Source organism: Moschus berezovskii, chromosome 15 (genome assembly GCF_049115385.1).
Source record: "Moschus berezovskii isolate FMDL1 chromosome 15, NW_MosBer_1.0, whole genome shotgun sequence".
NCBI classification, from domain to species: Eukaryota; Metazoa; Chordata; class Mammalia; order Artiodactyla; family Moschidae; genus Moschus; species Moschus berezovskii.
In genome coordinates, this window is record NC_142474.1 from 24,343,964 (window position 1) to 24,632,321 (window position 288,358).

Here is a 288,358-nt window from a genome sequence, read left to right on the forward strand (position 1 = left end):
TGGACATGAGTTTGAGTGAACTCCGGGAGTTGGTGATGGACAGGGAGGCCTGGCGTGCTGTGATTCATGGGGTCGCAAAGAGTCGGACACAACTGAGTGACTGAACTGAACTACCATATGACCCAGCAATCCCACTCTAGCAATGTACCCAAGACTAATGAAAACATATGTCCACACCAAGACCTGTGTTGTTGTTGCTGTTCAGTCACTAAGTTGTGTCTCTTTCTGATGCCGTGGACTGCAGGGCACCAGGCCTCCCTGTCCCTTACTATCTCCCAGAGTTTCCCTAAGTACATGAACGTTAATAGCAGCATTATTTACAATTACCCCGAACTGGAAATAACCCAAATGTCCATCAGTAAGATAAACTGTGGTACAGCCATAGAGCAGAATATTATTCAGAAATAAAAAGGAAGGAACTGACACAGACAACAACACAGATGAGCCTCAGACACTACAATGACAGATAAAAAAACAGGCAAAAAAGAGTATGTTTTATGCATCAGCCATGGAAGGGTGCCAGTCTCTCTTAAAGAAAGAAATTGCCAATCTCCTGTGAAGAGTGAAGTTCTCCAACAGCCCATAGCTGTAGCACCTTTGGGATAATGCTGAGGCCATGCTCTTCATGGCAGCTCTCCCAGTGACAGCTCGCTGAGGGAGTGCAAAGGGGTGCTTGACTGTTTCTGCCCAATGTGGGACTCTATGGGAATCTTTGTTCTGAGCCGGCAGAGATTTACTCAGAACTGCACCAAAGCCTGAGGCTCCTCCTGCACAATTTTCATTTCTTCCCCCTCTTCTTTCACAGGTGTCAGACCTGCATCATGGAATGAAAATCCTTCTCAGCTACTCCTGCTTTTGCTCCCCTTTCTCTTTCATAAGTCTGTTCTGCAATAAAACTCCAGTACTGCTAACTCCATCCTGAGATCTGCTTCCAAGGACCCCTAACTGACATTCTTCTTGATGAAATTTTAAGAGGTGCCAAATTAATCTGTAGAGATAGAAAACAGATCAGTAGTCAAATGAGCAAGAGGTTGGAGAGATCAATTGCAGAGGGGCATAAGCAAACATTTTGGAGTAACATGAATGCATTATATCTTGACTATCATGGTGGTTACACTGGTTTATACATTTTTCAAAACCTATTGAAGTGTACAATTGAATCGGTAATTTTATTGTATGCAAATTATATTTCCATAAAGATGTTTTTTTTAAAAAAATCTCTGCTTTCTAGAAATATCTAGACCATGTGGTGGTTACAGGATTGTATACATTTGTCAAAACATAGAACTATACACTAAAAAGAAGCATTTGTACTATGGTAAGTTTTGCTGTTGTTGTTGCTTAGTTGCTAAGTTGTGTCCCACTCTTTTGCGACCCCATTGACTGTAGCCACCAGGTTCCTCTGTCCATGCCATTTTCCAGGCAAGAATACTGGAGTGGGAGCCCATTTCCTTCTCCAGGGGATCTTCCCAACCCAGGGATCAAACCCACATCTCTTGCATTGCAGGTAGATTCTTTACCACTGAGCTACCAGAGAAGACCTGTTAGATACAAGTTATACTTTCATGAAAAAAAGAATGAATCAGGAAAGTAATTTTTACTGGTTATCTCAAGTGATTATTACCTTAATGCTTCACTGGAGAACTCAACTTCTGATTTCAAAAATTAGTACAAAACTACTACAGTAATCAAAAGAGTGTAGTACTGGTATAAAGGACAGACACACAGACCAATGGAACAGAAATAAAAGTCCAGAAATTAACCCTTGCATATACAGTTAAATGATTTTTGACAAGGGTGCCAAGACCATTCACAAGGAAAGGACACTCTTTACAATAAATGACAGTGCTGGGAAAGCTGGATATCCATATGCAGAAGAATGAAGATGAATCCCTATCTCACACCAAACACCAAACTTAACTCAAAATGGACCAAAACCCTAAATGTGAGATCTAAAAACTATAAAATAAAACAGGGTAAAAGCTACATGATATTAAATTTGGCAGTGATTTCCTGGATCTGATACCAAAAGCACAGGCAACGACAAAAAATAAATAAACAAATTGGGCTTCATGAAAATTTAAAACTTTTGTACATCCTAAAACTCAATCAACAGAGTAGAAAGCAACCCACAGAATGAGAGAAAAATATTTTCAAATTATATATCTGATAAGGGATTAATACCCAGAATGCATAAAGAACTTTTAAAACTCTACCAGACACACACACACACACAGCATACACACAAAATCTCAATTCAAGATCTATGTGAGGGAAACTACAAACAACTCTGATGAAAGAAATCAAAGAACTAAATAGCGAGATATTCCATATTCACAGATTAGGAAGACTCAATAGTATTAAGATGTCAGGTCTTTCAAACTTGGCCTATGGATTCAATGCAGTCTCAATCAAAACCACAAGCTATTTTGTGGATATCAACTTATTCCAAAGTTTACGTAGAGAGGCAAAAAACCCAGAATAGTGAACACTATATTGAAGGAGATCAATTACCTGACTTCAAGACTTACTGTAAAGCTATGGTAATCAGGACAATGTGGTACTGGTGAAAGAACTGACAAAGAGATCAATGGAACATAGCAGAGAGCCTAGAAATGAACCCAGATATATATAGTCAGCTGATCTTTCACAAAGGAGTAAAGGCGCTATAATGGAAGAATGACAGTCTTTTTAACAAACAGTTCTGGGACAGTTAGATACACACATGCAAACAGACACAGGCCTTCCATCCTTCACAAAAATGAACTCAAAAGGAATCACAGACCTAAACATAAAAAGCAAAACTAAGAAACTTCTAGAAGACAATGTAGGAGATTTTATGCAGCTAACTTAGGGTCTGGTGATGACTTTTTAGATACAACACCAAAGGCACAATTCATGAAAGAAAGAACCAATAAGCTGGACTTCATTAAAATTTTAGAAGTCTGCTCTGCTAAACACACAGTCAAGAGAATAAAATGACAAGCCATAAACTGGGAAAAAATTTGCAGAAGTCATATCTGATAAAGGACTTTAATCCAAAATAAACAGAATTTTTAACAACAATGAGTTGTTCAACAATAAGAAAACAACCAACATAATTAAAAATTGGGCCAAAGACCTGAACAGACTCCTCATGATAGAAGATATACAAATGGCAAATAAGCATATGGAAAGACACTACACATCATACGTGATCAGGGAAATGCAAATGAAAACAATGAGCTATCACTGCACACCTAGTAGAAGGGCCAAAATTCCAAACACTGACAACGTAAATGCTGGTGAGACTATGAAGCAACACGAACTCATTGCCGGTGGGGATGCAAAATGGTACAGCTATTTTGGAAGACAGTTTGGCAGCTTCTTACAAAACTGAACATACTCTTATCATGCAATCCAGGAATTATGGTCCATGGTATTTACCCAAAGAAGTTGAAAACTTACAGTCACACAAATGCCTGCACATGTATGTTTATAGCAGCTTTACTTACATTTGCTTAGACTCAGAAACAACTAAGATGTCCTTCAGTAAGTGAATGGGTAAACAGGCGCATCCAGATAGTGGAATGTTCTATGTTTGTGCTCAGTTGCTCAATCACGTCTGACTCTTTGCAACCCTACAGACTTTGCCCACCAGGCTCCTCTGTCCATAGGATTTTCCCAGCAAGAATATTGAAGACGGTTGCCATTTACCCCTCTAGGAGTGGGATGTAATGCAATGCTAAGAACAAAAACAGAAAAACAAAAAAATGAACCAAAAAAAAAAAAAAAAACCAAGCTATCAAGCCATGAAAATACATGGAAGAATTGTAAATGTGTATTACTAAAGGAGATCAATCCTGGGTGTTCTTTGGAAGGACTGATGCTAAAGCTGAAACTGCAATACTTTGGCCACCTCATGCGACGAGTTGACTCACTGGAAAAGACTCTGATGCTGGGAGGGATTGGGGGTGGGAGGAGACGGGGACGACAGAGAATGAGATGGCTGGATGGCATCACCAACTCGATGGACATGAGTTTGAGTGAGCTCCGGGAGTTGGTGATGGACAGGGAGGCCTGGCGTGCTGTGATTCATGGGGTCACAAAGAGTCGGACACGACTGAGCGACTGAACTGAACTGAAGTGAAAGAAGCCAGTCTGAAAAGAATACACACTGTATGTGTAACATTTTGGAAAAGGCAAACTATGAAGAAGTAAAAAGAATGGTGGTTACCAAGGATTAAGAGGAAGGAAGGGATAAATAGGTGGAGGGAAAAGGATTTTTAAGGCAGTGAAATTACTCTGTACGAATCCATGATGGCAGAAACATGTCATTATACGTTTGTTCAAACCTACAGAATGTACAACACCAAGAATGACCCTGATGTAAACTGAGAACTGTGGTGATAATGATGTATCAATGTAAGTTCACCAACTGTAAAACATGTACCATTCTTCGGGGGATATTGATAAAGGCAGGGGCTGTGCATGTGTTAAGGGAGAGAGTATATAGGAAATTTCTATAACTTCCTTTCAATTTCTGATGTGAATCTGAAACTGCTCTAAACAACAAAATGTAACCCAAAACAACCTAATTCAAAAATGGGCAAAGGACTTGCACAGACAGTTCTTCAAAGAAGATATACAAATGGCCTATAAGCACATGAATTGATGCTCAACATCACTAATCATTCAGTTCAGTTTAGTTCAGTTCAGTCGCTCAGTTGTGTCCAACTCTTTTCGAACCCATGAATCACAGCATGCCAGGCCTCCCTGTCCATCACCAACTCCCGGAGTTCACTCAAACTCATGTCCATTGAGTCGGTGATGCCATCCAGCCATCTCATCCTCTGTCATCCCCTTCTCCTCCTGCCCCCAATCCCTCCCAGCATCAGGGTCTTTTCAAATGAGTCAATTCTTCGCGTGAGGTGGCCAAAGTATTGTAGTTTCAGCTTCAACATCAGTCCTTCCAATGAACACCCAGGACTGATCTCCTTTAGGATGGACTGGTTGGATCTCCTTGCAGTCTAAGGGACTCTCAAGGGTCTTCTCCAACATCACAGTTCAAAAGCATCAATTCTTCGGTGCTTAGCTTTCTTCACAGTCCAACTCTCACATCCATGCATGACCACTGGAAAAACCACAGCCTTGACTAGACGGACCTTTGTTGGCAAAGTAATGTCTCTGCTTTTTAATATGCTATCTAAGTTGGTCATAACTTTCCTTCCAAGGAGTAAGCATTAGGGAAATGCAAATCAAAACCATAAAGAGATATCAGTTCATACCCATTAGCATGGCCACTATCAAAAACAAAACAGAAAATAACAAATGTTGGCGAAAATGTGGAGAAATGCGAACCGTTGTGTACTGTTGGTGGGAATTTAAAATGTTACAGTCCCAGTGGAAAACAGTATGGTGATTCCGCATAAAATTAGAAATAAAATTACCATTGGTTCAAGAATTCTACTTCTGGGTATATATTCAAAACAATTGAAATCAAGGTCTTGAAGAAATATTTGTACACACATGTTCATAGAAGCATGCATAATAGCCAAGAGGTGGAAGCAACCCAAGTGTCCACCAACAGAGGAGTGGATAAGCAAAATGTTTAATAGATATAGACATTCCATTGTATATATAGATAGATATGTGAACAGATATATAGATATATATCTGTCATTTGTTGTTGTTTAGTTGCTAAGTTGTGTCCGACTCTTTGCAACCCCACAGACTGTAGGCTGCCAGGCTCCTCTGTCCATGGGATTTTCCAGGCAAGAATACTAGAGCAGGGTGCCATTTATTTCTCCAGGGGATTTTCCCAACCCAGGGATTGAATTCGCATCTCCTACTTGGCAGGCAGATTCTTTAGCACTAAGTAACCTGGGAAGCCCATATATGTGATATATTAATAGATATATACATATATATATATATATGGAATTTTATTCAGCCTTTAAAAGGAAGGAAATTCTGACACATGCTACAATATGGGTCAATCTTGAAGACATTTAGCTGTGAAATAAGCCAGTTACAAAAAGACAATACTATATGATTCCACTTAAATGAGGTATCTAGAGTAGTCAAATCCTTAGAGACAGAAAGTAGAATGGTGTTTGCCAGGGACCGCGAAGAGGGGAAGATGGGAAGTTATTTTTAATGGGTACAAAGTTTTAGTTTTGCATAATGAAATGAGTTCTGAAGATGAATGTTGGTGATTGCACAACTGTATGTATGTATTTAATACTACTGAACCATATACTTTTAAATCATTAAGATAACTAAATTTTGTTATATATATTTTACCACAATAAAAAACGTTCAAAAACCTAACAGAGTTATATTAAAATTATATAATATATATATATTCTTAAAAAATTATCCCTTCTGGGTGTCAAATATGCTGGGCATCCCATTGACAAGGCAAATGGAAAGTTCAGATACTACTGAATAGTGTCAATCATGGAGGGCTTCCTGGAGGAGGTGGAGTGGTTGAACTGATGTTAGGCCAAAGGGGCAGGATTCCAGTGGTGAATGATTCTACCTCACTGTTCATCTGGATCCTGGTTCTCAGCTCACTTTTTCACAGTTTCCAGGGAGATAGTTTCCAAGGAACTTGGAATATGCATATTGCTGTCACTTGGCAACCAAGAACTGGCAGCTGCAACAACTTGCCATGTTCTTCCATCAGCCTGGGCCCTGATCTCTGGCATGGACTCTGAACAGTCCAGGCAGCGGGGGCCCAGCCAGGGAGGCACCTTCTACCAGCCTTCCTTCTCAGCCACTCACAAGCCTCACAGAGACAACTGAGACTCTTGTTGATGGCGGTAAGTCCACAGAATGCTAGATGGACTGGGGGCAGGGCACAGACAACCTTCAGGCCCAGAGGATTCCCCCATTTGCTCCCATTCATGGAGAACCCTGGAGGACCCCAGGATCCAGTATAAATGGAAGACAGTCCTGGTCTCAAGGGATTCCCAGCCTAGTGCAAGAGACAGAGCTCACTTCATTCTTTCAATACCCAGATGCTAGTGCCTACTCCATGCTGGCTGCTGGCCCACAGACCCTGAACGGTGGCAGACCGAAGTGAGTGAACAAAACACCCCGGTTGCCTCGCCTTCAACTGAAACAACTCTGAGACATGTCTTACACTGCTTCCCAGAGTTGCCTGGCAGGACTGAGCTTCAGGTGCCCACAGGTAGCATCCTGGCATGAGCACAAAACATACATTGGCTCCCTTCCATTCGCTGTGTCACTTCTCTACTCCCTTACTGCTATTTTCTGGAATCAGCTCCCCAATAAACCACTCAAATCATCATCTCAGGCTGGCTTCTGCGGGAACCCAAGCTTATAGGGATGATGTATCACAAGGAAGCAAAGTTCTGTGAGCTGTAACCAATTGTATGCAAAGCAATGGCCAACCCAAGGGGAGCCATCTGCCCAGGTTCAGGCAATGGTGGAGGTGGTGGGGACTTTGCCTTTAAAACACTTAAAAGCAGTCCACTTTTCTTATCACCATGAACCAGTCATTCCAACCAACTTCAGTGATAAAATTCTCTCCCCTACTGAACATGATAGATCTCACTGTCCATGCCCACCCTTTGGCATCCCACCGAGGCTGCCTGCACTAACAGAGAGTAACTGACTGTGAGCAGAGGAGACGCAGGAAGGTCTTACTCATGCAACAGTGACCCGCCAATCACACAGTACCAGCTGCCTGGTACAGTCCTCCAAGTGCCCCTCTGCCGTGGCAGTTTTCACACTGGGTTATCTCTGTCATTTTTTTAACCACTAGACAGTGAGCTCCATAAAAGCAGGAACTAAGGCTTGGTTATCTGGGCCTGACTCATAGTAGACACTTAGGAATGGGGCTGCTCCTTTTGTGCAGTGCACAGCTTGCATCACTATTCATGGCGATCCAGCCTATGGAGGTTTTGTGAATTAGTGAATGAATGAAGAGGTGAGAATTTTCAATAATGGGGAAGGACACTGCAGAAGGGATACAGTAAGCAAAAGTAGGAAGCTTGCAAGTGCAAAATTTCTCAGTGCAAAGGGCAAGTAGCTTTATGTCACTGGCAGCACCACCAATACATGTCAGGAGTTCCGTGGTCACCAGTTTTAGCACTACCCAACGTGTGTCTGATCTACCTGCACTCTGCCTCCAACATGCTCAACCAGAATCTCCGCAAATGGGATTCAAGAACCTGGGCATCCCAGGGGAACCCCAAGAACATAAAATTAGGAGAAGTACTGGGCCAGCTAACAAAGTGAGTAGTGGGTTTCAAAAGGGTGAAATTGGCCCCACTGGGCTGAGCCCAGGCCAATATTTCATTCATTCACCATTCATTCATTCAATAAGTATATATTGAACCAGGGAAGCATTAAAGTACACCTATGCACTAGACAGACATGGTCCCTCCTCCTTTGTCACAGTTTAGTGGTAAGCCAGTCATCAAATTATTAAGCAAATAAATATTTAGCATAGTGTCAGGTTATGATTAATGCTTTGCAGGAAAGAAAGTGAGGTAAGGGATTAAGATAAAGATATAACAAAGCTAGACAGCATATTGAAAAGCAGAGACATTACTTTGCTGACAAAAGTCTGTATAGTCAAAGCTATGGTTTTTCCAGTAGTCATGAATGGACGTGAGAGATGGACCATAAAGATGGCTGAGTGCCGAATAATCAATGCTTTCCAACTGTGGTACTGAAGAAGACTTAAGTGTCCCTTGGACTGAAAGGAGATCAAACCAGTCAATTCTAAAGGAAATCAACCCTGAATATTCATTGGAAGAACTGATGCTGAAGCTCCAGTATTTTGGTCACCTGATTCATTGGAAAAGACTTTGATGCTGGAAAAGATAGAAGGCAGGAGGAGAAGGGGACAACAGAGGATGAGATGGTTGGATGGCATCACCAACTTAATGGACATGAGTTTTGGCAAGCTCCAAGAGATGGTGATGGACAGGGAAGCCTGGCGTGCTGCAGTCCATGGGGTCACAAAGAGTCAGATATGACTGAGTGACTGAACAATAAAGGGGTTAAGATAGGATGTTATTTAGCTGGGATGTCAGGGAAGTCCTCTGCTGAGGCTGAGAGGAGGTGAGGGAAGGAGTCACCTAAAATGAAGGTGTAAACCAAGCAGCTCTTTGTGGAAACAGCAGTCCAGGGGGAGGCAGTGGAGGTGGGAGGAAGTGATTAGATTCAGAATACATTCTGAGGGTAAAGTTGGATCAGATGTGGGTGTGAAGAGCGAGGGAAGTCAAGGTTACTACAGTCAAGAGTGCAGAGGATGAGACGGGAGTTGAAGGAGTTAATGTCTGAGAGAGAGGTGAGGGTGGGGAACACAGATCAGATGATGGTTCCTGCAGACCAAAGGGAAGGACTTACTTTTCTTTTGAGTGTGATGGGAATCCCGGGAGATTTCAAGCAGAGGAGAAATGTGATCTGGTGTGTATTCTAACAGGATCCCTAGTTGCAGAGTGTAGAACAGACTTTCAGGAGTCAGAGATGGAGTAAGGCAATTTAGTGGTTGGTGCAGACATTCAAGTGGGGGATGATAGTGGCTTGCAGGAGGGTGCTGACTGGGATCGGAAAACTAAATTTATTTGAGTAAAAACAGTAAGTGGTAAAAATCAGGAAGAAGACAGTCAAATAAATGACTGACATTTGGAAGTAGATCAGCTCTGCAGTCAGCAGTTGTGTCTTCTTGGGGGAAGCAGCTTCCATTCTCCAGGTGAAAAATGAAAGTGTTAGTCTCTCAGTTGTGTCCAACTCTTTGAGACCCCCATGGACTGAAGCTCGCCAGGCTCCTCTGTCCATGGGATTTTTCAGGCAGGAATACTGTAGAGGGTTGCCATTCGCTTCTCCAGGGGACCTTCCCAACCCAGGGATGGAACCCAGGCCTTCTGCATTGCAGGCAGATTCTTTTCCATCTGAGCTAAATCTGCAAAATGGGAATGATAATGGAACATATTTCATAAAACATTTGATAGAGTGATATGAAGTTTTCCACCCAGGATCCAGCACACAATAAACATTTAATAAATGTTATCCAACGAGCCCTGGTGGCTCAGAGGTTAAAAAGCGACTGCCTCCAATGCGGGAGACCCGGGTTCGATCCCTGGGTCGGGAAGATCCCCTGGAGAAGGAAATGGTAACCACTCCAGTATTCTTGCCTGGAGAATCCCATGGACAGAGAAGCCTGGTAGGCTACAGTCCACGGGTCGCAAAGAGTCGGACACGACTGAGCGACTGAACGGAACGGAACGGATCCAACGAGCCAGACTGCTAGATTGCAGTACCATCTCCACTGTTCACTCATCTTGGTCAAATACACTCCTCTGTGTGTGTTTGTTGCTGTTGTGTAGTCACTAAATCGTGTTCTACTCTTTTGCAAACCCATGGACTGTAGCCTACCAGACACCTGTGTCCATGGGATTTCCCAGGCAAGAATACTGGAGTGGATTACCATTTCCTTCTCCAGGGACTATTCCGGACCGAGGGATAGAACCCGCCTCTCCTGCTTGGTAGGCAGATTCTTTACCACTGAGCCACCTGGGAAGCCCAGTGTGTCTGTTTACCCATCTGCAAAATGGAGCTATCAAATACCAACTTTATAGTGTTGAGTCTTGAGGATTAAATAAATTAATACAAATAAAACATTTACAATAACGTTCCATGGAGCAAGCACTGCATTAAGTGCCAACTATTACTACGGATATGTTTTAATCTTATTTCGTAATCTCTTCTCCTACCAGCATACGCCCACCCTATTTTGCAGAAGTCTGTGACTCAAAACAAAGGTAGCCTCTCTTCAACGATGCCACAACCTACGTGTAGCACTCCTACCACCTACAGAGAAGATGGAAATTCCAGCTTTGAAGGACCTCGCTCCCAGGGATCCTGCCCTGCCCACGTTCTGCCTGGCGGAACCTTTAAGAGTCTTCCTTCTGTTTCCAGCCGGGCGCTCTCGCGCGGCAGCACGGGAGTTGGAAGTTACTTCCGGTGGCCACACCCCCGTCCCTGGGCGTCTCCATTTTGGTCGCGCAGGTTGACACTAGACCACAACCTGCGGAGTAGCGGAGGGGAGTCAGCAGTATTGTGAGGGCCCTGTCGGCTCACTGCACTTTCTTCCTCCCTTCCTCCGCCCGCAGAAGCCAGGGTCGCCCATGGCTGGCTTGGAGGTACTGTTCGCGTCGGCGGCGCCGGCCATCACCTGCGCACAGGACGCGCTCGTCTGCTTCCTGCACTGGGAGGTGGTCACGCACGGCTACTACGGCTTGGGTGCCGGCGACCAGGTACGCCACGGAGCCAGGGTGGCGTGGGACCATTGTGGAGGCGGGAGGCGTCTTCCGCCCGAATCCAGAGACCAGAGGCCTGGTCCAGAGTGCCCGACCTTCCCCCTTCCCAGGTCCCGGCCCTGAGGCTCATGACACCTTTGGTACCTGTAGTCCGCGGCTCAGAGAGGTGCTCTACTGTTGCATTCTAGCTGGCACAACGTGATTTGAAAACCCCGGGTCAGAAATTCGCTCCAGCACCGGCTGGCGTTCTCCCAGACTGGGATTGTACCCTCTGGCACCGAGACGGGGGTAATAAGCTCCCTTGAGCACTCCTCACCCACCCGAACCCCACCGAACTCCTTCACAAGCAGCTGGGTGGGGTGAGGGCTGTATTCAGTACCACCCTCCTACTGTACTGGAGCGTTCACCTGGATCCAGGCACCTGTATAGAGGGACACCAGTATAGGGGAGCGCTTGGACTCAGCTCCAGTCAAGAGCAGAGAGGGCTCGACACCCTTCACTGTATGCTGCAGGGCCCTGTGCTGCCCCCTCACCGTTGTCGTCTTGAACTCAGGCTCCGGGCCAACAACCACCTCCCCAACATGTACACACATGCATCCTGGGTGTAAAGGCCAAGTAAACTTTCCTTGACCATAGCTGTCCCTACAGTAGCAGCCCCTCCTGCCCTCCCGTCCTCAGACTCCGCCTCTTACAGCTGGGGGCCTTGTTGCCAGTTCCCACAGAGCCCCAGGACTGCCGGGCCCAGCCTGCCTCACTTGATTCTTTGCTGTAGCATTCTGCCATCTTCCCTGCCCCTTCCCTGTGACTCTCCCCAGCACCGTCATTGTACACGTCAGCTTCCTGTGAGCACTGACCTGGACCCCTTCCTGCACAAACCCCGTCAGCAACTCTTGTCGGAGACACTGACACCTTAGAGACAGCAGTTCGTGTAGATCATTGCCTCCTCCTAACTGCCACCATTCCCCTGTCATGTACTCCAGGCTTCCAGGTTTTAAGAAAGAACATGATTTTGTCTAAAAAAAGATCCCTGACTGAATCTCAGAGGTGCACTGTGTTTACCGTACCACATGTTGAGTTCATGCAAAACAGAAAAAGTTGCTGGCTCCACACCTCTTGGGGGAGGCCCCAGGAGAGTGCAGATGGGGGTTTGGAAAGCATTGCCCGCTGTCCATCTGTCCACCCCAGTTCAAGGTCAAGCATGTGCCCCTGGGGGATGGGTGTTTGTGTTGCGCACTAGAGCGTGGTGTATTTTTGCTTCTCTCTGCCCTTAAGTGCTTCTGGGGCTGAGGTTGTGCTTGTCCTCCTCTCACTTCTGCGTTTACTTTCATTCAGAGTAGAAGCCTTTTGGAGCAGTATCTTTACTGTTAGTTTATTCAAGAGAGGTTTTAGTTTTCCAGCATGGGGCCAGCAGACTCAGCTGAGACCAGCAGTGTTTGCAAAGTTCAGAGAGTGTTTGTCTGAAGCAGCCGCCTCCTGCTTCCCACCCTTCTAGGGGTGATAAGAGAGAGAGGAAGCTCCTGAAATCGTGTACTTGATCATTTACTATGTTGACAGTTAAATAGAACGCTAAATTGTCTCCTTTTCTCTTTGGTTCTATATTCTCTGGTTCAGGAAAATTTTGTACATAAAACTTGATTAGAAGAACAATGCATTTTCAATCAAAAATTCAGTATTGAATTTAGATTTCTCTCTTGAAGTCAGCACCACACCTTGTAAGAACTTTACAGCTCTGTCAGGTGGTTTAGGTAGAATAGAGATGGCCATAGACTTGAATTTGAGGATTTTGTTTTCTGTTGTAGGAATCTTAAGGATTATGATAAAAGAGAAAAATGCCGGAAATGATCTTTTTGAGACACATTTTAGCCCAGGGATACTGGGATGCGCTCTTGGCCATTAAAGAATACTTCCAACCCCAGGATTTTGCCTAAGGGGACAACTGTCTTTACTTTGTGGGGTAGGGATCTTTAGCCATAACACAGGCAGCCAGGAGCTCTGAATGCCAAACCCAACTCTGCACCTGACTTACCATGACCTTGGGCAATTCTCAGCTCCCTCTTGTTGTTGTTTAGTTGTTAAGTCGTGTCCAACTCTGCTACCCCATGGACTGTAGCCTGCTGGGCCCCTCTGTCCATGGGATACCCCAGGCGAGAATACTGGAGTGGGTTGCCACAGCCCCCTCTTAGCTCTTAGATTTTTTTCATCCAAGCCACTTAAACTACACAACCATGTACTTTGGCTGCTTTCCAGTTGTAGCTCTTTGGGAGGTCTGATATTGATGTCCTGGTCTAGAAGGCAGTTGAATGCCATGTTTGACTTGATATCACCAAGGCCAGTCTCTTTCAGTCCTACCTGTTTTCCTGTATCAGGGCAGGCACTGAGCTGGGGAACACTGGTTCTGCTGCAGTGAGAGGTATCAGCCCCGCCAGACCCCAGTAGTGTCTCTTGCTCTGGAAGCCAGATGTTACGGGACAGTGAGCAGGCCCAGTTATTTATATTCCAAGAAGAAATTCTGGTGGGTTGAATGCTGTACATGGAGAGTATAAATATAAATTCAGAGGCCCTTGATACAACAAAGAAAAGTCATATTATCAAATTCTTGGCTTCCAAAATAAACCGTAAATCCAGGACACTACACATGTTACAGGAAATTTACCCAGCTGGGGTTGAGGGGATGGTTTCTCTTTTTAAGCAGAGTTGGCTGGTAAGTTTCACTTTTGTTTTCTATCACTTTCATTTCCCTGCTTCAGGCCTGTGAGTTCCCTTGTCCTTCAGCCAGGTTTGAAACCAGGCCAGTTGCAACATCTTGAATTTTATTTGGCACCACTTTCCTAGTTTGATTCCTGAGGCCCAGAGGTGACCAAAGAGGAGAGGCCCACAGTCTGTATTCTTGGCTTCCCATTGTCCTTGGTATCTGTGAGGTTTGTGTTCCTGGACCTTTGTGTTTTGTTGTTGTTTTTCATCTTTGGTCCCTCTCCTTCCCACTATAGTCTCATGAATATAGATCTTCGCAGTCCGCTTGCTCTGTGTTTAGCTATAGACATATGCATCCATGAAAATAATATAGAGGGTTTTTTTTATGTTTTAATTATTCTTTTTACATAAATGGTACCCAGCTGTAAATCTCATTTTTAAAAAAAGTTTCTTTGTCATGTTGTTTATTTTTACTTATAATACTGCAGTTAGATCTAGTTGTTTCTTCTCACTGCTGTACTGTGGGCATATTGTGCAATTTGCCTCCCCTTTGGTGCCCCCAGCAAGCCTTTGTCATATTCCTTGTGCCTTTGTGTACAGAATTTCTTTTAGGAGTAGAGGTTTTGGGTCATGGGGTATTGACTTATCTGATGGCACTAAATATTACCAAATTGCTCTCCAAAGGGGGTTGTATGAATGTGAACAGCCTCCAGCACTACTTAGAGGTTGCCATTCTCCTTACACCCACACAAACACCTGGCGAAAAATAGAAAAACGGATCATATCAGTCGGATGAGTGGATCCTGGTATCTCTGAATGCTAGTAAAGTTGAACAGCCCTTTATGCAGAGTTAACTGCTCTGCTCTTTTGCCAGTTTTTCAAGTGGATTATCAATTTTTATTGTTCATTTTTCAGGCATTCCCTTTTTGTACTAGTTATTAATTCTTTTTCATTTGCAGCCATGGCACATAGCTCATCCTAGCCTGTGACTGCCTGTTCACTTTGTTAGTAGTAGCGGTTGTTGATCGGAAGCTTTAAATTATGAGCAATGTCAAAGATAGCGCTTTTTTTCTTTTATGGACCTTGTTTAAGAAAACTTTCCCCACCTGGAAATCAGGTTTTGGGTTTTTCTATAGAAATAGGTTGAGAACTATGTCACAAACATTAGTGTGTAAAAGGAAATTCCTCGGGTTTGTTTGTTTTTCTTTTAAGAAAGGAAGACATCACAACTCCCAGTGATGCATTTTTAAATCCATTTGGTTGACAAAAATATTTTAAGTTGGACAGTAGTGATGTTGCTGACCACTTGAAACAAGAACTTTGATACATTGCTCATGAGAGTGTAAATCCATACTTTGGGAAACAATTTGACTTTATCTTATAAATTAAAAGTTCTTCCCTAGACATATTTTATAGAAGTTCATTTCTGTATTCCTAGGAGATGTGTGAGCTACCCTGTGTACAAGAATGTTCATAGCAGCGTTATTTTTAATAGCATAACAGATAAGTTGGAAACACTCCACATATCCATCGAGTGAGTGTAACTTGCAGCATATTCATACAATGATGCATTATATGACCGTGAACTATGTAGCAATGGAACGCACTGTGCATCAACTATAGTTTTGGCTGACTCTCAAAACAATATTGAATGAAAATGACAAAAGTGATGCCATTTATATAAAATTCAAAAACATTTGAAACAGCTTATTTTTAGGATTTGTGCATAGTCACATAACTATAAGGAAAAGTAAGGAAATTTTTAAAAATACAGACTAGTGACTGCCCACAAGGGAAGAGGAGGGAGATTCATTAGGGGTACACTACTCAAGCCATGTTCTTTGTCTTAAGCTGGTTGTAGATACCTAGTTGTCCATTTTATAATTCTTTTTTTATCTTGTACATATGCTGTATTTTGTGTTTGTATGAAAGTTGTTCATAATTTTTGTTAAACCACTGCACTAGTCTGGAGAGGTGTCAGTAGAATCTGTTTTTAGTCACTACTTTCATGATGCCTTTGCAGTTGGCCAAAATTCCAAACTTTGAGAAACACTGTCTTTAGAATTTCACAGTATTCCTTGAGATGGCTGGCCTTATTCTTGGCAGTGAGATGGAGAGGAGATTATTCAACCAAGACTGTAGCTTCTTAACAGGTTCCAGTGCTGTGTCGCAAGGGCAGTCAGGAGTAGGGGAGAAACACTGGAGCTGGAGTTCAGAGACCACAGATCTCTCACTTGCTGTAGGACCTTGGACGTAACTTCTGCCGACCTCCATGTCCTCATCTGTACAGTGAGGGAACAGGATTAGATTGTCTGTAATTTCCTTTTTTCAGATCTGAAGTCATGATCTTTCTCCTCTCTGGTGTCTTCTCAGCCAGGTCCCAATGATAAGAAATCAGAACTGCTGCCAGTGGAATGGAACAGTAACAAAGACCTTTATGTCCTCCGGTATGAGTCCAAGGATGGGTCCAGAAAGCTCCTCGTGAAGGCTGTCACCGTGGAGAACAGCATGATCATCAATGTACTGGTGAGTCTGTAGTCACAAAGAGTCTGATGTTGGGAATGGACCTTGGGATCGCCTTTTTGAAACCCATTTAAGAGCCCTCGGTGTACGTGAAGCCTTTACCTAGTGATCCTACTTCTGGAACTGTATTCTGAGGCCAGGACCCTAAATGTAGAAATGCTTGTGTTCAAAGATGTCTGCTCCTCATTATTGTAAAAGGAAGTGCTTGCCATCACAAAGGAATAGTGAAGTAAATTAAGGTAGATTGATTCAGGGACAACTTGGGAGAAAACAAAAGAAGCATATTGTAGCCCTAGGGGACGTGCTCGGCTCACAGCTTTCTGCTGCCGTGAAGCCTCTATCCTCATTTTCCCTCCTGGAAAGCCCTTCCTCTCCACCTTTGCTGCTTCACACAGGTACAGTCCTTTAGCCTGACTGACTCCCTTGTCTTCTTTTCACTTACTCAGAAAGTTCAGTCAGTCCTGAGTGCTTCCTCTAGTCTGTCAGAAAGGTCTAAATTATGCCTCTGCTTCATCATTTTATTTTCCTGCCTGGTACTTGACACAGTTTGCAATTAGTTAATTACATTTATGCTTTGGTGTAATATTTTGTATTCTGCCAGTATAGCAGAATGTTCTGTAGTCTATATAACATAGACTCTAAGCACCCTGAGGGCTGTGACTAAGTTTGGCCTGGTTGTCTGGATTCATATAAAGATATCATGCAGTCTGTAGTGTTCTGTACTTTGCATTTTTACCTTGATATGTTTTGGAGGTCTTTACATGGCAATGCAAATGACTATCCCTTATTCATTTTAACCACTATGTAATATTCCATAATACAATAATTTATTTACCCCTCTTCCTTTTGATGATCACTTATATCAGTCAAGGTTCTTAGTTTGAAACAACAAAATCCCCTTAGGTTCATTTGAATAGTCTGGTTTATTAAAAGAACTGGGGTAACTGAGTTGTTAGAAGGGCTGGAGAAGCAGTTTGAAGGCTGAGCTTCCAGGGCATTGTTCCAAACCATGCTGTGGAAACCAGTGCTGCTGCCGTCAGCCCAGGGCATTAGGTACTGGCTGGCTGCCCAGCCAGGGGCCCCCTTCTCATGAGCCACTGATGTTGTAGCCACTATGCCTCTGCTGCTGCCCGTAATGGCAAGATGTCTGCTCCTTACTCAGCCTGTTTATCCATGTTGCTCACCGCATCTATTTGGCACCCCATTCACATGTTTGATTTCAAGCTGCAAAAGAGCTTGGGAAGTAGGTTTTTCTGGGCTCTGCCTCAGAAAGGCTTTATTCCTAAATCAAGAGTTGTCCCCAAATGCTCAACGTGTATTTCATCTGTTACAAACAGTCCTTGTGTATGTCTCTTGGTGCCCATGTGTATTTCTTTAGGCTGGATGTAAAATTGTTCTTCTCCCCTCTAGTCACCCACTTACTCACTCATTAGACCAGAAATACCCCAGTCTCTCATTTTCTGTTTTCATTTTTCTAGGAACATGGCTCACAGCAAGTGTCAGATTTGACCCTGAACTTGAATGATTATATCGATTCAGAACATCTGGTTGACTTCCACAGGTATTTCTAAGCGATGGCTTTTGCCTGGGAAAAAAGAAAGAACCAATGGCCAGACACAAGGAATGGACTTGAGGTGTTAGAAAATGGAGGAAGGTTAACAGAAGAATCCTTCTCTCCGGGGCACTCTGTTCTTTCTTTTTTTAATTTATTTTAAGAGAAGATTCATGTAGGAAATGCCCCGTGAAATAAAATGATGCAACCAAGAGATCACAAGTCTGCAGGGTAGAGATGGGGCCAGGCCAGTGACCTCTTAGGATAAAGTGTACCTACTCTGGTACACTCCATTCCCCAGTTTTTTTTCTAATAAACTTTATTTTTTACAGCAGTTTTAGGTTCACAGCAAAATTGAGCAGTAAGTGTAGCAAATTCCCTGGGACCTCCTTCTTGCCCCACACTCTCACCGTCCTGCAACAGAGTGGTGCGTTTGTTATAGTTGATGAACCTGCGCTGACACATGTTATCACCCAGATTCCATTCTTGGTGGTGTTGGGGTATGTTTCCTTTTGTAAGAAACTGCTGCACTGCCTTCCTCAGTAGCTATACTATTCTCCTTTCCCACCAGCAGTAAACGAGAGTTCCTGTTGGTCTGCATCCTTGTCAGTGTTTGAGATTTTGGCTGTTCTAACAGCTATGTGGTGGTATCTCATTTTTGTTTTCATTTGCAGTTCCCTGATGACATATGATGTTGAATATCTTTTCATAAGCTTTTCTGTTGTCTTTGCATTTTCTTTGGTGAGGTATCTGTTCAGGTCTTTGATCCATTTTTTAATCGAGTTGCTTTCTTAAGGTTGAGTTTTAGGAGTTCTTTGTATATTTTGGATAACAGTTATTAATCATATATGTGTTTTGCAAATATTTTCTTGGAGTCTAACTTGTCTTCTCATTATCTTGACTTTTTATTTTGAAATTTGCAACCCCTCAGAAAAGAGGGTTTGCAAAAATAAATACAGTGAACACCCACATACCCACCACCTAGGTTCACCAGTTTTTAACGTTTTGCTGCATTTACTTGCTTTTTCTGTATGCTTTTCTGTTCTTGAGCCATCTGAGAATTATTTCCAGACTTTATGAACTTTAAGCCCTAAATATTTCAGCATGTATCTCTTTGTTCTTATGTAGACGTCCTCCTGTGTAACCTTAAAGCAGTTATCACACTCAGGAAACTTAAGTTTTGATATATTAATGTCATTTAGTACACAGTCAACGTTCAGGTTTCTGCAGTGGGTTTTTATTTTTTTTAACCCAGCCAAATAGCACACATTGTGATTTCTAGTTTTTTCTATTTTTTATATTTTCATGTCTTTTCAATCACCTTTAATCTAGAAGTTTCCTAGACTTTTTTCTTAGCATTGCTGTTTTTGAAGACTTGAGGTCAGTTGTTGTATAGAACATTCAGATTGTTTCCTTATCATTTGACTCAGGTTGGACATTTTCAACAAGAACTCTGTGTAGGTGAGGCTATGTTCTTCTAAGTGTTTCATGTCAGGCACATGACATCTGTCTTGTTGATTTTGTTCAATTTGATCGCTTAATTATGACAGTACTTGCCACCTTTCTCTCCAGTAAAGACATCTGTTTTCCTTCAGGTTTTGATTTACATTTATGATGTTTGCTTTTTTTTTTTTAATTTATTTTTTATTGAAGTATAGTTGATTTACAGTATTGTGTTGATTACTGCTGTATAGCAGAGTGACTCAGTTATACAATGTAGGTATTCTATATCATATTCTTTTCCGTTATGGTTTATCACAAGGTATTGAATGTAGTTCCCTGTGCTACACAGTAGGACATTCTTGTTTATTCATTTTGTATACACCAGTTTGCATCTGCTAATCCCAAACTCCCAGTTCAGTCCTCTTCCACTTCCTCCCATTGGCAACCACCAGTCTGTTTTCTGTGTCCCTGGTTTATAAGATTTGTGTTTTGACTCAGGATATGACTCATTTTAAAATGACAGATTTTTTAAGAACTCCATAGAGTCCAGCTCACTCCCTGCTACCTCAGTCTGCCTTAACACTTCAGTGATAGCTCACATTGCTTTTCCTTCACAGACAGAGAAAAAGAGGCCTAGAGCAGCCTTCCAAGGGCTCCTGAGTTAGTTACAGAATTGGACATTAAACCCCAGAGCCCTGCCTACTTGGACCATGAATCTGGTTATCCTTCCCTTGGAGCCTTTGCCTTCCATGACTATCCCCATGACATGTGATGAACACACAATGAGGCTGAGGTCAGGGTGGGGTCGGGTGGGCCCAGAGGAGTCAAGGCCCTGTGCCCCTACATCCTCACCTCTTTCTAATGGGGTGGTAAACGAGAAGGGGCAACTCAGATGCCTAAGAAGCTTAGGCCCAAATCTCGGAGACAACACCGGGCTATTGCCCCCCTTACCCAGGTCCGCCGGGCGGCCTGTTCCCACCCTTGCCAACAGTCCAAACGCTATCAGGGCCATCGCCGCCATTGTCGCCGCCGCCACCACCACCACCAAAATACTGTGCGCAGGGTTACCAACCAGCTGAAAGCAGCTGACACCTCGTCTCCTTTCTTCAGGGTCTACAAGAACAGCGAGGAACTTCGGTCTCGTATTGTGTCTGGGATTATTACACCTATTCATGAGCAGTGGGAAAAAGCCAATCTAAGTCCCCACCGGGAGTTTCCCCCTGCCACTGCCAGAGAGGTGGACCCACTCCGGATTCACCCACAACACCCACATACCAGCCGACAGCCTACCTGGTGAGTACCCAGCCCACAGAGGGCAGCCCCAGCTTCTCTAGAAGGGTTCTATCCATGACCATCCTGCTGCTTGACCCCTCTCTGGACCCCCCACATCTCTTCAACAGAATTGTCAAGTCTTGGTATTTGGAGATAGGAAGTGGAGATCTGAGTGGAGCAGTGAGTTCTTGTACTGCTGCTAGTTAATCCAGCATCTTAAGGCTGCCTGCATCTTTTTAGAGGCTACACAGAGCCTCTGATTTGCCCAGGGGTCAGTGCCTCTGAGGCGTGTGTGTAGTACTCCAGAGTTGCTGCCCAGCTGGTTCAGTTATTCATTCCAGAGCTGTTTCTGCAGGACTCTGAATCAGGCTTTCGGGGAAAATGCAAAGATGCAGAAATACTGGAGGTTCCTGGAGGGGATGTCGTCTCAGTGTTCCCTTTCTTTGCATTTCACTTCATTGTAGCCCCTGATCTCTTTGACAGCGTGAAAACTTTTCCAAAACAGCATGTCTGAGCAAGTCACATCTAAGATCTTTGCAGATTGGGATGGCAGTATTTAGGACTGGAGACTTCTGCCCTGAGAAAGAAGACAAGGAGCAGGGACACCTTAGTCTCTAGCTGAGATGGCACTTCCCAGTTTGGAGTCCATGGTGCGGTAGTAATGGTGGGCTTGGCAGGGTTGAGAGGGAGGGCTCACTGTGCAGCCACAGTAAGCACTCAATAAGTGCTAACTGCCATTGTTAATACTCTGTGTTGCAGTTGTATACCTTTGATTAATTACATAAATGGGAAATTTATTACTGTAATAAGTAATAATTGGCAAGTCTCTTTGACAAGTTTTGGAGATACTGGTTTCTGTGGGGAAAGTGGAAATTGATAAAAAGTCTTGAAAGGTTTGGAACAGCTTGTCTGATCTAAACCCCTTATTTAAGATGACTTGCCTAAGGTCACCAGCCAGTAATAAAAAGACAGAGCTGGAGCTGGGAGTTCAGGTGTCCTCACTGTAGCCCAGTGCTCTGCTGTGATGTAACCAGAATATGTTGACAAGGTTTAAAAATAAGCCCTAGACAGCAGTCAAATTGTGGAAGACTTTTAGATCTTATTAAGTGTATAGTAATTCTCAGCTCTCTCAGATTTACTTCCCATATCAAAATAAATATTCTCTGATATCTCCTTTACTCTCTGAAAATGGAGTTCATAAATAATCTAACTTACCAAATGCACACTTTCAAAAGGCGTGGTATAAAGTATAATATAAATGAGAAATAAATAGTAAATAATGATAAGGTAATATTTGTTTCATTGTGTAGATGCCTGAGCATAATTACACTAGAAAAGATAGATATAGGCACTTGTATGTGGGGTTATCTTGAATTTGACAGCATTTACAAATCATATATCTGACAAGAGACTTGTATCTGGAGATACATAGATACATAGAGAACTTTTACATCTCAGTAATAAAAAGACAACCTAATTTCAAAAATGTTAAAGAATAGACATTTCCTAATTTCAGAAATGTTAAATGAATAGACATTTCCCCAAGGAAGGTGTACAGGTGGCCCCTAAACAGGTGAAAAAAACAGAAATCAAAACTACAATGATAAACTACTGGTTTGTGCACATCTTCATGTACAACTTTTGTACAAGAGTGTTCATAGCAGCATTACTCATAATAGCCTAAAAGTGGAAACAACCTAAATGTCCATCAACTGATGAGTGGATAAATGTGATATATGCATACAGTGAAATATTTCAGCAATAAAAAATGAAGTACTGATACTGATACACATCACAACATGTATGAACCTTGAAAGCATTGTGCTGAGTGCAAAAAGCCATTTATGTGAAATGCCAAGAATAGGCAGATCCACAGAAACAGAAAGTAGATTATTTGGTTGCCAGGAGGTGAGATGGAAGGATTAAAGAGCATGAATGGGGAATGACTGCTGATGAGTACAGGGTTTTTTAGGGTGCAGAAAATATTCAAAAATTAGAGTAGTTGCACTTTCTGTAAACATCTAAAAACCACTATGTTAACTGGCTGAATTTTGTGGTACATGAAATACCTCAGTACAGCTGCTAAAAAATTTTAAAAGATCCTAGCTTTGTCTTATTTGGAAGCATGAATATATAACAATTGAAATAAGGCTCCTAGGATCAGACTATAAGAGAACTGATAGTAATTGCACATGACTGAGATTTTGTATTTTCCCTTCAACTGGAGATTGGTTTGGTAATAACCTAAACAATATTTTATGAGACCAACATTATACTAGCAAAAGGAATTTATTTAAAATTAGTTACTGAAGTCTTTCCTCCTAAGAAACAAGGCAAGGATATCACTCTCACAAGTCTTACTCAGCATAGTACTGAAAGTTTTGCCACCACATTAAGACAAGGAAAAGAAAAGGCATACAGATAAGAAAGGACGAAATAAAAGTTTACATTCATAGTTGACATAATGGTCTACATGGAAAATCTCAAGGAATCTACCAGAAAAAGAATATTATGAGCCTAGTAAGGTTGTCGGATACCAGCTCAACATCCAAATGTCAACTATGTTTCATTGTATTAGCAATAAATACATGGAAATAGACATTTAAGATACAATATAATAGCTTTTAGCTCAGCTGGTAAAGCATCCACCTACAGTGGGTTTAGAAGATTCCCTGGAGGAGGGCATGGCAACCCACTCCAGTACTCTTGCCTGGAGAATCCCCATGTACAGAGGAGTCTGGCAGGCTGCAGTCTATGGGGTTGCAGAGTCGGGTTCAACTGAACAACTAAGCACAGCACAGGCCACCATTTAGAATTACTGAAAAAAATACTTAGGTGTAAATCTAACAAAACATTGCGGACTTTTATGCTGAAAACTGTAATCAAAGAAGGCCTAAATGAGAAACATCACATGTTCATGAATGGAAGACTCAGCATAGTAAAAATGTCAAATACTCCACAAATTGATACACTCTGTGTGTCCGTGGTTCAGTCGTGTCTGACTCTTTGCCACCCCATGGATTGTAGCCCTCCAGGCTCTTCCGTCTATGGAATTTTCCAGGCAAGAATACTGGAGTGGGTTGCCATTTCCTACTCCAGAGGATCTTCTCGACCCAGGGATTGAACCTGCATCTCTTGTGTCTCCTGCATTGGCAGGCGGATTCTTTCCCACTGCACCAAAGATGTCAAATACTTCACAAATTGATACAGTAGTTTAATACAGTTCCTATCAAAATCCCAACAAAAACTTCTGAAGATAGAGCAAGATTATTCCATAATTTGTATGGAAAGGCAAAGGAGTTTGGCGTAGCTAAAAATAATTTTGAAAATAAAGAAGGAGAACTCACTATACCCAGTATTCAGGCTTATTATATAGCTACGTTAGATGGACAGACTCATAGATCAATAGAACAATGTTGTTCAGTCACTGAGTAGTGTCTGACTCTTTGCGACCCCGTGGACTGCACCATGCCAGGCTTCTCTGTTCTCCACTATCTCCTGGGGTTTGCTCAAATTCATGCCCATTGAGTCAGTGATGCTATCTAACCATCACATCCTCTGCCATCACCTTCTCCTTTTTTTTACCTTCAATCTTTCCCAGTATCAAGGTCTTTTCCAGTGAGTTGGCTCTTCATATCATGTGGTCAAAGTATTGGAGCTTCAGCAACAGTCCTTCCAGTGAATAATCAGGGTTGATTTCCTTTAAGATTGACTGTTTTGATGTCCTTGCAATCAAGGGACCCTCAAGAGTCTTCTCCAGCACTACAGTTTGAAAATATCAGTTCTTTGGTACTCAGCTTTCTTTATGGTCCAGCTCACAGGTCCATACATGACTACTGGAAAAACCATATCTTTGACTGTGAAGACCTTTGTCAGCAGTGATGTCTCTGCGTTTTAAGTCTTTGGACTGTGAAAGGCATTTGGAAATATGTAGGCGTTGTTCTATGCCTAGAAGATGGGGATAGAGGTGGGAATAGTGCCAGCCAAGCACAGGCCTGCTGCAGACAGAGCCAGCCATGCCCCATCCTGCCCTTCATGTTCTTTTTGGTTGTCTAAAACTCCTGGCCCCCTAGCACCGACATTCACCCCATCCTTGAGAATACTACCATGCAGTTCAGTTCAGTCACTCAGTCATGTTCGACTCTTTGCAACCCCATGGACTGAAGCACGGCGGGCCTCCCTGTCCATCACCAACTCCCAGAATTTACCCAAGCTCATCTCCATTGAGTCAGTGATGCCATCCAACCATCTCATGCTGTGTCGTCCCCTTCTCCCACCTTCAGTCTTTCCCAGCATCAGGGTCTTTTCCAGTGGGTTAGCTCTTTGCATCAGGTGACCAAAGTATTGGAGTTTCAGCTTCACCATCAGTCCTTCCAGTGAATGTTCAGGACTGATTTCCTTTAGGATGGACTGGTTGGATCTTCTTGCTGTCCAAGAGACTGTCAAGAGTCTTCTCCAACACCACAGTTTAGAAGCATCAGTTCTTTGGTGCTCAGCTTTCTTTATAGCCCAACTCTCACATCCATCCATGACTACTGGAAAAACCATAGCTTTGACTAGATGGACCTTGGTTGGCAAAGTAATGTCTCTGCTTTTTAATAAACAGTCTAGGTTGGTCATAACTTTTCTTCTAAGGAGCAAGCGTCTTTTAATTTCATGGCTGAGGTTACCATCTGCAGTGATTTTGGAGCCCAAAAAACTGAAGTCTGTCCCTGTTTTCACCGTTTCCCCATCTATTTGCCACAAAGTGATAGGACCAGATGCCGTGATCTTTCTGAATGTTGAGCTTTAAGCCAACTTTTTCACTCTCCTCTTTCACTTTCATCAAGAGGCTCTTTAGTTCTTCTTTGCTTTCTGCCATAAGGGTGGTGTCATCTGCATATCTGAGGTTATTGATATTTCTCCTGGGCATCGTGATTCCAGCTTGTGCTTCAACCAGCCCAGCATTTCTCATGATGTACTCTGCATATAAGTTAAATAAGCAGGGTGACAATATACAGCCTTGACGTACTCCTTTCCCAATATGGAACCAGTCTCTTGTTCCATGTCCAGTTCTAACTGTTGCTTCTTGACCTGCATACAGATTTATCAAGAGGCAGGTCAGGTGGTCTGATACTCCCATCTCTTGAAGAATTTTTCAGTTTGTTGTGATCTGCACAGTCAAAGGCTTTGACATAGTCAATAAAGCAGAAATAGATGTTTTTCTAGAACTCTCTTGCTTTTTCGATGATCCAGTGGATATTGGCAATTTGATCTCTGGTTCCTCTGCCTTTTCTAAAACCAGCTTGAACACGTGGAAGTTCTCAGTTCATGTACTGTTGAAGCCTAGCTTGGAGAATTTTGAGCATTATTTTGTTAGCATGTGCGATGAGTGCAATTGTGCAGTAGTTTGAGCATTCTTTAGCATTGCCTTTCTTTGGGATTGGAATGAAAATTGACCTTTTCCAGTCCTGTGGCCACTGCTGAGTTTTCCAAATTTGCTGGAGTGCAGCACTTTCACAGCATCATCTTTTAGGATTTGAAGTAGGTCCACTGGAATTCCATCACCTCCACTAGCTTTGTTTGTAGTGATGCTTCCTAAGGCCCTCGTGACTTCACATTCCAGGATGTCTGTCTCTAGGTGAGTGATCACACCATCGTGATTATCTGGGTCATGAAGATCTCTGTTGTATAGTTCTTCTGTGTATTCTTGCTACCTCTTCTTAATATCTTCTGCTTCTGTTAGGTCCATACCATGTGGTTATTTCTCTCTAATTCCAAGATTATTGGTGTTCTTCAAGTGCATATTCCCTTTACCCTCCTTTTTCACCCCTTTGTTTCTCTGTCACCTGGACCTGTATCTTGCACACTTTTGATGAGTTCTCTTTCCAGCAAATGTTTCCCTCTGGGTTCAGGGATCCCATACTTTTGAGGTGTGTGCTCTCCCTCTGGTATGGGAGACAGGTGAGTGAATAAGAGTTTAAATAACTGTCAGGTTATCAGGGATTAGCACAGAGATCCTCCATCAGTGGCCTAGGAAAGGCTTCTTGGGGGTTGCTGCCTGAGCTGTGTGTTCATGGGGAAGAGGAGAAGTGTTCCTCAGGCTCCTTTTCTTTTTTCCTTTTCATGTGTCTGGATTTCCTCAGATTCCTTTCTGGGGAGGTTGTTCCAGGCTGTTGAGACCAGCAGTCCAGTGGCATCAAGATCTGAAAGCATGGGGTTGTCTCTGAATTTTGGTTTGAGAAAGAGTTCATGTCAGAATCCTGGGATATAACAGCTCTGAAGGATAAGACTAGATTTTGCAAGGACCCTGATGCCAGGCGTACCTGATGTACCTGAATCTCCCCAGTGGACAGTTGGAAATCATTGAAGAGTACTGATAGAGGGCGATGGTGTCCTTGCTAAGGATCCTGGTGGATTGGAAGGGGTGAGGCAGAGGGCCAAGGCTTATCACTCCTGTGTACCACTTTTAGCAGGTGGGACTTCTTTGCCTTCTTTCTGCCACCTCACCCACCTCCCATGTCAAGGAGAGAGTATCATATGGCAGTTAGGAGTACAGGCTTTGCAGGTTGATCAGCTGGGTTCAAACCCTGGCCTTGTAGCTTTGCCTGTCGCAGTGAGGACAGTTAGCCTTGGTTTTCTCATGGGCAACTTGGGAATTATTGTACCTGTCTCAGGAATAGGATGATAGATGTCATATTGAGCTCATTGCTCAGAATATAGTAGATGTTCAAGAAATACTCCATGGATCTTATTCAGGTAGCAAGCAGAGATGAGAGCAATACTGAAGGTGTAATGACTAGACGGTCCCCTAGAAGAGAGAACCTACTTTTATTTTTTTAAAATAACATAGCCTTTTCCTCTGAGAAAAGGATTTGATGCTGTGGAGCCACTTAGCTGTGAGAGTATTGACCCAGAGGGTGTGCTGGGCAACTGCATTTAAGCCCAGGACCTCTATGGACATGTTTCCATTGTGAGGACACGTTCCTCATGATGGCCACCACTTAACCTAGGGTAGGAAAAACTCGTGTTTCTTGGCTGTCCACCATGTGTTGACTGCCATCCCCAGTATTTTCGTTTATGGTTGCTCACCTTCCAGACAGTCCTACGTAGAGATGAGCGGCATCCCTGCTTTTTCAGAGAGGGAGACAATGGATAAGGGGAGGCGGCATAACTTCCCAGAATTTTCTAACCGAGATGGTGAGGACTGGGCTTTGCCCCTACGTGGGACTCAGAACCTTATGCTTTCCCCATTGCATGCTTCAATTTTAGTTCATGTAATCGGTTTGTGTACAAGCTCAGTGTAGTGAGTGCACACTGATTATGGAGAAAAATGTCTCCCCTACCTCTCCCGCCAGTGAGATCTTTCTCAAGCAAGCTAATCTTCCAGGACTAGCGCACTGAACTGGAAGAGGAGGCAGAATGTTTAGGAGGCTTTTTGTCAGCCACTAGCGAATTGACAGGTCTTGCCTCTGTAGTCCCCGTCTCCCTCCACGCCCACCCATTGTGAGCCACCTTCCCCTGACCACACAGATGGCTATAAAGAGGACTTCTTTGTGAGAGCCCTATCACTGCCGTGTTGTTGGGCAACTAGGCACTCACACTGTCACCTTTTTGTTTTTTCCACCATTGCCAGATTTAAGGGTGTAGGGCCTGAGGGCAGGAAGAAGGGAAAGAATGGGTCAGCAGAGGGCCCATTGGACTGCTGCAGGATGTTAATTAACTCTTATCACTGAACAGCCTTGGGTTATGTTCTGAACAGGAAACAACAGCCTCTGCCCCTTTGTATAGCATACAGTTCTGTCTCACCCCGAACTTCCATACCATGTTGCCTATCCCACACCTGGAAACCTCCAAATGCAAACTGAGGTTGAGATCTCTTGCTTCAGTAAGTGTGTGGTGACACTTGTGTCCAGAGCCTGTCAGAGGATACTGGTTTGCTGGTGTGATGCTGGCATAGAGCGAGAGGACATTCCATTACAGTGGAGAATTGAGGATGCAAAGTAGGTCTGTTCTGCTGAGATCTCTCAGGAAGAATTACTGAAAACAGCCCATCTGTGAGGGAAATTTTTTTTAATCTAAGCCTAACTTTTTTTGTTGTCATTATGATTCTAACCCATTTCCCTTTGCTCCATCTGTCCTCAGTCAGGAAACTGTATGCCCCAAATCTTGTTCTCTGTTTTGAAAAATCAATTTTTCCTGTGTTTAACCAGCTTTGCTAAAACTAAACCCTTGCATATAAAGCTCTTATGTCATTCAAAATTCATTTTTTAATCTCAGTCAGTCTGTATCTTTACATATTTTTAAAATATTCCCAATATTTGTGTTCCACATTTTTTTTAATTTTATGTTTTATTTACTAAAGTAATAAACATTTTTTTTAGTATCTGATATTTTATTCTGCTGATATATGCTATAATTTGCCTAGTCTCCATTGGATATTTCAAGACTGTCCAATTTTTCACTTTAAATAGTATACTATGAACATCTATATAATAAAATTTTTATTTCCTGAAGTTACATTTCCTATGCTGGCAGATCTCAAATTTTTTTGTCTCGGGGACTCCCTTGCTGCTGCTGCTGCTAAGTTGCTTCAGTTGTGTCTGACTCTGTGCGACCCCATACACGGCAGCCCATCAGGCTCCCCCATCCCTGGGATTCTCCAGGCAAAAACACTGGAGTGGGTTGCCATTTTCTTCTCCAATGCATGAAAGTGAAAAGTGAAAGTGAAGTTGCTCAGTCGTATCCGACCCTCAGCAACCCTATGGACTGCAGCCTTCCAGGCCCCTCCGTCCATAGGATTTTCCAGGCAAGAGTACTGGAGTGGGTTGCCATTGCCTTCTCAACCCCCAAATTACTTAGGAACCCAAAAGATCTGTTTGTTTGAGTTACATCTATCAGTATTGACTATATTATAAATTATAGCCAAACTATTTTAATTATAAATTAAAATTTAAATATACATTTATTCATTAAAAATAATAAACCTCTTGTGTGTTAAATAACAAATTTTATGAAAATAAATACTTTACAAATCAAAAACTTAGTAAGAAGAGTGACATTGTTTTCATTGTTGCAGATCTTAATATCTGGCATAGAATTCAGCTAGATTCTCATCTCTGCTTCTGCATTTAGTCTGTAGCTGATAATGTTTATGTTTAAGCCGTAACATAGATAAGTTGTTGGAAAAGAGAAGAGCAATTTAGTAATTTTCAAATAATTGTGCATTTTCTATTTTGTATTATACCAAAACTTGATAAGTGATAGTTTCTTTAAGGTGTTAATCTAAAACAATAAGTGAAAGTGTTAATTGCTCAGTTGTGTGTGACTTTTTGTGACCCCATGAACTGTAGTCTGCCAGGCTTTGCTGTCGGTGGAATTCTTCAGGCAAGAATACTGGAGTGGGTAGCCATTACCTTCTTCGGGGGATCTTCCTGACCCAGGGTTTGAACCCAGGTCTCCTGCTTTGAAGGCAAATTCTTTACTGCTGAGCCACCTGGCAGACCCATTTATAGAGAATAAGGGGAAGTTGGTAATTCAGTTCAGTTCAATCGCTCAGTTGTGTCTGACTCTTTAAGACCCTGTGGCCTGCAGCATGCCAAGCCTCCCTATCCATCACCAACTCCTGGAGATTACTCAAACTCATGTCCATTGAGTCATGATGCCATCTAACCATCTCATGTTCTGTTGTCCCCTTCTCCTTCCACCTTCAATCTTTCCCAGCATCAGGGTCTTTTCAAATGAGTCAGCTCTTCCCATCAGGTGGCCAAAGTATTGGAGTTTCAGCTTCAACATCAGTCCTTCCAATGAACACTCAGGACTGATTTCCTTTAGGATGGACTGGTTGGCTCTCCTTGCAGTCCAAGGGACTCTCAAGAGTCTTTTCCAACACCACAGTTCAAAAGAATGAATTCTTCGGTGCTCAGCCCACTCCAGTGCTCTTGCCTGGAGAATCCCAGGGACGGGGGAGCCTGGTGGTCTGCCGTCTATGGGGTCACGACTGAAGCGACTTAGCAGCAGCAGCAGCTTTCTTTGTAGTCCAATCTCACATCTATACATGAATACTGGAAAAACCATAGCCTTGACTAGACGGACCTTTGTTGGCAAGGTAATGTCTCTGCTTTTTAATATGGTCTCTGGGTTGGTTATAGCTTTTCTTCCAAAGAGCAAGGATCTTTTAATTTCATGGCTGCAATCACCATCTACAGTGATTTTGGAGCCCCCCAAAATAAAGTCTGCCACTGTTTACACTGTTTCCCCATCTGCTTGCCATAAAGTGATGGACCAGATGCCATGATCTTAGTTTTCTGAATGTTGAGTTTTAAGCCAGCTTTTTCAGTCTCCTCTTTCACTTTCATCAAGAGGCTCTTTAGTTCTTCTTTGCTTTCTGCCATAAGGGTGATATCATCTGCATATCTGAGGTTACTGATATTTCTCCTGGCAATCTTGATTCCAGCTTGTGCATCATCCCGCCCAGCATTTCATATGATGTACTCTGCATATAAGTTAAATAAGCAGAGTGACAATATACAGTCCTGATGTACTCCCTTTCCTATTTGGAACCAGTCTGTTGTTACATGTCCAGTTCTAACTGTTGCTTCTTGACCTGCATACAGATTTCTCAGGAGGCAGGCCAGGTGGTCTGGTATTTCCCATCTCTTGAAGAATTTTCCACAGTTTGTTGTGATCTGCAGAGTCAAAGGCTTTGGCATAGTCAATAAAGCAGAAATAGATGTTTTTCTAGAACTCTCTTGCTTTTTAGATGATCCAACAGATATTGGCAATTTTATCTCTGGTTCCTCTGCCTTTTCTAAAACCAGCTTGAACATCTGGCAGTTCATGGTTCACATATTGTTGAAGCCTGGCTTGGAGAAAATTTTGAGCGTTACTTTACTAGCATGTGCGATGAGTGCAATTGTAGTTGAGCATTATTTGGCATTGCCTTTCTTTGGGATTGGAATGAAAACTGACCTTTTCCAGTCCTGTGGCCACTGCTGAGTTTTCCAAATTTGCTGGCATATTGAATGCAACACTTTCACAGCATCATCTTTTAGGATTTGAAGTAGGTCCACTGGAATTCCATCACCTCCACTAGCTTTGTTCGTGTGTTGCTTCCTAAGGCCCACTTGACTTCACATTCCAGGATGTCTGGCTCTAGGTGAGTCATCACACCATCATGATTATCTGGGTCATGAAGATCTTTTATCTACAGTTCTTGTGTGTATTCTTGCCATCTCTTCTTAATATCTTCTGCTTCTGTTAGATCCATACCATTTCTATCCTCTAGCGTGCCCATCTTTGCATGAAATGTTCCCTTGGTATCTCTAATTTTCTTGAAGGGATCTCTAGTCTTTCCCATTCTTTTCTTTTCCTCCATTTCTTTGCACTTATCACTGAGGAAGGCTTTCTTATCTCTCCTTGCTATTTTTTGGAACCCTGCCTTCAAATGGGTATATCTTTCCTTTTCTCCTTTGCTTTTGGCTTCTCTTCACAGCTATTTGTAAGGCCTCCTCAGACAGCCATTTTGCTTTTTTGCATTTCTTTTTCTTAAGGATGATCTTGATCGCTGTCTTCTGTACAGTGTCACGAACCTCCGTCCATAGTTCATCAGGCATTCTGTCTATCAGATCTAGTCCCTTAAATCTATTTCTCACTTTCACGGGGCTGTTATAAATCAGAAGTCTGTTGGAAGAACCTGGGAGTTTACAGTATAATGGCTTTTAATTGGCTGAGTTATGCCTCCCTCTCATTAGCTGAGCTATTACCAGCAGTGAGGAAATCTTTCTTCCTCCACTGGAAGTAGTAGGATAGTGTTACTTCTGCAGGAAATAGAAGATACTCTCTTCTGGCTGGAGTCTGTGTTGATGTCCGGTGATACCTACTTGAAAGCTCTCCCTTCTGGCCTCCTCATTCTATTTTAGTTAGGTTTCTCTTCATTAATTTTCACAAAGGGTTAGTTTCAGTGTAAAATTTGAATTCATATCAGTGAACTTTTTGTATGTTATTACATTAAAATCCACTGATCTATCATACCCTTTTAATGGATCTTTTACCAGTACATGCTGTTGAAAGATCATGTATTGGTTGTTTGGAAAATGCTGGTTCACTGGTATGTGCCGATCCACTAAACATTGACACATTTTATTAAACAATATCTAAAAAATCATATTCATGAATATTATTAATCTCATCAGCATCTGTATGGGGAACCCATCAAATTAGTGATGAATGGTGGTGGTGGTTAGTCGCTAAGTTGTGTCCGACTCTTGCGACCCCATGGACTGTATTCTGCCAGACTCCTCTGTGCATGGGATTCTCCAGGCAAGAACACTAGAGTGGGTTGCCATTTCCTTCTCCTAGTGGTGAATACAAATTTCCAAATTGCTAATTTTCTTGAAAGCTTGAATTTTACCATTAGCAACATATACTGTCGGTTATTTTCCTTGAAGTAACAGGTTCCATGGTTTTCAGGAAAGTGTCTACTGTGTATATAGCTCAATCTGAATAACCTTGGTTTGTCATTTTATGTAAAAATAGTTTTCCATGAAAAAATGGCTACTTTAGCTAGCAGCTTAGCTGCACAAGTTTCTCTTTGAGACAGCCATTGTATTTCTACATGCAACAAAAGTGCTTTATCAATATTTCCTGTTTGATCACACAGAATATTAAAAAGAAGTATACTCAAAGATTGAGACTTTAGAACACTTGGTAATTTTTACCATTTCTTTAAGGACATTTTTATGGGAAAATGGATGGCGGGGTGGGTAGTTGGAATGGCTGGTGAGTCAGATTACCATGACTGCTAGTTACTCACTGATGCTTTTGTTTTTGTTTTTTTTTGTAATTTGTTTATTTTTGGCTGCACTGGGTTTTAGTTGCTGCAAGTGTACTTTCTCTAGTTGTGGCGAGGTCTGCGCTTCCTTGCTATGCACAGTCTTCTCATTGCAGTGGCATCTCTTGTTGCAGAGTACAGGCTCTAGAGTGTGCAGGCTTCAGTAGTTGTGGCATACAGGCTCAGGAGTTGCAACATACGGGTTTAGTTGCCCTGAGGCATGTGGAATCTCCCTAGATCAGGGATCAAACCCGTGTCCCCTGCACAGGCGTGTGGATTTTCAACCACTGGACCACCAGGGAAGTCCTCATCATTGCTTTTATACCATTAGTAAAAATATCAACACAGTGAAGAAAGCAAATAGTTTTTAAGATGAAATAGTTTTGACCTCATGGACCCTCTGAAGTGTCTCAGGAACCCACCAGGGGTCCATGGACCACATTTTTAATATCTTTTTTTTTTTTTTAATGTTTACAAGCCCATTTGAATTTACTCTTTTGTGAAGAGTCTATTCAAATCTTTTGCTTGTTTTCCTGTTGGGTTGTCTTGTCTTCTTATGATTTGTAGACATTGCTTATATAGTCTGGATTTAGTCTTTTGTCAGACATATGTACTACAAGTGTCTTCCCTCCGTAGCTTGCCTTTTCACTCTGTTAAGGTTTTTGTTTTTTTTTAATTTTTTATGTAATTCTTAATATTTTATGTAATTCAATTTATCAATATCTTCCCTTTATATGTGGTGCTTTTTTGACCTGTTTGAGAAAATTTTGCCCTATCCTATGGTCATGTAGAATTTCTTATATACTCTAGAAGCTTTGTTGTTTTACCTTTTATATTAAGATAATCCATTTGAAATTAATTTTATGTGTATTGTGAGATAGATACATGTTTTACCATATTGATATCCAGTTGATCTAGCACCATATTTGGAAAAGAATTATCCCCTACCTGTGTCACCTTAATAATTTTCATTTTTCATTACTTGTGATACAATAATAGTTGCCCTCATTCTTTTCATTGTAATGAAAGTAACCGTGATCCTTTTGATTTTTTTTTTCCCCCGTGGATGGCAAAGCTGGTTCAGTAATAGAGTGCCAACTATTGCAGAAATTGCTAGGCATTTCATCCATATTCTCTTACTCTCTCAAGCCCATGAGATTGGTAAGGGCTACCCCCAGTTTACGGTTTACATGAAACTGATGTTCATGTATAAGTAACTTTCTGCTTCATTGACTATGCCAAAGCCTTTGACTGTGTGGATCTCAATAAACTGTGGAACATTCTGAAAGAGATGGGAATACCAGACCACCAGACCTGCCTCTTGAGGAACCAGTATGCCCGTCAGGAAGCAACAGTCAGAACTGTACATGGAACAACAGACTGGTTCCAAATAGGAAAAGGAGTACGTCAAGGTTGTATAGTGTCACCCTGCTTATTTAACTTATATGCAGAGTACATCATGAGGAACGCTGGGCTGGAAGAAGCACAAGCTGGAATCAAGATTGCCGGGAGAAATATCAATAACCTCAGATATGCAGATGACACCACCCTTATGGCAGAAAGTGAAGAGGAACTCAAAAGCCTCTTGATGAAAGTGAAAGAGGAGAGTGAAAAGGTTGGCTTGAAGTTCAGCATTCAGAAAACAAAGATCATGGCATCTGATCCCATCACGTCATGGGAAATAGATGGAAAAACTGTGGAAACAGTGTCAGACTTTATTTTTTGGGGCTCCAAAATCACTGCAGATGCTGATTGCAGCCATGAAATTAAAAGACGCTTGCTCCTTGGAAGGAAAGTTATGACCAACCTTGATAGTATATTAAAAAGCAGAGACATTACTTTGCCAACAGAGGTCCATCTAGTCAAGGCTCTGGTTTTTCCAGTGGTCATGTATGGATGTGACAGTTGGACTGTGAAGAAAGCTGATCGCCAAAGAATTGATGCTTTTGAACTGCGGTACTGGAGAAGACTCTTGAGAGTCCCTTGGACTGCAAGGAGATCCAACCAGTCCTTTCTAAAGGAGAATCAATCCTGGATGTTCATTGGAAGGACTGATGCTAAAGCTGAAACTCCAATACTTTGGCCACCTCAGGCGACAAGTTGACTCACTGGAAAAGACTCTCATGCTGGGAAGGATTGGGGGCCGGAGAAGAAGGGGACGACAGAGAATGAGATGGCTGGATGGCATCACCAACTCGATGGACATGAGTTTGAATGAACTCCGGGAGTTGCTGATGGATAGGGAGGCCTGGCGTGCTGTGAGGTCACAAAGAGTCGGACACAACTGAGCGACTGAACTGAACTGAACTTGACCACAGTCATTCATGAGCAGAAGTTGTATTATAATAATAGAATATTGGATAGGGACTCAGCCTTCAAGGAGTTCACAGTTGGTTAGAGCTGATTGCCCTTTTTATTCCAGACTGTAAGTTTTTCTAAAAAAATTAAAGAAGTTTGTCTCAGGTCTGTTGAAACTCACAGAAGGGTGATTATTCTGAAGGGTTGAGTTGGGACAAGACATAGAAGAAAGGGCTTCAGTGAGATAACGCATGATGAACTAAATTTTAAGGGACTAATAAAAGTTCTGTAGTATTAGGAGTAGTTGGTATTTGTGGCCATGAGAAAAATGGATATAAATGTGGCTGTGAAATCATCTTGTCATCTCGTGTGTGTGTTTGTGTGTGTATAAGCAGGGGAGGGACCAAGGGGTTATATTACTTGTGCTGGCGTGTGAACGGAGAATAGGTAATGTGGGAACCACATCACAAGGGATCTTATGTGATAAGGACCTGGCTTTGATCCTGGGGTAATGGTAGCCGTCAAAATGTTTTGGATAGAAAGTGATTCATTTGGGACCTTTTTAACCATTTCCCCCCTCAAAGGCATCCCATTTAGAATGTCAGCTTACATAGTTAATATTTATTGAGCCTTTACTGTGTGCCAAGCTATTATTACACTGGTATAGAATATAGTCTCTCTTAATCTTCACTAGCAAGAGAATGAGAGGTACCTGCTCTTGTTATCCCACTTTTTGGAAAAGAAAACTGAGACACAGGTTAATCAACTTGCCCAAAGAAACAGCTCATAAATGTTGGTGTGGGATTCAGCCCTTAGTATTTTCTCCTTTTGACACTTATATCAGCCATTACTTCAGAAGAAACTATCTTGGCTTGCGTTATTCCAAGAACAAAGAGAAAGCTGGTATGGTTGGAACATGGTGAGATATGGTGATAGGAGATGACTCTGTAGGGCTAAGCACAGAACAGTTTGTGTAGAGCCTTGGGGTCAAAGTCAGGAGCAGTGGGAAATCACTAGGTGTGTTTAGCAAGAGAGAGAGTTGATATCATTTCCTTTTTTTTTAAATTCCTATGGCTCCTTTGTAGAGAATGGATTAGAGAGGGACAAGAGTAGAAACAATAAGATCAGGTAAGGAGCTGACACAGGCACTCTGGCAAGAAATAATGGTGGTAGATGGTGGCAGATACAAGGATAATCTGGGATATATTTGGAAGTACACTTTACAGGACTTGCTTATGGGTTGGCTTAATGATGGGAAGAAAAAACCAGGATGATGCAAGGAGGTTTTTTTTAGCCTAAGTCATTTCTAATTTGAGGCTACCATAGCTTCAGGGAACATGCTTTTCATGCAACTTAGAGCACAGCTCTGAATTTTCTTAGCGTGCATTCCCAACGGTAGAATTAACTACATTAAGGACGAACCTGTAAAGAGCAATATTGCATAGGAACCTGGAATGTTAGGTCCATGAATTGGAAGTAATCAAACAGGAGATGGCAAGAATGAACATTGACATTTTAGGAATCAGTGAATTAAAATGGACTGGAATGGGAGAACTTAATTCAGATGACTGTTATATCTACTACTGTGGTCAAGAATCCCTTAGAAGACATGGAGTAACTCTCATTATCAACAAGAGTCCAAAATGCAGTACTTGGGTGCAGTCTCAGAAATGACAGAATGATCTCTTGTTCACTTCCAAGGCAAACCATTCAATATCACAGTAATCCAAGTCTTTGCCCCAACCAGTAATGCTGAAGAAGCTGAAGTTGAATGGTTCTATGAAGACCTACAAGACCTTCTGGAACTAATACCCAAAAAAGATGTCCTGTTCATCATAGGGGACTGGAATGCAAAAGTAGGAAGTCAAGAGATGCCTGGAATAACAGGCAAATTTGGCCTTGGAGTACAGAATGAAGCAGGGCAAAGGCTAACAGAGTTTTGCCAAGAGAACACACTGATCATAGCAAACACCCTCTTCCAACAACACAAGAGAGGACTCTACACATGGACATCACAAGATGATTGATACCAAAATCAGATTGATTATATTCTTTGCAACCAAAGATGGAGAAGCTCTATACAGTCAGCAAAAACAAGACCAAGAGCTGACTATTGCTCAGATCATGAACGCTTTATTGCCAAATTCAGACTGAAATTGAAGAAAGTAGGGAAGACCACTAGACCATTCAGTCATGGCGTAAATCACATCCCTTATGATTATACAGTGGAAGTGACAAATAGATTTAAGGGATTAGATCTGATAGACAGACTGCCTGAAGAACTATGGATGGAGGTTCATGACATTGTACAGAAGACAAGGATCAAGACCATCCCCAAGAAAAAGAAATGCAGAAAGGCAAAATGGTTATTTGAGGGCGCCTTACAAATAGATGAGAAAAGAAGAGAAGCTAAAGGCAAAAGAGAAAAGGAAAGATATATCCATCTGAATGCAGAGTTCCAAAGAATAGAAAGGAGAGATAAGAAAGCCTTCCTCAGTGATCAATGCAAAGAAATAGAGGAAAACAATAGAATGGGAAAGACTAGAGATACCTTCAATAAATTTAGAGATACCAAGGGAACATTTCATGCAGAGATGGGCACGCTAAAGGACAGAAACGGTATGGCTCTAACAGAAGGAGAAGATATTAAGAAAAGGTGGCAAGAATACACAGAAAGTGATAGTGAAGTCGCTCAGTCGTGTCCAACTCTGCAACCCCGTGGACTGTGGCCTCCCAGCTCCTCTGTCCATGGGATTTTCCAGGCAAGTGTACTGGAGTGGGCTGCCTTTCCCTTCTCCAAGGGATCTTCCCGACCCAGGGATTGAACCTGGGTCTCCCACATTGTAGGCAGACGCTTTACCATCTGAGCCACCAGGGAAGTCCCAGAATACACAGAAGAACTATACAAAAAAGATCTTCATGACCAAGATAACCACAATGGTGTGATCACTCACCTAGAGCCATAGATCCTGGAATGTGAAGTTAAGTGGGCCTTAGGAAACATCTCTATGAACAAAGCTAGTGGAGGTGACAGAATTCCAGTTGAGCCATTTCAAATCCTAAAAGATGGTGCTGTGAAAGTGCTACACTCAATATGCCAGCAAATTTGGAAAACTCAGCAGTGGCCACAGGACTGGAAAAGGTCAGTTTTCATTCCAGTCCCAAAGAAAGGCAATGCCAAAGAATGTTCAACTTACCGCACAGTTGTACTCATCTCACATGCTAGCCAAGTAATGCTCAAAATTCTCCAAGCCAGGCTTCAACAGTACATGAACGTTGAACTTCCAGATGTTTGAGATGAATTTAGAAAAAGCAGAGGAACTGGAGATCAAATTGCCAACATCCGTTGGATCATCAGAAAAGCAACAGAATTCCAGAAAAACATCTGTTTCTGCTTTATTGACTGTGCCAAAGCCTTTGACTGTGTGGATCACAACAAACTGTGAAAAATTCTTCAAGAGATGGGGATACCAGACCACCTGACCTGCCTCCTGAGAAATCTGTATGCAGGTCAAGAAGCAGCAGTTAAAACTTTACATGGGACAGCAGACTGGTTACAAATTGGAAAAGGAGTACATTAAGGCTGTATATTGTCTGCTTGCTTATTTAACTTATATGCAGAGTACATCATGCTAAATGCTGGGCTGGGTGATGCACAAGCTGGAATCAAGATTGCCAGGAGAAATATCAGTAGCCTCAGATATGCAGATGACACCACCTTTATGGCAGAAAGCAAAGAAGAACTAAAGAGCCTCTTGATGAAAGTGAAAGAGGAGAGTGAAAAAGTTAGCTTAAAGCTCAGTATTCAAAAAATGAAGATCATGGCATGCAGTCCCATCACTTCATGGCAAATAGATGGGGAAACAGTGGCAGACTTTATTTCGGGCTGCTCTAAAATCACTGCAGGTGGTGACTGCAGCCATGAAATTTTAAGACGCTTGCTCCTTGGAAGAAAAGCTGTGACCAACCTAGACAGCATATTAAAAAGCAGAGACATCACTTTGCCAACAAAGATCCATCTAGTCAAAGCTATGGTTTCTGCAATATCATGTATGGATGTGAGAGTTGGACTATAATGAAAGCTTAGTGCCGAAGAATTGATGCTTTTGAACTGTGGTGTTGGAAAGACTCTTGAGAGTCCCTTGGAGTGCACGGGGGTCAAACCAGTCTGTCCTAAAGGAAATCAGTCCTGAATGTTCATTGGAAGGACTGATGCTGAAGCTGAAACTCCAAAACTGGCCACCTGATGCAAAGAACTGACTCATTTGAAAAGACTCTGATGCTGGGAAAGATTGAAGGCAGGAGGAGAAGGGGATGACAGAGGATGAGATGGTTGGATGGCATCACCAGTTAGATGGACATGAGTTTGAGCAAACTCCAGGAGATGGTGATGGCCAGGGAAGCCTGGTGTGCTGCAGTCCATGGGGTTGCAAAGAGTCAGACATGACTGAGTCAGAACTCAACTGAGCTGAAGGACTAAGCCTCTTTATAAAGATTTTGATACACATTGCCCTGTTGCCTTCCTAAACAATGGTATTAATTCGCATTCTCCCTCTATTTTGATGTCATTTGCCTATCCTTTTCATTGCTGGAGTTAGTCTCCTTTTTCTTTTAAATTATTTAGAAAGACATCATCCTTATAACATTTGTAAGCTTAACTGAATCCAAATTTAGTTTCTTATTGTTACCCCATTCCTTGCTGTCTGTTGACTGGAGACCTCTCATCATCTTTTTTTTTTTTTTTTTTTTGCTTTATCAATAGTTTTATTTATTTTTAAAAATTTTTTTTATTGGAGGCAAATTACTTTACATTAATATATTGGTTGGTTTTGCCATACATTGACACGAATCTGCCCCGGGTGTACTTCTTGCATTTCTCCTTACATGGCTGCCTCCATATTTAAAGCCAACAGCAATGTGTCAGGTTCTTCTCATGTTTCAAGTCTTCCCTTTCACCTTTTCTTCTGCCACCAGCCAGAGAAAGTTCTCTGCTTTTAAAGGTCCATATGATTAGATTAGCCCACCCAGATAATCCCCCATTTCTGAGGTCCTCTGTGCCATAAAACATAAATGTAGGAGTGATTTCTTATCACACTCACAGATTCTGGGGATTAAGAAGTATGGAAGATTGAGAAGGGGCCATTTTTACCAAATGCAGAGTACATTTCCCCTTCCCTAGAGTTCTGAGGACTCTTGTGCCATTACTACGTCAGCTCAGTCTGAAAATAATGTCTAAATCTCTTCTGCTTAAAGGACCCAGATCTCACTTTCTAAATCATCTAAATTAGGTATAGTGGAAGCTCCTGAGTACAACTGCTTTCTGTCTCTTGCCCAGAGGAACGGATTGTCTGTTCCCGTCATACACTGGTCAGATGGGCGAAGGATAACAGTTAACTTTTTTCTAACATGGAAAAAAAAACATGAACATGAAAGTTACTAATTACAGCATTATTTATAATTACACACACCAGAAGCAATACCAAGACCTATATTAGAAGAATTTTAAAGATTTTCTTCACTTAGTGAGTATTATTTGGTCATTAAAAATTCTAATAGCAAGCACAATCAGCATGAGAAATATAGGACACAAATGGAGGAAAGCAGATCTAATTGTACCTAAATGTTAGCTGCCCACTCCAGTATGCTGGCCTGCAGAATTCTGTGGACTGTATAGTAATGTTCATATAAACATATAAAAATATGCCCATAAAAAGACGAGAAAGAAATAGCGAAAATAATCATTGTGTTAGAGTCAGATGATGGGTAACATTTTTCTTACAATTCTTTAGTATGAAATATGCATATTTTTCTTTTAAAAATCTTTGTTCACATAGCCTAAATGCAGTATTTTCCAACCATTCTCAATCTCCCATTCACCTCTGAACTCACAGGATATCCTCGGGATCAGGAAAGGGAAAGGTGAGGTGCTCTGCTTGCTCAGAACACGTAGCTGGTGCTCTGCTTGTACACACAGTCTTGTCTGCAGTTACCAGCATCTCCATTTCCCAGTCCTGAGTTTCCACATTTGGCAGGACAAAGTCCATAAACCTAGATCACCGTGATTCCCCAGCTGAACTTGTATCCTCACTGGGAAGCAGCCTAGCCATCCCCAGACCAGCAATGTCAGATTACACGGGCGCTTTTACAGAATGAAGCATCTTAGATCCCATTCCTGATCTTCTGAAGTAAAACCTGCATTTTAGCAAGATTCACCCTCCAATTCGTGTGCACATAACAACTTGAGCAGAACTGGCCTCGGTGATTCAAACAATGCTGTGAAAACCGAATCGGGGTCCGGGTCTAGAAATCCTCAGGTAGCTGCTGCCGGCAGCGCTGTGAAAACACAACCAGCGCTTCCAAAGAAGTGTAGAAGTGTGATATGCAGATGGAGAATCTTGTGTTCACGCCTGGTAGCCACCAGTGAGCGCAGACCAGCACTGTGTTAGTATTGGTATTGTGTACCAGTTAAAAGCCCAGGTTTGGAAACTTCTGGTTCTGGAGTAAGCACACTCCATCCTGACTTTCCCATTGACTGCAGCTATACAGAATGCATGGAGCAGTTATTTGAGGATGCTGAAAAATAGTAGCAGGTACTTGGGAGAGAAGACCAAAGGCCGAAATACCAATAAACTGGCCTCTGGTATGAACTCAAGGAAGCCCAAAACAAAGAATTAGATCTTGGCATGGAAAGAGAGCACTCCAGGAGAGTCCTCCATTCTGGCTAAAGTACTGAGAATGGGGTCTGGTGCTTAGAGAGAGTGGGAAGAAAATGTATTTTCTTCCTTTTCTCCAAAAATTCCCAACATGTGACAGTCCAAAAACACTTAAAACTGAGAGAAAAGACCGTTCCTTTCCAATAAGACTTGTTTCAAGAGTATGAAGTGAACCACTGCTGCTTTTTATCCTCTCTTTGTTCTCCCTCCACTTGATACAGGCATGTGGACATAGACACTGTCAGGGGAAGTACATGGCAGAGCAAGGTAAGCAGTGCCCCAGTTTTCTGGCCAGAGGACCAAAAGAAAAGCCCCAAGGACCTAGAAGGTACCAGGAGATGTGTTAGTCGCTCAGTCGTGTCCGACTCTTTGTGATCCCATGGACTCCTCTGTCCATGGAATTCTCCAAGCAAGAATACTGGGGTTGGTTGCCATTTCCTTCTATGATAGATCATAGAAAGGGAAGAGTTCAGAAAGCAACTCTGTAAAGTTTGTGGACTCCAGGCCTTATCTGCACAATGTACATAAGTGGATGTGATTCTAAATAGCACACCAAAAACTTTGGGAACAGAACTGTAGTATCGCCCACTGCCGGGTCTCAGACTGACCACTGGAGAGCACATATGTGGTACAGAACTAGATAGCACTACAAAGGCTTTGCAAACAGAACTGACATTGAAACCTGAGCTTGAATCCCAGACCCAGCTGTGTTGATTGCCTGCTAAGACAACAATATCAGGGTTTTCCTGAAACCTCATAAAATATTAAAAATTGGGGGGACTACAAAGAATCAAGAAAATTTCAGCTCACAAAAAGACGAAACAGACGCCAGTATTCCAAGGTGGCACAAATGTTGAAATAATTAGCTGACAGACAGATAAAGCAGCTGTTACAAAAATGCTCAGGGAAGTAAGGGCAAATAGTCTTGAAACAAATGGAATGACAGATCTCAGCTTAGAAACAAGATACAAAGAATAACCGAATGGGAATTTCAGAAATGAAAAACACAATAATCAGAATAACTTCACTGAATGAATCAGTAGCAGAATAGCGGAAACAGAGGAAATATTCAGTACTTGAAATAAAGCAATAGAAATTATCCTGTCTGAACAACAGAGAGAAAATATTTTAAAATAAACAGAACCTGGGAACCTTCTTATAGAAGATCTAACACTGGGACCATAAGACTCTTAGAAGGAGAAGAGAAAGAGTGTAGTACAGAAAAATTATTTGAAGAAAATAATGGCTAAAAACTTTTCAGATTTGGCAGAAGACATAAACGTACAGATTTTAAAAGCTCAGCAAATCTTAAACAGGATAAACCCAAAGAAGTTCATGCTCATACATAATCACATTGCTAAAAATGAGAAAAAAAAAAAAGTCATGAAAGCAACTAGAGAGAAACATGTTTTGCATTTAGTGGAATAAGAATTTGAATAATTGTGGATTTCTCATCAGAAAACAAGAAATAAGTTGATCATTATTCTTAAAATATGGAGAAAAAAAGAATTGTCAGAACCAGAATTCTGTATCCAACAAATACATCATCTTATTTCTGAAGGATTTTAAGACATTCTTAGTATAAATGATACTAAGAGAATTCATAGTCAACAGATTTTCTCAGAAGAAATTGCTAATGAAAGTTCTTCAGACAGAAGGGAAGGGAAATCAAATAGAAACTTGGAACATCAGGAATAAAGGAAGAGCAATAAAAATGGTAAATAGTTCAGTCGCTCAGTCATGTCCGACCTCTGCGACCCCATGAATCACAGCACACCAGGCCTCCCTGTCCATCACCAACTCCCGGAGTTCACTCAAACTCATGTCCATCGAGTCGGTGATGCCATCCAGCCATCTCATTCTCTGTCGTCTCCTTCTCCTCCTGCCCCCAGTCCCTCCCAACATCAGAGTTTTCCAGTGAGTCAGCTCTTCGCCTGAGGTGGCCGAAGTATTGGAGCTTCAGCTTTAGCATCAGTCCTTCCAATGAACACTCAGGACTGATCTCCTTTAGAATGGACTGGTTGGATCTCCTTGCAGTCCAAGGGACTCTCAGGAGTCTTCTCCAGCACCACAGTTCAAAAGCATCAATTCTTTGGCGATCAGCTTTCTTCACAGTCCAGCTGTCACATCCATACATGACCACTGGAAAAACCATAGCCTTGACTAGACGGACCTTGATTGGCAAAATAATGTCTAAAGTAAATATTTAGATAACTATAATAGGCTGTTCTCTAATTCAAGAGAATTAGAATATGTTTAATTTGTTGTTGTTCAGTTGCTAAGTTGTGTCCAACTCTTTGCAACCCCATGGACTGCACCACACCAGGCTCCTGTGTCCTCGACTATCTCCTGGGGTTTCCTCAAACTCTTGTGTGTTGTCAGTGATGCCATCCAACCATTTCATCCTCTGTCATCCCCATCTTCAATCTTGCCCAGCATCAGAGTTTTTTCCAAAGAGTCGGCTCTTCCCATCAGATAGCCAAAGTATTGGAGCTTCAGTATCTGTCCTTCCAGTGAATATTCAGGGTTGATTTCCTTTAGGGTTGACTGTTTTGATCTCCTTGCAGTCCAAGGGATTCTCAAGAGTCTTCTCTGACACCACAATTAACAAGCATAAATTCTTTGGTGCTTACCCTTTATGGTCCAACTCTCACATCTGTTCATGACTAATGGAAAAAGCATAATTTAACTCTATGGATCTTTGTAAGTAAAATATTGTCTCTGCTTTTTAATGCACTGTCTAGGTTTTCATAGCTTTCCTTCCAAGGAGCAAGTGTCTTGATTTCATGACTGCAGTCACCATCCGCAGTGATTTTGGAGCCCAAGAAAATAAAATCGGTCACTGTTTCCACTCTTCACCCCTTCTGTTGAACTATGAAGAGAGAAAACAGAAGAAAGAAAAAAGGGAACAAATGGAAAAGCAATAGTAAAATGGCAGACCTAAATCTAAACATATCACATTAAATGTAAATGGTCTCAACACACCAATTAAAGGAACATGGCTTTTGAAATTGGGCAAACCTGGTGTAAATTCATTCTTGGCTGCTTATACCTATCTGGCTTGTGTATGAACACTTGCTTCTTTGAGCCTCAGTTTCCTCATTTGTAAAATAAGTATAAAAGTCATGGCCTCAGAGGGCTGTTACCAAGATGAAATAAGGTAATGTATATAAAGAACTCTGCACATCCATCTGTTTAAAAAGTAGAGGAGATGCATATTTGCTCATATATGCAAGTATCTTTGGAAGGACGTAGAAGAAGCTGATGTTAGTAGTTGTCTATGGGAAGACCTGGTAGGCTGGATGACAGGGCTAAGAAGGAGATTTTTTTTTTCCTTGTACAGGTCCAGAATCTTTTATCTACAGCTCTGAAATCAAAAGAGCACTGAAAAAAAGTGTTGTTTTATTTTTTTTTTCATAAGATTGGCGCCAAACCTTTTTTGGTAGCAAAACGTGACCTGAAGTGGCATGAAGTTCTTTATATATTCATTTTATGTGAATTCTCATTCATTTTGCAGAAATATTAGGGTTTTGTTTACAGGGTGCTACACAGTAATATGTTTGGTATACTCATATTTCTAAAATATGAAAAATTCTGAATTCCAAAACACATTCAGCACAAGATTATGGATCTATGTAACCTTTAAATTTTGAATTCTATCTGTGTATTGTCTTAAATTTTAAAACTGGTGAAGGCATTACCTATTCACAAAATTAAATCTTAAAAACTAAATTTAGCATGGTGCCTGACACAAAGCAAGCTGTCAGTAAATATCGGCAGCTGCTGTTATTCCATTCTTCCAAGCTTTTCCTGTCAACAAATCTGTTCATGTCCAATACGACGTTTCACCGTCACAGCAGACCCTGTGACTGTTACTGCTTAGATTTTTACATTTTTAAAGACTGAGGTGCAAAGATTTTGTGACAGATGCCTGCCAACCATCCAGGCAGCCCCCCACCTAGAGTCCCGAGGTTTTTTCTGTTCATCAGACCACCTCAGCCAGAAGAATGGCATCAGCAGGATTTGTGTGCCCAAGAGAGCCAAGTTGTTTTTATCTAAGAGCAAAGGAGAGAATGAGGAAATTATATGTGGTCAGGATCACCCCCAAATCCCATTAGACAGTCCAGTGGGCCCAGCCAGGCAGATGTGCCTATAGCATTTAGTGTACCAGCATTCTCCTTCGGGGGCTTCCCAGGTGGCTCAGCTTTAAGAACCTGCCTGCCAATGCAATTGGGTTCAATCCCTGGGTCGGGAAGATCCCCTCGAAGAGGGCATGCAACCCACTCCAGTATTCATGCCTGTAAAATCCCATGGACAGAGGAGCCTGGCAGGCTATAGCCCATAGGTGGCAAAGAGTCAAATGTGACTGAGATGACAGCATGCTCACACTCTTCTTCAGTTGATTACCAGATGAAGTTTTAGGGACTTGATTCTAGAGACTGTACAAAAATTAACTTTTTATTTTTTTTTAATCCTGAGAGCCTCATTCAGCACATTCAGGACTGAGACTATTTTGTAATAGGTTCTGGGTGTGTATATGAGGAGCTCACAGAAGGGTGCGTGGGTTGCAGTTAGACTGTGTTGAGTATGAGCCTAAGGGATATGCCATGACCATTTGAAGTACCCAAATTGTTGGGGTGGGCCTGGCAACTGCCTTTCTTACCTCTGTTGTTCTTTATTTCTTCTCTCCTCACACACTGTGGCCTCAGAGAGAAAAATAGAGATGGCTCCATGTTTCAGGAACCATCAAGGCTCATTTCTCCAAGTCATTGTTATCGTTGGTTCTGTTTGCTGCTCTGTAAGGGGGCAGTTTGTGGAGATAGATAAAATGCTTCCTGCCCTCTGCACCACCTGGTCTGTCCAGTGAGGCAAGTTATTGGGAGGCCACCAGAAAGTTTGACTGCCAGCTCCATGAACCATGGCTTGGAAACAATAACCTCAATCAGGAAAAATTGCTTCCCTTGGAAACCATGTCCACCTAATCACAATGTCTTTTCCAGCTCATTGGTAGAACTGACTGGAGAAGCACCTCCTTTTGGATTCTTTCCCAGTTCTTTAATTAATGGCTTCTTACTGTAAGCTTCGATTAACTGCTATTTACAAAGCTTTTCTGAGGTCTGCCATGCCCCAGAACTGTCAGGTTTGTATTCCTTGCCAGAGCTCCAAGTAGATTCCAAAGCACACTTTTTCGAATACCAGATCTTTTTTGTTTCATTATATCCATAGCCAGATCCTTTAATAGGAAAAGTAGGAAAGTATAAAGAAGAAATGTCACCCAGATATAACTGTCACTGTTTTTATTTTCAGTTACACTTCTTTCTAGTTTTTATATGCACACACATTTTTCCTAGGCTGTTGGTAATCCCCTTTTCTCTACAGTTAACAGTAGAACGTAAACATTTTTCCACATCATTTTTAAACATTCTAAGAACATGTTTCCATGGCTGCATGATCTACCTAACTGGTCCCCATTTGTGACCAGTTCCCTTGGTTAAAGTCTTTATGATGATATTTGAATTTCTTTAAGATGAATTTGTTGTTGTTTAGTCACTAAGGCATATGTGACTCTTTTGTGACCCCATTGCCTGTAGCCCACCAGGCTCCTCTGTCCTGGGTTTTCCCAGACAAGAATACTGGACTGGATTGTCATTTCCTTCTCCAGGGGATCTTCCCCATCCTCGTACATTGGCAGCAGATTGTTGACCATTGAGCCACATGGAAGCCCTTATGATGGATACCTAGGCATAAAATTATCAGACCATGAAATGTAAAGATATAAAAGACTTTTGAGAGGCAGTTACATTTTGTGTGTGTGTGTGTGTATTAGTATAAACTTGGTTTCCACAAAGCGTACACTAATTTATGCTTCTGGCTCCTGCAGTCTCAGTGTGGGCAAAAATTGGTTCTTGGTGGGGGGTAGAAAAAACCTTAGAAATTTTGTGGCTACCCAGTGGTTTCCAGTGCATAAAATGATACACAGTATCTGCTTTTAACATTTCATGCGGAGACAATAATGAGAAAAAGGTTGAGAAACACAGTTCTAGCTGTGTGTGAGCACCCATCTCACTCCACCCTTCAGTTCAGTTCAGTTCAGTTCAGTCGCTCAGTCGTGTCCAACTCTTAGCGACCCCATGGCCCACCAGGCTCCTCCGTCCATGGGATTCTCCAGGCAAGAGTACTGGAGTGGGTTGCCATTGCCTTCTCCGAGTAAAAGGCTCTCAGTTCAGTTCAGTCGCTCAGTCGTGTCCGACTCTTAGCGACCCCATGAATCACAGCACGCCAGGCCTCCCTGTCCATCACCAACTCCCAGAGTCCACTCAAACTCATGTCCATCGAGTCGGTGATGCCATCCAGCCATCTCATTCTCTGTCGTCCCCGTCTCCTCCCATCCCCAATCCTTCCCAGCATCAGAGTCTTTTCCAGCGAGTCAACTCGTCGCATGAGGTGGCCAAAGTATTGGAGTTTCACCCTTGGAAGCTTTTAAATTTGAGCTTTTGGTTTGGGATTTTAGAATAGTATTTTTCTGGTCTAAATGTTCTTAATTCTTTGTACAGACTTTAGGAAGCTGAGAAAGGTTTGAATAAGATGAAATGTGTGTGTTCCCCACTGTTCACATTTCTATCTTTCTACGTTATTAGGAGTCCTCCATGTTTCTAGCTTTGTGTCCAGCTCTCTTCACGTTACTGTGATATGTGATATTTTCAGTGTTAGTCTGTGCCAAGGACCATGTTGAAGTATCCCTCATGTTATGGTCTTAGGCAGGGACTCCCACCACCTCCATGCCTGGGAGTACATGTGTGTCCCCACAGCCATCAGCTTTGGACCTCTGGGAGCCCAGGCGCCAAGCTGCTCTGGGACTTTCAGTAATTGTCCCTTGTTTGTTTCAGGTGTGATCCCCTGGGCCCGTTTGCTGTCGGGGGAGAGGACCTAGACCCCTTTGGGTGAGTACTGCTGGGGAGGTGGCAGCAACACGACTTGGTCTCGTGGCCCTTCAGCCCCAGCTCATCTTCTAATTTTAGAACTTTTCGTCAGTCTTCCTTTGGGGTGAGGGAGGCATTTGTTGCCGAGTGGCTGAGGAAACACTGCCTCTGTTCTGCTCCGCCATGCCTGGAGCAGTGCACGAGGGCTCTGAGTGTTGGGGAGCAGCTGAGCAAGCCCAGTGGGCAGTTCCACTGTTGTTTTCTGGCCCTGCTTGCCCTGGTGGAACGATAACCCCGGGGGGGTCTATCAGGTGAAGACTGAAAAACACACAAGTGGCTTACAGACCTGAGGTCAGCTGAGGGCTCTTCAGAGGTCATGACCTCACTTGATAAGGGAGGGTCACTGATCCCCATTAGACTCTGGGGTAGTTCTTGTGAAGTCCCCAATAGAGTTATAGCCTCAGCTATGCACTGTACTGTCTTTGCTCAGTGCTTCTAGATTTTCAGCTCTGCTGCAAAGGATGTCCCCAACTTGAGTGTTTCATTTTTAGACAGTGGGGAAAGTAAGTCTGAAGTTAAGCTTGAACAATTAAGCTTAACTTAATTTTTTAACTTAATACTTTTGCTTAGGCTGCAGTTAAGCTAAAACTTTGACCTCAGAGTTTGGGGTAATATCACCTTCTTATTCATCCTAGTTTGAGCCATAAAGTCAGATCCATAGAACTTCATGAGGGATGAGTACTGTCAAGAGTCAGACTTGGACAATCAAGTCATAGAATGCCCAGAGACCCTTCAAGGAAACCACACCAAAAAAAACCCAAATAAAAGCTAGTATTATAAATTGTCTCAATTCATTAGCCCTTAGACCTAAAGCTGTGCCTGGAAGAGCCTTGTTTTGGTTCTTCATTCACCTTGACAAGTTCTAGCACATGTTCTTGATCAAATCGCACCACCCTGTAGGACATGCCAGGGATCTCAGTGTTGTTGAGTCCTGGAGCTTGTAGAGCTGAAAGTGCAGGCCATGATGGCCAGAAAAGGTGTGCTTTTTGTGTTCTTGCTCTAGCCCACTTCCTGCTGGCACTCAGGCAACCATCCATGCACGTCTGCTTGAGCCATCCAGAGTTGGTGTCCCAGTCATTTTTACCTACATTCTCATCACCTTCACTTCTTCTCCAACAGCTGCTTGCCACACCTGCTTACCCATCATTCCTTCTTGCCTCAGGTGTCGGAGAGGTGGCATGATTGTGGATCCCCTGAGATCCGGCTTCCCAAGAGCACTTATTGACCCATCATCAGGACTCCCAAACCGGCTTCCTCCAGGCGCTGTGCCCCCGGGAGCACGCTTTGACCCCTTTGGACCCATTGGGACCAGCCCATCTGGGTAGGTATTCACTCAGGGATGCTGAGAGGTGGGACCCGATAGCGGGTCAGCTCAGCATTGCAGGGATAAAGGCATCTGACACCAAGTGCAGAATTGCCAGTAGTGCCGGGCCTTGCCACCAAGAGAGTGGAGCCTCCTCCAGGCCCCTGCCTGGTCCTCCCTGAAGCCTTCCATGAGCTTCCCGTTCGTCACTGGCTCCCTTCCCCAGCTTCCCTCCAGGAAGACTCAGAGGAGGGGTTGCTGCTCACATTCATTGGACTTCTTGTATGTGCCAGGAGCTCAGTGGATTCTTATGTCAGCACTTGTGGATAGATACTTCACAGAGACAGAAATCGAGGCCCTGAGTGATAAAGGAACTTGTCCAACGTGGGAAAATCAGAGTTCAGACCAACTCTAGAGCACATGGTGTTTAACTCCTCAAACCGCCACATCATTCTGGAGGCAGGCTCCCTCCATTCAGGACCCTGTCTACCTGTGTGCCCCTGACTCTTGATCACCCCAGCTCACCAGCCCTTCTTTCCATTCCAGACCTAACCCAGACCATCTGCCCCCGCCGGGCTACGATGACATGTACCTGTGAAGGCCTCAAGAATGTAACGTCCCAGCCTTCCCTCCACTGTCCTGGAGCTGCCACCGTGGGCCCCATCAGCACCCATTTTCTTGTGGGCTGGGGGCAAAGGACTCTGTCCATGTGTTTGCAGGCCGGCTGGGATTGCCTCCCCACCCACTACCAGAGCCAGGGCACCTGCTGCAGTTCTCCACCTGGCTGCGTATAGGTCCCAAAGAGAAATCAGTGTGTGTCTCACCACCAGCTCCTCTCCACTTCCCAGGGGAGACTCCGGCAACATATGCCCTTGACCTGATGCAGTTCCAGCTGCATTGCTATAAGAACAGAACCCATTTTGGATGTTATTATTAAGAACCAAATGTCAATACAAAAATCATGTTGCCGGTCTCCCACTCTTCTTTACTGCACAGCTCCTTCCATGTATGAGACTTGAGAGTTTGGATTTTTGAGGGGCTAAAGGACTCTCTTAGGCATCTTCCTTTCATGAATTGCTCTTGCTCCTGATACCACTAAGATGGTCTGACTGCATGGATGAAAATGAGTGACTGGAACCCCCATAGGGCACAGGGATGACTTCCACAAGGCCAGGCACATTGCAGAACGACTGCATCACTCTGAAAAGGGCAAGACGTCCCAGTTCTGCTTGTCTGAGCCTGTCCTCTGGGTCTGTCTGTGCCTGGGCAATGGCCACCTACGAACAGAGGAATAAACAGAGCAGACCTGAAGGCTAATCTCTTTTTTGCCACTAACTTAACTGAGTGACCCTATGCAAGTCCCTTCCCCTCCCAGGGCCATTGTGCCCACCTGCGAAATCCGAGGTGCCTTTCTTGCTCTAAAACATCCTGGTGTCGGCCTCTGTGCATGATGATCCTTAGTAACTGGGGCAAAAGGTAAAGAATGAAGGTTCAAAGCTTTGTGTGGTGCCTACCTACAGAGTCTGCAACCCTCTGCCTCTCACCCACCGTGAGGCCCCGACATGAGCATAGCAGCACAGTGCTGGACTTCGGGACAAGCAGGGAGCCTGGCCTCTGGAAGCCTGTGCCCTGTGTCCAGGCCCATCTGACATTTGGTGTTCTCTGGATTCTTTTCAGCCCGAGGCCTGCCAGACGTGATCAGTAATGAACCCCTGTGCTGGAGTGGAAAGAGCACCCTAGAGCACCAGACTCTGAGGCAGGAGATGAAGGCACTAGTCACTTTCACTCCACTGCTAGCATTTCAGCCATGGGTGGTGCCTTTCATTTCTCAGCTCCTTGGATTCCTTTCTCTAAATTAAGAGATAGTATTTATCTGTGGGCAGAGGGCTACCGGAGCCTTCCTAAGGCATCTGCTAACGTGCTATATAGCCTGGAAGTGCCTGTCTGCTGTGCCCAAGAATGGGTTACAAGTAAACTAGACAGGCATGTATGCCCAGGCATATATGCCAAGATGCCACCTGGGTGTAGGTGAGGAGGCTAGGGCTTCCTGGGCATTTCTGGCAGGCCGAATTTCAAGCACTGATTTAGTAAAGGACCACCTTGAAGCTTTTAGAACATCTCTGTTCTGGAAAAAGACCCAGAGGTCAGGCAGAGCTGCAAATGCAATCATCAATGGACATCTTCCCCAAGAGCCAGCAAATGGGTGAGATGTTTTTGTTTGGAAGCTGGATCATACCTTCTACCAAAAGAACTTGAGGCAATTTGCTTATAAAAGCATCCTTTATTATAAAAAGCATTTAAAGGAACATCAGACAAGCAGGGGAAGTAGGTAGCTTTTAGGACCCTGATTCAGGGGAAGGACAAGATAGAAACAATAAATTCACCACTTAGATTTTCTAATAGTGAAAGTGGAAAGGATAGTCATAAGCATAATACTGTTTTCTGAAAACAGAAACTTCAGTGATTCATCTGCAGAATCAGTCATTTTTTGAGTGGGACTCCTTGCATCAAGGACACTGAGGAATGCAGGCTGTGTCTTAGTTGTTATGTGTGGGGAGGTGAATGGGACCTTTAGGAACTTCCAAGTCAGCCTGTCAGTACATGTTGTGTATCTAGGCCACTTCCCTCCTTCCAGCCATGAGTAATCACCAAGCAGCCAGAGGGAGTGATTCAGGTTATGTTTTGTGGAACCTAGAAGTGTTAGAGCCTTAACAATAAATGTCAGCACTTAATAACCTGTTCCTCCTTTTTAAAAATAACAGCTTTATTGAGATACAGTTCACATACGCATAAAGTTCATGTTTTTTTAAGTGTACAATTCAGTGTTTTTAGTACATTCACAGTGTTGTGCATCCATCACCATATCTGAGTTCTGCACATTGCATCATCCCAAAAAGAAACATACCCATTAACAGTCACTCTCCATTCCCTTCTCTCAGCCCCAGGTAACCACTCGTCTGTTTTCTGTCTCTAAAGATATGCCTGTTCTGGACAGTTCTTACACGTGGAATCACGCAATATGTGGTCTTTCATGTTTGGCTTCTTTCAGTTAACCTTTGTAGGGTCCGTCCATGCTGTAGCATGTATCAGTAATTCATTTCTTTTAATGGCTGAATAATCCACGTTTTCTTTGTCTATTCATCAGTTTATGGACAGGTTGTTCCAACTTCTTGGCTATTATGAATAAGCTGCTATGAATATTTATGTACAAGTTTTTGTTTGGTCATGTTTTCCGTTCTCTTGGAGTGGAATTGTGGGATCATATGGTAACTCTATGTTTAATTTTTGAGGAACTGCCAGATTGTTTCCCAAAGTGACCGTGCCATTTGACATTCCCATTAGCAGAGTGTGAGGGGCCAGGTTCCTCCCATCTCCTCACCTGTACTTGTTAGTCTTCTTGTGTATAGGTATCCTAGTGGGTACGATGTGGTATCTCACTGTGGTTTTGTCCTCTATTTTAAAAAAACAGAAAGGGAATTCTGACCTAGATCAAACAAGACAGAGGCCGCAGACTGTGGCTTTGGCAATAGCCACCTTGGGGTGACTGACCGGTGAGACGCAGAGGACTGAAAGTTTGACTTTTGGGGAAGTTTCAGGGCTGGATGTGATTTAGGAGAAAGGTTCTGTCTGTAGGGAAGTTACCATGACCTTTCCAGGTCTAGTGAGATTCATGGTACCACTTCTGCTTGTTTTGAAATATTTGTATTGACCCAGTGGCTTACAGGTAAAATAAATATCTAGTCCTAAGTCTTTGTCTTTTGAAGTGACATAGACCACGTGTACCATCTCTGGCAGTCTCCTCATCCCCGACTCCTCTCCCTTGCCTTGTGTCATTCCCGATTCTTAGAGCTGGCTGTGTTTTGCACTGCATTGCATTTATCTGCTCATCGTGAGCTGTCAGTGTCCATCGTGAAATCACTGGTCTCAAAACTGTGACTCCAAGCAGGTATTATGTTCAAAGCAGACTTTATATCCTGTGCTGGATGGCTAGTACCTGTTGACATGCAGTTAGAAGTCAGGTAGCAAGCCCTATAACAACCTCATTCTTTGAAATCCAGATTCCTTCGTAGCTTCCTTTTCTACTCATTAATGACATTCTATTACTGATCCTTGCCTCTTCACAGAAGAAAACTTAGAGTCTGTGGAGCAGTTACAGTGTGTCACCTTGCACTCTTGTCTACTTTGGGCAGTTCCAGTGAGACAGGTCCCACCACCAAGGAGATGAAAGATCCCTCACATGCATATCCTCTGCTTTGTCTGATATAAAACTTACATTTTTAAGGCCCGCTGTTGACTTTTTGCACCAAAAGAGAGATTCAAAGGCAGGCATCCAAGATACCCGGCCCCTGTTTGTCCTTGGGATACCCTGTCTCCAGCTGTGCCGAGCCCAGAGCCTCACCCAGAGGGTAGGTCACAAGTAGGAATGGCAGGCAATGAGGATTGTGGCTGTAGAGGAGTGGCAAGACCCAGGTGACCAAGGATACTAGGGTGCAGAGAGCAGCAGTGACATGGGGTTTGAACATGAGGTTTGCCCCACTAGTGGCAGGGCTAGGTGGCAGGTACGAAGTGGAAGGCCCAGCCTTGGACATTGGATGACCGTGGGAAAGGCCAGGTTCCATACTAGCGACATGAGAGTGTTGTGTGACAGGGTTCTGAAAGGACAGACAGGGAGGGCTGCAGGAAACAGTAATTACTTTAGCTTTTTGAAACAAGAAGGTTTGGATGCAGGCAGCAGCAAGATCACATCATCATTGTCTTGATCTGATGATCAGGAAATTCCAGAGCCACACAGCAACTGCCTGGATCTGTTCCAGAAAGTCAATGCCCCTTGTACCACCACCTTGACCCCCCCTTGCCCATTTCCTGTCACCTCAGTTCCAAGTGCAAGGCTTGGTTGCATGCATCTGATAGTTGGAACCTACATCAACTCTTAAACCATAGCTGCAAAGGAGCCTGGGAAATGGTCTTTTTCCCTTTTCCTGCCTGTCCCAGGAAGGCACGTTTGAGACAGAGGTCCGACAAGCCAGTCTCCTGTGTATTAACATCCCTATAGCATGGGCCTTGATAGAGATGAGCACCACAGCCAGGCTTCTCCAGCTTGCCTAAGCCTCCCAGTCTCTCCTGAAATGCTTGCTTGAAGGACACAGTTCATCTTGGGCCCCAACCCAGACCTGGATCCAAATCACTAGGGAAGGGCCCTTAAGTCCATTTTTTGTAAGTTCCTCAAGTGATTCATCTGACAGACCAGTCTGAGAATTCCTGAGAAGGGAAGGGAAGGCTATACACATCCTTGCTACTCAAATCAGCAGTGTCACCTAGAAACTTGTTAGAAATGTGGAATCCCGGGCCCCACCCAGGCCTCCTAAATGAGAATCTGCACTTACCAAGTTGTCCAAATGGTCTGTGTGCACTCTAAAGTCTGTGTACAAACCTTATATCTTCTCCCTTTACCTGGATAGCAGGTGAAAAGAATCATCAGTCTTGATTGATGACATACTATGACTAATACAAGAACCTCCTCGTTTTAACTGTTTTCTGTGTTACCCCCTGTAACCTCTCCATTCCTTTCTCCCATACCACTCAAAATGTGTTTGTTTCATGTTTTTAAATATGGATGTACCCTTGTAAAATAGCATATATCATATCTAATATAAGGAAATACTATGCCCATTTTTTCCAGGCCAGAAAAAGAGGGTTTGGAAAGTTTCAGAAATTTGCTCAAAAAGGCAGGCAGGGTTCTTGGAATCAAGCAGGAGTAGTTATGACTCCCAACCCTCCCTTTGCTGGCATGTGACTTTATCTGCAAAATGAGCATCACGTCTACCTTCAGGATTGTTGCAGGACCCAACCAAATAATGTGTCTTACAGATAGCAGGAGCTCCGTGGGTACCTGCTATCATTACTGAAGCCATATGGGTAGGTAAGACTGGGGGTTCATGGACAAGAGGGCTTCCCTGGTGGCTCAGATGGTAAAGAATCCACCTGCAATGCAAGAGACTTGGATTCGATTCCTGGGTTGGGAAGATCCCCTGGAGAAGGGAGCGGCTACCCACTCCAGTATTCTGGCCTGGAAAATTCCAAGGACAGAGGAGCCTAGTGGGCTACAGTCCATGGGGTTGCAAAGAGTCAGACATAACTGAATGATTTTCACTTCATGAACAAGAAGAAGGAAACCTTGGACTGCTATTCAATGAAGAGAATAACTATCTGATGCCCTCAGTGTGCCAAACTCCTCCTAGTCTCGTGTAGTACACCTAGCTATTCCCAAGGTAAACATTGGTAGCAGCTTGGATGAAGTGGTGCTGGGTTTGTTCCTTCAGGGGTGGCAGAGCCGTGATGAGGACCTGAGTCAGCCTGGTTCTAAAACTGGTGCTCTTTTTAGTAAAACTGTTATACCTAGACCCCACATCTTGTCCAGAGGAGGAGGATGGGCAAAATCCATTCCTGAAGCCAGCAAACAAGTCAGGACTGATATGAGAAAGGAACGATGCTGCATAATTCCCAAGATGGCCCAAGACTCCGAAGTCAGTCCTATTGCAAAGTGTATCTCATGTCTCTGAGCACTTCCACCTACAGCCACAGCACCCAAGCACCCAGGTTGGGAGCACCTGAAAGCACCCAGCCCAACCCCTATCCCACAGAGGAAAGAACAGGCCCCAAAGCCTGTCAGGGTGACCTCCTGAGAGGCTTCACTGGCCTAGACATGGCCTTGGGCTCCGTGCAGGGCTCTGTCATCTGACCCCAAATGATGCTCACCCCAGCCTTCTGACTTTGGTAGGTTGGGAGCTACTCTATCCATTGGACAGATGAAAAAGCATATCCAGAGCAGTTGAGTGACCCTCCCTCTGCCACAAAGACCACAAAGAAATCCTAGCCCCAAACTTGTGTATCAAACATTACCAACAGTCATGTTGGTCTCTTTGAGTGACAAAAATATGACCCCTCAAAATTGTCCCTCTTCCTTCTCTCCCCTCATCTAGGCTGTAAGAGGAAGGGGCCATGTAGGTTCAGCACCCTGGTCAGCGCCCACCTAGGCACAGCTGCCAGAAGAAGCCTTTGGGCCAGGGTAGGCCAGTGTCGACTGCTCCCCAGTCCAGGATGACCCTCTTCTGGGACAGACAGGCATCCCAGGAAGGATGAACCTAGGTATTCTGCCTACAAGACGGAGCCCTTCCCGCCTGCCCTCCAGATTAGAACCACAGGAGCACAGCTTCATCCTCTTGGCTTCTTGACGTCTATGACATAAATTCACATGAGAACCCTAAGAAGAAGAGAGGGGGCCTGAGCCATGGGGCCCCTGGGCAAGTCCCACCTCTCCCCCTGGTTTTCCCCAGTAGTAAAATGGGGATAAAGGTGGACTTGATCCTCCAAGGATCCTCAAAGATCCCGCTGACCTATGAGATTCCATGATTTAAGCAGGACATGGGCCTGTCCAAGTTTGGTGCTGCCCCAACTGTCCCCTCTTATCCCCCACAGAGCTTCCCACTTGGCATCTAAACCACAAGCCTCTGGCAGCCTACACCCCAGATCTTCAAACATGCCCTGACAGGCCTGGACACTATTATAGTTGAGTCTGCTATTTACCAGTTGTGTGACCTTGGGAAAGTCACTTTGCCTGCGTGTGCCTCAGCTTACTCCTCTGTAAAAGGGAATTAATGATAGCACTCTCCAAGATGGTTGTGAGGTTTAAATGAACTAGCAGATGCAAAGACTTAGAAGAGTGCCTGGCACAGAAAGAACACTGTATTTCATTTAAAATGTGCTCGTCTAATGTGTATAATACATAATGGGTTCACTGAAATGTAGAAACATGAAGTGTTTTGTTTTATCCAACTAACCTCTGTCAGATCCCCCTTTCTCATCTCAGCATCTAGGATCCAACCAAAAAACTGAATGGTCACTTTGATTTTCAAACTCAGTCCAGTCCAATTTAAACTTAATCCATTTCCAAGAGGTCTCTCCTCTGACCTCTTTTGAACACTTGCTGCTCCTCTGTGGTGGGATGGGAGGAGGAAGGGAGAAAAATGAGTCTCTTCACTGGCCATGGTGATGGGGTGGGGGATGGGGGGTACTCTTACTCTAATTCATACTGGGGTTTTGTTTTTTGATGCTGGAGTCTGGTAGACAACATGCAAAATTGGGGGGCGACATTGAGAACTTTACCCAGGACTCTCAGTAGTGAGGGTCTCTCTCAGTCCATAAGAGGTTCTCAGCCCATTGAGGTAATATACTGGGCTGCATAGCCACCTGCACCATCCCACAGCTCCAGCCTCCCCTCACCTGCCTACATCAACTCTTGGAGCCCTGGAACACTAGGGTCCTCCCTCTACCTTCAAGAGCCTCAGAACACTGGGAGGGATTGCAGGACTGCCCTTCTTCCTCCCTGTGTCCCACCACCCTTCGAGCCAGCATGGGCTGTTCCCATGGGCCTCCCACATCAGAAATTCTCCAGGTCAGAAGCAGACCTCATCTCCATGTTCACACTAATTCTGAGCCCCAGAATATACTTGTCAAGCCCACTCAAGTATACTTTCCTTCCTTCTTTCATCTGTCTGGTGCTATACCTCAAAACCTAGCACAGAATGTTTCGTAAGTCCTTTGTGAAAAAAGGAAGGATCTTAGATGAGAAACACTCAAGTGGTCTGCAGGCACTGTATTTCAGTGAGCCTCCAGCTGGGAGACAGTCTAGTCTGCTTCTTGAGGGTGCCCCCATCTCTCTGAGTGACTTGGTAAGCCCTGGGCCTGGGATGGGGTGGATGACTGACCCTAGCAGGTGGCATCTCACTGGACACTCCTTTATCATCAGTTCTGGCCTGTCACAATTTTCAAGCAGTGAGATAATCCTTTTTACCCATGCAAATGTCCAGATGTCCAGCTGCTCTTGAAAAATCAGGAGCGCTGACAACCCTGAGCCCATCCACCAGCGCAACAGCCAATCAGCTGAAACAGACACCCCTTTATCTTGCCACTGCTGTAGATTATCACCTGCTTAATTAGTGAATGTCACCTGCCAAACTCTATGGGCATTTGCATTTGGGCCCCTGCTTTCATCTTTGATAGAGGAGGGAAGACACTCTCAAGAGGAGAGTCAGATGGCTGGTAGGTGAGTTAGCAATAGTAGTAACACACCTGTGGGTTAACCCCCAGGAGTGGCTTTAGTGAAAGGAGGTGTAAACAGAAGAATAAATTTTAAAAAAAGAGGAAGATAGGGAGAGATGGGATGAAATGAAGAATCAGGAAAGGGAGAGAGATGGCCTTTCCTGAGTACCCTTTACCCTAAATCATTATTGGCTCAGATGCCTGCCACCCAGGAAGAGGTTAGCATGGCAGGCACCTTCTTCCCCTGTCCTCCCTGCTCCCCTGGGGCCAGCTTTCCTGTCAGAAGATCCTTCCACTCACTAACCTTCCCCCAGACCCAGGAGATTAAGTTGGCTTGATCTCAACTTAATCAGATCCCTCCTCTGTGCCAACACTCTCCACCCCTGGCCACACATACACAGCTCCCTGTGCACTGTCCTGTTTCTCCAGACAATCTGTGACCAGCTCAAGGGCAGGGCCCACGTTTCCCCATAGGACCTCCCCTAGGGAAGAATACAGATTAGGTGTGAATGAACAAGCAAATGAATAACATTATTGAGTGAATTACAAAGTGCCAGGCACTATGCTCAGTGCTTTATAGGTATCTCATTTACTGCTCACTATGCCTAATGGGCGGAGAGGGCAATGGCAAGCCACTCCAGTACTCTTGCCTGGAAAATCCCATGGATGGAGGAGCCTGGTAGGCTGCAGTCCGTGGGGTCGCTAAGGGTCGGACACGACTGAGCGACTTCACTTTCACTTTTCACTTTCACACATTGGAGAAGGAAATGGCAACCCACTCCAGTGTTCTTGCCTGGAGAATCCCAGGGACGGGGGAGCCTGGTGGGCTTCCATCTATGGGGTCACACAGAGTCGGACACGACTGAAGTGACTTAGCAGCAGCAGCAGCAGCATGCCTAATGGGGAAGGTGCTTTCATTTAACAGATGAGGAAACTGTGGCTCAAGGGGTATTAGGCATAGGCTCAGCATCCAGGTGGGCTTCCCCAGTGGCGCAGCAGTAGAAGAATCCACCTGCAATGCAGGAGACATGGTTCGAGCCCTGGGTCAGGAAGATCTCCGGGACCAGGAAATGGAAACCCACTCCAGTATTCTTGCCTGGCTACAGATCATGGGGTCACCAAGAGTTGGACAAGACTGAGCGACTGAGCACACATGCACACAAGCACCCAGGCAATCAGACTTCAGAGCCAGTGCCCTTATACTTCAAGTGATGGATGGTCCTCAGTGAACTCCCTCCATAAGCGCTTCTGCCCCCAGTCTCTCTCTCTAAGACCAGAGTAGGGAAAAAGCTCAGCAGTACTTGGTCCCCTGGGAGGAGGAAGGCAGTAATCCTGATACCCTCTATACCATACATATCTCTTGGGCCTGCCCATCTGCTCCAGGACAACCCAACCCAGGAAGAGGGTTGATCTTGGGGAGAGGGTGTTGGGACCAAAGAAAAGAGGATACAGAAAGACCAACATTGCTACTGTCTTTAGCCAGGCTCTGGCCACTGGGGCACAGGTTCTCCTCCAAGGAGGGGGGGTTGGAAACCTCAAGACTAAATCCTACCCAAATTCCACTATGTTTCTCCCTGAAGACACCCAACACCTGACCAGTAAATGCTAACATACCTCCGCTGACAAGGAGCTCCCTACCATTCCAACCCAGGCAAGATCTCAACAAGCTTCTCCTTCCCTTAGCTGAAACTCACCTCCTCAGGGGTATCAGGAGCCCAGTCTTCTGGGAGAAACCAAAGGACCAGCCTGAGGGCATCCCCTTAGCTCTGTCAGTGCCCATGATGCTGCCCTTTCCGCCAGGACAGACCCCTGAGACAGACCCGCCTCCTGCGGCTTCATGATGCCTCCTCTCCTTTCCCTCCTCTTGCCCCTCCCAAACTCTCTAGACTCAGCACCACTGCCTTAACTTTGGAAAGCCCTCTTCTTGTGTTTCCTGATCCCCTCAGTCCCCAGAGAAGGTGGAGATTGGTTGGGAATGTTTCCAGTCTCTCTCTGGAGCACCAGAGAGGTGGGATGATTCGCCCAAAGGCCCATAGGGAAGGGTTGCCTTCCAGGCAGAAGGAGCAGCAAGTGCAAAGGCCCTGAGGTGGGCATGTGCCTGCAGGAAGTGAACTGAGCTGCAGTGGAGTGAGCAGAGGCTAGGATGGGACAGAAGGTCAGAGCAGCACAGGGGCCAGACTGTGTAGCACTTCTATAGGCCACCGTGAGGGATAGACCTGAAGCCTGTGAAATATAGGGAGTCATCCTTTTTGGAAAAATCAGAATTCTAAATAAGTGTGATTTTGGCCACCTCATGTGATGAGTTGACTCACTGGAAAAGACTCTGATGCTGGGAAAGGTTGGGGGCAGGAGGAGAAGGGGACGACAGAGAATGAGATGGCTGGATGGCATCACCGACTTTGTGGACATGAGTTTGAGTGAACTCCGGGAGTTGGTGATGGACAGGGAGGCCTGGCGTGCTGTGATTCATGGGGTTGTGGAGAGTCGGACACGACTGAGCGACTGAACTGAACTGAGGGCCTTAGAAGGAGCTTGCACAAGTGAGAGACCTTGTAAATGCATCCTTGACTGATGAGAATGGTAGCTTTTGCCTAGAGTAAGAGAGAGCCATAGGACAGTTTGGAGCAGGAGCAACCTGACCTAACCAACCTTGAATAGGACCCTCAAAGTAGATCAAACCAGTCAATCCTAAAGGAAATCAACCCTGAATATTCACTGGAAGGACTGATGCTGAAGCTGAAGTTCCAATACTCTGGCCACCTGATGCAAAGAGCCAACTCATTGGAAAAAAGACCCTGATGCTAGGAAAGATTGAAGGCAAGAGAAGAAGGGGATGACAGAGGATGAGATGGTTATGGCATCACCGACTCAACGGACATGAGTCTGAGCAAACTCCAGGAGATGGTGAAGGCCAGGGAAGCCTGGAGTGCTGCAGTCCATGGGGTTGCAAAAAGTCAGATACAACTGAGAGACTGAACAACAAGGATCCTCCTGGCTGCAGAATGGAACAAGAGCTGAGGTGGAGGGTGGGCTGGAGAGGAATTAGGACTCAAACGAGCAAACTGGACTGGGCAGTTGTGACTGAGGAGTCAGATTCCAGAGATGGAACCAGAGAGATCTGCTGATCAGTAGGGTGGGAGGTGAGAGAAGAAAGTCAGAAGGGTTGACTCTGAAGTTTTAGGCCTAATCTAATCATCTCCAACTGGGGTGAGGAAGGAGAGTGATCATGGAGACGACCTCATACACTCAGGCCTGCAGCTTATCTCTGATTTTTCCCAACCTCCCTCTCTCTGAAAGGAGGCTGAAGATGAACGTTCATTCCTCCCACTTCACAAAGACAACAATACTCAGGATACTTAGAGAGGTACAATATCTTGCTCGAGGTCACACAGCCAGGAAATGGCAGACCCTGAAGCCCAGGTTTTACTGACTCCAAAATCGGTATCTGTTCTCATATACCAGGAAAAGCAAGGTTTGGGGACCCTAGTAGCTTTTCAAGCATTTCCTACAGGTGGGCACCTTCCAGCCACCACAGGGTCCCCTGAGGCCACTTCACAGCTACACCCAAAAAAACCTGCAAAGAGAGTTCTCAGCATCCTATGCCCTGCTCCCTCCTGACCCTGTTTCTGATCCACTGGCTGGGCCATCTCAGCTGCAATCTTGGGGAAATGTTTTTGGCATCACTTAAGTTTTCTTAACTCATCGACAAAGAAATGACTGCCTCCATCCATTTTACACATTTTCTAAAAGGTACATTAGGATGCAAACCAGGCTTCTCTGGTTTAGAGAAAACCAGAGATTCCTGGAATTTAACCTTCTAACAGATTTACCCCTAAACACAATTCACAGCATTTAAACTGATAGGAATTGATGGTCCTGGATGCATCCACTCAACAGGTGTAGTCTCCAAATGAGTCCCCCACTGTCACAATAATCTATTTGGCTTGGAATGATATTTTTATTATTATAATTATGGATTTGAACGGCCTGAGCCGATCATTTGGGATGTTCGGTTCTTCTAGCTAGAGTGACCCCTGTCACTTTGTGCATCCACTCCTCGCTTGGAGCCTTGCCTTGTGAATCTTTCAGTGTCTCGAGGCTTTGTCCTTTTCAAACCACACTTCTTCAACAGCAGAAACAGAATCTGACAGGCCAAGATGCATAGCCTCTGTCCTCTCTAGCCCTCCCTCAGCCCCCTGCTCCTGGAAAATCCTGCCAGCAGAAGCAGATATTTGATCTGTCATAGAAGCGATAATGTTACACCGTCCAGATGTTCAACTCACCGGACTGAAGGCTCAGGTTACAGATAGTCAGGGCTGCTCTAGCCTCATGCCCACCCCATTCTCCCACCCCCAAGAATCAGGATCAGTGACCCACATGGCCACCTGAGACGGAATACACAGAACCTGCAGGGGTTCAGGGGCTCACTGAAATGACCCCGTTAGAGTCGTCAAACCAGTGACCTAGAAGACATGTATTCTCAAAGCCCTCTAGAGCCTTTCAGAATGGATGATGCCCTCCCCCAGTCCTCAAACACCTTTATCTCCTTGCCCACTAGGACCCACTTGCTTTCCTTGTCAGTAGTTTAAAGAGAGTCTGGATGGAGCCTAGAAAACACTTGACTAAGAGAAACAGAATGAACGGTGATCAATGTGGCTAGAATTTCCAGGCCACCAGAATGTGTGCCTGATTTCTTCCCCAGATAAACTGGGGCTGCACTTTGCTGCTTAGGGGGTTTGGGAAAGGAAGGTTACAAATTCAACATCAAAAAAAAATTTTTCTTTCCTGTTCCCAGAATAAGGTTATGCCTAAGAGACATACTACTGGGGAAGAGGAGGTAATGAAGGCCCACACTGTGTCCACAGAAATATAGCAAAGCACTCACTCTTTCTTATTTGAAAGACCCCCTGCCCCTTGTCCAGGGAGTTGGTGAAAACTGCACACATGACTGTAAAACTTGTGCTGGTCACTGCAGGTATCGATCCCAAGACCAAAACCAGGCTGTCACAAACTGTATTTAGCCCAGCCTAACCTGAGGACTTAAGGGCTCCTTTAGCAGGACTGTGGGAGATGCTGGCTGTGTACATGGTGGCAACCCTGGTCAGAAAATGGCACAGAGAATGGTCAGCACCTGCTGACACTCTCCTCCCCTGGAGGAGTGGCCACATGCAGATACCGGGCTCCTGTTCCATACGGGAATTCCTAGGGCAGAACTGGAGGGGCCACCCCTCTCACATCACAGTCAGGGGGACTGAGGCCTGGAGAGGAGAGGTCTTCCCGGGGATGACTTCTCCCCTCATCATGAAGCCACCTCCCACCTTCGATGGTCAGGGCTGCAAGGGGTCCTTCCAAGGTCACCCAACACCCATAGGTGGCTGATGAGGACAGCAGAGATCCCGGAATTCCCCAAGGCATGGGGAACAAGACGGGCAGCCTTTCAAAGAGCTCTCAATCCACAGAAATGCCAAGAAACCTCATCCTCCAAGGGCAGCGGTTTCCAGACTTTTGTATTTTTAGCAGCAGAAGCCATCCTTCAAATAAAACCTTATGCAAAACCTCAAGCTACAAAACAGACAGAAGGGCCACTCTCCTAAGCAAAGCCTGGACCAGGCCCCAAGCTCCCCCTCCTGCACCCACGACTCCTTCCACAGGGCCCTTGGTGGAGTTTGGTCCAAAACCCCAGCTTTGGGGGCCTGGTCACCCCGAAGCTGAAGCAGTCAGACAGGGTGGGCTCTTACTTAAGACCCCTGGAGGGCGTGGCTGGTCTCTGAGACCTGGACGACTTCGTTCTCCACCAGGGCCTGGCCCCCGTCCCCATGGAGCTGTCTCATGCGCAGGTTGATAGAGCCATAGGTCTTCCTGGAGCCCCTGCCCGGGACGAAGGTGGGCCGGCGGTACAGCTCACCCTTGCACAGGGAGACCATCAGCAGCACGGACAAGAGCATGCCGCCCACTGTGAGCAGCCCCAAGCCTGCGATGATGCACTTGTCCAGGTGCGAGCCCAAGCGTGCATAGTACATCTCCAGCCGTTCCATCTCCCGCGCTGACACCGTGTCCGGGTTGATGCGAGCCTCGCGGGGAATGGCGTACGCAGTCACCACCAGGAGGATCCCGCTCACCAGGAAAACCAGAGCAGAGACGAAGCCGTAATCCACCGGGCGGCTCACAGGCTCCAGGCCTGGCCCCTCTTCTGAATGCAGGGACACATCGTCTCTCTGGGATCGGGGCCGTGAGGGGCCAAGTCCCCCAGGAGGGCTGGGGGAGCGGCCTGGTCTGGCCTCCCCAGGGTTCTGGAAATGGGTCTCATGCTCCTCTGAAGAGAAGCAGGCATTCTCCACACCCTCCCTGGGTGGGGCTGCTGGACCCAGAGATGCTGGTCTCCTTGGGGCCTGGGGACCATTGCTCAGTGTCTTCAGTTCCAGACCAGGGGGAGATGCCATTGGGAAGGCGGACCCCAGCTCATCCCTTGGCCCCTTGGTAGCTAGAAGAGAAAACAGAAAAATGGAACTTAGCAAGCCTCTACTACTGACAGCCTGCTGGCGCCAGACATCACACAAGGCCTGCTACCAGGTATGTGGGTTTTGGGCAATGCCCATATCCTCTGGGCCTCAGCTTCCCTATTTATTGAATGACAGCAATACTACTACTTCCTACTTAAAAGGGCTGATGTGACAATTGAGATAATCCACATAAAGTCCTCAGAATAGTAAATTCTCAGTAAGTACTGGCAATGAGCTATTATTATGACGGAGGGGATTTAAATAGGGTAGATACCAGGTTCTAATCCCAGCGTCACCACTTGAGCTTGGGCAAGTGAGGTGATCTTTCCAGACTCAATTTTATGATCTGTTAAGTGGGAATAAGCAAAATGCTCCCCTCGTAGGGTTGATGTGAGGATTCTATTTCATAAACTAAGGTATGTAAGGCCCCCACCAGTTCAATTAATGGACACTGCTGTGATGAAATGAGGATAGCTGGGGGCAGGGGAAGGGGAGATGAAGGTGGTTGTAAGAACAAAGAGGAGAAAGTTAGGGTAGCTTCTAGGAGTTGGTGGCATTTGAGTCAAATCTCAGAGGATAAGTGGGAAATCCCCCAGCAGCAAGAGGGGACAAGGGCATTTTGGAGAGGAAGAGAGGTTGCCTTGGAGGTCAGCTAGGACTAGCTCTCTAAATTCTCTGAAAACCAAGCCAAGGAGCCAGGGAGGCAAGCTTTGGGGCTGGGAGGGTTAACATCCCCCTGGGTTTTGGAAAGCTCTCTCCGGCTGCTGCATGGAGGACAGTCAGGATGGGAAGGGGCACAATGGAGGCCGGGGGTCCAGAGAGGAACCCAGTATAGTCAGGGGAAGCATAGAGGCTGAGAGGGCAAAGAGGAAGGAAGAGCGTATTTGAGAGCCATGACTAAGGTCGCGGCCAAACGCCTTTATATAAATAGAAGATGGGAGGACCTGGATGAGGGTGACAGAAGGGGGGCTGGGAAAGGACAGGGAAGCGGGGCTCTCTGCTCAAAGAACAGACACCCCACCCAAGTACCTGAGCACCTGCCCACACAGACAGACAGCACATGCACCAAAGGATACCCGCTTACAGCCCATGGGCCATATTTGGCTCATAGGAGTTTTGCTTTGGCATGTTTCTGGTCTGTTCTTTTGTTGTTGTTGTTGTTGAAGCAGTTGCCAATATATAAAAAGCAAAAGATTCTACACTTTAAACCTTAGATGCCTGGCTTCTTTTGCAAAATGGATGAACCTGATGACGCTAGCCCCATTTCCCTCATAGCCACACAGCGGGAGCTGATGATGGAGTCTCCCTCAAGCAGATCTGGTGCGCCCCAAGCAGGCCCCTCCGGAATGTAGAACTCCTGACCACCATGTCCCCATGCACACCCACACCCTATGGGAACAGACATCCCAGACCCAAGTCCACACACAGCACAGAGACCCCCAGATGCAGAGTGCCTTACATGCCCTAGGGTGTCTACACACTCATACACAGGATTCTAGGCCTTTCTCTGCTTTCCTGTGCCTGAGTTTATTCTCCAAAGCTCCCTGCTTCAGTGTGTGTGTATGTGGGAAACAGAGAAGATATGAGCAAATGAACGAAGTGAAAATGAATGAAATGAATGAATGAATGAAATTCAAAGAGCCTCCGCGGGAAGGCACGTTTTTCGATCTTTCTGATCTTCCATCCAACGTGGACTTGCATCAGACACCTCCTCTTAGCACACACAGGGCCTTTCATCTGAGTACAAAGCCTGTTTCCACTTACAACCCATCTTGATCACCACGTCCCTTCTGCCTGAGTTCCAATTTAAAAAATGTTTACTGAGCACCTACACTCTCTAGTGGGCCCTAGTGTGAACACTTCACTCGGGAGTATCTTGCATAACCCTCACGAGCCCCATGAGCAGCTGTTACTATCTCCATTTTACAAAATGTAGCCAAGATCCCATGGCATACATATGGGGGTCAGGAACTGAATACAGGTTCCCCAAGAATTGTTATCGCCTAAAAACCCACTCACTCTCAAGCCAGTGGCCTCATCTGGCCGTCCTTTCTTGGTCTTCCAGGCCACACTTGTAGACTCTCTACTTTATGCCACTGTTGAACAGCAACCATGAGCAGCTTGAGGTCAGGGATACGTCTGGGTCCACAGCCCCCTACACAAGGCTTGGAACACAGCCAGTCCTCAGGAATGGTTTCACAACCTGCTCAGGCAGACAATCCTTCCCACACAACAGGATGGGGAGTCCTATTCCCGGCCAGGCTCTAGCCAAACTGCTCCCACTTTCCAGTAAACCAAGGGGAGAGGTGTGTTCATTGGCTTTTCTTTTTTTACTTTTGGCACCAAATGCATTTTCCTGAGTGCCCAGCCAGTAACAGGGACTGGCAGTGACCACTCCCGCCTAGTTGGTGTCCAGAAGTGGTCCCCCACCCAGGTCTTCAGCATCTTCTCTAGAATTTAGCCCCTGGAGGGGCCCAGAAACCCTCTTCCCAGACCAGCACATTGATGCCTCCATATCCCAGAAGAAACCCAGGACACTCAGATTCTTGGAGCAGGACTCTTTCACCTGGCAGGAAGCCAAAACTTTTTCCTTAGGATGCCAGCAGAGGAAGAGGGTGGAGGAAAAGAAGATTCCTTCTTACACAGAGTTGCTACGTCTCTGACACACAGGTTCAGAAACACCTACAAGTTACAAGGGCATGCCCAGTCAATTACTCAAAACATAAACAGAAACAGACAAGCTGACAATGATGCTGGTTGTCCAATACTCACACCCCACAGCTGTACCAGTTACACTCCAATGTCATCTGCAGTCCAACAGGACCTGAAAGGTACACCTTGGTCCCACACTCAGGCCCCCAGGGGCCTTTTCCATATGCAGCATCCACAGACACTGGAAGCCACACAATACAACCAGAGATCCATACACCACATCGGTATCCACGCCCCAAGAAAGGACAGAGCTGGTCACACATACACAAACACACACACATGCCCCAAGAAATGACAGAGCTGGTCACACACACACATACACAGTTTACTACTCTCAGGACTGCTAAGCTCCACCAAGATCCGCCCAAGTCCAGCACCTCACGCAGTGGCGTGCACTAACACGCGGGGAAAACAGACGCACAGCGGGCGTGGGTAAGCTTCACAAAACCCAGTCGATAGACACACGCACGAGTTGTACACAAAGCCTTGGGCGCTCAGATACGTCCACGCTGTGATACCCAAAGTTCCGAGCAGAAAGCTCCAGCACCCCCGGCTGCCCGCTGCACCTACGCGCCCGCCATCCCGCAGCTCACAACCCCCTGCTCCTGCCCTTGACCACAAACGCCGTGGGGCCGGGCCAGGCCGGACCGGGCCGAGCGGTGCCGGGAGCCAGGCGGCCCGGGGAGGCCGGGATCTGCGAGGACCCGCGTGCGCCCAGGTTCCCTCGCCGCGTGTCCTTCGGCCCGGCCGCGAGGTCAGGCTAGCTCTCCTCGGCCGCCCCTCTCCGCCGCGGGTCCTCGGCCTCCCGCCGACCGCAGCAGTTCCCTCTCGGCGTGCCTACCTGTGCCGAGCCTCCCTCCTCACCGCCCCACCGCCCCGCGCGGGAGGCGAGGGCGCCGAGCCGCCGCCGGGCAACGGGGAGGGCGCGTCCTCCCCGGGCGCCCGCCCGCCTTCTTCCCGCAGCCGGTGTCGGGGCTGCGGCGCAGCCCAGGGGGAGAGCGGGCCCGGCCGCCGCCGCCGCCTCTTCTCCCCCTCGGCTCCCGCCCCCTTCCCAGCCGGGCCCGGCCCGGAGCAGCGACCGAGGCGCTCGTACCTGCTCGCGCCGCGCGGGGCCGTACGGCGGCGGCCGGTACCGCCAGGGAGGCTCCGGGGAGGGAGGCACGGGGAAGGGGCGGGAGCCGGGGATCGCCGAGCGCCGCGGCTCGAGCTCCGCCCGCGGCCGGCGAGGGCGCCGGGAGTCAGCTCCGGAAGGCACTGGGAGGCGGGTAACAGACGGGGGCGAGGCTGGGGGGACGCGGCTCCATCCTCCTCCGCTTCCCCTTGGGGCAGGTCTGGTTCCCCAGCACCTGGGTACCCAGAACCGAAGCCTGCAGCCGGCCCGGGCGCAGGGGCGGGGCGCGGGGTGGGTGCTGGAGAAGACCCCTCCCTCGGCCGCTGGCCTCGCCCCTCGTCTGGGGAGCCCCTGCTGCGCCGGGTCCCCACGCTTACTCCGCTTCCCAGCCCCTCCCACACACGCGGCCCGCTGGAGGCTCTCGGGGTCCTTTCCGAGGTCCTTAGGGCGGGATGCTCTTCTCCGGAGCATGCGGCTCCGTGACTCGAGGGCGCCACCTGAAGGCGGAAACAAGGCCTCTGATGAACCAACCCCTGTAGTGCCCCCTCCCCTGGGAAGCCCACCCGGCAACCCCACAGGCTCCCTCGCCCCAGGGGCCCTTCCAGCTGTGCTCTCTTGGCCTGCATTAGTGTCCTTATCTCTGGGAGTTGTGCTTTTCACTGAGTGCCAGCCTTCTTCCTCGGACTGGCAGGTCCTGAAGGACAGGGCCCTAACCGACTCTCCCAGAGCCCAGCGTGGGAGTGGGTGGACAGGTGGTAATGGGACACATTTCACCGTTTCTTTCCTTCTGGGGCTCAGACTAAGGTGAATTAAATTTCACTTCACTTCAATTAAGTGAAATGCTTAGTGCACTAAAGTTAAGGAGACACTCCCTCTTTGGGAGCCCAGGCCAAGCCCAGAGAGGAGTTGAAGCTGAAGATCACTGGCTTTCTGGAAATCTCTGTGACCAGCTCACTCTGGTGGCCTCAGGTGGAATCCTCCCACCTCTCTGAGCCTCAGTGTTCGCCTCTGCCAATGGGATCATGAAAATACAGACTCCAGGAGCTTTGGAGGAGTCAGCAGAGGTAAACCATACAGAAGTAGAGGCACTGTCCTGAGTCCTCATGGCAGAGCCTGACCTGTCCTGCTCCAAAGGCCTGTGCCATCCTTGACAAGTAGGACAGCAGTGGTGGCCCCAGAAGCCAGTTGTTCAGGCCTTTAAGGCTAGGGTGATGGAGACCTGGGCAGGACTTCCAGTGCTGGGAAGAGTGGGAGGGTTTCAGTCTCTTCCTGCCTTCCAGTTCAGTTCAGTTCATTTCAGTCGCTCACTTGTGTCCAAGTCTGCGACCCCATGAATCGCAGCACTCCAGGCCTCCCTGTCCATCACCAACTCCCAGAGTTCACCCAAACTCACGTTCATCGAGTCAGTGATGCCATCCAGCCATCTGATCCTCTGTCTTCCCCTTCTCCTCTTGCCCCCAATCCTTCCCAGCATCAGGGTCTTTTCCAATGAGTCAACTCTTTGCATGAGGTGGCCAGAGTATTGGAGTTTCAGCCTCAGCATCAGTCCTTCCAATGAACATCCAGGACTGATCTCTTTTAGGATGGACTGGTTGGATCTCCTTGCCTGCCTTCCAGAGGCCTGGCCTATTGTTGTTGTTGTTTAGTTGCTCAGTCAAATCCGACTCTTTGCGACCCCACAGATGGTAGCGTTGGGATTTTCCAGGCAAGAATACCTGAATGGTTGCTATTCCCTTCTCCAGGGGATCTTCCTGACCCGGGGATTGAACTTGGGTCTCCTGCATTGCAGGCAGATTCTTTACCATCTGAGCCACCAGAAAAAGCCAACTGTTGGGAGACTTCAGAAGAGAGATGTCTGTGGCACCAAACTTCCAAGGGAATCCCAGCTCTACCACCCTTGTGGGAAGGGGCCCCTCTTGGAACTATTTCCTCATCTGTGTAATGGACTCAGTAAGGGTAATGGGATTAGATGAAATGTTCCCTATAAAACATCCCACTATGTCCGACTCGATGGACATGAGTTTGAGCAAGCTCTGGAAGTTGGTGATGGACAGGGAAGCCTGTGCTGTAGTCCATGGGGTTGCAAAGAATCAAACATGACTGAGCGACTGAAGTGAATTGAACTGAAGGGTGATGGGACTAGATGAAGTACTCCCTGTAAAGTGCTCACAGTTCCCTGCCTCAGCCTTTGCCTTTGCTGTTCTTTCTGCCTGGGACACTCATCTTCCTGAGACTCCCCAGAGCGTGCCCTCATATCCTTCACATCTTGCTCAAATGTCATCTTCTCAGAGACACCTTCCCATGGCATCTTTTTAAGACTAGCAGTACCCCAGCACCCTTTACTCCTTAATTCTGAATTTTTCTCCACAGCATTTATCAACTTCTGACATTTGCTTATCTCTTTCTTTATTGTCATCACCACTAAAATATAAATGTTAGGAGGCAGAGGCTTTGCCTGATTCCCTCTTGCTGTATCCCCAGATGCTAGAAAAGGAGCCAAAACAAAGGAAGCTTTTGATAAATGTTTAATGAATAAATAATGGAGAAAATGAGCATTTATTGAGCTCCTATTATGTACTGATTAATCAAGACGACTCCATCCCCACTCTACCCTCTAGAAGTTCATATTCTAGTGGGAGGAAAGGATAAGTAAAGGTAACATTGCCACAAAGCAAAGGTACCCTGAAAGCTTTCAGCAAGGTGCTGACCTTGTTTGGGAGACAGGATGGCTCCAGGTTCTCCTGCAGAATTGAGGGCTGAGCTGAGCCTAAAAAGATGAATAGGAGGCAGCCAGGTAAAAGACAGCAAGGAAGCAAGGCCCAGCAGAGGGACTGGCATGGGCAAAGGCTCTGGGGTAGAATGGTGTGTGGTGAGTGTGAGGCTTGATGGAGGACAGAATGGTTGCCCTGAAGGGCTCAATAAGGAGCATGGGAGATGAGGCTGGACTATCAGTAAGCCAGGTCACTGCAAATACTTGTAAGCCAAGCAGTTGGTTATTTGTCCCCAAGGCAGTGGGGAGTCATTGATCAGTGTGAATAAAGGGTTAACAAAAACTTTTCCTCTTCTGTGTGAGAATTTGACCTTTGGTTAACTGTCTAGCTCTGTTTCCTTGGAAACAGATAAACATATGTCACCATGTTACCTGGCAACATTGCAATGATAAAATATGACCCCGAGGAGGAGCCTCCAATGATCCATGTGGTAATGGTTCTGAGTTGGAGATATTAGTATAAATTCATGTTTAGCATAATATTGATACAGATGATTACATACTTATGATATATTTTATATACAACTGTAATTGTGTATACACACAAGTTAGTATACACTGTATTTCCTTTCTCTGTCAGTTGAGAGGACCTGGCTGCATGATATTTCATAGTAACAAGCACATCTACTGCCCAGATCTTGGTTTCTAATACCACTCTCCAATAAAAGGAACCAGGGAAAAATGGTTGATGTTAGGACTGGAGCCAAAAACATACAAGACAAGCCTGGAGCATCTAATAGTGCTATAAAATAAAGAAGGAACCAACAACACACACACAGACACAAAATGATGGGGGTATGTCAAAAGACATAGGCATTGACTGAAAGAGCTCCTAATAGCCAAACTTGGAAAAATCTGACCAAAAATAAATAAATAAAGTAATATTGAATTGTAACCTAAAATATGATAAATGCAAAAGTGGGGGAAAAGATGAAGAATTCCAAATACTTCTCTGATGAAGAGTTCCAAATACTCCATCTTCAAGGAAGAGCAACATAACTCCCAATTCTTTTTTTAAGAATTCTGTGTAGAGATTTTTTAAATAGAACTTGTAAACCTTACTTTCCATTTATAGTTATTAAGAAGTATTGACTGTATTCCCTCAGTTTGTGCAGTACCTCCTTGTAGCCTATCTTACACACAAAAGTTTGTATCTCCCAGTCCCCTACTCCTGCATTGTCCCTCCCCCTCCTGGTAACCACTAGTTTGTTCTTTATTCTTATCTGTGCCTAACTCCCCAATCCTTACATGTGGGCTGAGCAGAGTGACTTTCTGAGAGTACAGTGTGGAAGTGGGGGTGGAGAATAAATTTGAAAGGGAGAAACTGACAAACCTGATTACCTTGGCCAACTGAACAAGGTCAGCCTCAGCAGTCAAATTATGTTGATCGTAGGTATCCTGGATATGATGTGATGAGAGTGGCACTTCGCTTCTGTGATCTCTCTCCCCAAACCCATAACCCTGTCTAACCACGAGATAAACATCAGACAAATCCCAACTGAGGGACATTTTACAAAGTACCTGGCCTCAAAACTGTCAAGGTCGTCAAAAACAAAGAGAGTCTGGAGAAGCTGTCACAGCCTAGAGGAGCCTTAAAGAGGTATGATGACTAAACACAATATGGTGTCCTGGATGAGATCCTGGAAGAGAAAAAAAGAGCATTAGGCAAATACTAAGGAAATCTGAATAAAGTATGGACTTTAGCTAATAATAATACATCAATATCAGTTCATTAATTGTAACAAACTCACCATACTAATATGAGGTGTTAGTAATAGAAATTGCCACAATGTCACTACTGCCATATTCTGTTGCTTTAGGGAAGCTCACAGGCCAGCCCAGAGTCAAGGGTGGGGAGGTCTACAGAACTGTATGAATACTGAGAGGCATGGATCACTGGGGCTATTATTATCTCTATTTTAAGATGAGGAAGTGGAGGCAAGAATGATTAATAACTTGCCCAAGGTCACACAACCAGTTTACAGTGTTTCTGGGGTTCAAATCCAGACCCCAACTCAGTGCTGATAACCACAGTGCTGAGTCCTGTCATAATTTTCAAAGCATGTGCAAAATTCCTGAGCTGTTGTTATTCCCCCTAACCCTTTTTTTTTTTCCTTTCCTGGTTGCACCTCATGGTTTGCAGGATCTTAGTTTCCTTTCCAGGGGTTGAACCCAGGACACCACGGTGAAAGCACCGAGTCCTAATCACTAAAGAGCCAGGGGAATTCTAATCCCCTTTTTTATGTCTAAGAAAATTGAGTGCCAAAGACAGAGAGAGTGTTCTGTGACCACCTTGAGGGATAGTATTAAATGAAGTACAACTAGAGCCAAGGGCCTCTGACTTCCAGTTGGATTTGAAGACCTCAAAGTCCCAAGGCTGACTGGCTGCATGCCTATTCTCCCCACCACTTTCAGTTTTACCTCCTACTCATCCACCAGAGGAGGGAATTGGGGTTCAAATCAATTGGGCAGCTTGCCTCAGAGTCACACTCAAAGCTAGTTGGGGCCAAGAAATTACACTTTTCCCACCATTCCACTCTGCTTTCTCAGTCTCCACCACCTCATCAGGATCAAATGCCTTGCTTCCCTGACATAAGTGGACACAGAGCTGTGACCTGGGTACCTGGGCATGTAGCAGGTGTGTGTAGGATACATGTACCCAGGGGGACTGTGTACAGGGCAGGAGGGCTAGGATATTCACATATTCTATACAGAATGCTCACGCACAGAAGAGGTACACAGGACTCATGTGCAGGGCACACATGGATGGGACTTGTCGTAGGTTGAGTTCCCCCAGAAGCAAACCCAAGACAAGAATTTTAGGGCAAGTGGTCTATCTGGAAGGTGGTCCAGGAAGGACAGTAGAGGAGTAGACATGGAAGGGAAGGCTTCCAATGCGCTGCCGGGACACTGATAAGGACATGGCCGCCGCTGACACTGGGGACTCAGCCCTGCTGGACTGAGTCTTGTTCCACCCGGGAGCCAAGGGAGGCGAGATTTATCTACAACACCTATTTGCCGGCACTGTCCTCTGCCCAGGTCAAGCATGTTCCTTAAGCAGAGAGTCAGATGTGCTTTGCAGTCGGAAGCCCTGGGCACAAATGGAGAAGAGGAATATCAGGGGGATATGGCGGGGCCCTGGCAGCATTTGCTGCAGGACTCAAGAGGTGCAGGGTGTGTGGTCGGGACCCATGAGAACACAGATAAGGGCACAGGCATAAGACAAATGCGTGAATTACCAGCCTTGCTGTCTGGCTTGAAGGGAAGGCCTGCCGGAAGGTGATAAACAACACAGAAGCAGAGGCGGTGTTGGGACTCCCCGAGTCAACTGGTCCTCCATCCCTGTGCTCCTGCTGGCCGCTGTAATGGCACGTGCTTGTGTGGCAGGAAAGGTGGCTTAAGGGCTCTCACAATGTGGAAGCTTCTCTCTGCTAAACTTACACCTCATTCGTATTTCACAAAGTGGGGATGAGGGCTAAGGTGCTCAGGGTAAATGAGGGACCAGCTCAAGGGTTGACAGGGCCTTAGGTTAGGAGTCAGACATAGAAGCAGAGCTCAGTGACATCACTGAGCCCACTTGCCCCATTGAAGGGATAGAAATAACTCTGGCCATGTGTGTCAGCTACTACTCTTGCATCCTGGGTTCCCTGTCTGCCTAGTGAGCATCACGGAAATCCTCTCCCTGCTACGGACTTCACAGAGCTGTTGTGAGGAGCAGATCAGGTCACGCACAAGAAAACACTTGAAAGAGAATAAAATATATAGGAAGGATCTGAGTAGGGAAAATCAAGGAACCTGCCTTCTCTCACTAGCCCCGCTGCTATATTTTTAGGATATTGGTTTGACTCCTATACTAAGGAGACCCAAAATGATAACGCCTGTGAAAAAAAAACAGAGCTCATTTCTCTTTCATTTAAAAGTACTCACAGCGGTTAAGGCTGACACAGTGGCTTCACAGTCACTAGAGACCCTGGTTCTTTTTATGTTGTTGCTCTGCCATCCTCCACCTGATGGTCCAAGATGGCTGCTCCACCTCCAGGCCTCACGACTATATTCCAGTTAGCAGAAGGAGAAACAGGGGGAGGGGCAGGAACCCTCCTCCGTCCTTTACAGGGCACAGCCCAGAAATTGCACACATCATTTCCACTCATATCCCACTGACTGGGAGTTAATCACCTGACCACACTTCCCTGCAAGGGACTCTAGGAATAGTCTTTCGCCATGTGTGAATGGGAGAAAGGATATAGAAGAACAACATACAATTTTGCCATAGCTGCTGACTTGCTTGGGTAACTCACACCTCCATCTGAACCGTGGTTTCTTCATCTGCACATTTTTTTCATTCATTCATTCACATAGCTATGCCAGGCTTGTGGTATGAGGTATGACTTTTGAACCACTTGATTGCTAATGAACTCTCTTGCTAGCTGGATCATGAGCCTTGTGAGTTCAGATGTGAGGTCTTTCTTACTCACCGCTATGCTCCTGGCGTACAGGACAGGGTCTGGCACATGGAAGCCATGTTACCAGCTGCCCGTGGATGATGTATGGATGGCCATTCTGGCTTTGATAACTGGTGAGGACATTTTTCCTCGCTGAGGAGTTGAAGTTTTTCCTTTCTAGGCCTCCTGGCTCCACATCCCTTTCTCCCCAAATGCCAAGCCTTTCCAAGCCTATGAAATAAAATGTCTTCTGATCCAAGATCGTGAGAGGGGGATTAAAAATAAATGAAAATGCATCAAAACGAGTTAACCACAAGACATGGCTTCCCAGGGTAATTCGGTGTTGGCACTAGAAGTCAAGGACAGAGCATTAGTTAGAGGCTCTAACTGCCAAGCACTCCTATCAACACACTCCTGTGTTGGGCAGAGAGTCTGCTGAGCTGCCCAGCACGGCAGCAGATGCCTAACCCCTGCAACACAACAGGCAAGACCCTCCCACACAGATCAAGGAGAATAAGTTCTAATGCCAACCTGTTGCCTACTTGCCAGATTAACCCTAGGAAAATCTACGCCTCTTTGAGCTTTAGTTTCCTCACCTGTAAAACAGGGTTAATAATAGGTTCTTTTTTTTTTAATAATAGGTTCTTAATCAACTATAAAATACAGATAACAAGGGTACCTACCTCGTAGGCAGAGTTTCCCAAACGTTCTCAGCTCATGGCATCATTCACATCTCTGTAATTTTTGCACAGTGCCCCAGACCCAAAGAAGTGTCTAATAGTTGTTTGTTAAATTGGGTTTACACAACTTAGCAATAGTAGTTTGTCCAGTATCCAACAGATATTATTGTGCTTCCCTTAAATTTTTAAAACGTTTTGCAGTGTCTCTGAGCTTCTGCAGTGCCTCTGGGTGCCCTGGCACTCAGTTTGGAAACGGCAGTCACAAGGTTTTGAGATGAAATGGGGCTGTGTTGTCAAGGGTTCATCACGATGTTTGGTCTCGAGTCAGAGATCAATAAATGTTAACTGTCCTCAATTGCCCTTCAAGTCTCTTTGGTCCTCCCTGGTCTCCTGCTGCTGCCACCTCATGGTTTCTGCTTGCCGCCTTTCCTCTGGGCACCTTGGGGCCTGTGGCCCCTCTTCTGAACGAACTTCCTTCTAGAAGAGAATCCCAGCCCCACTTCTTCATTCCTCCCTAAGTCTACCACACGTGTGGCACAATCTCTTCATAGGTGGAATATACTCTTAATTTGGAGCTTGGCCGTGTGACTCACTTTGCTTACATAGCAAAAGTGACAGTGTGATTTTCAGAGCCTAAGTCTTAAGAGGCCTCGCACGATTCCACCTGCTCTCTTATCCTCTGCCATTGCCAAGAGAAGAACTTGCCCCAGTAGCCTGATGATTCCAGGAGGAGGACAAAGGACCCAGGGCACAGGCATATCTGAATCCCAGTGTAGGCCACCCCAGGCACACCACAAACTCAAGAGCAAAAATAAACAAGTGTTGTTTATTTGGAGAGTTTTGTTACATAATATTCTTGTGAGACAACCCAACCCCTCTTACTGTATCAAATTCAAATTCTCTGAGAGAAAGCCTGATTGGATCATGTGGCCACCACCCAGAACATGGCTGCTTTTACACCATCACCCATGAGCCAAGGATCTCCCTCCTGTCCAGTCCATAGGTAAATGCCTTGATTTGGGAAACCCATTTCTAATCCAAGCAGCTGCCCCATAATTACAGGGTCCAGTGCCACAAAGCCTGGTGACCTGCCTGGAAGCAATCATTTCCGGCCTCTGTGTTCAGAAGGGGTGTGAATGTGGCAAACAAGAGTTTCTTGTATCCTCCTGGGTTCTAAAGAGTAACAGCTCAACTAGGAGAAATTTCCCATAAAATTTTCTCTGTGTGTGGCAGTCAGAATGCATCTCAAGCTGTAAACTGCAGGGTATGAGAAATGTGATGTTTCTTACAACTCATTTTTGTAACTATTTTGACCCTCCTTATGCCAACCAAGGTCCGTCTAGTCAAGGCAATGGTTTTTCCCGTGGTCATGTATGGATGTGAGAGTTGGACTGTGAAGAAGGCTGATCGCCGAAGAATTGACGCTTTTGAACTGTGGTGTTGGAGAAGACTCTTGAGAGTCCCTTATACTGCAAGGTGATCCAACCAGTCCATTCTAAAGGAGATCAATCCTGGATGTTCATTGGAGGGACTGATGCTAAAGCTGAAAAAGCAATACTTTGGCCACCTCATGTGACGAGTTGACTCACTGGAAAAGACTCTGATGCTGGGAAAGGTTGGGGGCGGGAGGAGAAGGGGACGACGGAGAATGAGATGGCTGGATGGCATCACCGACTCTGTGGACATGAGTTTGAGTGAACTCCAGGAGTTGGTGATGGACAGGGAGGCCTGGCGTGCTGTGATTCATGGGGTCGCGGAGAGTCGGACACGACTGAGCGACTGAACTGAAATGATGCTTAAAATGGAAACTATGAGGCTCAAGCTCACATAGAAAATTTGATAGAACCGGGCTTAGAACCCAGGTGTCCTGGTTTTCTATACAGTGGCCTGGCCCCTTTCCCTGCCCAGTCAGTGTTACACTTGGAAGGATGCTTCAGGTTTCATCTCAGAGCCAGTGGAGCCCCTTTCCAGCTTCCTTGATTGTCCGGGCTATGCTTTCACATGCCACTGACTGAGTGCCCACTTCTTGGAAGAATTCTTAGCAACCCTTTCCTCCTATTGAGTCTCAGTCTGCCTCCCTATCCTGTACCCCGACCCTAACTATCTTTTGGAACTACACTTAAATAAACACAATTTTTCTTCACTTATAAACAGTTCCTGTAATTTTCACTTTTATTAATTCTGTTTAGGTTTTTTTTTTAAATACCCCTTCTTAAATAGTGTCTTTTGTCTTAGGTTTTTTTAATTATTTTGTATGGTTTTAATTCTTTTCAAAATACTGTTTTGTTATCTCATCTGAAGTTCTTGGGGAAGTGAGGTCTAACCCTGCTATTGAAGGTGTCTGCTGACTATCACTTATGGTGGATGATTCCCTTGTGTGTTTGTAATCTGGGGCTATGCGTTTATCTTCAGTGGAGCTTTATCTATGAATAGTTTGTGTAGCCCAGGTTGAGGGAAAGTCCCTCAAAAATGGGTTGAGTTTGCTTTTCTGGTCACCTCAGCTTCTTATCTGTGATCACCATGTTAATTCTTAGTTTGGAGTTCCTAGTTCAAGTGGATAGAATAAACTTAAAGCCTGTGTGAGAATAGATTCTATTCATTGGCATCATAATATTAACTTGATCTTGGTTGTTTCCATCGATTAGGATGTCGGCTCCAGGAAAAAAACAGCCTTTTTCTCTCTGATTTTGGGCTCTGTTCCTCTATCTGCCTACAGCAGAATTTGGCACACAGTAGGCATTCAATCGGAGAAGGCAATGGCAAGCCGCTCCAGTACTATTGCCTAGAAAATCCCATGGATGGAGGAGCCTGGTAGGCTGCAGTCCGTGGGGTCGCTAAGGGTTGGACACGACTGAAGAGACTTAGCAGCAGCAGCAGCAGCAGGCATTCAATAGGGCTTCCCTGGCGGCTCAGCAGTAAAGAATCTGCCTGCAGTGCAGGAGACCTGGCTTCAATCCCTGAGTGAGGAAGATCCCCTGGAGAAGGGAATGCAACCCGCTCTAGTACTCTTGCCTAGAGAATCCCATGGACAGAGGAGTTTCGCAGGCTGCAGTTCATGGGGTCGCACAGAGTCAGACACGACTGAAGCAACTCAGCTGCAGCAGCAGCAGAAGGCACTCATAAGTATATGTTGAAAGGGAAAATTAAAGAATACCCACTTCACGGGTGTCCATTAGGACTGTGTTTGCCCAATTAAAAATTGGGTTTCTTGTCTCATAAAACAGGCAGATGCTACTGGTGATTCTGTGACTGAGAGATTTCAGTGCTTCTACAGTTTTTTGAGCCTTTATCTAAGGGTTGCAAGATGGTTGCTGGAGCTCCAGGCATCGCATCCACATTCGAGGCAGAAGGAAGTAGAAGAAAGTAAGAGTAAAGGAGGAGCACCATTGACATTTTTCCTTATCAGGTAGATAACATTTTCCTAGACGTTTAACAGCAAATTTCTGTTTTGGTCTCATTTGCTAGAAATGGGGTGTGTGGGCATCCAGAAGAAAAGGGGCTTTCTTTTCTTCTGGAAAATGAGCATTTCCCTTATCTATGGACTCAACAGATGGGTAAGGGAGGGAGGAAGGTGACTGGGGACACAGATGTGTTATCCCCCTCAAATGAGATTTTATTTATCTATATATGTATGTATGTGTGTGCATATATACATATATATGTATAAGTTAGAACAAAACAGGCCCTCAGAAAATAATATGGCCAAAAAGTATGGAAACCTATTTCCACAATAATTATTAATTTTGTCATTCAAAGCTTCTGTGATCCTGTGGGCATCAGATTTGGATTCTGGAGCCCACAGGTACTGAGACAACCGTAGCTCAATAATCTCCCTCCTCCTCCCTCCCTCCTTGCTCTGTTCAAAGTACTGAAGCCCTTTAAAAAAAAAAAACTACATTTTTCAACGTGAGCCATTTCCTGCTCTCACTAACTCCATCCTCAGTAACTTAGCCAGACCCCAATCCTGGCCCGAAGAAGGGAGCCGGACTGTCCAAGTCTAAGGTCCCTCAGGTCCATAAGCAGAGCAGTTCGGCATCAAGGTTTCTCCCGAGAACGCTGAGATGAAAACAACAGAAGAGCCAAACTCGAGTCTCGGGCAGACCCTGGAGTGGCTGAGAAAGGAGCTGGTAAGGCTTTGTGTTTCTTTTTACCTTACACCTTCACCCCATATCTTCCGAGGTCCCCTGGTTCCTACCTCCCAGGTGCCCCCTAGCCTGGGGCAGAGCTGCAGGCTGGGGTGTAGGCCCCACCGGCTCCCACCTGGGATCAGCCACACTGTGCACAGTTGCCACCCCAGGTGCTGAGATAAGTAGGTCGTGGCCTACATAGGAGGCTCTGGGTGCAGTGCTTGCCAGACTGGTTTTAGAATTACACTGAGTCCTGGTATGTGCCCAGCTCTGTGGCTTGTGGCCTCCAGCAAATGGCTTTGAACTTCAGTCTCCTTATTGTAAAAGGGGGCTGACAATAGTACTAACATCACAAGGGTTATTGTGAGAGTTTGGTGAGGAGATGGTATAATTCACTCAGTGCTTGCTTGGCACATCTACACTGGCTCTTACAGTCCTGGCCCAGCTGGAAATGGAGTACACCAGAGCTGTCTTAGCCTGGGCCTTCTAGAAAGCAGACACTTGCACAAACACTGGGGTATTCCTGCTTATTTGGAGGTGCAAGCCCAGAGGGCTGAGAGTGAGGGGAAGAGGTGCGGGACAGAGGCCAGTACTATCCCAGCAGATGCCTTGTGTTACCCAACTGGAGGCCACTTACGAAGAAACCCTAAAGAGGCCAGCAGGCCTCTTGGCAGCTGGTTCTCCTTACTGCGGGACTGTCTGCCTGGAGGAGGATCTGCACCCTGCCCGAGGGAACTTTATCCACCCCACTCACTCCTGTCTCCCATTTCCTGTCTGTAAATGTCCACGCCGTGAGGCACTAACTCTCCTGAACTTATGGATAGTGTTACCTGGTCCCTCAGTAACTGCTCAGGAATCAGGTCTTACACCTCTCCTTGTGATGTTTCTTCCAAGTCCAAAAATAGAAAGATGCTCCCGTAGTATGTGGGGACACTAGCCAAGAGAGAGAAGGAGGTGGTTTGGGGGAACCCCAGAGGGCACCCAAGGTTTGTATCTCAATACGCCAGTTTCAACCCTGGGAGAATTTATCATCCTGAATAGGAAGGAGAGGGCCGATAAAAATAGACTGATCAATTCAACAACTTAAAAAACTTAAAAAACAAAAAAACCCCAAAATGCGAGCTTCTACTTCTGGCTGGGGGGAAGGTGGGATTCAGGGACAGAAAGGATTGTCCAAAAATGACCTGCCTGGTTGCCAGGCAACAGACCAGCTGGGACCCAACCCTGTCCTCACCTTGGTGGGAGGGGCTGACCCAGTAGGGATTCTCATGGGTCCAGGGGACTCCAGTAGCAGGAGCCGCAGCTGAGTGCTGCTCCCTTCTTGTGCTCCCCTAAACACTGGGCCCCCACATTGAGACTGCTGAGTATCTAAAGTCAAAGCACTGATTTTCATTTGATAAAGTACTTCTCTCCTACCCATGAGGAGGAAGAACAGGTGGGGGTAGGAGGAATGACCTGTAGGTAGAGGGGCCTCCCAGGCCCAAATGCACCCCCACCTCCACATGATGCCAAGAGATGAGTTTTGAGTCTCCACTTACTGGTCCCTGACTGGTAAGTTTCCCAGTCAAGCCTGCTTTAACCTCTATCACTGGGAATTTACGTGACTCCACAAGGACTCACCTCTGGAGCCCAGCCGAGGAGCCCCAATTGACTACCAGGGAAGCATGTCCATCACTCTATGCAGCTGAGAGAACAAATCAGTAGCACCAACAATTACCATGGACAAAAGTCTGGTACTCTTCCTCCAGTTCTGGAATCATAAAGCCCCCAAAGTCCTGCTGGGATCTAAAACAAGGGAGAGATCTTGGAGGGCAAGTAATTTGCTTTCCACTTTGCAGATGAAGAAACGGAGGCTTCGGTGAAACATGGCTTCTGTGAGGCTGTGGGCTTGTCTCCGATTAGACAGTGAAGGAGACGTCTTTCTGGGAAATGTCCAGTGCTCTGGGTGCTGCCTCGCATGCTTTTCTCTCCTAGGCTGAGATGCAGGACCAAGACCAGAGACTCCTGCTTACACTCAGGCACCTGCACAGCGTCCTGGAGGAGCTCCGCGCAGAAAGTGTCCACTGGGAGGACGCCAGGTCGAGTGGCGGGACCTCCCCCATCAGAGCTCGAGCAGGCTCTGAAGGCAGGGGCCGCCAACCCTTTCCCTCCAGGCGCCTGGCCCATCTCCTTCAAGGGTTAGACAGCAGACGAAGTTCCCTCCCTTAACAGGCCAGAGATGACCTTGACTTTAACCCTCCCCCAACCAGTGTAAACACTGATTGTGATGCTGTTGAAAGAGAGCACTGGAATGAGAGTCAGGAGATCCAGGCTTTGGATTTACCCCTGCCCTCATTCACTCTATGTCCCTGGAACTGTCACTCAGCTTCTCTGTGTCACTGTCCTCTTCTGTCACTTAGCAGTATTTCACAAATAAGCTAAGAGATGTGAATACATTTGGGAAACAGAAACATGTTATTTGGCTTCCGGCCAGCACCATGGTTGTAATCCTATTCTTGGGAATTTCTCACAAGGTGATTATTAAAACAAAGAAAGAGCTCAGTATGCCAGGGTGTTTATCCAGTGTTGCCATGGTGAAAAACAGAACCCCATGTAGTGACTTGATGGTTGTTTTCAGGCCTTTTATTTCCCTTTATCTGAAAACAACAGGCCCTACAACCACCCTGGCCATAGGGATCAGCATGTGACCAGGCTTGGCCAATTACAGTTCATTGTCATCCTAACAACATGATTGGCCCAACGGGTGGCCCATGTGACTTCACAGAGCCAATCACAAACCTTCTCTGGCATTACCCTCTTGATACTTGTTATTCTGAAGTCGCAAAGCTGGGGCTGCCAGTGGCCAGGATTACTGTGAGGTGACAGAGACCTGCCTGCAGTAGGAAAGAAAGAGGCTGATCAAAGAGAAGCAGAGAGAGGGTCATTCAAGAGACGGGCAGGCCAGAAGGGTGCTGGCTCTCTTTAGTCCCTGGTTTCAGATTCTAGTTCTGTGAGTTACTCCTGCTGTCTATCCAGAGCAAAAAACCAGAAAATTCCACCACTACCACCTATGAACTCAGGCACCAGTTTGTTTTTGCTTAAGCTGATTTGAGTAGGTTTCCCCTCATTTGCAACCAAAATGGTCCAGATGGTCAAAGAAACAAAGAAGAGAAATCAAGAAAAAAATGTTTTTTCCCTCATTCAGGGTTACCAACGCCAACCCTGTTTGTCAGGCAACAAGATGTATGACGTGGCAGAACCCTCAATTGCATGGGATGGAGTCATAACTTTGAAAAATTATATCTGCCTGTAAGAAAGACTTTTAAATGGAACAGGTGAAAATAAAGTCCTGGTGTTAAGATGGTCCAATTATCATCAGGTTTTTTCTGTTTTTGAAAATCTTCTGGCATGTTGTTAGGATATTGTTTTTAATGGCATTGAAAAAGTAAACCCATTGCATACCGAGGCAAAGGGTGTGGGGAGGGTTGTATTATATATACAGTGTCTCTAGTCAGACTAACCTGGGGCGGTTTCTATACAGTATTTGATAGTACAAAAAACTGTACTCTATCAATGGCTGAATGCATAAAAGAAATGTGGCACATACATACAATGGAACATTAATCAGCCTTAAAAAGGAAGGAAATTTCAGCACTGCTATAACATAGGTGAAACTTGAAGTCATAATGCTAAGTGAAATAAGCCAGTCGCAAAAGGACAAATACAGTGTGATCCCACTCACACGGGGTACCTAGAGTAGTCAAATTCATGGAGACAGAAGGGAGTTTTGGTTGTCGGGAGCTGGGGAGCAGGAAGTCATTTAAGGGTTGCCGTGCTTCAGTGTTCCCAAATGACAGAAGTTCTGTGGATGGATGATGGTAATGGTGGTATAACAGTGTGAATGTACTTGATGCCACTATGCACCTTAAAATGGTTAAAATGATATTTATCTTATGTTATATTTCGCCACAGTTAAAAATAAATACTTTAAATTTAAAAATTACCTGCTCTGTGATGCTGGGGCTGGAGCTGGTTAGACTTTGCCAATAAGCAGGGTGAGCTAGAGGGACACCACAGGGCTGGAGGAGGGAGAAGAGACTTGCTTCTTCATCTTTCTTCTCTTTAGCTTCTCCGGTGGCCTTCCTGCTCCCATGAGCATCACCCAGCCATGCTCCTTCACCTCACAGCAGCAATTCCTTCTGTGGCACCAGTCAGCAACCCCTTCTCAGGGCTCTAGGTTCAGCTCCATGGGGCACTTCCCCCAACCACAGAGCCGTCAGCTGCAGCCAGAATCTCCTCCCCTGAAGTCTGAGTTCCTGCCCTCCTGGCCCCACCCTGTTTTCCAAGACTCGAGCCCCAGTTGAGCACACCTCCTTTCTGAGATACCTGAAGTGGAATACTGCAAGTCTTCTGCTTTATGTTTTTCAGTTTTGATCATCTCAGCCTCTTCTCTTTGTTCCCTCAGGCCTGGGTATGGTAGATGCTTCCTGCAAGTGCTACTTTCATTCTATCTTAGAGATCTTTATAACCTTTTGGTCATTCAGTTAACAACTTTATACTTGGTTAGCAATTCTTTACATTAAATTCTTTCTGTTAAAATAACTAGTGTGGTTTCTGTCTCCTGCCTGTCTCTGACCGACACAGTTTTCAACTTTGGGCTATCATTACTGATGCTGTTGTGATCACTTCTGTTCATGTACATAAGCACAGTGCCCCTAGGATATACAGGTTTCCCCTGCAATCCAAAAGTAGAGTGTTCCTATGAAACATCTCACAAGCTGAAACTGTGTAAAGTGAAGAAACAGTTACCTTAGGACAGATCTTGCTAACGGAGGCACAAAATGAGATAAACTGAGATAAAGCACAGACCCAGGCCAAAGCCAGACCAAAGCTATGGTGGCCTGGTACAGAGATGCTGAGTGCAGTTTCTGGGGAAATTCTTGGGGAAGGAGCTTGGTGGCCCCAGTCCCCCCTCCCCCACTGCTGCCCCTCCCCAGAGTGTTTGCTGCCTCTGTAACACCTCGCCCCAGATCAAACACTGAATATCATTTTCACTTTTCACTCATTTTTGTAAAAATGAAAATCAACTTGGGCTTTCTTTCAATTCACAAAAACAGTTACAAATGTAGATCTCTCATAAAAGTGAAATGGCATAAAATGAACTTTAGAAAAGTGACAGATACCTGTATAGCAAAGAGTTGAATTGGAGGTATGTGAATACTCAAGTTTACAAGAAATGTATTTTCCAAAGTAGGGCATTCGCTTACATTCCCACAAGCTGTGTCCAAGAGTTCCTGTTGCTCCATATTCTTGCCAACACTTGGTATTATCAATCTCCTTAATTTTTGCCAATAAACTGAATGCAAAATGGTGTTACATTGTGACCTTAACTTGCATATTGCTACTTCAGTTCAGTTCAGTCGCTCAGTCGTGTCCGACTCTCCGCGACCCCATGAATCACAGCACGCCAGGCCTCCCTGTCCATCACCAATTCCCGGAGTTCACTCAAACTCATGTCCACAGAGTCGGTGATGCCATCCAGCCATCTCATTCTCTGTCGCCCCCTTCTCCTCCTGCCCCCAACCTTTCCCAGCATCAAAGTCTTTTCCAGTGAGTCAACTCGTCTCATGAGGTGGCCAAAGTATTGGAGTTTCAGCTTTAGCATCAGTCCTTCCAGTGAACACCCAGGATTGATCTCCTCTAGAATGGACTGGTTGGATCTCCTTAATTAGTATCTAGCTCATGGGATTAATATACATATTGTATGGTAGAATGTATATAACCCACCTTATACAGCACTTGGCATTGTAAAGGCTAATAAATGATAACATTATCATTACTGTATAATCACAAAAATATTGATTTGTGAAACTATGACTATTACAAATAGACAAGCTTGTTAGCAACCGTCATCAGGAGAAATATCTGCCTGACCAAACAAAGTCACAATGACATTTGCTTCCCATGCCCAATGCCAACCACTAGCCACTTTTGCCTTTCCCAACTTCCCACAGCTGGGCCCTCAAACCAAAACTATCTGCCAATCCCTGCTCTACTAATCTGGGAAGATAAACCCGCCCCTCTGCTGGGGTATTTGTTGTTTTTGAGATCCCACCTCTGGAACCAATGTTCAATTTCTGATCCCAGGTCAGAAAAAGCTCAGATTGAGCCCAGATGCTGGGGGTCAAGGGGATTGGAGTGGAAATGACATCCTCAGTGTGGGTTCCCAGAGGGAAGGGTTACAGATCATGTTTGTCCAAGCCAGTCAGTGCACACCAGAGGGAGCCTGGGGATCGTGATCATGAAGGAAAATCTAGGGTTTTCTCCGCTGAGGCAGCAAAAACAGGACTATACACCCAAACCTCACATCCAAGGGTGAGAAGAGAAGGGGGCACAGACCGGAAATGACTGACAAGGTCAGAAGCTAAAAATTAGGAGCAGAACAACAGTACAAAATATGATACTTATTGTCAGGACAGGCAGTTCAGGGCTCACACTGTGATTTAACCAGAAAGGATCAGAGGCTCATCTTTACTTTCCGCTAGCATCCAGCCCTGGGCCAGGTGTGACAATCTTGCAGAGTGTGTTCTGGCTGTATACTGGTGTATAACAAAATGCTCCCAGACTTAAAACAGCATCATTTTATTATTGCAACAACCATTCATCATTGCAGTAAATCACACTTCCCATGGTTCTGGGGATGGACTGGGTTCAGGTGGGGAGCTCTTGCTTTTGGTCTTTCAAGTGGCTGCAGTCATATGGTGTGCAGCTTGATTCATCCCAAAGGCTTATTCACATGATTGGCAGTGGATGTGGGCTGTTACCTGGGATCTTAGCTGAGACCGTCAGCTGGAACACCTACCCATGAACACTCCATGTGGCCTGGGCTATCTTATAGCATAGTGTCTGGTGCCAAGAACAAGCATCTGAAGAGTCGAGAGGAAGCTGTATAGCCTTGACGACCCAGCCTTGGAGGTCATACAGTGTCACATCCACTGTATCCTTTGCAGGAGAAGCCAGGCACCAAGCCCAGCTCACATGCAAGGGGAAGAGAATTAGACCACCTCTTGATGGGAGGAGCATCAAAAACTTACACACATGTTTTAAAGCCACCACACCGTGTAAGAATGGATCGGTTTCCAGTGTGGCATACCAGCTGCAAGGACTAGGTGGGGCTTATTATAAACTCAGGCAGAATGATAAGCAGAATCTCATCAAAATCCAACAGAAGGAACTCCAGGAGGTGAAGGGTAGGTCTGGGTCTACAAGAGTTAGCTTGTTTCATTCAGAGTGTTCCTAAGAGGTGCGTTCAGCTCTGCTGCTATGACAAACCAACCTCGGGATCTCAAGACCTCAACCCAACCACGGTCCCTCCCTGGCTCACACTACATGTCCTACACTCCAGTGGGGGGTAGGGGGGTGTGTCAGGGAAGGTGCTCCTGCTCGGGGACCCAGCCACCATCTATGATGTCATCAGATGCTACAGCAGGGAAGATACATTTGGAGAGTCACACGCTGTCTCTTCCACATTTTAACCAGGCAGTGACAAGTGTCCCTTTTGCCCATAGTCCATTGGCTAGAATTAGTCACATGGTCTGTCCCAGCCAGGGGAGAGGGTTGGCTGGGAAATGTGAGGTGTGTGTGACAGTCTGGTAAGCACCACTGTGACAAACACACTCTCTATTCTCTCTCAACGACTGGCTTCCTCACTGCATCAGAGTGGGTCCTCATCAGGCTCCACCATCCCCCAGAAGCTCCCAGGGTGCACTCTAGGAACGGAGACACCCAGGCTCACCTAGGCCTGCTGAATGGAGCCTCTGAGTTGGGGTTGGGGAACTGAATTTCCACCAGCCCCACACCCTCAAGGGAAGGCCGAGAACCAAGGGCCGGGGGCTGTTCTGCCATCTGTCCTACTTCCTGGCTTTGGCTTCCTTTAACTATGTTTCGGCTTTACTTTCTGGTCTTCTTTCTGCATTTTTGTTTGTTTGTTTATCCACTTCCATTGCTAAAGATGTCACTGTCCTGCTATTTCTCTACACTGAAGTCTGTGGAAAGCGAATCTGTTGGATCAGCTCACCCTTTGACATCTGAGCACGTAGCAGGTTAGTGTAAGGTAGGTTTGTTCTCTCCTCCGCCTCTTCTTCTCCTTCTCATCATCACTGTCAATGCATGGGAAGTATAATGCAGTAATTGAGTAAGGGCCATGACACCAGCACACTTGGATTTGAATCTCAGGTCTGCTATATGTTAGTTCTATGCCCTTAAGCAAATAACACAACTTTTCTTGCCTTCATTTGCTCCTCTGTAAAGTGTGGACACAACAGTTAATTACCTCACATACCTATTGAGCAAATGCAGTGAATCAGCATGGTCCTGGCACATCAATCTTAGCTATTATAATGAATAATAACAGCTACCATTTTTTTAGCTCAGGACAGTGTAGTGGCTCAGTACAGCCTGGAGCCTCACTGCCAGTGCTCAAATCCCAGCTCTCCATTTACTAATGATGTGCCCTTGGGCAAGTCATTAAATTCTCTGTGCTTCAGTTTCATCATGTATAGAATGGGAATGATAATATACCTACCTTCTGAGGTTGTGGTGAAAGTGAGCTAGCACGTGTAAAACGTTTACGACCACGCCTGTCTTCTCATAAGGGCTGTGGATGTGCCATGTGAGCTCTCCATTTTCATCATCAGTCATCTGCTCTGACTACCAGCACCATGCAAAACAGTGTAAAGATGTTGCACTGAACCCACTCAGCAGCTCTTCAAGGGGCATAGTACATCTCCATTTTAGGAACGTAGGGCTTGGGTTTCAGTGGAACTAAGTGGCCCCCAATAACACATTGAGTAAATCTCAGATCTACCTTCTGCCTAAGGAGAGCTCTGACCCACAGCACAATGGTGCTCTTCCTATCAGACAAAGTGGAGGAAGGGGTTCAGTGGGAAAGAGGATGCAGAGATGTTGGGTTCATGTGTCCCCCTCTCCCCTGCTACTCCTGGCAGAGTCTGGGGCAAGACAGTCTGTGTGTGTCTGTGTGTGTGAAAGGAACTCAAAGACAGCTTTAGACAACACCCCCTGGAATCACCATGGTTGGTGAGCAGACCCAGAGCACGGGTGTCCCCAGGAGTGCAGCCCCTTTCTTGCTCATGAGATGGGAATTGTGCCCTTCCTCTGCCCTCCTGGTCACAGTCCTGCTCCTGTTTCACTGGACCAAAGCCAAGATGTGTGCCAGGCTGCACGCCCTGTGGAAGCTCTGGGGGAGAATCTGTTCCCAACCTTGTCTGGCTTCTGGTGGCTGCAGGCATTCTTGGGCTTGAAGCTACACCTCTGCCTTCTGCTCTGTGTGTGAACCATCTCCCTCTGCCTTCCCCTTACTGAGGATATGTGTGATTACATTTAGCACTCACCTGATAATCCAGGATATCCCCCATCTCAAGATCCTTAAATTAATCACATTTGCGAAGACACCCTCAGAGTTCTGCTGGGGCATAAGGTAGAGCTGAGATTTACTCAATGTGTTATTTGGGGCCACTTAGTTCCACTGAAACCCAAGCCCTACATTCCTAAAATGGAGATATAATACGTAAAGTAACATTCATGGGCTCCAGGGATTAGGATGTAGGGGCCACTTTTCCATCTAGCACAGTAGAGGATCAACAAAAGGGAATTTCCTTCTCATTCCTACTGGAAATCATTCTCTGTCAATGTGCAGGGCTAAAAAGAATTTTGTACACCCGAGGATTACCACGGCCCTGTCGGAAGAACGAGGACACACGCTTATTGAACATGGGCTATGCACGGGCACCATAGCATATCACCTGGCTAGGAGGTACCTGTTGATATTCCCATTTGACAGAAAGGAAACTGAGACCCAAAGAGCGGGTGGTCAATGAAGGAAAAGCAGGGCAGTTGAAAGCAAATGAAACTGGTCGTTCAAACTTTGGTTTCTGATCAACGTTTTTGTGTTCCTTATCAAGGACTAAGGGGCTTACTCGGTAGATGGGCGCCACCTGGTGTCCATGTGGAGTAACTCGGGTTAACCAGCCTGCTCTGCGTTGTGGGACTGCCTTCACTGTCTGCTTTCTTACTGTGGAAGGGGTTACACTGGGAGGGGACACCGAGGCTTTCTGGCCCTGAGATCTAGGTTCAGCTCTGCCACTGACTGAATGACCTGTGGCAAGTTACTTCTCCTCTGAACCTTAACTCTGAAATGAAAATGACACCTGTCAGAGCTGTGGGAGACCTTGTGCAAGCGCTTTGTAAATGGAATAACCAGAGACAGTGAAAAGAAGCATTATCTGCAATAAAATGGGTAAGAGGTCTGGACTAATTTAGAAGAATACTTACTGTATTTGGTAGAAACCAACACAATACTGTAAAGCAATTGTCCTTCAATTAAAAATAAGTAAATTGAAGGGACTTCCCGGGTGGTCCAATGCTAAGACTTAGCACTTCCAATGCAGGGGGCCTGGGTTCAATCCCTGGTCAGGGGTCTAGATCCCACATGCCACAACTGAAGATCCCAAGTGTTGCAGCTGTGACCCAGCACAGCCAAATAAAGAAATATTTTTTAATAAATAATTTTTTTAAAAATAGAAAAATACTTATGGTGCATCTGCTATGTGTCAGACACTGTTCTGGATGTGGGAATGTAGGGGAAAAATTAAATGGATAAAATTCGTGTTTTCCTGTAGTCGACATTCTTGCATTCCAATTTCATTCATTTATCTACAAGTAGTTTTCTGGTGTGCCAGGCACTTTCCCAAGCAATGGGCATAGAAAGGATTTAATATGTGGTTACCACACAGGTGTTCAAGCAGGTTTTAGAAAAGGCAGAGGCACCAGAGATCAAATTGCCAACATCCGCTGGATCATGGAGAAAGCAAGAGAGTTTCAGAAAAACATCTATTTCTGCTTCATTGACTATGCCAAAGCCTTTGACTGTGTGGATCACAATAAACTGTGGAACATTCTGAAAGAGATGGGAATCCCAGACCACCTGACCTGCCTCTTGAGAAACCTGTATGCAGGTCAGGAAGCAACAGTTAGAACTGGACATGGAACAACAGACTGGTTCCAAATAGGAAAAGGAGTGCGTCAAGGTTGTATATTGTCACCTTGCTTATTTAACTTATATGCAGAGTACATCATGAGGAACGCTGGGCTGGAAGAAGCACAAGCTGGAATCAAGATTGCTGGGAGAAATATCAATAACCTCAGATATGCAGATGACACTACCCTTATGGCAGAAAGTGAAGAGGAACTCAAAAGCCTCTTGATGAAAGTGAAAGAGGAGAGTGAAAAGGTTGGCTTGAAGCTCAACATTCAGAAAACAAAGATCATGGCATCTGGTCCCATCACTTCATGGGAAATAGATGGAAAAACAGTGGAAACAGTGTCAGACTTTGTTTTTTTGGGCTCCAAAATCACTGCAGATGCTGATTGCAGCCATGAAATTAAAAGACGCTTGCTCCTTGGAAGGAAAGTTATGACCAACCTTGATAGTATATTAAAAAGCAGAGACATTACTTTGCCGACCAAGGTCCGTCTAGTCAAGGCAATGGTTTTTCCCGTGGTCATGTATGGATGTGAGAGTTGGACTGTGAAGAAAGCTGATCGCCGAAGAATCGATGCTTTTGAACTGTGGTGTTGGAGAAGACTCTTGAGAGTCCCTTATACTGCAAGGAGATCCAACCAGTCCATTCTAAAGGAGATCAATCCTGGATGTTCATTGGAGGGACTGATGCTAAAGCTGAAACTCCAATACTTTGGCCACCTCATGAGACGAGTTGACTCACTGGAAAAGACTCTGATGCTGGGAAAGGTTGGGGGCGGGAGGAGAAGGGGACGACGGAGAATGAGATGGCTGGATGGCATCACCGACTCTGTGGACATGAGTTTGAGTGTACTCCGGGAGTTGGTGATGGACAGGGAGGCCTGGCGTGCTGTGATTCATGGGGTCGCGGAGAGTCGGACACGACTGAGCGACTGAACTGAACTGAACTGAACCACACAGGGATCAAGAACACAGGTCTGGCTAGGGGCAGAGACAGGTTTTATGCGGCCTGAAGCTTATAAAATTTAGGGTATTCTTTGAGTAAAGAAAAAGAATAAAAAGTCATAAGTGCAGCAGTACATTAAAGAAGGAGGTTTTTCTTTTACAACTATGGAAGAAATAACAGCAAATGATGAAATTTTAAAAACTGACACAAATTACAAAATCATAAACTCTGGAAATATAGCATAATATTTTTATTAATTAGCTACCATGATATAGCTCTGTAAATTTTTTCTATACACTCTTTGACCATATAGTCATAAGATAATGATTTATTTCTATAAATAAAGACAATAATTCAAGTCTTTATAAGATTGACTTTTTTGGTGGGTAGTTTAAACAATTTTCTCTAAGTTGTAAAGCTTGATGCCATGTCAGTTTTTAGGATTATTGTCAAATTTGAAAAAACTTCTAAATTTCTTTAACATTAATACATGAGCTGTAACTCTTTAGAAAACTTTTTTATTGGAGGATAATTGCTTTACAATACCGTGCTTGTTTCTGCCATACATCAACATGAATCAGTCACAGGTATACATATGTCGGGGCTTCCCCAGGTGGCACTAGTGGTAAAGAACCTGCCTGCCAATGCAGGAGACAAGTAAGAGATGCAGGTCTATCCCTGGGTCAGGAAGATCCCCTGGAAGAGTGTATGGCAACCCACTCCAGTATTCTTGCCTAGAGAATCCCATGGAGGGAGAAGCCTGGCAGGCTACAGTCCATAAGGGTGGCAAAGAGCTGGACATGACTGAAGCAACTCAGCATGCACATGTGCATACATATGCCCCTCCCTCTTGAACCTCCCTCCCATCTCCCACCCCATTCCACCTCTCGAGGTTGTCACGGAGCATGGGTTAAGCTCCATGTGTCACACGGCAAATTCCCAGTGGCTATCTATTTTACATACGGCAATGTATATGTTTTCACACTATTCTTGCAATTTGTCTCACCCTCTCCTTCCCACACTATGTCTATAAATCTGTTCTCTATGTCTGTGTCTCCACTGCTGCCCTGCAGCTATAAAAATTAATGCATTTGAGTCAGTCCTAATGAGGTATATGAACCTAGAACTTACTGCAGAGAGTGAAGTAAGTCTGAAAGAGAGAGTCAAATACTGCTTATTAATGCATGTGTATGGAATCTAGAAAGATAGTATTGCCATTTGCAGGGCAGCAATGGAAACAGACATAAGTCTTTTTATATAGTGACTAAGCTTAAATACTTTTTGAGTTGACAGTCCATTAACTAGGTTTTTTTAAATTTATTTATTTTTTATTGGAGGCAAATTATTTTACAATATTATATTGGTTGGTTTTGCCACACGTTGACATGAATTCGCCCCAGGTGTACATGAGTTCCCCCTCCTGAACCCCCCTCCCACCTCTCTCCTCCCTTTATCCTCCCTCTGGGTCATCCCCGCACGCCAGCCCCGAGCATCCTATAACATGCATCGATCCTGAACTGGTGATTCTATTAACTAGTTTTATTGTCAGCATCCCCATGTGGTGGCATAACATGAATTCCACATTATCTTCATCCATGTCAGTATTTCATGTCAAATAAGTGAGAAATTTGAATCTTTCCCCAAATGTATTTATAGAGTTCACTGTTTTTTAAAATTGCTTGCACTGGGTCTTCGTTGCTGTGCTCAGGCTTTCTCTAGTTGTGGCAAGCAGGAGCTACTGTTTGTTGCCGTGCACAGGCTTCTCATTGCAGTGGCTTCTCTTATTGTGAAGCACAGGTTTTAGGCACGTGAGCTTCAGTAGTTGCAGTATGTGGGTTCAGTCATTGCGGTGCATGGGCCAGTTGCTTCTTGGCATGTGGAGTCTTCCCAGACAGGGATTGAGCCCATTCCCCCTGCATTGGTAGAGGCAGATTCCTATCCACTGTACCATTGTGAAAGTGAAGTTGCTCAGTTGTGTCCGACTCTTTCCGACCCCATGGACTGTAGCCTACCAGGCTCCTCAGTCCACGGAATTTTCCAGGCAAGAGTACTGGAGGGGGTTGCCATTTCCTTCTCCAGGGGATCTTCCCAAACCAGGGATCGAACCCGGGTCTCCCACATTGCAGGCAGCCGCTTTACCGTCTGAGCCACCAGGGAAGCTGTGGGAACTGTACCACTAGGGAAGTCCTATAATTCACTTCTTTTAATTAATTAGATTATCACAATCAAGTCTATTAATTACTTTGATTTGAAATGTATCTATTCCTCTTAATGAATTACAGTTACTCTTTGGTATCTGCGGGGGAAATAGCAACCCACTGGGAAAGCCCATGGACAGAGGAGCCCAGCAGGTACAGTCCATGGGGTCGCAAAAGAGTTGGACACGACTTAGCGACTAAAGAACAACAATCTGCAGGGAAGTTATTCCCCTGCAGATACCAAAATCCACAGATGCTCAGGTCCTTTATGTAAAAGGACATAATATTGCATATAACCTACTCACACACCCCCATATTTTAAATAATCTCTAGATTACTTATAACATCTAACACAATGTAAATGCTATGTAAATAGTTGTCACTGTATGGCTGATGGCTTTTGGAAATCTCTGGAATTTTTTTTCTAATATTTTGCTGAGGTTGGTTGAATCCATGGATGCAGAACTTATGGATATGGAGGGCCTACTCTACCACTTTTGTTATGATCTACAGGTCACTTCATTTGTAAGACACTGGTAGGACAGAAATGCTAAGTGAGGCATAACCCAATTCAGTGAGGTTATAAAACACTCAAATTTCCTCATCGATATATTATGCTTGCTGTTTACACTTCTCCATATCCCTACAAACATAGGACTTTGATATCTTTTAGTTCATTCAATCTCTATTAGAAAGGAGGAAAAAACATGCAGGACATTTACAATTGTATAAGCTGCACTGCCAGATATACTGCCCGGGCTTTACATGCATATGTGTCTGCTCAGTCATGTCCAACCCTTTGGGAGCCCCACCGGGCTCCTCTGCATATGGAATTTCCCAGGCACAATATATTATGACAGAGGGAAAGTTGAAAGACAACGATCTTAAATGGGCCCAAGGGAGGCAAGTGACTCCTGGAGTGGGTTGCCATTTCCTAACCGGGCTTTGCTAGGAACCAAGTCCTCTCCCGTTCCGTCGCTCAGTCGTGTCCGACTCTTTGCGACCCCGTGGACCGTAGCCTACCAGGCTTCTCCGTCCATGGGATTCTCCAGGCAAGAATACTGGAGTGGGTTACCGTTTCCTTCTCCAGGGGATCTTCCCGACCCAGGGAGTCCCGACCCAAGTCCTCTGCATATAGTTTAATACATCTGATGATCAACAGAATTTTCTGTAGACTAGCTCTGGTACTGTATGTTTCAAATCTCTTCCCCACCCATTTTGTACATACCCCTGATGCTGGGCACCTTCTTATCACAGTGCAGGGCTAGTCAGCACAGTGGACAATAGGAGTATTCCGGGAAGCCACTCCCGCACTGGGATGGACAGCAATGACACAACTGTGGATGCAAGGGACTGCGAGCCATATAAATGGTTCTTGCCTTAGTCTGTTTGGACTACTACAGCAAACTACCACAGACCGGGTGGCTTAACAACAAACATTTGTCTCTCTCAGTTCTGGGGGCTGGGAAGCCCAGGATCGAGTTACCAGCAGACTTAGTGTCTGGTGAGAACCTGTTTCCTATTTCATAGACAGCTGTCTTCTCGTTGTGTCCTCACATGGCAGAAAGGTTGAAAGGTTTCCTTTATAAGGGAACTAATGTGAAGAAAGCTGAGCACCGAAGAATTGATGCTTTTGAACTGTGGTGCTGGAGAAGACTCTTGAGAGTCCCTTGGACTGCAAGGAGATCCAACCAGTCCATTCTAAAGGAGATCAGTCCTGAGTGTTCATTGGAAGGACTGATGCTAAAGCTGAAACTCCAATACTTTGGCCACCTCATATGAAGAGTTGACTCATTGGAAAAGACCCTGCTGCTGGGAGGGATTGGAGGCAGGAGAGAAAGGGACAACAGAGGATGAGATGGCTGGATGGCATCACCGACTCGATGGACATGAGTTTGAGTGAACTCCGGGAGTTGGTGATGGACAGGGAGGCCTGGCGTGCTGCGATTCATGGGGTTGCAAAGAGTCAGACACGACTGAGCAACTGAAATGAACTGAACTGAACTAATTCCACATTATTAACCCATCAACATGGAGCCCTCAGGACCTAATTACCTCCCAAGTGCCCCATCTCTCATTACTATCACATTGGGGATGAGGATTTCAACATATGAATTTCAGGGGACACAACATTCAGTCCATAACACCTCTGACTCTAAACTAATGTACACCTAACTCAACTCTGTCTTAGATGCATCCTTCCAGTACTGCATTGGAGCAATATATTATGACAGAGGGAGAGTTGAAAGACAATGATCTTAAAGGATTATAGTTAAATACCTTACTTCTGCAATGTTTATAAAAACATATACCCTGCTGAATATATTGCTAAGTTCTCCCAGAACCTTGGCGGGGCCGAGGCAAACAAGGACCCTGAAACTGAAGATTCACTGTGGTCAGGATAAATCAACTCATAGAACACGAAGCTAGAATAATAAGTAAGGGGAAAACCATGCAGGATCCTGTCATTGTCAGGAAGGAGTTTGGTTTTATTCTAAGAGCAAAAGGAAGCCTTAAAGAGCTTTAAAAGGGGAGACTGCTCTGGCTGCAGTGTGGGCAATGGGCTCAAGGGAGTCAAGTGACATGAGGAAGATTGCTGAGGAAGCTGTTACAGCTTCTCTAGTAGGGAAGTGGTAGGGAGGGTAGAGACAGTGAGAAATGAATCAAATCTTCTTTGAAGGTAAAGTGATGGGCTTGATTGCTGCTGCTGCTGCTAACTCACTTCAGTCGTGTCTGACTCTGTGCAACCCATAGACGGCAGCCCACCAGGGCTGGGATTCTCCAGGCAAGAACGCTGGAGTGGGTTGCCATTTCCTTCTCCAGTGCATGGAAGTGAAAAGTGAAAGTGAAGCCGCTCAGTCATATCTGACTCTTCGCGACCCCATGGACTGCAGCCCACCAGGCTCCTCCATCCATGGGATTTTCCAGGCAATAGTACTGGAGTGGGTTGCCATTGTCTTCTCCAGATGGGCTTGATTATGGGTTGATATTAAGAAGTTAGCATCAAGGGTATCTCCCAGAGGTCTGCCTGAGTGGTCACTGTGACGTAGATCCCTGAGGTGGGAAAAAGGGAGTGAAACCATTCCCAATTATGTGACCCTGTACTCACGGCTTCTCCTTTCTGGGCCACTTCCTCATCACAAAAGGAGAGGAATAATTAACTACCTTGTGATAGCCCACATTCAAGGACAAAGGAGATACACCAAGTCCAAGGGCAAAGGAGAAGCCCCAGCAAGATGGTTCAGTTCAGTTCAGTCGCTCAGTTGTGTCCGACTCTTTGCGACCCCATGAACCGCAGCACGCCAGGCCTCCCTGTCCATCACCAACTCCCGGAGTTCACCCAAACTCATGTCCATTGAGTCGGTGATGCCATTCAGCCATCTCATTCTCTGTCGTCCCCTTCTCCTCCCGCCCCCAATCCCTCCCAGCATCAGAGTCTTTTCCAGTGAGTCAACTCTTCACATGAGGTGGCCAAAGTATTGGAGCTTCAGCTTTAGCATCAGTCCTTCAATGGTAGGAGGGGCGAAATCGCATTTAGAATCAAACCCCATACCCGCCAGAGACGCTCAGAGGCTCAAACACACCTCGAGTGCACCAGGACCCAGAGACCCCACAGAGCCTGAGCCAGAACCGTGAGTGCCTCCTGTGGAGGTGCGGGTCAGCAGTGGCCTGCTGCAGGGGCAGGGGCTCCGGGTGCAGCAGACCTGGGTATGGCATAAGCCCTGTTGGAGATGGTCATCATTAATCCCACCACAGAGCTGCCAGAACTTACACAGGACTGGGGAAACAGACTCCTGGAGAGTACAAACAAAACCTTGTGCACACCAGGACCCAGGAGAAAGGAGCAGTGACCCCACAAGAGACTGACCCAGACTTGCCCATGAGTGTCCAGTGGGGGCATGGGTCAGCAGTGGCCTGCTTCAGGGTTGGGGGCACTGAGTGTAGCAGTGCTTGCATGGGACCTTTAGAAGGTCACTGATTATCTTCATTACCTCCACCATAGTTTGGGCTCAGGTCAAATAACATGGAGGGAACACAGCCCCAACCTTCAACAGAAAACTGGATTAAAGATTTACTGAGCATGGCCCCACCCATCAGAACAGGACCCAGTTTCCCCCTCAGTCAGTCTCTCCCATCAGGAAGCTTCCATAAGCCTCTTATCCTTCTCCATCAGAGGAAAGACAGACTGAAAACCACAATCACAGAAAACTAACCAATCTGATCACATGGACTACAGCCTTGTCTAACTCAATGAAACTATGAGCCATGCTGTGTAGGGCCACCCAAGACGGACAGGTCATGGTGGAGAGTTCTGACAAAATATGGCCCACTGGAGAAGGGAATGGCAAACCACTTCAGTATTCTTGCCTTGAGAACCCCATGAACAGTATGAAAAGGCAACAAGATAGGACACTGAAAGATGAACTCCCAGGTCGGTAGGTGCCTGATATGCTACTGGAGAACAGTGGAGAAATAACTCAGGAAGAATGAAGAGACGGAGCCAAAGCAAAAACAACACCCAGTTGTGAATGTGACTGGTGATCGAAGTAAAGTCTAATGCTGTAAAGAACAACATTGCATAGGAACCTGGAATGTTACGTCCATGAATCAAGGCAAATTGGAAGTGGTCAAACAGGAGATGGCCAGAGTGAACATCAATATTTTAGGACTCAGCAAACTAAAATGGACTGCTACTGATGCTAAGTCACTTCAGTCATATCTGACTCTGCGCAACCCCATAGACGGCAGCCCACCTGGCTCCCCCATCCCTGGGATTCTCAAGGCAAGAACACTGGAGTGGGTTGCCATTTCCTTCTCCAATGCATGAAAGTGAAAAGTGAAAGTGAAGTCATTCAGTCGTGTCCAACTCTTAGCAACCCCATGGACTGTAACCCACCTGGCTCCTCCATCCATGGGATTTTCCAGGCAAGAGTACTGGAGTGGGGTGCCATTGCTTTCTCCGCTAAAATGGACTAGAATGGGTGAATTTAATTCAGATGACCATTATATCTGCTACTGTGGGTAAGAATCCCTTAGAAGAAATGGAGTAGCCCTCATAGTCAAAAAAAGAGTCCGAAATGCTGTACTTGGATGCAATCTCAAAAACAACAGAATGATCTCTGTTCATTTTCAAGGCAAACAATTCAATATCACAGTAATCCAACTCTATGCTCCAACCAGTAATGCCAAAGAAGCTGAAGTTGAACAGTTCTATGAAGATCTACAAGACCTTCTAGAACTAACACCCCCCAAAAAATGTCCTTTTCATTATAGGGGACTGGAATGCGAAAGTAGGAAGTCAAGAAATATCTGGAGTAACAGGTAAATTTGGCCTTGTAGTAAAGCATAAGGCAGGGCAAAGGCTAATAGAGTTTTGCCAAGAGAATGCACTGGTCATAGCAAACACCCTCTTCCAGCAATGCAACAGAAGACCCTACACATGGACATCACCAGATGGTCAATACCGAAATCAGATTGATCATATTCTTTGCAACCAAAGATGGAGAAGTTCTATACAGTCAGCAAAAACAAGACCAGGAGCTAACTGTGGCTCAGATCATAAACTCCTTATTGTCAAATTCAGACTGAAATTGAAGAAAGTAGGGAAAACCACTAGACTATTCAGGTATGACCTAAATCAAATCCCTTACAATTATACAGTGGAAGTGACAAATAAATTCAAGGGATTAGATCTGATAGAGTGCCTAAATAAATATGGATGGAGGTTTGTGACATTATACATGAGGCAGTGATCAAGACCATCCCCAAGAAAAAGAAATGCAAAAAGGCAAAATGGTTGTCTGAGGAGGCCTTACAAATAGCTATGAAAATAAGAGAAGGGAAAAGCAAAGGAGAAAAGGAAAGATATACCCATTTGAAGGCAGAGTTCCAAAGAATAGCAAGGAGAGATAAGAAAGCCTTCCTCAGTGATCAATGCAAAGAAATAGAAGAAAACAATAGAATTGGAAAGACTAGAAATCTCTACAAGAAAATTAGAGATACCAAGGGAAATTTTCATGCAAAGATGGGCACAATAAAGGACAGAAATGGTATGGACCTAACAGAAACAGAAGATATTAAGAAGAAGTGACAAGAATACACAGAAGAACTATACAAAAAAAGATCTTCATGACCCAGATAATCATGATGCTGTGATCACTCACCTAGAGCCAGACATCCTGGAATGCAACGTCAACTAGGCCTTAGGAAGCATCACTCTGAGCAAAGCTAGTGATGGTGATGGAATTCCAGTTGAGCTATTTCAAATCCTAAAAGATGATGCTAGGAAGTGCTGCACTCAATATGCCAGAAAATTTGGAAAAATCAGCAGTGGCCACAGTACTGGAAAGGGTCAGTTTTCATTCCAATCCCAAAGAAAGGCAATGCCAAATAATGCTCAAACTACCGCACAATTGCACTCATCTCACATGCTAGCTTACCTTGTGGCTCAGCTGGTAGAGAATCTGCCTGCAACGCGGGAGACCTGGGTTCAATCTCTGGGTTGAGAAGATCGCCTAAGAGAAGGGAGAGGCTACCTACTCAAGTTATCTGGCCTGGAGAATCCCATGGACTATATAATCCATGGGGTTGCAAAGAGTAGGACATGACTGAGAGAGTTTTACTTTCACAGGCTAGTGAAGTAATGCTCAAAATTCTCCAAGTGAGGCTTCAACAGTATGTGAACCATGAACTTCCAGATGTTCAAGCTGGATTTAGAAAAGGCAGAGGAACCAGAGATAAAATTGCCAACATTGGCTGGATCATCAAAAAAGCAAGAGAGTTCCAGAAAATATCTACTGCTTTATTGACCACACCAAAACCTTTGACTGTGTGGGTCCCAACAAACTGGAAAATTCTTAAAGAAATGGGAATACCAGACCACCTGACCTGCCACCTGAGAAATCTATATGCAGGTCAAGAAGCAACAGTTAGAACTGGACATGGAACAACAGACTGGTTCCAAATCGGGAAATGAGTATGTCAAGGCTGTATATTGTCACTCTTAAATATACTGTCATATATTTAACTTATATGCAGAGTACCTCATGAGAAATGCTGGGCTGGATGATGCACAGGCTAGAATCAAGATTGCTAGGAGAAATATCAATAATCTCAGACATGCAGATGACACCACCCTTATGGGAGAAAGTGAAGAAGAACTAAAGAATCTCTCGATGAAAGTGAAAGAGAAGAGTGAAAAAGTTGGCTTAAAGCTCAACATTCAGAAAACTAAGATCTTGGCATCCAGTCCCATCACTTCACAGCAAATAGATAGGGAAACAGTGGAAACAGTGGCTGACTTTATTTTCTTGGGCTCCAAAATCACTGCAGATGGTGACTGCAGCCATGAAATTAAAAGATGCTTGCTCCTTGGAAGGAAAGTTATGACCAACCTAGATGGCACATTAAAATGCAGAGACATTACTTTGCTGGCAAAGGTCCGTTTAGTCAAAGCTATGGTTTTTCCAGTAGTCATGTAAGGATGTTAGACTTGGACTATAAAGAAAGCTGAGTGCCAAAGAATTGATGCTTTTGAACTGTGGTGTTAGAGAAGACTCTTGAGAGTCCTTTGGACTGCAAGGAGATCCAATCAGTCCATCCTAAATAGGAAATCAGTCCTGAATATTCGTTGGAAGGACTGATGTTGAAGCTGAAACTCCAATACCTTGGCCACCTGATGTGAAGAACTGACTCATTTGAGAAGACCCTGATGCTGGGGAAGATTGAAGGCGGGAGGAGAAGGGGACGACAGAAGATGAGATGGCATCACTGACTCAATGGCCAGGAGTTTGAGTAAACTCCAGGAGTTGGTGATGGACACAGAGGCCTGGCATGCTGCAGTCCATGGTGTCACAAATAGTCGTTCATGACTGAGCAACTGAATGGAACTGAGATTGTTTGAAGAGTAAATGAGACAACCCATCAGTAAGGAACCTGGGACCTTAAATAACCTATATACTGAATGCTATTGTTATTTCAAGATTTATCAGTATTTCCTATGGAAGTTCAAAGGAGGAAACCAGACTTGGATCCTTATGCTCTTTTATTTTTCTTACGTTGCAGCAGTTTTCTTTAGTTATGGAAAGGTGTAATATTCCAGGTAGGAAAATGTTTGCTGTCCCTAAAGCGCAAGTCGGGGCTTCCCTGGTGGCTCAGAGGTTAAAGCGTCTGCCTCCAATGCGGGAGACCCGGGTTCGATCCCTGGGTCGGGAAGATCCCCTGGAGAAGGAAACGGTAACCCACTCCAGTATTCTTGCCTGGAGAATCCCATGGACGGAGAAGCCTGGTAGGCTACAGTCCACGGGGTCGCAAAGAGTCGGACACGACTGAGCGACGGAACGGAACGGAAAGCGCAAGTCAGTGTGAATGATCTCTTTAGCAATAATAATGATGTCTAATATTCATAAGAAATGCTGGACTGGAAGAAGCATAAGCTGGAATCAAGAATGCCAGGAGAAATATCAATAACCTCAGCTATGCTGATGACACCACTCTTATGGCAGAAATCAAGAAGAACTAAAGAGCCTCTTGATGAAAGTAAAAGAGGAGAGTGAAAAAGTTGGCTTAAAACTCAACATCCAAAAAACTAAGATCATGGCATCTCGTCCCATCACTTTATGGAAAATAGATGGGGAAACAGGGGAAACAGTGGCAGACTTTATTTTGGGGGGCTCCAAAAGCACTGCAGATGGTGACTGCAGCCATGAAATTAAAAGATGCTTACTCCTTGGAAGAAAAGTTATGACCAACCTAGACAGCATATTAAAAATCAGAGCCAATACTTTGCCAACAAAGGTCCGTGTAGTCAAAGCTATGGTTTTTCCAGTAGTCATGTATGGATGTGAGAGTTGGACTATTGCAGGAGACAGGAAGAATAGAAGAAAAGCTGGCCCAGACGAGGGCCACAGAAAGAATTTATAATTATCAATAAATTGGATGCTTTAAGGCAAGTTACTGTTGGAACAAGTCCAGAGGGAACAGTTCATAATCTTGAAAACAAGATATGGTCCTAGGGGCGGAAAACCAACTGGTCTCTCAGAGTCACCTGTTTTTCGTATCTGGAGGAAATTATAGATAAGAATATTAGTCTTAGTTACTGATTTGTTATTGATTACTGTTTCTTGTTTACCCAAAGGTTAATGATCACTTTGTTCTTTGGCCCTGAAGGCCACATGAGTTATTGCTTAACCCCCTGCACAGTCCTTCCTTCACGGCTGAGAGTATAACAAAGCTGGCACGGATTCAGTTTCGGCACCTTCCTCTGATCTTCGCCTTTCACTGAACTCTTGTGTCTTGTTTCAGATTCTCCCGCCGCATCACGCTTTGTCGAGCTGGACTGAACAGGGACCTGAAAGTGAAACCAGCCTCGAGGCTACGCTCCTAGCGGCGGAGAACTTAGGGAAATCCGGCCAGCTCGGCTGACGAGGAACGAACGCAGTTGGTAAGTACACCCCTGCGGATCTGTCAATCAGGGTAACAACAGCGCAAATTCCTTCCAAGCATAGTGCCTATGTGCAAGTGTTAAAAACTGTTTAAAAGTTCGGAGGTTGAGATATCTCAATCCTCTTTTAAAGAATTGTTTTCGGCCACTGAAAAATATTGCTACTGTCTAGATCCAGACAGAGAAACTTTGAGATATGAGGAATGGCAAGAAGTTACGCGTTGCCTGCGCCGTGCTTTCCCACGCGGGAGAAGGATTCCTTTGTCTGTATGGAACCTCATTAGCACAGCTTTCCGTTCCGTTCCGTCGCTCAGTCGTGTCCGACTCTTTGCGACCCCGTGGAGTGTAGCCTAACCAGGCTTCTCCATCCATGGGATTCTCCAGGCAAGAATACTGAAGTGGGTTACCGTTTCCTTCGCCAAGGGATCTTCCCGCCCCAGGGATCGAACCCGGGTTTCCCGCATTGGAGGCAGACGCGTTAACCTCTGAGCCACCAGGGAAGCCCAGCACAGCTTTAGGACCACTGCAATCCGAAGGTTCGGATTCAGGGGATTGATTCTACAGAACAATTACAATAACAGATGGAGGAAATGAATTTATATGATAACATTGGTGATGAGGAAGAGAAGCAATCAATAAAAAAGAGAAATAAGAGCCAAAAGAATGACAGAAGTCAAGAACAGATCTTGCTCGCTCGTCAGACTGCACCTCTGGTTGAGCCTCCTCCTTTCAATCCTGAAACCCCTTGGGATGATGGATTTGCTTTTAAACCACATAACTGTGCCTAATAAAATGACGCCTTTACAAAAGGGGGTTCGAACGGCACAGTTGCAGGGGGATGAAGACGCTTTAGTTCTCCCTGTGGCTGTAACTCAAATCCCACCAGATCCTCAGTTGAAACAAGGAGGAATGCATTACGATTATAACGCCATACCATTTAAAACTATAAAGGACATAAAACAGACATGTACCCGATATGGAACTAATTCTCCTTATACCATGGGACTAATTCAGGGACTTGCACAAACTGACCGGTTAATTCCTTATGATTGGGAAATGATAGCCAGAACTTGCCTATCCACCTCAGAATTTTTACAGTTTAGGACCCGGTGGCAAGATGAGCAAATCAACAAGCTCACAGAAATGCGACAGCCAACTGGCCAGTTAATATAACGCTTGATCAATTAATGGGTTCAGTTCAGTTCAGTTCAGTCGCTCAGTCGTGTCTGACTCTTTGTGACCCCATGAATCACAGCACACCAGGCCTCTCTGTCCATCTCCAACTCCCGGAGTTCACTCAAACTCATGTCCATCGAGTCGGTGATGCCATCCAGCCATCTCACTCTCCGTCATCCCCTTCTCCTCCTGTCCCCAGTCCCTCCCAGCATCAGAGTCTTTTCCAGTGAGTCAACTCTTCACATGAGGTGGCCAAAGTAGTGGAGTTTCAGCTTCAGCCTCAGTCCTTCCAATGAACACCCAGGACTGATCTCCTTTAGAATGGACTGGTTGGATCTCCTTGCAGTCCAAGGGACTCTCAAGAGTCTTCTCCAGCACCACAGTTCAAAAGCATCAGTTCCTTGGTGATCAGCTTTCTTCACAGTCCAACTGTCACATCCATACATGACCACTGGAAAAACCATAGCCTTGACTAGACGGACCTTGGTTGGCAATTAATGGGTGGCGGAGGAAATTTTGGCATCCAAGCTCAGTTATAATTTGATGATCAATTACTTACTCAAGTGAGAATGATATATTTAAAAGCCTGGGAGAGAATAAATCCACCCCAGCAAGCCTCAGTTTCATTTACCCAAATTAAACAATCAAATGGGGAACCTTTTGTAGATTTTATCGCCAGGCTACATCAAAATTTGAACAAAACAGTCTCACAGCCTGGTTTGAGAGATTTGCTGATGCAAGTTCTTGCTTATGACAATGCTAACTCAGAATGTAAAAAGGCGATTCAGCCTCTCAAAGCACAGGGTGCCTCCCTAGAAGAATATCTTAGTTTGCCAGGATATTAGGTCAGAACCATATAAAATGCAACTCCTGGCTCAAGTATTGTCTAAGGCTGATAAAAAGACGGATGTGAGATGTCACCAATGTGGAAAATTAGGACACATTAAAAAAGACTGTAAAGGAGGAAATTCAAAAAAGAAAAAAATGATATCAAGACTCCAAGATTATGCCCAAAATGCCAAGGGAAATCACTGGGCAAATAAATGTAGGTCAAAATTTCATAAAGACGGGACTCTCTTGTCAGGAAACGGGAATCGGGGCCTGGCTCAGGGCCCCAAAAACAATGCGGGCACTTGGAACGCAGTTCCTTTTGCCTACCCAGCTCAACCTCAAGAAAACAATCAGTTCATGACTTACTCCCCGCAACATCAGGGAGCCCAGCATTAGACATACCAGCCTTCCAAAATTAGAAATAAAAATTATGGGAAGTCAATTCCCTAGACTTGTGGACACAGGGGCAGATGTTTCTATCATTGCCTCTAAACACTGGCCTCGATCCTGGCAGTTACAAGTTCTTACAATTATTACTGGAATAGGAACAATGAGCAATATAGCTCAGAGTGCATGCCCTGTGTGCTGCCAGGGGACCAATCAACAAACTGCTATGCTTCAACCATTGGTCGCTGATATTCCTATTAACTTATGGGCCGTGATTTACTTATGCAATGGGGAGCTTATGTTACAATACCTCCCATAATGTCTCAGACAAAACAAATTATGACTAATATGGGACTTCACCCTAGTACTCCTCAAAATCTAGCCTAGAGGCCACTGTTCCGAAGACTGAATTAAAAATAAAATGGCTTTCAGATAAACCTATATGGGTGGAACAGTGGCCTTTATCAAAAGAAAAAATTGAAGTCTTACAAACGCTAGTGCTAAGCTAAGTCACTTCAGTCGTGTCCGACTCTGTGTGACCCCATAGACGGAAGCCCAACAGGCTCCCCCGTCCCTGGGATTCTCCAGGCAAGAACACTGGAGTGGGTTGCCATTTCCTTCTCCAATGTGTGAAAGTGAAAAGTGAAGTCGCTCAGTCGTGTCCGACCCTTAGCGACCCCATGGACTGCAGCCTACCAGGCTTCTCCATCCATGGGATTTTCTAGGCAAGAGTACAAACGCTAGTAGAAGAACAATTAAAATTAGGACATATAGTAGAAACTACTAGCCCTTGGAATTCACTGGTCCCTGATTAAAAAGAAATCAGGTAAATGGAGAATGCTTACAGATTTAAGAAAAATCAATGCTGTTATAGAACCCATGAGAGTATTATAACTTGGACTCCCTTCTCCTGCTATGATTCCAAAGTGATGGAAAATTATTATCACTGATTTAAAAGACTGTTTTTTCACTATCCCATTAAATCCTAATGATGCTCCAAAATTTTGCTTTTACTATTCCCAATATTAATAATAAAGGCCCTAGTCATCCAGTACTCTTGCCTAGAAAATCCCATGGATGGAGGAGCCTGGTAGGCTGCAGTCCATGGGGTCGCTAAGGGTCGGACACGACTGAGCGACTTCACTTTCACTTTTCACTTTCACACATTGGAGAAGGAAATGGCAACCCACTCCAGTGTTCTTGCCTGGAGAATCCCAAGGATGGGGGAGCCTGGTGGGCTTCTGTCTATGGGGTCACACAGAGTCGGACACGACTGAAGTGACTTAGCAGCAGCAGCAGTCAGCCATACCACTGGACAGTTTTGCCACAAGGAATGATGAACAGCGCCACCTTGTGTCAATACTTTGTAAATCAGCCTTTATGTTTAATTAGAGAAAAATAGGACTGAAGCGACTTAGCAGCAGCAGCAGAGAAAAATATCCACGAGCCTATATTATTCATTATATGGATGATATTTTATTAGCATACTTTGATAAGAAAATTCTTCAACAAATATTTTTAGAAACCCAAAAGATTTTAGAATTGTATGGATTAATTATTACAGCAAATAAAGTTCAAATTGAAGCTCCTTATCAATATTTGGGTTATATATTAAATAAAAACACTATATCCACAAAATAACACAGATTCGAATTGATCAATTAAAACCTTTAAATAATTTTCAAAAATTATTAAGTGATATTAACTGGCTTTGTCCAACCTTGCTGCTGCTGCTGCTGCTAAGTCACTTCAGTCCTGTCCGACTCTGTGCGACCCCATAGACGGCAGCCGACCAGGCTCCGCCGTCCCTGGAATTCTCCAGGCAAGAACACTGGAGTGGGTTGCCATTTCCTTCTCCAATGTGTGAAAGTGAAAAGTGAAAGTGAAGTCGCTCACTCGTGTCCGACTAGTAGCGACCCCATGGACTGCAGCCTACCAGGCTCCTCTGTCCATGCGATTTTCTAGGCAAGAGTACTGGAGTGGCTCCATTGCCTTCTCCGTTGTCCAACCTTAGGGATTCCTAATTATGCCTTTAAAAATCTATTTAATATATTACGAGGATATAATGAATTAAAAAGTCCTCGGTCTCTAACCCATGAAGCCAAAATAGAAATACAACAAATTAATCAGGCAATTCAAAATCAGCAATTGACTAGGGTAGAATTAAATCAGCCTGTAACAGCCTTAATTATGCCCACTCCATATTCTCCCAAAGGAATAATCTGGCAAACAGAAGCTATAGTTGAATGGGTCTTTTTGCATCATAAACAAACTAAGTTTATTGACGACTTATGTTGATATGGTTAACAAGTTAATATTTAACATGAGAACTTGTATTCAACAATTGTCGGGTTATGATCCAAAGACTATAATAGTACCATTTTCTAAAATACAAATTGAACATTTATATATTCAAAATAATTAAATGGCAAATTGCTCTTTCTGATTTTATTGGTGACATTTATTGTCACTACCCTTCTTCTAAGTTAATCAATTTTCTTAAAATACATGCTTTGATTCTCCCTAAGAAAAATAGAGCCTATTCACAATGCTGTCACCTATTTTACTGATGCAAATAAGGACCTCCAAACAGGTTATTTTGGTCTTACTGAAGATTTGGTAATCTAAATATCCTTCTGTACAACAGGCTGAGTTAGAAGCTATTTATACTGTATTATTGGATATTAAAGGACCTGTTAACATTGTTTCTGATTCACAATATGCTGTCGTTTACTTCTTTAATCGAGACTGTAACAATACCTAACTCTAATCTGCCTATTATTCAACTGTTTAATCAGTTACAAAATGCTATTTTTTATAGAAACAATCCTTTTTATATTACTCATATTCGATCACATTCACAAAAACAATACTACTGACACTAAACTCATTTCATTTCTTCCTCATCACAATTTCATGAACTAACACACTTAAAAGTTAAAGGACTCTAACATAAATTTCAATTGACTTGTCAACAAGATATTGTATCTCATTGTCCTTCCTGTCTACAAGTTAATTCTACTCCGACATTGCCTGAAGGTGTTAACCCACAGGGATTACTTCCCAACAATATCTGGCAAACTGATATAATACATATTCCAACATTTGGCAATGCTGGACTAGTCCATGGGTCTACTGACACTTATTTTGGAATATTTGCATCACATCATACAGGAGAAACTGCAAATCACTGGGTTTCTCACGTCAAACAAGCTTTGCTTACCTGGGACACCCTAAACATAAAAAAAACTGATAATGGACCAGCTTGTACAAGTCACACATTAAAATTATTTTTTGAAGGCTGGTCTATTAAACACATCACTGGAATTCCATATAACCCACAAGGACGAGCTATAGTTGAACGAGTCCACTAAACATTAAAAAACACTTTACAAAAACAAAAAGGGAGAGAAAGGTATGGGATAGGACCTAATTCCTCAAAAGATAAATTAGCAATAGCTCTTTTTATTTTAAATTTTTTGGATATTAGAGGGGACAATACAGAACCAGCAGCTACAATACATTGGACAAATAATCAAACTGCTAATGATTTGCTTTCTAAAAAAGAAACCTTACAACAAACTCACCAAGTCTTATGGAAAGACAATAAGAGTTGGAAAAGGTAATTTTACTTAAACAAGGACGAGTTAATGCTCTTATTTTAACAGAAGTTGAACATCGGTGGATCCCAAAATGAAAAATCCAGCCCTGGAAAGAAAAGGACCTACTTTGATATAGACCCACTGTTTGAACCCCTTCTTGGAGCCATGTCACTGCTGATCCTTAATCCTGGACTATCTCTATCAAAAATAACCCAAGAAGCACCTTTGCCAACTTGGGGACAGATAGAGAAATTATCTCTAGAGGCAGAGAAGATGGTACATGGAAGAAGACTGCCAAAAACACCAGACAACCTGTTCTTGGCTATGGTCACTTTGCTGACCATGGCGGTAAGTACACAAGCTATAGATAGTAATCACTATTGGACTTATATACCTAATCCTCCCCTGCTGAGACCTGTGACTCGGGAAGATTCGCCAGGCCCATTATTCGTAAATGATTCGGCCTGGCTCCCCAGACCATATGATCAAAATCTCCCTATTAAAAAGGAAGAAGAAGGTCGTCAGTTGGTAAATTATACTATTGGCTCCAATGCCACTCCTATTTGTATTGGTTTTGGAAGTATATGTCTTTAAAACAAGATATCAGTAATGGCTGTCAGTTGTCAAAGAATCAAATGATAAGACTTCCTTCTTTCTCTTAACTGCTCTTACTCTTTTAGAAAAGGAGGAAACTTCCAGCATGATGAATCCACCTGATCTTCCTGATTGTATTGCTGAAATTAGCCATGGTATTGAAAATTGGATACAATGGAAATTATGTAAGGGATCAGAAGGTCATTTATTATTAAATGTTACAGAAGCCTCCATTATCAACTGGGGACCCCCAGGAACCCTTAAACTTAAAGAATCTAAAGTGTCTTCCCCATGGGTATATAAAAATAAGGCCTTTATTACTTATGGTAGTCAATTCCTCATATGGCATGGGGCAGGATTTGCCCCTCCATGCCTCGTTTAGATCATTACCCTATTAATAATGAAATATGGAACATACCCATGGCTTAGAAAAAAACTAATCACTTGGAATGGATGATATACTGAATATATTTTAAATGACCCAAAAGCTACCTTTAACTTTACAAAAAACTCTACCCACACTATTCAAACTTGTGTAAAAATTCCTTTTGTTTTTATGACTGGATCAGCAAAATATGATCCAATTTTGGGATTAATAATGTGTTTTAATCATTCATTTTATACATGTATAAATAACACCATTCCTTTTAATGAAACTTGGCAAAGTATTTATATTCTTAAAACCAGAACTGGCATATGGGTTCCAGTTGATTTACAATGACCTTGGCAAGAAAGCCCTACATTATATGCTATTGAAGGAATATTTTAAAATCTTAAACATATTAAACATTTTCTGGGATTGCTAATTGCTGCCATCTTAGGCACAATAGATAGCTGTTACCACTACCGTAGCCATAGCCGGAGTGGCTCTTCATCAGTCTATACAAACAGTTCATTTTATACAAGAATGGCGTGGAGATGCCAACGTCCTTTGGACCACTCAACAAAAAATTGATGGAGAGTTGGCCTCCCAAGTGGCCAACCTTCAACTATCTGTTATTTTATTAGGAGATCAACCGGTCAGTTTACAAAAACAGATGAGACTAAAATGTGATTGGAACTATACTTCCTTTTGTGTAACAGCTTACAAATATAATAAGACACAATTCAATTGGGATAAAGTTAAACAACATCTATTGAACCAAGGTAATATTTCTGTAGATATTCAAGACTTACAACAAGATATATTAAAAGCTTTTAATAAACATCAATGTAATTACTGGATCAGATTTTCTTGATAAATTGCTGATAATCTTTCTTCTTTTAATCCCTTAAAACAATCAAAACATTTGGATATGTAATTTCTCTTGTTGTGGGAAAGCTATTAATTATGTTTTTGTGTTTCTGCATAGTCTGGAGTGCAATCAAGAGACAACGAAGCCAACAACAGCAACTAGCGTTTCTCACCATTTCTCATCATGTGGAAAATCAAAAAGGGGAAGATGTAGGAGACAGGAAGAATAGAAGAAAAGCAGACCCTGGTGAGGGCCACAGAAGGAATTTATAATTATTGATAAACTGGATGCTTTAAGGCATGGGACTCTTGGAACAAGTCCAGAGGGAACAGTTCATAATCTTGAAAACAAGATATGATACTGGGGGTGGGAAACCAACCCCAGATTGTTTCCCAACTGGCCTCTCAGAGTCATGTGTTTTTCGTATCTGGAGGAAATCTATAGATAAGAATATTAGTCTTAGCTCAGTTCAGTTCAGTTCAGTCGTGTCCGACTCTCTGCGACCCCATGAATCACAGCACGCCAGGCCTCCCTGTCCATCACCGGAGTTCACTCAAATTCATGTCCACAGAGTCGGTGATGCCATTCAGCCATCTCATTCTCTGTTGTCCCCTTCTCCTCCTGCCCCCAACCTTTCCCAGCATCAGAGTAGTTACTGATTTGTTATTGACTACTGTTTCTTGTTTACCCAAAGGTTAATGATCACTTTGTTCTTTGGCCCTGAAGGCCACATGCATTGTTGCGTAACCCCCTGCACAGTCCTTCCTTCACGGCTGAGAGTATAATAAAGCTGGCATGGATTCAGTTTCATCACCTTCACCTTGGAGTGGTGTTGGTCCCCTGATCCTCGCCTTTCACTGAACTGTTGTGTCATGTTTCTCATTCTCCCGCCGGCATCACGCTTTTGGAAACCCTGCTTGTAGAGCCAGACTCGACAGACTATAAAGAAAGCTGAGCGCTGAAGAATTGATTTTTTCGAACTGTGGTGTTGGAGTAGACTCTCGAGAGTCCCTTGGACTGCAAGGAGATCCAACCAGTCCATCCTAAAAGAAATCAGTCCTGAACGTTCATTGGAAGGACGGACGCTGAAACTTAAACTTCAATACTTTGGCCACCTGATGCAAAGAAATGACTCGCTGGAAAAGACCCTGATCCTGGGAAAGATTGAAGGTGGGAGGAGAAGGGGAGGACAGAGTATGAGATGGTTGGATGGCATCACCGACTCAATGGGCAGGAGTTTGAGTAAACTCCGGGAGTTGGTGATGGACAGGGAGGCCTGGCTTGCTGCAGTTCATGGGGTGGCAAAGAATCGGACACGACTGAGCGACTGAACTGAACTGAATATTTATTGAGCATTTATGATTGCTAGGCTCTTTACATGCTTCATCTCACTCATCTCTTACAATATCCCATGGCAAAGGTACTTTCATTATCATTTCCAATTTACAGGTGAGAGAAACTGAAGTTAAAGAGATTAAATAATTTCTCCAGGGAGCCCCTCGCTCATAAGTGGAAAACTCCATTCTAGTGACGTTCAGAGGCCAGGCAGAGGGGTTAGACATTACCACCTAACACAATTATTCTGTAGGGATCAGGTCCCTGAACAGTGAGCTCCACGAGCAAGCTCCAGGTGGAAAACTGCACGCCTTGCCGCTCCATCCCCTCCCCGGTCCCGGGTTCCCTCCCTTAGCCAGCCCTTTGCCGCGTCCACCCGCTGCCGCCCGACCATTAACCCCGCCCACTCTTGCCGCCCCGCCCCCAGGCCTGCTCCTGCCCACTGCCCCGCCCGGTTCCCAGATGCCCCTCCCCTCTCCCCGCCCCAGTTTGAGGCCCTGTCACTCAGTGGCCCCGCCCCGCCCATCGCTCTGCCGCGCCCTCACTGAAGCCTACCAGATCTGGGAGCTGAGCGTCTAGGACCCACCTCGCAGACCGGGCTACTCCTCCTCTAGCCCCTGCTTCGGCTAGTCTCGCCTCAGACCCGGCGCTGGAAGTAGGGTCCTGTGTGGGATCCGGGGACTGGAGGCTGGCTGGGTCACGAGGGCCACGGCCACCTTCATCCCCACAAGTGGCCTTCCCAGGCTCCTCACTGGCGCCAGCCCTGAGGGACCCTCTGAGGAGAGGAAACGGGCGCTTGCGGTCACCCTTCAGCCTCAGTGTCTCCCTCTGAGCCTCGGGCCTTCAACTCTGAGGAATCGTGTGTGGAGGAAGCCCTGGACGTCCGTGTCCTTGATGCTCGTTGTCTTCTCCTCACACCCCTACCCCCCACCCAACCCCAGCGCCTTCCATTCCTCTCCCCTCCCTCCTTCTCGCTCCCCGGGAGGAGTACCCCCCGTGGCTCTTCCCCCACCTCCCCCGGGCGTCCACTTTCTGCCCCTTCATCCTGCCCTAAAGCTCCCCTTCGCCACCTCACTCCTAACCAGGGACTCCTTCCCAAGAATTAAGCCCACTCCCTGGCTTCTACTACCATGTATTAATACTATCCTTAGCTTTACGTTGGGCTTCCCTGGTCGCTGAGACAGTGTAGAATCTGCCTGCAATGAGGGAGACCCGGGTTCGATCCCTGTGTCGGGAAGATCCCCTGGAGAAGGAAATGGCAACCCATGCCAGTGTTCTTTCCTGGAAAATTCCATGGGCAGAGGAGCCTGGCGGGCTATAGTCCATGGAGTCGTAAAGAGTCGGACACGACTGAGTGACTAACACTTTTCTTTCCCTAGCTATAGGTTGCTTGAACTCAATTCAACCTACAAATAACTCTCAGGACATTGGGACTTTTGTGACGGATTTGGCCCGGGGGCGGGCGGGGGCGGGGATTTTGTGGGGTATGGGGGATTGGAGGCTCGAGAAAATCAATGTCTCAGGAATACTAAATCACAGGTTTATTTTTTTTCTTGAAGTTTACTAATAATCATACACGTGGGAGCAATTGAAAAGGACAAACTGGAATTTATTCCAAGATACCAAACACACAGATTAAAAAGGAAGGCAGTGGAGCCAAGGCAGACAAAGGCCATACACATTAAAATCTTTAGCCTACCCATTGAGAAATGTGGTTTGGTAGATTGCATAATCACATTTATTTGGGGTCCAATGATTTTATTCTTGCGGTGGAAATGGCATTGATCAACTAAGTTTTTAATTCTGTGGCTGATTTTGTTTTTGTATTTATTTTGGTTCAGTTTTCCCTTTTATTGGAACTTTAAGTAAGAAGCAAAAGGGTGCTTTTCTAGTGGCAGGTTAAGACTACTTATATGTAAGCAATAACTTGATTCTTTGTAAGTCAATCAAGGTGTCCTGACATTCCTTTGCTAATAATGGAGCCTTATGATGTTACTGAGAATAGTAGTTTGTAGAAATGTGCATAAATTTTTTACCTTTAAGTGAAGGTTTTCTTTTACCATTCTTACTTCAAAACATTTAAATCCGATTCTTTTTTGTTCTTCTGATTCTTTTTCTATAGTGTCTTCCTTTCTTAATTTTTCCACTTTATGGACCTTTGGATTTCCATTATTTTAACTTCATAAATTAATACATCATTGAGTAAACCATAGTATCTTAAAGAAAACAAAGGAATTCAATACCTGGATATAAATCAATGATCTGACACTTCCCAAACTCAAGTTTCAGAAAAGTGGTTACCTGTGTTTGCTTTTCTTAGTTTTTTCCATCTTGTGTTATTCTGTTGCTTTCCCCCTATTTCCATTTCCTGTTTTTTTCCCCTAGTCTTCCTTCTCTATTTATTTGACCATATGTGTGCTAAGTTGCTTGTCTGACTCTTTGTGACCCTATGGACTATAGCCTGCCAGGCTCCTCTGTCTGTGGGATTCTCCAGGCAAGAATACTGGACTGGGTTGCCATGCCCTCCTCCAGGGTATCTTCCCAACCCAGGGATTGAACCTGCATTGCAGGCAGGTTCTTTATCACTTGTGCTGCCTGGGAAGCCTGTTATTTGACTATGCTGCTGCTGCTGCTGCTAAGCTGCTTCAGTCCTCTTTGACTCTTTGCGACCCTATGGACTGTAGCCTTCCAAGCTCTTAGAATTCAAATCCTTTATATAGTATATGTAAAATGTAAGAAGTGCTCAGTGATCAGAATACATTTAAACCAGGTGCTGTACACAGTTTTAATAGAGTTCTGTCATTAGTTTATAGTTTTGTATTTTAAAGTAGTTTCTTTTTATAAGTTCTTGCCTGGAGAATCCCAGGGATGGCGGAGCCTGGTGGGCTGCCGTCTATGGGGTCGCACAGAGTCGGACACAACTGAAGCGACTTAGCAGCAGCAACAGCAGCAATCTATTAGAAGTTAATATGTTATAGAATTAATGAGAAATGGTTTTGCTTACTGTAAAATAGCTCTGAAAGTGTTTTATATTCAAATTTAAATATCTTTTCATATTCTCTCTAGTTCATTAAATATTACTAAGGAATACAGGCAACATGTTCTACACACATGTGCTTATGAGTAAGCGAGGGCCATTGGCCAAAATCTGGCTTGCAGCTCACTGGGAGAAGAAACTCACAAAGGCCCATGTATTTGAGTGTAATCTAGAGATAACCATTGAAAAAATTCTTTCTCCTAAGGTATGTTATTGATTAAAATTATAGGATGTATTTACTTTGACTTATGGAGAGGAAAGGAATTAAAAGACATTATACCATGCAATGTATTTCCTAGGAATTTTTGCTACTCAAATGGTCTTCTTTTTCTTAAATTCCTAAGCATTTATCATCTGAAAATAAACATACATTGGTTTCTGGTGGCAATTAACTTTTAATATGTTTATCATAAATAGATTGGATCCTGGAAGATAAAGGCCATGCTTTATAACTATTTTGGGATTGTTTCTTATTCGCTAACAAAATATTATATACGTAGTAGGTACCAAGTGAATATTTCTTAGAAAAATAATGAATGAATGAATAGGGAGAGTAGAAGGAAAGGAGGATTGAGTATAAATAAAAATATATGTGAAAACTTCGTTAAACAAAGCCCTATATTCATTATAAAACAGTTACAAGTTACTAGAATTTGCATTAAAATATTATTTTAATATTTGTATAGGTTAGGCATTTTTCTTAAGAGGATGAATTATGAATTATATGTTCAATATATAATATTTCATATATAGCATATATTCAATTATATATTGAAAACTTACCATGTGCCAGGCACTGGGCTAGACTTTAATTTTTTTTAGTTTGCTTCATCTTCACAATAACCCTATGAGATAGGTTTCTTTTAGCCTCCGTGAATGTGGTATTTAAGAGCATGAACTTCTAAGTTGGTCAAATTTAATTTCTTCTCCATCGCTTAATAGTTTTGTTACTTAGGCATGCTGTTTATCACGTCAGCGTCTCAGTTTTTTCTTCTGTAAATAGAGGTTGTTGTCAAAATTAAATAAATTGATGCATGAAAAGCTCTTAGGATAATTCCTGGCACAAAACAAGTGTATAATAAATTGTAGTCATTATTAGTAAATTGAAGTTCAGGAAGGTTAAATGACTTAGCCTCAGCAATTGAGCCAAGACTTGAACCCAAGTCTGCCTGACTGCAAAGTTTATGGTGTATTCATAAAATCAACAATAGCATATTTCATTTAAATGCCACATTTGATTGTCTTCATTGAATAAAAAAGTTAATCATTTACAAGGTGAGGTAAAACTTAAATGATTTACTTTAAATAAGAATACAGAATATCTGCTTTTTAAAGAGAAGAAATTCTTATGATTTTATAATTTTCAAAGAACAGAGCTTATAAATCTAATTTTTAATATTCTAATACTTCAAAAATTATTGAAAGGTGAAAATTGCACTGCGAACTTCAGGACACCTTCTTTTGGGAGTTGTTCGAATCTATAATAGGAAGGCAAAATATCTTTTGGCAGATTGCAGTGAAGCCTTGCTTAAAATGAAGATGACATTTCGCCCAGGTATAAATGCGATATTGATTTGTCTCACTTGTGTTTTTTTTTCCCCTTTTGCATTTTTAGTTTGGGTGGGCTCTTTTAATTGTCGATACTCTATAATTCCAGGGTGCGTATAATGAATGGAAAACTTTGTTTTGACTGAAACCTAGTTTCCATGGTTAAGAACAAATTATATTATTTTCCTTGCTCTTTTACTGTGTTTGCGGAAAGAGGTTATACTTTCAAAAGCTTGAAATGTTCTTGCATATTTATATAAGAAATATATTGAAAGCTACCACAGTTGTATAAGAAATATATTTAAAGCTACCACAGTTGTATAAGAAACTCTGATATTCAGTTTTAATGGGTTTCTTTGTTTGCCATATCTGTTTTTGCCTTTATGAGATAAATTAGAAATAATGTATTGATAGAACCTAGGTATCAATAATTGTCATTGTTTTCAGAATTCTGAAGACTCTTAAGTAGCACACTATTTATGAAATATTATAGAAAATCACTAGGCATTCCAAAGGGCTCGAGATTTATATGTGTCATACATAGAATGTCTTCAATTTTTAATTTAATTTTAATTTTACAACTTTCATCATTTTCCACCTTGTATTATGTTTATTTAAGTACAGACTTTGTCTCTCACACCAGTCTGCAAGCTCCTTGAAGGCAATATCTTTGTGATATTTATTTTCTGAATCACTTACAGTACTTGTCTCAGTCCCATGTAAATAGTGTTCCCTCAGTACTGGTGAATCAAGATTGACAAGGTTTTTTTTTTTCTTTATTTAAAATATTTGTAGAACCTCTAGATAGAGTTATATCAAATGTGGTTCACTTATATATTCCATAAATATTTATTGAGCTCATACTTTGTGTGAAACACTGTTAGGTTCTGATGTACAAAGACAAGACAACATCCCTTTTGGCCTAGTGAGGAAATCAGATAATGAAAAAGATATTTTTTAATTATTATAATAATTATAGATTGTGCTATGAAGGAATATAAAAAGAGTACTACCACAGAAAATAACAGACATGTATTTTAGTTAGCAAGTTGGGAAAAGCCTTTCTGAGTAGATCGAATTTAAGCTTAGACTTGAAGAATGAGAAGTATCCAGCCATATAAGACATCCCTAAAAGAATAGCATTCTGGGTAGAGGGAACGGCAAGAACAAAGGTCTTGAGGTAGTAAAGTGCTTGACTCATTCAGAGAGCAAAAAGACCAGTGTGTCTGGAGTAGAGTGAGTAACGCAAAGTGTTGTTAGATCATGCCTATAGATTTTGTAGGGGTGCAGGGCCCTGTTTAGAAATTTAAATTTTATTTAAGTGCACTAGGGAAGTCACTGAGTCATTTTAAGTTTGAGGGTGATCTGACCTAGTTACTTATTTAATATATCACTGACCGTTTTGTAGAGAATGAACTGAAGAGGGGTAGAAGCAGATACAGGGAAATGAGTTAGGAGACTAAACAGTCCAGTGAGAGAAAGTAGAGATTTAGTTTATTGAATGTGGGGGGTTTTTGTTTCTTTCTTTTTTTTTTTATCGTTTTCAGGATTGGTTGACCTTCCAAAGGAGAGTTTTGAAGCGGCATACAGTGCTATCACATTGCCCGAAGAATTTCATGATTTTGACACCCAGACTATGAAGTAAATTATTTTATTTCTTTTCCTTCAATTTGATTTTCCTGGTAATTTATTGTTTACATTTTCAGATTTCACGAACACAAATAGAACATAGTTAATAGCTGAATTACTCATGTAGTTGACAAAGACTTAAATTTAGTGTGATATTTCAAAGTAGAATACCAAAAATGTGTCTTTATGTTTGCTGAATATAGTTTGCAATATTAACAGTACAGTCATTCATTCAATATTTGTTGAGTGCCTTCCATATGCCAGGCACTGTTATAGGCACTGAGGAGGTAACAATGAATAAAACACTGTTCCTGGTTACATGAATCCTGTGTTTTAGTTGGGGAGAGACAGAAATAAAACAAACAAGTAAATACACAATATACTAGGAGATGATCAACATTATGGAGAGAAATAGAAAATAAAGTATCAGAAAGGTCAAGAAAGGCTTTACTGATAAGCTCTGAACAGAAACCTGAAAGAAATGAAGGAACAAATTATTCAGTAATATGGGGAAGAAAGTTCCACGTAAATCAAATGAAAAAACTCTAAGGCAGAGCATGTTGGATCTGTTCAAAGAACAGCAAGGAGGCAAGTGAGTCTGGAGTGGAGTAAATGAAAGGCCCAAGTGGTAGGATATGAGGTCTGAGAAGTAGCTGGGGTGCAGATGACAGAGGGTGTTGTAGGCTATAGAAGGACTTTTACTCAGATGGGGAGCACAGGAGGGTTTTTGAACAGATTAAGTGACTGGATCTGACTTGACTTCAACATGCTTCCCTCTGGCTACTTACTATAAGGGGGAAAAGAAGGAAGCAGAGAGCCTGTGAAAAAATTATTGCAGTAAGAAATTAGATGAGAGATGGCAGTCTCTGTGATCAGTTTTTAGTCTTCATTTTACTCAGATGGTGTTTGCTAAGGATTAGATATGGCTTTAGGAGAAAGAGAGAAGTGAGGTTGACTCTATGATTTCTGGTATGAGAATGGAGTTATCCGTTTAATAAAATTGGGATAGCTAGAGAATGGCAAGCTTAAAGGGGCAAGGTAAAGGAAAGTAAATTAGGTTTTGGACATAAGTTGAGATGACTGTTACACATCCAAGAGAGCAGGTAGGTAGTTGAATATGTGGGTCTGAAATTCGGGAAAGATGTTTGATGGGATATATAAATTTGATGGGATATATAAATTTGAGAGTTGTGAGTATTGATAGCTTACAGTGAACAGAGTCAGATTTGTGATCTCCAAAGAAGATTTAACTTCTGGGACCAGGGACCAGGCTTGATCACTCAAGAGCTTTTGTATAGCAGAGTTTTATTAAAGTGAAAAGGGACAGAGAAACCTTCTGACATAGACATCAGAAGGGGGCTGAGAATGCCCCACTCATTAGTCTTCAGCAAGGGAATTATATACTTTTTAATTAGTTATTACAATAAATCAAAAGGATGTCTCAAGTTAGTGAAAATTTTACCAGACCCACTCCCACAATTTACACTTTAAGATAACAGGATTAGAATTTAACAATAGAAAGATCCTACTAGACCCACTTCCATAATTTACATTTTAAGATATCAGGATTAGTCAGAAGGTTTTCAGGAAGGAGAAACTGTCCTCAAGCAAGTTACATTGTTGTTATATAATCCCTAGTACAGAGTTTAAACTGAGTTGTTGTGTAATCATCAATTCCCAGTTTAAAGAAAAAAAATTTTATGTGACTAAGACTAAGGAATGTAGAGGAAAAAAGTTTGTCCTTTTCTCCTCCTAGAGAGTTCCAGACCCCTATCTCCTCCTTGAGAACCTCAGACCCCTTTCTCCTCCTCGGGGAACCTGGACTTCTTATCAACCTGCCTAGGAATTCACTCTTTCAATGTGTAGATGGAACTTTAACCATAAGTCATAAGAGATCCCTAAAGGAATAAGTGTAGATTTTAAAGAGAGGGGAGGAAGGAAAGGAAGTGGGGGGACAAGAGCAATCTGAAAACTGAATATTGAGTCATTCCTATCAGTTAATAGTCTGGGAGATGAGGAAGAACTAATAAAGGAGATGGAAAAGGAGCAACCAATGAGGCAGGAAGAAAATCAAGATACAGTAGTGTGGCAGAGGTCAGTAGTTATTGCAGAGGTCATGAGGAGAACATGTTCCCATGAGGAAGGGAGTGAACATCTATTTCAAATGCTGTTGATTATGGTGAGTAAAATAAGGATTGAGAATTGCTGGTTGGATTTGACAACCTGAAGATGATATGCTAATGTTTATAAGTAATACTATTGAGCAAAGTCTCCTTTATTTTTGTAATAAAACCTGTTTTTTAAAGGATTTTGTTTTTCAGTATACTGCAAAATCACTGTGTTCTGTTCACATGTTTCCCTCATCTTGTATTTCTCCATAGTGCTATTGATGTTTCAGAATGCTCTATTCAGAACCAAAGCAAACCAGAAGAAATCACACTTAGAGAAGAGTTTGGCAATGATCTACTTTTCCACGTTGAAAGCTTTGGTGAGAATATTTGAGAAATTAAAACTGCAAGTCATAATCAGTTATATTTTCATTTTTGTTGTATAAATAAAACAATGCCAAAGCTATTTCTATGCCAGTAGAAATATCTGTATAATGAATTTTTGATATGTAAATTTAACCCCTGCAATGACTTTATCTTTGCCTTTTTCTACTATAGGTGTCAAATACCAAGACTCAGTCTTAGCCTATGTTTCCCTTCTCAGTATACAATCATTTATTGAATATCTACTATATATCAAATACTGTCACAGGCTGGGCAATACAGAGTTTAAAGAAGCATTTCCTGCCTTCAGGGAACTTCAGGCTGGGAAAGAGACATACAAATAAACAGTTGTTATAGTTAACATGTACACAAGGCTTTATATGTGTGCTGCATACAGAGTCTTTAAAATATATTTCTTTTAAATATGATATCAATAACAAGATTTTAAAATAGCTTGGGAATGAGGAGAAAATACACACTAAATATACATTGATTGGGAAATAGAAACTAATGTATTTTCAAATTGAAGTTATATGGTGTAATTTAACTTTATAGTATTTGTTCTTTTTTGTGCCATTTACTACTCTCTGACTTGTTTCATGACATTTATTGTGTTGGTCTGTATTATTCTGAAAAATCTATGAGGGTAAGATCTGTGTCATATTCATCTTCGATTTTCTTAATGCTCAAAACAGTGAGCATAGGAGAAAGATGGCCTAAACCTGTCTTAGATGGAGGAGGGTGGTCAGGGTAGTAATGCTTGAGCTACATCGTAACCTCCACTTTTCATCCTGACTTTTCTTCCATAACTCTTACAATCTATAGCAGTGTTTCTCAAATGAGCTATGGTGAAGGACAAACTTTAAACTTTGTCAATTTCCAATCTATCATGGAGTGATACTTTTGTAAAATATAATAAAAATGAATTACTAGAAAAATTAAAATATTTTAAATCAGCATATAAGCCTCATGTTTTTGTTATTAGATCCAACATGTATAAAATTACTCTATGACGTTATGTTCAGTTCAGTTCAGTTCAGTTGCTCAGTCGTGTCCGACTCTTTGTGACCCCATGAATCACAGCACGCCAGGCCTCCCTGTCCATCACCAACTCCTGGAGTTCATTCAAACTCATGTCCATCGAGTCAGTGATGCCATCCAGCCATCTCATTCTCTGTTGTCCCCGTCTCCTCCCACCCCCAATCCCTCCTAGCATCAGAGTCTTTGTGTATTTCCTCTGTGTGGATCATCACTGTCCACAGACCCTACTTTGAATAGCACACGTCTCTTACTGGCTGTTACCCCAAACCTTGAAATCTAACACATTGGTAGAGTTAATCACAGTTCTTACTGCCCAAGACACTCATGTACATTTCCCTGTAAATGCTCTTCAGCCCTGAAACTTTAGGATCACTTTTAAGTATGCTTTCTATAAGTTTCATTCCAGTGTCAATTTTTTTTTTTTAGAAAGTTGGGCGTGTCTCTCAATCTCTTCCCACATTTTATACATCTATGTAAGAGCAGTTGTCCTTAAATTCCATTTTTTTCCCATGTCACAGTCCTCTTAAGTGTCTTGGGTCCCTATAACTAACTGATAGACACTTCTGCCTATCCTCAAGGCACTCTACCAGTTTATCATCATCTTTATTCTATTAACTTTGTTTTACCTTAATACAGACTTTTTGCTCCAGTCAAGCAAATGTCTTACCAGTCACCCAGTACAATTTAATTGTTCTCATTTCTGTCTTCCTCTACAGTTCAAGAAGGTGGGAAGAATATGTTCAGAGTATACTGACAGACCTGGGTTTGAATCTGAGCTTCCTATGTTGATTTGCTGTGTGATATTGGGCAGACCATCTAGCTCATCTGAGCCTTACTGCCCTATTCGTAAAATTGGGATATTACTAGCATCACAGTTATTTCCCATATTCTCTCCTTCAATACTTTCTACCAATAAGCAACTTTTCTCTCCTTCAAACACTAGCTCAAACCTAATGTCCTCTAAGAAATGTTTAATATTATTTCATCTTATTCTGGATTATAAAATAAGAGTGAAACCAAGACTGTTTCCTTAACTTTTTGGTGTACTCTCAGGTTCTCATGATGCTCAGTGCTCAGAATGTGATACTGTTCATAAATGTTGTATTGACCAAAACCAATTTTTCTTTTGGAGGCTATCAAGGTGTACCTGGAAGATGAGAACAATATTTTTAGTGCTTTGGAAAAGTTAATCTCTTCTATTGAGCAAATCTTTAGTCCAGTGCAGTGAAAGTTGCCTTTTTTAGCTCTTTCTTTCTAGAAGACATGTAGGTCTTCCAGTGATACTTCATGATTTTATCAATTAGCTTTAATGTAGGTTGTTAGATGAAGGGAAGAGAGGACCAACCTCTAACCTCTAGGATTTCAGACTGCTAAACTCTCATCTCTGAGGTTCAGACTTCTGGACCAAGAGACTCAAACCCAAGAAAGGGAAAGTATATGCATGTACTGACAGCCAATCTGGAAGCAGGTCTGTTTGAAGCAGGGAGTTCATTTTATCTGCTACAGTCAGAACTGTACATGGAACAACAGACTGGTTCCAAATAGGAAAAGGTGTACGTCAAGGTTGTACATTGTCACCTTGCTTATTTAACTTATATGCAGAGTACATCATGAGGAACGCTGGGCTGGAAGAAACACAAGCTGGAATGAAGATTGCTGGGAGAAATATCAATAACCTCAGATATGCAGATGACACTACCCTTATGGCAGAAAGTGAAGAGGAACTCAAAAGCCTCTTGATGAAAGGGAAAGAGGAGAGTGAAAAGGTTGGCTTGAAGCTCAACTTTCAGAAAACAAAGATCACGGCATCTGGTCCCATCACTTCATGGGAAATAGATGGAAAAACAGTGGAAACAGTGTCAGACTTTATTTTTTTGGGCTCCAAAATCACTGCAGATGCTGATTGCAGCCATGAAATTAAAAGACACTTGCTCCTTGGAAGGAAAGTTATGACCAACCTTGATAGTATGTTAAAAAGCAGAGATGTCATTTTGCCAACCAAGGTCCGTCTAGTCAAGGCAATGGTTTTTCCCGGGGTCATGTATGGATGTGAGAGTTGGACTGTGAAGAAAGCTGATCGCCGAAGAATCGATGCTTTTGAACTGTGGTGTTGGAGAAGACTCTTGAGAGTCCCTTATACTGCAAGGAGATCCAACCAGTCCATTCTAAAGGAGATCAATCCTGGGTGTTCATTGGAGGGACTGATGCTGAAGCTGAAACTGCAATACTTTGGCCACCTCATGTGACGAGTTGACTCACTGGAAAAGACTCTGACGCTGGGAAGGGTTGGGGGCAGGAGGAGAAGGGGACGACGGAGAATGAGATGGCTGGATGGCATCACCGACTCTGTGGACATGAGTTTGAGTGAACTCCGGGAGTTGGTGATGGACAGGGAGGCCTGGCGTGCTGTGATTCATGGGGTCGCGGAGAGTCGGACACGACTAAGTGACTGAACTGAACTGAACTGAGTCATTTAATAAGTACTAAACAATGTTGTAAGCCCATTCTTTAATAATTCTACCTACTTTTCCATTATATAGAAGGCAAACATACTCCTTATTTTCCAAACCTTCATTTTGGACTAACAACTCAAACAACTAAACCTCCAATGTCCTTGAAATAATATGAAATAATACTTGATCAAGCAGGATGCTGCTGCTGCTGCTAAGTCACTTCAGTCGTCTTCGACTCTGTGCAACCCCGTAGATGTCAGCCCAGCAGGCTCCTCTGTCCATAGGATTCTCCAGGCAAGAACAGTGGAGTGGGTTGCCATTTCCTGCTCCAATGCATGAAGGGAAAAGTGAAAGTGAAGTCACTCAGTCGTGTCCGACTTTTAGCAACCCCATGGACTGCAGCCTACCAGGCTCCTGCATCCATGGGATTTTCCAAGCAAGGATACTGGTGTGGGTTCTCCATTGCCTTCTCCAATCAAGCAGAATATGACCCACTAAGGTAGAATAAATAATTCTACTGCCAATAATAATTTTCTGGGAAGTGATTAAACTGTCAGTTCAGTCTCTCAGTAGTGTCCGACTCTCCATGACCCCATGAATCACAGCACGCCAGGCCTCCCTGTCCATCACCAACTCCCGGAGTACACTCAAACTCATGTCCACAGAGTCGGTGATGCCATCCAGCCATCTCATTCTCCGTCGTCCCCTTTTCCTCCCGCCCCCAACCTTTCCCAGCATCAGAGTCTTTTCCAGTGAGTCAACTCGTCGCATGAGGTGGCCAAAGTATTGGAGTTTCAGCTTTAGCATCAGTCCCACCAATGAACATCCAGGATTGATCTCCTTTAGAATGGACTGGTTGGATCTCCTTGCAGTATAAGGGACTCTCAAGAGTCTTCTCCAACACCACAGTTCAAAAGCATCGATTCTTTGGCGATCAGCCTTCTTCACAGTCCAACTCTCACATCCATACATGACCATGGGAAAAACCATTGCCTTGACTAGACGGACTTTGGTTGGCAAAGTAATGTCTCTGCTTTTTAATATACTATCAAGGTTGGTCATAACTTTCCTTCCAAGGAGCAAGCGTCTTTTAATTTCATGGCTGCAATCAGCATCCACAGTGATTTTGGAGCCCCAAAAAATAAAGTCTGACACTGTTTCCACTGTTTTTCCATCTATTTCCCATGAAGTGATGGGACCAGATGCCATGATCTTTGTTTTCTGAATGTTGAACTTCAAGCCAACCTTTTCACTCTCCTCTTTCCCTTTCATCAAGAGGCTTTTGAGTTCCTCTTCACTTTCTGCCATAAGGGTAGTGTCATCTGCATATCTGAGGTTATTGATATTTCTCCCAGCAATCTTGATTCCAGCTTGTGCTTCTTCCAGCCCAGCGTTCCTCATGATGTACTCTGCATATAAGTTAAATAAGCAGGGTGACAATATACTGTACCACCACTAAAAACTCAATCCTAGTTTTTGGCAGTTTTTCCTCATTGTACTGGGAAAAGCATTAGACTAGAAATCCAGTCTTTACTGACTAGTAGAATGAATTTACTTGAATAATTCAAATAAGTTTTTCTTTTTTATTGAAGTATAGTTGATTTACAGTGTTGTGCCAATCTCTGCTGTATAGCAAAGTAACTCAGTTTTACACATATAGACTTTTGTTGTTTAGTCTCTAAGTCGTATCTGACTCTTTTGCCACCCCACATGGACTGTAGCCTGCCAGGCTCCTCTGTCCATGGGATTTCTCAGGCAAGAATGCTGGAGTGTGTTGCCATTTCCTTCTCCAGGGGATCTTCCTGACCCAGGGATCCAACCTACATCTCCTGCATTGCAGGTGGATTCTTTACCACTGAGCCACTTGGGAAGCCCTTAGTCATATATACCTTCTTTTTTTATTTTAATATTCTTTTCCATTATGGTTTAACCCCAGGAGATTGGATGTAGTTCCCTGTGCTATACAGTAGGACTTTGTTGTTTATCAGTTCTAAATGTAATAGTTTGCATCTACCAACCCCAAATTCCCAGTCTATCCCTCTCCTTCTCTCTTCCCTTGGCAACCACAAGTCTGATCTCTAAGTCTGAGTCTATTTTTGTGTTGTAGGTAGGTTCATTTGAGCCATATTTTAGATTCCACATACAAGTGATATCATATGGTATATGTCTTTCTTTTTCTGACTTACTTCAGTTAGTATGATAATCTCTAGTTGCATTCATGTGGCTGCAAATGGCATTATTTTGTTCTTTTTTAATGGCTGAGTATTAGGTTGGTGTGAAAGTCACTGCAGTTTTGTGTTGTTGAACTTTGCTGTTTGACACTGGAATCAGTCAGTTCAGTTCAGTCGCTCAGTCGTGTCCAACTCTTTGCAACCCCATGAATCACAGCACACCAGGCCTCCCTGTCCATCACCAACTCCCGGAGTTCACTCAAACTCATGGCCATCGAGTTGGTGATGCCATCCAGCCATCTCATTCTCTGTCGTCCCCTTCTCCTCCCGCCCCCAATCCCTCCCAGCTTCAGAGTCTTTTCCAGTGAGTCAACTTGTCGCATGAGGTGGCCAAAATATTGGAGTTTCAGCTTTAGCATCAGTCCTTCCAATGAACACCCAGGATTGATCTCCTTTAGAATGGACTAGTTGGATCTCCTTGCAGTCCAAGGGACTCTCAAGAGTCTTCTCCAGCACCACAGTTCAAAAGCATCAATTCTTCAGCAATCAGCTTTCTTCACAGTCCAACTCTCACATCCATACATGACCACTAGAAAAACCAGAGCCTTGACTAGACGGACCTTTGTTGGCAAAGTAATGTCTCTGCTTTTTAATATACTATCTAGGTTGGTCATAACTTTCCTTCCAAGGAGTAAGCGTCTTTTAATTTCATGGCTGCAATCAGCATCCACAGTGATTTTGGAGCCCAAAAAAATAAAGTCTGACACTGTTTCCACTGTTTCCTCATCTATTTCCCATGAAGTGATGGGACCAGATGCCATGATCTTCGTTTTCTGAATGTTGAGCTTCAAGCCAACCTTTTCACTCTCTTCTTTCACTTTCATCAAGAGGCTTTTTAGTTCCTCTTCACTTTCTGCCATAAGGGTAGTGTCATCTGCATATCTGAGGTTCTTGATATTTCTCCCAGCAATCTTGATTCCAGCTTGTGCTTCTTCCAGCCCAGCGTTCCTCATGATGTACTCAGAATAGAAGTTAAATAAGCAGGGTGACAATATACAGCCTTGACGTACTCCTTTTCCTATTTGGAACCAGTCTGTTCCATGTCCAGTTCTAACTGTTGCTTCCTGACCTGCATACAGGTTTCTCAAGAGGCAGGTCAGGTGGTTTGGTATTCCCATCTGGAATACATTCTTAAATAAATGTGGTTATGTCATACATCATTTTAATGCTCATTTCTTGCTTTGTTTTTTCTTGCTAATGACTTATTACTTGCTGTTTATTTTATATTTATTTTAGACTAGGGAAATGATGTTAGACAGTAAAAGCAAATTAGAGCAATTTTCTTATTTGAGTTCAAAATGGGTTGTAAATTGGTGGAGACAGTTCACAACATCAACAACATATTTGGCCTAGGAACTGCTAATGAATGCTCAGTACAGTGATGGTTCAAGAAGTTTTGCAGAGGAGACAAGATGAGGTGAAGATGGGGACTGTAGAAGCTGGCCATTGGAAGTTGACAATGACCAATTGAGAGGATGCTGAAGCTGAAGATCCAAAACTTTGGCCGCTTAATGCAAAGAGCTGACTCATTGGAAAAGACCCTGATCCTGGGAAAGATTGAGGGGAGGAGAAGGGGCAACAGAGGATGAGATGGTTGTTTGGCTTCATCAACTCAATGGACATGAGTTTGAGCAAACTCTGGGAGATGGTGAAGGGCAGGGAAGCCTGGCCGTGCTGCAGTTCATGGGGTCAACAAAGAGCTGGACACAACTAAGCAACTGAACAACAATTGAGAGAATCATTGAAGCTGATCCTCATACAACTACATAAAAAGCTGCCAAAGAACTCAACGTTGGCCGTCCTATGGTCATTCGGCACTTGGAGCAAATTGGAAAGGTGAAAACCTCAGTTAGTGGGCACCTCATGAACTTGGTACCTCATGAGCTGACTGAAAATCAAAAAAATTATCATTTTGAAGTGTCATCTTCTCTTAGTCTGTGCAACAAGGAACCATTTCTCGATCAGATTGTGACATGTGATAAGTGGATTTTATACGACAACCGGCAATGACTAGCTCAGTGGTTGGACCAAGAAGAAGTCAAACTTGCACCATAAAAAGGTCATAGTGACTGTTTGGTGGCCTGCTGCCACAGCTTTCTGTATCCTGGCGAAACCATTACATCTGAGAAGTATGCTCAGTAAAAAAAACGAGATGCATCGAAAACTTCAACACATACAGCTGGCATTGGTCAACAGGAAGGGCCCAGTTATTCTCCACAGCAATGCCCGACCACATAACGCACAACCAACACTTCAAAAATTGAACAAAGTCTTTATTAAGTTTTGCCTCATCCATCATCACCTGACCTCTCACCAACTGACCACCACTTCTTCAAGCATCTTAACAACTTTTTTGTGGGAAAATGCACCCACAGCCAGCAGGAGGCAGAAAATGCTTCCCAAGAGTTTGTCAAATCTCCAAGCACAAATTTTTATGCACAGTGAGGTTTAAGTGATTTTCCTCAAGGTCATGGTGCTTGTAAGTGGCTGAACCAGGGTTCCAAGGAGCATTTTGTAAACATTTATTTCTTTGGCTGTTCTGGGTCTTAGTTGCAGCATGCAGAATTTAGTTCCCCAATCAGGGATGGCCCAACCAGGCCCCTTGCATTATGCCCACAGAGTCCTAGCCACTGGACCACCAGGGAAGTTCCAGGGAGCCTTTTGGAAAGGTGCTGACAGTGTGTGGGCACTCCCCTGAACTTCCACAATAACTGTCTGCTTTCATCCCCACAGCACCTCTAGGAAGTTGGTATGGTTGTTAAAGAACTTGTCCAAGGTAGGGCCGCTGGAAGTGAAAGTCTGATTATCTGAGCTCAGAGTCTCAGGCCACTAAACATCTGCTTACAGATGAGGACACCAGGGTTGCAAGCGTTGGTGGTGATGTGAAGTGAAGTGAAAGTCACTCAGTCATGTCCGACTCTTTGTGACCCCATGGAGTATCCAGTCCATGGAATTCTCCAGGCCAGAATATTGGATTGGGTAGCCATTCCCTTCTTCAGGGGATCTTTTTGACTCAGAGATTGAACCCGGGTCTCCTGCATTGCAGGCAGAGTCTTTACCATCTGAGCCACCAGGGAAGTCCCCGTACAACAACACAAATCAGGAAAAACAGACATATATCCCCTCCATCTTGAGCCTCCCTCTTCCCCCTCCCCATCCCACTTCTATAGGTCATCACAGAGTGCCAGGCTGGACTCCATGTGTTATACAACACCTTCTCACTAGCTTCCATTTTACGTATGATAGTATTTGTAGACTTTTTAATGACAGCCATTCTGACAATGTGAGGTGGTACTTCATTGTAGTTTTGATTTTCATTTCTCTAATAATTAGTGATGTTGAGAATCTTTTTGTGTGCCTACTGGCCATCTGTTTGTCTTTGAATAATTCAAGTAAATTCTTAGATCTCATTTTTCTCATCTATAAAATGAGAGGAGCTATACAAGATGATATCTAAATTCTAGCTTCTAACCTTAAAATTTTGTGTTTCTATGACTAACTCAGTATTAATGATATGTATTTATTTAGAGGAGGAACCTGATATTCTCAGAAGACATAGCTTATTTGATGACAGCATATTGCTGAGTTCCAGTGGTCTTTTACTTGAACATAGTTCTGGAAGCCCCATTGGAGAAAAATCTCTGTTCTGTGGCAGTGGAGATGGATTTGGAGATGAAGGAGCTGCAGGAGAAATGATTGGTATGCTCTCTGGTCATATAGAAACTGGATATTTGTTTCAGTCAAATTACTATAACAAACTGGAAGATTTATTCCAACAAACAAATTTCAGATATGCTTCTGTGTCATATAGATTAAAGTATTTTTTACATGAGTTTTCAAAGTCTGTATATTTAAACGTTTAGGCTAGATCTAAGTAAATAGTCATCTTTGACACATTTATTGTATAGGTTGTGAAATACATTTATCATGTAGGTTCTTGTTTTTCTTTTTACAAATTTCTAGTTTCTAGAGAGGAAGAAGTGAGGTTATCCTCACAAAATATACTAGATCATATACTAGAAACATTGTTTTCTTTAGAAAAATTTGTGGGACGGCTATTCTAAAGGATCTGTCTACCATTTTATATATTATTTTATTATGATCTTACTGTAAAGTAATCATAGAAATAGGATAGACGAAACTGAGAAGTTTAAATGTACCTAATTATAATAATCTTGACCTTTATATATCAAATCTTTTTTTTAATTATCTAATTTACAATAAAAGACTGGTTATGGCAAGCTTACTGAAATTTGAAAACTATGAAAAATAGTGGCTCTACCTTAGATCTCTACTAAAGGAGTTTGAGAACTTTTATTTCTTGATTTGAAATCTAAACATGGCTTTGTAACAAGGCTATTATCTTAGTAGTTTAGTAAATATTTTATGACATTAAACACTTAAAAATGCATTTTTAATAAAGGAAAGGAAATTAAATATATAACATTTTGTGTCCTACTGCATGAAATGTGGTAGTCTATGTTGTTGTTTAGTCGCTCAGTCATGTCCGACTCTTTTGTGACCCCATGAACTATAGCCCACCAGGCTCCTCTGTCCGTGGGATTTTCCAGGCAAGAATACTGGAGTTGGTTAACATTTCCTTCTCCAAGAGAGCTTCCCAAGCCAGGGATCAAACCCACATCTCCTGTATTGGCAGGTGGGTTCCTTACCATTTGAGCCACCAGGGAACCCCCATGGTAGTCCATATAACCAATCAAATCTAATTAAGTAGAGTTCACTCTTTTTTATATCCCTTGACAACTCGTTGCATACTAAGCTATCAAGTGTTTGGTGAACAAATGACAGATTCAGCTCTGTATCAGAAAAGTGTTTATTTTGTTTTCAAGACAATCTACTGCAAGATGATCAGAATATCCTGTTAGAAGAAATGCATTTAAATACAGAAATTTCCCTGCTTCCTGAGCCTCCTAATACTCTAGTGGGTATGTAGGAATTTTCTTTTGTGTAGAAAGTAAAGAGATATTCAAATTAAGCCTCAAAACTTCTAGGTTTAAGTAGCAGTATAGTATAGTGAAAGATATTAAAGAGAGTTGTCCCTCAAACTCTTAACATGACTTAGATAATAGAGCATAGAAAATTAAGTTTTGAGAAAAGTACAATGATGGGTGTTTAATCAAGATTGGGTTTATTTGGTATGAGAGCATATTTAAATACTCTGGCAAAATATCCTGCTTTTAATGATTAAAATAATATGTTACATAGTAAAAGCATCATTAATATTTGACATTAACATTGTTATTATTAACATTAATACCACATTAATATTAACATGGCTTGATGATCTACATACAGTTTTACAGAAATCACAAATATGGGGATATTTTCTACTTGAAATTGATTGTGAAAATACTTCAGATGATTTGAAGTCTTTGTAGTCTGATTTTTCTTAAGAAGTAAAAAAATGATTAGCCCCATTTTGATTTCTCCCTTTTGCATGTTGCATTTGCTTTCTAACACAGTAGTACAAATTTAAAATACAAAAAGAGATGGGCAATAAAAGTTAGTTATGTACGATTCTTTATGGGTCAACTAGTCATTAAGGAATACAGTTTGTAGCAGACGCATTGTCAAATTGCTGTCAGTCATTTATTGTGGCGCCTACCACTGTTTGTGCTTCTGCCATGACTGTAGCCTGGCCTTGGATGTCACAGGAGCAAAAGTGGGTGATTAATATTTGACCCACCTGGACACTGTGGATCCCAGACTATATCATCTGTGAACCCCTTCAACTCTATTAAATACATGATTCTAAAAATTCATTTATGGCTCCAGTTAGCAATATAAATCTACAGTTAATCTTTCACTTTAATTCTCAAATAGTCTTCTAGTTTACAACATAATCTTTTTTGTTTTAATAAATCCTTTTATGGCAATGTTGATGAGTAGAACCAGATAATCCAGGGTGTGTATGTTCATCTGAAAATGAAAAAATGAATGAAACTACAGTATCAAAAGAAGAGGAAGAATTTACCCTTGACCCAATTGATACTTCAGGTCAGAATCATTCATGTTTTTATTTTTAGCTTTGAGGCACTACTATCTTATTAACCCTGAGATATTTTGATAATTCTTAAAATGTTGTAGGAGGTAGTCAATCTCATAATAACTTTTATAATACAATAAGGGAAGAATGTGAAGAAAGTTTGAGATGATACTTTTATTATATCCAGTCCTGGTCAAACCATCTATCCAGTTTGGGAAACTGGAAAATTTAAAACTGGGTTCAGTTCCAGTAGTTATCGAGCCATTTATTCTGAGCACAGAAATGAAGATGACATAGTTCCTGCTTTTAAGAAGCTTAAAATTTGATTGGGAAGATAAACATGCGAATGAATGTTTGCATATTTAAAATAAGACAGTAAAAGGATCCAAATAGAGGCACTGGATATGAATCAAATATATCCCCAGATCTTTTAAGCATATCCGAGTTTTAAGTATTATCTTTGATATGAATTTCAGTTTATAAATTCAGGCATACAAAGAATAAAGCATTCAACTTTTTCTTTACAGAATTCATTTCTGAGCCTCTATCCCACTTGGTTGGCAAGAAATTCAATCTGCATAGCTGCCCTATCTGCCCTGAACCATGTAGTATTAAGTTTGGGGGAGGGGTACAGTAGGTGGAAGGGAACCTCTGGTCATCAGCCACACCACCTTGTGATAACCAGTGTCCCAGCCTGCATAGTCTCTGTGGTCATCACACAGCCAGCCTCTTTGGAATCTTGTCATATTCCTAGGATTTTACTGAGACACATCAGCAAGCAGCTTCCTTCTGGCTCCATATGATCTCAGAATGCCACCCTTTCCAAGAAATCTAACCATCCCCCAACTGTTGCATCTTTACTAAGGAAAAGCTTGACTTCTACTTTTTACTTGGCAAAATTAGTTAAAGGAGCAAATCCCATGACCCTAACTATCTACTTGGTATTTACATATGAATTTCAGTGGGAGAGGGGAAAATGCACTGGACAGATACAAATTAATGTTTCAGAAGTTATCTTGAAAAATAAATCAATCAATATTTAATCTATTGGTAATTTTTTTTAAAGTTATCCTGTTAGGTATTTTAAGGAACTTCAAAACTGAGTGACTTCCCTCTCAATGTACGCTCTGCTCCACAGTCTTCAGTTGTCCACTTAGATCAACTGTCTCCTAATCAGTTTACAAAATGTGTTAACCCTTGGCTGCTGAGACACACTAGCTGTGCAAAAACTTTAAAAGAATAATTTTCAACAGAAAGAAAGGGATTTTCTTACCAAGGCAACTCTGTAGGGTGTATTGTGTTAGACATTTCTTAGATATGCAGTGCCTAGAATATCATTTTACAGACTTGCACAACCTATCACATTTGTACATATTTCTTATATTTAGATATTGCTGAAAAAAGAAAAGGCAAAAACAGGAAATTGCTCATAGATCCAGTCAAGGAGATCAGTAGCAAAATTATGCATAGACAGCTTACTTCCTTTACGGACACACTCATGGTTTTGGAACTTGCACCTCCTACCCAAAGATTGATGATGTGGAAGCAAAAGGGAGGAGCAGAAACACTTCTGTCAACTGCTGCCCAGGATTTGACTCATGCTGAACTGAAAATGGTAACAGTTTCCATACTTTTACATGGGTGCAATATTTGGCGATAAATAAATGCATATTTATATTCATATATGCAGCAGAATTTAAACCAGTGAAAAAATGCCCCTTTACTTTTGAATTAATTTGCTCGATGTATGTACACGAATTATAGTTTTTACTTTTTAACATATATGCTTGTATTTTGTTGAATTGCTTTACTTGTACAAAAAATGAGAAAAAGTGTATATTTTTACAGTTGTTTGCAAAATGCTTTGTGTCCTCTGGCTTTAAACTTGGAAGAAAATTGATACAGAAGGAGTCAATAAGGGAAGAAATGGGAAGCGAAAACATAGTAGGTGAGACATCCTAATTCTGTTCGTGTTGAAGGGAATGTTGTAGAAACAAAAATTTGATTTTACATTTCAAGATAAAGATGGGATCTAATTCCATATTCCCAAATGTAAATGCTCTTAGAATATTTGAACTTAAAAGAAATTGTTAAATCAGCATTGTATTTTTCTATGTGTAGATTAATTTTTGTCCAGCAAACCACCTTAAAAAGATGAAGTATATATACTATGTGGGCTATTCTTAATGTTACTCTTTCCCACCTCCCCTACCCTCAAAGGCAGTACTCACAAGCCTTTGGTAAAGAAAATTTTTATATCTAGTAGAATAATATATCACTTTAAGACAACTAACCTGAGAAATCACTTGATGAGAATAGCATTTAAACAATACAGTTAACCTGAGACACAGATATTTCTATCCCCCAGAAAAGACATGAAATATTAATAATTATTATTGTGAATATTACAAAGATTATTGTGGTGAGTGAACTCCTGCTTCCTGAAGGCATTAAAATCTACTGAACAATATACCAGGATAGGCTTGAACTATCCATGATGTCTTGAGAGTTGAATGTGTAGGAGCAAGTGTGGAGGAGATAGTTGGTAGAACATGGCAGTAGAGGTGATAAAGAGGCAAATGAGGGGAAAGGGAAAATAAATATGTGAGACTTGGTGTGCTATAAAAAAGATTGTTCATCCTTAAATTTGTGGATTCTAAGTTGTCTGTCAAAACTTTTCTTTTGTAAAAACCATATCCCAGTTTTAAGTTTGAAAGATACTTTGGTGAAATCTTTTTTACTTCCTTAACAATTCAGAGACCTCCATGATGGAAGAGCCAAATTTCCTGCAAGAGTTAAGTCAACCTAAAACTTGGAAGGAAGTGACTGATGGATCAAAATGTAGTTCTCATGAGGATACCAATAAAAACATTAACTCTGATGTAAGTTAATCAAAGAGAATCACAAAGATACTATCTTCCTGATATATATAGTGAAAGAAAATTGAGATTCTGGTATATCTTCTTACATTTATAGTTTATATTTCATCTTATGTTATTCTATATCTTTTTTAGTATGCAGCAGTACTGCAGGGTAACACATAATTTCCATCCAAAACAGTTTTTCTAGAAGTTTAAGATATTATAGTAAATCACAAGATAAGTAATTTCATACTGAAATAGTATTTTGCGTGGTTACTGAATAAATTATTATACCTGAACCTGGTCATATGCTGAGGCCTCACATTCAATATATCAAGGAATCCTTAAAAACTCTAGACAGTACACCTATTAAAAAGAAATATGCCCATGTTTTCCTTCTATTCATAAATTCACCCTTTCTACCTCTATGAATAATATGTGTTAGATCCACCAATTACCTTGGTCTTGAATCTGAAGTGAAAGTGAAAGTCGCTCAGTCGGGTCCGACTCTTTGCAACCCCATGGACTATATAGTCCATGGAATTCTCCAGGTCAGAATACTAGAGTGAGTAGCCATTCCCTTCTCCAGGGGATCTTCCCAACGCAGTGATCGAACACACATCTCTGCACATTGCAGGCAGATTCTTAACCAGCTGAGCTACCAGGGAGGCCCAGTCTTGAATCTGAAAGAATATCTAAAGATCCATTACCAAAAAATTATTTTTAGTTTCTATTTGAAAAACATAGTTATTAACAATATAGTTGGAAACAATGTGCTTTCCAATATTTTCCTAATGTCACTTTCAGTTCAGTTCAGTCACTCTGTCATGTCCTACTCTTTGCGACCCCACAGGCTGCAGCATGCCAGGCTTCCCTGTCCATCACCAACTCCCAGAGTTTGCTCAAACTCATGTCCATTGAGTCAGTGATGCCATCCAACCATCTCATCCTCTATTGGCCCCTTCTCCTCCTGCCTTCAGTCTTTCCCAGCACCAGGTTCTTTTCCAAGGAGTCAGTTCTTCACGTCAGATGGCCAAAGTATTGGAGTTTCAGTTTCAGCATCAGTCCTTCCAATGAATATTCAGGACTGATTTCCTTTAGGATGGATGGGTTGGATCTCCTTGCAGTCCAAGAGACTCTCAAGAGTCTTCTCCAACACCACAGTTCAAAAGTATTGATTCTTCAGTGCTCAGCTTCCTTTATAGTCCAACTCTCATATCTATACATGACTACTGGTAAAACCATAGCTTTAACTAGATGGACCTTTGTTGGCAAAGTAATGTCTCCGCTTGTTAATATGCTGTCATATTAGGTTGGTCATAGCTTTTCTGCAGTCACCATCTGCAGTGATTTTGGATCCCAGAAAAATAAAGTCTGTCACTGTTTCCACTGTTTTCCCATCTATTTGCCATGAAGCAATGGGACCAGATGCCACAATCTTAGTTCTTTGAATGTTGAATTTTAAGCCAACTTATTAACTCTCCTCTTTCACTTTCATCAAGAGGCTCTTTAGTTCTTTGCTTTCTGCCATAAGGGTGGAGTCGTCTGCATATCTGAGGTTATTGATATTTCTCCCAGCAATCTTGATTCCAGCTTGTGCTCCATCCAACTCAGCATTTAGCATTATGTATAGAAATTAAATCAGAGAAGGCAATGGCAAGCCACTCCAGTACTCTTGCCTAGAAAATCCCATGGATGGAGGAGCCTGGTAGGCTGCAGTCCGTGGGGTCGCTAAGAGTCGGACATGACTGAGCAACTTCACTTTCACTTTTCACTTTCACACATTGGAGAAGGAAAGGGCAACCCACTCCAGTGTTCTTGCCTGGAGAATCCCAGGGACGGGGGAGCCTGGTGGGCTTCTGTCTATGGGGTCACACAGAGTCGGACACGACTGAAGTGACTTAGCAGTAGCATAGGAGTTAAATAAGCAGGGTGACAATATACAGCCTTGACATACACCTTTCCCAGTTTAGAACCAGTCTGTTGTTCCATGTCCATTTCTAACTGTTTCTTCTTGACCTGCATACAGATTTTTCAAGAGGCAGATAAGATGGTCTGGTATTCCCATCTCTTGAAGAATTTTCCACAGTTTGTTGTGATCTACACAGTCAAAGGCTTTGCGGTAGCCAATAAAGCAGAAGTAGATGTTTTCTGATATTTTCTTGCTTTTTCTAAGATCCAACAGATGTTGGCAATTTAATCTCTGGTTCCTCTGCCTTTTCTAAATCCAGCTTGAACAACTGGAAGTTCTCAGTTCACATACTGTTGAAGCCTGGCTTGGAAAATTTTGAGCATTACTTTGCTAGCGTGTGAAATGAGTGCAACTGTGCGGTAGTTTGAACATTCTTTGGCATTGCCTTTCTTTGGGATTGGAATGAAAATTGACCTTTTTCCAGTCCTGTGGCCACTGCTGAGTTTTCCAAATTTGCTGGCATATTGAGTGCAGCACTTTCACAGCGTCATCTTTTAGGATTTGAAATAGCTCAACTGGAATTCCATCACCTCCACTAGCTTTGTTCTTAGTGATGCTTCCTAAGACCCACTTGACTTTGCATTCCAGGATGTCTGGCCCTAGGAGAGTGATCACACCATTGTGGTTATCTTGGTCATGAAGATCTTTTTTGTACAGTTCTTCTGTGTATTCTTGCCACCTCTTCTTAGAATCTTCTGCTTCTATTAGGTCCATACCGTTTTTGTCCTTTATCGAGCCCATCTTTGCATGAAATGTTCCCTTGCTGAATCTAATTTTCCTGAAGAGACCTCTAGTCTTTCCCATTCTATTGTTTTCCTCTATTTCTTTGCATTGATCACCGAGGAAGGCTTTCTTATCTCCCCTTGCTATTCTTTGGAACTCTGCATTTAGATGGGTGTATCTTTCCTTTTCTCCTTTGCACTTCACTTCTCTTTTTTTCACAGCTATTTGTAAGGCCTCCTCAGACAACCATTTTGCCTTTTTGCATTTCTTTTTCTTGGGGATGGTCTTAATCCCTGACTCCTGTACAATGTCAGAAACCTCTGTCCATAGTTCTTCAGGCAGTCTGTTTATCAGATCTAATCCCTTGAATCTCTCTGTCACTTCCACTGTATAATCATAAGGGATTTGATTTAGGTCATACCTGAATGGTCTAGTGGTTTTCCCTACTGTCTTCAATTTAAGTCTGAATTTGGCAATAAGGAAATTTTTTCCTTATTACAAAATGTCACTTTATTGACTGTACAAGTGTAAATATTATATCACACTAGGTGAAAATAAACCAGTGCTTTTCTGGTTTGTTCCATCATCACTGTAATTTGATAACCACTCAGGGAATTCAGAGTCAATCCATGTTGAAACTGAATGCCCTTGGAAAGAAGACAATTTCACAGTGTGTTAAAACAGAGTATGTTTTACTAAATATTTGATCATATACTAGGTATTGAGATACGGGGTTTGTGAGTACTGCTCTTTCCTTATTCAGGCTCAGATATTTCTTAGAACGCATGTACTGAAAATTATGATTAAGCAAGTTTGTTTATTAATTTTTTAACAGATTAACAAAATTGTTTTTTCCCAATTTTGGTGCTTGCAGTGAAGGAAAGAGATTGTTGCACTAGATCTTTTGAACCTCTTGCTCCTTTCAGATCAGTTCACTTCAGTCGCTAAGTCATGTCCAACTCTTTGGGACCCCACGGACTGCAGCACACCAGGCTTCCCTGTTCATCACCAACTCCCAGAGCCTGTTCAAACTCATGTCCATCGAGTTGGTGATGCCATCCAACCATCTCATCCTCCGCCTTCCACCTTCTCCCCCTGCCCTCAATATTTCCCAGCATCAGGGTCTTTTCCAAGGAGTCAGTTCTTCGCATCAGGTGGCCAAAGTATTGGAGGTTCAGCTTCAACATTTGTCCTTCCAATGAATATTTAGGACTGATTTCCTTTAATATTGACTGGTTGGATCTCCTTGCAGTCCAAGGAACTCTCAAAAGTTTTCTCCAATACCACAGTTCTAAAGCATCAATTCTTTGGTGCTCAGCTTTCTTTATAGTTCAACTCTCACATCCATACATGACTACTGGAAAAACCATAGCTTTGACCAAACGGACCTTTGTTGTCAAGTTAATGTCTCTGCTTTTTAATATGCTTTCTAGGTTGGTCATAGCTTTTCTTCCAAGGAGCGAGTGTCCTTTAATTTCATGGCTGCAGTCACCATCCACCGTATTGTGGAGTCCAAGAAAATAAAGTCTGTCACTGTTTCCATTGTTTCCCTATCTATTTGCCATGAAGTGATGGGATCGGATGCCATGATCTTCATTTTTTGAATGTTGAGTTTTAAGTGAGCTTTTTCACTCTCCTCTTTCACTTTCATTAAGAGTCTCGTTCGTTCTTTGCTTTCTGCCATAAGGGTGGGGTCACCTGCATATGTGAGGTTATTGATATTTCTCCCAGCAATCTTGATTCCAGCTTGTGCTTCATCCAGCCCAGCATTTCGCATGATATATAGAAGTTAAATAACCAGAAGTTAAATACAGCCTTGACATACTCCTTTCCCAATTTGGAACCAGTCTGTTGTTCCATGTCCAGTTCTAACTGTTGCGTCTTGACCTGCATACAGATTTTTCAAAAGGCAGATAAGATTGTCTGGTATTCCTATCTCATGAAGAATTTTCCACAGTTTGTTGTGATCTACACAGACAAAGGCTCTGGGGTAGTCAATAAAGCATAAGTAGATATTTTTCTGATATTTTCTTGCTTTTTCTGTGATCCAACGGATGTTGACAATTTGATCTCTGGTTCCTCTGTCTTTTCTAAATCCAGTTTGAACATCTGGAAGTTCACGGTTCACATACTATTGAAGCCTGGCTTGGAGAATTTTGAGCATTATTTTGCTAGCTTGTGAGATGAGTGCAGTTGTGCAGTAGTTTGAACATTCTTTCTTCCTTTACCTGTATTTATGCTTTAACCTTCAGTTCCATTGTTATTCTACTTTCAGAAATGGTGAACAGATAAGAAATATAGTCAGGAATGGGATCACAGTTAATTTGAATACACAGAAAAATGTTGATTCTGATTAATCATTTTCAAATCTTTATAAAATTCAAACACTTTTTATGTAAATTAACTGCACAATGGAAACTGTCTAAAATGTGAAATATTCACAGAAATTAAAAGGGAAAACACGATAGGGCTCTGCAAACTGTATATTAAAGAATCAAATGCAACCCGTTATACTCATGCAAATTTTTTAAAGCTAAAGTGAAAAGTCAAGTAAGCTATATTGTAGGAAGCTTCTAATTTAGTCACAATCATAGATGATGGCTGGGGAATGAAGCTTGGAGACAGATTGAAGATGAAAAGGGGGCCAACAGCTTCTATAGCTATGAGAAAGGAGCAATGGGGAATGGAGAATTTCTCTTCTTCTTCCATGTCCCTTCCACTGGACAGTTTTTCTTCCCTCTTGCCATTGGCGGCTCCAGCAGCAGTGACAAGAATCCTGTCATGGCCCTAGGAAGGGTATTAATATTGCTTCTCCCATTCTCGTTCCCTCTGCTTACAGTTCTTCCTCTGCCACCTGGTTCTGGCATGAAAATAAAGGTAGGGGACTAGGGCAAAGACAGACTGCCTCAAAAGAAATGGTCTCAGATGCACAGCAGCAAAGACTTTTGATGTGAGGTCTGTGGTAGTGACAGAAATAGGAGGGAGAAAGATATTGGAGGAATAAGAATATAACATATAATATGGAATATAGGGATAAGATATAGGAGGAAAAAAGCAAGGAGGGCAGAACATGCAAGTTCTTCATGTGTGGGAGGCATAAAGAAATCAGGAATATTTAAGTCTGGGATATTTCAGAAATGATATTTTGAGAATGCACATAGTATTTTAAATTTGTTTTAGAAATGAGCATCCGTGTAATTAAATCATCTAACAAAATGAGAGTGTTCCTGTGATGACTACTACTACTGTGATGACTTACCTATATTTCCCTAATTTGCTTCAGCAGGATATTGTTGAAATGGTGTCTTCAGCTGCTGAGGAATCATCTTTAATGAATGCCATCTTGGCACAGGAAATTGAAAATTGTTCAGAGGAATTGGTAAATAGATGTATAGTCTTGAGAATGTTCTTTAAAACTTGGTTCCTAAATAGTTAACACCTTATTTACCCCAAAATTATTTTTAACTGTCATGTTACTTTCTAAAATTACAGTTTAAATTTGTGATCTTAACAAAGATGTGTATGATTAGCTTGAGAGAGCATATGTCGAATTGCTTTGATCTTTTATTCTTTCTTTGATTTATTTTGAAATTTCAAGTAATGTTTTTAAAGGTATGAGATTTTTATGCTTATCAAATGTAGTCCTGGTTAATGTTGAGGGTCATTTTTTTTTATTATTCTTAAAACATCTCTAAAGTAACAGAGATATATCAGGGGTATGCCTTAAGACATTTGAAATTTCATTTTTCAAATGAAAAATGTTCTGAATTCTAGAGATCAGAAAAAGGGAATGGTCTTTACTGACCATTTCCCATTCCTGGTTGTATTTCTTACCTGTTCACCATTTGTGGAAATAGAATAAGAATGGAATTGAAGGTTAAAGCATAAACTTCGGGTAAAGGAATAAAAGGTTCAAAGGGAATGGTCTGCACAGAGGACCACAAGTCAATAGCAAAGCCTGAGCTAATATCTGACTCACCTGACTCCACAGAGATTACTGTCTCCTTTCTATAAGCCCTGTCCCAAAGTGCTGAAGGCATTTTTAAGATTGTAATAAATTTTGACAAAAGTTTCTTAGTAAATAATATTGAAACACCTACTAATGCCTAATGTTAGTTTGTTTTTAGATAAATTATCTTTATAATGAGTTCCAAGACTATTTAAACAGGCTTCAGCAAAGTGCACAGACTATTTTTTTGAAGCTTTTCCTAGTTAGTTTAGTTGTGCAATATAGGTGAAGCTGCAGTCTCATGGGTCTTTAACAAGGAGTTGGGCCATTACTTTTCACATTTGAAAAATAGCTTTTGTATATTTAACAATAAAATAAAACATTAGTAATTGGGTGAACTAATTTATCCCAGGATCACCAGTAAAGAATAAACATAAATTTTACCTAGAAGAATTTAGAAAACTCTTCAGAATAACATTGACCATATTTTCAGATCAGTCTCTTTGGAATATAAGAAAGAATGCTGTATAGGCACAACCAGGAAGCCAGTGCAGCTGGCAGGAATGGGGACTTGGCAGTCTCTTTAGCCTTAGATGATTTAAAATATCATATAGGATATTCTGAAGCTTTCTGAAGTCATCTTGGAGTCGATGAAATTGAAAGCACTGTTAGGAAGTGTCTGAGCTCCAGAGGTATACATGAAAGCTTGACAAACAGTGGAGCTGTGATAAGGGTAACACAGAAGCTTTTAGGTTGCATGATAACAGAGATAACATAGGAAAAATTATAAAATATTAATAGCTCAGATCTGTGCCACTTGCCTACCTCCAACCCCCAAACCCTTTGTAGACATGCTTTTTGTTCAGACTTATCAGCACCTTTCCTATGCTCAGTTCTGTTCTCAGTTTATAAGTTGTTAGTTGGTAAGGAAACTTAGAGTGAGTTCCTGTGAAGGGATTTCAAGTCTACAATTTTTAAATATTATGGTGTTTCTGCAAGTGACTAAAAACTGAAAAGAAGATTGAAAAGTTGAACCTATTCACATAACATGAAAGGCAGTGTGTTGATCTTTTTTGGACAAGGCACCCTTGAAATTTGAAAGGTTCCTAACCCAATTGGACACAACTCACTAAACCTCAGTTATTGTTAGAACCTTTATATCACCAGATAAATTCAAATAAAGATCTTTGCAATGCATTTCTTCTCTAGCTTTATGTTTACTCCTGTGATCTGAGTTCAGATTGACCAGAGCTGGGACAATCCTAGCCAAAAGTGGTCATCTTTACTTTTAACAGTAAGGGCACAATGCCTCGGATGCATCACCAATACAGATGCAGAATCTCCTACTCTGGAGCCCCTTGTCAGAAGATAGCCTGGGAGCATAGATATCAGCCTATAAAAACTGAGCTGTATCTGTTTGTTAGTCTTATTCTCTCAACTGCAGATGATAACCTCCTTGTTTGGCAGGACCCCGTGTTACAGTTTTGTGTCTTGTGTTTCTTTCTACACTATGGTTGGCAGATAGTAAACATTCAATAAATTTTGATTAAAGGAAATATTTTATCAGTTATTCAAACAGGAGTCATGGGGGAATGAACAAAATATTGAGGCAGAAAGATGGAATCCAAGAATACTTCAGATATTACATCGTTTGCAGGTAAGACTTGGTAGGGTTTATCAACACTGTTTTTATTTTTAAAAATAAATAAAAATTAGAGTGCAATCCTCTAGATATTAATAAAAATGAAACCATATTCACTGTGTTCTTGTTGAGGCCAAATTACTCTATAGTGAAATTTTTTGTAAGCTGTATACCCAGGGCTAAGTATGAATTTGGTTTTGGTGCCCATATGCTCTAATCAATTCTATCCCATATGCATGTCCCTAGACATCTATGCTATGTCTCATTCTTGTGTTTAGCAGGCTGTCAACTAATTCTCAATATGTAGCTAAATTTATAACAGTTTAAGAATGAAACAGATAATTTCAAAATTTAGCATATTTTTATCAAAATAATTCATGCTTAGTTACCTAGTCGTGTCCGACTCTTTGCAACCCCATTGACTATAGCCTGCCAGGCTCCTCTGTCCATGGGATTTTTTTCCAGGTAAGAATATTGGAGTAGGTTGCCATTTCCACCTCCAGGGAATCTTCTTGACCCAGGAATTGAACCACTGCAGGCGAATTCTTTACCACTGAGTCATTAGGGAAGCCCCATCCATGCATATAATTTTGAAAGTTCAGTAGTACTATGCTGTAAGGCTGAAAGGGAAACACAGAAGTCTTTTGTCCTACCTTCTCCTTATCCCTAAGTTCTGCTTACCAGAGGAAACTGAACTACTTCTTTTAGATTTATATCTATACTTCTAATTATAAGTTCTTACTGCTCTTTCCTAATATTTCAGCTTTACATTTTATCTGTTGACTTCTTTCAACAGAAAATGAAAATTTAATGTAGTTGTATCTCCCCAACCCCAGTCTATCTTAAGCATAGTATTCAGCCGTTATAGTGTTATAATTGTAATCATCATGATGTACGTTTGATTGTCACAGAACCAAAATATCAGTGGCTTAAAAAGAAATAAGTTTATTTCTCTCTCAGATAAAGTACTAACTGGTAATGCAACTATGCTCACAAAGTTGTCAGTGGCCAGGTGCCCTGTATCTCGTTTTCTTTGTTCTCAGGATCCCAAATGGTTAACTATCCACCATGTCTGCATTCCAATCAGCAGCAAAGTTTCCTTTAAGGGTACATCCCAGAAATTATATGCATCACATTTCACATTTAATTGACCAGCACTTAATAACTTCACTACATCTAGCTGGGAAATGTAGTCCTTATCTGATAACCATGGACCCAGCTAATAATTCTATTGCTATGGAAGAAGAAAAGAATAGATATTAAGGGACAACCATAATTGCCCTCTGATGCTAGGAGGGATTGGGGGTGGGAGGAGACGGGGACGACAGAGGATGAGATGGCTGGATGGCATCACCAACTTGATGGACATGAGTTTGAGTGAACTCTGGGAGTTGGTGATGGACAGGGAGGCCTGGCGTGCTGTGGTTCATGGGGTCGCAAAGAGTCGGACACGACTGAGTGACTGAACTGAACTGATGTAAAAATTACTTTAAATTGAACCTTCATAGCATAATCACATTTCTTGTCAACTTTATAGGTTTTTTTTAGTTAATCATGACCTCATTTTCCCCATTTGCTTAGTGTTTATATACCCATCCTTAATTCTTTTTCTAAACTCTCTGACAATAAAATAAAACAGCTTTTAGCATGATCAGCTACATCAGTTGATTCATCAATTCCTTTTTTTCTTTTGAAGATATCCTTTCCAGAGTTCATCCTACTCTTGTTCTAATTTGGACTAGTTAGTCCACAGTTTTTGTCTTGGGACGTTCTTTTACCATAACATGGGAATTCCTTTGTCTCTTTCTTATGTTCCTCTGTTTGTTGGTGCTTTGATCTTTATCTTGATTTTTTTTTTTTGATGGTCAGCATGCTCTCATACATAATTTCTTGAAATAAAGAGTGCACAGGTGATAGAGACCCTACATACAAGTCTGAAAATGTCTTTATTTTACCATAAACTTTACTGGATGTATCTGAACATAGTTTGAAAATAATACCTCTCAGATATTGAAGGCTTTGTAACTTTTCTAGGCATCTGTGTTGTTACTGAAGTCAGATGCTGCTTGGTTGGTGGTCCTTTGTAGGTGACCTTTATTTTCTCTCTGAAGCTTTTAGATCTTTTCTTTATCCCTAGAGCCTCGAAATTTCATTATGATGTGCTCTGGTATAGGTCATTTTCTTTTTTTTTTTTTTCTTGTTTTAATTTTATTTATTTTTTTGCATTACAATAGTTTAATATGAACAATCAGAACTAATTAACAGTATAACAATATTTTACAACTGAAATAATTAAAATAAACTATAAAATTACTACATAAAACAGGTCTGATCTAGCTTATTTACTTTCTATAATCTCTTCAGTGCTGCAAAACCATTTATTTCTTTTTTTTTTTCATGTTTTAATAAACACTTCGTCTTTTTGTATTGCTTTTTTTTTTTCATCACAATAATAGAAATATAACATCATATATCACTGTAAAACACATTTCCACATAAATGCTGATAAGCACAAAATATTTTTCATCATTTACATTTTAACTGTAATAATATATGGCAGAATTAAAGCTGCATCCATCATGTGTCTAACTCACCTTGCTGTAATGAATTTTTAAATGTAATGGTTTCTGTCGCAAAGTAAAATCGTACATAATGTCTAGTGACACAGTACGCTGGTGGATGGGTGGATTTGGAAAATGGAAATGCAACTTCATTTTTAATTAGATTTATAAACTTCACCACCTCCACCTCCAGCCAGCTTCCCAACCCTCCCTCCCACCACCATTATTTATTTATTTATTTTTTTTAAATGAGGCTTTTAATTAATGTTTGACAGAGCTGATTCAGGTTGAATAGACTAAATTTCTTTAAACAAACTGACTTATACTCCAGAGTCCTTTAAAAACTTAATAGCATTTATACATTGAAGGTATTTGATTTTCTTGTAACTAGCACTTCAAATGCAACAAGCATTTGAAGCAACAAGCATTTGACCCAACAAGTAAAACTTTCTACAGTTCATAACTTTTATAAATAAAATAAATTAAATGTACAGTGAATAAGTTCTCTGAAATATTTCAATATTTCTGCAGGTTTAGTAACATCGTAAAATACATTTCAACTAAAATTCACAAATCTAAAAATCTGTTAGGCATTTTTAGGCGTTTTAAGTTGGAAATGAAGACCAATGTTACATCGTAATATGCCAATTACAAATAGTACTTCAAATAGCAAATACTACAGTTTGTCCCAAACTTTAAAAACTATTCATGAACTCAACACTGAACTATTGATGGCTATGAGAATTGTTTCCTAGCCTTTTTGAAAATTTCAACCCATTTACGTTTAAGGTAATTATTGATAAGTACGATCCCGTAGCCATTTTCTTTATTGCTTTGGGTTCAAGTTTATACACTCTTTCTGTGTATCCTGTCTAGAGAAGATCCTTTAGTATTTGTTGGAGAGCTGGTTTGGTGATGCTGAATTCCCTCAGCTTTTGTTTGTCTGTAAAGCTTTTGATTTCTCCTTCATATTTGAATGAGATCCTTGCTGGGTATAGTAATCTGGGCTGTAGGGTATTTTCTTTCATCACTTTAAGTATGTCTTGCCACTCCCTTCTGGCCTGAAGAGTTTCTGTTGAAAGATCAGCTGTTATCCTTATGGGAATCCCCTTATGTGTTATTTGCTGCTTTTCCCTTGCTGCTTTTAATATTTGTTCTTTGTGTTTGATCTTTGTTAATTTGATTAATATGTGTCTTGGAGTATTTCGCCTTGGGTTTATCCTGTTGGGGACTCTCTGGGTTTCTTGGACTTGGGTGATTATTTCTTTCCCTATTTTAGGGAAGTTTTCAACTATTATCTCCTCAAGTATTCTCTCATGGTCTTTCTTTTTGTCTTCTTCTTCTGGGACTCCTATGATTCGAATGTTGGAGCGTTTAACATTGTCCCAGAGGTCTCTAATATTGTCCTCATTTCTTTTAATTCGTTTTTCTTTTTTCCTCTCTGTTTCATTTATTTCTACAATTTTATCTTCTAGTTCGCTAATCCTGTCTTCTGCCTCTGTTATTCTATTGTTTGTTCCCTCCAGAGTGTTTCTGATCTCATCTATTGCATTATTCATTGTATATTGACTCTTTTTTATTTCTTCTAAGTCCTTATTAAATCTTTCTTCCATCTTCTCAATCCTTTTCTCCAGGTTATTTATCTGTAACTCCATTTTGCTTTCAAGATTTTGAATCATTTTCACCATCAAAATTTGAAATTCTTTATCAGGTAGATTCCCTATATCTTCTTCTTTTGTTTGTGTTGGTGGGCAATTATCTTGTTCCTTTACTTGCTGGGTATTTCTCTGCCTCTTCATCTTGCTTATATTGCTTTGCTTGGGGTGGCCTTTCCCTCTTCTTGCAGTTTGTGGAGTTCTCTTTATTATGTAGTTTCTTCGCTGTGTGTGGGGTTGGACGGGTGACTTGTCCGGGTTCCCTGGTTAGGGAGGCATGTGTCAGTGTTCTGGTGGGTGGAGCTTGATTTCTTCTCTTTCCTTTAGAAGACAATGGCTGCTTTTCTGGGAGCCTGATGTCCTCTGCCAGTATTCAGAAGTTGTTTTGTGGACTTTAATCCGCATTCAAATGTTCTTTTGATGAATTTGTGGGGAAGAAAGTGGTCTCGCCGTCTTATCCCTCCGCCATCTTGTTCCTTCCTCCCCAGAACACTGGATTCTTATATTCCACTTGATCGTGGAGTACCTCTTCCCAGCTGCTCCAGCAAGGCGCAGCCGCTGTACCTTACCTCGGACGAGGGGTATCTCCTCAAGGCCGCGCCTCCTGCTTTGAATGTGGATCAGCTCCTCTCGGCCCTCCGGTGCCCAAGCAGCCACCGCCTCCTGGACGTGGTACAGCTCCTCTCGGCCACCGCCCTAACCCTGGGTGCGGGGCAGCTCCTCTCAGCCACGATTCTGCACGTGGTCGGTTGCGCCGGGAGCCGGGCGTCTCTCGCGTCTGCGCCGCCGGGAGCCGGGCGTCTCTCGCGTCTGCGCCGCCGGGAGCCGGGCGTCTCTCGCGTCTGCGCCGCCGGGAGCCGGGCGTCTCTCCAGGTCATTTTCATTTATTGTTCTAAGCATGTAGTAGATTCTTTATTCTGAGAGTTCATGTCCTTGAATTGGATTATTTTTTTTTTAATTTCTTGAATTTCCTCCTTGTTGGACTGCCTATGGGTCAGATGTTGGATCTTATGAATTTCATCTTTACTTTTTAAAAAATCTTTTTTCCCCTATCTTGGTTTTGTTTTTTTATTCTTCTTTTCAGTCAGTTCAGTCGCTCCGTTGTGTCCGACTGTTTGCGACCCCATGGACTGCAGCATGCCAGGCTTCCCTCTCCATCATCAACTCCCAGAGTTTACTCAAACTTATGTCCATTGAGTCAGTGATATCTTCCAACCATCTCATCCTCTGTCATCCCCTTCTCCTCCTGCACTCAATCTTTCCCAGCATCAGGGTCTTTTCAAATGAGTCAGTTCTTCACATCAGGTGGCCAAAGTATTGGAGTTTCAGCTTCAAAATCAGTCCTTCCAATCAATATTCAGGACTGATTTCCTTTAGGATGGACTGGTTGGATCTCTTTGCAGTCCAAAGGACTCTCAAGAGTCTTATCCAACAACACAGTTCAAAAGCATCAGTTCCTTGGTGCTCAGCTTTCTTTACAGTCCAACTCTTACATCTATACATGACTACTGGAAAAACCATAGCTTTGACTAGACGGACCTTTGTAGGCAAAGTAATGTCTCTGCTTTTTAATATGATATCTAGGTTGGTCCGGAGAACGCAATGGCACCCCACTCCAGTACTCTTGCCTGGAAAATCCCATGGACGGAGGAGCCTGGAAGGCTGCAGTCCATGGGGTCGCCAAGGGTCGGACACGACTGAGCGACTTCAGTTTCACTTTTCACTTTCTTGCATTGGAGAAGGAAATGGCACCCCACTCCAGTGTTCTTGCCTGGAGAATGCCAGGGATGGGGGAGCCTGGTGGGCTGCCCTCTATTCGGTCGCACAGAGTCGGACACGACTGAAGTGACTTAGGAGTAGCAGCTAGGTTGGTCATAACTTTTCTTCCAAGGAGCAAACGTCTTTTAATTTCATGGCTGCAGTCACCATCGACAGTGATTTTGGAGCCCAAGAAAATAAAGTCTTTCATTGTTTCCATTGTTTCCATCGTTTCCCCATCTATTTGCCATGAAGTGATGGGACCAGATGCCATGATCTTAGTTTTCTGAATGTTGAGCTTTAAGCCAACTTTTTCTGTCTCCTCTTTCACTTTCATCAAGAGGCTCTTTAGTTCTTCTTCACTTTCTGCCATAAGGGTGGTGTCATCTGCATATCTGAGGTTATTGACATTTCTCCCAGAAATCTTGATTCCAGCTTGTGCTTCATCCAGCCCAGCATTTCTCATGATGTAGTCTGCATATAAGTTAAATAAGCAGAGTGACAATATACAGCCTTGATGTACACCTTTCCCAATTTGGAACCAGTCTGTTGTTCCATGTCCAATTCTAACTGTTGCTTCCTGACCTGCATACAGATTTCTCAGGAGGCAGGTCAGGTGGTCTGGTATTCCCATCTCTTGAAGAATTTTCACAGTTTGTTGTGATCCAAACAGTCAAGGGCTTTGGCATAGCCAGTAAAGCAGAAGTAGATGTTTTTCTGGAACTATCTTGCTTTTTCTGTGATCCAGCCAATGTTGGCAATTTGATCTCTGGTTCCTCCACCTTTTTAAATCCAGGTTAAACATCTGGAATTTCACGGTTCACGTACTGTTGAAGCCTGGGTTGGAGAATTTTGAGCATTACTTTGCTAGCGTGTGAAATGAGTGCAATTGTGCGGTAGTTTGAACATTCTTTGGCATTGCCTTTCTTTGGGATTGGAATGAAAACTGACCTTTTTCCAGTCCTGTGGCCACTGCTGAATTTTCCAAATTTGCTGGTGTATTGAGTGCAGCACTTTCACAGCATCATCTTTCGGGATTTGAAATAGCTCAACTGGAATTCCATCACCTCCACTAGCTTTGTTCTTAGTGATGCTTCCTAAGACCCACTTGACTTTGCATTCCAGGATGTCTGGCTCTAGGTGAGTTATCACACCATCGTGATTATCTGGGTCGTGAAGATCTTTTTTGTACAGTTCTTCTGTTAATTCTTGCCACCTCTTCCTAATATCTTCTGCTTCTGTTAGGTCCATACCATTTTTGTCCTTTATTGAGCCCATCTTTGCATGAAATGTTCCCTTGGTGTCTCTAATTTTCTTGAAGAGATCGCTAGTCTTTCCCATTCTCTCTAGTCATTCCATTGTTTTCCTCTATTTCTTTGCATTAATTACTGAAGAAGCTTTCTTATCTCTCCTTGCTGTTCTCTGGAACTCTGCATTCAAATGGGTGTATCCTCCTTTTCTCCTTTGCCTTTCACTTCTCTTCTTTTCACAGCTATTTGTAAGGCCTCCTCAGTTCAGTTCAGTTCAGTCACTCAGTCGTGTCAATTCTTTGCGACCCCATGAATCACAGCACACCAGGTCTCCCTGTCCATCACCAACACCCGGAGTTCACTCAAACTCATGGCCATCGAGTCGGTGATGCCATCTAGCCATCTCATTCTCTGTCGTCCCCTTCTCCTCCTGCCCCCAATCCTTCCCAGCATCAGAGTCTTTTCCAGTGAGTCAACTCGTCGCATGAGGTGGCCAAAGTATTGGAGTTTCAGCTTTAGCATCAGTCCTTCCAATGAACACCCAGGATTGATCTCCTTTAGAATGGACTGGTTGGATCTCCTTGCAGTCCAAGGGACTCTCAAGAGTCTTCTCCAGCACCACAGTTCAAAAGCATCAATTCTTCGGCAATCAGCTTTCTTCACAGTCCAACTCTCACATCCATACATGACCACTAGAAAAACCAGAGCCTTGACTAGACGGACCTTTGTTGGCAAAGTAATGTCTCTGCTTTTTAATATACTATCTAGGTTGGTCATAACTTTCCTTCTAAGGAGTAAGCGTCTTTTAATTTCATGGCTGCAATCAGCATCCACAGTGATTTTGGAGCCCAAAAAAATAAAGTCTGACACTGTTTCCACTGTTTCTCCATCTATTTCCCATGAAGTGATGGGCCCAGATGCCATGATCTTTGTTTTCTGAATGTTGAGCTTCAAGCCAACCTTTTCACTCTCCTCTTTCACTTTCATCAAGAGGCTTTTGAGTTCCTCTTCACTTTCTGCCATAAGGGTGGTGTCATCTGCATATCTGAGGTTATTGATATTTCTCCCGGCAATCTTGATTCCAGCTTGTGCTTCATCCAGCCCAGCGTTCCTCATGATGTACTTTGCATATAAGTTAAATAAGCAGGGTAACAATATACAGCCTTGACGTACTCCTTTTCCTATTTGGAACCAGTCTGTTGTTCCATGTACAGTTCTGACTGTTGCTTCCTGACCTGCATACAGGTTTCTCAAAAGGCAGGTCAGGTGGTCTGGGATTCCCATCTCTTTAAGAATGTTCCACAGTTTATTGTGATCCACACAGTCAAAGGCTTTGGCATAGTCAGTGAAGCAGAAATAGATGGTTTTCTGGAACTCTCTTGCTTTCTCCATGATCCAGTGGATGTTGGCAATTTGATCTCTGGTGCCTCTGCCTTTTCTAAAATCTGCTTGAACATCTGGGAGTTCACGGTTCACATATTGCTGAAGCCTGGCTTGGAGAATTTTGAGCATTACTTTACTAGCGTGTGAGATGAGTGCAATTGTGCGGTAATTTGAGCATTCTTTAGCATTGACTTTCTTTGGGACTGGAATGACGACTGACCTTTTCCAGTCCTGTGGCCACTGCTGAGTTTTCCAAATTTGCTGGCATATTGAGTGCAGCACTTTCACAGCATCATCTTTCAAGATTTGAAATACCTCAACTGGAATTCCGTCACCTCCACTAGCTTTGTTTGTAGTGATGCTTTCTAAGGCCCACTTGACTTCACATTCCAAGATGTCTGGCTCTAGGTCAGTGATCACATTATCATGATTATCTTGGTTGTGAAGATCTTTTCTGTACAGTTCTTCTGTGTATTCTTGCCACCTCTTCTTAATATCTTCTGCTTCTGTTAGGTCCATACCATTTCTGTCCTTTATCGAGCCCATCTTTGCATGAAATGTTCCCTTGGAATCTCTAATTTTCTTGAAGAGATCTCTTGTTTTTCCTATTCTCTTGTTTTCCTCTATTTCTTTGCATTGATCGCTGAGGAAGGCTTTCTTATCTCTCCTTGCTATTCTTTGGAACTCTGCATTCAGAAGGGTATATTTTTCCTTTTCTCCTTTGTTTTTCACTTCTCTTCTTTTCACAGCTATTTGTAAGGCCTCCTCAGACAACCATTTTGCTTTTTTGAATTTCTTTTCCATGGGGATGGTCTTGGTCCCTATCTCCTGTACAATGTCACGAACCTCCATCCAGAGTTCATCAGGCACTCTATCAGATCTAGTCCCTTAAATCTATTTCTCACCTCCACTGTAGTGATTTGATTTAGGTTATATCTGAAGGGTCTAGTGGTTTTCCCTATTTTCTTCAATTTAAGTCTGAATTTCACAATAAGGAGTTCATGATCTGAGCCACAGTCAGCTCCTGGTCTTGTTTTTGCTAACTGTATACAGCTTCTCCATCTTTGGCTGCAAAGAATATAATCAATCTGATTTTGGTGTTGACCATCTGGTGGTGTCCATGTGTAGAATCTTCTCTTGTGTTGTTGGAAGAGGGTGTTTGCTATGACCAGTGCATTTTCTTGGCAAAACTCTATTAGCCTTTGCCATGCTTCATTCCGTGCTCCAAGGCCAAATTTGCTTGTTACTCCAGGTGTTTCTTGACTTCCTACTTTTGCATTCCAGTCCCCTATAATGAAAAGGATATCTTTTTTGGGTGTTAGTTCTAAAAGGTTTTGTAGGTCTTCATAGAACCGTTCAACTTCGACTTCTTCAGCGTTACTGGTTGGGGCATAGGCCTGGATTACTGTAATATTGAATGGTTTGCCTTGGAAACGAACAGAAATCATTCTGTCATTTTTAAGATTGCATCCAAGTACTGCATTTTGGACTCTTTTGTTGACCAGGATGGCTACTCCATTTCTTCTAAGGGATTCCTGCCCACAGTAGTAGATATAATGGTCATCTGAGTTAAATTCATCCATTCCAGACCATCTTAGTTCGCTGATTCCTAGAATGCCGATGTTCACTCTTGCCATCTCCTGTTTGACCACTTCCAATTTGCCTTGATTCATGGACCTAACATTCCAGGTTCCTATGCAATATTGCTCTTTATAGCACCGAACCTTGCTTCTATCACCAGTCACATCCACAACTGGGTATTGGTTTTGCTTTGGCTCCATCCCTTCATTCCTTCTAGAGTTATTTCTCCACTGATCTCCAGTAGCATACTGGGCACCTACCGACCTGGGGAATTCCTCATTCAGTATCCTATCATTTTGCCTTTTGATACTGTTCATGGGGTTCTCAAGGCAAGTATACTGAAGTGGTTTGCCATTCCCTTCTCCAGTGGACCACATTCGGCTGTGGTCCATGTGATCAGTTCGACTAGTTTCCTGTGATTATGATTTCAGTGTGTCTGCTCTCTGATGCCCCCTCACAATACCTAACGTCTTATTTGGGTTTCTCTTACCTTGGTCGTGGGATATCTCTTCACAGCTGCTCCAGCAAAGCGCAGCCACTGCACCTTACCTTGGACGAGGGGTATCTCCTCAAGGCCTCCTCAGACAACTGTTTTGCCTTTTTGCATTTCTTTTTCTTGGGGATGGTCTTGATCCCTGACCCCTGTACAGTGTCATGAACCTCCTTCCATAGTTCTTCTTTATTGCTCTCTAGAAGATTTCTTCATCTTTATTGAATTTTTTGTTTTCCAGGAGTTTTTTCTCAGTTATTAATTACTTTGTTTTATTAATAATTTTATTATTAATTGTTTTATTTTATAGCATCTGAACAGCTATCCACTCCAGTATTCTAGCGTGGAGAATTCCATGAACTGTATAGTCCATGGGGTCACAAAGAGTTGGACACTACTGAGTGACTTTCACAATCTATTTATTTATATTTAACAGTTTTATTGAAGTATGATTAACATAACAATAAACCATACCTATTTAAAAATATACAGTTAGATAAATTTTGATGTATTTATGGAAACTCTCACCACAGTCAAGATAGTGAACATATCTACAATCTCCAGAAGTTTCCCTGTGTCTCTTGATAATCAATCCCTTGTCTCATCTCCCCAGCTGGTCCCCCTCCCCCAGCCCCCAGCAACCACTGATCTGTTTTCTCTCAATAACATCCTAATCATTTTTTGTGGATGGTATCTTCTCTTAATTTTCAGAGGTTATACCTTTTTCCTACTGCCCGCATTGTCTGTTTCCTTAGTGATTCTCTTAGATATTAGAAATTTTATCCAAGTGTTTAATAGATCTTTGGTTTTTATTGAAGAATGAGACACCAAAAAGCTGATTGGAGGTTATATAAGAATGGGTGGGGCTTATAGACTTGTTGTCTTCATAGTGAGATAATATTGGGTGTCCCCACCCCCGCCAATACATACGCACACAGATGTCATTATCTATAGAATTTTCTTCCTTGGAATGGTCTATTTTTGCATGGTCAGACCTACTGTCTAGAAGATATAAGCATGATGTCCATGGTTGAGGAACCAAAAGGGAGTAAGGGAGAAGCTGGCAGTCTCACTGTTTAGACATTAGAATTTCCCTTAATCCCCCAGTTTGTAACACCTCTCTTCCACTATCCCCAGTGCCTCGTATCCCAAGTCTAAAACCTCATGGTTGGTATCTCCAGGAAGACAACTTTCTGCCTCCTGCTAGGGTTCGGGACTAATGGTCTGGTTCTGTGAGGTGGAGTAAACCTGATGGTCTAATTGTTTCCAAGTAGCCTTTTAAGGAATTCTCATGTTTTTAACTTCACACTTCATTTCCAGCTTATGACATACTGCTGCCTATAATCACTGATCTTTTCCTAGGTTTTCTTTCATTTAGGGGTTTTGTTCCTGTTTTATTCAAATGTGTTTGTTGGGATGGTTTCCTACTCATCTTGATTTTGGATTCTTTGGTGCTACTTCTGCTGAAGCAGCATCCTTCAGTAAGCTTTGCTTTTATTCCTGTAGGGTGGCAAGAACAAGGAGCAGCCGACACACAAAACTACAGGTGTTTGTGCACGGCTAGAGCCAGTGGTGATTTTATAGTATCCTGGGCATTTCACATCCATAGAGTAGGAATTGGGGCTCTGGACCATGTGCTTCTTCTTGTGTTTCCTCTTCTCCTCTTTTGGAGAAGGATGAAGGAGATCCTTTGCAAGAGGCATGTTCTCATAGGGAGGTTTTCACTGCTGGAAATGCTCTTTTTTCCCACAGTTTTCATGTTTTATTGTACTTACATTCAAATTTCACCGTTAAATACTGAGCATAAGTATATGCTGGCCTTATGTCCAGATTTTTGAAATGCAAAGATAAATAGATGAATGGCTTTAACAATGTGATATAGTAGACACTGTAAAATATATTAAACAATTAGAGAATCTAGAAGGAAAGTAAAATTCTGTCTATATACATTTACCCATTTATTGGCACAAATAAACTCTATAGGGAGAGGAAGACAGATATGAAGCTTTGGGTTGCAGTTGGAGGAAAAACCCATTCGAGACTGAACTGAGAGGTCCTTGGTTGCTGACAGAATCTCCCCTAACTTCAGACTTTAGACAAACTAGTGAGTTTTTTGATTGGTATACAAAAACCACTGAATTGTGTAAAATCCCTATTAGTCATGAGAAACAGAAGGAACAAGACTGATTAAGGAATTGGCACATGCCAATTTGAGTCGTAGGGTCTGGCCAGTCAAAAGTGAGCAGGGCTGCCTAGAGGCTGAGAATCCATTGGATGTTGCAGTTCACTAATTTCAGTCTAGAGGTTACTACATTCCTCAAAAATTCTTGTTCTCCAAATAAGTTCCTATAATGCTTTCCATAAGCAGGGTCTAGGTTCTGTATCTCAAATTGTCTTGCCTTTTGCTGGCTCTCCTCTCTGCTGGCATTTAGGTTTCAGCTTTCTCTAAGTCTGATAAGTCTTCCACTTTGTATCTCTCATCTTCTTTTATTTCTTTACCTTCATTTTAGAGGAGTTCCTGGAGGAAACAGAATAATCCTCTCAGGGTGTTTTTCAAAAGGATTCTGAAATTTACAAGGCTGTCCCTGCTCTCTCCCTGGGGAAAACCACCCAATCCACATCTTCTCTCCTCAAGAGAGGGAATAAATGAAGGCTTGGCATGCCATCTCAAAGGTTGCTGACACTGTGCTATGCCACTCCTTTGGTTGAGATTAAAGTATGATAAAATATTTAACTTGTCAATTTGTTAAAAGTTAGTGTTGGTTGCTCGGACAAGGCAATGGCAACCCACTCCAGTCCTCTTGCCTGGAAAATCCCATGGATGGAGGAGCCTGGTTGGCTGCGGTCCAGGGGGTCTCGAAGAGTCGGACACGACTGAGAGACTTCACTTTCACTTTTCACTTTCATGCATTGGAGAAGGAAATGGCAACCCACTCCAGTGTTCTTGCCTGGAGAATCCCAGGGACGGGGGAGCCTGGTGGGCTGCCGTCTATGGGGTCGCACAGAGTCGGACACAACTGAAGTGACTTAGCAGCAGCAGCAGCAGTGTTGGTTGCTCAGTTGTGTCCGACTCTTTGTGACCCCATGGACTGTGGCCCACCAGGCTCCTCTATCCATTAAATTCTCCAGGCAAGAATACTGGAGTGGGTAGTCGTTCCCTTCTCCAGAGGATCTTCTAGAGCCAGGGATTGAATCTGTGTCTCATGTATTACAGGCAGATTCTTTACCATCTGAGCCATCAGTTAAATGTTATGGACTGGCAAAAAAAAAAAAAAAACACACTTGTATATGGTCTTTTTAAAAAAAATGCTTCACAGCTACCAAATTAGTATAATATTCACAGGGATACTGGCCAGTATTTACCATAGTATTTCTAACTAAAACACAATACTCCTTCTCTAGAAATCTGATTCCAAGTACAGTCTAATTAAATACTTTATTGTACATCAGTTTTTCAAGTAGATTCACAGGTGTCCTGTAGTGAACCAGTGTCTTTCTAATCTGTGCAAAGAAACTGGGAGATATTTATTTAGTCATATTCCCCTGCCATTACACTTACCACTAGAGTTGTTTAGTTAACCCCACCCTGCAGTACCTATAAAACAAATCTGACAGGCTGATAATCAGTTTTTTGAAGATTCCCAAGGTCCTGTGGACTTTTTTCTGCCTGCATGTCTCTATTAATTGCACTTCTCCCAGGAGCCATTTATGTTAACATCAATAGACCTAACATTTGTATAACACATTGAAATCTGTATAACACTTTAGAGTTCTTTTGCATGTATTTTCTCAATGAACCAAGCTGTGCTCAATGACCTATGTTTTTTTAATGTTACCTAGTGAATCATTTGCATTTCTCCATTTAAGAATTTCAGTCACTTATCAAAAATACCAGTATTTATTGTTCATTATACATCCACAGTCTGCTTTGTTTCTAATGATCTTATTTCCCTTTCCTCTTTTATAATTGTTTTCCCAGGAATCCAACAAGATGGGAATGCAGTACTTTAGTCTGATGAAGCTCTGCAGAAATAGTGACCGAAAACAAACTGCTGCCAAATTTTATAGCTTTCTTGTCCTAAAAAAACATCAGGCTATTGAGCTGAGCCAGAGTGCTCCCTATGCAGATATTATAGCTACAGTGGGACCAATGTTCCATGAAATGTGAAGGAAACCCAGAACATTCAGATTTATGTCATCACTGGAATTTCTGTATAGATTGTTCAGTTTAATGCAGAAGCCGTCTGGAAGCAGCTGAAGGTCTGATCCATTTCATAGATAGGTCAAACTAATATTTCATAGATAGATAGGTTGAGCTCATTATTTCCTCTTTGTAAGTTCAGAATAATCATAGGCAAATTTAGAAACCTATATGCTTTCAGAAATAATTGTAGCTAAGTAATATTTTTAACTTAGTTGACTTGATTGCATATCATTTACCATTTCCTTAACTTGAATGTTGCATTTAGGATATATTTTAAAAACACTTTGTGTCTTCAAGGATTTTTATAAAGTGGATTATTTACTTAAATTTTATAATTTAATAATTATTAATTATTAATAAATATTAGTAATTAATAATTAACACTTTCTTATCTCTCCACAGATAATAATTTATTTGATTATAATGCATATCACTCTTGATTTGATATAATGCCCTGGCTTTTACTCTAATATCTTAATCGAAGAGTTATAAAATTTTTCTTAGTCTCAAATTATCTGAGTCTAATATAATATGGCTTTAGTCTAATTATAGGTCATGCAACCTGTTTATTTACTATTAATGATTATTATGGCTATCATTTATGTATCAGCAAAACTAACATTAGAAAAAATTAATGGAAGCTTATTCAGCATGTTGTTTTCAGCTATAATTCAAGTAAATTTAACTAAAATAAATGTTCTTTATATAATGTATACTGAGCATTTTTGACATTAAAACCAAAGTTTTTCTTTATTCTTAGTTGAAGTTTGAGTTAAGAAACTTTCATGTAATGCTCTGTGAGCTCCATGCTATTGTATCTGGAATTATGCTACAGACTAAATTCTAAATGGCCCCTTTGAATGTATTAACTATAAGTTTTAGATGTCAAAATTGCCTTTTTAAACATTTCCTTTAATTTTTAATTAACACACGAAAGATTGACTTTTTTATTTTAGTGCACAGTTCTATGAGTTTTACAGCTATAGATTGCTATGATCACCATCAGAGCCAGGGTACCAAAAAAATCCCTTTTACTAACCCTTTGTAGTCACACCCTTCCCCATTTCTAACTCCTGGCAACTACTCTTCTACATGACTATAGTTTTGTCTTTTTAAGAATGTCATACAAATGGAATTATATAGTAAGTAACCTTTTTTCAGACTGACTTCTTGCATTTTATCTTTGAGATTAGTACAAATTGTAGCATGTATCAGGGCTTCAATCCTATGTATTGTTAAATAGTATTCTGTTGTCTGGATATACCACAGTTTATGTATCCATTTACTCCCTGAAGGACTTTTAAATTGTTTAACAATTAAAAATAGAGCTGCTGCATACACCTGTGTACAGTTTTTGTGTGATTATAAGTTTGTAATTCTCTAGGGTAAATATCGGAGAAGGCAACGGTAACCCACTCCAGTACTCTTGCCTGGAAAGTCCCATGGACAGAGGAGCCTGGTGGGCTGCAGTCCATGGGGTCGCTAAGAGTCGGACACAACTGAGTGACTTCACTTTCACTTTTCCCTTTCATGCATTGGAGAAGGAAATGGCACCCCACTCCAGTGTTCTTGACTGGAGAATCCCAGGGACGGGGGAGCCTGGTGGGCTGCCGTCTATGGGGTCGCACAGAGTCGGACTGAAGAGACTCAGCAGCAGCAGGGTAAATATCTAGGCCTGGGTCATATGGCCAGTGCATGTTTAACTTTATAAGAAATTAACAAATTATTTTCCAGATATACCTTTCTGCATTCCTATTAGCAATATATGTGAGTTCCAGTTGACTTTTTGTTTACATTTTTATTTTGAGATAACTGTAGGTTCACATGAACTTGTGAAAAAAAATACAGATCCTGTATACCCTTCACCCAGTTTCCCCAATGGTAACATCTTGCATATTTATAGTACAGTATCAGGAAAACTGACATTGGTACAGTCTACTCACCTTATTCAAATCTCACCAGTTTTATGTGCACTCACTTGTTTGTGTGTGTTTCAGTTCAGTTCAGTCGCTCAGTCGTGTCCGACTCTTTGCAACCCCATGAATCACAGCACGCCAGGCCTCCCTGTCCATCACCAACTCCCGGAGTTCACTCAAACTCATGGCCACAGAGTCGGTGATGCCATCCACCCAGCTCATTCTCTGTCGTCCCCTTCTCCCGCCCCCAATCCCTCCCAGCTTCAGAGTCTTTTCCAGTGAGTCAACTCGTCGCATGAGGTGGCCAAAGTATTGGAGTTTCAGCTTTAGCATCAGTCCTTCCAATGAACACCCAGGATTGATCTCCTTTAGAATGGACTGGTTGGATCTCCTTGCAGTCCAAGGGACTCTCAAGAGTCTTCTCCAGCACCGCAGTTCAAAAGCATCAATTCTTCGGTGATCTGCTTTCTTCACAGTCCAACTCTCACATCCATACATGACCACTGGAAAAAACATAGCCTTGACTAGATGGACCTTTGTTGGCAAAGTAATGTCTCTGCTTTTTAATATACTATCTAGGTTAGTCAAAACTTTCCTTCCAAGGAGTAAGCGTCTTTTACTTTCATGGCTGCAATCAGCATCCGCAGTGATTTTGGAGCCCCCCAAAATAAAGTCTGACACTGTTTCCACTGTTTCCTCATCTATTTCCCATGAAATGATGGGCCCAGATGCCATGATCTTTGTTTTCTGAATATTGAGCTTCAAGCCAAACTTTTCTCTCTCCTCTTTCACTTTCATCAAGAGGCTTTTGAGTTCCTCTTCACTTTCTGCCATAAGGGTGGTATCATCTGCATATCTGAGGTTATTGATATTTTTCCCGGCAATCTTGATTCCAGCTTGTGCTTCTTCCAGCCCAGCGTTCCTCATGATGTACTCTGCATATAAGTTAAATAAGCAGGGTGACAATATACAACCTTGACGTACTCCTTTTCCTATTTAGAACCAGTCTGTTGTTCCATGTCCAGTTCTAACTGTTGCTTCCTGACCTGCATACAGGTTTCTCAAGAGGCAGGTCAGGTGGTCTGGTATTCCCATCTCTTTCAGAATTTTCCACAGTTTATTCCCAACCAGTAACGCTGAAGAAGCCGAAGTTGAATGGTTCTATGAAGATCTACAAGACCTTTCAGAACTAACACCCAAAAAAGATGTCTTTTTCATTATAGGGGACTGGAATGCAAAAGTAGGAAGTCAAGAAACACCTGGAGTAACAGGAAAATTCGGTCTTGGAGCACGGAATGAAACAGGGCAAAGGCTAATACAGTTTTGCCAAGAGAACGCACTGGTCATAGCAAACACCCTGTTTCAACAACACAAGAGAAGACTCTACACATGGACATCACCAGATGGTCAACACCGAAATCAGATTGGTTATATTCTTTGCAGCCAAAGATGGAGAAGCTCTATACAGTTAGCAAAAACAAGACAAGGAGCTGACTGTGGCTCAGATCATGAACTCCTTATTGTGTGTATTTAGTTATATGCAATTGTATTACATAGGTGGCTTCATGTGACCGCCACCACATTTAAGAAATAGAACAGTTCTTTCACAGGAATCACCTGTGTTACTTTTTTGTAGCTACTGCCACTTCTTTCTTTACTTTCTTCCCTAGACCCTGAAGACCTTTAACCTGTTCTCCATTTTTATAATTTTGTCATTAATATAGTTGATTTTTGCAGGTTAATTTTATACTCTGTTACAGTTACAGTTCAGTCGCTCAGTCGTGTCTGACTCTTTGTGACCCCATGAACCGCAGCACGCCAGGCCTCCCTGTCCATCACCAACTCCCAGAGTTCACCCAAACTCATGTCCATTGAGTTGCTGATACCATCCGACCATCGGTCAGATGGTCGTCCCCTTCTCCTCCTGCCCTCAATCTTTCCCAACATCAGGGTCTTTTCAAATGAGTCAGCTCTTCGCATCAGGTGGCCAAAGTATTGGAGCTTCAGCTTCAACATCAGTCCTTCCAGTGAACACCCAGGACTGATTTCCTTTAGGATGGACTTGTTGGATCTCCTTGCAGTCCAAGGGACTCTCAAGGGTCTTCTCCAACACCACAGTTCTGAAGCATCAATTCTTCGGCGTTCAGCTTTCTTTACAGTCCAACTCTCACATCCATACATGACTACAGGAAAAACCATAGCCTTGACTAGACGGACCTTTGTTGACAAGGTAATGTCTCTGCTTTTTAATATGCTATCTAGGTTGGTCATAACTTTCTTTCCAAGGAGTAAGCATCTTTGAATTTCATGGTTGCAATCAGCATCTGCAGTGATTTTGGAGCCCAAAAAAATAAAGTCAGCCACTGTTTCCCCATCTATTTGCCATGAAGTGGTGGGACTGGATGCCATGATGTTAATTTTCTGATTGTTGAGCTTTAAGCTAACTTTTTCACTCTCCTCTTTCGCTTTCATCAAGAGGCTCTTTAGTTCTTCTTCACTTTCTGCCATAAGGGTGGTGTCATCTGCATATCTGAGGTTATTGATATTTCTCCTGGCAGTCTTGATTCTAGCTTGTGCTTTATCCAGCCCAGAGTTTCTCATGATGTACTCTGCATATAAGTTAAATAAGCAAGGTGACAATATACAGCCTTGACGTACTCCTTTTCCTATTTGGAACCAGTCTGTTGTTCCATGTCCAGTTCTAACTGATGCTTCCTGACCTGCATACAGGTTTCTCAAGAGGCAGGTCAGGTGGTCTGGTATTCCATCTCTTTCAGAATTTTCCAGTTTGTTGTGATCCACACACTCAAAGGCTTTGGCACAGCCAATAAAGTAGAAATAGATGTTTTTCTGGAACTCTCTTGCTTTTTCGATGATCCAGCAAATGTTTGCAATTTGATCTCTGGTTCCTCTGCCTTTTCTAAAACTAGCTTGAACATCTGGAAGTTCACAGTTTACGTATTACTGAAGCCTGGCTTGAAGAATTTTGAGCATTACTTTACTAGCGTGTGAGATGAGTGCAATTGTGCAATAGTCTGAGCATTGTTTGGCATTGCCTTTCTTTGGGATCAGAATGAAAACTGACCTTTTCCAGTCCCGTGGCCACTGCTGAGTTTTCCAAATTCGCTGACATATTGAGTGCAGCACTTTTAGGATTTGAAATAGCTCAACTGGAATTCCATCATCTCCACTAGCTTTGTTTGTAGTGATACTTCCCAAGGCCCACTTGACTTCACATTCCAGGCTGTCTGGCTCTAGGTGAGTTATCACACCATCGTTATTATCTGGATCGTGAAGATCTTTTTTGTATAGTTCTTCTGTGTATTCTTACCACCCTGTGACCTTGCTAAACTCACAAATTACTTCTAGAAGTTTGGTTTTTGTAGATTCCTTGGGATTTTTTACAGACTCTCATGACTGCAAATAGGGACAATTTCATTTCCTTCTTTCTAATCTGTTCCCACTTTCACCATTAATTATGATGTTAGGTATACTTTGTTTTGTATATTGTGTGGGTAAGGGTGGGGTAGTGATGGGTGTGGTCATGTGTCAGTCATTTTTTTCAGGTTGAGGATATTCCTTTTTATTCCTAATTTGCTGAGAGGTGTTTGTTTGTTTTTCTCATAAGTAGGTATTGAATTTTTGTATATTCACAGTATTATGGAACCAATACCATTATCTAATTTTAGAATAGTTTCATCATCCAAAAAGCAACCCTATACTCAAAAGCAACGACTCCTCATCCCTCCTTCCCCTCAACTCCTGGCAACAACTAATCCACTTTTTGTTACTCATATAATATATGGCCTTTTTCACTTAGCATAATGTTTATCTTTGTTATAGAATGTATCTGTACTTCATTCCTTTTAATGGCTAAATTAATATTCCATTATATGGATATGCATTTTGTTTATCCATTCATCAGTTGGTAGACATGGCTTGTTTCCATTTTGTTGTTGTTTCCATTTTTTACTATTATGAATAATGTTGCTGTGAACAAGAGTTTGTAAGTTATAAGTTTTTGTGTATACATGTTTTTATCTTTCTTGGATATATACATAGGAGTAGAATTTCCGGGTCAAATGATAATTTTATGTTTAACTATTAAAGGAATTTGGAGAAGGAAATGGCAACCCACTCCAGTATTCTTGCCTGGAGAATCTCAGGGACAGAGGAGCCTGGTGGGCTGCCATCTATGGGGTTGCACAGAGCCGGACATGACTGAACCAACTTAGCAGCAGCGTTAAAGGAATTATCAAATTGTTTTACACAGTATCTGTGCCTTTTTACATTTCTATCAACAATGTATGAGTTCCAATTTCTCTGTATTCTCACCAGAACTTGTTATTGCCCCTTTTTTTGATTACAGCTATCCTAGTGAGTTTTAAGTAATATCTCATGGTTTTGATTTCCATTTTCCTAATAACTAATGATGTTAAGCATCTTTCCATATGAATTTGCTGGCACTTTGTTTAGGATTTTTGCATCTGTGTTCATGAGGGGTATTGGTCTGTCTGTATTTGTCTTTTCTTGTACTGTCTTTTTCTGATCTTAGGATCAGGATGGTACTGACCTCATAAAAATTACTTGGAAATTGTTTCTTCCTATTTTGTTGTTCTGTGAGAAGACTATGTAGAATTTGTACTATTTCTTCTTTAAGTGTTTGGTAGAATTAACCCATGAAACCATCTGGATCTGGAGATTTATATTTTGGAAGGTTTTAAACTATGAATTCAATTGTTTAAATAATTGTAAGGCTATGCAGTTGTCTATTTCATTCTGGGTGAGTTTTACTGGTTTGTGGTTTCCAAAGAATTGTTGCATTTCATCTAAATTGTGTAGTTTTTTGGAGTGTTCCCTGATTATCCTTTTAATGTCTACAGGGTCCATAGTAATAACCCCTCTTTCATTCTAGATACTGTTAATTTCTGTCTTCTTTTTTCTTTTCAGTCATATTAGTTCAGTTCAGTTCAGTCGCTCAGACGTGCCCGACTCTTTGCGACCCCATGAATCACAGCACGCCAGGCCTCCCTGTCCATCACCAACTCCTGGAGTTCACTCAAACTCATGTCCATCAAGTCAGTGATGCCATCCAGCCATCTCATTCTCTGTCGTCCCCGTTAGGGGCATATTAATTTTATTGGTCTTTTCAAAGCTTTTGGTTTCATTGACTTTCTCCTTTGCTTTTCTTTTTTCAATTTCATTGATTTCTACTGTGATATTTGTTATTTCCTTCCTGCAGCTTGCTTTGAGTTTTTCTCTTATTTTTTAGTTTTATTAAGGTGGAAGCTTTATTGATTTGGGACCTTCCTTCTTTAAACATTTAATGCTATTTGTTTCCATCCAAGCACTGCTTTTAAGTTGCATTGCACTAATTTCAATAAGTTGTATTTTCAGTTTTGTTCAGTTCAAAATATTTTCTAATTTCTTTTGAAACTTCCCCTTTAACCTGTGGATTATTTAGAAGTATGTTGTTTAATTTTCAAGGGAGAATTTCCTGTTACCTTTATGTAATTATTATATTCATTATGGTCTGAGAACATAAATGATTTTGATTCTTTTAAATTTATTAACGCTTGTTTTATGATCTAGTATAGGGTCTGTCTTGAAAACAATATGTTCTATAGTTGCTAGGTGGAGTGTTCTATAAATGTCAATTGAACCTAGTTGTAATAGTGCTTTTCAGTTCTTCCGTATCCTAGCTTATTTTCTGTCTACTAGTTCTCCTGATTACAGAAAAAGGACTGTTTGTGTCTGCAGCTATAATTTTGAATTTGTTTCCCCATGCAGTTCTGACAGGTTTTGCTTCATGTATTTTGAAGCTCTTCTACACTTATTTACAATTATTATATCTTCCTGGTGAAGTAACCCTTTTATTTTTGTATAATGAGTCTTTTGTCTCTGGTAGTTTTATTTTCTTTGAAGTCTACATTTTCTTATATTAAGCCATTCCAGCTCTCCTTTGATTAGTATTACAGTGTATCGTTCCCCATATTTTACTTTTAGCCTACCTATATCTTTTTTTTAAAGTTAGTTTCTTGTGGAAAGCATCTAATTAAGTCATTTTTTAAGTCCATCCTGATAATCTCTGTTTAGTTGATGTATTTATACATTTAATGTAAATGCTGACATGTTTGGATTTAGATCTACCATCCTATTATTTGTTTACTATTTGTTTCTTCTATTTCTCACTTCTGTTTCCTCCTTTCTTGCCTTCTTTTGGAATATCTGAACTTTGGTTTTAGAATTACACTATAATTTATCTGTTTGTTTTTTTTTTTAACTGTATCTTTTGTTGTAGATATTTTTAAATGGTAACTCTAAGGATTAAAAATCAAATTCTTAAATTTTCACACTACTTAGAATCAATATTTTACCACCTTGAGTGAAGTATAGAAACTTTTTATCATTTAAGTTCCTTTAGACTTCCTACTTCATATTGTAATCATAATTGTTTTATATATTACATCTATCTACACTGAAAACCCACTAGACAGTGTTATAATTTTTGCTTTCAACTGTCAAAGATATTTTAAAGAATTCAAGAGGAGAATAGTCTATTAAATTTACCCAAATATTTATCATTCTTATTGTCCTTTTCTTCCTGATGTTCTAACTTTCCTTCTAATATAATTTCCCTTCTGTTTGAAGAATTTTCTTTCACAGTTCTTTCAGAGCAGGTCTGCTGAAGATAAATTTTCTCATCTTACCTTTATCTTAGAATGTCTTTATTTTACTTTTATTCCTGATGGATATTTTTGCTGTGTGTAGAATCCTGGTTGACTGCTCTTTTCTCTCAGCAATATAAAATCCTTGTTCCATATTCTCCTGCTCTTCATGGTTTCAGTTGAGAAATTCAGAATTATTCAGATCATTATTGCTGTGTAAATAACACATCGTTTTCCTCTGATTGCTTGCAAGGTTTTTCTTTATTCTTAGTTTTCAGTAGTAACCAGATTGTTATTTTTTAATTATTATCCTTATAATTATTTAGTTCATCCTCTTTGGGGTTCGCCAGAAGGCTGGAGATTGTAGCTTTATTTACTCCACTCTGTTTTCCTGCCTTCTTCCCACAATTGCACCTGCATCTGGACCCAAACGGTGGGAGGAACAGAAAGAGACAAAACACAAATACCAGCAGAGGCTCACGCTCTCAGGCCCACAGCTACTCTGACTGGAGAAGTTTTTCCTCCCTCAGAGTTTTAGAGACCTATGGGTCCCAGATGTCACAGCCACCACTGCAGGATTCCCTAGGACTGGGTCATGAGATAATGAAGAAAAGATTATAAAAGAAAAATTATTTCCCTCACTCACCTTGAGCATTAGGGGTCTCTTTTCCTAACCCTCAAGTCAGAACTAGGCATTTTCTCTTGTGTTGATTCCCCAGTTCCAGAACTGGGGCTACCTTGAGACCAGGCTGGGGGATACCAGAGGAAGCAAAATTGGTAAATTCACTAGTCAGTGGTGTGTCGAATTCTATCCTTCTACCCCATTTTGCCTGCTAGTATTTTCAGAGTCCTCGAGTAGCTGCTACACGCATTTGCTTCAGGTTTATTATGGCATTCAGTGGGAGGAATGTGCTTCCCAGAACTAGAACCAGAAATGCTTTTGAAAATAAACAAATTTAAGTATTTCTCAATTTGTACAAAACAAAAGCAAAACTACTAGTTTCTTTTGAATAATTCATTTTGTGTTTAAAATCCTCATTGCTTACAATTTCTGTTGTAACTAAACGTTGGCTATCTTCTTCTCAATCACATGCTTTAAGTTGCTGAGGAGTCTTTGCTGGCTAACACCATCCCAGAGACAGTATCGTGGATAGAGATCCTCTCTCTTTCGGGGGGTGAAGTTCCTTGTGGATATTTCTGGGAAATATTTTTAAATGAGGATTTCAGAAATTATCTCCTGATAAACAAACAATAATTAGATGGCTTCCTTTGGTTTTGCTTTAAGTGTAAGTAAGTCACTTATATAATTTAGGTGGGCTTTAGAGCAGATAAAACATTTCATCAATTAACTTGCTAATTTAGCATTAGGTTTTTGTTTTTATACAGCAGGCCTTAATTCACATGGCCTTTTCAACTACAATTTCCTATTCCTACTACAATTGCTCTGTCATATTTTTCCACAAAGTATAATATAATTTGGCCATCTGACAGAAGAATTCAGTTTAAATGAATGAGGGGAAAATATAACCAATGCCAAAAAATTTATAGGCATTTTTGCAAAATTATATGTATTGTTACAGAATGATGGATTTGCCACAAATCAGAGCTACAAAAAAAGATTTAACTCTGAAAAGAAACAGTTCACTTAAAACAATTAATTATTATATATAGTATATTGTAAATATTATAATTGTATATTGTAAATATTAACTATTTCTTACCAGGCCAGTATTGCAGAGTCATGATATGAGGTCAGAGAATTCACTTCATGAATACTTCTCTGGAAAAGTCAGCTTAGGGTGAAGGGTACCAAGTTCAGCCTTGCCAAGAGTAGACAGAGACTTAAGGACTTAGGCATCTCAGAGACTAGGATAGTATCTGACCTCCTGTTCTGTAGAAACTAGGGCTTGGCACAATGCATGCTTACTCTTTCATTTACCTAGTTAATATTTATTAAGCATGTGATATGTGTCAGGCATCATCTAAGCAATGGGAATATGGCAGGAGATAAAACAAAGTCCCTACCTTCATGGAGTGTACATTCTAGTGGGGGTAATAATGAAAGACTACAAATAGTAAAAATTTAATATGGTGCTGCTGCTGCTGCTAAGTTGCTTCAGTTGTGTCCGACTCTGTGCGACCCCAGAGATGGCAGCCCACCAGGCTCCCCTGTCCCTGGGATTCTCCAAGCAAGAACACTGGAGTGGGTTGCCATTTCCTGCTCCAATGCATGAAAGTGAAAAGTGAAAGTGAAGTCACTCAGTCGTGTCCAACTCTTCCCGACCCCATGGACTGCAGCCTACCAGGCTCCTCCATCTATGGGATTTTCCAGGCAAGAGTACTAGAGTGGGTTGCCATTGCCTTCTCCGAATATGTGGTGAAATACAGCAAAACTAGGGCAGAGGAAGTGAAGTAGGAAGGAGTCACTATTTTATTTAGGGTGGTCAAGAAAGGCCTGGCTTCCCTGGTGGCTCAGTACTAAAGAATCCACCTGCCAATGCAGGAGACAGGTCTGATGGATCAGGAAGATCCCCTGAAGAAGGAAATGGCAACCTGCACCAGTATTCTTGCCTGGAAAATCCCATGGACAGAGGATCCTGGTGGGCTATAGTCCATGGCTCGCAAAAGAGTTGGACACGATTTAGCAACTAAACAACTGGAAGAACTGGGAGATGGTTTGGGTAAAGGAGTTACTGACCAGATAGTTAGGGCTGGTTCCCAAGGAGGGAGCACCTTCCATTGCACCCAGATTCTCACAGAGCAGGTGAGAATCCAGGCCCAGGAAGTGGGTGACTTTATCTAAAGTTACAGGACTAGAAGTGGAAGGACTAGGCAGAGAGTCCAGTTTTCTGGACTTTTCCCACTTGTTTTTCCTCTTCTTCCCTGTGACAGTGGATGGAAGACAGACACAGAGGGGAAAGGTGTATAATGAACACTTATTTTAGGTTGTGATTGTTTTTATCTTTCCATCTTTCTGATGATTCACCATCTTAATACCTCAAAGAAAAACATTTTTTATTTTCAGATATTTAAGATTCTTACTATCATTTTTCTAAGTAGTCTGAGTACTGTTTGCATTAAATACTCAGAGGTACTTGAGTGAAAATATTCTTCAAGGAATTAGGATCAAATGACTATTTAAGACCACCATGTGACAAGAAGTGAGTTTGGTATCAACATCCCATGTCACAGATGAGAAAACTGAGGCCCAGAGAGGTGACAGGACTCGTCCAGGGTCACACCACCTGTCAGTGAGCCAACATGCCCTGGGCAGGTGCCACCACCGGCTCTAAGTACAGGCCGGTGTGGAAGTGGAAGAGGCCACCCCTATTCGGTGCATGCTGGCAACGCCGCTCCCGAAATCTCTTGGAGCAAGATGCTAACTATCTCTTTAAGAAGTAAAGTGAAAACGGGGCGCTTACGCAGCTGCCGGCGAGCCGCCGACTGGCTGGTCTCCTGCATCCACCTCACTCTCCCTGTCCCTCCCTCCCTCCCGGCAGCCCCAGCCCCGGCGAGCACCCAGCTAGCCGCCTCCAGCAGGGGCTCCGGAGAGCAGTCCGGCGGCCTGGGCAGGGCAGCCGAAGCCATGGAAGCCTCCGCAGGTGATGACAGGGACCTCCGGGGACCACCGCCCTAGCGGTGCCGCCGCGGCCCGAAGTGCCAAGTGCGGGTGGGGGAAGGGGAGGCTCGGGGGAGCGGCCGGAGCGCTCAGCGGTCGGCCAGCCCTCCCGGCTTTTCGGGCTGCGGCGGCCCAGCTGTCAGCGGCCGGGGGACTCGACCGCCCCGGGTCCCCGCCCACGCTCACCCGCCCCTGTCTGTCTATTTTCCCCACCGCCGCAGGTTGCTGATCTGGGCCAGGCAGCTGCAGCAGCGACTGCAGAGGCGCTGCGCCAAGCCGGGCCGGAGCGGTGAGAGCCGCCGGCGGGGCTGCGGAGGGCGAGTGGACTCAGGTGAGGAGGCCTCGGCGGAGCCGGGAGGGGGGCCGCGTGTGCTGCACCGCTGCGGGCCGCGGGCGGGGGCCGCTCGCTGCGGTAGAATCCCTCAGAGGGCACCGGCCGCGGAGAGGTTAACAGTGACTCATTCTTACCCTCCCTTCATTCCCCTACACCCTTCTAAGCGCCCCACCACCGCCACCACCTTGAAATTCACCAGTTAGAGGATGCTGGTGGCGGCAGAGAAGATGCCCGAAGTGGGCGATTTTAGGGGATTTTAGGGACCACCCATTTCTATTTGTCTTCCTGTTCCAGCATTTGGCAAACATTTAAGCCTCTTTCCTTTTTGGAGGAGGAAGGAGCAAGGGTACCTGAGGGTGGGGGGAGGATGGAACCTCAAACCCAGCCCAAGGTCAAGTGCCAATGACTGCTTCCTTCCCTTATTTCCCCCCTGAGAAGAATCAAGGCCCTGCGGTAGATCTGGAAAAAAATGCCCCTGACCCCCTAGAGTAGGAGCTCTGAGCCTCAGTCTCCCTGGAGCTTCCTCGAGATGTGATAATTTCTCCTTGGGCTCCTCAGCCGGGAGCTGGGCTGTTGGAACACCAACTAACCTGGGGAGTCCCACATTCCCTCCGTCTCCCCTGCTGTCTGAGAAGAGGCCTGTTTCCTCTGCCTTCTCTGTCCATCTGGAGGTGGGATGGGCTGGAGTTGTTTCCCCAAAGAAGGTGATCTCTGCAGGCAGGGTGGGGAAGGGAAGGTGCCAGAGATTGGGGTTCTCGATGTCCCTTAGCCTGCTCAGAGGCCCCAAGTAGCCATCTTAAAATCCTTTAGGCGTGGGTGTCTGTCTGCTTGTCTGTTAAATGCAGGAGTTGGATTAGATGGTCTGTACGATTTTAATATGCCATTCAAGCAGCTCTTACATGTCAGGGGGACATCTCTATTAAAAGCAACCTGGAATTTAAACTTGGGTCTATGAAATAATTGGGGTTTCCTCAGTTGATCTCTTTAACTCAAGACTTCTCAAGAGAAGCATTGACTGTGTGGGTCTTGTAGAACTGGAGGCTTCAGACAGTCCTGTATTGGCATCTCCGTGCCATCACTGGAATGACCTTTGTCAAGCTACTTCCCTCCCCCAAACTTCAGTTTCCTCATCTGTAAATCTGGGAAGGGTTGATGTGAAGACTGAATGAGACCTATATGAAAGCACTGAAAATACTGCCTGTGCCTGGCACACAGTAGGTTCTCAGGGATGTGGTACTTGGGAGGTAGACTGGAGGAAGAGGGGAGGGGTGGCTCCTCTTAGTCCTGAGCTTTCTCACCTCCCCCACCCCACCCGTCTCTTCCGCATCCTTGTAGATGGTTCCCTGCCAGGGGATAACAAGTGCTGGAGTGGGCTGGGCTGCCAGGCTGAGGGGCCTAGGAAGCAAGCAGGAGGTGCAAACATTTCCGCTGCAAGGGTGCTGGCATCATTCCAGCAAATGATGGTCCCAAGGAGGCACATGTAGCCCAGCACTGGGTTTGGAAAATGTTGGCATCAAAGAGCAGAGTCCCTTAGGGAACAGAAGCATCAAAATCTTATGTGCTAACAGGGAAGCAGGGACCAAGCCTTCCTGTTTTCACCTGGATCCCACTCCTGCTCCCTTGCACTCCAGGAGTCTCTCACTAGAATCTCCATGAGATAAGAAGGTCAAGACTTTGGTGTCTTATTTCCTATTCTTTGTCTTCCCTCCTGCTGTCCTGTTCAGCCTTATAGTCACCCTTTCTTGTTGCAGTTTATTCCACAGATACATTCTGCCTCTTGACAGCATGATAAAGAAGGCTCCCCATAAGGGTTCAGTTCAGTTCAGTTCAGTCGCTCAGTCGTGTCCGACTCTCCACGACCCCATGAATCACAGCACGCCAGGCCTCCCTATCCATCACCAACTCCCGGAGTACACTCAAACTCATGTCCACAGAGTCGGTGATGCCATCCAGCCATCTCATTCTCTGTCGTCCCCTTCTCCTCCCGCCCCCAACCTTTCCCAGCATCAGAGTCTTTTCCAGTGAGTCAACTTGTCGCATGAGGGTAGTGCAGGGCATTTTGCTGCTGCACCATTTGGGCTATAAGAAATTATTTCCCCAACTCCACTACATCCCCATTAGTTTGTGAGTTCCTCCCGGCAGAGGCCTGGACTTTTTTTCTCTCTGTCTTCAACCTCTAGCCCATGGCTAGGCATAAAGCAGGTCCTCAGTAAGTGTTGGATAAAGTAAGTTTGAGGAAATTATGTCCCTAATCCAACTAGGTTAGAGAGAAACTACAGGAGTGTGTTGACAGTGTAGGGAAAAGCATTGTTAAGTATAGTGCTGTGCCATTTGTTGGTTGCCATTATTATTGCTCTTACTTTTGCTATTGCCAGTAGCCAACAGTTGTTTTACCTTCTCCCTGAGTCAGGCTTGAAGGAACTAGATGTGCCTTGGGGAATGATGATGTTGACAAACAGGTGGTTCTGGCTGGTGAAAGATGAGCATAAAGAGAAGAAAATTGGGAAGAGAGTGATTCCAGCCTCTTCTTGTATTTCGGGGAAGGAGCAGATAAGGAGATTCAAACAAGTCAAAATGGACATGTAGAAAAAAATCAGGAGACCAGGTCTTGTTCTACAACCACTGCATTGAGTGACCTTGGGCCAATCATACCTCTTCTCAGGACCTCTGGTTCCCCAGGTATAAAATGAGAAGACATGATCCTGAAGCTTCCTTCTGCTTCTGACATTTTGTCAAGTGGATTTTGTTAAATAAAAATAAGACAACTATTATTATTCTGAGTATCATTTATGGAATAGCAGACCATTACCTATTTCAGGTAATCCTTGTAACAGATTATATTGATGTGAAAGTAGAGGAGTCTCAGGCTTAGAGAGAGTGACTTTCCTAAGGCTACAGAGCTCGAAGTGGCAGAACTGTTATCCGACACCTGGTCTATCTGAGTCAAAAGGGGTGAGCTCTTGCAAAGTTTTCGCTACCTGTGAGGTGTGTGAACACTTGTAACTGTGCCTAGGGCTTTGGAGAAGGGAAAGCTGTGAGGGATTCGTGACAAAAGATCAGGCATTTCCCCAGAGGGACTGTTGCGGGGGACTTGCTGGGTTGAGGAGTGTGTGAGTTAGTGCTGTAAAGTCTTCCCTGCAGCACGAGCTTGGCTTTGCTGATGAGTGGCCGGTGCCCCTTTACCAAGGAGAACAGCTGGGAGTGAATGACAGTCATGACAGGCACACGTTTTGAGCTCCTCCTAGGTCCTGTGCTCTGTTTGACACAGGTTCACTTACTCTTCAGATAATCCTATCATGTAGGCTTAGACTTTAATCTTACCCATTTTACAAGTGAGGAAGCCAGGGCAGTGAGACAAAGGATCTTGCCCAGAGTTACACAGCTAAGGTGTGGTAGAACCAGAGACAGTTTAGCTGAGAGTTGAAAGAACTGCTTTTAGTCAGCCTTCTCACTGACAGCATGACTTTGGGTTAGCCAGTTTCTCTCTGCATGTCCCAAATACACTGGATGTCTCTATGACTCTAAAGGACCTAAATGCTGCCTTGTCCTGGAACAAAAGTGGAGGGATTTCCTTGTCTGGCTAAACATGGATCAGCCTTTGTTTATTATTTATTTATCAGGCCCTAGACCAAGCACATAAGTGAAAGTGAAGTCGCTCAGTCGTGTCCGACTCTTAGCGATCCCACGGACTGCAGCCTACCAGGCTCCTCTGTTCATGGGATTTCCCAGGCAAGAGTCCTGGAGTGGGGTGCCATTGCCTTCTCCTAGACCAAGCACATAGGATACAGAAAAGAGTAAGAGGCGATCCCTAATTTCAAGAAGCTCACAGCTAATAGAGGGAGACAAATATCTAAGCCTGTGGGTATGGTTGGACCATCTAGGAGCTGTGATAACACTGATGTGGATGTAATGGGACAGGGAGAAAGGGATGGCCTCTTCCTCTTCTCAGGAAGACTTTAGAGAAATGATGCCATTTTCTGCATTAAATTTTTGTATAATAGTAATAATAATAAATGTTCTACTCAGATTAGGATGTTTCCAACGAGTTTTTGACTCTTGACTTCAGCAACCCAAAAAGTGGCCACAATCTGAGGGACCATGCCACCTCACTCTATGGCTCAGTTCCAAAGGAACCATCCATTTGTCTCAGGGGGCCTGGAACCTTCCCTGTCATCAGAGGCCTCTAGAAGCAGGACTCAGAGGCGCCTCTTGGAAAGCCTGTCTAGTGGCTATAACCATCCAGTAGGCTTGGGGACTTCTTCCTCGTGTCATTATTCTACCTGTCCAGAGCACCTGACACCTGGAGAGGTGAAGGCATTTACCCAAGATTACTCAGCAAGACTGGGATCAGAACTCTGCCCTTATAGGGATTGCATTTCTGAGCCATAACGGTATCTTTCTACATCTAGGTCACTAGGGACCAAAGGGGCTGTATCTTCATTTGATGGGCAGCTCACACTGAGTAAAGGTTTGATGCAGATGATGTGACGCTAAGGGCCCTTAGAGAGAGAAGGCCTGTGTTCCCAGGCTGCTTTGTACTGCTTGATGAACAGGTATTTATGAAGTGTTTGTCATATGCTAGCACCTCTAAATTGAGGCGCTGAGCCAACCAAAAGGGACCATCTGGGAAGCAGCCTGGTAGAGTGGAAAGAGCGAGCGCCGAGGGGCCAGGAGACTGACCTCAGCTCTGCCAGGACTCCCTGGGTGGCCTGAGGCAAGGCTCTTTGCTTTTCCACACCTGCAAAATGATAGGCAGAGGTGGTGATCTCTTCAAGCCCTGACTGGTTAACAATTCTGCAACACTTTCTTCTGTTCTAGAACCACTTTAAGGGGTACAAGAGTGGATAAGATACAGATAACTGTAACCTGAGGAAGAATGAGATAAATATAACTAGAGGTATGAATACATGCTCTGTGGGTTTGCTGGAGGGAGAGGGTATGGGAAAGGCTCAGTTCAAAAGCTACCTCTTCAAAGATAGGATGAGATGCAGATCAAGGTGGGGGGTTTTTGAACCGCGAGGAGTAGCAGAAACTTGCTTTCATTATGGACAGGAAGGCTGCATAGCAGAGCAATGGTCCTCAGACAGATTTCCAAGATCAGTACATTTGAGAATCTATCCTAGGTTGGCCAACTTTTTACTCTGCTGAATAAGGGCAAATAACACTTGCTCTATTTACTATTACAGTCATATATAGAGAAAAAGAACATTATAATACCTTTATCTCCAAAGTAAGAAGGCTATATAAAATCAGGGAAAAAATGATTCCTTCAAATCAAATGCATTTTGCTTCATTTAAAAACTCACTGCAGGGATTTCCCTGGTGGTCCAGTGACTAAGACTCCAAACTCCCAATGCAGGGGGTCTGGGTTCAATTCCTGGTCAGGGAACAGGATCTCACATGCCACAACTAAAACCCAGTACAGCCAAATAAATAAAAATAAATATTTTTTAAAAGTCTCACTGCATTGCCCATATTTTGCAGTAGCCCAGGGAGCTTCCCAGGTGGTGCTAGTAGTAAAGAACCCACCTGCCAATATAGGAGAGATAAGAGACACAGGTCCAATCCCTGTGTCGGAAAGATCCCCTGGAGGAGGAGGATCCACTCTAGTGTTCTTGCCTGGAGAATCCTATAAACAGAGGAGCATGGCAGGCTACAATCCATAAGGTCACACAGAGTCGGACACAACTGAAGTGACTTTGCACACACTCACTGTCCTTGAGTTTGGCTCTGAAGTCAGGCTGCTTGTCAAATCCTGGCCAATTTTTTCTCTAGAGCCTCTGCTTCCTCATCTGTAAAATGGGGACGTGATGCTATCTATCTGCCTCCTAAGGTCACTAGAGGAGGTCCATATGCTATAATAAAACACGTAAAGGAAGGGACCCCAAACTCTGTTGTCCGCGTTGGGCTTTGGAGGATGATAGCAAGTTGGAGAGTATTTGCTTGAAAGAGACAGCTGCTAGCCTGCCTGCCATAAAGAATGTGGGTCCTACCACGCAAGAATGTGGGTCACATGTTGTCGGATCTTCTCATTTATAAGAAAGAAATCCAGGTATTTCCCTGGCTGTCCAATGGCTAGGACTGCATGCTTCCACAGCCGGGGGCATGGATTCGATCCCTGGTCGGGGATCTAAGATTCCACAAGCTGCATGGCCAAAAAATAAATAATTACAATAATAAAAAATCAGACAGAAATCTGAATGTTTGTGACAGCTTTTGATTTTTTTTAAATGTGACCAACTAGGCAGCCTTTTAAAATACGCCCATTAAAGTGTGTCTGTGTTAGATGTTAGATGCCAGACACGTGGTGCTCAGAGCTGTTGGCTGAGGATGAGGACAGAGAAAGGAAACGAAGCTGAGAGTGCAGACCTAGACCAGGGATGCCCTCCCTCTCTGCAAGACGGGGGAACACATGGCTTTGGCCGCTTGGATCTTCTGCTTCTGTGCTGCCTGCTTCAAAGCCCCAATTTGTGCCCCGTTGCTTCCGGCAGCACTGTCAGGAAGGAGTCTCTAGAGACTGAGGCTGCCAAACCCCTCTGAGCCCCCGGCAGCTGCCAGCCTCCCTTCCATAGAGTCTCTGGAAGCTTGGTGAGCAGCCTCAGAAGAGGGAGTTTGACTGATGGCCAGTGAAACCAGCACAAAGCCACGCCTGAGAAGCAGGTGTGAGGAGAGGTGCTGGTATCTCCTCTGCAGGAGGGGTACTTCTTGTTCTCTGGAAGCCACGCTGGTCCTACCCCCTCTGCCTGGATTACGATGAGGTCTGGACAGTAAGTGGTCTCTTTTTGACAGCTCTGCCACACAGCCACCCCCAAGGAAAAGCTGGGATCTGATTGTGAAGGAAGCCTGGAGCGTTCTCAGAGAGGACCTCCTGATTAGCTGGAGAAACCCCACTGACATGCTTTCAAGGCATTCTGGGATTCAGACTAAAGCCACTGAGGACAGTTTGCATTTTTGTGGCTCCACTTAATCAAATATTCATCAAGCACCTACCATGGGCAGGCTTTACCCAGGCCACCGTGGGGGAATGCAAATAAATATTTCCATTCATTCATTCAGCCAGTGTGTACAGTGTCCGCTCTATAAGCAGGTACTGACGTTCAGTCCCTCCCACTCAGGGAGATTTTGAGGCTGATAAAGATATATGGATGGTACATGGAGCCTGGCTCATAGAAATATTAATAACAGCTGCCACTGGATTGTGTGCCTTGTGAGTGTTAGATGCTAGATTGTAGTGCCTGCTTTAGAGAGTGGGCATGGGGATTGAATGGAGTCTTCATCTGAAACACGGTGCCTGCCACATGCTGGCGCTCAGTAAAAGGGTAGCTGCTTTATAGTAACCTTGCAAAACTGGGCAGATCCAGAAGAAAGGCCAAGACACTTGTCAGAAAAAACAAGGCGCAAAGCAGCTTAGTCCCACTTAGCATATGTTATCCTCATTTTATAGATGAGGACACTGGGGCTCAGAGAGGGGAAGTAGTTTGTTCAGAGCTGCTGTGTAGCAGAGCCTGCACTGAATGCTGGTCCGCTTGGCATCGAAGCTGTGTTCTTTCTTATAAGCCATATTGCTTCAAAATATGTGGTTAATGAATAAAGCAATAAAGCTACCACATTCGCCAGGTGAGGCAGTACCACCTGGTGAGGTGGGGCATTTTTATAATTGAGGAAGCTGAGACCAGTGGAAAGAAGGAACTAGCCATACTCGTGTAACCAGAAAGTGGTGGGTTTGGGACCCCAACCCAGGCATGTTGGACATGGCTTCCCACACTGCTGGGATGGAATAGTGGTCATTGGGTATGAAGATAGTTGTATGCAGAAACTCAAATTTCAGTCACATGAGAGATCTTGGGCTTCCACGTGCCCTGAGGGGCAGTCCCCACATCAGCACTTTACAGGTGCCAGCCAGGGAGGACAATTTAGGCTCAGTTTTAAGGAAAAACATGCTAAATTGAAAAAGCATCTAGCAATGAAGCAGTATGTTTTGAGAGCTAGTTCCTCATCTTTAGGCTGCTCGTATAGGTCTTGATGTTCTAGAAGGAATTCTTGCAGTGTGATGGGGTTTGGAATGGCAGTGCTCAATAGTCTTGTAATCTAGAGAGTCGGGAATTCTAGCATAGGACTGGTCACAAGTGATGCAAGCAATGAGTGCTACTGGCGTCCCCAAGAGAAAGGGTAACCATAGGCTGGGGCTATCTGGGAAGGCTTCCTAGTGGGAGGAACTAGAGCAGGACCTGAAGGGTTGGCAAAGGGAGAGAAGTAGGACTGGGTAAGCTGAGCAAGTCCTAGGGCGGTGAGCCCACCAGTCTAGCTGGGCTGTAGGGTTAGTACCTCTCAGCGAAGGGCACTCCCCTGTTCTCCAGAGCTTTTCTAAATGGTAGAAATGGCACAGGGAATCCTGGGTCTTTCCCAAAGCCTCGTTAGGAGGCTGGTTTGGCACCACATCCCCTCTTCCCTCCCAGCCACTGCTCCTCTCTTCGTTGCACCACCCACCTCCTTCCATCTTCCCTTTCGGAGGTGGCAGACTTCAGACATTGAGCTCTCCTGGGAGACAGGTGTGCCAAATGTGGCCTCTGCAGTGAGGCGAAGCCTAGGGCGCTGACTAAGGTCACCTTCCTCTCATTTGGGGCACAGAGCTGAAGCCGACCTGAGCCTCCTAGGGGCTACTTGCTGCTCAGGGTGAGCTCTGGCTTCAGAGTCAGGCCTGGCTCATCTCCAGTTCTGCTGCTCGTCAGCCTGGGACCGCAGACAAATTGTCTTACCCCCCACCCTCCCCTCCCAGCCCCCACCCGTGGGCCATGTTCTCATCTACCAAAGAGGGATCGATCATTCGTGCCTGAGAGGAGAGGATGATCTGCCAAAAGGGCCTGGCACATGGCAGATGGCCCCACAAATGCGCCTCCTCTCTATGGCCTCAATTGCTTCTCTCCCAGCTGGGTCTCAACCCTTGTCCCGGCGAATGATAAGAGGCACAGGGATGTGTGACATGGGCCATCCTCCTACCACTCTGCGAGGAAAGTATTATTATAAAAGAAGAAGTCGAGTCACAGGGAATTGAAGCGACTTGTCTTTTGTATGTGGCTGAGCCCAGCTTCTCCCCATTCCTTTTTCTCCCTTTGCTTTTTCATTCTCTTTCTCTCCCTGTTTCTGCTCCTCTGGGCCTGTGCATATCCATTCCTCCCCCCTCAGCCCTTAGCTGGGCTCTTGCGAGCAAGATTACCAGCCCTGGGGCTGATTGGGATGAGCCAGCCTAAGAGCTAAAGAAGGGTATTTTGCTGCTTCAGAAATGTCCGTAAGGGGCCCTTGGTCAAATTCTATCCACGGACCCTCCTTTCTACCTCCTTTATCCTGTAATTTTCTTCCCATCACCACTACTATCTCCCCATCTTCCAGTCTGTCTCAAGGCCCAGTTCATGTGCTATCTTTCAGGAGTCCCTATTTGTCAGTTCCTTCCCAGAGCCCAGGCTTGTAGTTACCAGGCCTAGCTCTGTGCGGAGAGCACCTGACCCTCCACACCCTCCCATTTCCTGCACTACAGAGAGCAGCCCCCAGTACCCAGGGCCCGGCCTAGAGCTGCAGGACTACTTGAGCCAACTCGCTGGCTTGTGGCTTCCTTCTAAAAACAGCGGGCAGGTAGGCTCCATGCCTGGGAGAGGATGGGCCTCAGAGGTGTTAGGACTAGCAGGAGATGGCTGTTGTGAGGAATCTCAGAGGTCAGCCTTCCAGTGAAGGAGACCAGGATCCAAGCCTGGACAGCATCAGATCCCTCGACCTGCTCTCTGAGTGGTCAGCTGAGACAGACTTTGGAGCTGGACAAGCTTGGACTGCCACCTTGGTCTTGAACATGGACTTACTTTGTGACTGTGAGTCACTTGATTTCTCTGACCCTTTTATTTCCTCAGTAGTAAAAATGGACTTCGTACTCATAATTCCAGCCTCACAGGAGCAAAGCTGGGTAGAGAATTAAACTAGATTAGAAATTCCATGTGCCTGCAGCACAGCATTTAGCACACAGTAGGTCTTTAATAAATGCTAGTACCCTTCCACCCAGTTAGAAGGAAAGAACTTTATAACTTCTCTAGTTTTCCAAAGATCTGATACATCTTCTGTTGGTAGTGAGCTCCCCTCTCACTGGAGGTATTCAAACTGAGTCTAGGTGACTGTAGAACAGGAATGTTATTCAGAGAAATGGTGCTTCAGTCAGCATCATTGGATGTTGGACTTTGAAATCTTCGCATTCTTTCCTGTCCTTAAATTCTGTGATTCTGAGAAGACTTTGACTCAGATCTCATTAGTCAGTTATGAGAAACAGTTGGGGTTTGGCTTGGATGTCTGCTTAGCACAGATAAAAAACAAAAATCTGCTGGAGTTATGAGCTAATTGAAGGCTTTCTCCCAAGAGATGACAAGGTTAGAAACAAAATCACGTCTAAGAAGAAGAGTTCTCACACATCCTATGAAGGGAACCCGGCTGGGATGTTTAGGGTATGAGGCTAAATGTGTGGGCTGAATTTTGGGAAGGCTATACCATGGTCGATGGCGTAAACTGCCCAGAGAAAGGCCTGTGTTTGATTTGTCTCTGAATCCCCGGTGCCCAGTGCAAGCCAGACATACAGGAAGTACTCTGGACAAGTAATGAAAGAACGGCAGATAGCCTTGATGTTTTTTGCAAATGGAATCTCTTGAGTTAAGAGACTCTTAGAACTTCCCTAGAGGCCATGTGGTGGTTATACTCAGGGCATGTACGTCCCTGCACCTGTGTCCATGCCTGTACATGTGCCAGGCTTCCATGAAAGACCCCTCCTGCTTGCTGCTGCCCTGCCTTCTCTTTCTCTGGCCCCGTCCCCTCCTTCCAGCTCTTAATATATACATCAAGCTGCACCTACTCAGAAGTGTAACTTTTGACGTGGTATGTGACCCATGAAACCATCACCACCGTTAAGATAATTAACACATCCATCAACCCCCAAAGTTCCCTCTTGCACCTTTGCAATAATTCCTTACTCTCATACCTCCCTCTCCGTTCCCCTCCCCAGGCAACCACTGATCTGCTTTCTGTCACTATCAGTTACTTTGCATTTTCTAGAATTTTATATCAATGGAACCATATAGCATATACTTTTTTTGGTTGGGGGAGAGGGTCTGGCTTCTTTGACCTAGCATGATTATTTAGAGATTCAAGTTGTTGTGTTTGTCAATAGTGTATTCCTTTTTACTTCCGAGTAGTACTCCACTGTGTGTAAGGAGAAAGCAAGAGAGTTCCAGAAAAACATCTATTTCTGCTTTATTGACTGTGCCAAAGCCTTTGACTGTGTGGATCACAATAAACTGTGGAAAATTCTGAAAGAGATGGGAATACCAGACCACCTGACCTGCCTTTTGAGAAACCTGTATGCAGGTCAGGAAGCTACAGTTAGAACTGGACATGGAACAACAGACTGGTTCCAAATAGGAAAAGGAGTACGTCAAGGTTGTATATTGTCACCCTGCTTATTTAACTTATATGCAGAGTACATCATGAGGAATGCTGGGTTGGAAGAAGCACAAGCTGGAATCAAGATTGCCAGGAGAAATATCAATAACCTCAGATATGCAGATGACACCACCCTTATGGCAGAAAGTGAAGAGGAACTCAAAAGCCTCTTGATGAAAGTGAAAGAAGAGAGTGAAAAGGTTAGCTTGAAGCTCAACATTCAAAAAACGAAGATCATGGCATCTGGTCCCATCACTTCATGGGAAATAGATGGGGAAACCGTGGAAACAGCGTCAGACTTTATTTTTGGGGGCTCCAAAATCACTGCGGATGCTGATTGCAGCCATGAAATCAAAAGACGCTTACTCCTTGGAAGGAAAGTTTTGACCAACCTAGATAGTATATTAAAAAGCAGAGACATTACTTTGCCAACAAAGGTCCGTCTAGTCAAGGCTATGGTTTTTCCCGTGGTCATGTATGGATGTGAGAGCTGGACTGTGAAGAAGGCTGATCACCGAAGAATTGATGCTTTTGAACTGTGGTGCTGGAGAAGACTCTTGAGAGTCCCTTGGACTGCAAGGAGATCCAACCAGTCCATTCTAAAGGAGATCAATTCTGGGTGTTCATTGGAAGGACTGATGCTAAAGCTGAAACTCCAATACTTTGGCCACCTCATGCGAAGAGTTGACTCACTGGAAAAGACTGTGATGCTGGGAAGGATTGGGGGCAGGAGGAGAAGGGGACGACAGAGAATGAGATGGCTGGATGGCATCACCGACTCTGTGGACATGAGTTTGAGTGAACTCCGGGAGTTGGTGATGGACAGGGAGGCCTGGCGTGCTGTGATTCATGGGATCGCGGAGAGTCGGACACGACTGAGCGACTGAACTGAACTGAATGACTGATGAGGAGAAGGCAGTGTCACCCCACTCCAGTACTCTTGCCTGGAAAATCCCATGGACAGAGGAGCCTGATAGGCTGCAGTCCATGGGGTCGCTAAGAGTCGGACATGACTGAGTGACTTCACTTTCACTTTTCATGCATTGGAGAAGGAAATGGCAACCCACTCCAGTGTTCTTGCCTGGAGAATCCCAGGGACAGAAGAGCCTGGTGGGCTGCCGTCTATGGGGTCGCACAGAGTCAGACACAACTGACGCGACTTAGCAGCAGCGCAATGACTGATGATGTTGATCATCTCTTTGTGTGCTTATTTGCCATCCATATATCTTCTTTGGTGAATTGTTTGTTCAAAAATTTTTCCGACTTTTAAATATTTAACCGTTTGGCTGTCTTACTGTTATTGAGTTGTAAGAGTTCTTTATGCATTCTTGATACAAGTTCCTCGTCAAATATGTATTTTGCAACTATTTTCTCCCAACTTCTGTCTTGCCCCAGAGGGCCCTGTGGGAGTTTCAGACTCAATGAGTGTGTGTACATGTGTGTGTAAGAGAGAGAAACTAGCTTCCTGGGAGACTCTAGCCTCTGAATTAAGTCCTTCTCTACTAGCATGTAGAATCACAGGACAGACCTAGAAGTACTTCAAGTTCACACACCTCAGCAACTTCGTTTTGCAAACAGGGGGCCTGAGTCCCTGAGACCATGGGGTGTGGTGTCAGAGCCCACACAGACCTCTGATCTCTAGAGGAAGAGGGCCCAGGATGGAGGTCTTGATGTCTTTGATTCCTGTGACCCCAGAGAGGCAGGTCACCTCTCTGTGTGCCTCCCTCACCTTGTCTGTTCTGTGGGCACGACTGTGCCTTCCCGTGGGTGAGAGCTCTCTCCCGGACCATCCCAACTCCAAGGACAAGGTGTGTGTCAGCACCACCTGTTGCCACAAAAGGCCTTTGGGAGACAGAGGAGGGAGTGCCAGGAATTCATTAAGGAAGGCCAAGTTTGAGATGCACGGGCTAGAACAGTGTTCCCTGCTTTGCTCTGGGCATGTGGAGCCTGGATCAGGACATCATTATCTCTTCTGCCAGTGCCCTTTCGCAGCTCTCCAGCAGATACATGCTGCGTGTGTGTGTGTGTGTGTGTGTGTGTGTGTGTGTGTAGGCTTAAAAACCCTCAAAAGGTGGAAGATAATGATCCATAGCTGATGTGTGTAAACAGCCCGTGTCTTATTGGTGTAACAAGTGCTCCAAAAGTCAGAGGTACAGTTTGGCCACCATGGCTGACACACAGGCATCTATGCTTGAATTCAACTTGGAAGATAAGCAGGTGGAAGAAGCTTGGAAGGGCGCTCTAGGTGGAGGGCACTGCACATGTCAGAGCATGGTGAATCCACCGGATGAATCAGTGAGAGTGAAGATGGTTGGGAAGGTGTGATGGGAGGCAAGGCTGACAAGGAAGGCAGAGGCCAGGTGGGCACACAGCTCCATGAGGTTGGGGTGTTTCCTCCATTTACAGATGGAGACACTGTGGTACCAGCTCAAGAGAGGGGTGCCCTCAGGTCTGTGAGTCAGTGGCAGAGCTGAGTGTCTAGGTTCCCAGTTCCATGCTCTCTCTCTCCTGTGCTGGGCCGTGTCCCAGAACAGATGGATGGTGACACTCCCTCAGGGCCCACTCCCGGGTGCCTGAATTGACTATGTGGGGTTCTCAGGCCCTGATCACCTGGTTGGCTGCCTGACTTTCTTCAGCTGGTGTCCACTAGGCCTTGATTCTGAACGCAATCTGTTCCTGGCACCTGGGAGACTTTGAGCCACTGAAGGTGTGATACCCACTTCTCTGTTGACCCTCACAGGCTAAACAACAGCTAGCCTGACTCTCGAGCCAGGATGTTACTGCTCACAGTGTACGGCCAGAACTGCCACCACCACTCTGGACACTTGTATGTTTTAAACTGGGTGTATAGCTCCCCCTGAACAAAAATAGGGTTCTGCTATTAAGGGAAGAGGGGAGAGGAACACTGGATGGGCAGTGATGAGTGCCCATCACCCCCACCTATCCAGAGGCCTGGGCATCATCACGGTTCTTCCCTCTCCTTGGTTTGCGCATCTCATCCGAGCCTTGTCTTCCCCATAAATTTCTCTCAAAGCCATCTTTACTTGTCTCACTTCCTCTCCTTTTCGCCCATCTTCCATCTCCTGGCGCCTCTCCTCATCTCTTCCAGCCCACCCTCAGCAGAGCTGGTACAGGGTTGCCTTCTATACTCTAAACCTGAGCTTGTCCTTCCTCTGCTCATAACTTTTTCCTGTAGCCTCCAAAGGTGCTCCCACAGCACCCAGTCTCCCCTCTGCTCCCCTTTGGGCCCTCCACTCTCTGACCTGGTGTGCCCAGCCCCTTGTCTCTGCCCTGCTCCCGCAGGCCTCTGGAATGTTGACTCCGGCCCCCTGTGCTCAATCTGGAATGATCCCCCAGACAGCTCTGCATCAATCCGCAGAAACCTGCTCCTGAGTTCTGCAGAGACTTTCCATCCTCTGCCCAGCCCCTCCCTGACATACACTCTGATTACTGGGACCACTGGGGAAAACCCAGTGTACATAGACACTTGGTAAACATTGACCAAAATGGCCTTGCCAGAGCTGCCACACAGATAAGAAGGGCTGTTAGTAGAAGAGGAGAAAGCTTGAGGGGGCATGGAGGTAGGCCAGTTTTGAGCTCAGGCTCTCCAGGAGGCCTCAGTTTCCCTCTTTGCCATGTAGGGGTGAGGACACTTGTCACTAGTCAAAGAGATGCAGAAAGACCATCTTGGGTAATTCTTGTGTTTGAACTGGAACTCCTTGCCTTTTAGGAGGCAAAACTAAGTGCCTGTGGTTTTATCGAGGGGAAACACAGCTGCTGTGCATATGTTGTAGGGGGAGAATCAACTGGCAGCTCAACCCTTTAGCAAAGCAGTTGGCAGCATATTCATACTCTTTAACCCTCTGAATCTCTCCTGGGGATTCATCCTGAGGAAATAATTCTAAATACAGAAAAACATTTATGCACGAAGATGCCTACTGTGGCATCCTTTTTGAGAGTGAAGAAGTCTAAATGTTCAACAAAAGGGGATGTTAAGGATAACCATGATGGAGCCATGAAATGGACTATTATACAACCCATAAAATACTTTTTATAAAGAAAATGCCATATCATGGGCAATTCATAAACTGTGTTAAATTTTTGAAAGATACAAAATTGCCTCTCTACCATGGCTATAACTATGTAAAAATAACAACCTCCCCCCCCGCCCCTCGCAACCAATATAGTTTTTCTTTTATGCTTAGAAAAAACTAGAAGGAGCAACAATGAAATTAATCAGTGGTTTATCTTTGAGTAGCAAAACTGGAGGTTTGTTTTTTTTTAAGGTGTATGCTACTTTTATAGTTGTAATGTGTTAGTTCCTCAGTCATCTCCAACTCTTTGCAACCTCATGGACTGTAGCCGACCAGGTTCCTCTGTCCATGGAATTCCCCAGGCAAGAATACTGGAGTGGGTTGCCATGCCCTTCTCCGGGGGATCTTCCTGACCCAGGGATCGAACCAGGGTGTCTCTCATTGCAGGCAGATTCTTTACCATCTGAGCCACTAGCAAAGCCCTATAGCTATAGTAACAATATTCATAAATAGAGCTATATTTAACATTTAAAAATTATCCAGTTGTAGCTAATTTGTGACCTTCTTGGGATGAGTTATGTCTCTGGGCCTTGGTTTATAAAATAAGGAAATGGAATTATTGCTCATTGGGTACTGTGTGCCAGGACTCTTCACAAGCATTATCTGATTAAAATTCCCAATGGAAACTCCATGTTGCAGATGAGGAAGCTAAAGCTCATGGGCAGTCCTCTGCTGAGAATTAAGTTTTCCAGATGGATTCTGCCCTAGGAAAAGCCCCTGCTCTGTACGCCGCCTCAAGAGCCCCTGTGATTGTGAAGATGTTTGTGTGCTCCAGATAAAAGTCAGGGAGAGGGACACCTGAGAGCCTTGTGTCAACACAGCCAAGAAGAGTTTAGCTTATATAGTCAGGAGGCGGTGTTTGCCAGCAGGCAGGGAGGAGAGAACTTTGTGCTAACTGCAGCCAGAGCTGTTGATCTCTGCTTTACCTTTCTGCCCCAGCAGACTTCTCCTAAGCAGAATTGGCCCTTTAGCCCAAGTCCCTCATTCTGTGTTCCCAGCTTCCCTGTATGTCCAGTGCCCTGGGTTCAGAACTGCAAGGGCTCAAGTCTCAGCTCCATCAGTTCATCCTGGGGCTTTGGGCAAGGGCCATGCCTTCCCCCACTCTCAGATCCTCTACCTATAAAATGGGATCAGACTAGACTAGAGATTCCAAACTCCAACACCAGACAATTAACCAAAAAAAAACAAAACAAAAAGCCCAGGTAAAGAGCAAGAGTGCAGGTGAGAATTGGCCAAAAGGAGCCACTTCTCAGCCTCAGTCCATCACTGCCCTGCAGGAATGCGGGCACAGAGCCACAGGATCTTTAGGGTTAAGGCAGGCTAGAAATCTCCAGGTTTTTTAAGTATGAAATCTTTCAAGTTATAAATGTTGACTGAAAATAAAATACACACACATGCAGGCCAAAGCAAACTGGTCTATTTGCGTGATACAGTCAGTGGGCTGCCAGTTTGGGACCTCTGGACTTTCCTGCCTCTGAGCACCCTCTGGCTTTGACCCTGTCAGCTTAGAAAGTGTTCACAACCTAAAAGTTGAGAGTTATGTTTCATTTGGTGGGGTTTTTTAGGACTTCAAGCCCAAGAGACAGCATCTCAAGTAACCCTGAGACAACGGTTTTGAGGAGGCAAGGGAAGGAGCCAGATTATACAGAAGTTTTGCAACAAAGGACAGGCAGTCTGAACATCAAAAGACTGTTGTTAATTAAAGAAAGCTGAATATCCCAAGTTAAGGGATCTAGTGCTTTTCTATTTTGGGGAAGATGCAAGCGTCTGGGCTCACTGAAATCATTCGTATATGTATTTTTTTTTCTATATTTTTGGCTGTGCTGAAGCCATCATTATTTTGATATGCACTTCAGCTCTCTGGGGCCAATATTCTGTTTTCACACCATGAGTTCCTCAGGGCTCACGGTAGAGAGTGGCTGCAGTCTGATGGCTGCTAGGTGGCAGGGATCCTCCACCTTCCTGAGTTTCCTCAGGGCTCAGTGGCTTGGAAAGCTACCTACCATCGCTGATGACTGTGACACCTTTGTTCACTGATATGACAGGAAATATTCCATTTATCAAGCCTTTGGTTTCTGAACTCCTAGCCTCAGGTGTTCCTAGAAGTAACACTGGGCAGAGTGAAGCCCAGGTCTGTGAGAGCAAGGAGGCCAGTGTGCTAAGGAGGAGGCCCTAAGTTTGACTCCTGGGCCCCGACACATGCCCTGTATAGATTGTTATTGTTGCCATTCGGTCACTAAGTCATGTCCAACTCTTTGTGACTTCATGGACTGTAGCATTCCAGGCTCCCCTGTCCTTCACTATCTCCTGGAGTTTGCTTAAATTCATGTCCACTGAGTTGGTGATGCTATCTAACCATCTCATCCTCTGCCACCCTTTTGTCCTTTTGCCTTCAACCTTTCCCAGAATCAGGGTGTTTTCCAATGAGTCAGCTCTTCACATTAGGTAGCCAAAGTATCAGAGCTTCAGCATCAGTCCTTCCAATGAATATTCAGGGTTGATTTCCTTTAGGATTGACTGGTTTGATCTCCTTGCTGGCCAAGTGACTCTCAAGAGTCTTCTCCAGCATCACAGTTTGAAAGCATCAGTTCTTCAGCACTCAGCCTTCTTTATGGACCAGCTGTCACATTTGTACATGACTACTGGAATAGATAAGGGCCTTAAAAGGCCCTGTCCTGTTGCTTGCCCCAAACCCTATCCTCTCTGTGGCTTGTGATGTGCTCGGCCTTGTGCTTGGTAACTTAACATGCACAGGGCCACTTAACCATGTGACATGTGCGCATAAGGAAACTGGCCCTGATTATGACTGGCCTGCAGGCACACAGCTCCCCTCTGAGCTGGGATTTGAATCCAGGGGCATCTGGCTCTGCCCTTTGAGTTCCTGCCTTTATTCCTCAGCCCCTCGGAACGCTTGGCTTGTGCTGGTCCTGATGGCAGTGTTGAGTCCACGGACTGCACACACACAGGTGAGCATAGTTATTTGTGTGTACTAGTGTGCACATGAATACAACTTGACCTGTTTTGTGCAAATCTGTGTCCTTGGCACCTATGCTTAGAGCAGTCAATTCCTATTTGCAATAGTCATGTTCTATCACTATAAAGCAACTGGGAACCCTGAATTAGTGTGAAACCATTGCTCCCAAGGGAAATCAGAGTTAGGTTCCTGGAAGTCTCTTGTTATGTTTTCATCAACTGATCAATAAAACCTTGTTTTATTTATTTGTGTTTCTGTTTTAAGACAGTGCCTTTGATATAATTGTTGATACATTCACATTGAATTTGTGCCAGCAACCCTGTAACTCACACCTCAGTGAAGCTTATCTGACACTTATCTTCTCTGTAAGGCACGTAACAACCTTCCTGAGCTTAGGAACACTGGACAGCACTTCAGCTCTGTACTTGCAGGCCATTTTAAATAGCAAAGTCACCCTGCGAAAAAAAAGCACAAAACTATTAAAACATGGCTCTAAATAACAACAAAAAGACATTTGTTTCTAACAAATGAAACAAGCCAAGTGAAGTATGTATATTTTTAATAACTGGGTACTTCTGGTGACTCCAGTTTGAAACACTAATTTTTTATCAGATTTTATTGTGAAAGAAAGAAAGAAAAGAAATAAAAAGATTGCCTTGTTCCACCTGAACTGGGAATGTGGGCATCAGGCAACTGACAGGGCTTGTAAATAAATGCTTAAGCAAGTAAGTGAATTCACAACTACGGACTCCCCAAACAGTGAGGATCCATTGTAATGTATCTTTCACTTTTCTCTGAGGGATGCTATTAGGATTTGGGATTGTTGACACAGCGAATTGGATTTTCTGAGTGGGGAGATGTATCAGGTTGGCCAAAATGGTCGTTCGGGTTTTTATAGCAGATGTTCTAGAAAGACCTGAATGAACTTTTTGGCCAACCCAATACTTTGGAGGGGCAGCTGGAATGGCTTCAGTTCTCTCAGCATTACCACCGACTTGCCACCTGCCCTCTTGCAAGTTCACTGGTTTCAGAAGCCTGAGCTTCCTTGGTGGCAAAACAGAGAAAATACCCTGTAATATAAGGGTGAGTTGACAGGATAAATGTGGACCACGCAGGACAGTGCCTGGCAAGAGACTGGTTAAATGGCAGCTTTCAAACTGTGCTGCATTCATGCTTTCCTTTAAGAGACAGGTTTTAAGAGTTTTGCATTCAAGACCCTGCTAGATACTATGGATATAAAGATAGACAAAACCCTGGTTTACAAAGCAATTACTCTTCAATTAAAAAATAAAGAAATTAAAAAAAAAAAAACCCAGGCTTACAAATCTAGCAGGAGAGACAAGCCCACCTAAATAGGACACCATGTGTGAAAAGGACTAAAGTAACAAATGAAGTGCTGCTAAACTTTTTTTTGCCCCGTTTTGACTTGCTTAGAAGACTGCTTTTACCTGGGTAGTGACATTAATCCAAGTGAATGCAGAACCACTAAGTCATGCAGAAAATATTTGAGGGTGTGCGGGGTGCCAGGCACTAATCTGGTTGCTGGGAACTATATTAAGAACAAAATGGGCAAATATTCTTACCTTCCTGGAGCTTGTGTTCTAGAGACAGTAAACAAAATATGTACATATATGAGCTGTGGCTAAGGCCTATAGAGAAAACAAAGCACGGGAAGAAACAGAGGGCCCCCTGAAATACAAACTGTGATAATATTTCAGAGGAAGATTTTAAGGTGGGATAAAAATGTAACATACATGAATAACATTAGGAATAAGGCTTCTTAAGATTTATTCATTTTCTTTTTGGGCTGTGGTGGATCTTTGTTGCTGCACCTGGGCTTTCTCTAGTTGCCAAGAGTGGGGTCTACTCTTTGTCGTGGCGCGTGGACTTCTCGCTGCAGGGGCTTCTCTTGTTCAGGGCACAGGCTCTAGGCTCACAGGCTCTAGTAAGTGTGGCTCATGGGCTCAGTAGTTGCAACTCGTAGGGTCCAGAGCACCAGCTCAGTAGTTGTGGCGCACAGGCTTAGTTGCTCCCCGGCATGTGGGATCTTCCTGGATCAGGGGTTGAACGTGTGTCCCTTGCATTGCAAAGCGACTGGATCACCAGGGAAGCCCAAGAATAAGACTGTTTAGATGAATAAATAAATGTTGCATATGGAGTGTTTTCCTCGCTAGGCATTTCACATATATAATAGCTAATTCAGTTCAGTTCAGTCACTCAGTTGTGTCCGACTCTTTATGACCGATGAATCACAGCACGCCAGGCTTACACACATATAATTGCTAATCGTTACTGTACTCATGCACAACAACTGTAATTAGCTCCATTTTACAGATAAGGAGACTGAGGCTTAGAGAAATAAGGTGGCATTCTCACTGTCATGAAGATAGTGGATGGTTCAGTTTGGAATTCAGATCCAGACTTATTATCTGAGCCCAAAGTCATGTCTTTCTGTTAAATTAGACTCTTAGCAAAGGAGAAAAGCTCATTCTAAGACAAAGGGATTTTAATATAGATGTAGATGTTTACAGAATCTCCCCTTTAAAACATTTTAAAATGCTCACTTTAGCTAAATTAAGGGGTAGAGCAGCTTCTCTGGGGCTTCCCTGGTGGCTCAGCCAGTAAAGAATCGGCCTGCAATGCCAGAGACCTAGAACTGTGTTCCAATTTGAGTCAAAAGATATGGGATACCTGGAAGCCAATACTTATTGAAGAATCGCAAGGATTCATCAATTTGGAAAAAAGAATTCTAGGTGACTCAGATGGTAAAGAATCCACCTAACAATACAGAAGACATCCATCCCTGGATCGGGAAGATTCCCTGGAGAAGGAAATGGCAACCTACTCCGGTATTCTTGCCTGGAGAATTCCAAGGACAGAAGAGCCTGGTGGGTTACAGTCCCTGGGATCGCCAAAGAGTCGGACACTACTGAGCAACTAACACACAGACATACACACACACATGCACACACACACACGCAGCTTCTCCAGAGTAGGAAGTCTTTGGGAACAGGGGTTTATAATTACCCACCCTCTTCCAGAAATTGTGAGCTATGTTGGGCTCTGTCAAAAGCCTTGGATCTTGGTGAAGGCAAGAGAATTCAGCTTGAGAGTGGACGTGCCATTGAAAATCAGCTGGGTAGGAGTCAGCTGCCGAGAATGGCAGGGAAGCTGACAGCTGTAGAAAGAAGGAAGGCCTGGGAGGAGAGGTGAAGGATGCTGATGTGGGATCGGCATGGCCCCTGGGCAAAGAAACGGTTGGGTGAACCGGGCCTGTGTCTCCAAGCCCCCAGGAGCCTCTGGAAGATAGATGAGACTTGGCTTCCAACAGAAGCAGCATGTCCAGAGTGGTTGGTGCGATTGGAATCAGCTGACCCACCTTCAGTCTCCTGTCCCCTGGCCCTGTAGCGCACATCATGGCCTCTGGCAAGTCGTTGGTTTTATGTTTTTGAAAATGTGGCTGTTGGACTAGATTGTCATGAAATGCCAGGAGAGAGGGTGGGAAAAAAAATGCAAGACACAATGTGAGCTTCTGTGGTTCCCTGGTTTGGATACACAGAAAGACAGAAGCTCTCTGATCTCAGGTTGGGTGGGGCTATCTCCATGGAAAGGGGCTGTGGTCCCGGGCAGATCAGATCATACCTGTACATCCTTTTAGCCTTTGGTCCCTGTGTTCTGTGGGTCTTTCAATCTCATGTCAGCAGAGCATAGCACACACAGGGCAACTTGGGTGAACTCTGAGAGGACCGCCTTTCCTTTCTCTTGGGACCCTCGCTGCAGGTTCACAGCGGGCAGTCCTCTATCCCTACAGCAAACTCCATGCAATAGTGTTTCTTTTAGCAATCATTTTAGGGAGATCTTCATTTATCCTGAAGAACTAGTCTGCTTCCCACTCTCCCTTAACTATAGGAACAAGAAAACTGGGCATAATTTCTCTTTTTGCTTTGGTGGATAGGAAGCTCAGAGTGGACCCTGAACCTCATTATTGCCAACATTTGCATGTGTGGTCAGGCTGGGGTATTCTCTGCTTCCCCAAGCCTCAATTTCAGTGTATATTTTACTCTGTCATTTGTGAGCTGCCTTAAAGTTGGTGAGATTTCTGTCTTACACTCGGCTTTCCTTCCATGACTTCTTTACTCAAAAAGCTAGCTTTTGTTCTTATTTTATCAAACTTCTCAGTTCAGCCACTCAGTCCTGTCTGACTCTTTGCAACCCCATGGACTGCGCATGCCAGGCCTCCCTGTCCATCACCAACTCCTGGAGCTTGTTCAAACTCATGTCCATCAAGTCGGTGATGCCCTCCAACCATCTCCTCTGTTGTCCCCTTCTCCTCCTGCCTTCAATTTTTCCAAGCATCAGGGTCTTTTTCAGTGAGTCACTTCTTTGCATCAAGTGGCCAAAGTATTGGAGTTTCAGCTTCAGCATCAGTCCTTCCAATGAATATTCAGGACTGATTTTCTTTAGGATTAACTAGTTTGATCTCCTTGCAGTCCAAGGGACTCTCAAGAATCTTCTCAAACACCACAGTTCAAAGCATCAGTTCTTCAGTGCTCAGCTTTCTTTATACTCTCACATCCACACATGACTACTGGAAAAACCATACCTTTGACTACACGGACCTTTGTTGGCAAAGTAATATCTCTGCTTTTTAATATGCTATCTAGATCGATCATAGCTTTTCTTCCAAGGTGCAAGCGCCCTTTAATTTCATGGCTGCAGTCACCATCCGCAGTATTGTGGAGCCCAAGAAAATAAAGTCTGTCACTGTTTCCATTGTTTCCCCATCTATTTGCCATGAAGTGATGGGACCAGATGCCATGATCTTAGTTTTCTGAATGTTGAGTTTTAAGCCAACTTTTTCACTCTCCTCTTTCACTTTCATCAAGAGGCTCTGTAGTTCTTCGCTTTCTGCCATAAGGGTGGTGTCATCTGCATATCTGAGGTTATTGATATTTCTCCTGGCAATCTTGATTCCAGCTTGTGTTTCCTCTAGCCCAGCATTTCTCATGATGTACTCTGCATATAAGTTAAATAAGCAGGGTGACAATATACAGCCTTGACATACTCCTTTCCCAATTTGGAACCAGTCTGTTGTTCCATGTCCAGTTCTAACTGTTGCGTCTTGACCTGCATACAGATTTTTCAGGAGGCAAATAAGGTGCTCTGGTATTCCCATCTCTTGAAGAATGTTCCACAGTTTGTTGTGATCCACACAGTCAAACGCTTTGGCATAGTCAATAAAGCAGAAGTAGATGTTTTTATGGAACTCTCTTGCTTTTTCGATGATCCAGCGGATGTTGGCAATTTGATCTCTGGTTCCTCGGCCTTTTCTAAATCCAGCTTGAACATCTGGAAGTTCATGGTTCATGACTGTTGAAGGCTGGCTTGGAGAATTTTGAACACTACTTTGCTAGCGTGTGAGACGAGTTCAATTGTGCAATAGTTTGAGCATTATTTGGCACTGCCTTTCTTTGGGTTTGGAATGAAAACTGACCTTTTCCAGTCCTATGGCCACTGCTGAGTTTTCCAAATTTGCTGGCATATTGAGTGCAGTACTTTAACAGAATCATCTTTTAGGATGCTTCTGCCTGGATTCAAATGAGGGTGTGGGGTAGAGGCCACAGCGTAGAAGCTTTGTCACTGGAGCCAGGAGTTGAACTCCCAGCCCAGACTCTATCCCCTACTTCCTGGGCAACTTTAAACAAATTGCATGCTCCTCCTGGGTTTCAGTGTCTCTCTGTAAAACGATGGGTTGTGACAAAGTCTACCCAGGATTCTAGAATTCTGTGAGGGTGTTAGCCCCTGGAGGTACTTGGGGTAAATTTAGGAGAGGTGTGGCCACTGACTCAAGGATCCTGAGAACCAAGGCAGAGATCTGAAAAAAAAAAAGAGAATCCATAGGGTCAGAGGTCCCATCCTGTGAGGCTTTAGAGCTGGAACCTCAGGCAGAGGAGGCAGCGGGGAAAGGAGCCAGGCGATGGCTTGACAGCTCTATCAGCCAGGAAGCCCAGGGAAGCACATGCTGTGTCCAAGGTCACTGGAGGGCCTCCATCTGCCAGGAGCCACTTGCCAGGCATCTGCCCAGCTGGGGCTTGCACCAGGGCCCCTCTGTCCCCCAGGCCTCCCCATGGCTGTCTGCAGAGGGGCAGCCTTGGCACGCTGGATGGTGGAGGGATAGAAACCAGTGTTGCCCCCTGCTGCCCCTCCCCATATAGGAGACCTGGCAGGCATTGCCCTGGAGAGCCAGTCCAGGGCTGTTGGCCTGGTAGAGGGTGCCAGTAATTTCAAGAGTCACCCCCTGTTGCCTGCTGGGACTTGACATAAAGCAAAAAATAATACCTCTGAAAAAGGAGAGAAGATCCCTTCAAGGTAGTGTTATTCATAGTAACGGCAAGAAATATTCTGTCTTCTGTTTGTCTAAGCACCTCCTCCGTTGCTACATTTGTTGCCTTGGTTGGATCCTAAAGAGACAGGAAAGGTCTGGAGGGTGGCTCCCACTGAACGCGTGTGGCAGCTGAGATTCAGACATGTCAAGGGCCCAAAGTCACGAACAGCAACCTTGTGATATGGCTTGGGGAGCTGAAGGTCTCTCAGTGCTGGGCTCACACAGCACTTGGTCTAGAGAGCAGGGTGCAGCCAACAGCTGTTGGAAGAGTTGAACACAATGGTCCTCGCAATGAGGGCTTCTCCTTTGCCCACACGGCTGATTCTTAGAGGGATGTGGAGAGACTTATGCTGGTTAGGGAGAAGACATATGAAAAATTTCTTTTTGAATAATCATTCTGGCTTTGCTAACCTCCTGTTTCTGTGATGTCCCACTTTTTTGTCTCAGGAAGTATATTATTTTATCATCTTTTTATTGAAATATAGTTGATTTATACTATTGTGTTAGTTTCAGGTGTACAGCTTAATGATTCGGTATTTTTTCAAATTATATTCCATTCTAGGTTATTACAAGATAATGGATATAATTCCCTGTGCTTGACAGCAGGGCTTCCCAAACTCTAGGATCTAATGCCTCAGATCTAATCTGAGGCAGAGCTGATTTAATAATAATAGAAACAAAGTGCACAGTAAATGAAATGAGCTTAAATCATCCCAAAAACCATCTCCCCACACTGGTCCGTGGAAAAATTGCCTTCCATGAAACTGGTCTCTGGTGCCAAAAAGGCTGGGGATCACTGCTTTTCAGTATATCCTTGTTACTTATCTATGTTATAGACAGTAGTTTGTGTCTGTTAACCCCAACCTCTAATCTGTCACTTCCCTTTCCCTCTGCCCTTTGGTAACTCCAAGTCTGTTTTCTATATCTGTGAGTATAGTTCTGTATTGTATATAGATTCATTTGTATTACTATTTAGATTGCAGGTATCAGTGATATCACATATATTTCCTTCTCTGTCTGACATTTCACTAAGCATAATATTCTCTAGGTCCATCCACATTGTTGCATATGGCAATATTTCATTCTTTTTACAGCCGAGTAATATTCGTTTTATGTGTGTGTATATATATACATATATACCTTCTTAATCTAATCTTCTGTTGATGGGCACTTGTGTTGTTTTCATGTCTTGGCTATGGTAAATAGTGCTGCTATTGAACATTAGGGTGCATGTGTTTTTTTCAAGTTACTGGTTTTTCCAGGAGGGGAATTGCTAGATCATATGGTAGTTCTATTTTCGTTTTTTTAAGGAACTTCCACACTGTTTTCCTCAGAGGCTGCCTCATTTTACACTGCCACCACGAGTATATGAGGCTTCCCTTTTCTCCACCTGCGATGTCCTCCTTTTATGGAAGCGTGAGGAGCACAGGATTTGGGATGCAACCCCACATCTCCACCATGGTATTTTAGGATCTCCCAGGAAAGCAGAATTTTGCTTTTTCATGAAGCATAACAATACATGTCCCAGATCTCTTGTGCTATGAGACCTTCATGATGCAGTAGAAATGCAGGTGCTTGAGACCTAGACGTTCAGGTGTGACCTTGAGTGATCCCCAAAGCTCTGCAGCTTCAGATTTCCCATGTGTCCATGGATCAGTCTCCACCTGGCCTCCCTCCACAGGGAATCTGTGAGAATCAGATGGAGCTGGGGATATTCCAAACCTTCAAAAGGGACAGCCTCAGTGGCCTGTCTCCTCCAGGCTCTCAGGGGCACCAGGGCAGCAGCCGCCCTGGGCCCGGCGGCCTGAAGTCAGGTAGAACAGGAGGGCTGCTTCTGGTCCCTGTCTGGTCTCTGCTTGCAGAGCCATCCTGGGCCATTCCCTTCCCCTTCTTGGACCATGCCTGTCATTTTATACCAGTTCATTTGAAATAAATATTATATAGATTATATTTATTTTTTATTGACATATACATACCATAAAACCCACACTTTTAAATGTACGATACAAAGGATTTTAGCATAGTCACAAAGTTGTCTATCTGTCACCGCTTTCTAATTCTAAAACATTTTCATCAATTCCATGCCCACTAGCAGTCATTCCCTACTCCTCCTTCCCCCAGCCCTTGGCAACTGCTAATCTGCTCTCCGTCTCTATGGATTTGCCTGTTCTGGACACTTCATACACATGGAACCACAGTATGTGGCTTTTGGTGTCTGGCTTCTTTCATTTAGCATAATACTGTCAAGGTTCCTCCATGTTGTTGCATATATTAATACTTCGTTCCTTTTTCTGATTAAATGATATTCCACAAAATGTATAAACCATACTTTTTGTCCATTCCTCCTTCGATGGACATTTGATTTGGGTCATTTCCTCCTTCTGGCTGTTGTGAACAGTGCTGCTATGGACATTCCTGTGTAAGTTTTTGTTTGAACATCTATCTTCTATTCTTTGGGGTAAATACCCACCAGTGGAATTGCTAGGTCATTTGGTAATTCAGTGTTTTACTTCTTGAAGAACTGCCAGCCTGTTTTCCACAGTACCATATTGTTTTACATTCCCACCAGCAACACACAAAGGTTTCCATTTCTCTGCATCCTCACCCCTGTTTATTATTGTCTGTGTTTTTGATTATAGCCATCCTAGAGGATATGAAGGAGTATCTCATCACGGAAAATATGCATTGCATAGATGTTTAACCTGCAAAACCCAAAAATGTAGTCTTACTTTGGACCTTCCTTAGGTAGAACAGATACAAGAGGAGCCTGTCCAGGTGAAATGGGGAAGGAGTCCTGAGCCCACAGCCCCTTACAGTCCCAGGGGCAAGATCTCTGGGTGGTTTGAAGACCACTGGGCTCCATGCCCTCCAAGCTCTGGAATCTGAGTGTAACCACCGGAGACTACCCAGCAGAGCAGACGCCTCCGCCCCTACACCCATCCTGGTTGCCTTGAGAGCCTTCGCAGCATGTGGCCAAGTTGTGAGTCTGCCCTGTGCTGTGCTGGTGTCGCCACAGTGAGAAAGAGTCCAGTGGCTGCATCTGTGGCTCCAGCTCTGTGGGCAGCCTGTGTAGGAAACAAGGAGCAAGCTGGAAACGTGCTGCCACTGCCTCCCTTTCCGTGTCCAGGAGGAAAGATCCTGGCTTTTGCTGACATTGTGGAGAAGCATGGTGGGTGATGAGGTTTTGAAGCCGGGGGAAGTTTACCAAAGCCCTCAGCCATGAGCAGCACTCCAAGCACTAACCTGGAGATCCAGAAAGGGTGGCTGGAACACGCCCAGGCCCGTCTTCCACCTGCCGCTTCTCTCTGCATTAGCGTTCTAGAACACCAGGCACTCTGCAGTTTGACAGGTGGAATGTTCTGCCTTCTGGTGTATTCTTGGCAGAGAGAGGATTTTGCCCAAGTTCTGGTCTGTAGGTTGCATTGCTTTGCTTTCCACAGCTGTGAGAGGCTTGAGTCATCAGACACAGATTGTTCTGTTCCCTTGGATTTTTGGATAGCTTTCTTCTTTTATTGATGGCTAATTCTTTGGTGGGGGGGGATAATTTATGGTATGAACAGGGACTTTCACTTAGCTAGCATATTAGATTAACCCAAGTGCCTGGTTTCTCCCCCGTGACTCGCTGATTGAGTAAAATGCCATCATGTCTCACTTTGAAGAATGCAGCTTCCTAATTTTACAGATGGAGAAACTGAAACCCAGGGGTTCTAGTCATTGAAAGGGAAGAAAGCATCAATTAGGACTCTATCATTTCATTCGAAGTCCTAGAATCAGAGAATGTTGGATCCAGAACTGTCTTGGAGACCATCTAATCCAACCACTTGGTCTATCATATGTGCCTGTTTAACCCATTGTGTTACTAACAGTTGTGTGTTGATTGTGTTTATTTTTATGAAGTTCCCCAGAGGGTGGTGTTCCCTGAGTTTCAACCTAAGCCATGGCATGCTAAATGGTCAAGAGAGTAAGTGACCGGTGAAGTCCCAAGAGGAAAGACCTGCAGGGCAGCCCCTAACACAAAGTGCAACGTACGCTTGAGGACAAGGCAGGGCAGGTGCTGTTGGCTGGGCAAACAGCCTGTGCAAAGACATGGGAGCAACAAACAGGGCTTTCCTTGGGGGTCAGAAAGCAGCTGAGCGCTGGCTGAAAGGGTAGAGACGAGAGGGCCTTGAATACCACGGTCAAGAGTTTTGCCCTAGGCTGTTCTCTCCTTCTGAGATGGCCCACACTCTGTCTATGGAGTGTGTTTCTCTCTAAATAAATCCAATTCTTACCTAAAAAGAAAAAAAAATGAGTTATGCCCTAAGTTTTACTTAACTGGGGGCATTTGATGAATTTCCAGGAGATCCCATGCCCTTTTCTCCACTGTTCCTGGGCTGCCCTGCATTCACTCACGCTAAATCGTGTCTGACTCTTTGCAACCCTATGGACTATAACCCGCCAGGCTCCTCTGTCCATTGGATTCTCCAGGCAAGAATACTGGAGTGGGTTGCCATGCCCTCCTCCAGGGGTCTTCCCAACCCAGAAGTTGAACCCACATCTCTTATGTCTCCTGTGTTGACAGGCAGGTTCTTTACCACTAGCGCCACCTGGGAAGCCCATGCCCCAAACCAGGCCCTTCTAAGTTTTTGATAACCTCCTAACTGGTCTCTCTGCCTCTATTCTTCTTCCTTTCCAGCTATGGTCCACAAAGGTCCCCTATGCAGGGCTTTCTAAAATGCAAATCTGATCATGTCCATCCCCATTTTAAAGCCCTTCCACGGCTCCCTGTTGCCCACAGGACAAGATTCTGGCTTTCATGGCGCTGTGTGGTCTGGCCCCACCTCCTTCTGCAGACTCACTCCCACTGTGCCCCTGCCTCCACTAGGCCCCTTAGATTCCCCAAGCAGCCATGCTATTCTATTGAACTACTCACTGCCTTTACCCAGGCTTCTCCACCCTTCCCATGCACTTTCTCTGCCTGGTGAACCCCTGTTAACCCCTTAAGGCCCAGTGTAAATTTCCTTTTGAAGACGCTTTCCCTGACCTTCCTGAAGCCACTATTATGCCTTGAATCTTTCTCTTTCAAAGCTCACATTGCATTGCAGTTACCTACTACCCAAATCCTGGCAGTTCCCATTTTTGTGTGTTCATTGTATGGTGGGCACTGGGCTAAGCCTCCATGCATGAATTATCCCATCTCATCCTCACAGTAACCATACGAGGAGCTTTCTGTTATACCTACAGATGATGAAGCTGAGGCTCAGAGAAGTGGCATGACTTGGCCAGGGCAGGCAGCTAGAGGATGACAGAGCTGGGATTTGAGCCCAGATCTCTTAGACTATTTCTGACTCTTTCCATCTCCCAAGCTCCTGTTGTTGGGTGTATGAGGGACTGATGAAAGGGGTGGCTCCAACAGGGTTGCCAAGGTGTGGGCAGGATGGGGAAATGGGGCTGGGTTTACCCTGGGGTGGAGGTGATGGGTGACTGTCAGCCCAGCTCCCCACGTTTAGGGGTTTCCTTTCCACCTTCCATTCCAATGGCCACCTGGGGACAGGCCTGTGGGACTCCAGGCCAAGCAGTTGGCATGGCAACAAACGCCATGGCAACTTAACCTCCTCTCTGGGGCTCAGAGGGGAGGGAGGACTTGAGAGAGCACAGGGTGCTCACCAACACTTCTGGGCTAGATCCTGGGGAGGTGACTCCCTTTGGGCCTGGGTATCTTCTGCCCTCCCAGAGGGACTCCAGCCTGCAAGGTCTCAACCCAGCAGGGGAAATGCCACTTCCACCTCTGTCCCAGATGAATGGCTGTCTTTGGCCTCCCAGGAGACTGTCGGCTCCATCCAGGTGCAAATGCCATCCCCTTGCCCCGCCCCGCTTCCCTAGGCCAGAGAGGAAGGAAGAGGGAACAAGAGAGGAGGGAGGTGTGGGGTTGGTTGCCAAACAAGGTAGAAATGGAGACAAAGCCCTCATTGTACAAGGCCACACGCAGCTCCAAGGCAAAGCAGGCCTGATGCCTGCCTCCCAGGACTGGAGCCTAGAGCTCCACCCAGGCTTTGCGAGCTCCTTAGCAACACTCATCAGAGCTAGGTTGGAATAGCGAGGCCTGGCCTCAGCTGTGAGTCCTGCCTCTGCTGAAGGTCCTCCTGAAGGCACAGCATCCTCCCAAAAGCCAGAAGTGATGGTGGGAGGATGGCCGGTGAAGCCAGGCTGATTGGGACTAGAGGCCAGGGTCTATTGGACAGGCAGTTGTGTGACCTTGGACCCAAATGTGATAACAGATCCTGCCTCGAAGGATTTTTATTTGGAATAATGGGCCAAGGCACATAATAGCACTCAGCATGGTCACCTGGTAACAGGCAGAAGAGTTCCGTCAATGACAGATGATCAAGGGGGAGGTGAATTGGAGCATAGCATTGACATATATACATTTCCATAAGATAGACAGCTAGTGGGAAGCTGCCGTATAGCACAAGGAGCTCAGCTCCGTGCTCTGTGACAATCTAGAGGGGTAGAATGAGGGGTGGGGGGGTGGGAGGGAGGCTCAAACGGGAGGGGATTATATGTGTGCATATAGCTGATTCACTTTGCTCTATGGCAAAAACCAACCCAATATTGTAAAGCCATTATCCTCCAATTAAAAAAAAAAAGACAGGTGATCCTTGAAGCCCTTGTCCACCCGTAAGGACAATCAGCCCCTCCCCCACGCTCCTGGTTGAGGCCCTCCTGTGCCTAGGCGGTGTTAAGACATTGGTGGCCTTCCTGGCAAGTATGGAGGAGCACCCTTGTCCCCCCAGCCCCTGTCCCACGGTTCCTCCTCTGAGGGCCAGCCCTGCAGTTCCAGGAGGCCCTGCCTGGGTGGTTGGGGCATGGTGGGTGGGATGCATTGCCAAGCCAGGTCGAGCAGCTCAGATAACAGGTGGGGTGCCGGCGGCTCCTGTACCTGGCACCTGACACCTCTGGGCAGACAATGCTGGCTGTGTCCAGGCCCTCCAGGAAACAGACCGTGTCTGTGTCCCAGCCAGGAAACAGGCCACCTGAGCAGCACCTTTGTCTGCTCAGGAGGCAGCCTCGCCACTGGCCAGGGTGGCCGGGATCCTCAGAGGCCCTGACGTGGGAAGGGGTGGTGCCCTGGGCAGGGGATCCGGACTTCATTATCCAGCCCTTCAGCATCTGGTGTTGGCCTGGCTCAGGTGTTGGCCCTGCCACACTGGGGCAGGGACTCAGGCAGTCCCTTCCCGCTTGGATTCCTCATCTGTAAACGGACTAATCACAGCACTTCCTCATAGGGTTGGTGGGAGGAGTCGATGGCGTAATGTACGTAACATGGTTGGCACGGGGTCTTGGCGTGGAGTAGGGCTTGGCAACCGCTTCTCTCCCAGCATGGAGGAAGGTCCAGTGCACGGTGTCCTTGGCCGAGTCCCATAACCCAGGCGACTGTCCTTAGTCCCTGCTCTGAGTGTGGAAGGAGGGGACTAGGGTCTCTGGAGCTGGCACAGAACTAGCATGTTGGCTGCAAAGAGTCCAGGCCCATTCCCTGCCCCGGCCTTCAGGAGCTCTGGGCTGAAGCCCAGCGCAGGCCTCCTCCCACAACAGCCAACACCAGCCCAGCATGGGGCCTCTCCCTCCCTTAAACCTCTGTAGAGCTGCCCTCGGAACCCAAGCCCCTACCCAGGAAAGGGCCCTAGGGATCCCGAGGCAGGAGCCCAGGTCTGAGTCTTTCTACCCCCTTGACAAGAGGGCTGGGGATGGATCTCCACAGGCGTGGTCCCTTCCTACTGGGTCCAGCCTACAATGATGCTCTGAACGGGTGGGGGTGTGTCTTCTTCTCCCATCTGTCTCCTTCCTCATTTGCTTTGAGCCTGTGCCCTGAGTTCCTCGTGCATCCCAAAATGAGCATGTGCATTTGCATGGATGGGCACAGGAATGCCTGCCTGTAGCATGTGGGCAGTGGGGGTGGGCGGGCCGGGGCTGCATGTCCTGCATGTGGACAGGCCCTCGAGCATGTTCTCTGAGCCCTGCGCGGCACACCTCAGAATGGCAGGGACGCGGTACCTTTTCACGTTCATGTGTATCCATATGTCTTTCTCCACGTGTACTGGTGTGTTGGTCTGTCTTGTCTCCCCTATAGACGGGAAGCCCTGAGCCTCGCACCAACAGGCACCCTGGGAAGGTGACGTCGAGACTAGCCCAGCCTAATCTGGGCTTCCTGGTGATGCTCCAGGAGTCCTCCAGCCTGCAGTCCCCTCCAAGGAGGAGCGTGGATTGACCAGCACAGGGGTGGGGGTCTGAGAGTCAGGGGTCCGGGGACCCTGGCTCACAGCCGGACTCAGTGCTGGGCTGAGCCAACCAGGAGGCCCTGCCCCAGTGTCAGTGTGACCTGGGGGGGAGGCCTTCACTCTTCTGGGGCACCATCCACTCATCTGAGGACACGGGGCTGGACTGATGATTTCTGGCTGTCCTGAGGCTCTGACGATCGTGATTTTAAGTCGGGTGGTGGGAACCTGCTAAATTCACTGGTGGAGGCAGTTGTGAGCAGAGCCTGGCCTGCCAGCCCCCCACCTGGTCCCGGGTGTCCTGCTGAAGGGTGAGAGGAGAAGCCATGCCGGGCAGCGGCCCCAGCGAGAGGATGACGTGGCCGGGCCCGGCCCTCCCCACGGCCCCCCCAACCCGCCCTCTCTCCTCAGCCCCGGGGACACCGCCCATCCCGCCCCTCACCCGGACCCGCAGCCTCATGGCCATGTCCCTGCCAGGCAGTAGACGGGCCTCTGGTGGATCCCGCAGGTGAGTCTCCCCCTTGCCTGGAGCCTTGGCCTCTGAAAGTCGGGGGAGGGGGTCTCTGCCTCCACTCCACCACCTGCTTGTATTGGAGCAAGTCATTGCCCCCATTTTTCCCGTCTTTAAAATGGGCTTGCTGACACTTGCCTCAGGAACTATTTAAGGGCTCAGATGACACCATGGATAGAAAAGTTCTCTGAAGACTTAAACCACTGGATCCTTCCCATCATTAATATTGTAGTTCCATCCTCACAAAGACAGCATGTAGTCTTCCACCCGGGCTCACCCGGCCTCCCTGTATGCCCCTCCTCCTGCCCCTACGCCTGCCTGCCCACTTCCTCTCCACCTCCGTCTCAATTCACACAGGGCCCTTTCCCTCTGGGCTTGGGGGACCCTGGACGTTGAGGACCCTCGGTAGGGGTAGCTGGGCCCCACCCTTGGCCCATAGCCCTGCTCAGCCTCCGCCTCTGTCCTGGGGAGCCAGGAGGACCTGCCTCCTCCTGGTTTTCCATCTTGATTTGCACTGTCTGTTCTGTCACCCCTGTGTGTTCTGTCCCCCCACCCTCCCCTCTGCTTCTCTCCCCGGCGGTGACCCCAAAGTGGGGGCCCTCTGGGCCGCAGCGGCCTGGCGGTGTTTGCCCAGTGTCCGCAGCTGCCCACCAGCCAGAATGAGCACCTGCCTCTTCTCCCTGCCTCCAGGCGCACCTCTCCACCCGTGAGTGTGCGGGATGCCTATGGCACCTCTTCTCTCAGCAGCAGCAGCAACTCGGGCTCCTGCAAGGGCAGCGACAGCAGCCCCACGCCCAGGTAACCGGCCCCCACCCCTGCCTCCCAGCCAGTGGGGAACCTGAACGCCTTGGGGCCTGGGGGGTGTGGGTGTTCTAACCATCCCCAACTCGAGCACGCTCCCTGGCTGTGTGACCTTGAGCAGGTCTCTTCTCTCTGAGCCTCAGTTTCCCATCTGTGAGATGGATATGATCATACCCAGCTGCACGTAACCAAAGGCAGTGGCTGCGACAAACTAGGGGTGATGCTTTCAGAACAAGGGGCCATAGGTGGGTGACTTCCTAAAGTGTTGAGGACCTCACCTCCACCATCCTTGGTGTGCAGCTGGCCCTGACCTTCAGGCATCAGGTCCACGTCCAGGGAAGAAGAAGGCAGAAGGCCAACCCTCCCTCTCCTGTACTCCAGGCTCATGTTTTCTGAGACAGGACGTTCCCCAGTAAATTTTGTCTACACCGTGCTGGTGGGTGCCAGGTGTGACTGACCGGCTGCAGGGAGGGTTAGTGGTTCCCAGTGGAGGGCCACCCAAGCAAAATGGGAGTTCTGTCGGGGAGAAGGCAGGAAGCTGTGACTTGAGGAGGCCAGGCCGTGGTCTGCTGGTGGGATTAGGGTGCTCCCCACCCCTGGGTGAAAGCCTAGGCCCTCCCACCTCCTCTGGGTGGGAATTTCTCCTCCTTGGCGCTGGTGGGACCTGGGTGTGCTCACCACACATGCACGTCCACACCACCCCATGCAGGGGAGTGTGGCTGCTGGGAATGCTACATGTCCAGCCTGCCTCCACCTCAGGGTACAGCTCTGAACACGTCGATGCTCATAGCACATCTGGGCTCACATGTGCCTCTAGAGCATGAGTGGGCATGTGCAGATAGGAAGGATCTGCCTGCATTTGTGTGAACGTGTTCATGAGCCGGTGTCCTAGAATAGTTGACCCTGGTCCAACAAGGGGGTTGAGTCACTGACCCCCTGTGCAGTTGAAAATCCACATATACCGTTTGGCTGCCCCAAAACATAACTGCCTACTGTTGAACAGAAGCCTTCATAACTTAATCAGTTGATTGGCACATATTTGGTGTGTTAAATGTACTATCAGCAATATGCTTACAATACAGTAAACTAGAGAAAACAAAAACAAAAATTATAAGCACAAGAAAATATGCTTACAGCACTGTATTTATTGACACGGTATGTTTACATTGTTTCTAAGATGAATCATCTGTCAGTACATCAGTATAGTCTTATATGACACAAAACGCTGTAGGGATCATGTGTATCACTAAGACTAGACATCAAAAATGAAAAGATCATGTGAAAAAGAAATTCATATTTACTTACAGGTGTAATGATGCATGTACTGATAACAATACACATTGATAACAAAGAAGCAGCAGTACGACTGCTTCACGGTAGCCTAGCCTATCTAATGAATGAATCGTTATAAAAATTTTATGGCATACAGTATTACAGTCACATTCATAATATGGTACGAGAAACGTTGTTACATTTTTCTAAAAACCACTAACAGTGAAGACAGACTGATACGCAGTTTCTCCACTTATAAGAGAAAGGCATACTGTAGGGTAATGTGATCCTCTGAAAGCACCGTGTAGAATAGTAAGAAAACTTACACACTATTAATTTTATATTAACTGTCACCCACCTTATGCCAGGGAAAGGACAGGCTACCACTTTGGTACCTGCCTTACACAGAATGGACGTTTAGGGATGGTGATGACGACGACACAGAGCCAGCTCATACAGTTCATGCAGTACAGTTATTAGATTTCCACACCGAGTCACTCACATATACAACAGATAAGTCCTTGCCCACCAGGCAGGCCCCAGGATAATTACATGGAGAGGGAGGCTTCTCCCTGCCTCAGCCTCCTTCTCTGGGATGGGAGACTGAGCCCTGGGCTGCAGCGCTGGGATTGGGTTGACAGAAATGGCACTACCCTGGGTGGTACCAGGCTTGTCCACATGCTCTATGACGTATCTCCCCACCCTGAGCTAGAGGAGCCCTGACCTCCCCACCTTGACGCTATGCTCTTCCCTCAGAAGAACCTTAATAAAACCCATCTTCCAGAAGGGCCGGGTGTTCTCGTGCCCACAGGGGCACAGGGGGAGGCCTGGCCTGCAAGGTGCTGAAGGCAGAGGGTGGGGGAGCCGGGCACCAGGATGGGGAGTGGGGCACCAGGATCGGTGGGCGGGGCTCCAGGGTGAGTGGGCGGGGCACCAGGATGGGTGGGCGGGGCTCCAGGGTGAGTGGGAGGGGCACCAGATTGGGCAGACGGGGCTCCCTCGCTCCTGGAGGCACAGCGTATGCCAGGCCCCTCCCCACTGACGAGCGCCCCCTGGCAGGCGCTCCATGAAGTACACGCTGTGCAGTGACAACCATGGCATCAAGCCCCCGACCCCGGAGCAGTACTTGACGCCCCTGCAGCAGAAGGAGGTGTGCATCCGGCACCTGAAGGCCCGGCTGAAGGACACGCAGGACCGGCTCCAGGACCGGTGAGCGGGAGGCCAGGGCCCGCGGCATCTCTGGGAGGAAGGAGTGGCTGGGGGTTCCTCTCTCCCGCAAAACCCCACCCGTCCCTTCCCTCCCTCAGCTGCTCCTTGAAGCTTCCGGTGGCTGCTTAGGGCCAGGCCGAAGGCAGTTTCCCTGGCCTCCCCGCCTCCCCTCTCACTCCAGGACAGTGCTCTGTCGGTCGGAGCCTGGCAGCCCCTTTTGACCACTTCTCATGCCCTGGCTCCTTTCTACCTGGGAAGTAGGAGCCCAGGGCATTCTTTCTGACTGACCTGCCCTTGAATGGGGAGAAACAACCTGTTAACTCTCCTTGGCCTCCTCCCAGGGGGTCACCAGGGGCTCCTGACCCACCGTTCAGGCCCAGGGGCCTTCTTCCTCATCCATGTGAGAAACCTTTCTCTGAGTGCCCACCCAGCCCAAGGGTCTCCCAGGAGACCCCGCGAGCCTGTCTGAGCTCATTCTCCAGGCTCCCAGTCTTCACCTTTCCAGGCTGGCGGCTTCATCTTTATGATGGAAGCTTCAGGGCTGCCCTCTGACCTCTGCATCATCTGCCCGTCTTCTCCAAACTGTGTGGATTCAGATACACAGCTAACTGTGAGCTGGACAAGGTGCCGTGCAGGGCACCGGGAGTCAGGGCACCATGACTACACTTTCCTTCATCTTTTCTTTTTTTAATATAACAATTTTACTGAGATATAATTACATACTATACAATTCACTTATCTAAAGTAAACAATTCAGTGGTTTTTAGTATATTCAAGAATGGTGCAACCTTCAAGCGTATCTAATTCTAGAATGTTTTCATCGCTCCAGAAAGAAACCCTGTTCCCAGTAGCAATCATGCCCCCGTTTCTCCCCAAGAACCCCATCCTTGGCAGCCACCAATCTTTCTCCCTCTGTGACTGTGTCTATTATATGTAAGTAATCACTGGAAAAGACTCTGATGCTGGGAGGGATTGGGGGCGGGAGGAGACGGGGACGACAGAGAATGAGATGGCTGGATGGCATCACTGACTCGATGGCCATGAGTTTAAGTGAACTCCGGGAGTTGGTGATGGACAGGGAGGCCTGGCGTGCTGTGATTCATGGGGTCGCAAAGAGTCGGACACGACTGAGCGACTGAACTGAACTGAAAGTAAGACCACATCTTTCTTGACCAGAGCTCTGCCAGGTAGCCCATTCAGTCTGCATTTGCTGTGGTTTGGAACTTGAGGAGGTCACAGGTGGCATTCTGTGGGCCTCCTTGTCTGCAGAGCCAGAATTTCTAGTTCCCATTTTCTTCTCAGTGATGCCCTGGGTCTGCTTGGCCATTTGCACTGATGTCCTCAGGGAGCACACAGCCCGTTTCCCTGCTGCCTCTCCAGGACTGCCCTGCGGCTCAGAGCAGGCCACCTGCCCTGTGTGGTTTGGGCAGGATGCCCCGCTGTGGATGTGCCTGCACCTCGGCTCCCTGGCCTCTCCACCCATGACCTGTGCAGCAACTTGGCCATTCTCTACTTGCTGTCTTGTCGCCCTCCACACACGCTGCGAACAGTGATGCTCTCATTCCTGCAGCAGCCTGCCTGCTCCTCAAAGATGGCTTTACACGCTGTGCCTTCATACACTGTATCCCCACTTCCAAGACACCCTTTCCCCCCTACTCACTTCCTTGGCAAACTTATCCTTCAAGACCCAGTGCAAATATAACATCCTGCAGCCCACCTGAGACCGAGACAGGACTGGGAAGCTGCAGCTCTGGGGTCCTGCCAGCTCCAAGGAGAGATGGGCCCAGCCCAGCTGACCACGCCCAGTCCCTTCTTCCAAACTCACCCTTCCTCCCAGGGCTCAGCGTCAGTGAGCAGGATTTCCCTAGAGTGAGCCCTCCACCCCGAGGCAGGAGGAGTGGACAGTCTCCTCCGCACCTGTGGACGCTGAGCCCCTCCAGGTCCCCACTGCCACCCCACCTGCATCTCCAAGCTGTGCCCCACTGGGCAGCCCTTCCCCTCTGTCCCCTTCCAGTTGATGCCATTGCTGATCTTGTGGCCCCTGCAGCCCCCCAGGCCCATGCCTTTCAGTATTTTGTGGAGTGAGATTCCTGGGCCCATTTCCTGAATTTCTAATCTGCCTTTGAAAAGAGCATGATGCTGGATCTGGGTTGGTCACCCTGCTGGCCTTATAAACCCCAAAGTGACGGACATGCATTTGGATTTTATTTATGTGAATGGAGGGTTTGGGCTGAGTGGGTGTATGCAGGCCGAGTTCAGTTCCATGAAAGATTTTCCTCCTTTCTTACTGCTTTTGGCCCATCCTGATGAGTTTCACCCTGGCTTTACCTCTGGACTAGATGGCATCATTTCCTACTTCACCCCCCTCCCCTGCACTGCCCCCCAGATTCATCTAAGCCTCCGGGATTTTAAAAGCCTGAGAGTTTCTGGCCAAGACTCTTCTGACAGTCTATGTTGCCTGCTCTTGCCTCTTCTCTTGGGAGTAGCTCTGTGCCTTTTTCAGCAATCTTCTGGGCCTCTCGTCTCCACAGTACTTACAAGAAGGACACATCTAGCACAGATAAGACAGCCACTCTGTTCTCATCACTCTCTTTGGACTCATCCACCACTTCTCACCCCTCCCCTGGAGGGAAAATGTAACATTATCAACTACATTCACGGCAGTAATTTCTCTCATAAAAACAAAGTGGTTTGTCACCCTCTCCCCGCAGTCTCTGGCCAAATAACCCACCACTGAAAATTTCCACCACCGGCTTTTGTAGGAAGCCACATCCCTCTGGGCAGAGCAGAGATTTTAGGTTTCGTTTTTGTGGTTTTATGTTAAGAGTTTTAAATGGATGCATTAAGTTTTTATAGCAATTGCATTTTTAAACTGAGGTCTTCATTATCGACTCTCTTTTTTGGGTAGTGGTTGTCCAAATGGACAGTCGTCCGCATTTCGGCTCTAGAGGGTGGGAATGCGATGGTGGCTTCTTGTCCCCAAGGAGGAGTCTCCTCTGTCCTGACCCGTCACCCCTCTCCCACCCCCACTGCTTCCCCGGTGGAATAAAGAGGATGAGGAAGGAGGCATCGAGTCGTTCCCTTGTTGTTAGTGCTTTTTGTCCTTGGGGAGAGCCCCCTCCTTGCCTGTCCTTAGTGGAGTGCCCGGCCAGGTGATGAGCACGGGTGTCTTGTCCGCTCACAGAGACACAGAGATTGATGACCTGAAGACGCAGCTGTCGCGCATGCAGGAGGACTGGATTGAGGAGGAGTGCCACCGCGTGGAGGCCCAGCTGGCCCTGAAGGAGGCCCGCAAGGAGATCAAGCAGCTCAAGCAGGTCATCGACACCGTCAAGAACAACCTGATCGACAAGGACAAGGGGCTGCAGAAGTACTTCGTGGACATCAACATCCAGAACAAGAAGCTGGAGACGCTGCTGCACAGCATGGAAGTGGCCCAGAATGGCCTGGCCAAGGAGGACGGGGCAGCTGAGTCGGCCGGCGGCTCTCCGGCCCGCTCTCTCACCCGCAGCTCCACCTACACCAAGCTGAGCGACCCTGCTGTCTGCGGCCCGCCCGGGGACCACCCTGGCACCTCGGCCGAGGATGGGGTCGACAGCGGCTTCGTGGCCAACGATGACACCCTGAGCCGGACGGAGGCGTTGGAGGCCAGCAGCCTGCTGTCGTCAGGGGTGGACTGCGGCCCCGAGGAGCCCTCGTCTCTACACAGCTCCTTCAGCCTGGGGCCCCGCTTCCCAGCCAGCAACACCTACGAGAAGCTGCTGTGCGGCACGGAGGCCGGCGTGCAGGCCAGCTGCATGCAGGAGCGCGCCATCCAGACAGACTTCGTGCCATCCCAGCCTGATCTGGACACCATCCTGGAGAAAGTGACCCAGGCCCAGGTCTGCGGGATGGTCCCCGAGTCAGGGGACAGGCGCCCGGAGCCGGATCCCCACCCCCCGGGGCCCAGAGACCCCAACTCTGCAGTGGTGGTGACAGTGGGGGACGAGCTGGAGGTCCCAGAGCCTATCACCTGGGGGCCCACCCCACACTGCCCTGGTGCCCACCCAAACCCCAGCCCGTCAGTAAGCGTAGCGTGCCCCGTGGAAGAGGAGGAGGAGGCAGCCATGGCCGAGAAGGAGCCCAAGAGCTACTGGAGCCGCCACTATATCGTGGATCTGCTGGCCGTGGTAGTGCCCGCTGTGCCAACGGTGGCCTGGCTCTGCCGCTCCCAGCGGCGCCAGGGCCAGCCCATTTACAACATCAGCTCCCTGCTGCGGGGCTGCTGCACCGTGGCCTTGCACTCCATCCGCAGGATCAGCTGCCGCTCGCTAAGCCATCAGGGCCCAAGCGCCAGTGGCATGACCACCGGGGGCAGCTCCCAGCTCTGAGGAGGGCTGGCCTGGGCAGGGGCTCCCACGGCCCAACTACCGATTGTAGGGGTGTCACCCTCCCTCTCACACCTTCCCCTGGGGCATCATCTTATTTCTTTAGTTTGGGGTTTGGAGGTGGCTTTTTCAGGATGATAACCGTGTCAGAGGCTGGGAGTGAAGGTTGGGGGAAGGTGCCCAAAAACTGCAACAGGAGAGAAGGGAAGAGAGATCGATGGCCGGGAGGCCCACTGATCAGACACACTGCAGAGAGAGAAAGTGGTGAAGCCCCCACCCCAGCCCCCCTGCCCACCAGGCCCCCCACACAGGGCAGCCGCTGCTCAGGAAGTCTCCCATGTGATGATCAGGGGAGGCTGGCCTTGACTTGTCAGCCTGGCCTCCCTATCCCCCTTACCAGGTCCTGTCTGTTTCCCTGTGTACCCCAGGCCTTGTCTCCGAAGCCACCCCTTGCCCTCAGCCCAGGCTTCTGGGCCAGTATTATTTCCTCAGATGGAGGCAGCTGTGACCCAAAGTACAGGCAGGGGACTGGGATTCAGAGCAGGTCTGGAACCACTTGGCCTGCGCTGAGCTCCGGCCTCTTCAGACTGCTCCCCACTTGGGATTTGGGAGCGCAGTCAGGCCACAGGCTGGAGGAAAGATAGTGATGGGGAAGAGGTGGCAGAGGGCAGTGTGGGTCCCCTGTCTGTCTGTTCATCTCAGACCTTCCCCACCTCTCCCTTCCTCTTGGCATTTCTGAGGGTGTCAGGTCGTTCTGTAAGAGCCAGACTGGCCTGAGCCCCAGCTCCCATCTGGAGACTCTGCCAGCAGAAAAGGAGGAGATGGGGCTGGCAGCTCAAGGGGGCTCCTCCAGCCTCTGAGACGAGTTCCTGCAGCCTGGGAGGCGGGGCTGGGCTCAGCAACCCCAGCTGGTTTCACTGCAGCCCGTGGAGCTTGCCCAAGTTTCTCCAGGGACCTTAGGACCAACTTCTGCTTTGCACTATGTTCATTTTGGGGCTTGGTTCTCATGCATCCCAGGATCTCCCGTGAGGCGGCTGCTTGCTTTCTAGGATGAGGGTTCCTAAATCTTACATGTCTGCCTCTGGAGGAATATCCAGCAGGGTGAACGGCAAGATGAGGTGCTGAAGCCGTGATGTCTGTCCAGGCCAAAGCAGGGTGCCCTAGGATGTTTTCTAGCTGGGAGTGGAGTAGGGCTCCCAGTCCAAGCCCAGTCAACCTGGAAAGGTTCACTGGCCCCCCTCCTTCCCTGGGTCCACGTCTGGGTCCCCCAGCAAAGCTGCTGACACTTTATTAACATTCTTATTTTACAGAGTAAACCCATTCCTCTTCCTCTTCAGGGCGTATACCTGTCTGCTCACCCCACCCACTCTTCAGAGTTATGCCCTACACTGGAGCAGGGGTGAGGAGCATTGGTGGGACCCTGCGTCTTACCCCTCTGGCCTAGGGGGGCACTCTGGTTCCGTCACGGTTGCTTGCCCACCCCGCTGTTTCAGCAGCTGTCACCTGACTCATGGACTCTGGCCTTCCTCTCTGTGCCCTCCGCTGGTGCAGGGGACGCCTGCATGCCCTGGGGGTGGGCAGCCAGCCTAGCCACCAGGTGGGGGGGAGAGCCCCTCAGCCACGTGCTCCGTGCCTCCGAAGCCCCCCGTCCTCACTCAAGGCCTCAGACCTGCCATCCTTTGTGGAGCTCCCCCTGACCCTAGCCGAACCAAGCCTGAACTCTAGGGGCAGGGCTGGGCTGCCCCACAGGACCCTGGGGTCATGACACGGAGGGGCAGTGGGCAACCCCCATCCAAAGCCAAGCCAAGACTGGCCGTGTACTCACGGAGCTGCGCAGTGTCTTCTTAGAAATAGTCAAAAGCTTTGCCGAGAAAATAAAGGTATGACTATATTTGACAACATAAAATCTATATATTTTTCACCCCTGGAATCTAGTCGAGCTGCGTAGCCCCTCTGCTCCTGTCTGCGTCTCGCTGTCTGTGGCCTTCCTACTGTGTCTTGTGATTTGGTGGACGTGGTCAGGGCCGGGGCCGTGGTCCACTCTGTCCCTAATTCTGAACTAGCCCCTCGGGAGGAGTGTGGACTCGGGTCTGTGGACAAGGTGGGAGGAACTGGTGCCACCCTCTACTCTTGCTCTGGCCTGAGACCTGCCTGCCTGCTCAGAGGGGCCCCAGCCCACTCCGGGTCCTCTCTTTTGTGGGGTCTGGTGGGACCTTCGACAGGTTTTGTCTCTTGTCAATGGAGGAGGCGACTCTTCGGCCCAAGCCCAGGACAGACGCTGGGACCTTGTCAGCCAGGCTCCAGTTCGTGCCTCTGTGTGTGTGTGTGTGTGTGTGTTCGGGATCCCGCATCTATGCAAAAGTGGCAGAGCTGCCTGGGCGGCTCCGGTAGTGAGAGGCAGCGGCCCGCCGGCTCAGGCTCCAAGCCCAGACTGCAGGGCCCAGAATGTGGGGCTGGAGGCAAGGCCAGGGCCCCGGAGCCTCCCGCTGAGTGCTCATCCTCCAAGGCCCCCCTTTTCCTTCCTGCTTAATACCTCCTCCTGTTGGGCTGTGACCTTCTCTCCTGCTCTCCGCTTCTAGAGCAGAAATCTCTGGGGTCTCCCCTCTCCCCAGCTTCTGGCTGGAGCTGATTAGATCCTGAGCAACACTGTTCTCAGGAATCACCTTCTGGAACTGCTGGTCCCTTGGAGCCCCGCTACCAGAATTTTCTTCCCCTCAGTTGTGGGGTCCAAGCCAGGGTTGGCCCTGCTACTCCTCTGGTCCAGGCTCAAGCAGGAATCAGAGTCAGGGCAGTACTCTGCTCAGAGAACTGGCCTCAAGTGAAGTTTATTCCAAATATCTCCCAAGGGGATAATTTAGGTTTTCAATGAACACCGTTCCCAATCGCCAGTAGCACCGGGGTACCTGGCAGCACCTTGGGGGGGCAGCGGCAGCGCGGGGGCAAGTGACAAAGTTCTGGGGTAGAGGCCTACGGAGCGGCCTCTGCCCCGTGAACTCATGACTCCTCTGTGACCCAGGGTTCAGTACAAACAAGTCATAGTGCACTGTTATATTCAGCCATGCCCTTGACAGAGAATTCAGGGGATACAGGAAGGGGGTGGGAGGTGGGGAGGGGTCTTCACTTTTGTCTCCTTTGTCCTTTTGATCTGACAGAGTTGTACCTACAGCAGAACAGCTCTGGATTAAAGCATGAAAACACAACCAGATCCATTGCCTGTTTTCTTTATATTGTGTCTTTTGGGGCAGTGAGGGGGATGAAGGGGGCTCATGTCTCCGCCCACATGGTAGTCAAAACTCACACCCTAAAAAGAGCTGAGTGGGCAGAGATCTTTCCTGAGGTAGAGGGAACCTGAGAGCTGCAAGCTGGCTCAGCTCTACCATGGGTCTGACCCCTCCTGGGGGTCACTTGGCACTCCCTGGGGGTCAGCCCCATTGGGCCCTGAGAGTGCACCCATTCCATCCTCTCCAGCACCCCTGAAGTGATTCTCACACCTACAGATGCAGAAGCCAGCTGAAGTCACTGAGCAGGGGGTGCTCTAAAGCTAGTGCCTCCTTCCAGAGCCCACACTGTCCCCCTCCACCACCCAGTCATCCCAGCCTCACACCAACAGGTGGCATGTGACGCTGGCCAAGCCAAGCCATGCTGTCAGAGACAACGCATAGAAAAGGCCTTGGTCTCACCACTGGTTAAAAGCCAACCAACACGTGTGTCATGGGACTGAGGATTCTGGAATTTCAATTACTTTTGAGGAAGGGATTTTATTTAAAATCAAATCTTTATTCAAAAGACAGTGAAGAGTTATAACTCTATACAGTTTGTGACAAAGAACAAGTAAAGGAAAAAGAATTATCAAAAAAAAAATTATAATGTATTTGTGTTCTCAAAACATGGAACTGTTTCACTGGTAGAGGCAAAAATTTGAAAGGGACCAAGCTGCAACTTTAGGAAGTGTTTAGCCGGTCTGCCGACGTGCCGAGCATTTAAATCAGCACAGAGAATGGCTGCCTGTGGGCCCTGTCCCTGCCTTAGCCCGGTTGAGTGGCTGAGACTCCAATAAGGCCAGTGTATGTAAATGACAGGCGCACAGGATGCCATGTCGCCCCGCCCGGAACACGCCCCCTTGAGAAGACCCCGCCCCCTTGAGACGGCCCCGCCCCCCAGGCAGCACGCCTCCGCAGGAACGGAAGTTCCCTTTCCGGCAGGAGGGTGACAGGGCTGAGCTGCTGTCCCATGGCCTCAGACGTCAGGGATGGAGTGGTCCATGGTGTGGTGGAGCAGGGTCGGGGACAACCTAGATACAGCAACAAGGACAGTTCGCCAAAACTGGCAGCACCTCTCCCCCTTCCCCCAAAAACCTGTGCCTCCCTTGCCTCACCCCAAGTTACCAGAAGCCCCGGGCTCCTGTGAAGGGAGGCGAGGGGAGGAGAGCAGAGGCTCTGAAGAAGACTCAAGGAAGCCGACAGCCAGGAGGTGGGGAGGGGAGGGGGGCCGGGGGAGGGGGCCGGGGGACGGGGGAGGGGAAGGGCCGGAGGGAAGGGGAGGGGTCAGCCTTACTTTTTGACCATATGCTCGTAGATGACGGTGGGGATGATGGTCAGGGTGATGATGTTCCCAGCAGTGGCCAGAATCTCTGTGACTTCTTTGTCCTGGAGAAGAGATGACTGACGGTCACCTTGGGGGCCAGGGGCAACTCTGAGGCACCTCTGTGAAGTGGTCAGCGTGGCCCTGCTGGAGTCCGCCACTGACAATGATGGTAGGGAATAGGTTGCCCCTTGAGTGAGGGTGGCAGGCCCCCAGCTCGAGCAAGAATGTGGGCGTCCCATCTGAGGCTCTCTCAGTAAAATGGACTCACCTCTCCTACCCTCACCTCAAGGGCCTCTGGACCTGACACCGGAGCGGCCTCACAGACATGACTTCCCCCAAAGAGCCCCGGGAATCCCACCACCCACATGTGTATGCCGTCTCCCGGGCCCCAGTCACACTGGGATTCTGACCCCAAAGCAGAAAGAGAGCCACGCTGCAGTGGGGGACTGGGGGGACAGGAGGCACACCCACCCACCCTCTTCTCTGGGCTCCTGCCAGCCTGAGCCGAGGCCGTGGGGTACCTCTTCCTCTTACATCTTGTTGACCAGTAAAAAGGCCTGCAGAAGCCATTCAGATCGTGGGGAGAACAAGACACGAAACGCACCTACATAGAGTGTGCCAAACAGCCCGAAGACGAACGCTAAGGCCACGAGAGGAGCCTCTGGCCCTTACTTGGAGACCGTGACCGTTACTTCACACGCATCTCCGACTTGGCTGAGTGTTTTCCTAGCTGTGCCAGGATCAATGGGAGAAGATGTGCTAGATGGGACCAGACCGGCAAGCACAGGGGAGATGTGTGACAAGAGTGACCTGGAGGTGGCCCTTATGGGGGAGGAAGAGTGGCTCACAAGACTGTGTCATCTGTGGGGTGAGATGGCAACCACCCCCAGGCCACCTCCACCTGCCTGCGAGCCCCAAAGCCCTGGACGCTGCAGGAGGGGGGACCCTCACTCTAAATCACAACTGGAATTAAGAACCACTCTCAATCCTGGTGTCATCAATCAGGATAGACCACTCTCATTTGTCCAGGCACCAGAAGCCATGTGACTCATCCTCTTCTGGGGTCCATTCCCCAAAGGCACCCACCCTGTCCCCCAGTCTACATCACAGCACTGGCCCTAGACCATTTGCTCCTTCCTGTATTTAAAGATAAAACTCACCACACACACACCCTGTTGGGGAAAGGAAAGAGGTAGGAAATGGGCTTCTGAAGAGCCATTTCCTAAAATCTTCCTATGACTGAACATGATCCAGGATACAAACAGAAATATCACACAGTAGTCCATGCAGCCGGGAGCCCCTCACCTCCGCCCCGGACACCCGTTTCCTTACACACGTCATCACCACCACCACCACCACCTGTTGTCGCACCTCTGGCCTTCATGAGTAACAGCAGCGAGTGTTCACTGAGCACTGAGTGTCTGCACTGGGCTTGGAGCTCTCGTACCTTTGTCTCATTGAATCCCTGCAGCAGCCTTGGGATGAGGAGCTGAAGCTGGGGTGAGGGCAGCAGCCCACCCACAGACACGAACCTTCCCACCACCTCTCCATCTCCCAGTCCCTGAGCTCCTGGGATGGAGCCACGCTCCGCCTTGCTTACCTTCAGCCCGATGACGTTCTGCCCATTCACCTCACACACATAGTGGTTGGTGAGGAGCCCATTTCGGGCCGCAGAACTCCCTTTGACCAAAGAGATGATCTTCCCCTTCTTGATGACGAAGCCGACGTGGCCTGTGCTGTCCTTGTGCATGGTGATGGTCCGCTGGAATGGCCTGGCGGGGAGGGACAGTGAGCTGGGCCTGGGGCATAACCAAGGGCAGACAGACAGGCTCCTGGGACTCGGTGCTCACCTGTCCCGAACGACTATGACAATCTTCTCGGCCGATGCCTTCTTCACCACCTGGTGGGCTTTGTCCGTGGTCCACCCAGCACAGTCGCGTCCATCAATCTGCAGAATCTGGTCCCCAAAGCGCAGCCCCACCAAGGATGCAGGGGTGTTGGCCTGGACCAGCTGCACAAAGAGCCCCTGGAAGAGGCGAGCCCCACGGTCAGTTCCCCCAGCCCACCCTGAGCCCAGGTGCCTCCCCCCGGGCTGCTATTTGCCTCCTGATCTTTTCAGAGCCTAGTGGGCCCTGGGACTGCAGCTCTGTACAGCAACATACAGGGTACCCCATTTTCCTGGTGAGGAAACGGGCCATACAGCTAGGAAGCAAAGGAATCAGGAGTTCAGGAGTTTTCCTGGTAACTCAGATGATAAAGAATCTGCCTGCAATGCAGGAGACTCGGTCAATCCCTGGGTTGGGAAGATCTCCTGGAGAAGGGCATGGATACCCACCCCAGTATTCTTGCCTAGAGAATTCCATAGACAGAGGAGCCTGGCGGGCTACAGTACATGAGGTCGCAAAGAGTTGGTCATGACTGAGCAACTAACACTTTCAGGAATTCCAACTAGTGGCTGCATCCCCAGTCACCAGACTACAGGTCCTCTCAGACTGGCATCTGAGCCAACACCCCCACACCCCTAGCCTTCCACTGTCTGCGGAAAGCCTCCCAGAAGCCAGATCCCTGTGAGTGGGGAGCAAGGAGGCATGAAGTCCCAGGAGGGGCAAGTGGAGGGTCCCTGGCAAAACCCAGAGCAAGCCCTAGTGCCTTATGGGAGGGGATGGAGAGGACGAGCCTGTCTTGGGCTCAGGTGGGCCTTGGCTCCCGCCCCGCAGCACCTTCCTGACTGTGGTCCACCACCTCCCGCTGGTGGGTGATGTGGCCAGAACCCCGGAGGCACGCGGGAGAGCGCCGGCAGCTCGGGCCACGGGCAGGCGCCGTCCAGCACGCGAGCTCTCTCTCTTCGCGTTTCTTGGGGCCCCTCCCCTCCCGCCCGAAGCCAGCCCCACCTTGTCGATGGCCTGCAGCCGCAGCCCAGTCTTGCCACGCTCGTCCTTGCATAGGTGGATCTCGCGCACCCCGGGCTTGATCTCCGCACGCAGCGCGCCCAGGCTGTTCCCGGACACCGGCGCCACCACCTGGCCCGGCGAGGGGCCCGAGACCGCTGCCTGCAGACCACAGGGGAGCAGAGGTCAGCCAGCGCCGTGGGGCCTCGCGCCGCAAGGGGCCAGGCGTGGGAGCAGGGATTGGGAAAAGAGAACCGGGTGGATCCGGAACTCCAGCCCACCGCAGACCACACACTTACCTCCTGCGGGCAAGAGGACACATGGCGCCATGAAGCCACTAGGGGGCGTCAAAGTCCACACCCAAAAAAAACACAGCCAGGAAAATAGAGACGGGAGGACAGTTGTGTATTATAGAAAAAGGATCCTCATTTTCCAAAACAACTTGGTGTCAGAAGAACCTTTTAAAATCCACTTATAAAAAAAAGATTCACAGAAAAATAGTGAACAATGAGGGGGTAAAGGAGCTCAAGTTGATTTCTGCCTTGAAAAAAATTATGTCAAAAGTATCAAGATGAGTGAACACTATTCCCCTCCCCCAAAACATCTGGAACAAGGCAAAGATGTCCACTCCACCACTACTGTTAAATACAGAATAGCAGAACTAATCAGATCAATAAAGCAAGGAAAGGAAATAAAAGACATATAGATTGGAAAAGAAAACATAAAACATTTCCAGATGAGATGTTGCTTTTCTAGAAAATTCCAAAGAATCTGCGGATAAACTCCTAGAACTCATGAGTGAGTTCAACAAGGTCACAGGACACAGGACCAATGCATACCAAAAAATATCAATTGTACTTCAATGAATACGTGGAAACTGAAATTTAACATACAATACCACTTACAATCGCTCAAAAAAAAAAAAAGGAAATACTTAGGTGTGGAGCTAATCAAACATATACAGGAATTGTATGCTGGAAATGACAAAACACTGATAAAAGAGATCAAAGAAGTGAAGTGAAGTGAAATGAAAGTCGCTCAGTCGTGTCCGACTCTTTGCAACCCCATGGACTATACAGTTCATGGAATTCTCATCACATCATCATATGATATTTCTACCTTTAGATAAAAACTGAAATAACCTCAGTAGGATAGATATTAGTAGAAAATAGTGAAGTTATTAAAAAGAGAAATTTTGAGTATTCATTACTGTTGTTTTTAATATAATGTATTGTGAATTTGAAAGTGAAAGTCGCTCAGCCGTGTCCGACTCCTTTCACCCCATGGATGAATTCTCCAGGCCAGAATACTGGGGTGGGTAACCTTTCCCTTCTCCAGGGGATCTTCCCAACCCAGGGATTGAACCCAGGTCTCCCACATTGTAGGGCAGATTCCTTACCAGCTGAGCCACAAGGGAAGCCCAAGAATACTGGAGTGGGTAGCCTTTCCCTTCTCCAGCAGATCTTCCTGACCCAGGAATCAACCCAGGGTCTCCTGCATTGCAGGTAGATTGTTTACCAACTGAGCTATCGGGGAAGCCTCATGAAAGGTCTAAATAAATAAAGAGATATTTTGTATTGATGGATCAGAAAAACTAGGTGAAGCTGTGCTGTCCACAAACTGATATACATATTTAACGCATTTCCTACCACAGTCTCTTATGTTTTGTAGATAGAGGCCAGGTTAATCTAAACTTTACATGAAAACACAGAGGAATTAGAATAGCTAAAACTAGTCTGACAAAAAGAAAAAAAGAGGAGAAATCACTCTACCAGTTTTCCAGACTTTCTGTATAGCTACAGTAATCAAGATAGTGTTGTACTGGGGAGAGACAGACCTTTGGAGCAGAAGAAAGAATATCCAGAAATAGTCTCACACAAGTAGGGGCAAATGCTTCTTAACAGAGGTGTGAGAACGATTTAGTGAAGACAGAAGAGTCTTTTCAACAAATGGCATGGAGCAACTGAACATCCATAGGCAAAATATGAATTGTGACCTCATGCCTTATGCAAAGATTAACTCAACATCAATCATAAATTTAAACAGAAAACTATAAGAATTTTAGAAGTAAAAGGGAAAACTTTTCAGAACCTAGAGCTCAGTGAAGTTTCTTAGGACACCAAGGCCTAATTCTTTGATTCACAAAGAAAAAATCAATAAATTGAACCTCATCAAAATTGAAAACTTTTTGTTCTCCAATAAACTCTTTTAAGACAACGAAAGGAGAAGTTACACAGTGGGAGAAACATATTTACAAATCAAATGACAAAGGACTTTATAATAAGGTCTCAAAAGTTGACTTTAAAAAATCCATTTAGAAAATAAACAAAATATATGAAAAAACATTTTATCAAAAAGAATATCCAGCCGGTAAACAAGAACATGAAAAGATGTTCAACATCACTGGCCATTAGGAAAGTGCAAATGAAAACCACGATAAGGCATCACTACACACCTACCATGAGTAAAATTTACAATAGTGATAATATCAAATGCTGGCAAGGATGTGCCAACAAAACACTCATGCATTGTTGGCAGGAAAATAAAATAATACAGCCGCTCTGAAAATCATTTGGCAGTTTCTTTCTAAAAATATTAGCCATACATGTATTACACTACCTAGGAATTTCACTCCTGGGCATTTATCCCAGAGAAACGAAAACTTATGTCTGTACAAAAATCTGTACACAAACATCTGTAATATCTTAGTTTATAACAGACAAAAACTGGAAACAACCAAAATATCCCTCAAGAGGTTAAACAAACTGAGCTATAGCCACACCATGGAACGCAATCCTGCAATAAAAAGGAATGAACTGTTGAAACAGGCGACAGCCTGGAATGATCTCCAGGGCACAATGCTGAGTGGAAAGAAGCCATCTGAAAAGGTCACACGCCATGTGATTTCACTTACATAACCTTCTGAAATGATAAAATTATAGGGACAAAAACATGCTAGTGACTGCCAAGGGGCTGAGGATGCTGAAGGGGAGGCTGGGCATGATTATAAAGAGGCAGCGTGAGAGAGACTTTGTGGTGATGATGTAGGTCTATATCTTGATTGTGCTGGTGACTGCAGGTGACGAAAGGACACAGAACCTTAGCCACACATTGCACCGATGTAAAATGCCTGCTTTTGACGTTATAGCAGAGTTACATAAAATGGAGCCATTGGGAAAACTGGGTGAAGAGTACAGATGACTTCTCTGTCTTGGCAACTTCCTGACTGAATCTCCGATTACTTAAAATGAAAAACTTAAAATAATTTAAAATTTTAATTATAAAAGTGCACTATCTGTCGTATTTTTTAATCAAATTTAGGTTGTCTGGGGTATTGACCAAAGAGAGATCAATCAATGGATTAAAATTGGACAGTGTGACCTACTTTGCTTCCTGTGTGTGCTTCCCTACATGACTGTCAAGGGCATCATTTTGGAGAACCACTCCAGGGCGTCACCAGCTTTGCTCAGGATCCTACATGTCCTCATCCTTGTTGATTTCTCCTGTGAAATCCTCATTTGTCAGTGTGGCAGCTCTCATCATGACTTCTATCAGTTTCATGAAATCCCACAGCCTTACCAAGATTTGTGTTTGCACTTTGCAATCGATTTGCACTGGACCAGCACAATGGACCAACCAGGAATGTTGAAGCTGATAGGGAAACATTTTCGGGACTGATTCTATAAGTGAATACATTTTCAGGAATGAATATTTCTATGTTATGATTTTTTTTTTTTTTTTTGCTCCCTGAAATCATAGAGAACAAGAGTTAAGCGCTATTATTTCATTTGGGGTCTGGGGGCTGACAAGTTCCTCCTCACAGGCTCTGCCTAACCATGCAGCTGCTCCCAAATCACAGGCAGCCCCTCATTAGAAGCACCCAGGCTCAGGTCAGGTTTAATGTCCTCCCTTCTCATCCAGCAGGCTCAGGCCAGCAGGTCAGAGGTCAAAGGGCAGGCAGTGGCCCTCTAGCCCCAAGGCCTTCAGGAAATCATGAAACCCCACAGCACTTCTCATGAAGGTTCAAAATGAAACGTGTCATCAAGAAACAGAGCCTCTAGGGGATGCTATAGAGAGAGGAGATTCAAATCTGTCTAAATGGCAAGACCAGGGAAGGAGGGCCTGCATCAGGCAAGAGACAGATACCTACACTGGCACCTTCTGGAGTCTGAGGCAGGCTCTGCTGGACTTCTTGGCTGGAGAGGGAAAGACCCATATAGTTTTCCAGTTCTGCCAGGTTAGGGTACAAAACTGATGGGAAGAGAAGAGGGAGAAGAGAAAGATGTTATTCTGGCCATGAGCTTGGCCACACCTGCCTGGCTCCCAAGTGGTCACTCATCTTTGTTAAGAAACAAAAGAGCCCGTGATGCTGTTTACTCCCAAGAATGCAGTATATTCTTGAGATGGCTCTGTAGCCCTGGGAACACTCGCTGGCAGTGTGGGTCCTCCCCTCATGTGGTCTGCTTTCCCCAGGAGCAGCCTAGGACACAGAGCCCCTCACGGATCTCTTTGGTGTTCAGCTCAGCTAACTTTATTTGGCACCAGCTGACCCAAAAGCAGCTCTGGGAAACTACACGGTGAGGAGGAGAGGAGCTGGGCCTGAGCTCAAGTTTGCTACCGCAGGACCAGAGTCAAAATAGCCAGAGCAGCTCCAGGGCCACCGCATACATCCTGGTCTCCTCGCGCAGCCTTCCTTGGTGGTCCTAAGTCAGGGCTGTTGGGGCCCTCACAAGGTCACAGCTTTTCAGTGTCCCCCTCAAAGTAGAGGGGACAACTGTACACAGTGCCCATGGCTTGGTGGCAGCTAAGAGGCAGGCTCTCAGAAATAGCCAGCAGAAGTCACTCTCGGCCGGAAGCACCCCATCCCCATCACTCACCTGGAGGCTGGGAGTCCCCTTTTCCCCGTACTGGTAGGGCAGGCATCCTGGGTATGGCTCTGGCCTGGGCCTGGGGATGGAAGGGGAGTGCCGGTCAGCTGTGGTCAGAACCCCAGAGCCCTTGGAGCCTGGGGCTCCCTGAGGTTGGGGGTCAGGGCAATAGGTATGCACATGACCTGAGCGGGTATCCAACCCTTCAATAAATGTGGCTTCACACACCTCCATGCTTCAGGAGGGAGGTTCTCCCAAGGGCCTGCAACCCACCAAATGTCACAACTCATTTACTACCTGCGGTGGCCAAAGTAATTGTCAGTCAAAAAGCCCCCAGTTCTCAAAACCCACTAAGACCTCATGTAGGATGGAAGGAGGAAAGAGCTTCTGGGGGCTGAGTAGGCCAAACACCACAGCCACAGGGTTTACCCTGGAAGCTTGCCCTAGAGCATGGGGTCTGCACGAACTCCAGTGAAGGAAGCGCTGGGACCAAGCGAGCACCAGACATAGGCCTGTCTGCAGCTGCTCGTCTTCCCCACCTGCTGTGATCCCACGGCCTTGGCCTCTGAATGCCTGCTCCGCCCAGCAACCCCTGCACTGGGGACCCGCATGTCTTGGGGCCAATAAGGAACTCCCAGGGGCCTCCAACCTTGATCCAAGATAAGCTCCCCTTAGCTACCCTGGGGTAATCCCGAAGCCCCATCAGGGGACCCAGGCTAACAGCCTGGCAGTTTACCTGCATGGCCTGGTCCACCTTCAGATCCTCCAGAGATGGGTACAGAGTGGCCATGGCTGCTCCTGGAACACCCTGCAGGGCACAGAGCAGGGTGCTGAGGGGTGAGAGGAGGTACCGACATGTGCCAGCCAGCACTCTCAGGATGAGAAAGATGTCAGGAAGGGTGTTATTATACTACTATTACATTATTATATATAATACATATTATATACCATATATATTATATATTGTTATATATTGTATATTTATATATTATATAATAATATATAATATATATTATACCAGTTATATAATAGGTATTATTATCCCCATTTCAGAAATGGAGGAGCTGGGATTGAGCCAGAGTCTGTTTGGTTCCCAAGTCCAGGTTCTCCACTCCTGCAAAATCCCACCCCACCATGTTCAGCTGACTCTGGGCTTTAGAACCTGGACCCAGGGGTCACCTGAGACATGCTGACCAGGCAAAGCAGGACTGGGGAACCATGTCCTTCCCTGCCATGTTTCAAAGGTCCGACAGCCTTACAAGATCTTATCACTCAAGACCTAAACCTGGTCCAGTTGGTGCACAGTGAGCACCTACTGTATACCCGGCCAGCATTAGGGGTTTGTGCAGCATCCTCCCACAACTACTGAGGGTGCAGTCCAGTGTCAAGTGGTTGGGGACTTCATATCACAACAGAAGGGCAGCAAGCCCTTTAGAATTCCTCCCCTGCCCCGCCACACCCCTCTCCATCTCTGGGCATTTGAGCCCCTACTGCCATTTCTGGCTTCACTGGTCAGTCTTGATCTTGATCATGATGAAGGCCAATGGAAACTTAAAAACATGCACACAAACTGTAACAGAGTCTATATGCTCAGCAGAGTATTGTTCAGAGGGATAAAGAAATGATGGGGGACCATAAACATTTACAAAAAACCTTCCTACCTGTCGGGAGGAGAAGCAGCAGGACCTTGGAGCAAGGTACCCAAAGAAATTCAAAGAAATTACCCACAGAAAAGCTTTATTTCCTCCCTAGATGAAATGTGAGCAAGGAGCAGTTTGTCTTTCTGGATTCTTCTCCATTTACCCACTAACACACTGGGTCCAGCACATCTACAGGCCTTTGCTGGGCCAGTCCTCACTAGCTGGAAGCGCCTACCCCACCCTCCCGCCCTCGCTCCTCAGACAGTGAGGTCGCCACTGCTCCCACCCAGGGCCCTGCCCTCTGCAGAGGCTTCGGACCAGCCTCCAGGCCTGGACTCTTCAGCGGTCCTCAGTCTGTCTTCCCACCTGAACTGCAGTTCCTGGCGATCCAGGGGGTCCTATTCACTGCACTGGGCCCACACTCCTGACCCAGGTCCAGAATCTCGGGGCACCTCCCCTGAGTGATCCCCAGGGATCAAGGTCATCTCCCTCATCACTCTTCCGTGTCCTTCCTCTGCACCTGCTGCCTTGACACTTATCAACTTTAAGCCTCCCCAACGACCCCGTACACACACCGTCCCTTTTAGTCTGCCATCACACCCCATCTCCCCCACATCTCATCCCTAATCCTCACGCTGGCCTCCGCCATCTCCCTGCTCTTCTGCAGGAACCACAACATCTCCAATGAGTCAACTCGACTGCTGTTCTCCAGCCAACAGGTCCTTTCCATGTGAGCCTGGAATGCCATGCCCCTGATTAAAGCACCCCTAGTGGCTCCCCTGGAGAAGGCAATGGCAAGCCACTCCAGTACTCTTGCCTAGAAAATCCCATGGATGGAGGAGCCTGGTAGGCTGCAGTCTGTGGGGTCGCTAAGGGTCGGACATGACTGAGCGACTTCACTTTTACTTTCCACTTTCACACATTTGAGAAGGAAATGGCAACCCGCTCCAGTGTTCTTGCCTGGAGAATCCCAGGGACGGGGGAGCCTGGTGGGCTTCCATCTATGGGGTCACAGAGAGTCAGACACGACTGAAGTGACTCAGCAGCAGCAGCAGTGGCTCCCCCACTCTCAGAATCCTGTCCACATGCCCTTTACGATTCTTCCAGAGATTGGAACCAGTAGTTCACAGGCCAGATGCAAACAGATGTTGTTTGACCTTGCCAAGGACTTTATACATTCAAAATTAGAAGCTCAAATGCAGAACTCGAGACACTGCACTTAATAATCTAGCTTCACACTGCTCCTGAAAAACAAGACACTCTAGCAACCCTGGACCACCGCTGAGTGGCTACATCTGAGTCACCGCCGACTCCCGGGTGCCCCAGACACCCTCAGCCTCTGTTGTCTCTTATATCAGGATGGATTTACTCATTGGCCCTGAGTCCCAATAGACATTTGCTTGCACCCGCTGCCTGTTTCTCCTGCTTTCTTTCTTTCCACAGGTCTTTCTCCCAACTCCCACCCTCAGCTTCAGTCACAATGAGCTACTTTTAGATCCTTGAATTAACTGAACTTTCTCAGGTCCCCAGGCCTTTGCATGTATTATGCCCTCTATCTGGCATACCTTTCTACCCGCTCTGCTCCCCACCTGACTAACTTCCGATTATTTTCAAGTGCCATATCAGAGGGCTCTTCAGGGAACTTGCCTTGATTTGTGCTCCCCCTGCCCCCACACCCCCCTACCCCCCTCTTCTCCCAACTCATGTTCTTACTCTGTTGATCATTCACTGCTCCGAAGTTGCCTCTTGATCTACCTATTGGGAGTTCCAAACGGGCAGGAACTGGACCTTCTAATTTACTGTGGAGCCCCTAGCCCTTAGCATAGACATCAACTCAATTATTTCCAGAAGCAATGCATTCTGCCTGGGCTTCCACGTTTCTCCTTGTAAAGTAAAGCGCTAATGGCCCATGAACGTGCACCTTCCTAGGATGGAAACCAGGATGTGAGGTCCCAAACAGGTTTTGTTTGCTTTTCACAGGCTTGTTTTTTTTTTTTTTTTGGTTTTCATTTGAATTAGTGTCAACATTTTAAAATCTGGAAATACAAAATTCTCCACTTTTATCTTATATGGGGGAAAATCAAAATATTTGGCAATACAAGAGCAGGAATCATACATAAGCAACACTCAGCCAGTGGAGTCACAGCCTGCCCTTAGATGAGGTTGCACACACCTCTTGTTTCCAAAAGTACCCATCCAGCTGGCTCACACTGCCTGCTTGGTTCCTGGGGACAGGCAGTTCCAGATCGTTGACCTCGCCTGGTCTTTGGGGCAGAAATGACCATCTTAAGAAGACAGGGATGTTTCAGTGGGGAGAGGGAGACTGGCTCTGACCTGCTTTAAGCCAGCTGGAGGGAGAAGTCCCTTTGCCGGTGGTCTTCCCTTCTATGCACACACTCCAGGAGAGTTGGTTCTTGGGACAGTCCTCAGAAGGTCCCACCCATCAAAAACACACCCTGGATTACACATGAGCTACAGATGTGAAAATAAGAGGCATCCCTGCCCTGCTTTTTCAAACACTGAAGTAGCAGAGCTTTTCTATCTGTAGCAGCTGCCATCTGGGCAAGCAGAATCTGAGATCCACTTCCTGGAGATCCTTTCCAGGCTGGGATCACAAGACCCGTCCTCCGGGTCTGGGACACTTTCACCACTGCCACCTTCTCTGGGTCTCAACCAAGGTTAGGGATCTGGCTGGAATCAAGAGGCAGGTGTTTCCCGGCCTTTTAGCAGTTCACAATATAGTGGGGAGTGGCTCCCTGCCAGGAAATATTCATATCTCATTCAATTATCCATCTACTCATTCACACTATTTGAGTGTCCGCTGTGTGCCAGCGACCTTGGACCTGTTTGTTATGCAGATCCCTCTGCTTGGCATACCACCCTTCTCTGCATACCTTTCAAGACTCAGCTCAAATGCAATGTCTCTGCTTGGCTTTTTCAGGCCATGGGACCCCTGGCTAGTTGGCTAGGTCTTCTTGTGTTCCCAGACTGCCTGGTACTGTGCCTACTGTCAAGTTATTTATCATATTATACGATTACTATCTGGGTATCCCCTCATTCTGAACTCCAACTCAGAACGCCAGGGACTGTGTCCTGTGCATCACCCTTTGCCTCCCCACCGAAACAGCACCCAGCACACAGATGCCGACAAAAATTGCTATTTGACTGAATGCTGCTGCTAAGTCACTTCAGTCGTGGCCGACTCTGTGCGACCCCATAGACGGCAGCCTACCAGGCTCCCCCATCCCTGGGATTCTCCAGGCAAGAACACTGGAGTGGGTTGCCATTTCCTTCTCCAATGTGTGAAAGTGAAAAGTGAAAGTGAAGTCGCTCAGTCGTGTCTCACTCTTTGCGACCCCACGGACTGCAGCCTACCAGGCTCCTCTGTCCATGGGATTTCTAGGCAAGAGTACTGGAGTGGCTTGCCATTGCCTTCTCTGATTTGACTGAATAGATAAGTGCTTTTCCAAGAAACAGACTGGAAATTTGTGCAGGCATTCTTGGATGTCACAAGACTGAGGGGACACTAGTGTTTAGGAAGCAGGGAGTGGTGACCAGGACCTTTTGTAACGCACAGAACAGCTCATCACAACAAACTGTCCCACACAAGTGTCCAACAGCCCACCAAACCTTCATGGAAGCAACAAAAAAAATCTATTTATAACCTGTTTTATATACAAATACAATGAAACTTTCCCTGGTTTTAATATATAATATATCATCCCAAAATGTATACACCAGTTTATCTGAGGAAGTTATTCTTGGTTTTTTTCACCATTTTGAAAAATCATTGTCAATTCTTCACAACACGGGTAGGTCACCAGAACACAACTCGTGTGTGTCTGCATTTGTAACTGTCACAGTCACTCCACCCCTGTATACAAATACATTTAACCTTTGACTCAAGATGCCAAATAGAAACTTTGACAAAATTCAGCTGAATATTATCTATTAAATCCAAGATGGCCCTAGTGGCAAAGAATCTGCCTGCCAACACAGGCGACTGCCTACAAGCAAACAATCCTGATTGGATCCCTGGGTCGGGAAGATCTCCTGGAGGAGGAAATGTCAACCCACTCCAGTATTCTTGCTGGGGGAATCCCATGGACAGAGGCGCCTGGCGGGCTACAGTCCATGGGGTCCCAGAGAGTAGGACATGACTGAGCATATAAGCCCACAAATCCAAACTTTCTCATTTTAAGTTAGGTACAAGCGTGATCCGGTGTAACCCAGTCTGAGCTTTTACATAGTGAGGAGCATATTCTTTTATTATAAACTACTTTCATTGCCCTCATTTCTCCTTTACATGCAGACAGGGCAACATGTTGGTCTGGGTTTTTTTTCAACTTGTTGCTGTTCAGTTGCTCAGTCACTTCCGACTCTTTGTAATTCCATGGACTGTAGTGTAGGGCTTCCCAGGTGGTAAAGAACCTGCTTGCCAATGCAGGAAGCGTGAGAGACACGGGTTCAATCCCTGGGTCAGGAAGACCCACTGAAGAAGGAAAGGGCAACCCATTCCAGTATTCTTGCCTGAGAAATCCCGTGAACAGAGGAGTCTGGCAGGATACAGCCCATAGGGTCACTAAGAGTTGGACACGATCGAAGTGACAGCACAGACTGCAGCATGCCAGGCTTCCCTGCCCTTCACTATCTCCCAGTTTGTTCAAACACATGTCCATTGAGTCGATGATGCCATTAAACCATCTCATCCTCTGTCAGCCCCTTCTCCTCTTGCCCTCAGTCTCTTCCAGCATCAGGGTCTTTTCCAATGAGTAGCTCTTCGCATCAGGTGGCCAAAGTAATCAGCTTCAGCATCAGTCCTTCAAATGAATATTCAGGGTTGATTTCCTTTAGGATTGACAGGTTTGATCGCTGTTATCCAAAGGACTCTCAAGAGTCTTCTCTAACACCACAGTTCAAAAGTGTCAATTCTTCAGTGCTCAGACTTCTTTATGGTCCAACTCTCACATCTGTACATGACTACTGGAAAAACCATAGCTTTGACTAGACGGACTTTTGTCAGCAAAGTGATGTCCCTACTTTTTAATTCCTCTGCCTTTTCTTAATCCAGCTTGTACATCTGGAAATTCTCAGTTCACATACTGTTGAAGCCTAGCTTGAAGGATTTTGAGCTTACTGTGCTAGCATGTGAAATAAGTGCAACTGTGCAGTGGTTTGAACATTCTTTGGTATTGCCCTTCTTTGGGATTGCAATGAAAACTGACCTTTTCCAGTCCTGTGTCCATTGTTGAGTTTTTCCACATTGGCTGGCATATCTATTGCAGCACTTTAACAGCATCACCTTTTAGGATTTGAAATAGCTCAGCTGGAATTCCATCACCTACACTAGCTCTGTTCACAGCAATGCCTCCTAAGGAGGTGGGGGTGAATAACCGCTCTGGACAAACCTACCCCCTCCCTCAGCTTCAATTTCCTGCTTTTTGGAAGCAGCCAGGCACACAACTCGGTGAACAGGAGGACCGGAGAAAGCACCACAGGTCCCTAGGGCCTGTTCTTCACCCCAGCCCTGTTGCCTAATCCGTCCAACGATAGCTAATTAAAGATCTCCAAAAGACTCCCATTCTGACCCTCCTGTAGCTCCGAACTCTGCTCGGAATAAGAGAGGCGGCCTCCCCTGGTTGCTATGGGTTACGGCAAAGACTCCCGCCAGGCCGCTAGGGCGCGCTGCGGCAGCTAGAGCGCATGCGTCTCACCCACCCGGGGCTGCGCGCGGCTACACGCCGTTCCCAGGGTGCTCCGCGGTTGCGGGTGGAAAATGGCAGCCTCCTCTGTGGGTTGTTGGTCGGGTGGGATCCTAGCGTGCCCCTGGCCTCTTGCTTTTTCCAGGCGCTCGTGGCTGGCACCCACATCCCTCCCCCCCCACACACAATCAGGTAGAGCAGCAGAATAAGGGATGGAAAGGCTCGATCGGGCTCCGCGTCGCCTCATTACCGGTGTGGAAGCTACGCGGATCAAATTGCGCTTTCGATGGGAACGTCTCCCTACACCTCCTCACGCCCCTGAGCCTTAGTCCATTAACGGCTTCCCGAAGGAGAGAGGGTGCGGCTGAACCCTCCCCTAGCTGATAGGATTCCGTTCTGAGGCACCTGTGGGAGGGAGGAGGGCAAAGTTTTCACGCCTGCGCTCCGGGCAGCCTGTTGCTCTTTAGGAAGAGGAAGCTCCGGCGCTTCCTTAGGTTTCGGAAGCACCTTGGATCCCCGAGTATTTCCCACTCATTGAGACGTCACCTTCCCAAGTTTCTTGTCCCGTCCTGGTGCTCCGTCCCAGGAAGATTCACCCTGGGATCCCACCCGAGAATGACTGAGGGTCTGCCGCTCGGGGTGAGGGTCTTGGGCTTGGCCTGGCAGATCACTTCCCACAACAAAACGACCCACTGCTCGTTATTAGAGATTGGGGCAGTCGGGTCTGTGGGGTGCAGGATAAAAGCCTGGGGCAAGGGGGAAGGCCTCCCGGAGGAAGCCAGGGAACACAAACTGAACTGTGAAGAATGGAGGTTCCAGAGGAGGACAGTGGAGTATGTTACTCCAGGGATGGGAGGCCCAGACCCAAGAGTCCAGCCGCCTTCCAGATCTTTACTACCTCCCGCTGGTTGAGACTTTTTTCCCAGCTTTACTGCTGCTCTACAGTGACCCCACCAAATGCACCCCACGGTCGGAGTCAGAAACCTGGGTGTTAGCCTTTTCTGCTGCCCTCCAGCCTACCGATTTCCTGCCCTCATAGTAAAATATCCAACTTCAACTTGATATTCAGATCTCCCTGACCTGACTCCAGGTACCTTCTCCACTGACTCCTGACAACCTCACTCTTGTGCACTTACCCTGCATTTCATTCATTCCAGACTCCTGTTGATCCTGACTCACCCTGCTAGTTCACGCCTCTGTGCTTTTACAGGTGCTGTTCCCGCTGTCTTGAATGCCATTCACATCTCCCCACCACCACCACCACTTTGTTCATCTGGTGAACTCATTTTACCCCCAAATTCCCCAAACCAAATACAGATAAGCAAGTCTCACTTTTCTAAACCACAGAATCTCATACTCATTCCACTACTAATCTCATCGTTCATTCCACTACTATTTTTTAAGCACCTACTGTGCAACCCACTCCAGTGTTCTTGCCTGGAAAATTCCACGGACTGAGGAGCCTGGTAGGCTACAGTCCATGGGGTCGCAAAGAGTCGGACACGACTGAGCGGCTTCACTTCACTTCACTGTGAGCAAGGTCTGCATTTCCTGAGTTGGATTTCCACTACTCTGTATTTGTTTGCCTGTCTCCCTCTCTGGTGAGGAATGTTGCTCATTTCTGAAGCCCCAGTGCTGTGCCCACTCCCTGGCACACAGCAGGGGTCCAATTGCTGTTTCTTGAAACGGAAAGCGGACCCAAGGGGAAGATCAAAAGTTCCAAAAAGACCTTTGAAGAAAAACCCTGGGCCTAGAAAGGAAGATAAAACAGTGCCCTGATGAGGTAGATGGAAAGGCTGCCTCCTGCAATGACAGTGGAAAAGTTTGCTCAATATGATGCTGGTGATTTCCTACAATTAATTGGCTCCTGTGAAAGGAAAGAACCCATCTAACCTAGCTCACCCAGAGAAATGTTCTCCCTCTGCATTTTCCCAATTTCCATCCCTGAGCTTCTGTACTTTGTGGTATTCTGAGTGATAGCAACTCCCACAACTGAGCAGCAATCAGGTTCTCAGAGACCAGCAGGGCTGAAAAGGGGTCGCCAGCCCCCATCTTTGGGCTTTGAAATGAGAACACTTTGTTCCAAAGAGCTGACACTACGGGACGCCCACTTGTTCCTGTGGACAACTCATCCATCCTTTAGAAGACAGTGTGCGGGAGGGAAGCGTGGGTTAGAGTGTCAAGAGGAATAGCTCCTGGAAGGCCAAATTAGCCCAGGGATGTGGTGAGTTGGAAAAGAAGAGGCTGTTGCTAGGCCACCAGCTTATACCCCCCTCCCTCTCTCAGGCTGTACTGCCTGCTGGAGAAAAACTGTGAACTTCTTTCAAGGAGTGCGGATGCTTTTGAACCCAGGCACAGGAGAGGCAGAACGAGAGCAAGGGCTTGGAGGCAGGCAGGATGGGTTCAGACTGACGTGCTCTGGCTGGAGAGCAAGCATGGACAAGTCCCTTCTGCATGTCATTTCTTCCTTTGTAATATGAATAACAATACTTGCATCACAGAGTTGTTGTGGAGGTTAAAAGAGTCTTAAGAGATGTGTACAGAAAGTACTGCCACAATAAAAGGCATGCAGTAATCGTTAGCTGTTGTTCGTCCAGTATATTCACTTAGCACCTCAGTCCCAGTACTGTTCTAAGTACCGGTAATAAGGCAGGGAACAAAAGAAAAACCCGCCTTTGAATGTCACCTAGCTGGATAAAAAAGAAGTGCGTCTGCAGTGTTAGGTAGTTAGGTGGTTAGGGAAGTGATAGGGAGTGGAGGATAGAGCCTGGAAGTCGAGAAGAGGCTCACTGCTGAGGGTGGGGGCCACAAGTGGCCTAAACGGGGAAGGAAAAGCAGTGAGGCTTGGGGCACAGCCACTGCAGTGACCCTAAGGTGAAAGTGCCTATTCTGTTTAGGGAATGTCTGACCAATGAGACTGAAGTCAGTTGTTCAGAGGGGAAGTAGTAGGATGGAAGCTTGGAGAGGTGGTGAGAGAGACTAGCTCCTCTACGGCCTGTGGGTCATGCTGAGGGCTTGGCAAAGACTCTTGTGAGATGGGAGCCAGCCACTGGAGAATTTTGAGCAGCAGAATGACATGGTCGGACTTTCATTTGGACGATAGAAGAGGGAGCACGAGTGAACAGAGAGCCCAGGCTAGAGGTGATGGTGGTACAGTTGTTAGTTTGGGCCACCGTATGTACAACAGCCAGTGCAGTGCCTGCCCAGCACATAGCAGCCCTGTCTTAAGCACCATTTTCTGAGGCTAGCTGTGTGGAGGCAAGTTCCTTATATCCATGACCTCATTCAGTTTCCCCAGCTGTGTGGGAGTCCCCACAGGAGGAAACCGGCTCTTGGATCAGGCCACTGGCCCAGTCCCCCAGCAGGTTCTCCTTCCTTGGTAGGGAGCTTGTTGATGGAAACAGCTTCAGGCAGAGAAGTAAGTTACAGAAACAAGCCTCCTTTCAGTTCCTTGCCGAGATTGCTCTTTGGTTTTCCAGGGGCCCATTGCAAGGAACAAAGTGTGGGTCCCGTCCCTGTGATCACTGTCCCAGGCAGTCAGAAGGAGCCTGGATGGAGCCCTAGTGATGTCTGGATAAAGATCACCTACCCTTGAACCTGGCCCAGGGCTGGGCTCAGAAGAGGAAACCCCAGTTTACATTTCACTGCTAGAGAGAAGCACCTTGAGAGGAAAAGGCCTGGAAGTCCCAGAAGGGTCAGAACAGGAAAAGAAGAAGACAGGTGAGAGCAGGTGTCCCTTATCCGTGTCCTCTTCCCCACTCCAACCCCCTGCCAAGGGGCCCTGCGCCCGGCTCTTACCAGCGTCAGGTGCTGCTGCTCGTCCTTCTCCAGCCACTGCTGGCGGACTCTGGTCCCCTCCCTGGAAGGTGGTGGCACTTGTCCCAGCTGGGTTCCTGCTCCCTGGTCAGCTGACTCACCCGGACCTGGGATGGGCCCAAGTAAGTTCCTGCAGCTGGGTCAACCTGCCCGAGGTCACCAGGTTCAGAGGAGGGCTTTGGCCTTAGTCTGGATGTAGAAATGGGGCTAGGGGCTCACAGCTCCTGTGGGGAGGGGTATGAACCACACTTCTTGACCTTGAGGAAATCAGACTTGGATAGGACACCTACTCCTCTAAACATGAAGGCAGTTTGATGGGTCTTAAAAAATGGCCATACCTTGTGACCTAGCAATTCCTCTTCTAGGGATTTGTCATAAGAAAATAAGTAGGGTGGAGTCTCAGGGCCCATCACTGTGTTTCTTATAATAGGGAAATCTAGAAATCTCCAATTGCCCATCATCAGGGTCAGCTAAATAAGGCGTCTTTGGAAGATCAGAAAGTCATCAACGTCATTTAAAGAAGCCATGAGGCATCCTGTAATACAGTCTGTATTCTTGGTTGCTGTACCACATCACTACACAAAGATAAACGCAAAGTTCTAAAAAGATGGTGATTAAGGATTAAGTGTGTTTTTCTTATCAGTATTTCTTAGTTAGAGGAGTTTGAAATACGTTTTATAACTTTTTTTCTCATCAAAATTACTGCTTCCATTTTTCATTGCCTATTTTAGTCAATGCGATCAGTAGTCACCTAGTAACACAAATGAGAAAACCTAGACACGTCTAAGATCGCTACTTCTTTTATGCTTCCTCCATGTGAATCGGGCCAGATCTTATGGTGCAGGTATATGAATGATGAAAAGAGCCTTATTTTTTCTTTTTTTTGGCTTATTTTGTAAGGTTTTTATTTTTTAGCTTTTTATTTTGTATTGGAATATAGCTGATTGACAGTGTTGTGATGGCTCTAGGTACACAGTGGAGTGACTCAGCTGTACATACACCTATGTCTGTTCTCCTCCCAGCTCCTCTCCTACCCAGGCTGCAGTGTTCTGCAGTCCTCTCCTACCTGGTGAGCAGAGTTCCCTGTGCTGCGCAGTATGTACTTGCTGGTTATCCATTTGAAATGTAGCAGTGGGGCTCCCTGGCTGTCTGCTCCCTGAATTCTTCCCTTCTGGTAACCATGGGTTTGTTCTCTTAGGAGTCAAAACAGCTTTTTTTTACAACCACAAACTGTGCAAGCTCAGAAAAGGCAAAATTATTAAAGAACCAAAAACAAAACCAAAAAATTCGGTAATCCTCTCAACAGTATCCTGCTTTTTAACATAATAAATAGTATATACTTATATAATTTAATTATATAAATATATAACATTTGTAATTTTAATATATATTTATAAATAAAATACAAAATATGGTCTCATTTTTTTTAAAGCCATGAGGAAATGTTCTGGCAACATATTGGAAAAAAATCAATATTATGACAGCCATCTTGCGTTTGGTTTTCATTTTTTAAAAAGTAAATATGCATGGAAAACTTTCTGGGTGTCATATCCTAAAACACTGGAAATTCGGATGGTGGGATTGTGAGGATAGGATTTGATTTGTATTTCTCTGTTTGTTTCAAGGTGATGAGGTTTTCTTTTGAAGTTAGTTTTTGTTTTAATGTTTTTGCTTTTATGTTTATGATTTTTGTAAGGGGGGATCAAATTAAGGTTAATTGTTTTAAAAAGGAATTTAGATGGGTTATCTCCAGGAAGGAGAACTAAGGGGCTCAATGCTGAGGTGGGAGGGGATTTTTTTATTGTAATAGCATACTTTTTGTGTCTTTTAAATTTTGAAGAAATTAATGTATTTGACCATCCCCCAAAATAATCATGTAAAATAAACAGAAAGCAGGGAAGAATTTAGCTGAAGTCCTGGTGGGTTGGGCAGTACAGAGGTGACTGTCACACCTGGTGCCTGGGGAGGGCCAGCCCCCATGTGCTGGGCAGTCCTGGGAGGAATGACGCAGGGCAGCCGCCCAGGGCAGGGTGAATGTCAGGGTGGCTCAGCAGGCCGGGCAGGCCCACGTCACAGTCCCTGTGAGGAGCCCGGACAGAGGGGCACTGGGGCGTCAGATCCTGGCTGGGGCCCAGAAAGTGTTCAACCCATGGAGGAGACACTGCCAGCCTCAGGGGCTTATAGCCAAGAGCCCCACACTGAAGACCAGAGCAGGAAACAGGGACGACAGCAAGGCTGCAGAGCGTAAGACCCCACCATGGGTGCTTCACGGTCATTACTTCAATGAGAGGCGAGTCCCTCTCTTCAGAGACGCAGCTGCAGAGCGGCTCCAAGGTCCTCTTTCCCTTCTATGAGACAAATGCACTCGAAGCGGAGGTGCGGACACACCCCAGGGCTGAGCCATACAGGCCTGAAGCGTGTGGGAGACCGTGGGTGACAGACCCACCTTAGGTCAGGTCTTCAAGTCCAAAGAAAAGTAGCAAATAGAGACCCGAGCTGAACCATGTGACATCCCCTGCCCTCACCCCCACACACACACACATATCTCAGTTCAGTCAGTCAGGGTCTAAAAGAGGCTTTTTTGTGACTTCCCTGGCAGTCTAGTGGTTAAGACTGCATGCTTCCACTGCAGCAGGCAGGGATTCGATCCTTAGTGCAAAACTAAGAACCCACAGCACCGCAAAAAAATAAATAAAAAGGTGGGGGAGGGGCAAGCTTTTCGAGAAGATGGAGGAAGAAACCAGCCCAGAAGGGTGAGGAACTTGCCTGTGGTCACACAGCATGTCTGTCCACACAGATCTGGGACAAGATCTCTGTCCCCTCACCCCCGCCTACATGCAGGGTGCTCCCTCCATGCCCTGCTGCTTTAGCCACCTCCAGCTCTGACTTCTCCCCTATTTCAGTCACCAAGAAGAATTGATACTTTTCTGTAGCATGCCCTTGCTCAAAGTCTTCAGTGGTTCCCTATTGAATATAGTCCCTCCTATATTCATTGGAGGGACTGATGCTGAAACTGAAGCTCCAATACTTTATAGACACCTGATTGGAAGAGCCGACTCAGTGAAAAAGACCCTGATGCTGGGAAAGATTGAAGGCAGCAGGAGAAGGAGATGTCAGAGGGTGAGATGGTTGGATGGCATCACCAACTCAATGGACATGAGTTTGAGCAAACTCCGAAAGTTGGTGAAGGACGGGCAAGTCTGGCGTGCTGCAGTCCACGGGGTCGCAGAGTCGGACACGACTGAGTGACTGATCAACAACTGAAGGGCGAGAATGAGGGTCAGGATCAGGACTAAATCCCCAGGCCTGACACTGAGACCGCACGGCCCATCTCATCATAATTACCATTTCAAACTTGCTGCCCCAGCACTCCTACCTCAGCCAGGCTGCAAGCCTCTCCACTCTCACCTCAAGCTTCCCTACCTCTGCCTTTGCTGCTGTTTCTACTGGAATGCCTTCCCCCGGAATGCCTTCCCCCTGCCCCGACTCCAAGCTCCTCTTCCAGGAAGCCTCCATGGTCACTTCCGTCCGTGTGGCCTGTCTTGCTTCTGAGCTCTGGATCAGACTGTGCTGTTCCGTTCTGTTCTTTGATAGTAATCGTCTTGTATTGTTCATGTGTCCTTTTAAATTTTTTTTATATTTTAAGCATGTGCACGCTTGGTTGCTCAGTCATGTCTGACTCTTTGTGACCCCATGGACTAGAGCCCGCCAGGCTCTTCTGTCCATGGGAATTCTCCAGGCAAGAATACTGGAGTGGGTTGCCATGCCCTCCTCCAGGGGATCTTCCCAACCTAGGGATTGAACCCAGGTCTCCCGCATTGCAGGCGGATTCTTTACCATCTGAGCCACCAGGGTGGCTAGCCACCAATTACAGCCTAAGTTCCTTAAGGGTAGGGCCTAGTTATAAGAGCTGCAGTGGCTAGTTTCAAAATGAAAACTAGAACCTGTGCTCCAACCAGGATATGTTTCTGCTTTGTTATACACTCGCATAACCATCTTCAAAAATCTAAACCATTGGTATCCAATATGCACCATACACTCAGAAACTCTGTAACAGCACCCTTCACAGACCTGAGTAATCAGCCAGTAACACCCCTTCCTGCTAAGCCCAGAGGCAGCTCAGAATTCTCTCAGAATAATGTGGCAGGTAGCTAGTACACCTGGATCTGGCCTGTGAGATGAAAACTCTGGGCCATCTGGAATAGGCACTCCTTGAGAGCAGGGACTCGTCTATGGGATTCTCATCCATAGGGCCAGCACCCTGCCTGGCATATAGTCGGCTCTCAGTAAGTATCTATTGAGTGAATGAATGCCCTCCTAGAAAAGTCAATCACAGATATAAATGTAATGACTAACTCATTGAAAAGATGGGCTGGGCTGGGGCGTCAGATCTCTGTCTCAGATCTATGACGTTGCACAAGTCACTAAACCTCTCTGAGCTTCAGTGGTACCTGCTTTACCAGCTTGTCATGAGAATTAAATGAATCATATGCAGTGCTTAGGACATAGCTGACACTCCATAAACGTGTTTCCAACTTCCTCTTGGAAGGAGTCCAGCTACAAGTTACTGAAACAAAAGTCAACTGGTTCGAGTGAAAACAGGGTTTTTTTTCATGGAAGTAGGGGGAATGGCTGCTGGGCAGAGAGAAGTGCCAACTGCACACTTCTACCCTCTGCCTAGAACCGGGATGGTGTAGAAAACCCGGGTTACATCACCACAGCTGCATCAGTACCGCTAAATGATAACAGGAAGTGCTCCATCTGCACGTGGGATGTTCTGCTGAGTATGGGGTAGAGCCCAGTTTCACGTTGCTCCCAGCAGCCCCCAGAAGGGGAGGGTGGAGTACCTTGCCTAGGGCCACACAGCCCGAGAGTGTGAACAGGCCGTGGCTGTGAACTGAATGAAGCCATCAGGGCTCCGGAAGTCTTCCCCATCCCCACAAAGCTGAGTCATGGATTTCCCAGGTGGGAGCTGAGAGCCAGAGGGCTGATTCCCTCATGCTTCACCCCATTTAGTTCTACTTAGCCCCTTGCTTGGAAGCACAGGCTCCTGCCAGAGACCCCAACATGGGCACAGGCACCTGCCAGAGACCCCTTACAATACCACTCCCTCAAAAAATACCCGAAAGTGATATCCTAAAGGGGGCACAGCATATTGTGTGACTGTGGAATCCCAACCTGCCTGGGCTAAAATCTCTATGCTTAGGCCACGTGAGCTTGGGCAGGTCACTCCACCTCTCTGGGCCTCAATTTCCTCACCTGTGAGAATGATTTCACTTCGTATTTATTGGCACAAAGTATGCAATGACACAGGGCCCATGGGAAGAGCCAGCTAAATTTGAATTATAATATCCACATTATTGAATTTTGCTTTATCCAGGTGAGAAAAAGTGTATCCATTACTGCTTCAAATGTGATCAGAGATCAAATAAACAAATTATTTGCATCCTTTCTGGACCATCCATCCAGGCTGGAGCTTCTCCCAGGATAAGCTTCCAGCAAGTGGGAAGCTGAGGTCCCCAGATAGCCCACTACTGTGGCGGCCCTGCCATCTGGGCCCTTGCTTCCTCTAATCTTCCTCTTGAATTCTGTATTTCTCCAAGGGCACTGACCCCAGCCACCTGCAACAGAGACCTCTAGGTAGAGAACACTTTTTAAAAAGACAAATCCCAGGGCACAACCAGGCTTGCTGCACCCTATTCTGCCTTTGACTCACCTCGCCAGGTGACCGGGACACAACCTATAACATGAGAGCTAATGTCTTGCTCCTTCCCAACCCCGTTTCTTCTCAGATCCAGTGCCTACAGTGTGCTAAGCATGGGACAAGGAGCTTTCCACCCCTTACCTCCTTGAAACCCTAAAGCATGGCCACTGGGGTGTTATGACAAGTAAACTGAGACTCAGACAGGTATGGTGAGGGGCCATGATCACATGTGGTAAGCCGTGGAACTGGGATTTGAACCTAGAATCTCTGCTTTCCCCTTGCAGGTTGTGGCAGCTGGGCCACCCTCATTAGCCTGGCCCTGGGTCTAACTTGGTAATTTGCTGGTGAAAGTTGGTCGCAGCAGCCAAGCTTCTTGACCAGAGACACAGGAGAAGCATCTAAACATACACAGGGAACTTGGGGGTAGGGGAAGTGTCAGCATTTGGGCTTGAGGAGGGGAGTCAGCCAGGGTTTTTGATCGCCCATCAACAGAAACTGGCTGTGAGTTACTTAAGTAAGAAAGAAACTTATTAAAGGTTACTGGGGAGCCCACCACCTCTAAGTCAGTCAGAGAGTCCAGCGTGGAAGTCTTATGGCCCAGATCACCTCTCAGCCCCTAATCACAGGACACTGACACAGCAACCCATCTCATTGACTCCCAGACCTGGCCAGTCCCTGCAGAACCTTTGTCCCTGTTGACTCCAGACACTGGATGTAGGCATGGCCAAAGTGGGTCTGTGTGCCTATCTCCTTGGGTCATGGATCCCCCAAAGGTTTGCACTGGGGGCACATGACTGGGGTGAGTCTTAGTCGTGTGCCCAGCCCTCACTGCAAAGCATCTGGTAAATTAAGGGTGCTCTGTTGGACGTATCATTGTTGCTACATATAGTTGCTCAGTCATGTCGGACTCTTTGTGTCCCCGTGGACTGCATGCAGCATGCCAGGCTTCCCTGTCCTTCACCCTCATCAGTGTCATCAGGTGGGGCATTCACCAGACACAAAGGTGGCTTGAAAACAGGGCATCCAGTAAGAATGCACATGTCCACTAAGACCAGGGGTGGGTGGTTGAAGACCCAACCAGCTCTGAGCGCTGCTGTGAACCAGGTGCTGCGCCAGGTGGTTCATATCTGTCAGCTTCCGTCCTTGTCTACAGAAATAATGCCAGTTTCCTGATGAGAAAGCTCAGGTCCAGGATCACAGGAGGCACAAGCGCTGTTGATCTGGGTCCATCAGACCTGAGCCAGGGCTGGTGATCACCACCAGGACGTAGGTCACTGCTTTTTGCTTCCTGTGAGGGGACCAACCCCACACCTCCAAATTGCACACTTGTAATTCCCCTGCCTTCTGCATGCCTCTGAGTTCCGCAGGATGGTCCCTCAACATCCCCGGGAGGGAGGCAGTCAGGGTGTTATTATCCCATCTTATAGGTGGGAACCCAAGTCAGTGGAGGGATTTGTCTGGCTCAGAGAGCAGCCATGAGAGGTCTGGGGTCTCCCCGCGCTGGTCTTCTCTTACTAATTCTCTGCTCCGTTTCCTGGGGAAGCCCAGCTTCCCTTCTGAAGAGAGCTTGGAAAGCCAGCTGGGAACACCCCTTTTCCCTGCCTTTACCTGGCAGAGAGCCAGCTTCTGGGGAAGGCTGTGGGGTGGAGGTGAATGTGCCCTAGTGCAACTTGGGGAGGAGAAGGAAGGCAAAGAGAGCCCTAGAATGTATGTTCAAAGCTCCATTTCTCCAGTTGCTTGAGTTGCTTTGCTAAAGAATCCCTCTCCTCCAGGGCTGGAAAAATGTCCCCAGTCCTTTCAGCCCACCCAGAGATATCTCTTCCAGCCCCTTACAGTAGGGCTTTGCTGGCTAGGTATAAAACACATGGGAATTGTGGCCCATCTGGGCAGTGGATTTTTATAGGAGGTTTTATGATCTTCATTAGATATTGAAACATCTTCCCAGTCTTCGCAATTTTCACACTCACTGTGTACCATCTGCGCCACTCAGAATGCGGATGGGGCTGCAGCTGCGATAGCAGGGAGAGGGCAGAAGGACCTCCAGCTGAGTGACCGCCTACAGGAAGCCCACCAAGAAGTCCAGGCGGACTTCAACTTACTGAGGTACTTACTCAGGTACTTAGGTACCTAAGCAAGTTAGGTAGCAACTTACTTAGGTACTTAGGTAGGTACTTAGATTTAATCACATGGCCACACAGTTGCACGCAAGGCTGGGCGCATTACAAGATAATATTGGAGTTCTGTTACAAAGGAAAAGGGGAGCATGCGTACTGGGTAGGCAACAAGCAGTCTCTGCCCCTCATGTCAAGATGCACTAAGATCCAGCAAAGGGCCAACTCAGCTTCAGTTGGTCCCCGCTGGGCCTGAGACACCGCAGGTATCCAGGCTGGGCATTTAGCATTATACACCCAGAGCCAGATATCTATCAGCCCGTGCTGATAGGTGAAATCCCCCTGCCTAATCACCCCAGGGCCAGCTATTCGGCAACTGGAAATCCCCCTATAGCCCAGAGCCCACTGAAATTATTGGGACCTGTCCTTCCCAAACTGTTCACCTTGCCCTACCTTGCCTTTTTCTTGGAAATCCCAATAAAGGCTGTGGCTTAAGTCTTCTCTCCTCCCCCTCCTGACCACCCTGTGTTTTTGCCACACATGGCACGTATGTTTCCTGTCTCGAGACTTGTGCATGCATAGAACCTTTGTTTCCCTGAGCCTCTCCTCTGCCTGCTCTGTGGCCACACCTGATGAACCATCTCATAAAAGAACACAAAACAGGTCTCCAGAGACTGAACACCCTCCACCCCATTTCTCAGTTCCACCTTGGTTTTGCTTATTGGAGAAATGTACTAGTCAAGGGAGGAGAGGTCACACGCGCTGCATAGCAAACCACCCAAGTCTTAGTGGCACCGGCACATCCATCAAAAGCCGGTGGGGCTCTCCAGTCTCCTCCTCCAGGGCCCAGGTGACGGAGCAGAGCCACCAGCTCAAAGGCTAGCAGAAGCCACGATAGAGGAAGAGCGTCTTCACCTGGCAATTGCTTCTGCTCGCATCTACCTCATTGGCCAGGGCTAGAAAGATGACCCCACTCGATCACAAGGGGGCAGGAAGTGCCATCTCCCCACGTGCCTGGAGGGCAAAGCCTGAGAAATAACATGGAGAATGACACTAAGGACCACCTCAGGCCTCTGTTTGGGGGGTCACCAGGCAGCTGTGGTCACCTGTGCAGGGGCAGAGGCAGCCTCTGTGTCCTGGATGTGGGGTGGGGCTGCACTGAGTCCAGCAGCAGGGACCTACCTGGCGTGGGGGTCTGAAGAGAAGAAAGACATCTGACAACCCCGAGCCTGGGGCTGTCAGGCCAGACAGGCCTTCCAATCCGCCTGGTTCTTCTTCTGCAAAATCGAACCCATACTTCTCAAACAGCAGTTATGGTGAAGAGTAATTAAAATATACAAGTAACACGGGGAAATGTGCCTTTTATATTCCCAGCAGCCTTTCATAGAAGGAAATACTTTTCAGAGGAAGACCCTTGGCCCTACTGAGCCCTTTGATGAGCTCAGGTGGACAAACTTGAGAGCAGAAGGTTGGCAAAGAGGCTTAGGGGAGGCGAGGGGCTTATTTTAAGACTGTGTTTATAAAGCACAAAATATCCCTAAGATTTCTTTGTGGGTGACCTTGTCTATTTGGGATGATTTGGGGGGAATCAATGGAGATTATTGGGCATCCGAGCTTCTCTAGTAGCTCAGCTGGTAAAGAATCCGCCTGCAGTGCAGGAGACCCTGGTTCTATTCCTGGGTCAGCAAGATCCCCTAGAGAAGGGATAGGCTACCCACTCCAGTATTCATGGGTGTCTCTGGTGACTCAGACAGTAACGAATCTGCCTGTAATGCAAGAGAGGTGGGTTCAACCCCTGGATCGGGAAGATCCCCTGGAGGAGGACATGGCGACCCACTCCAGTTTTTTTGCCTGGAGAATCCCCATGAGCAGAGGAGCTTGGTGGGCTACAGTTCATGGGGTCGCAAAGAGTTGGCCACACAGCACAGCACAGCATGGGGGCATCCAAGCCCCCCTCAACTGCCCCTATCGGAACTGGGAACAAACCAATTGTTTTTATAACAGGAAAAGAAGATTCAGGGGTTTCTGTTGCAGTCCACAGGATGGGGGAGCAAAAGGAGGGAAGCAGGAGAGGGAAGGCAGCAAGATGACAGCTGCTGGCAGGAACGTAACGGCCAGAGAGGTCCCCTGGGGGCGTGAAGGCTGCAGAAGGGTACTCTGAGGATAGGCTGAGGCTTTGAAGCTGTGATGTGATGTAAGCCCTGGTTCATCCCCGCACCTCATGTCTTGAGCAAACTCCCTCTGATGACAGGAGGCTCGCTGCTGCACAGTGGTCACTCAGCATGCTGCCCTGTGTTGTTCATGTTGCGTCAAAGCCAGCTTGTGGATAGGGAGGCCTGTTCTGCCTCCTGGGCTGAGGGTAGAGAGAAAGCATATAAAAAACCAGATCCTGGTCCTGCCCAGCACACAGAAACACGCTGATAAGGCTTGGACGTACTCTTCCGGAAGCCTCCCATGGCCAGCCCAGCATGGTGGGCTTGTCTGAGCAGAGAAATGGGGGACAGGGCAGCAGAAAGACAAGAAAGAAACTTCCTGAGATGAGCAGTCACCTTGTTAATCTAGGTGTGCAGGCCATTTGGCAGATAGGACAAACTGAGTCCTGGGGGGATCAACTTTCCCACAGTTACCCAGACGGCCACAGTACAGCCAGGGAGGAGGGAAAGGGGAGCACAAAGAAGAGGAGGCCTTGCCCAAGGCCACATAGCAATACCAAGGCAGAGCCAGGATGCAAGGACTCAAGAGCCCATCTCTTCCAGCTGCCAGCCTGGGAAAGCTGTTCAGCCCTTTTACCCACTTTTTGCCACATGCCAGGGGAGAGGTTGAGTGGTAGGGTGAGGAGAGGCAGTGTGATCTAAGAAATCCACTCCAGCCCAGACACTACGACTGAACCGGTCCCCCTTGCACCCTGGCGGGAGCAGCCATCCCCCTAAATTGACGGTACCTGCAAGGACAGCCATACTCTGGGTGGGACAGCAGTCCTGGAGCTCAGCCTCCTGCAGGCGTGATCTCACTGAACCCTCAGGCAGCCCTCAGAGGTGCCTCTGCTATTTTCGATTTTTCTAGAGAGGAGACTGGGGCGAGCTGGACTGAGGCCTCGGGGCAGTCCAGGGCTCCCACTCCGAGCGGGAGGGGCCTGACTGAGAAAGACTGGGAGTGGGTCGGTGGGCGTGGAGTGGGGGTGGCGCGAGGGTGCGCTCCCCAGCCCGGATGCGTCCCGGCCGGAGCTGCGGAGCTGCGAAGCTGAGCAGGAAGGAGGGAACAATGGACCGAGGCCTCAGCGGGGCTCCCGGCTTCCGGAGCCAGGGTGGGGCCCGCTGGGGTCTGGAGGGAGTCTGGCCGCGGAAGATCTTAGAACGAGGTTCCTGCACCGGAGACGAACACCAATTAACATCTTCCGAGCACTCACGTGTGCCAGGACCTGTGTTCACTGCTTTAGGTGCAGTTATCTCCTGGAGTCTTCACTTTGTTACTATCCCCATTTTACAGATGAAGAAATCAAGGCACAGAGAGTTTAAATAAAATAACCAAGGCTAAGTAGGGGTGAAAGCAATAGTCGAACCTGAGTGGTCTGGCTCCAAATCCTATGCTGTTGACCACCATGAACTTGATTCACACACACACCCTACCTCCTTACACACACATTTTCTTGTAAATTCCCTTTTTTTCACTTAAAGCTTTCTATGTCATAAATACAGTCCTTAGTTGTCCTTGTTGGAAGACCCAGCAAGCTGGGAAGATGTCCTTGCACCCAGCCCCCCACCCCACGTCTTTCCCACTATTTGAAGGACTTGATTTCCATTTCCACCGCAGGTGCCCTGTCCTTGAGATAGGCCTGGCTCCTCAAATTTAAATTAATGATAACATCAGGGATGGGCCAGTGGCTCCTGTGTCCATAAGGCTCTCCTGGCAAGAATACTGGAGTGGGTAGCCATTTCCTTCTCCAGGGAACCTTCCCGACCCAGGGATCAAACCCAGGTCTCCTGCATTGAAGGCAGATTCTTTAGCGTCTGAGCTACCAGTGAAGCTCAGTGGGTGCTTGAGTGAGTGAAGTCGCTCAGTCGTGTCCAACTCTTTGCGACTCCGTGAACTGTAGCCCACCAGGCTCCTCCGTCCATGGGATTCTCCAGGCAAGAATACTGGAGTGGGTTGACATTTCCTTCTCCAGGGGCAGTGGGTGCTTAAGCCCCTCCTAATCTCTATCAGAAGCCCCTCCATCACCCCCAAAAGACGCACCATCTACATAAAATTATGCGCTTATTATGCAAAGGAAGTCTTACCCGGCCTCCTTCCCACCCCGAATCAGACTAGTGCACCCAAGTCCCCCCACCACAGAGAATTCCAGAGACAGCAGGGCTGGTGGGCTCATGCTTGCTGGGTTCCTGGCTTTGAACACTAGATAAGGAGACACTGCCGGTTTCTTAGGATCTGGTTGGGTGAAGATGTGGCCCTTCCCAGAGTGGAAAAAGACATGGGAAGATCCAGCCTAGCTAGCAGTGGTGGCTCCAGAATCCACAGAAGGCAGGGTAGCTGGAGCAGGTGGAGGTGCTGGCCTGGGGCTTCCATTTTGTACAAGATTAAGGCATCAGGTTGGCACCATCAAGGACTGGGAAGGCCTGTGGGAATCTCGGGCCCCTCACCCAACTCCCTTCCAACTGAGACAGACTGGGAGATCCCAGTACAGCAGGGATGAGGCCAGGGGTTGTTAAAGCCACCCCACATCTGCTGGGATAAAGTCCTTTCCCAAAGAGGCTGATGGAGCTTCTCCTCCAAGAATGATGAACCAGCTGGACGCCCCCGTCCCAAAGTTCCCTTGGGTACTCACAAGATCAGCTGGGAGCCCTGGATGGGGGACCAAGATACCTGAGCTCTGTCTTCTGGTTTTATCCCCGCCAGGGGCTGCTGTATGACCTTGGACCAGTCATTCTCCAGCTCTGGGCCCCCAGCTTCCCTGCCCCACCACACCAGGGACCTTCAAGGACTCTTCCCACTCTTGGCAGGTGGTGTGACAATGGCACTTTCCCCTTCTGAGGCCACCTGAGCAGCCAGGTGGATGATCTGGTACAAGTCACCTCTCTGAACCTTCCTTTCATCACCAATTATTATCTTCCAAAGACAGTTATAATTTGGGGGTCATCCAGCATTCACTTCTTCTTATGGTATCAACCCCCAGGCTTCCCTCCTCCCCCACCTCAGCCTCAGGCAGTGGGTGGAGTTGAAACTACCCCTGACTACAAGGGGACAAGAGTGAGTAAGCCAGGCCCAGACCTGCATTCCATCCCCTGAGCCTCCAGTGAACTGTCCAGAGGGTAGTCATGTAGCCCAGCTCCAGTCACTGGCAGTTGGAGAAGAATGGGAGCATCAAACCTGAGAGAGCTGGCTGCTGGAGTTGCTGCCAGCTGTCCTGCCTCTGCTGGAAATGGAGCCTTTGCAGAGAGGCAGAGCCAGGGGTGTGTGTGTCTGTGTTGTGTGTGTGTGTCTGTGTGTGTGTTGTGTGTCTGTGTGTGTCTGTCTGTGTGTGTGTGGTTGCTCAGTCATCTCTGACTCTTTGCAACCCCATGGACTGTAGCCGCCAGGCTCCTCTGTCCATGGAATTCTCCAGGCAAGAATACTGGAATGGGTTCCCATTCCCTTCGCTAAGGGATCTTCCCAACCCAAGGATCGAACCCAGCTCTCCTGCATTGCAGGTGGATTCTTTACTGTCTGAGCCATCAAAAGGCCTCCAGTTCAGGGTGCTTGAAGCCAATTGCCTATTCTTAGGCTTTCTACATCCAAAAGCCAATAAAGTACCTTTTTCACTTAAGCCACTTAAAAGTGGGGTTTTGGTGCTCACAATGGGAAGAATCATGACCATTTTGGATTTACTTGATACTGTGGCAACCCAGTATTCTTGCCTGGGTAATCCCATGAACAGAGGAGCCTGGCAGGCTACACTCCATGGGGTCACCAAGAGTCAGACACAACTGAGTTACTTCCACTTTTTTTCATAACGTTATCAGTTGTAAGATTTTTAAAGAAAATATATCTATTTAGTAACTTTTTGGTGAAAAAGGCATACCAGGTGTGCCTCTAAAAAACTTCCAGTAGTATATTTTATTTCTAAAACTGCACATCATGGTCACTTTGCTGACTTGATCAAAGATTAAAGTTCTTCACATTCTTTGGAGGAATTTGGCAAGTTTTGTTTTGCCTGAGTGATGATAACCTTCTGAACCCTCAATAACCTTCTACATCCATGTGGCATCATTTTACAAGCCACTGTAAGTAATAATTAGGGATTCAATCTGACAAAATTCCATCAGGCTTGATCTCAGCCATCTGAGGAACTGGTCAGAGACAGTGAGGTCAGCTAACTCCCCCTCCGCCTGCTGGTGGACAAGTTCCCTGGACATCAGTTGTCAGACACATCCGCATTCCAGAGACAGGGAGATGCGTGTGTGGGACCCATGCGTCAGAACTAGTTACAGTTGTCACTGAGACATTTCCTGTGGGACAGACACTAAGCCAAGCAGAACAAGGGTGTGACCTCGGGCGATGATTGGCACCACTCTGCTCCTCCATTGCCACATCTGTAAGTGAGAATATAGCTTCACAGGCTGGTTAGGAAATTTAATGAAAAAAAAATCAGTCATACTCTTGGAACTTTGGGTACCAGAATTTTCCAGTAAGTATCAGGTATTATTTTTTTCTTTCTCACAACTACTCTTTCAGATCAATATAATCCATTATGGTTTAGGACACTGAGAACAGGGACAAGAAGAGTCATGTCCGAGGTGACTCATCTGAGAAGGTGGTGGATCTGGGACTCAAAGCCAGGCCTGTCCAATACCCAGGCTTATGTTTCTAACTAATGCCATCTAGACCTCCAGCCAGCAGCTGGGCTCCTAACCCGAGGTGCAGGGTTTGGGGGGGTGTGGGCCAAGGGGAACTTGAGGGTTCAGTTCTTAGATGGGGCGGGGAAAGATCATATTCGCTCACGAGTCACAATCACTGCCCAGACCACTGTTTTAGCCTGATTTGTGGAATCCTTGACCCAGAGACTTGTCCAAGGCCATACTGGCAGGGAACGGCAGGGCTCAGGCTGGAGCCCATGTTCTGTCTCCTCGAAAGTTGCTCATGTTTCACTGCCCTCCCCCGTAGACCATCCCAGCACTACGTCCTTCAAGAAGCCCCCTGGCCACCATAGTTCATGTCCACGTTTGCTGTGTCTTGCTCTGGCAAAGCCTTAATACCTGCTGGCATTTCAGACATGGACTTTGGGGAGTTGGGCCAACCTTGGATTTGAACCCTTTTCCTGTCACTTATTAATGTAATCATGGGCTTTTTTCCCTTCCCTTCCCGAACCTGTTTCCTTATGTATAAAATGGGCTACAGAAGCCCATCTTCTGGAGTCGATGTGAAGTTTCGGGCAAAGTCAGGGCTGAATTAGCCTTCATGATTGGCAATTTTCTCACTCCCTCCTCTGCAGCATAATTATTATCATTAATAATCATGAAATAAATCATAAGAATAATGACCAGAAAAGAAATTCGGAGTGTGAAAAGTTTCTTTATTGGACTTCACATATATATATAATTGCAGCAGTGAAAAGCAACAAACCAAATCAACAAATATAGTATTACAGTACAAAAGAAGGAAAAGTAATGAACTAATATTTCTGTCACAGTAATGTCTTTTTTCTTTTTGCAAAAATAAAGAATGAATCCAGTAAGGCTGGAGTGTGATCTGCACGTGGAATGAACGCATGAGGTCGCGCGGGCTCTGCTGCTGCCCCTCACAGTCACAACGCTGTCACTGCTTAGTCACCTTTGCTGTTGTGACTCAGGGGAGTGCGGAACACCAGAGGGTACATCAGCTGTGTCTGGAGTTGAGTTTAACTGTTACAAACTGTTACCAAACTAGAAACAAATGCCTGTAGTTCAGTCTGGGTGTGTGCGGGGAGCCAAGTGTATAATGAGGTTCTCTGGATTAACTTCCATGTAGAACACAGTGTTTATTACAGGAAAAGTAGTTTTAAACTGTGCTAATAGCCTGTTATTCAAACTTAACAGTAACCACAGTGACCATTTAGAACCGAGACTCGCAAAAGATTTTTACCAGGAGGAGAAAGTTAATCACTGACTGGGATTAGAACTGCCAGAATAGAGTGATAATAAAATGCAGGCGCCATTCAGGGGTTTCATTACTGCTTCTCAACTCTCTACAGAAAACACCCCTCTCATAGTCCGCACTGGGAAGCCTCCCTCTGCCCATCCTCAACACTCCTCTGTACTCATTTCCAGGTAAGTGTTATTTTGATGATCACTGCTAGATTTAACCACAGGGCATCCCGAGAGAGGGGTGAATGAGGGAGGGAGCCATCGCCTGTGAGTCCCAGGCCTAACTCATTATAACACGCTGTTTGTGTCACACCCCTCTCTGTGCTTCAGGGCCTGTGTTATCCCTTCCCCTGCTTTCCTGGGCCTGGGCCTAGGGGCAGAAGCAAGTGACCACTGCATGCCCGCTGCATCCCTGGGCACCTCTCTAGAAGTCGAACCCATGCTGGCACAGCCTCGCCCACTGTTACCTCTCCAGCTCTAGCCGCCTGGCTATCGGTAGACCTTGAACGTGCTGTGGACAGTGACTGGTTTTAATTTTGTATGATTCCATTTTCTCTCTTCTCAGAATATCAATTACTTCTTTTAAGAAGTTGTTAACAGCTTCCCTAAAACAGAGGTCCCTGACCTCCAGGATCTAAGGTGGAATTGATGTAGTAATAATAGGAATAAAGTGCAGAATAAATGTAATGTGTTCGAATCATCCCAAAACTGTCCCACCAACCCCAGTCCACAGAAAAATTCTTCCACGAAGAATCTTCCAGTCTTCCACGAAACCTGTCCCAGGTGCCAAAGACAGGACTGCTGCACTGGAGTGTGCAGTATGTCTGCAACTAATCCGAGTCCACTTTCCTTTACGTTTTTGTTTATTGAGGTACAATGGACATATCGATATAACATTACATTACCTAATGATTTGATACTTGTTTATAAGTCCACTTTCAAATGACACTGCACCACTTCATGGGTACTCCAAGTCCCTTGGAGTGGTCCCAATTCCTCCCTCTAATCCCTTATAACATCGCTGCCATTCAATTCACTTTTCATATGCTAGAAGCACCCTGCTCGCTGTTGCTATTATTACTTTGGACAAAGAATTATCTCTAAGATTAGGTAGGTATACAAGCAATGAAGATTGCATTTTACCTTCATTTCTTCCTTCTCAGATACCTTCCTTCCTTATGTTGATCTGAATTTGCAATTGATAGTATCTTCCTTCTCTGTGAAGAACTTAACACTTCTTGCAAAGCAGGTCTGTTGTTGTTCAGTCGCTCAGTCATGTCCAACTCCGTGTGACCCTGTGGACGGCAGCAGCCAAGCTTCTCTGTCCTTCACTATCGCCTGAAGTTTGTTCAAACTCATGTCCACTGAGTTGATGATGCCAGTCTCTCCCTTTCTTCCTGCCCTCAATCTTTCCCAGCATCAGTGTCTTTTCCAATGAGGCAGCTCTTCACATCAGGTGGCCAGAAGATTGGATTTTCAGCTTCCAATTTTCATTCCTTCCAATGAATATTCAGGATTGATTTCCTTTAGGATTGACTCGCTTGATCTCCTTGCTGTCCAAGGGACTCTCAAGAGTCTTCTCCAGTGCCACAGTTCAAAAGCATCAATTCTTTGGCGATCAATCTTTGTTATGGTCCAACTCTCACATCTGCACGTGTACAGGTACATGTACATGACTACTGGAAAAACCATAGCTTTGACTATAGGGCCCTTTGTTGGCAAAGTGATGTCTCTGCTTTTAAATATGCTGTCTAGGTTTGTCATAGCTTTCCTTCCAAGGAGCAAGCTGCAGTCACCATCTGCAGTGACTCTGGAGCCCAAGAAAATAAAGTCTGTCACTGTTTCCATTTCCCCCCCATCTATTTGCCATGAAGTGATGAGACCGGATGCCATGATTTTCGTTTTTTGAATGTAAAGTATTAAGCCAGCATTTTCACTCTCCTCTTTCACCTTCATCAAGAGGCTCTTTAGTTCTTTACTTTCTGCCATTAGGGTGGGGTCATCTGCATATCTGAGGTTACTGATATTTCTCCCGGCCATCTTGATTCCAGCTTGAGCTTTATCTAGCCCAGCATTTTGCATGATGTACTCTGCATAAAAGTTAAATAAGCAATGTGACAATATACAGCCTTGATGTACCCCTTTCCCAATTTGGAACCAATTCATTGTTCCATGTCTAGTTCTAACTGTTGCTTCTTGACCTGCATACAGGTTTCTCAAGAGGCAGGTAAGGGCATCTCTTTAAAAACTTTCCACAGTTTGATCACTTCTCAGCCTTTTGGTTAAGATCAAGTGTAAAAATTTCCACAGTTTGTTGTGATCCACACAAAGGCTTTAGCGTAGTCAATGAAGCAAATAGATGGTTTTCTGGAATCCCCTTGCTTTTTCTTTGATCCAATGGATGTTGGCAATTTGATCTCTAGCTCCTCTCTCCTTCAGTTTTTTGTCTGTCTGAGAAAGACTTTATTTCTCCTTCATTTTTTAAAGATAATTGTGCTGGATACAACATTTTAGGCTGGTTGTTATTTTCTTTCAACACTTGGATATCTCGCTCCACTCTCTTCTTGCTTTCATGGTTTCTGATGAGAAAGCCCAATGTAGTTTTCATCCTTGTTCCTCTACAAGTAAGGTGTTTCCCTCCATAACCCTCTTTGGCTTCTTTCAAGATTTTCTCTTTGTCCTTGGTTTCCTACAGTTTGAATATAAAATGCTTTGGCACCGATTTTTTGGTATTTATCCTGCTTGGTATTTCTTGAGCTTCTTGAATTTGTAGTTTTGTGTCTATCATTAACTTTGGAAACTTGTAAGTCATTACGACTTCAATGACTTACAAGTCATTTCTTCTCTCTTCTTTCTCTTCTCCTTGTTTTCTAATTATGTGTATGCCACACCTTTTGTAAATGTCCCATAATTCATACTTATTCTGTTCTAGTATTTTTCCACTTTGCATTTTTTCCAGGTTTATTGAGATAGAATTGACATACTGTGTAAGTTTAAGGTATAAAATGTGATAATTTGATAACTTACATATTGTAAGTTATTATTACAAATTATTACAATAGTATTAGTTATCTCCATACCATCACTTCACATAATTACCATTTCCTTTTTGTGATGAAAGCATTTAATATCTACTCTCTTAGCAACTTTCAAGAACATAATACAGTATTGTTAACTTAAGCACCATACTTTAGATCCCCAAACTTATTTATAACTGGATATTTGTACCATTTGACCAATATCTGCCAATATCCTGAGCCCCAGCCCCCAGAATCCACCATCTTCAGTTCAGTTCAGTCGCTCAGTCGTGTCCAACTCTTTGCGACCCCATGAGCTGCAGCACACCAGGCCTCCCTGTCCAACACCAACTCCCGGAGCCTACCCAAACTCATGTCCATCGAGTCGATGATGCCATCCAACCATCTCATCCTGTCATCCCCGTCTCCTCCTACCCTCAATCTTTGCCACCATCAGGGTCTTTTCAAATGAGTCAGCTCTTCGCATCAGGTGGCCAAAGTATTGGAGTTTCAGCTTCAACATCAGACCTCCCAGTGAACACCCAGGACTGATCTCCTTTAGGATGGACTGTTTGGATCTCCTTGTAGTCCAAGGGACTCTCAAGTGTCTTCTCCAACACCACAGTTCAAAAGCATCAATTCGTCGGTGCTCAGCTTTCTTTATAGTCCACCATCTTACTGTCTAGAACTTGGTTTTTAGTGCATACTATTTTTTAGAAAAGGCAGAGGCACCAGAGATCAAATTGCCAACATCCGCTGGATTATGGAGAAAGCAAGAGAGTTCCAGAAAAACATCTATTTCTGCTTCATTGACTATGCCAAGGCCTTTGACTGTGTGGATCACAATAAACTGTGGAAAATTCTGAAAGAGATGGGAATACCAGACCACCTGACCTGCCTCTTGAGAAACCTGTATGCAGGTCAGGAAGCTACAGTTAGAACTGGACATGGAACAACAGACTGGTTCCAAATAGGAAAAGGAGTACGTCAAGGTTGTATATTGTTACCTTGCTTATTTAACTTATATGCAGAGTACATCATGAGGAACGCTGGGCTGGAAGAAGCACAAGCTGGAATCAAGATTGCTGGGAGAAATATCAATAACCTCAGATATGCAGATGACACTACCCTTATGGCAGAAAGTGAAGAGGAACTCAAAGGCCCCTTGATGAAAGTGAAAGAGGAGAGTGAAAAGGTTGGCTTGAAGCTCAACATTCAGAAAACGAAGATCATGGCATCTGGTCCCATCACTTCTTGGGAACTAGATGGGGAAACAGTGGAAACCGTGTTAGACTTTATTTTTTTGGGCTCCAAAATCACTGCGGATGTTGATTGCAGCCATGAAATTAAGACACTTACTCCTTGGAAGGAAAGTTATGACCAACCTAGATAGCATATTAAAAAGCAGAGACATTACTTTGCCAACAAAGGTCTGTCTAGTCAAGGCTATGGTTTTTCCCATGGTCATGTATGGATGTGAGAGTTGGACTGTAAAGAAAGCTGATTGCCTAAGAATTGATGCTTTTGAACTGTGGTGCTGGAAAAGACTCTTGAGAGTCCCTTGGACTGCAAGGAGATCCAACCAGTCCATTCTAGAGGAGATCAATCCTGGGTGTTCATTGGAAGGACTTATGCTAAAGCTGAAACTCCAATACTTTGGCCACCTCATGCGACGAGTTGACTCACTGGAAAAGACTCTGATGCTGGGAGCGATTGGGGGTAGGAGGAGATGGGGACGACAGAGAATGAGGTGGCTGGATGGCATCACCGACTCGATGGACATGAGTTTGAGTGAACTCCGGGAGTTGGTGATGGACAGGGAGGCCTGGTGTGCTGTGGTTCATGGGGTCGCTAAGAGTCGGACACGACTGAGCGACTGAACTGAACAGCTTCTTATTTTAGGACTGTTATGTATTCTTAGTTAGGGGTTCACTCAGCTTCTTAAGTCAGTAAATTTATGCTCTTTTACCAAATTTGAGGATTTTCCAGTTATTATTTCTCCATATTTTCTGCATTGCACACCTTCTTCTCTCCTTCTGGGACTCCAGTGATGTATCTTGGTACTGTCCAACAGGCTCCTGGAGTTCTGTTTGTTTTTCTCACCTATTGTTTCCTTGCTCAGGCTGTGCAGTTTGTATTGGCCCAACTTCAAGTTCACTGTTTCTTTCCTTTGCCATCTCCATTCTGCCACTCTGTCCATCCAATGAGTTTCTTATTTTTGTAATTTTTGGTTCTAAAATTTCCATTTGGTTTTCCTTTAGATTTTCTATTTCTTTGCTGAAACATTTTATTGATTATTTCTCTATTTCAAGAGTGTTCACAGTTGCTTGTTGATCCTTCCCTTCCTTTACTCTTTCCTTTTTTATGATGGCTGCTTTAAAATCCTTGTCAGATAATCTCAACATCTATGTAATCTTGATATTGGGATCTGGTGATTGTCTTTTCTCATTCCAGTTCAGATCTAGTAATACTTGACTTTATCCTGGATTATTGGGTATTATGTTACAACATTCTGTTTCCTTTAAAAAAAAAACCTTGTACTTTAGTATGCCTTCAACCTGTTTCAGTTCAGAATGCACATTATGGCTCACTTTTGTGGTTTGTGTGTTTGAATGTCAATTTAGTTCCAAATTCAGTGCTATTTTGGTCTGCCTGGCTTGTGTGCTACCCAGAGACCAATCTAAAACCATGTAGTATTCCACATCATAGTTCAGTTCTCAGAGATTTTTCTATATTAATTTCAGTGGGTTTCATGCACAGGACACGAGTGTATGCCAACTTCATACACAGATTAAAAGAATCTCTTTCTGTAGCTCCTCCTTCTCTGTGACCCTCCCCAACACTTTGGCTGTGAGGAGGTGAGTGTTGCCTCTGTTACCTTTGCTTCATGCGGAGCAAGGAAAGCAATAGGGCTCCACCCTGCCACGGAGTGGGGGGTGGGGAGGGTGGGGTGTCCCCTCTGATCACCTTAGTGCAAGGTGGAACTGAGACCATTTGCTGTGAAGAAGCCTGGGCGTGTCTGCTGGAGGACAAGAGGCCACATGAGAAGATTAAGATCCTAAAGTGACACGGTGAAGCACAGCAATGTAATGTAAAATTCTTAAGAGTAGCTTAATATTATTTTCTACTAAATTCTTTTCTTTAGAATTATTTATATATTTAGGGTACACGATTTTTGTTCTATTTTGTAAAAAGAATTTCTTGCCATTATGGCTCTTTCCTTTACGGCATTATAAGAAGTTTTGTTATTTCATTTTTAGGTGATCACATCTATTATTAATTTCATGTCTCTTGAGATTTTGTTTCTTAATTAAGCAGGTTCTTTCCAAAGATTTACTTTAATCTTATTTTCTAAACAAACAAGCAAGCAAACAAAAACCCCCTAAAAATCAATATAATCAACTGGTGCAACATGGTGGCAACTGCAGAAGAGCGAGCTAGGAGTTTGAAATAGTCGTCTCTATGCATGGGCTAGAGTGAGGAGGGCCTGGCAGAAAAGTGCTGCCTTTCTACTGGGACTCTCCCTTACAGTTCTGCCTGAAAGCTACACTGGTAGTATGTCCTGGACCTGACCACTTTCTTACTACCCTTGCTTCTACCAGTTTGATCAAGGACCTCCCTCATCTCTGGGCTTCCCTGGTGATTCAGATGGTAAAGAATCTGCCTGCACTGCAGGAGACCTGGGTTCAATCCCTGGATTGGGAAAATTCCCTAGAGAAGGGAATTACTCCAATATTCTTGCCTGGAGAATTCCATGGACAGAGGAGCCTGTTGGGCTACAGTTCATGGAGTCACAAAAAGTCGGACACAATTTGAGAGACTAACACGTTCCCACTTTGCCTCATCTCTGGCCTAACACCAACAGCCAGCCCCTTGATGTGTGCTTCCCTGCTTACCCCCATTTCAACTGTCTTTTGCTGTGAAATAAACCACTTCAAAACCGGTGTATTAAATCTCACAATTCTTTGGTTTTCCTGAGCTGAGTGAGATGGTTCCTCAGTGTATGTGATGTTGCTGGGGCTCTGGGCATCTGTGGGCTCAGCTGGATGGAATGAACATCCAGGTGGCTCCTCAACCTGACTGGCAGTTGGTGCTGGCAGTTGGCTGGGCCCCAGCTGGGACTGTGGGCTCAATTCTCCTCCAATATGGCACCTCTACAGAGCTTCCAAGAGGAAGGCAGTGGAAGCTGGCAGTCTTCTTAAGGCCTGGGGTTGGAGGTCTCAGAATATCCATCCCACTGCCTGCTAATGGTGCAAGCAGTCACAAGGCCAGCCCAGACTCAAGGGGAGAAGAGGAACCACTGGGGGTCATCTGGGGAGACCAACTACCGTGATCTCCTTCAGTTTTCCAGTTTCCAGAGACATCTTGTAAAAGCAAAAGACATCACTCCCCTGCTGAAATCCACAATGCCATCACCATGCTCACTATGTGCAATGCTAACACCCTGCCTTACCTGGCTCTTGCTCAACTCTGCCCCTCACACTTCTGCTTCCCCCATGTGGTCTTACTGTTTTCCCAGCATCCCTAATTCGCCACACCTCAGAGCCCTTGTACTTGCTGTTCCATTATGCTAACAGTTTTTCTCCCAGCCTTCTACTCCCAGCTACTCTGCCACTCTCCTCACCGCCGTCACCTCTGGACACCTGATGCTGTTGATTTGTTCATACTCTACTCCATGGTTAACTGAATTGTGCTATTCTGGCAGCTCAGATGGTAAAGAATCTGCCTGCAATGCAGGAGACCCAAGTTCGATCTCTGGGTCAGGAAGATCCCCTGGAGAAGGGAATGGCTACCCACTCCAGTATTCTTGCCTGGAGAATCCCATGGACAGAAGAGCCTGGCAGGGATACAGTCCACGGGATCACAGAGTTGGACACAACTCAGCAACTAACACTTTTTAACTAACAATTTATTTCCCTAAATCTTAGGCATCGAATACTTTGAGAAATACACAAATTAATTCTAAACTAGGAAAAACTACAGTGGTATCTGGCAGACAGATCCAATAATATATCAGTTCTACATACTCAATAGCAAATATTTCTACCTTCCTAATAAAAGCTGACAGCTGCTTTCCTGTGTACTCTACAGGGCAGCTGCTGCAAAGCCCAGCTCCTGATGGTCCGTAATCAATCTGTCCCATGCACATGGGGAACTCAGGAAACTTGTAAGACCCAATCTGGACAGAAGCCAGGGGAGTGCTGCGCTTGGCATTTTAATTTTAATGCATTTTTGGTGTCAGATGTCCCTCATTAATCCATTACATTTAATTAGGGGGCTGAACAGGAATCCCTAAACTCTGCTTTCTCGGTGGTTCCTGAGAACCCAGTTCGGTTCAAGGCTATCAACCAAAGTGAATCCACATTTATCCAGGAAGCAGGTGCGTGCTGAGGGCAGAATTCTTAGACACACATCCCACATGTGTCAAAGACAAATCTAAGTTTAAGACAAAATTAATAAAGCCTGTTTATTTAGAAACTTGCTGCAAGGGAACTCCTGCCATCATCTTCACTTCCACAGGGGTTCAAAAGTGTCAGGGGGTACTTTTTATTGCATATAAATGAGGTCTGTTGTTTAGTTGCTCAGTCGTGTCCAACTCCTTGCCACCCCATGGACTGCAGCACACCAGGCTTCCCTATCCCTCACCATCTCCTGGAGTTTGCTCAAACTCGTGTGCAGAGTCAGTGATGCCATCCAACCATCTCTAGGCTCTGTTGCCCACTTCTCTTCCTGCCCTCATTCTTTCCCAGAATCAGAGTCTTTTCCAATGAGTCTGCTCTTAGCATCAACCTGGCCAAAATATTGGAGCTTCAGCTTTAGCATCAGTCCTTCCAATGAATATTCACAATTGATGTCCTTTAGGATTGACTGATTTGATCTCCTTGCTGTCCAAGGAACTCTCAGCACCAGTTGGAAACCATCAATTCTTTGGTGACCAGCCTTCTTCATGGTCCAACTCTCACATACGTACACGTCTACTGGAAAAACCACAGCTGACCTTTGTCTGATCTTTACACTTAATACAAAGATCTTCATATTGATCTTTGTTGGCAAAGATCTCTTATTTAATATGCTGTCTGCTGCTGCTGCGTCACTTCAGTCGTGTCCGACTCTGTGTGACCCCATAGACAGAAGTCCACCAGGGTCCCCCGTCCCCGGGATTCTCCAGGCAAGAACACTGGAGTGGGTTGCCATTTCCTTCTCCAATGTGTGAAAGTGAAAAGAGAAAGTGAAGTCGCTCAGTCGTGTCCGACCCCTAGCGACCCCACGGACTGCAGCCAACGAGGCTCCTCCATCCATGGGATTTTCTAGGCAAGAGTACTGGAGTGGCTCGCCATTGCCTTCTCCCAATATGCTGTCTAGGTGTATACTAATGTAGCTTCCAATTGGAAAACGTTCCGATAGGGCAGGTTTGTGGAGTGAAGGAGACCAACTGATCTTCAAGTACATTTGGCCAACCTTGGTGAGCTGCAACAGGCCAAGCAAGCAGTCTGGGGACATTTCAAAAGAGGAAGGGGTGTGTGTGGGGGGTGTGGCCAGCCATTTCCTGGAACAAGTAGGGGCTGGTGGAAATCTTTTTTGCAGTCAAACTGTCATCCTGGTTACTGGGGAGCAAAGGAGGTGTGTGGCTGCCATGGCCACATACAAACTGTGAAGTTTCTCATGTGATCACCGAATTTTAAATCAGTACAATTTTGTTAGAGTTGGAAGTTATCTTAAAGTTCACTCGGTCACTCTGATCTACTATGCACTCCCCAAATTCCACCCCAAATCCATTCAACAGCTGGAAAAACTCATTAACAGGGTAGATCAGTGTCTGCTGCTGCTACTGCTGCTGCTGCTACTGCTAAGTCACTTCAGTCGTGTCCGACTCTGTGTGACCCCATAGACGGAAGCCCACCAGGCTCCCCCGTCCCTGGGACTCTCCAGGCAAGAACACTGGAGTGGGTTGCCATTTCCTTCTCCAATGTGTGAAAGTGAAAAGTGAAAGTGAAGTCGCTCAGTCGTGTCTGACCCTTAGCGACCCCACGGACTACAGCCTACCAGGCTCCTCCATCCATGGGATTTTCTAGGCAAGAGTACTGGAGTGGCTTGCCATTGCCTTCTCCGAGATCAGTGTCTAACCCATGGCAAAGGTCAGAAGGTGAATTAGTTCTCCTGAATCTCAGGACTGTAAATATAACTACCACATTTCTCAAGAATAAAACAAAAAGGAAGGAAAAGGAAAAGAAAGTCAGTGGCAACATGAACCATTTCCAGCTGGGCCAGTGGTGCTCCTGCTTCTTTATTATTTTTAATACACATGTTTTATTTGGCTGCATCGGGTCTTCATGGCAGCATGTGGATCTTCACTGAGAAGCACTGAGCTCTCTAGTTGTGGTGGTTGGGCTCCAGAGTGCTGGGTTCAGGTGCTCTGAGCCATGTGGGATCTTGGCTCCCCGACCAGGGACTGAACCTGCGTCCCCTGCATTGCAAGATGGATTTGTAACCACTGGACCACCAGGCAAGACCCAAGTCTTGCTTCTTTAGTGAGAGATCCAGGATACTGTTCTGGGGCTCAGAGGGAGCGAGCACTGGGGGAGGGGTGATATGTCTCCGGTTCAGTCCGGTCAATTCTCCACAGATCTGTTTCCAACCAAGGAACATGAGGGAAAAGAGGGTGAGCGGGAGGGTGTCTGGAAAAAGAAAGTGCTCATGTTTTAAGGAGACCATGGAAGTGACGGCCCATATTCTGCCATGAGACATGGGTAGGGTTTGTTTTTGGTGTGTGGGAGGCTTATACAACTTGGCAACACCAACTGAATGTCATACAATAATCTCTTTTGACCCTACAGCCCTCCTTCCACTATTTTATCCTACAGAATCAAGGTATTTAGGGAAGAAAAAAAATTGGAAATAACTGAAGTACCCAACAACAGGATGTCAGGAAACGTGGAGGAAGACTTGGAAGTAGCTTTTCTCCTTCCGTCACTGGGTGTTCCATCTACCCAGCCACGCCCATCCCTTTCTCGGTTGTCTCCACCATCCACTCGCTTTGTGAAGCCACTTGAGGGAAACTGACAGTGAAGATGATTCTTGTGCAGAGAAATGCAGATTTCATCCGGTGGAATTTAACTGATGGTGAACTAGCTCTGTGGATACTGGCCAATTCTGTCGGTTTTGTAACTATTAAAGAAATTCATTTCAGGATTCCTATTTGGCTTATTATTAAAACATCTTACTGGGTCTCCAATTAATTAACAACTACAATCTTTAACATGTTCATTTTGTACTTGAATCATGATTTTACGTTTCCAATAAAGTTTATCCTTTAACAAAATGGTTAAGGGAAATTCCCTGGCAGACCGGTGGTTAGAACTCAGCAATTTCACTGCCAGGGCCCAGGTTTGATCCCTGGTCAATCGGGAAACTAAGATCCCACAAGCTGTGTGGCGTGGCCAAAAAACAAAACAAAAAAACTCCAAGGTGGTTAAACCTAGTACAGTCATTTATTTACAGCCTTCTTAAAATAATTATAAAGACTTCGTAGCAACATGGACATATATTCCTGATCAAAAACATTCAGTGGGGGAAAAAACCAGAATGCAAAATTTGTGCTAGGTTATAATTAAAACTCAAAATGACAAGTCCCTAGGGAAATAGAAGGGAAGAAGCAGGAAGAAAACTGAAGCCTGATTTGTTAAGAGTTGTAGAATCTTGGGAGATTTTTAAAAACTCTTGACTTCTTTGTTATTCTGTTCTCTGCTACACATTAAAATAAACAAAGCCCCTGTGTGAGTTTTTTCTTGCTCAAATTGCCACTGTAACAAATTGCCACAAATTTAGTGGCTTAAAATAACACAGATTTGGCTTATAATAACAGATTTATCATTTTACTGCTCTAGAGGTCAGAAGTTCAGAATGGGTCTCACAGGACTAAAACCAACTGTTGGCTGGGCTGGTTCCTTCAAGCCTTGGGGAGGATCTTCTCACCTTTTCCAGCTCCTAGAGCCCACGGCCATTTCTCAGCTTGTGGTCCCTGCCTACATCTTCAAAGCCAGCAGTGCAGTATCTTCAGATATCTTTGTTCTCAAATCTCTGACTCATGTGATTACACTTGATCCTCCCACATAATACAGGACAATCTCCCCACATCTAGGTCCCTCCTGTAACCACATCTGCAAAATCCCTTTTGCCACGTAAGGTACTCATGAGCTCTGGGAATCAGAATGTGTACATCTTTGGCATCCATGGTTCTGCCTGTCATGGGTAACTAACTGACCCGATCCAGAGGATTTCTTTCATCTTGAAGTTCAATGACAACTAAGTTTCCTGATGTGTCTGAGTGCAAGGAGATATAGCCTAAGATGATACTGAAATTAAACTCTGCAACAGGCAACACTCTAATAGAAAAAATTTTAACAATTGTTGCCTCTGGGGGTGGGGTGGGGACTGACTAGGAAAGGGCACAGGGGAACTTTGAGAGTGATACTCTGTATTTTCATAGGTTTTTAAGTGTAAACAAATACTAAATCCTAATGATATCTAGGGGATACTGCAGTGATGTTTGCCATTTACTCTGAAATGTGACTAAAGGGACGGGTGAATAAATGAATGATAACAGGTGTACAGTAACATGTTCATGGTAGAATCTAGGTGGTGGGTATATGGGTGTTAATGATAAAAATCTTTTGTTGTTTGGTTTTTTTAAAAATAAAAGAACTATGGGGGATATAAGACATAACCCTCAAATAATATTCTGGTGACTTAAATTAATGAAAGGTGGGAATTCCTTGGCAGGCCAGTGGTTAGGACTCTGCGCTCTCTTTGCCAAGGGCCCAGGTCTGATTCCTGGTTGGGGAACTAAATTCCCGTAAGCCATGTGGTGTGGTCAAATTAACAAACAGATAAATTAATAAATGGATGGCTGGATGGATTTGAAAAATGAACCACCTATTTAAAATCAAAGGCCCCTAACAAGGTAAATTTTGGAAGGTGTCTAGAAAGGAGTGGGACACCACAATTTTTGATGTTCACGATAGAGGAGGAGGGGAATATTACTTAGCATATACAGGGTAGGGCCTGGGAAGCTGCAAGCACTCAAACTGTCCACTTGACAAAAACCTCCACGCCAGGTTTCACCAAGGAACACCTGCTTAAAATCCCAATCTCCCCTCTGTAACATTCCATCCATTTGCTGGCAGCACATCTCCAAAAGGGCTGTGGTTCAGTTGATCTGTTGGCTGCATCCCCGACCTCTTGGCAACCCCAGGAAACCCAGCACAGAGCTCTACCCAGAATTCACTTTTAATGAACTTCTGATGATGGGCAAGGGGGAGGCTCCCTGACCATCTCAGCCTCACCTCCACATAGTTCACTCCATGGTGAATATGCAAACCTACTGCCCACTCCCTCCCACCCCCACCAAAGACAACTGGGGCAGGATGTTCCTGCTGCAGTTCTGCTAAGACACAGCCGCTGACACTACATCCCCACCGTCATACCCCCGACCCCATTCTCTCGCAGAAGGGCAGGGGAAGGTGCCTGGAAGTAACCGCCATCACACAGAGCTGAGAAAAGCCAGCATAAAGCACTTTTATTGCAATAAGAAAACTTGAAACTCATGTGTAGTGCAGGGTGGGGGTAGGCTGGGGGAGTAGGCAGCAATTTCTCTCACCAAATCACTACATAGGACAGCAAAGGGGTGAGAGGGGGCAAGGAGAAGCCAGGAAACTCTGAGATCAGCAGGGGGAGCTGAGCATCAAAAAACAGGAGATGCTGAAGCTGTGATGACCAGCATCATTTTCTTAAGACAACACTCAAGGATTTGTCATGATGGCTGGGCTTTCATGGGTGTTAAGTGTCTACAAACAGCACCTTCAATTTAACTTTCGATTGAAGTTCTTTAAATTTAGGAAGTAGAGCGTGGATAGCTATGCGATTACAAAAATCCTGGATATCCATTAGAAAAACCACAGGATAGAAAAAAAAAAAAAGGCCAGGCCGTGAAGGTTTCAGAGGTCCCTGCTGGCCTGGGGAACAGACATCTGCAATGTCCAACATCTCAGTGAAAACGATCTGCTTTCAAAAGGCAGAGGGTCTACGAGGAGGGTGAGGTGAGGGTGGGGCAGGGAAGGCAAAGGCTCGCCCCCTTCCCGCTGTAGTTTTGGGTAGGGCTTTCAATTCAACCCGAGGACATCTCTCAACTTGGAGAATAATTCGGCCCTCAAAAGCGCCTCGAATCTGCTATGGCTTTGCAGCGCAGCAGCAAGAACGTTTAATATATAATAGATAAAACTTTTATCCAAAAAAATAAAATAAAATAAAGATTCTTGCACCACCCCCCCAACACCAATTCCTAGTCTAAAGTTAACCCATTACTTGTGCTGTTAATACTTGACTAATACTTAATTGGAAACCTAGATCCAAAGGACTGAAACTCAATCTTCACCCCAAAACAAAAACAAACTGAGTAATTTGAGGTTTATGGCATATAGTTCAGGTCAACACACATACGAGGAGAAAGGGGAAGAGCAAAGCCGGTGACAGAACACATTCAGTCTGGGAAGATGTTTATACAAAGAGTGTAGTGGAACATCAGGAAAAGCTCCATACGGACTCGCTGTGTGCGTCTGGAGGCGCCAGATCCTTCTGTGGCACATCTGTTGGGGACAGAAAACCCCGTTAAGTCCCAGCAGCTCAGTGCTTTCTGTGTGGGGACGGGGCCACCACAAGGTTGCTGCTACACCATGTCCCTTCCCCAACAGCTGTGAGGTCTGATCTGTCCTCGCCCCTCCGTGCCAGTTGGGAAGGACCCGCTGGGCTCTGGCTAGGTTCCCAGGTGAGCAGCCTCCTTCCTGCACACCTTATTGGTGTTTTTTAAACCTAAGGTTACGTCTATGTTGCTGAGGACAGCAGGAGGGACAGAGCCCACCAATATGGCTGACAATTCAGATCCCCATTATCAATGGGTCTCCAACCTGGCTGCATATAGGAATATCTGGGGGCTTTAAATAAACCTGAAGGTTTGGACCCCACATCCAGTGACAGCCGTTAACTGGTCTGGGGGTGGCCTGGGCATCAAGAGTCTTAAAGCTTCCCAGAGACTTTAACATGCACAGCCCTAAGCCGGTTTTCCTCATGTCAAATGGATTGACAAAATATCTGCAGTCTTCATTCACTCACTCAAACCTGACTTTTTGGGTCTGCCCTTGAGCTTTCCCTCAAGACCTTTGCAAGAAGCTCTGAACTGTTCCTTGGCAGTGGCGGGGGGGGGGGAGGAGGCTGAGGCCAAGGTGAACCATAGCCATTCAGCCCTCTCTCCCCTCCTTCCCTTTCCTGTCCTTCCAGATTTACAGAAAGCCTGTTCCCAAATCAGGGTAACTCCAGGGCTCCTTTGGTACATTTATGTTCAAAGGACTCAGCCTTCTCGGGAAGGGACTAACGGTGCAGCCCTCTGGGCAGAGAGACGCTCTATCAAGTGTCAGGGTTTCCTCCTGGAAGGAATGACAAGTAAAAAAGCCAGAGTCCTCAAACCTGACCAGGCATGGATGACCCAGGTGTTTAGGGATCAAACCACTGAGAGGAAATAGCTAATAATGATTAAAAAAAAAAAAAAAAAGGCTCCTCTACTTCAAGACAAAGTACTCCATAACACGCTGGCAGCCACTTACTACTGTTTCCAAACAGAATCACTGTCACCCAACCCCTGGCTATGGCCTTCTGGTTCCAGGAGCAGGAGAGGAGCAAATGCAGAGATCTGGGGTCATGTGGAGGAGGAGCACACAGCAACCACTCCAGTATTCTTGTCTACAGAATCCACTGGACAGAGGAGCCTAGCGGGCTATGGTCCAGAGGGCTGCAGAGTTGGACACAAATGAAGTGACTTAGCACGCATGCATGAGGTCATGTGGAAAGATATCAGTGTTCACATGTTTTATGATTCTAATACTCATATGAAAAGTAATGCGCTATTAGGATATTGAGTTGGCTTACCTAGAAATAAGGGAAGAGGAAGGAAAACAAGTCCAGGAAGGGGAAGCAGGAAAGGGTTCTGTCCTAATCTGTCTCTGTCGGGATGTGACCTTGAGTAAGGCCTCTCTCTTTCTCTGGGCCTCAGTCTCCTTACTTGTTGGACAGAAAAGCTCACTCAGGTCCCTAAGATCCTCTCCAGGATAGTCTGAGAACATCCTTCCTAAGCATGCTGGGCCTCATCTTTAAACCCACTGATAACAAGCGGGCCTACTGTCCTTGCATGTCCTAGCCTCTCTAACAGGCGGTGAGAGGATGCATGAATGAGGGAGCTCCACAAAATCAGCAGGGCAAGCAAAGTCATCACCAATCTTACTTCTAAAGAACTGAAATGCTGGCACTAAAAATTTGGTCTATATTTCCAGTTCCCAGCTCAGTTTTAGTTTATAAGCTACATATAAAAATACTTCACTTAAACAGCTACCATCAGCTGCCCCATCCCCAAGTTCTTTCAAGAGTACATGCCATCCCTTTCCAAGGTATAAACTTGTAACAAAACTGAAAGTATGGCTAACGGAGGAAGAATATAAAGGAAAACATCCCGAGGTACCAAGGTTCTTTATGATGCCCATCAAGCACTGGGCACGACTTGGGAGGAGCAAAGGAAGGTTCTTTAGCACTAAGTTCCTTACCCAAGAATGGGGAGCTCAGGGAGGAGGCCACTCCTGTCATTCCAGTTTTAGAAGTTCCACGTCAAAGATGAGAGTGGCATTTGGTGGGATGATGCCTGGGTGCCCAGTGGCACCATAGGCGTAGTCTGGGGAGATAGTCAGCTTGGCTCTCTGACCCACGCTCATCTGTGAAAAGAGAAGGAAGAAGGGCAGTGCTGGATGCGCTCCCCAACTGTTCCCTTAAGAAGCAGAGCTGTTTACTGGGTGCTCCTTGGCCAGGATGGTGTGACTAGAACATTCTGGTGACTGTGTGGCTGCCTGGGCACCAGGCACCCTCTGTGAGGACGTGGAGGCAGGCAGACAGGCTGGATGAGCCCTCCATCTGGCTCCAAGGAGCCGGTAACTGATAAAAATCCCTCTTGACTCCCAGAATCGCCAGGCTTTCAATCCTTCTGTCCTGGTCCCACTAATCTGACTCTGGGCAGCCAACACTATAGACATGTCACCACCTAAGCCCTTCAGTGGCCTGTCACTAGAAGCATCTACACTATTGCAAAAGGAGTGCTTTGAACAAAACTTTACTTTAGAAGAAAACACAGTAAGTAATATTTAAGGCAGGCTACTTTTCTGCAATCTCTATATTTATACTCAGAAATGTAGAAAAAGTAAAACAAGCAGTAAGATTTTCTGGGGGTACCAAGTAGCATGTACCAATTGTATGAAAATAGCATGCTACCAATTATATAAAAAAGAAAAGTATTTATACATAGTTGCACCTGCCTGTATAAACATGAAAACATTTTTGGAAGAACACAAATAATACTGGCACTTTTCTATGGGGAAAGTAGAAGGTGGAGGGAAAATTTTCACTTTTTAAAATGTATTTGTAGCTTTTTCATTTTCTCATCAAATACAAAATGTCTATTTTCTGAACAGTGAGCAGGTTCTCTGCTTTATCCCCACTCTTTACCTATCTAAGTCTCCATGTCTATTTCCTCTCACCAAAGAGAACTGGAGATTTAACCAGTGTGGATAGAGGGATTTCTGTCTCTTTTTCAGAATATGCTTTACTCTACATCCTTTGTAAAAGATCACTGATTTATCTCCAAATAAATGGCTTAACCAGAGAAGGCAATGGCAACCCACTTCAGTACTCTTGCCTGGTAAATCCCACGGACAGAGGAGCCTGGTAGGCTGCAGTCCATGCGGTCGCTAAGAGTCGGGCATGACTGAGCGACTTCACTTTCAATTTTCACCTGCATGCATTGGAGACGGAAATGGCAACCCACTCCAGTGTTCTTGCCTGGAGAATCTCAGGGACGGGGAACCTGGTGGGCTGCCATCTATGGAGTCGCACAGAGTTGGATACGACTGAAGCGACCTAGCAGCAGCAGCAGCAAACGGCTTAACTTTCAGAAACTGCCTTTCCCAGGTGTCTAGATTTTTGCTCTTGCCTGGCTAGAAGTTGGCAATACAAAACACAGAGGATCTTTGTGGCTTACTTTCCTTCGGACACCTCTCCAACTATACCCGTACCTCTCCATGTGTGCAATCCTGGCTCTCTGACCCAGTCCAAGTGATGGTGACTGAAGAGAAAGCTACAGGTTTCCTTCCTACAGCGCCCTTCAGAAACTGGGACATGCTGGACCAAGGTGGCAAGGACAGTTGAAAGCATATGGCTTAATCTAATAAAATTCACAGCAATGATATCCTTTTACCCAGCAATTCCACTTCCAGAATCTGCTAGCAACTCAAATGTCCACTGCAAGGGGAGTGGTTTCACAGTGCAGCTGTACCATTCTTCTTAGCCTCTAGAAATAAAAGAGTAGCCTTAACTATACTAACATGGAAAGATGTCCAAGAGACATGGTTAGATGAAAAAACCAAGTTGCCAAAATAGTATATGTGCCAGGACTGAAGACCTAGAAGCACAGAAAACTGGAACAATAATATCAAAAGAACAGGAAAAGGGGCAAAAGACAACCCTTCTTCCTGTGCTTTTAATATATGTCCTAAAGAAATATTATATGGCAGAGTTTATGCTCTATGCACGTCTCAGACCACCCAGACTTCCCACAAGCGACAGCAGCACTGTGACTGACTCAAAGCAGCCTGGCTACACTTCATCACGCCTTACCAGTCCGGGATGGGAAGAAGGCTGGTAACACTAGCTCAGCGGCAGTGATGGCTCCTGGGACACACAACACAATGATTGTTCCAGTGCTGGAACAGCCACAGAAGATGAGCCATGGGGTGAACAATGGCTGGCATGGGAGATGGGGGGTCAGCTACAGACCCAAGAGCCTACCAGACATCACGGGTGGGGGACAGGACAGAAAGGTTCAGTTGGAGAGGTTTCCAAAAGGAAGTAAGCCACAAAGATCCTCTCCGTTTTCTACTGCCGACTCCAAGCCAGGAAGGAACAAAAATCTAGACACCTAAGAAAGGCTGTTTCTGAAAGTTTAAGCAATTTATTTGGATATAAATCAGTGATATTTATAGAGGATGTAAAGTGTATTCTGAAAAACAGAAATCCCTCTATCCACATTGGTTAAATCTCTACTTCTCTTTGGTGAGAGGAAACAGACTAATTATCCACCATGGCAGAGCCTGATTATAAAGCTCCCTGGGTTGTAGGCCACAATAAACATCCCTTTACCTGGTTAGTGCCAAGAAAAAAATTCCTGGGCTCAGCACAAGGATAAAATCCAACTGAAATCTGGCAACCCTAGGTCCCTTATTGTCTACTGGGAATTTCATAGAGTTGGCAGAACAAAAGCTGTTTACACAAATGGGGAGGGGAGAAGTGAAGAAATAGACTTAAGACAAACAAAATGACTTTCTCCATGAGCCTGACCTCTCAGAAGTGGTCTGACACAACATGGTCAATAATAAGACAAATACAAATTAAAACCATACCAAGATAATGTTTTTCACTCATTGTGTCCTGAAGCCAAAAGTTTTTAACAACACACTGTGCTGGAAGGGCTGGGAGGAGCAGGCACCTTCATAGCCCACTGGTGGCATTCAGTGTAATCCCTACAGGTGGCAACATGGCAAATATGTCAAAATTCAGTGCACACAGCTACTGAACCACTCGGTCTACTTCCAAGAATCTGCCAGTGGGATCCTCTGCACAAATGTAAAATAAAGTCCATTCGAGATTAATCACTGCAGTGTTGTTTATAATACTGAAATACTGCGAATGACCCAAATGGCCATCAAGAGTGTCCTGGTGAAATAAATCGTAGTACACTCACCTAAGGGGATACAGACATAAGCTCCTTTTACTGTGCTTCACAGACATTGTGTTGTTCACAAATTGAAGGTTTCTGGCAATCCTGTGTGGCATAAGCTTATCTGTGCCTTTTCCCTCAGCATTTGCTCACCTCATGTCTGTGTGTCACATTTTGGTAATTCACGCAGTATTTTGAACCTTTTCATCATTACATTTGTATAGCAATATGCAGTCTTTGATTTGCTACCACAAAAACATTATGACTCAGTGAAGGCTCAGATGTTAGCATTTTTTAGCAATAAAGTATTTTTTAAATTAAGGCACATACAGTTGATCCTTGAACAACACAGGTTTGAACTGCATGGGTCCACTTACATGTCAGTGTTTTTCAACAATGAACACTACATGATCCATGGTTGGCTGAGTCCTCGGATGAGGAACTTCAGGCAGAGGACCGGCTATGAAAGTTATGTGCGGATTTCTAACTGCTCAGGGGGCAGGGAGGTGCGGTTTGGTATCCCTACCCTGCACTGTTCAAGGGTCATCTGTCCATTGTTTTTAGGCATAATGCTACTGCACACTTAATAAACTACAGTGTAAACATAATTTTAATATGCACTGTGAAACCAAAAAATTCACGTGACTCACTTTACTGCAAGATTTGCTTTATTGTGGTGGCCTGAAACCAAGCCTGCACTACTTCCAAGATCTGCCTACACTATGAAGCTCTATGAGGAGAGCTTCCTTCTCTTTTATGTCCTGGTATATAAAGTATCAGATTGATTAAGTGCAAAAGAAAAAAGCAGAACAGTGTGTGTGTGTGTCTAAAAGAAGGGATGGGGGGGCACTTACAGAAATTCTACAAAAAACATCAATAGGAGCTATCTGGGTGAGGGAGCTAGCAATGAAATTTTTCCTACTCATAAACATAATTTAAGAAGTAGACACAAAAAACAAAACAGAAAAAGAGAGCATACCTGGGCAACCCCTTCTTCCCAGCCTCGGATCACCTCCTGCTTGCCCAGCACAAACTTAAAGGGCTTGTTTCTGTCCCTGGAGGAATCGAATTTCTTTCCGTCTTCAAGCATCCCTGTAGAAAAGGGCAGTTGTAACATGAGTAACGAGGAGGAATGACATGAGGGAGTGAGAGCCAGCAGGAAACTGCCTATCCCAGAGGCCAGCACTGAAGACCTGGCGGGGTGTCCTAGGATTTCCTGTGTCCTCAGTGGGCCTCTGAGGAGCTGGGGCAGTCCCTCTATTCCAGGCTAGTGAGTGCTCCTCCCCAGTGCAAAGCAGTAAGTTGATACCAGAGGCAGGCTGTCTAGCTTGTTCTGGAGAATGGGGAAGCAGACACACTCCTGGCAGGAATTCCCAGCACTCTGGATTTCCTCCCAGACTGAGAGCAACTGTGGGCCCTTTAAGCACACACAACAGCTCGCAGTCACTCTATGTGCAAGCCATATTCCTCCCTCAATTCACCCATCATCTTTTACAGAAAGTGGGTAGTGTCAGAACTTAATTGAACTGTAAGATACTAGCTGGTATTGGAGAAGGAGCATTGGAAAAGACACCAAAAACCTTTCACTGGTAAACTGTCAAAAGCTCTGGTTGAACTGTGGGTGGCGCTTCTAATCTGAGTCAGAGATTGGGCAAGGTACTTTCCACACATGAATTTATTCAATCCTCCCCACAGCAAAGGATTCCTGTCCCCACTTCACAGAAGTAACTGAGGCAGAGAGAAGTGAAGTAATGTGGTAAGGTATTAAAGCTAGGCTATAAATCCAAAACCATTTTCACTCTACCATTCCAGTTTCTCATCAGCCAGACAACCCACACTGGCAACTTCCACTAAAAGGGGGCATTTCAGAGATGGAAATCCCAGGGGATGAGTGTCATGACAAAAGACCAATAGATACCTACAAGTCCTTGCTCACAAAAGTCCATCACATTGGTTTCTCCAGAAGCCAGTGTCAGCCAATTGTGATAGCTGTTACTGAGGTCTTGAAAACACTCACACCTTCATCCCAGACTGAAAGGGTCCAGCCCGTTATTGACATATAACTAACACAATACTGATTTCACTGGAGGTGGAAGGGGGCAACCACTATGGTTCTAAGCAACCCTCTAAAGACCCAGCAAAACACAGAACTGTTGTATGTTTCAGAGGTGGAGGGAAATTCCAACCTAAAAAACAGTGTCAACACTGGTAGGTGGAATGGGGAAGCAGAGATCAATTGCCAGCTTTATCACAGTCACCAGACTTTCTGTATTTTGACAAAATAGGAAAATGGGGAGTCGTAAGGACAGGAACTACTATCCTAACAGAGGAGAAGGGACAGATGTCCTAGGGCAGAGTGGGTGATGATACTGCCTGAAACTAGCAGCTGAGGACTGAAAGGGAGACACAAAGATGGAGATCCACCCCTGTTAAGTCACTGTAAAGCTAGGAACTGGCACCCTAGAACTTACAACTTCGGGTGCACATGTAGCTCATCTCTTTACCAGAGCACAATCACTATCTGATCAAAGAAATGATAAATAGTTTTCTATCAATGACAAACTGGGAGAAAACTAGATCTCCACTCTCCATAATACTTACCATAGATGTTCCCTTTAGCCCATTTCAGGCTCTTCACACACTGACCCCACCCCAAATGAACTCAGCATCAAGGGTGAGAAGGCAACGAGAAGCTAGGCATCTCAGAATCCCTTCTCTTTTTCAGGAGCCTTTCCATCCATCTGCCTGAGACTGCTTATAACAAATGAGGAAACCAACTCCAAGGCTATAATTTGCAGGATGCTGAAGAAGGTTATGCAAAAGAGGAAGCAATGTCCATTAAGAAGCAGGAATAAATGTGCATATGATGCTTTCTGGAGTCGGAATAAGGTTTGTCAGTACTGAATGCAGAATACAGAAACTATGATATCAGAACAGGTATTAATAGTTTTGGCCAAGATGGAGGAAAAGGGATCAGATTTACCCTTCTACCTAATCAACCAAAAACTGAAACAAAAAAACCCAAACAAACCAACCACAGGAAAAAAAAAGAAACTGAATGAAACCAAAAAGAGGCCAGACCACAGTTACAACAATGAAGACACTGGACTTGGCCTGTGATCCCTGAGAAATAAAACTAACAAGGCGAGAGCTATGATGTCCCCCCAGCTCACATCCTTGGGAGCTTCCGAGGGAAGAAAACAGAACGGAGTCTACAGGACACACACCAGGGAGGGGAGGAGCTGTAAAGGAAGATCCGCAGATTCACAGAGTCCCCATAAGTACTCATACTAATCAAGGCATGTGGCCTGAGGAAACCACTCACAGGCTGGAAAAGAACCCATCCAGAAGGTTTACAAAGAACAGTGCTAGAGCCCACACAGGACTGGGATCAGTACTGGTTCCCACCAGATGAACTAAAAAATGTCATGGTTCATGAGGCACGGCATAGGATCCCTGGGAAGATCTCGCCTCGGCAGTGAGGAGTAATCAGCCCCCAACTGAGCGCTGCTCTGAGGACCCACCTAACAAATCATAAAAGCAAGACCCAGAGGATCAAACTGCTTCCAAGTAACTCAAGTGTTTACCCGTAAAAAGCTCAAGATTTTTAGGAATAAAATATCCAGCACCCCAAAAGGTAAAATTCACAATGTCCAGCATCCTAAGATGGTTGTTGTTCAGTTCCCAAGTCATGTCCAACTCTTTGAGACCCCGTGGACTGCAGCACGCCAGACTTCCCTGTCCATCACAATCTCCCAGAGTTTGCCCAATTTCATGTCCATCAAATCGACGATGCCGTCCAGCCATCTCATCCTCTGTCCCTCTCTTCTCCTTCTGCCTTCAATCTTTCCCAGCATCAGGCAAGGTCTTTTCCAGTGAGTCAGCTCATCGCATCAGGTAGCCAAAGGATTGGAGCTTCAGCATCAGTCCTTCCAATGAATATTCAGGGTTGACTTCCTTTAGGATTGACTGGTTTGATCTCCTTGCAGTCCAAGGGACTCTCAAGAGTCTTCTCCAGCACCACAGTTCAAAAGCATCAATTCTTCAGCGCTCAGCCTTCTTTATGGTCCAACTCTCACATCTACACACAACTACTAAAAAGATCGTCAAGGCTACTGTATAGCCTCGACTACAAAACCTTTGTCAGCAAAGTGGTGTCTTTGCTTTTTAACACACTATTAGGTTGGTCATAGTTCTTCCAAGAAGCAATCATCTTCTAATTTCACAGCTGCAGGCACCATCTGAACCCAAGAAGAGGAAATCTGTCTCTGCTTCCACTTTTTTCCCTTCTATCTGCCATGACATGATGGGACTGAAGTGGTTGTCTAAGGCGGCTTTATAAATAGCTGAGGAAAGAAAAAAAGCAAAAAGCAAGGGAGAAAGGGAAAGGTATACCCAACTGAATGCACAGTTCCAGAGAATAGCAAGGAGAGACAAGATGGCCTTCTTCAATGAACAATCCAAAGATTACCAAGCATGCAAAGATGCAGGAAAATATGACCCACATGCAGCTAATCAATCAACTGAAACCAATCCAGAAGAGACACAGATGTCAGACTGAGCAGAGGAGGACTATAAGATTGAAGTCAAACTTCCAGAGGTGAAAACTGTAATGCCTGAAATGAAAAATATGCTGGGCTTAGAAGAAGTGGATGGACATCCACAGGCAAAAAGTAAAAGTTGGGCCTATACTTCACATCATAATCAAATGTCAAAATTGGCTCTAAAAAAACACTAAACCTATAAAATTTCTAGATGAACTCATAGGAAAATAAACTTTGTGACTATAAGTCGGGCAAAAATTTCTTAGATATGAGGTGAAAAAGCACAATCCATAAAAGGACAAAATGAACTTCATCAAAAATGAGAACTTCTGCACTTTAAAGGACACTTTTAAGAGAATGAAAAGTCAAGCCAGACTGGGAGAAAAGCTTTACAGGACATATCTCTCATAAAGGACTTGTGTCCAGAATATGAAAGAACCCTCAAAAAACTTAGCAAAAAGCAATTAAAAAAGGGCAAAAGATATGAATCCATTCTTCACTGAAAAGGATAAAAAATGGCAAATAAGTACATGAACATATATTCAAAACTGTCATCATTAAAAAATGCAAATTAAAACCACTAGGAGGTATGACTACTATCGATTAGAATGTATACAACTAAAAAGACAACTCATATTATGTACTGGCAGGGATACGGAGGAACTGAAATCCCCACACGCTGCTGGTGGGAATATAAAACAGAACAGCCACTTTGGAAAACAGCTGGCAGTTTAAACATACACCTGCCATTTGACCCAGTCATTCTACTCCGGGATATTTATCCAAGAGAAATGGTGCTTTTGGCTATATAAAAATACTCATATACACAAATGCTCATAGCAGACCTACTTGTAACAACTAATAACTGGAACAATCCAAACATCTGCCAGCTGGTAAACAGATAATTAAATATATCCATATGATAGAAAATTATTCAGCAATAAAAAGGAACAAAATACTGACTTATGGAACAATATAACCTCAAAATAATTATGCTGAGTGAAAGCCAGACAAAACAGTACACATGGTATGATTCCATTTATATAAAACTTTAGAAAAGGCAAACTAACCTATGCTATCAGTGGTTGTCAGGGATGGGAAGAAGAGGGAGGTTTCAAAGAGTAACAAAGAAACATATCAAAACTTATGAAATTGTACACATTAAATACGAATAGTTTATTTACTGGATGTCAACTACACCTCTATAAAACTGTTATTTTAAAAAACAGGAGAAATGGAAAAAAGTGAGATTTACTAAAATGCCACATGCTTGCTTCCTACACCCAACCAGGCAGTGGATGGCAGGTGCTTCCTCTGTTTCGGAAGGAGCATGTAAAGCAGGCAAGTCAGCCTCAGCAGCTGCTCCCATTTTAACTCTGGACATCATGCTAGAACCGGGAGCCCTTGAACAGTGAAACCACCTGCCAAGTTAGTGGTGTAATTTCCTAGAGAAAACACTTCTCTGCTGAGAGAAGGCAACTGAGGTTACAGTGCAGACATGACAGCTGATACTCTTTAAGCTCCGAAGGCCATTCTTAGCAAAAACCTGGATCACCAGCATGACCTTCTATTTAAAGAACTGACTGATTCCATTTCTGATTACACACAAATCTATACCTCATGACCCAGAAATTGTCCAGGATAGCTACGTACTCTTGATGTCAAGAATTAGTTCTTGTCTTTCCCAATGAACATGGCTCGAGATCAGACCTGGACTCAAGAGTTTTACGTCCCTGAGGCACTCAGCTCAACCCCTGGCACTCACGAGCACTTTAGGATCTGCTGCATTTGCACAATTTTTAAGAACTAGCAGGACAACCACAAGGCTTTGGACCGCTTCCCTATGTGATAAAAAGAATCTGAGGGGTAATCCCAGAATGGCATTTTTTTTTTTTTACACTCGGCACCTTTAAATTCCTCGGCAAACTCCGGGCTCTCCAGTTAAAAGCACAAGGCCACGAAAGGAGCAAAAGCTGTGGCTGCCTGAGAGACTGTTAAATCGGCCTCTGGCTGCAATGCAGTTGGTGTCACCTTCACCTGGGTCTACTCCCAAACTGTTCCAGCTGTTCTTTGGGGGAAGAATCAAACTCAGATCCCTGGAGAGGGAGCAGAAGGGCTTAAAAAAAAAGAGAGAGCGCATGCATGATAGTGGGGAAGCCTCCAGGTACTCTCCAGGCAGGATCCCACCCACGGCTTGGCTTTCTGTTGACTGTCTGTTATGCAGGCCTCTTTCTTGCTCAAAAGGAACCAGCAGAGGCAGACCTGGTCAGCTGCTGCCATGCAAAGGCCCCTCGGACTGTTTCCAGACGCTTGGCCCACGTCACAGAAGCAGTGGTTAAGACCCAAGGCCAGGGAATTCCCTGGTGGTCCAGTGGTTAAGGATCTGACTCTCGCTGCCAAGGGCCTGGGTTCAATCCCTGGTCAGCAAAGACCCTGCATGGCACACAGCCAAAAAATAAAAACACATAATACATTAAAAATAAAAAACTTAAAATAATAATAAAAAAAAAGAAGGACCCAAAGCTAGCATTTGGAGATTCTGGAGAACCCCTGCGTTATCATTTCACTTAACAGAAGAGAAGCCACTTCTAGCACACTCTGCTTCGTGGAAGGCAGTTCCCAGATACTGTCTCTACTGGGTAAGGGAGAGGACTGAGGAAGGCACTGGATCGACGGCCTCATCACGTGCTGCAGTAAAAGTCCATGATTCACAGTGTGCTTTTCACTAGCTGATGCATCTGTGCAGCTGGTTTTCACAGGAAACATTCTGCAGGGCCCCAAATATGGAAAGTTTTAGAACCACCACCAACAACAACAAAAAAAACCCTAAACCAAACAAAACAGAATATCCCAAACCCCAAACTTTCAAAACTATATAAAGTTCTTGCTACTTACAGCTGGGAGAGGGAGAATTTTTACTTTTAACTTAACACCAGTTAGTTTTTTAAGGAATCTCCATACTGTTCTCCATAATGACTAGTACCATTTGACATTCCCAACAACAGGGCAAGAGGGTTCCCTTTTCTCCACATCCTCTTTATTGTTCGCAGACTTCTCGATGATGGCCATTCTGACAGGTATGAGATGATACCTCACTGTAGTTTTGATTTGCATTTAACGATGAGCAATGTTTATTAGCCATTTGTATGTCTTCTTTGCAGAACTGTCTGTTCAGACCTTCTGCCCAATTTTTGATAGTGTTGTTTTGTCTTCCTGGTACTGAGTTGCCTGAGCTGCTTGTATATTTTGGAGATTAATCCTTCAAGTTGCTTCATTTGCTATTATTTTCTCCCATTCTGACAGCTGTCTTTTCACCTTGCTTAGTTTCCTTTATTGTGCAAGAGCTTTTAAGTTTAATTAGGTCCTTTTTTTTTTTTTTAATTTCCATTACTCTAGGAGGTGGGTCACAGAGGATCTTGCTGTGATTTATGTCAGAGTGTTTTGTCTATGTTTTCCTTTAAGAGTTTTATAGTTTCTGGTCTTACATTTAGGTCTCTAACCCATTTTGAGTTTATTTTTGTTTATGGTGTTAGGAAGTGTTCTAATTTCATTCTTGCATGCTGCTGTCCAGTTTTCCCAGCACTACTTATTGAAGAGGCTGTCTTTTCATTATCGTATATTTTTGCCTCCTTTTCAAAAATAAGGTGCCCATAGGTGTGGGGATTTATCCCCAGGCTTTCTATCTTGTTCCATTGGTCTACATTTCTGTTTTTGTGCAAGTACAATACTGTTCTGATAACTGTAGTTTTGTAGTATAGTCTGAAATCAGGAAAGTTGATCCCTCTAGTTTCATTTTTCTTTCTCAAGATTGCTTTTGGTTATTCAGAGTATTCTGTGTTTCCATACAAATTGTGAATTTTTTTTCTAGTTCTGTGAAAAATACAATTGGTAATTTGATAGGGCCTGCACTGAATTTGTAGATTGCTTTGTGTAGTCATTTTGACAATATTGATTCTTTCAATCCAAGAACATGGCATATCTCTCCGTCTGTTTGTATTCTTTGATTTCTTTCATCAGTGTCTTACAGTCTTCTGCATACAGGTCTGTTGTCTCTTTAGGTAGGTTTATTCCTAGGTATTTTATTCATTTAGTTGCAATGGTGAATGGGATTATTTCCTTCATTTCTCTGATTTTTCATTGTTACTATATACAAGAGTAAGGGATTTCTGTGTATTAATTTTACATCGTGCAACTTTACTAAATTCAGTGATTAACTCTAGTGGTTTTTTGGTGGCATTCTTAGGGTTTTCTATGTATAGTATCAGGAGGGGTGGCTGTGAGGAGATACCCCTCGTCCAAGGAGCAGCGGCTACGCTTTGCTGCAGCAGCCATGAAGAGATACCCATAACCAAGGTAAGAGAAACCCAAGTAAGACGGTAGGTATTGCGAAGGGCATCCGAGGGCAGACACACTGAAATTATAATCACAGAAAACTAGTCGATCTGATCACATGGACCACAGCCTTGTCTAACTCAATGAAACTAAGCCATGCCATGTGGGGCCACCCAAGATGGGCGGGTCATGGTAGAGAGGTCTGACAGAATGTGGTCCACTGGAGAAAGGAATGGCAAACCATTTCAGTATTCTTGCCTTGAGAACCCCATGAACAGTATGAAAAGGCAAAATGATAGGATACTGAATGAGGAACTCCCCAGGTCGGTAGGTGCCCAATATGGAGAGGGAGGCCTGGCATGCTGTGATTCATGGGGTCGCAAAGAGTCGGACACGACTGAGCAACTGAACTGAACTGATGTATATAGTATCACGTCATCTGCAAATAGTGAGAGTTTTACTTTTTCTTTTCCAATCTGGATTCCTTTTATTTCTTTTTCTTCTCTGAATGCCCTGGCAAGGACTTTCAAAACTGTATTGAAAAATAATGGTGAGAGTGGGTACCCTTGTCTTATTCCTGATCTTAGAGGAAATGCTTTCAGTTTTTTACCATTGAGAATAATGTTTGCTATGGTTTTGTCATATATGGCCTTTATTATGTTGAGGTATATTCCTTCTATGCTGATTTTCTGGAGAGTTTTTATCATAAATGGATGTTGGAATTCTGTTGAAAGCTTTCTCTCCATCTACTGAGATGATCATATGGATTTTATTTTTCAATTTTGTTAATCTGGTGTATCACACTGACTTGTGCATAATGAAGAATCTTTGTATCCCTGGGATAAACTCCAGAATTAACCTCCAAAATATATAAGAGCTCATACAGCTCAATATCAGAAAAACAATCAACAAAATCAAAAAGTGGGCAGAAGACCTAATAGAAATATGATACTAATCAGAACAGGAATGCAGACTTTCCACACTCCAGCTGAAATCTAATGCCAGGTCCTAACTGACCACACGAAACAGGCACTGAGTACCTACTCCATGCCAAGCACCAAAGGAGAGACCTTGGAGACCACCAGCCCCGTGGGGCTGGCTCCTGGAGCCCGCAGTCTCCTGGGGAAAGAGCAGATGTAACTACACACTGCCTGATGGGCACCTTGTTAGAGACAGAGGCGTAAATGTGTGCACACATCTGAAGTGCCACTTTAGCCAAGGGTCAGGGGAGCCCACCGAGGGGGAGTCATTTAAGCTGCAAGAGGAGCCTGCCCTGGTGAGAAGTGGAGGCAGTGTGGCAGGCCAGAGGCCTTCGGAAAGGCTGGTGTGTTTGGGGAACTGAATGCAGGCCAGGGTGGCCTGAGCTTCTGGGAAGGGAAAAGGAAAGGCAAAGAGGGCAGAGACAGCAGCAGCCAGGAGCAGATTATTCTCCCCTTTTCTTTCCCTTTCCTGCTCCTGCTCTTTGTACTGCTAGACTTTATCAGGCCAAAGTTAAAGGGGCCCAAGGGAACAATACATGCCTAAGTTGTTCAAAACACCTCCAGCCTTTTCCATGGGAAATAGTAGGTGACAATACTAGAGAAAATTCCAAGGCAGACAAATGAGCGTTAGTTTATAAACACAATGAACTGTATCTATAACATTTCAACTCCCAGTTTATAGAAAAGCAAGGTAGTGGAAGGAGTTACACACAACCAGGAGAAAACAATGAGACAGACGTGGGGGTATTCTAATTGAAACTTTACAAAAATCAGTTTTAAACCACCAAACATGTTCAAGTTAAAATTTTTATTGTATAAATTATCTCCAATAAAGCTGTCAATAAAAAAAGTCTGAGACCCACTGCAAGGAACCAGAGTTCTTTGGAGAGAGGTGACTAATGCAAGGAACAGAACAGTGAAACCAAGGAAATTATTAAAAATAGTGGAAGCATGTCAAAAGGTAGGGTCTGCGTGCATGCACTCAGTCACTTCAGTCGTGTCCAACCCTTTGTGACCCTAAGGGCTACAGCCCACCATTCATGGATTTTTGTGACAAGAATACTGAAGTGGGTTCCCATGCCCTCCTCCAGGGGATCTTCCTGACCCAAGGATCGAACCCGCATCTCCTGCGTCTTCTGCACTGCAGGCAGATTCTTTTACTGACCCAGACAGGAAGCCCCCCTGAAGGGGCTCCTACTGGCCAAATTTGGGATAACAGTATCAAAAAGAATAATGAATATCAATGATTTTAAGGCCCCAAGTAAAATATGAGTCCCTAGTATACTAAAGGTAAATAAATAAATAGATGGGGAGAGTCACTTGTCACTATGGAGGATAACTATAAAACCAATTCCTGACCTTAAAATTGATAATTAAAGGGAAAGAATTCAGCTTTAGCCTGTGTAACGGAAGAGCAGCTAATAAATGTGGAAGATATGAAAAAAAGTTTTTAATTACCATTTTGTAAATTAAATGCCAATGAAACAGTTTCTTCAGGTAAGAATCATCAACTGATATAAAAACCAATAGGTGAAAGGCTGGTGAGGAGCAGGGCACATGCAGGATGTCCAAGTACTTTGACACTGGCCCCGTTAATTCAAAGGGTAAAATGCATAATCATAAAAAAGATCAATTGAGCATCACAAATAGTGATGTTCCCCATGGTATGCCGAGTATGAAGTACACAGCATCATGTTAGAAGTCTTCACACTAAAGTGTTTTAACCAGAAACTGTTTAGACATTTCAACTCCTAGTTTACAGGAAATCAAGATAGTGGAAGGAGTTACACAACAATCAGGAAAAACAATGAGATAGATGTGGGGGTATTCTCTAACAATAAGTGCTCTCTTTAGAAAAGCAGTGAGATATGAAGACTCTTCTGGATGTTTACTATAGACATAATCTCCAACTGAACTCTTTTTTTTTTTTAAGCTATTGAAAAACACTTTGAAGACAACTGGGGTAGTTTCAGTATGCATTTGGCTTTAGATACTACTGAATCATTTAAAATTTTCTCAGATGTGACCAGAATCAGAATAGGGAGAATACTCTCAAACTTACAGCATGCTCAAGTACTTAGAGAAAAAGTATCATGTCAGCAGCTTCTAAAGGCTCAGCTAAAAACCCAACATAGATTATATCTATCTACATATACCTGTAAGTAGACAGAATTAACAAACATGACAAAATGTCAACCATCATGGAATCTAGGTGGTGGGCATGTAGGTAATTACTGTTGTATTTTTATTTTTCTCTAATTCTGACAACTTTACAAATAAGAGTTGCACATAGATGCAAGAATTCTATGAGGTCTTTAGTTCATTTAAGACAAGTGAGCCTTCTTCTGCTCTCACCTGTGGAAGAAGAAAGCTGGCATCCACGTGATTCCATATTTTGGTAATCACAGTCCCAGAGGAAGGAAAATAATATTTCCATAGCAAGGCCCATTTGCAAAATGTTAAAATCCAATTATGTTAAGGAAACTTGAAGGTAAATGGACTGACACTTAAACTTGCACACACTAGTGAGCTGGTGTAGCCCAAAGCTGATTGTCTTACACCCACCAAGAATCAACAAATACTAAAACTCCTTTGGTCTCCAAATTAAAGAGAACAGCTACAGTTTTCTTAGCCAAAATATTCTGAAGGCAATGTGGAGGCCTGTTTTAAGATGAACCTTCACTCAGATTCATCTCTTTTTTATAATTACCTATTTCCTCATCTGTGAAATGGAAGGGTCTCAGCCTATGCAACTCTGCCAACCCTAACCTGAGGGATGATAAAACACCTAGCACTGGGGACACAGGGACCTTTCAGGACACAATGTGCATCAACAGCATTACTGTTGCTGCTGCCCCTCCCAGAATGCACTTGCCCCCAGCAATTCCTCACAGCAGGCATTGTTTCTCCCAGTTTTAATAGATGGCATTCGGAAGCTGAGAAAAGTGGATCATGTTTCCAAGCTAAAATCTGAACCCAGTAAAGGACCCACATCTTCTTTGGGGATCACTGTCCACGTGGTACCGCTTCTGCACACCTGCCCTTGGCACGCTCTAAACACCCAGGATACAACGAGGGCCCTGTTTCCGTACTGCCACCAACACTCCAGTGTCCACACAGTAGCTGGAAGGCAGGCGATTCTACCGAAATCCAGATCAGCCATCTCAGAAAACAAGCAAGCCCCGCCATTACCTTATCTACCACCTTATCCCTCACACAATCCACTCCAGCATACCAAGTCATGCTCCAGCCTCAGGGCCTCTGCACTAGCTCCTCTCTCTGCCTGGAAGACTTTTCTCCTTGACAGCCACATCAGTCACTCCCAACTTCCTTTGGGCAAATATTAAGTGTCATTTTGATAGAAGTTTTTTCCAACCACCCTCATTAAAAGCTGTAAACCCCCTTCCCAGGCCCTCACTCTGCTTTCACCTCTCTCCACAGAGCTTCTCACCACCTGACGTGTCACACCTTCATGCTGCTAGTCTCTTCCCCACCAGACCAGGCCTTTGTTTAGTTCACTGGCTGTGTCCCACTGCCCGGCTGGTTTCTGTTGCTCAATAATTATCTGCTGTAGGAAGGAAAAGAGTCCTGCTGTGGCCCTGCCCAAACAGTTACAATCTGTCTGCCTGAAGCGGGCACACATCGGGGGAAGCCATCTGAGCAGTCTCTGCTGGGGGCGAGCGCTCCTCCAGGCATCGGATCACCAGCCAAGAAACACCCAGCAGGGGAGGGGGTGGAATAAAGCAGAGAGGAGAGGGGAGACAGAGGCTAAAGAAAAGTAATGGGTGAGGAA

At 45.0% G+C, this 288,358-nt stretch overlaps 7 protein-coding genes across 14 annotated transcripts in view; 4 read left to right on the plus strand and 3 right to left on the minus strand.

Annotated features, from left to right (window-relative positions):
* The first annotated feature begins 10,985 nt into the window (after positions 1–10,985).
* On the plus strand, positions 10,986–52,185 carry PSMF1 (proteasome inhibitor subunit 1). Its single transcript, XM_055434660.2, has 7 exons — positions 10,986–11,279; positions 16,347–16,499; positions 17,975–18,057; positions 20,602–20,784; positions 49,473–49,526; positions 50,728–50,886; positions 51,415–52,185. The coding sequence occupies exons 1-7, from the start codon at positions 11,151–11,153 to the stop codon at positions 51,464–51,466; spliced, it is 813 nt and encodes a 270-aa protein (XP_055290635.1). The 5' UTR covers positions 10,986–11,150; the 3' UTR covers positions 51,467–52,185.
* Positions 52,186–65,705: 13,520 nt separating this feature from the next.
* Positions 65,706–70,436, minus strand: TMEM74B (transmembrane protein 74B). Its single transcript, XM_055434643.2, has 2 exons — positions 70,273–70,436; positions 65,706–66,448 (listed from the first exon to the last, which is right to left on the minus strand). Exon 2 carries the CDS (start codon positions 66,405–66,407, stop codon positions 65,706–65,708), a length of 702 nt encoding a protein of 233 aa, XP_055290618.2. The 5' UTR covers positions 66,408–66,448; positions 70,273–70,436.
* Positions 70,437–81,969: 11,533 nt separating this feature from the next.
* C15H20orf202 (chromosome 15 C20orf202 homolog) lies at positions 81,970–86,838 on the plus strand. The gene is made up of 2 exons (XM_055425305.2): positions 81,970–82,309; positions 84,284–86,838. The coding sequence occupies exons 1-2, from the start codon at positions 82,244–82,246 to the stop codon at positions 84,515–84,517; spliced, it is 300 nt and encodes a 99-aa protein (XP_055281280.2). The 5' UTR covers positions 81,970–82,243; the 3' UTR covers positions 84,518–86,838.
* Positions 86,839–118,191: 31,353 nt separating this feature from the next.
* On the plus strand, positions 118,192–161,521 carry RAD21L1 (RAD21 cohesin complex component like 1). 3 transcript variants are annotated; one of them, XM_088844385.1, is made up of 13 exons: positions 118,192–118,335; positions 119,556–119,685; positions 121,226–121,319; positions 123,689–123,795; positions 133,053–133,223; positions 134,372–134,467; positions 135,429–135,539; positions 136,917–137,143; positions 137,377–137,476; positions 138,286–138,410; positions 144,368–144,463; positions 146,613–146,690; positions 161,333–161,521. In XM_088844385.1, the coding sequence occupies exons 1-13, from the start codon at positions 118,192–118,194 to the stop codon at positions 161,519–161,521; spliced, it is 1,668 nt and encodes a 555-aa protein (XP_088700511.1). The 3 variants fall into 3 exon arrangements, with proteins under 3 accessions (XP_088700511.1, XP_088700512.1, XP_088700513.1); XM_088844386.1 differs by having other exon boundaries at positions 144,371–144,463; XM_088844387.1 differs by having other exon boundaries at positions 135,432–135,539.
* A 12,101-nt stretch (positions 161,522–173,622) lies between these two features.
* SNPH (syntaphilin) lies at positions 173,623–219,474 on the plus strand. Of its 5 annotated transcripts, none has more exons than XM_055434571.2 (6): positions 173,623–173,743; positions 173,982–174,091; positions 207,121–207,773; positions 208,368–208,574; positions 210,909–211,058; positions 214,243–219,474. In XM_055434571.2, exons 3-6 carry the CDS (start codon positions 207,592–207,594, stop codon positions 215,426–215,428), a joined length of 1,725 nt encoding a protein of 574 aa, XP_055290546.1. In that variant the 5' UTR covers positions 173,623–173,743; positions 173,982–174,091; positions 207,121–207,591; the 3' UTR covers positions 215,429–219,474. The 5 variants fall into 5 exon arrangements, with proteins under 5 accessions (XP_055290546.1, XP_055290556.1, XP_088700016.1 ...); XM_055434581.2 differs by having other exon boundaries at positions 208,467–208,574; XM_088843890.1 differs by having other exon boundaries at positions 173,629–173,743; positions 207,677–207,773.
* Positions 219,475–219,520: 46 nt separating this feature from the next.
* On the minus strand, positions 219,521–238,998 carry SDCBP2 (syndecan binding protein 2). Of its 2 annotated transcripts, none has more exons than XM_055434605.2 (9): positions 238,906–238,998; positions 228,502–228,573; positions 227,775–227,844; positions 227,048–227,148; positions 222,901–223,059; positions 221,860–222,035; positions 221,610–221,781; positions 219,980–220,071; positions 219,521–219,716 (listed from the first exon to the last, which is right to left on the minus strand). In XM_055434605.2, the coding sequence occupies exons 2-9, from the start codon at positions 228,553–228,555 to the stop codon at positions 219,662–219,664; spliced, it is 879 nt and encodes a 292-aa protein (XP_055290580.1). In that variant the 5' UTR covers positions 228,556–228,573; positions 238,906–238,998; the 3' UTR covers positions 219,521–219,661. The 2 variants fall into 2 exon arrangements, with proteins under 2 accessions (XP_055290580.1, XP_055290588.1); XM_055434613.2 differs by having other exon boundaries at positions 228,502–228,637; positions 238,906–238,951.
* Positions 238,999–268,410: 29,412 nt separating this feature from the next.
* FKBP1A (FKBP prolyl isomerase 1A) overlaps positions 268,411–288,358 on the minus strand; it is a 23,418-nt gene continuing 3,470 nt past the window's right edge. The window contains exons 3-5 of the mRNA XM_055434535.2: positions 275,689–275,801; positions 271,495–271,659; positions 268,411–269,493 (exon numbers count right to left, since the gene is read on the minus strand). Coding sequence (XP_055290510.1) covers positions 271,531–271,659; positions 275,689–275,801 — 242 coding nt within the window. The 3' untranslated portion in view covers positions 268,411–269,493; positions 271,495–271,530. The remainder of the gene's footprint in view (positions 269,494–271,494; positions 271,660–275,688; positions 275,802–288,358) is intronic.

Coding starts and splice junctions, on each gene's coding strand:
- RAD21L1 (XM_088844385.1), top strand. CDS start 118,192: ATGTTCTACACACATGTGCTTATGAGTAAGCGAGGGCCATTGGCCAAA. Junction 123,796..133,052: donor TTTCCACGTTGAAAGCTTTG/GTGAGAATATTT, acceptor GTATTTATTTAG/AGGAGGAACCTGATATTCTC. Junction 137,144..137,376: donor CTCATGCTGAACTGAAAATG/GTAACAGTTTCC, acceptor ATATTTTTACAG/TTGTTTGCAAAATGCTTTGT.
- C15H20orf202 (XM_055425305.2), top strand. CDS start 82,244: ATGAAAACAACAGAAGAGCCAAACTCGAGTCTCGGGCAGACCCTGGAG. Junction 82,310..84,283: donor AGTGGCTGAGAAAGGAGCTG/GTAAGGCTTTGT, acceptor TTTCTCTCCTAG/GCTGAGATGCAGGACCAAGA.
- SNPH (XM_055434571.2), top strand. CDS start 207,592: ATGCCGGGCAGCGGCCCCAGCGAGAGGATGACGTGGCCGGGCCCGGCC. Junction 208,575..210,908: donor GACAGCAGCCCCACGCCCAG/GTAACCGGCCCC, acceptor GCCCCCTGGCAG/GCGCTCCATGAAGTACACGC. Junction 211,059..214,242: donor CAGGACCGGCTCCAGGACCG/GTGAGCGGGAGG, acceptor GTCCGCTCACAG/AGACACAGAGATTGATGACC.
- TMEM74B (XM_055434643.2), bottom strand. CDS start 66,407: ATGGCATCTCCCCCTGGTCTGGAACTGAAGACACTGAGCAATGGTCCC.
- SDCBP2 (XM_055434605.2), bottom strand. CDS start 228,555: ATGGCCACTCTGTACCCATCTCTGGAGGATCTGAAGGTGGACCAGGCC. Junction 227,149..227,774: donor AGGGGACTCCCAGCCTCCAG/GTGAGTGATGGG, acceptor TCTTCCCATCAG/TTTTGTACCCTAACCTGGCA. Junction 222,036..222,900: donor GGCTGCAGGCCATCGACAAG/GTGGGGCTGGCT, acceptor CGCCTCTTCCAG/GGGCTCTTTGTGCAGCTGGT.
- PSMF1 (XM_055434660.2), top strand. CDS start 11,151: ATGGCTGGCTTGGAGGTACTGTTCGCGTCGGCGGCGCCGGCCATCACC. Junction 18,058..20,601: donor CATCTGGTTGACTTCCACAG/GTATTTCTAAGC, acceptor TCCTTTCTTCAG/GGTCTACAAGAACAGCGAGG. Junction 20,785..49,472: donor ACCAGCCGACAGCCTACCTG/GTGAGTACCCAG, acceptor TGTTTGTTTCAG/GTGTGATCCCCTGGGCCCGT.